Genomic DNA, 288,358 nt, shown 5'->3' on the forward strand with positions numbered 1-288,358 from the left:
AACAAGGGCCTGTCTGCCAAAACAAGAAAGGGAAGAGACAACATGAAGGAGACTATCAGTGTAGTGTGCATTTCCTTTACTGGTTAGAATGTTGACCACTAGACATTTCTTCAGCTAGCTACTGTATTTTCAGAGAAAGGGCTTGCCAACATTGGGTGGCAATTATTTGTTTAGTTTATAGGTAGTGAATTCTAAAGTATGAGAGTGAGTTTTTTTTTTTAGTGTGAAACATGAAATTATAAAACAAGATCGAATTTACAGAATAGCATGCTGATGAAGTTGATATGAAATATAATGTCTCAGTATTAAATAACAAAGTATTTTTTTTCTTAGTCTGCTTGGGGTTTTTTTTGTTTTGTTTTGTTATTTTAATTCAAGACAGGGTTTCTCTGTGTAGCCTTGACTGTCCTGGAACTCACTTTGCAGACCAGACTGGCCTTGAACTCAAAGAGATCCACCTTTCTCTGCCTCTGAGTGCTGAGATTAAAGGTGTGAGCCGCCACGCCCAGCCCAGTCTATTCTTAAAATATCTTCCTCCTGCAACCTAAATTTACCCAAGGTTTCATCATTAAAGACAGACTGGAAATTCACAAGAAGACATGTTCCTTGTTTAGACAAATTGATGCAAACAGAGGAACTACAACTTCACGAGTTGGGAGAGAAACTAGTGTTTATGGAAATCATGTGGTTCAACCCTTCTTTGTGGTCATGTGATCAGATTTCCCGTGTGTGACAGCCTCTCTGAAAGGGAGTGTGTGTACATTAACATATTAGATATTTTAAAGTCTTGTAGAAAACAAGGTTGTTACAGATATACTCTTCCAGGCTTAGCTGATCATAGAAGCATTTTTTCTTTGTTAATGTGTAAACAGTGTATCCCACTATATTAATGTCTGAGGGACAGACTGAGAACCGTGGTCTTTGCTCTGTTGGTAGATTGTTTCCTTACATGCAGAGACCCTGCGCTCCATCTCCAGCACTTTCTGTTAAGCTCAGCACTAATATGGTGTGCACCATCTTAGCTGTATATAGATGGTGTTTTACTGATGTGACTTCCATTCTTATTTATTTCCTTTTGTAGTATTGCTTGTTAATGATTTGAATATCATTCTGTATTTTTGCCAAAATCCAGTCTCCTGTTAAAGCCCTGCTAAGCTTTTCAGTGTTCTAGTCCCACTCGTTCTCATGATTCCTTCATTATCCTTCCGTTCTCAGCTTCCAGCCCCCTCCACAGGACAGACAGAAACTGCAGTTAACTTTTCCCATCATGTTTTCTTTTACCGGGTTCTTTCTAATTAAAAAAAAAAAAAAGAATTATAGATGGGCCCTAGTAGCTGGTATTCGTGCAAGTAAAGATGGGAAAAGAAACTTTTCTATCCAGTTGTAATTCCTTTGGGTCCAATCGTAGCTCATTTGGTTGCACAGTCCATTTCTACACTTGGTGTTTACTACAACTTTAGGTTTACTCCCAACCTACCTAAAGATTACTCTTTCAGAACCGCCACCACTGCCCATGCACACCTCCTTGTGGTTTCATACCTGTTGGGTTTTTTTTTTTTTACGTTATTCACTCCCTTGAGACCATTCAGCACAATTTATAACAACTTGAAATTTATATTCTTTCCTCCTCATTCCTCTCCCCTTCCCTCCACTCTCCTCTCTCCTCTCTCCAAGGTTTCTCTGCGTAGCACTGGCTGTCCTGGAATTTGTTTTATAGACCAAGCTGACTTCAAACTGAGAGAGTCACCTGCCTGTCTTTCATGTCATTTTTGGCTGTGCCATCTATGACTTCTAGTACTTGGCCTCTGGATCATGGGGTGTGCGTTTGTGTTTCTGTATGTCCATATTACTATCTCTGACTTCCAGTACTTGGCCTGTGAGTTACAGAGGTGTGTGTTGTTTTTAGTCCATTCTGTGGAGGTCCATATTACCAGTGTATGCCAAGGAGCAAAAGTAACATCATTCCAGGTGTATACACAGGGACCTATTTCAGAGATAAGTAAGCACCACATATCTAGACCATTTGCTACCTCCCTTTTGATCTGTTCACCCAGTATCCCTTATGTAGAAAGGTGAAGTCTCTGCCTGTGGTTTTCAAACCTAAATCCTTTGATGCTTCCTGGTAATGGTCAGTTGTGGTCATTTCTGCCTCCTACAGAGAAAGAAACCTTTCTACTTGTCTTCAGTGTACTTTGGAATGTTTATTTGGGGTTCATATTATATATCTCTAAGCACATCTTGTTTCTCTTTGCTTGTATTTTGGTTATATTGGTTTCATTTTAAATTCTCAAACCCATAAGCTTTTCATGCCTCAAGGCCTTAGTCATAATAGTTTCTTTTGCTTGGAGTGTTTTTTACTGTGCTACAACTTATTCATCAAGTATGTTTTTTTTAAACCCACAATTGTTTATTTACAAAACAGTTGGGCTTCCTTTGTGCCCTCTTGAGTTACTGCTTTTTCCACTTTATTGAGATCACAGTTTATATTCTCAAAGAAGTGATGCCAATTATTGAAAGACAAAATAATGAGATGATTGCATTGAGGGAAAGAAAGACTTCTCTAAAGAAATTAGTGCAGGAAAAAACCAAAACAAAAAAACCAGGGCTAATTCTAGGCCAAAAGAAAAGAATGTGATTTAAGGGCCTGGCAGGGGAGATGTAGGAAGCTGGTAAAGATGAGGTGTAAGCAAATGCTAGATTATCTGTTGTATTAGACACACACATTGGACTGTATTGTAACCAATGAGTTACACAAAGGAATGAGAGCCTCGGGGTTTTAAATTTTTAAGTAGTGTGTATATAATCCAGTGGATAATTCAAGAAGTCTTAGAAGAATAATTGTCCCTGTCATTCCGGAAAGCAAACACTGAGTACAATGATAACTATAAGAGTGGTAGAAAATTTAGGTAGGCTTGGGTGATCTAGAATATTCCATGTCATTTGATTATTGTGGATTATGGGAAAAGAGGGAGATTCAGGCAGTAGGAAAAAAATAGAATGTGTGGTTGCTTTGCGTAAAGGTTATGCCACTTCTGGTAGGACTGACCACAAGTTTTAAGAATGAATGGTTGTGAAGAGAAGAGTATACATAGATAACAATTCAGAGTTGGGTGTGTGCTGGGGAACTTGAAATTTTTAATTTTTCTTGTTATTATTTGTTTTTTTTTTTCAAGACAAGGTTTCTCTTTGTATGTTTGGAGCCTGTCCTGGAACTCGATCTGTAGACCAGGCTGGCCTCGAACGCAACAGAGATTCACTTGCCTCTTCCTACCAAGTGCTGGGACTAAAGGCATGTGCCACCAACGTCCAGCAAGGGAACTCCAAATTTTAAAAGAAGAAATTATAATTATTTAGTTTTAAAAGCCATTTGGAATTGGTAACTGGAGGTTATCATGGATTCCTGTCCAACTTCTAAAAGCTGTTGAAGTGCCCATTAGGGATTTGGTAGGTTAAAATGTATGTATTGACTTGTAAGATGTTGACTTTGGTAATTTATGTCAATGGCAGTGTTATTTGCCAAGTTAGTACAGAAGTCAGGTTAGGAGGATCAGTGATGAATTTGAGATTCCTGTGGGTTATCAAGGTGAAGAGTACAGTGTTCCTAACTCAGACAGACGTGGGCTTCAAATACATTGAAGGAAACATTGTCTTTCATCTCTTAGGCATGTATTTTGTTGTAATTGAGGACTGGCTACATGATAAGATTTGGGCATTTGCCATTATAACACTTGGTGGAGTTAATTTTCAAATATCTAGTAGTAGTGGATGACGTGTCATACAAGCATGTAGCAGATAAAAGGTGGTCAAGCACTAAGCCTGAGGAATGCCAACACTTGGAGGACAGATGAAAGCGAAGCAGCAAAGTCTTGGGAAGGAAGAGACAAGTGAGCCAGAAAGGTCAGAACAAGATGTGTGGCCATACCAAATATATTGGGAGATGCACTAGTAAGAACTAAATTTTACAATTTTTGTTAGTCATTTTAATTTAGAGAATTTTTGAGTGTTTTTCTAGTTAAGCATAGTGAATAGTGATTGCCAACTAAAGGGGTGGAAATTAGGGTAGTAGATGAAACCCGTTCCTCAAGAACAAAGTTTGGAATGTTGGAATCATGACAGAGAACACAATTTAGATGAATTTTAAAGTAGAATTGTTTAACTCCTTGTTGCATATAAGGCAACGAATTCTCAACAAAGGAAAATGAACATCAGAATGGTAAAAATTAGTACAAGCATAAAGATTAGTCAGGTGATACACAGTTTCTCATTTGGAAGACAGTATGTGTAGCATTATATGCTTGACCATGTGGTGGTCCTGGTGGCGGTCATTGCTTTGGAAGGCAGTAGTTGTTTACTTCCAGTGGTAATGCATCAGTGAATTAAGTATGAGTCTTAACAGCCAAGAAATGGAATCAGGGGAACTAGGGGCCTTTCTTGTGTTGGAGAGGGCATAGGAATAAGGCTGAACATGAGTCTGAATGTCTTTTAATTGTAAGAATTATCCAGCTAACAGTGTCGACAGGTGACCATAGAGGTAGATCTTTAAATTAGCCTGGAGATGAATGAAGAATAATGAATTTAGCTGGTATTGGATAGATTGTGTTGGCACTTCATAAGAATCTGTTTGAGAAGACTTGATGTCCTGAATTAGGAACAATAGAACAGTGCTTGTGGCTGGTCCATGCAAAGAGCCTGGAAAGCAGCAGCTTCTGCACATCTGTGTCATGGAAGATTGAGACTGATTCAAGACATTACAGTGCACAAATCTGTAAAGCAATGACTTCCCCAGGAAACCCATTCCAGAGACCATAATAACAGTAGAAGCAATTAAAATACTCTGAGTAAAACAATAAGTAATTGAGAACATTTATTTATTTAGTGGCCATGGGGTTGGGACGGGTAGGGGGAGAAAAGAAAGCTTTGTAATTGAATTATTTTAAGTTCAGTGTTAAAGTCCAGCAGAAGTGTGCTATGTCCGGCCTTTCTAACCCTATTTCCCATATATCAGATTAGCCAATGACAAGTTTTTGTTTTGAAGGCAGGGGCTCACTGTGTAGCCCTGGCTGACCTAAAACATAGAGATCTGCCTGCCTGCCTCTGCCCCTCCCATTCTACATGTAGCCTGTCCCATCAACTTTTCAGCTGCCTGAGTGTGCCTGTTAAGAACTCATATTTTCTACTACCTATTCTTACACCAACTCTAAACGCCTAATTAGATTCTAACTACATCATTTCTCCCCTTTCCTCCAATTTCTTTCATGTTTCCTCATCCTCCCTCAAGTTCCTGGCCAATTGTTATGTAACAACCATGATTGTTACATATGCATACACACACACTCTCTCACATGCTATCTTGCTGTGTCTCGTGTTACTTATATGTATATTATCCTAACCATATGGTATTTTAAATCCAATTAGGAAACTCATCCCTGGGAAACTAATTCTCCCCTTGTCAGCATTCCTTATTTGACTGTAATTCTTCACCTAAAGCAGCAATTCTAAACCTATGGGTTGCAATAACTTTGAGGGTTCCCTATCAGATATCCTGCATATCAGATATTTGCATTATGATTCATAACAGTGAAATTGTAGTTATAAAGCAACAACAACATAGCTTATGATTGGGGGTCAGCACAACATGAACTGTATTGAAAAGGCATAGCATTAGGAAGGTTGAGAGCCACTGCCCTGGAGGGTAGGACCCAGTGGGATTTTCCTCTTCCACTTTAGCCACTCTGTGCCCTCATTCCAGGCTTGTTTAGGAAGCCATATTGTTGAGGTATCAGGGTCAAGCCTCCCTTGTCTTTCTCGGAGCCAGAGTCTGACAGCATTCTCCCTGGTCCTCTGGCTCTTAGAATGTGTTCTTCCATAGTGTTCCCCGAGCTTTAAGCGCAGGGCTTGCATTGTGGATGTAACTGCAGGACTTGGGCACACCAGTCAGTTGTCCCATGCATTTTGACCCATTGTAGTTTTCTGTATGTGTCGTCTTCTGCTGCAAAGGGAAGGACCTTAGTGAGGGGTGGAAGTGACACTAATCTGTGGACATAAGTGAGAAGTTGTGCTGATTTAACAAAGTGACAGTAGGAAGTTTTCTTTTAAGATCCAGGACCTGACTAGCCCCAGGGAGTTGGCTAGGTTTCCAGTACCAGGCATACTTTCCGGTTGAGGGGGCCTTATGCCCAATTAGATGACTGTTACATGCCACCGTTGCACCCTTAGGAATATATTGTTGTTCCAGTCATTGATTCATAGGCATCCCTACTCGGTAATCTAATCCCCAATTTACGTTTTTGTATGAGTGTGAAAATGTGCAAACACACCTGAACATGATAGGGGTCAGGTGGTGACCTCCCATGCCAATCCTTATCTCGAGACAAGATCTCTTGCCCACTACTGTGCTTATTACTGGCTGGCCAGCAGGCTTCCCAAGATGCTCTCTGTGTCTCCCATCTCCTCATAGGACCATTGGGATTCCAGACAGATCTTTCCATGCCTGACTTAGTATGGGTCCTGGAATTCAATTTCAGGATTTCATCCCCTCTAATCCCATTTTAAGATGCAAAAATGTCTAACATAGGGGTCATTCCTGTGGTTACACAGACAGTACATTACAGAAGGGGTTTGAAACCAGCAGACTTGCTTCCTCCCAGCCTGCCTTCTGTGGGTTGTGATTTGGAGAACAGAAGCAGTTAAATACAAGGTGGTGGCAAAATCTTCCTGTTACGAGAAGACTTGATGATTCGGAACAACATTGAGAGTTAATGGATGGTCTTTTGAAGCCATGTTTGCCTTTGGTTTTTGTTATTTGTATTTAAAGAGAACTGGAACCCACCCAGGAGTTGTAGGGGGTAGGGAATGAGGGAGAGAAAGGGCTGTCTCCAAACTGCCCGCTGCAGCTGTGAACCAGTAAGTGCAAGATGCCGGGACATGAGAAGGTGCCACAGAGCTGACTGACAGCACTGCCCCTGGGTGTGAGCCGGCCGGCTGTACCCCAAAGTTGTAGCAACAAGTTCTTGTCTGCCATGCTGGAAACTAGCAAGGTCTTTTTGTCCCGCCAAATACCTTTGAACTTGGCAAAAGTATCTTCACTTTACCCGTTGAATTATGAAGATTAGCCTAAGCACCCTCAGAGTGGATACATTGGATAACGGACAGGCGGTATGGGTGGCCTCGGACCATGTTCCCGCTAGAACAGTGAGTTGTTCAAGAAGTCACTGGGCTTCTGGGGATGTAAAATGTATCTCAAACTGTTCAGCAGATTATGCCAGAAAATTCTTCACTGGAAGAGGTGTAGGAAGGGGCCATTTCTTACCAAGCCAAAATGACCCCTTCTGTACAGGGGTTTTAAAGTGTTAGCTGGTACTTGGGGCACTTGAGGTTTGCAGGGCTGCTGTATACAGACACTTGCCAATCATACTGCCTGCATGCTCAGCAGTTTGTCTTGGCAGGTCTTGCTTGCTGCCCCAAACCTAAGAGCTGGTAAACTCAGTGGGTTTACATACTGGAAGAGGCTTACCTCACATTGTAGAGCCTGGCTCCGGAGGGAGTGAGAACAGTAATAGTTATTACTCATCATGTCTACACAGCACCTCCTTTAGCCATAAAAGCCAGGATAGCTAACATAGAGAACTGCTTTGATTAGTGCAACACTATTATTTAACATTATTTAAGAGACCTGGACTGCATGATGGAAGGCTTATGTAGTAACTAAGACTACACACAAAAGTGCAGACAAAACAGTCAAAAGAGGAAAGAAAAAAATCTTCCTGTTGGCAAAATCTACAAAACCTGTTATTACCTTCTTTTCCCATCTTCACAGGTGTTGTTCATATTAGCCCAATTAAAACAGTCACATTCTTATTTTGTTTTTTGACATAGTCTTGTTATATAGCCCAGGTTAGCCTTGAAATCAGAACCCCCTGGTTTCAGCCTCACAAGTTCTTAGATTACAGGAGTGTGTGCCACAGCATCCACTAGCACATCCACTTTTAGTGGACATGCATAAATTATAAATATTCAAATGTTTTAGTGCTTATCTCAGAAGTTTTGGATTCATTTGGACATGGAATCTTGCTATATACGTCAGGCTGGCCTTGAAATCCCAGTGTTCCTGCCTCAGCCTCCTGAGTGCTGCTATAGGCTTGTGCCATCGTACGTTTTTATATAATTCACTTCCACTGATTCATCTAAGGTTTGCCAGCATTTTCTGGAATGAAATTGTCTGGGTCTGAAACTACATTTTACACAGAAATTCAGTTTGGGGTGTTAGGGTGGCTTAATGGATAAGGGTAACTGGCTGCCACGCCTCCTGACCTGAGTTCAACCACCAGAACTTACATGGTGGGAGGGAGTTCTTGTCCTTTTGACTCCAGATGCTCCCGCACACACAGCACACAGACACACACAGCTTTTACATTCCTCCCTGTCTGTCTCTGTCTGTCTGTCTGTCTGTCTGTCTGTCTGTCTGTCTGTCTGTCTGTCTGTCTCTGTGTGTGTGTGTGTGTGTGTGTGTGTGTGTGTGTGTGTGTGTGTGTGTGTTCATCTGCTTCACAGGACTTAATGGTAGATGATGACCGGGTGGTCTAAATTGGCTAAGTTGAATGAGAGTAGGGAGCCACTAGATGGCGGGTGGATACTGGAAATGTGGAGTTCCCGTCTGGAAATTCAGCCAGATTTACCTTTGCATTTTCTATTTATCTACAATAAGGAACATAGGCTGATATGAGGCAGATATTGGACGCTTATGATAGAGCTGAATAGTTTAAACTTTTAAAATTAGGAAGGTGACTGGCCCATTTAGGGGGTAAGTAAACTATCCCTCATAACGGAAAGAAAGAAATCATTTACCCGGGGTGAAATGAAAGCAGCAGGAGTCTCTACATGATGCTGCTATCAGATGTGTCATCACAACGGCCCTGGATGGAAAACCTAAAATACTGGATTTCAGAATCCAAAACTGGATCCTTGTTGCTTCATGTCACACTAGGCAAGTGACTGTCAGTCTGGGTTCCAGTGGCCCCATTGTATTCTTTAAAGATCCATTTGTATTGTTATAGTCATGTGCCCATGTGTGGGCAGGTGCAGGTCCCCGCAGAGGCCAGTGGCGTCACAAACCTCTGTGAGCAGCCTCAAGTCGCTCTGGGAACTGAACTCAGGTCCTACAAAAGAGCAGCAGATGCTCTTGACCACAGAGCTCATTGGGAATTTTAACTTTTTGTGTGTGTGTGCTGGAGAGATGGCTTCTCAGTTAGGAGCACTGGCTGTTCTTCTAGAGGACCCAGGTTAGACTCCCCTTACCCACATCTTGGTTCCAGTCTCAGGGAATCTGAAACCCCCTCTAGCCTCCAGCGTGCATGTGATGCACATACATACTTGCAAGCAAAACACCCATACGCAGAAAATTTTTTAAAAATCAGACAGTAAGAGAATATTTTTAATTTCTTAGTTCATCTAACGAAGTTCGAGAATATGTGCATTGATGCTAACCAAGCACTGTGGTTCGTTGCTGAAAATAAATGCTAGATGCCATTCTTCCCTACATTGCGGACTCCGACAATTTAGAGGGGGATGGAAATGTATAAGCAGAAAACACAGGGAAATGTAGAAAAGCGTCCATAACCCGGCATCTAAGAGACTAGACTTGCTGTGCCTGCATGCCCCTGCTGGCTCTGCACAGCAGGTTTAGCGCGTAGGTATTTCTGTGTCTCCCCACATCTTGCTCTCCTGAAGAAGTAGTTGATCGAGGCTTGAAACAGTTTCTCCAGATAAGGAAAAGTAGAATAAAATCATAGAAAATGTTGAGTGAGTCCTTTACCCATCACCGCAACGCCATGATTTCAAAGAACGTAGAAACCATCATAACTAATTCCGCGTGGCTGTCCCTTGTGTCCCTCCATGTTTTTTTGTTGCACAGGATCTTCCTGTGTAGCCCAGGCTGCCTTCAAATGTGCAGTTATCTTCCTGCCCCTGCCCCCCAAGTGCTGGGACAACAACATTTGTTCTTTAGAGGTAGGCTTATTAAAAGATCTTGCTGTGGAGTTAGGTTTATATAGTAAAAGACTTATTTTACCATTGCCAAATGTATGTAGAACTATGGATGAAGGGAATCTGGAAATTGTTTGTACCTCTCTGACACATTGTTAGTAGGTAGTCGTGTGCTGTTTAAGCTGACAAAGAATCTTGCTATGGAGGTGAGGTTACTTACTCCCTTCCAACCCAGGGCTGGGCTGGTGCCCCTGGACCTGTGTAAAGAACAGAGAACATCAAACAGTCTGAGTGCAGATGTCACGGCTTTGAGAATGTGAGTAAGTCATTTATTCGAAAACACTGCCCATGAACACACTGTTGAAGGTAAAGCAGTTTCCCAAAGCTAAAGACTGGGCTACTATTTATCCCATGACATTAGCATGAGGTATTGGGATGCGTAGTTGGAAATCTCACTCAGGGTCGAGACATCTTGTCTGGGTTTCTCTTGGTTGATCAGGACCTCCAGCTGACTTCTGTATGTAGGGTGGTCTTCCCCAGTGGTTCCTGCTTGATGATGTGTGTAACATTTTACTACCTATCTGCTGCTTGCTGGTTTGTTGACTCCTGTTTGCTGTCTGCCTAATAAACCCACGTGAAACCAAAAGTGTGGCTATTGTTGATCATTCTCCAGATAGTACAAAAAAACCCACCATAATTCCGAAATACTCCTTAACATCGCTTTCAGGGCTAGGGAGCATACCATTTTATCCAGTGACCACTGAAGTACAAATTACTAAATGTTTCCAGTATCAAGCTTTAAAAAGCTCTTCCTCTCCTCACTCTTCACGCATTGTTCCGTGCATCTTCAGGCCATACATTATTTGCTTTTGAGCTTGAGAAACAGATTTCTAACACAAGTATCTTTTAATTCAAGTTTAAGTTGAACTCTTGTTTTATGAGACACGGCATCCCTGTGTAGCCCAGGCTAGCCACAACTGTATGAGCCATCTGCTTTGACCTCCTGAGATGTTGGAATTACAGACGTGAGTCAATACACCAGGCTATCCTCTTTCTTGTGTTGTTTTGTTGACTGAGACAGTATCACTCTGTAGCCCGGGCTGCCCTGGAACTCAGTCCTCCTTACTTAGCCTCCTACGTGTGTGCTAGATAGATTTATAGGTATGAGGCACGTACGTCTCATTCTGCATTTCGCTCTTCCTAAGGTAGTGTACAGTCAAAACTCCAAGGAAACTGTGCTGGGAAATATCTGTTCTGGCCTCATAGTTAACAAACCCATCATTCCTTTCCCACATTACTGAAATGTTTCAAAATCACATTTCAATTCTCTCAAGCAGCACACCAACAGTTTCTTGTGTCTTCAGGACATACAAGATGCCTTCTCCATTTCCACTCACATTGCAATGTCAATGTAATGAACTGATAAAGAAGAAAAAAAGAAATTACCAGACAGTGGCCTGTCAGATGGGAGATTCTCTCATCCGGCTACCACAACCAGGGGGTAGGCAGCTCGACACTGATGCTGTAACTGGATGTTTTCAGTGTCCCGAGAGTCTGTCTTTCTGCTCCTTCTTGGTCTTGCTTCCACCCGAAAAGTTGTGTTAGAAGCATGTTTGCTGTGAGCTGTGTTCACACCCCCCAAAAAATCAGTTTTGATATGGTTATCTCTACATTCAGACAAACAAACAAACAAAAAACTTGGAAATGCAGTTTTTCCCCAGGACAAATTGCCATGCTCAACCAAATCGGGATTCTTTCATGTGAAAAGGAAACCATCGTAGACAGAAGAGGCAAAAGGAGCACCAAGTGTTTCTATGAGGGCTACTAGGTCCGTAACTTGTGGGGCAAAGGGATATAGAGGGAATATGACTGAGTCACTGATCTTGGCACAGGTGGTGGTTTTTAATACTACCATCAAATTAATTAGGAACAGTCTGCTCTGGGAAGATCAGTTTACCAGGCTAGCTTATCTCCACCAAAGCCAAATCTCAAGTTACTGTGCCCCTTTAAGATAAATACAAGTGAAAGTGCTCAGGTAGATCAGTGATTCATATTTGTTTAGAAACAGGATCAAGGGCCATCAATTTAGTTAATGACAGTTTATAGAAAACGTGTAGCCCTTGTCTGCATTACTTCCTAAAAAAGTAGGGATCTGGAGTCTAGTACATCAATTTATTATTCTGTAGACTCATGCTCAGCTTCAACCAGTTATCTCCATCTTTAACAGAAGCGGTATCTGAAAATTAATATTAATGAAAGTTATAAATGTATTGATTTTCTCCAGCTATGATAAATAGAAATTCATATGTATCTGTCTGGGGAAGTGCCTGATAACTCACCTTTCCGATTTGTGTGTGTGTGTGTGTGTATGTGTGTGTGCATGCCATGTTTGCTGCAGCCATGGGCAATGAAACATGAACCACACATGGAGTTTATTGGGAAAGGGAGTGAAGGGAGGAGTAGGTGTTGGTCAACTGGGAGCAGAGATGGGAGGGGGAAAGGAAGAGAAATGAGGTAGAGAGACACAGAGAGAGGACAGAAGATAAGAGGGAGACAGGAAAAGTCCAGTCTGCCCCAGAGGAATGGCAGGAAAGAGGAGAGCAGAAAACAGAAGAGAGCAGAAAGAGATGAGCAGGCAAAAAGACTGCTAAGTGGGCGGGGTCTTTTAAAGGGGTCCTTTGCACCTGCGTGCACACTCCATGGAACCCTGGGCTGACCAAGGTACTGCCTGAGTGCATTCTGCCAAGTGACAGGGGCAGACCAGCATAATGCCTGAATCCTTATATTCCCACCTTTATTTATTATTAAAAAGGTTAGGAGTTATATGTGGCAGGTCAGGGAATAAGGGTGTGTAGTTCTCAAGACTACTTCCTCGTGACCTGGAGTGTTGACTATCTTTGGGGGACCTGAGGAAGCTGGGATGTTGCCACCTCCTGGAGTAGCTGGTTGTTTCATTGCAGTCCAGGCTGTATGGAACTCTCTGGCACCTCCCAGACCTGTTTGGGTGGGTCCAATTCAGCTCACTGGAACTTTTAAGTATCCTTTGAGTCTGTGAAAACTTAAGTTTTAGACACATTAGCATTCCATATTTTATGATCTGTACTGAAATTTGCATTGTGCAAATGGCAATACACTCATATCAGAAATGATTTGGTTGAAAGCATTGACATTCTTAAAACTGACAGATATCTTTAACACAATGAAAAGCACCTTAATCTCGAGCTTGCAGTATGAAAGAGCTACGGGGACACAGAGAAGCTGTGTAAGGTCATGCAGGAGAAGCGTGTAGAGCTGTGAAGACAGGATGCTGTGTTGAGCTACGTAGGAGCTGCTGGGAAGAGAGCTGTGCAGGCTGTGAAGGAGGATGTGTGCTGAAAGGGAGATGTAAGAAAGGTGAAGGTGAAGGTTTGTAACTGCAGAATGGATGAAGAGCGTAACTGTGGAGACAAGGGAAATGAAGCTGTATAGAAAAGAGGTGTGGAGGAGAAATGTATGTGAAGTAAAGAGATGTAACTGAATATAGAAATATGTAACTGAGGAGAGAAATGTATGTATGCAAGGGGAGAGAGGTAGTTGTGTGTGAAGAATGGAGCTGTGTGGAGACAGAGAGATTCTCTGAGAGGATTAAAAGATGAAGTAAAAGAGAACGTTACCAACAGAAAGTGTGTATTTCCTTATTTTTCCCCTCAGATAGAAAAGGTTTAGCACTCAGATAAGAATTTTTCCTAAGCAGTCACCACATTCGTGAGGTTTTGTTTGTTTATTTTCATCCCCTGGGTTGTGACTGGAGGCTGGCCCACCAGGTAGCCATATCTGCTGACTTGTCCCCTTCTGACTGCCAGTTCTTCTGTTCTGCTGCTTCGGTATTCTTTTACCAATGTTAGACCAGTTCCACTGAAGATCAGCAGCCTGTCCCATGGGAGGAAATTTCGTACTTGTTACTCTAAAAACCCTGGGCAGGGAGAGCATAGGCCTGTGATCAAAGTGCCTTTCAAATATGTATGTTAGACCTTTAGACGAGAGCTGTTCTTAGTTTTAGTAAAAAAAAACAAAAAACAAAAACCAACAACTTTGTTTTGACAATGGGAAACAGTTGATATCAAGATCATAACTGTCCAAAGGGCTAAAAGTAAGTGAATGTTGAGTGGTCTGCCCTAAATGGGACATCTGCATCAACCTCCCCAGGGATCAGGGAGAATTGTTGAAGAGGGGATGGAAAGAACATAAGGATGAGAGTTTGGGGAGGGGCACTTGTTTTCTTGCTGTGACATAACCATGCATACTTGAGCTCTCAATGGCTGTGAATACCTGTACAAGACCAAACCACTCAACAGTCCATCAGGAATAAAGGAGACTCCAGAGGAACTACTGTCTTACTGGCAGCTGCTGGAGGAGAAAGTTCATTTTTCTTCAGGTGATGTAGAGTTTGTGGTCTATGCACCAGTTTAATGGTCTCACCACAATGCACATTTGGGCAGCACTAACTGAACTACAAGAAAAAGAAGAATCTCTCTTTCTCTCTTTAAGACAACTCTCAGGGTGTCCCAAAGGGTTTATTGCATTATGTATTTCTTTATTTAGCTCCTAGAAGACTTTCATTTCTTTCTTGACTTACTCTATGATACCTTCATCATTCAATAGAGAGTTGTTTTAATTTCCATGACTTTGTGTATTTACTAGAGGTCTTTTGGGGTCAGTTTAATTTTTCTTCCATTGTGGAAAAAAAAGCTTTTAGGAAAGCTTTCTTATATTAATGAGTAGCATTTATATTGTTTGGTGTTTGAGTAAAGTGTTCTGAGATATTTATTCAGTTCATTTGATGTATGATGTCAATTAATTCTGATATTCTGTTTTTTGGTTTTGTCTTGTTTTGTCCCAATGACCTGTCTATTTGGATGAAGTGGGTTATTGAAACTCCTTACAATTAATAAATTGATGTTCATCTGTTTCTTTAAACTCAGTAGCTATTTTGGGGGTGGGCACAGTTCAGTGAGTATATATTTAAGACACTAATGTATTCTTGATTCGGTGTTCCCTTGATTAGAATGCAGTGTCCCTCTTTACCTCTTCCGATTAAATTTAGTTTGAAGTCTGTTTCATCAGCTATTGGGTAGCCATGGTGCTTGACTCCTGGTCCCACTGAAGGAGCACTTTTGTTCATCCTTTTACTCAAAGGCAGTGCCTATCTTTAAAACTAATATGTCTTTCTTGGAAGCAGCAGAGAGATTTTGTTACTTGATTAATTCAGTCAGTTTGTGTCTTTTGATTGGGGAATTGAAAATTAAGTTATTATTGAAATGTGTTTGTTAGTTGTGGTCATTGTTTTGCTGATTTCTATGCTACCCCTGTTTTCAGCCTGAAATAATGCTTCCTATAGTTTCCTTGGGTCTGTTGGATATCCCTTCCCCCTTTTTAAGGCTGTTTGTGTCATGGAAAGTTTTTTCTCCTTCAATTAAGGCAGATAGTTTTGCTGGTGTATTTTTGTAGGTTGGCCATTATAATCCTTTAGGACATGAAATGCATTGCTTCAGACTCTTCTGGCTTTCGAAGTTTCCATTGCAGAATCTGCTATTATTCTGATGAGTTTTCCTTTATATGTGACTTGTGTTTTTTTTCTCTTGCAGCATTCGATATGCTTTCTTTGTTATGAATACTTGGGGTTTTCATTATGAAACACCGTAGGGATTTTCTTTTCTGGTATTGCATATTTAATATTCTCTGTGCTTCTTATATTTGTATGGGTGTGACTATCCTTGGTTTGGGGAAGTTTTCTTCTATCATCTTGTTGTAGATCTGCTCAATGTCATTAACTTGGAATTCTTCTCTCTTATCTATGAATATATTTATTCAAAAGTTTGGTTTCTTCATGATATCCAACATTTCTTGTGGTTTTTTTTTTGGTTTTTATTTCTTTCAAGTTCCTTGCTTATTTGGTCTATTTTTTCCTTAGAAACCTGATATTCTATCTTCTACTTGACTCATTCTATTTTTTGTGTTATGGGGTTTTTTGTTTGTTTGTTTTGTTTTTTGAGACAGGGTTTCTCTGTGAAACAACCCTGGCTATCCTGGAACTCACTCTGTAGACCAAGCTGGCCTTGAACTCACAGAGAGACTCATTCTAATTTTAAGTCTTTCCTTTGACTTTTCTAGTTGGACTTGAATAAATAAAGCCATGCCTGTTTCTGATTCCCAACTCTCTCGTGAACTCCCTGAAACAGACATTGATCTTTCCTATTTTTGTCAAATGCCAGATGAAAAGTCACTATCCATGCTACATATATTGGCTTTTCCAAAAGGCCAAAGATGCTGACTGGTCACAATGGTTCAGGGTGTGGCTAAGAAATGCTATCCTTACAGGCTGGATGTTCATCAGTTTACAAAGAAAACTGTAAACAGGCTCAGGTACAAAATTTAGAATACCAAAACTTGAAGATAAGACCCTGTTGCTGAAGACACCATATATTTGAGCAATGGGACCTGGAAAATTCAAGCTGGAGCTGACCTGGAATGATCCTCCCTACTGACTAGCTTCCACAATGCTGGAAGTGTCTATGAATACTATACAGGGAGAAAAGTCATCAATAGTCTTACCCAGATACAAAATCCTGTGAGCTACATTCACAACCAGCCTGGCAAGGTAAGTCCATTGATACACTAGTAGCATACATGTTTTTGGAGTAACAAAACACTTTCTAATTGCATATATGTAAGGAGCATTCTTCCTGCCAGCCTGGTCCCAGTGCCACATCAACCCCAAATAACACACAGAGACTCTGTTAGTTACAATGCTGTCGGCCAATGTCCAGGGCTTCTTTCTCATTGGCTAGTTCTGCCTTAAGTATTAACCCATGACTACTAATATATATTTCTATAAGGACTTATCTTTCCGAGGATGGCATCATGACTCGTTCTCTCTTCCCTGGGATCACATGGTGACCCTCTACTCTTGACTACATTTCCCAGAATCCTTTTTGACACTTAGTCCCATCTATCTTGCTTCCCTATTGGCCAACAGTGCTTTATTAATCAACCAGTAGGACAACATATACACAGAATGACTTCCCCCATCATATATATATATATCACACTTCACAAGCCAGAAGTCATATCTGATATTGGGCAAGAATCTGTTGCTAAGCAGATCATAGGCCTTAGGAAAGAACTTACTATTATTCTGCTGACTGCACATAATATTGTACTACACCTGAATACTTACTTCATAGATTAGTGATGCTTTCAACAAAGGTTCTGCTCCATGCCATTGAGAGATCTTCAGCCAAGACTCTCTTGAGAAAGGGATTTATTTGGGAAGGAGAAGTTCAGGTGAGTGGCTGCCTGTGTCAGGGTGGAAACGATAGCTGATAACTGAACAGGTAGAGGGGCTGATGGAGGGCTTCTTAGGGGTGGAGTTTCCCAGAGAGAAGATTTTCTGCTCAGGGATTGGTTAGTTTTCCTGATCACAGATTGGTTACTTTCACTTGGTCAGAGGCAGAGCTGGCTCTGGTTTCAGGGTCAAACTGTGTTTTTTTTCACTGGCCTGTTTTCTTTTTTTTTTTGGCTCTATTTTCAGGGCTAAAGTGTATTCCTTTCACTGGTTCTGATTGTAGGACCAAAGTGTGTTTCTTCGGCTCTGAGAGTCAGTGTTTTTTTTTTTCATTTTGTTTTATTTTGTTTTTTGTTTGTTTTTGGATTCAGGGCTAAAGTGTTTCTTTCACTGACTGTGGTTTCAGAGTCAGGGTGTTAGATTTCATGCTCAAGAGTTGTTTCCTACTCAGGGACTGGTTAGTTTTCCTATATAGGGATTGGTTGATTTCATCTTTCAGTTGGTCAGGGGTAGTTGGCTCTGGTTTCAGGGCAAAACTGTATTTCTTTCACTGGCCTTTTTTTTTTTTTTACCTTTTTGGCTCTAGTTTGGGGGCCAGGTATATTTCTTTCACTGACTCTGGTTCCAGGGCCAAAGTGTGCATCTTTGGTTCTGGTTTCAGAGTCAGGGTGGTTTTCTTTGGCCATGGATTCAGGGCTAACGTGTTTCTTTCATTGACCCAGGCTTCAGATCCAGGGCATGTTTCTTTCACTGGCTCTGGTTTCAGGACCAAAGTGGATTTCTTTGGCCTACACCTTACAAGATTAAACCAGATAAAATTCTAGTGTATATGGGGAGACACAAAAATTCCTACCTATAGCTGAGGAACTATTGGCAGATAATGGCTGCTGAAGGAGGAGAGTGTGTCCTGGGATACATTCAGTGGATGACCCTACACAGCATGAACTTCAGAGGAAAAAATGGTAGAGAGGTATACAAGGAGTTGGGGGCACTGATCAAAGCATCATACTCATGAATGTAACTGTCAGATAATTTAAAAAAATATGTCAATTTAAAAATTAGAAGAACAGATTTGATAGCTAATCTTCACTGTCAAATTGCCTGGATCAGAATTGTAGGAGCATTTTGAGAGAATCTGCAGGAGGGGAAAACCCATCCTGAATAAGGAAATATTCCAGAGGCTGGGAATCCCACTAGAACCCTTCTTTCTCTGCTTCCAGTCCTGCCATGAAGTCAACCACTGACTTCCAGGTGGTCCCATGACCAAGAAATTGACCTGGCCCAGCTGGAATGTTTCTTACCCTGGCCAGAAATCCTATTCTCTTGACCAGAGAGAGTTATCTTAATATGCCTTTACTGCTACTTTATCAATCTCCCCTCTGAAAAAGTAACCCTAAAGTTGTTTAGGAACTGGATTATACATTAAGGTCACTGAAACACTTTTGGGATATCTGCCCTCTGGAAAGGATGAGGATGCCAAGACGCCCAAGTATATTTTTGCCTTTTAGCCAAGAAGAAAAAGCTGGTTACTTTTTGTGTCTTTTAAGCTGCCTAGCCAATTTCTCCCTCCTGTTCTTAACCATGCTCCCCAAGTAGAGTTAATCCTAACTACTTGGAGGATTGGCCTGGTCATTCATCTGGCTTCTTCAATCTGAATTTGGGGTACTGAGTGTATGTGGCAATTTGGGGGCTCTCCTCTAGAGGGCCTGCCAGATGTAAGGAGGTAAGGATGTCTGTGACAAGTGTCTGGAAAGAGATGTGCAACAGAAACAAAGACAAGTGTTATTGGCCTCAGCAGGGTCTCTGGAGAATCCAGAATATGGGATACATCCAACTCAAAGTCTATTAGAATCTTGATGGGCTCACAGCATTGTCCATTAACTGGGCTTCTCATTTTTCTTCTGGACTCAAAAGCTGGGTTGATGGGAGATGTCATTCAGTAAATATGTCTCTCTTATTGATTGATAGGGAGGACTAGGAGAGGAGGATTCTGGGAAATGTAGTAGAGAGTCTTCTTGTGATCCCGGGAGGAGAGGATGCATGAGTCCAGCGTTCTCGGGAAGATAAATCCTTGTAAAAATATATAGATTAGTAGTTATGGGTTAATATTAAGTCAGAGATAGCCAATAAGAAACCATAGCCAAAGGTAAACAGCTTTATACTTAATATAGTGTCTCGTGTGTTATTTGGGGGTTAAAATGGTGACGGGACCCAGGCGGGAATCCTGCAACACTGGATAACTCGGGATCTGTTTTCAGGCACTTTGATAAATGTTACAATGTCTAGAATCACAGTGTGGTGTCTCTCCTAGGTGGCTTCTAAAAAAGGGACAGAGAGAGGACATTTACCCATCATTTATTTATTTATTTTTAGGTTAAAACAATAGTAGGCCTATCTTTGTTGCCTGCAACTAGATATTGAAGTATTGGATTGAGCCAATGTCGCAAGTAATTTATCTAGACACAATTTTATTATCAAGAATAAATGTATCAGTATGAACTGTACCTCATATTAATCTAAATCTAATATCTGGGGAGTGCTATCATTTGGACTGTTAAAAAATGTGGTTGTTTTCTAGTTGGGTGTTATACTCTGGGTAAATAGACCAACCCAAGGCTTTTTCAGAGGCTACAAAGGAAGGACAGAGAACTTTAGGTCTGTGCTCTTGTCCAGGAGGGAACTTTGTAAACAGGCCAGTCAGTCTATGGCTGGCGCTAGTGCAGCAAGAGTCAAGGCTTAGGCTCCTGAGGACCCAACTCTTCCCCCTGGGCTGTGGATATCTCCTTAGGCAGCTGTGTTTGAGATAGCCTGTGTTCTCTTTGCCAACATTATCTGTTTTACTCTCCATTTCCTTGGCCCTTCCCCCTTGCAAATATTATAAAGATGCCTCATTTAAAAAATAAACTTGCTTGGCATAAATTATCAACTTATTTAAGACCCCCTGGTCATTGCCGTTGCTATTTTATCTTCTTTATTTCTTGTCCCCAGTCCTCTCACACAACACTTCAATGCTTGGGATCCTTATTCCTTCTGGTTCCGGTCTAGTAGTGCCCAATGTGGAGCACTGGCAAAAATCATCATAAATGAGTACATCTGTGATGAATGTAGTGTAGAAGAGTCGGACTAGGGGACCACCCAAAAACTTAAAGACATGGGAATATGTAGGTGAAAGCTTTAAGATAAACTATCACCTACAAAGACCAAGTGAGTTTCCAAATGATGATCTTGCAGTGTGGAATTTGATAGGAGACTGCTTAGACCCGCAGCATAAAGTTGATTCAATTAGAAACACCCCTGAAAATCTGGACAGTCTACTCCAAAACAGACAGGGACAAAAATTTTAAATGAAAAGTAAAGAATAAGGATAAGAGGCCCTGACAGCAAGAAATTATTAAATTAATCTTGTTTCATGATGCCTCAGAAAACTAGGAGGAAGTTAGTTCCTTCCTTCCTTTCTTCTTCTCTTTCTCCTTCCTTTCTTCCTCCCTCCCTCCTCCTTCCTTTCTTCTTCTTTTTGTGTGTTATGTTTTTAAATTCACTTGAGATTGCTGACTCATCTAGCTGAGCCATGTGTCCCCCCTCTTTTATTATACACAGAATTATTTGATCTCCCATAGAAGTCTTCTGCCTTTCACTTTCAGAATCCAGAGGAGTCTGAGCCTCCTGCTAAAATATTTTGGACAAAAAAAAATTCTGCTTGTTTTTTCTGGTTTTCCTCCCACTACAGCAGGAAATTTTACAGTAAAAGAAAAGAGGAACCAGTCAAAACATGGTGGCAGTGACTGTGTAGAATCTAGACAGTAAGCAGATAGAACTAGCAAAGATTATATTGAGTGGGGTAACCCAGACCTCAAAAGACAAATGTCAACTGTATGTTCTCATCTGCTGTTCCTACCCCCCAAGTCTTTGGATATAAGCATATTTCTTATCCCTCATTAAAGAAACTTCTTTTTGCAACAGATGAGACAACAGGAAGTGAACTGAGAAACTGCTTGTGACTTGAGCCTGTATTAAACCTCAAAGCTTGCCTCCACAGTGATATACTTCCTTCAGCAAGACCACATTTACTCAAACAAAGCTGCCCCTCCTAATAGTGTCACTTCCTATGAGCCTATGGGGGCCAATTACATTCAAACTACCACAGAACACAATGAAAAGTTTAGTATGCGAGTAGAGTCCTCAAAACATAAAAAAGAAAAGGGAAGCATGAGTGGTTAAGAATTGTTTAAACTTAGTGAAAGAAAGACACAGATTCAAAAGCTTTTAGATAGCAAGAAGCTTTTTTTTTAAGTAGCAAAAAGGATGATTACAAAGGAAAGCATACTTAACATTTCATAGTAAAACTACTAAAAATTAAAGGAAGGAAACCTTAAAAACAATCAGATAAGGAGATATATTTTAATGAAAAACATAATTGCTAACTAGTTAATAGGGGACTTCAGAAAACAATATATGACATGGAAATTCTAAGAGTGGTGACCTAAAATATTGTGCCCCATGAAAATCACCTGATCTGAAGACAAACATGTTGTAATATGTAATGGGTATTACAAAGTAAGCTCTGGTCTAGGGTGAACTAAAGTTGCTTCCTGTGTGCTTCTGATTAGGGAGGGTAAGAACGTCTTCCATAGGTGTAGGTTTTACATGTGTAAACCTACACAAAATGTAAGTTATTTTTAAAAGTTGTGGCAGGACCAGAGAAGTGGCTTAGTAAGTGAGTGTGCTTTCTCCCACATGCTTGGCAGTGTGAGCTTGATCCATGGATGTGGGTTTGATCTACATAAAGATGGAAGGAGCTGACTCCACAAATTTGTTTCTTGACCTCAACATGCATACCGTGGCATACATATCCATACACACTTTATGCACACACATACATAATAAGAAAAAATTGTGTTTTTACTAGACATAGTGGAGGCTTATCTTCTTGTCCTTATCCCTTAAACACCATTGTATAACTATTACCTAATACTTATATTTTAACACATAATCTAGAGAATATTTAAAGCACAGTGCATGAGATGATGTTAAAATCAAATGCTATAGTGTTCATATAAAAGACTTGTGTACAACAGACTTTGCAAGACCCTGAAGGCTGTGCACATGTTGTCCACATCCCAATAAACACCAACAGAAAAACCTTTTGAGCCAAGTTTACAGACCTTAAATAATGTGTCTAAAAATGGACATTGGAGTTTCCTAGAACTTGGGATTCTGTACTCACAAAGTGTGTCTTTCAAGATAAGGAAGTAGGAAAAAAGGTAGGAATACTTAAACTGAGGCAGAAGAACTGCCCTGAGAAGGAGGCCAGCAAGTATTAGAGCAACCAGGGATGTTGTAGTGAGACTGTCTCAAACAAAGCAAAGAAAAAAAAAGTGGTACACTAGCTGGACCTGAGTGAAGATCATGGCAAGATATGTGAAGGCTGTTGACACAAGGTGACACGGTGGAGATGAATGTTACGAAGAGCAAACTGTTGTCCTTAAAGTAAGTTGCTCATTCAGGATGTAATTGTTTGCTCATAGGTATTAGTCCACAAAGTTTCCTGATGAAAACCATAAAGTGCTTTACGGATCTGCAGTGGCATTTTTTTCCTAGGCAAGGGTTTTCTGGGGAATAAAAATAAAAAACAATAATATTGTGCCACGCCCAGTGCACAGCCTGTATCCGAGAATGTGGCGAGGGTGTCGGGATTGATGACACAGAGACCAGAAGGCTCCTCAAGAAGGCTCTCCTTTATTCCTACCCTGGCTGGCTATTATATACCCTGACACCAGAGGCAGTGGTAGGTGGGTCTGAAAGAGGCGGTTAGTCTTGGAAAAGGTCGCGGTCAGGGCATTATGTGGGCCAGCCCTTTTCAGAACTTATTGCCCCAGGCATTGTATTGTTTTTAGTAAACATGTTTTTAGTAAACATTGTCTTACAGCTGCTGGTCCCAGGCTGATGGGGAAGTGGGTCTCTGGCCAAGGTCTGTTGTCCCCACAATATTGGATGGGCCAGTATCTCTTGTAGCAGAGACAAAGAGCCCTTTGGACATATATGTTCAAGAATGGTATGTTGGCTCTTTTTCAGCTGTTTGAGGAACCACCACACTGATTTCCATAATAGTTGTACCAGTTTGCAATTCCACCAGCGATGAATAAGGGCTCCCCTTACCCTGAGTCCTCACCAGCATGAACTATTTGATCTTGGCCATTCTAACTGGGGTAAGAGAGAAATCACAAAGTAGTTTTAATTTGCAGTTCTCTGACAACTAAGGATGTTGAGCATTTTTTCTTGTCTTTTCCCCACTCTTTTTTTCTTTAAATAAGAAACAGGCCTGCTTCACATGTCAATCCCAGATCCCTCTCCCTCTGCTCCTCCCCCACCCTTCACCAGCTCCCCCTACCCCCATCCAATTCCCACTAGACTCTCCAGGGAGGGTGAGACCCTTCATGGGGGATCTCCAAAATTCCAAAGTCTGTCATATCATCCAGGGCAGGGCCTAGTCCCTCCCCCATGTATCCAGGCTGAGAGAGTATCCCTCCATGTGGAGTGGGCTCCCAAAGTCCATTCAGATGCCAGGAATAAATACTGATCTACCACCAGAGGCTCCATAGATTTCCAAGGCCTCCTCACTGACACCCACATTTCAGGGGGTCTGGATCAGTCCCATGATGGCCTCTCAACTATCAGTCTGGGGTCCATGAGCTCCCCCTTGTTCAGGTCAGCTGTTTCTGTGGGCTTCTCCAGCCTGATCATGACCCCTTTGCTCATCACTCCTCCCTCTCTGCAACTGGTTTCCAGGAGTTCAGTTCAGTTCAGTGGGATTCTGCCTCTGCTTCCATCATCCACTGGATGAAGGGTCTAGGATGGCATATAAGGTAGTAGTCGTCAATCTCATTATCGGGGAAGGGCATTTAAGGTAGCCTCTCCACTATTGCTTAGATTGGATGTTGAACATTTTTAAGTGTTTCCCAGCCATTAGTATTCCATTTTTGAGGACTCTCTGTTTAGTTATATATCCCATTTTAAACTATAGTTTTCTTGATGTTCAGCCTTTTAGATTCTTTATATATTTTAGATACTAACCAGTAATATTTTCCCATTCTTTGGGATTCCACTTTGCTTTTCACAACTATGAGGTGGGAAGCTGTGGCACATCATGTGTTTCCTACCTGGCTATTACACTTGGCCACTGGTCAGAACATCATAGACATGGACCAAAGTCTTTGGGACTATGGTACAAAGCACCCTTTCCTCCTTACAAATTGCTTACTCTGGGTATTGTTACAACAGAAAGCTGACTGGCATATCAGGTGATGGCATGGGTAGCAAGTGTGTCATGAAAGGGTTCTGGTGCTATCTTAGTTCCTACTGTGAATGTTGGTTACCTGGAATGTTGGTTACCTGAGTATGTTCAGCTTGTGAAAAGTCTATCAATCTCTACATTTAAGATTTGTATACTGTGGTATTTATACATCATACTCCAACTAAACAAAATCATCACTTAAAATATTAAGGTGGACAGTTTGAGCCTGGAGTTTGAACCAGAACTTCAGGTTAGGATTCCCAGGGCCAATTTACTCAATCCTGCCCTCCAGTGTAAACCAACCCACCCAGCTCTGGGACTGCATGAACCTCACCCCAAAACCCAACTTAAAAACCTCTAGAGTTAGTCCTCTTCTGTCCCCACCTCTCCACCCTGCTCTCCTTTCATCTACCGCATCCACTGTGCAGATCTGGGAATGCCTGGAGTCCAAAACAGAATTTTAGGGATGATTCCCAGAGCGAGTTTACCCCTCCCCCATATATCCAAACTACATCCACCTCACCTACTGAGATGATCTATGACAGCTTAGAATCCAAACCCAGGGTCCTAACCAGAAATTCACAAAGGAACTCCCAGAGCCTGTTCACCTATCTACCTGATTCACTGGTCCCAAAGCCCAACCCAGAAATTCTAGTTAGGGACATCCATAGCCAGTCCCCCCACCGATATGTTCTCTTATTATCTATACTATCTACCATAACATACTGATCTGAGGCCCCTGGAAATCTGACCCTGGAACTCAGAGTAGCCACAATAGTGAAAACAAAGCATCATTCATCTCGTCCATAACTGACAAGCTGTGGTCATGGTAAATAAAGAGCCAAACATGTACTCAAGAAAGCTAAGAGCATATATCTACAACAAGGAACACCACAAACAACGTAATTCCAAGTGTCTACATATCATGGCAAAAACCATAATCTACCAAAACCATGGCCTCCAGAAACCAGGACCTCCATTGTAATATTCCTTGAGAAAAACAACTGAGCTGATGCACAAGTAATTCAAAAGAGCAGTCACAGAGCCTGCACATTCTCCTCAGGGTGTAGGCAGTAAGCAGATGGAACTAGCAAGGATTATATTGAGTGAGGTAACTCAGATCCCGAAAGACAAATGTCAAATGTGTGCTCTCATCTTTGGTTCCTAGCTGCAAGTCTCCAGATATAAACATATTTCTCATGCCTCATTAAATAGTCTTCTTTTTGTAACAGAAGAGACTATTAAAGAAAACCACAACTGATCAAAATGTAGACCACAAGACATCAGGTAGTACCCAGTGTTAGTATTCATGCATCTGTACTGGCCTGTCCTTGGGTTCTGACAGGACACACCCTCAGCTGCAGCCACTAAGAGCACCACCTGTGCACATTCACTGTGTTCCCTTTTAAAAGGGCCCTGCCCACCTCGACTCCACTCTCTCTGTCTTTGTCTGTCTGTCTGTCTGTCTCTCCCCTCCCCTTTCCCCTTTTATGATCCCTTCCCATAATTAAAAAAAAACCCTCTGCTTGAATCCTGTTGTGTGGCTGTCTCAAGAGTGCTTCAAGAGTGCCGCTTTTTTTTTTTAATTACAACACCCAGTCCCAATGGATATATCCACAATAAAACTCCTGTACTTAAGATTCAGGGATCTTTGTAGAAGACAGGGCAGAAATATTTTAAGAGCTAGAGGAACAGAAAATTTGCTGTGAGATTGTGTCTTCTAGAAATTCAGGGAGGCTACACCCATGACGTCTTATCAGAATGACTGCTTGAAGAAGACCTGAACGATGATGGCGCCAGTGCTAACTTGAAAGGAGGGAAGTGTGTGGGGCCTCAGCCCTGGACCAAGAACCACAGGCGCCTGGGGATGCTGAGAGCAGAACTGACCTTCCTCGGAGACATACGTAGTGAACAAAGAAAGTGTACTAAAAGCTGAGAGGAGAAAGAAGATCAAGTCACATGGAAAGGACTTATTATAACAACATCTCAGGTTTTAAAGGAAACTCTGAAAGAAAGATTGGCCTGGACTTATATTCTACCAGCTCTGAATGACCACAGATGTCAACCCAGACTACTATACCTAGCAAAACCACCACCAGTGAGAACAAGAAAAAGACTTCATGATAAAAATACATTTAAAGACTTTATGTCCACAAAGCCAGCTCTACAGAGGTTTCAAGAAGGAACACTTCAGTTTGAAAGGAATACTAACAACACCTGAGAGGTCACCAAGAATAAATAAATGATCTCAGAGCAGTTAACAAAGAGGTGTAAGAATTAATAAACAGGAATTAATAAATATTGTCTCTATTCCCCCAACAAAAAGACACAAACTAACAGATTGGACTAGAAAAGAAGACAAATCTGCTTTTTCCAAGAAACTGCCTTCATTATCGAGGACAGATGCCACCACAGGGTTAAAGGATGGTTGAAGTTATTCCAAGCAAATGGGACAAAAAACCAGCAGGCAGGGGCCTAGTTAGGGTTTCCTTTCTGTGATGAAACACCATGACCAAAGTTATTTCTCTCACAGTTCCATATAACAGCTCATCATCAAAAGCAGTGAGGGCAGGAGCTCACAGGGCAGGGAACCTGGGGTCAGGCGCTGATGTAGAGGCCATGGAGGAAGCCGCTTACTGGCTTGCTCCCCTTGGCTTCTTCAGCCTGCTTTTTTCTTCTATTTTTTAAATTTAAATTAGAAACAAGATTGTTTTATATGCCAATCCCAGTTCGCTCTCCCTCCCCTCCTCTCCTGCCCCCTCACTAACTTCCTATCCTATCCCCATTCTGCTCCCCAGGGAAGGCGAGGCCTTCCATGGGGGATCTTCAAAGTCTGTCATGTCATTTGGAACAGGGCCTAGGCCCTCCTCCATGTGTTTAGTCTGAGAAAGTATCCCTCTGTGTGGAATGGGCTCCCAAAGTCCATTTGTATACTAGAGATAAATACTGATCCACTATCAGAGGCCCCATAGACTCCAAGGCCTCCGCTCTGACACCCATGTTCAGGGTGTCTGGATCAATGCTATGCTGGTTTCCCAGCTATCATCCTGGGGTCCATGAGCTCCCCTTGTTCAGGTCAGCTGTTTCTGTGGGTTTCACATGCCTGGTCTTAACCCCTTTGCTCATTACTCCTTCCTTTCTGCAACTGGATTCCAGGAGTTCAGTTCAGTGTTTAGTCTGTTTCTGCTTCCATCAGCTGCTGGATGAAGGCTCTAGGATGGCATATAAGGTAGTCATCAATCTCATTATCGGAGAAGGGCATTGAAGGTAACCTCTACACTATTGCTTAGATTGTTAGTTGGTGTCATCCTTGTAGATCCCTGGACATTTCCCTAGTGCCAGATTTCTCTTTAAACCTAATTGGGGTACATTTACACAATGGAGTACTACTCAGCGGAAAAAAAAACAATGGAAACTTGAAATTCACAGGCGAATAGATAGAACTAGAGGAAACCATTCTGAGCGAGGTAACCCAGTCACAAAAAGACAAACATGGTATGTAATCATTCATATGGATTTTAGACACAGAACAAAGGATTACCAGACTACAATCCATACCTTCAGAGAAGCTAGGAATCAAGGAGAACCCTAAGAGAATCATACATGGTTCCCTGGAGAAGGGGATAGGAACAAGATCTTATGAGCAAATTGGGAGCATGGGGGGAGGGGAGAGGGAGCCAGGAGAAAGGGAAGGGGAGTAGATGAGGGGAGAGGAGGACATGAGGGAGCAGGAAGGTTGAGTTGGAGGAAGAATAGAGGAGAGCAAGATAAGAGATACCATAATAGAGGGAGTCTTTATAGGTTTGAACAGTCTGTTTTCTTATAGAACACAGGACCAGCAGCTGGAGGATGGTACTACCCACAATGGCCTGTGCCCTCCCACAACAATCGCTAATTAATAAACTGCCCTACAGGCACACCTGCAGCCCGATCATGTGGAGACATTTTATTAATTGACTCTAGCTTCTGCCAAGTTGACAGAAAATTAACCAGCACACATGGTTATTCTAATATTGGCAAAATATGCTTCAAACCAAAACTAATCAAAAGAGACAGGGAGGACACTACATAACCATTAAAGGGAAACTCCACAAGGAGATATTATAATCCCTAACATTTCCACACCAATCACAGTGGCATCCAATTTCATAAAAGAAACACTCTTACATCTAAAACACATATCAACCCTAATACAATGATAATGGAGTACTTTAATACCCTATGCTCACCAATAGACAGGTCATCCCAAATAAATAGATAGACTCTGGAATTAAATAATATCATAAATCTAATGGACCAAACAGGTATCTACATTACATTCCACCCAAACACTATAGAAAGACATATTCTTCTAAGCCATCCATGAAGCTTTCACCCAAACTGACCCATATTACAACATGAAGCAAGTCTCAATAAATCTAGGAACATTAAAAAATAACATCCTGCATCCTGTCTGATAACCATGAATTAAATGTCTGGATATTGACAATAAAAACAGCAGAAAATACACAAACTCATGGAAGCTAAATATCACACCATGGAATGAAAATTGGATTAACGACAAATCAAGGAGGAAAATTTAAAATTTCCCAGAGTTGAATGAAAATGAAAACACATCATGCCAAAATCTGTGGGCACCAATGAAGGCAGTCAACTCCTCCCAGCCAACACACCAGATGAAAGGCTTCTGGACCCTGATAGGAAGTCTGTCTGCTGACACAGCAAACCAAACCAAGCTGAATTAAGAATTACACGTGCAAGTTTAGTGAGTAAAATTCTTCCAGATGTTTTCCCCACCCACAGAGAGGAGGCTCATATGTTTGAATGCTTAGTCTGCTGTTGGTTGAACTCTCTGGGAAAGATTAGGAGGTGTGGCCTTGTTGGAAGACGTGTGGCTTTGTTGGAAGAGGTGTAGCCCTGGGATTGGGCTTTGAGGTTTCAAAATCCCAGTTAGTTTTCTGTCTCTCTGTCTCTGTCCTTGTCTCTTTGTTTCTGTCTCTGTCTCCCATTCTCTCTTGCTGTTTTTTTTCTAGCATATAAACTCTCAGCTACTGCTCTAGTACCATGCCTGCCTGACTGCTGCCATGTTATCTGCCACGATGGTCATGGACTCACCCTCTGAAACTATAAGGAAGCCCCCACTTCCAATGCCTTCTTCTACAAGTTGCCTTTGCCATGGTGTCTCTTGATAGCTACAGAAAAGTAGCTAAGACATAAATAGCAGAAAAACATTTTTAAAATGCCCAGTATCTTTGGGCATCAGGAAAATACAAATTAAAACTACTTTGAGATCTCATATTACCCCAGTCAGAATGACCAGTATCAATTTAAAAAAATGACAGCAGATGGCAAAGATATGGGTAAAAGGGAACACTTATTAGCTGCTGGTGGGAGCGTAAACTGGTACAACTCCTATGGAAACCAGGCTACAGGCTTCCCAAAAAACTGACATATAGATCTACCACAAGACCCTGATACACTACTCTTGGGCATATCCTCAAAGGACTTCACATTGTATTACAGGGGTACTTTCTTACTCACGTTCATTCCCGCTCTAGTCACAATACCCAGAAACTGGAAACAGCTTAGATGTCTATCGACTGGCGATGGCATAATGAAAATGTGGCACATTTACACAATGGAATATTTATTATTCAGCTGTCATGACCATTCCTGATTCTATGAAATTTGCAGGTAAATGGACAGAACTAAAAGCAATCATCATGAGTGAGATACCCCAGAAAGACTTGCATCTTTTCATGTGTGGATACTAACTTTTTTTAAAATTTAAAGGCATGTGTATTTTTAGATAATTTTTTATTTTAGAAACAATCTTATTTTACATATCAATCCTCCCATGCTTCCCAATGACTCCCCAACCTACTCCCCAAGGATAGTGAGGCCCTGGGCAGGACATCAAAGTTTGTCACATCATTTGGGGGAGGGCCTAGGTCCTCTTTCATGTATCTGGGCTGCACTAGTATCCCTCCATAGGGAATGGGCTCCCAAAGTCCATTTGCGCACTAAGGATAAACACTAGCTCCACTGTTAAAGGTGCCATAGACTGCCCAGGCCTCCCAGCTGGATATTAACTTTTAGGCTTTAGACATACCCATAAGAGGTTGGGGTAGACAATAAGGGACCATGGGGCAAAGAAAATCTTCCAAAGAAAGGGAAATAACAAAAAGTCTTATAAAGGGATAAGAGGGGAATTAGGAAAGAAAGGATTAAATGGGATGGGGGATTGGAGATCTGGGTAGGAGAGAATTTGGGAAGGTATAACTAACACCAAGGACTGTCTAAAAAGCCATATAGAAATTTACTACTGTAGAAGAACTTTCTAAAACATATGCAAATATATAAACGGAGTTCAAATGAAATTAACACATAAAGGGGGATAATGCCCCAACTAGCTATCATATGCTATCAAATAAAACCTCCAGTACCAGAAATGGATATCATCTCTCTTACTTGTTTGCCAGTGGGGTCCCAGAGACCCTCAAATGCTTTTTTTCTGTTTGTTTTAATTTTTAAATTTAAATTTAGATTAGAAACAAGGTTGCTTCACATGTCAATTCCAGGTCCCTCTCCCTTTCTCTTCCCTCCTCCCGTGCCCTCCCACCAAACCCCCCAGAGACCCTCAAATGTTATAGGTCAATGCTATTAGTTACTCTCCAGAACTTGATGATAAGACCCCATTGTTGAATGCACCACAAACTTATGCCAAAGAACATGGAGAAATCCAGCTGATGCTCAACTGCAGTAGTACACTTCATAGTAGTTTCACAGCTTCTGACTAGTGTACATAGTGCCAGATGGTGTTATACACACTAACTACCAGAGGAGAAAATTAATCATCAGTCTCACCCAGCTATGAACCCTTTGAGCTACAATAATGATCTACCTAACAAGATATGTCCACTCATGCAATAGTGGCATGAATGGAAGTAATCAACCATTTTTATTGGATTCAGGCCCACTGCACAAGACAGAACCAAAACCTGACAGTGTCAATGAGGCCAAGAACCTGACGTTATATGTCATGAGGCCTAGAGAAAAACCTATTACTATTATTCTGTAATCCTACAACTCCTAATGGACCATTCCTGTATATAAATCAGTGTGTCACTTTACCTTCATCAGAGAAGTTTCTTCTTGCAACAGAAAGCAATTAAAATAGAAAGTCGCAACAGACAATAAAAGACTTTGGAATGGTCAGCCCTAAATGGTAGGTCTATACCACACCCCTCTCCTCAAAGCTCATGGACCTACGTGAAAGAGCAGGCAGGAAGATTGTAAGAGTCAAATGTGGTGGATGATTTTAAGGAGACTGTGTTTCCCTGACACAGCAAGGCACATGCACGTACAAGTTCACAGAGACCCATGCCAGCATGTGCAAACTTTCACACGCCTAAGCTGTACAAAATCCCAGCATGGGAGAGGTGGGGTAGACATGAAGTCCTATCCCAAGCCAAGGAGTTGTTGACATTGACAGACAGCTTCCGGGAGAAGGGAAGTTTTGTTCAGTGGAGTGACACTGGACATACCGACCACACTCCAGGGCAGGCCCCACACCCAGGCACAGTCAGCCAACACAAACCGCCCTCCATGTGTTTGTATTGTTTTGTTGTTTCGGAAAGAGAAAAATAGGGGAAGATCTGGGAGGAGTGCAAAATATGTCACATGAAATTCTCAAAGAATAAATAAAACATGATAAGCCATGGCTGGCTGATAGTCATGGAGGGGGAAGAGACTGGGTGGAGGGACTGGGAGGAAAGGCGGGAGGGAGGGGAAATGTGATGGGTTTGGCAAAAGATAGCAGACAAAGCAATGGAGACAGGGAAGCATGGCAGTTAATACTGATTGTCAGCCTGGCAGGACCTGTAAAGGATGTTAGCACAGATGTGAGCCTCTGTGTACCCATAAAGGATGTAAAGATTAAGTTAACTGACATGGGAAGACCCTAAGCGTGAGCGACACTGCTCCAAGGGCTGGGGTTCCCCGACTTTGTAGAACAGACAAAGTGAAATGATTACCAGCATTCATTTTTTCCTACAGTGTGTCCAGTTCCTTCAAGCCCCTGTCACCACGATTTCTCCATCATTGTTGACCACACTCTGAAACTGTGACACAAAGCAAACCCTTACTTCCTCAGGAGGATTCTGTAATGTATTTGGTCATAGTAACAAGACAAGTAGCTAATATAGAAAATCAATGAGACAAGTAACTAATACAGTAAGACAGAGGCTGGAATTGCAGTACCAGCTTCTATCTTAAAATAAATCCAATATATATATGAAAATGCAATAGTGAGGGTTATTACTTTTTATAACAAATATATACTAGTAAGAAAAATGTCAAGAATATGAAAGGAAAACTTGAATATGAGAAAAAAATGTCTTAGAACTACATAATCCTGCTATCCTTTTCGTCTTGATGAATTTAAATTTTATCAGAGTATTCCTGTGCCCCTTTCCCTTATTTCATCAGATGTTTTGAGTGATGAACTGTAAATAAATAGTAAGTGAAAAGTAAAAAGCATCTATTATCTGTCTACTCATCAATGCTCTACCTCCTTCTGGAAGAAAATGTGAAAAACACAATCTCCATGGATGAGATAGAGAATTCCTCAGGGGGGACTGGTAAAGATTTGTCAATCTAAAATAGAAACAGAACGAGCCTCCTTCGAGGTCACAGTTTTCCTGTGAGACGTACGCTCTCTGGATTTGAATCTTTTCACTGTGAATTTGTAACAACTGCTGTTACTTACAAGAAAAGCTTTTAGCTTATCTCCAGCTTACCTTATTTAACTTGGCACATTCACAGCTTGGCTGTGAATAAAAACATTTACACTATAAATAACCTTGCCCATCTGTCTTTACCAGCTTCCATGTTACTTAAAGAAAGTGCCCATGTTTCCCAATGAGAGGAGTAAGAAGAGAGAAGGAGGGGGTGTAGGGGTGCCTAACATCAAAGATGAAGCAAAATGTATTGTTTGTTTGAAATTGAGACCTTCAGGGTTTTTTGTTGCTGCTGATAGGGGGTATTTCTTTGTGTGGAGGCATTATTGAATACTCTTTCAGGAATGCCAAATCACTTTATTAACTTACTCATCTCAGTGGCTTGGTTATTTGCTTGATGTCCTAAAGGGATAGAGTTTAAAGTAAATGAATGTTCTAATATTCCTAAAAGCCTCTGTACTTTTCCAGTCTAGGGACATTTACTGAGAACAAATGCCATTGTATTACAATAGAACTGCCCCAGTTAACAGTCTTTGCAATGATGTTAGACACACGTACAAGGTTGCAGAGAAAGATCACCACTGCAATCTGTACAAAGCAAACTTGACTCTTGATCAAGAGGAGAAGTGCATTTGCTTTTTATACTATAACCCAGGTAGTGACTATGCCTTTGCCCCACTGAAGGGGTCTGACTTCATAATCTTATTCAGTTAGCTTGTCTGGAAAGAACTGGCACATAGGAAGTGAAGGAGTATTAAAATATTTGCATAAAAGTCTTACAAGGTGGCAGAGATAAAGGACTTTAACTTTTTGTCCCAAACACAACATTAATGGTATTTGATAGAAAATACTCATATTTCTTACAATGACCACCCACCATAAAGATTTATGGTTAGACCTCCTGTATTTAAATTGCAGCCATGGGAAACAGTTGCTTTATATCTTTTACTGGAAGCTTTATTGTGTTAAAAATGAGGGTTTTCAGACTTTTTTATAATGAAAAGTAGATTATTTTCTCATACGATGTTTCCTGGTTATAGTTTCTCTTCTCTCAGCTCTTCCCAGTTCCTCCCCATCTCCTCTCCCCTCTGAGTCCCTTCCTTTCTGCCTTCCATTAGAGATAGCAACCAAACATGACAAAATAAAATACAGTGAGACAAAGCAAAACTTTCATACTGAAGTTGAACCTGGCAACCCAACAGGAGGAAAGGAGTCCTAAGAGCAGGCAGAGGAGTCAGAGACCCACTTATTCTCACAGCCAGGAGTCCCATTAAACATACTAAGCTAACAGCTGTAGCATATACACTAAGGACCCAGAATTCGTACAATTCCTGCTTGTTCTCCTGGTGTCCTCCCCCCTCTGACACAATCTTTTGATTTTTCTGAGCTCTGAGGGAGAAATTTGATGAGGACCTCTAGTTTAGACTATCTCCACATGGTATTTGTCTGTGGGTCCCTGCATCTGTTCCCATCTGCTGCTTGAGGAAACCTCTCTGGTGATGAGTATAGCAGAACATCATTAGGAATCATTTTATTGCTCTTCTGTTGTTGTTTGGTTGCTTGTTTTTACTGGTAATATTTGGTTTTAACCTAGGTCTCTTGGCTATCTAGTCCTCAGACAAGGAGCTAAATCTATACATCCCTGTCCTCCAAGGAGAAACTATGTTATTTAAAGGTGCAATGATTCCCCTACAGGCTTCACAGCAGGCAAGGAGAACAGACCAGGGTGAGGTAAGAGTGAAACTTAGCTCAGCCCAATTTTACTGTAACCAGCACTGGACTGGAACTTCTAGAGTCTGACCCAGATCATTTTACTTTAACCATATTTAAGCACATCACGACTCTGAAAAAAGTAAGTTTTCTCACAACAATTAAATGAGTCTCAAGTGCACAACAATTTAAGACATGTTTACATTGAGATTCCTTACAAAGTACACCTGGCTTCTTTGACAAAAATGGGTACTGCTGACTCAGAGACAGTGCCCAAGATTTAGGGTCTAGGGAGCTTGACTGAGGTAAACACAACACCTGTGTGTGTCAGGATTGGCCTGGCCCTAAGATAACATAGAAGCCACTTAGGCTGTTGTAAAGCACAAGAGACATCACTCATGAGAGTGCGTTTTATGGTCTAAAAGCAATGCTCAAGATTTAGGGGAAAGGTCTTAGATAAGTAAAAACAAATTCTGGGAGATAAGGCAGAGCCTGTGCCACCAGACAGCAAAGGATTACCAGGTTGTAAAAGGACATCGTTCCTAGTGTCCCAGGAAGAACAGCTTTGCATCTGATTCTATGGAAGAGGTGAGGTGTGTGTTCAACTTTCCTGACTTCTCCAGTGCTCATCGGTGTGCACAGGGCACTTTACACAAAGGTGACAGTCTCTGATCGTTCTGCCCTGCTTTGTCTTCTTGGTTTTGAGACAGAGTCTCGTGTAACCCTGGCCAATCTGGAACTCATCATGACACCCAAATCACCGTGTACGCCTGATCATCCTGCCCCGACCTCTTAAGTGCTGGGATTGCAGCATACCTGACAACAATGCCATTGATACATAGAAAAGAAACTTCCCTATAGGGTCTAAGCCGATGTCCTCCACAAGCAGTGTCTTTTATATTAAATTACATTAAAATACATTAAATATGTGTCTTTATTGTAAAACTTCTGTTTATGACAAGGACATTAAATCTTTTTATCTCTTCACCTAGTAAAAGTCTTAGGCAAATGTTTTAACTACCCACCAAAACCTGGTAAAACTTCTTTTACCAGTGGCTCCACTGTAGGAACCAGTGACAAGAGAAAAACACCCGGGCCCAGACTCAACCCCAAGCCTAAAACCAAACTAAAGGAGAATACCCTGCCCCAGGCTTAACCTGGAGCACAGGAGGCTTGGAAATCCATTCCCTGTGACTGAGCAATATCAGCTGAAGGACTGCCTGCCATGCTGTACTTTTCCACTGCGCATGCTCCAAGAACCCCATAAAAGTCCTCCCCTTCACCGAGCCCTCTGCGGTGTCTCCCCTGTTCAGAGGCAGCTACCATTCAATTATCCTGCCCAATAAATCTCTTGTGTGAGGTTTGTTGCATGGTGTGACTTTATTCCTTGGCTCTTGACTGCCAAGATGTCCTTGCACCAGAAAACCCCTTACATTGGCGCTGTGGGATGTATAGGCTCTCTTAGCATCTGTGTTCCTCCTCAGGGCTTAGGTTGCAGCAGGACCTCATCCCTCATCTCCAGTCCATCTGCAACAGATGCACTTTCTGGATCACTGCTCAGCATCTCCTCCACCAGCAATAATTTGTAAGCTTCCCTTTCAGTCAGTTTAAACACTTCCCGAGTCCAATGAAGTGACTGTTGAGCATCCAGCACTGCTCTGGTACTCTTGGAGGACCCCTCGGAGTCTCAACTCTACAGCTTCTTTAGGCCTGATTAGGCTACTGCAACTCTTTCCTGTCCCGCCCCTCGCCCCCTCGCCCCCCCTGCTTTCTTTTCTGCTTGTAATCTCCAACTTCTCTATTCCTCATAATTTTTATGATGGTGTGTGAACTCGTTCCTCCCCGTTCCCATGGATGATATCTCGTTCCTGAGCTCAGTTTTTCATTGCCTTCTGACAAGCCTTCAGGTTTCGTCGAAAGTGCTAGTACCAGGTGCTGAATCTCATCAGGCTGTTGCCCTGGCCCCAGTTTCTCTTATCTTAGCTCCAAGCCTTAGTTTTGTTTTTGTTTTTGTTTTTGTTTTTTTGTTTTGTTTTGTTTTTGTCTAGTCACAGCCCTTCCCTTACTGTGAATGTTCTGCCTTTTTAAGTTATTGTTGATGAATCTGTAAGTCTGTTGCAGATGTGGCAGCCAGAAGTGAGTGGGTCAGAGCAGGTGTGTGTGTGTGTGTGTGTGTGTGTGTGTGTGTGTGTGTGTGTGTGTGTGAGAGAGAGAGAGAGAGAGAGAAACAGAGACAGAGACAGAGAGAGACAGAGAGAGAGAGGTAGCATCTTCTATATCTATCACAAATGTCCTGTCTCTAAGCCTTCCTTGTTTCCAGCTTACTGGATTCAGTCTTTACAGGGATCTGGATATCTTTAGGTATGAGTTATTTTAAATTGTTGTTTTATGCTGCTCCACTTCAATGAAAACTGGCTCAGGAGTTATGGCCGAGCAGGATTTTGTTAAAAGAAGTAGGAAAATGAGAAATGAGTCTCGTGTAAATCGCGGGGATCTACGGGGAGGGAATGGAGCAGAGCAGCCACAGGCAAACCACGTGTAGCCACGCCTAAAGGGCGTGGTCGGTGCCTCAGGTACCTAGTAAGATCTCTCCCTACAATGCCCCTCCCCCAACACAAGTGTACTGGTTCAAAGGTTTTCTCCAAAATCTCTGTCCCATGTGAGGCAAGCTACTTGACAATGTGACAGAGAAAACAGAACAAAACAGGACAAAAGGATAGATTTATTCCCACTAGGAATTATGACTATTCATTTCATGCTCTTTCTGGTTTTGATTTAACTCTCTGAAACTTTTGCTAAGGTGTGAATCTCATCTCAAGATTTATAAGACTATTACATAAACTTTCTTCACCAACCTTACATCTGGCAAAGCTCTGATTTCCAAACTATATAAAGAGCTAAAAAAAACTAGACAACAAACCAAATAATCCAATTAAAAATGGCATACAGATCTAAACATGGAATTCTCAACAGAGAAATCTCAAACGTCTGAGAAACACTTGAAGAAATGGTTAACATCCTTAGCCACCAGAGAAATGCAAATCAAAGTGATTCTGAGATTCCATCTTACACCTGTCAGAATGGCTAAGATTAAAAACACAAGTGACAGCACCTGCTGGTGAGGATGTGGAGCAAGGGGAACACTTCCCTGTTGCTGGTGGGAGCGCAAAACTTGTATAGCAACTTTGGAAATAAATATGGAGTTTTCTCAGAAAATTGGAAATTGACCTACCTCAAGACCCAGGCATATACACAGAAGATGATCTACCATATCACAAGGACACTTGCTCATAGCAGCTTTATTCCTAATAGCCAGAAACTGGAAACAACCTAGATGTCTCTCAGCTAAAGAATGGATAAAGAAATTGTGGTACATTTACACAATGCAGTATTACTCAACTGTTAAAAACAATGACATGGAATTTTCAGGCAAATGGATGGAACTAGAAAAAAATCATCCTGAGTGAGATAACCCAGACCCAGAAAGACAAACATGGTGTGTACTCACGTAAACTGGATATGAGCCATAAATTAAAGGCTAACCATGCCACAATCCACAGACTTAAAGAAGCAAGGAACAAGGAGAGCTCAAGGGGTGGCACATGAACCTCACTGGATGAGGGGTGGGCATGGGAACAGGAGGGATTGGTAGGGGGAGGATGGACCGAGAGAGTACTGGGAGAGACAACTGGAGTCAGGGGACATCTCAGAGATGAACTAGAAACCTAGTACAATGCAAACTCCCAAGAATCTATGAGGGTGACCCTAGCTAAGACTCCTAGCAATGGAGGATATGGAGCATGAACTGGTCATCTCCTGTAATCAGGTAAGACTTCCAATGGAGAGACTGGGACCCCAACCCAGCCACAGAACCTTCAACCTACAATTTGTCTTGCCTACAAAATGTACTGGGGGCAAAAGCAGCACATAAATTATGGGAGTGACCAACCAATGATTGGTCCAGCTTGAGACTATACCACAAGAGGCAGCATATCCCTGACACTGCCTGGAGGGCCAAGACCCAGAGGCTGGACATCCCAGAGACCTAGAATAGAACCAAACATGACTGGCAAAAAAGTCAATGAAATGACTCCTAATGATAGTCTGCCATACTCATAGATTACTGCCTTGACTCAATGGTCACCAGAGAGCTTCATCTAGCAACATATGTAAACAGATGCAAAAACCCATAGCCAAACATTATGCACAGCTCGGGAGTCCTGTGAAAGAGGAAGAGGAAAGATTGTGGGAGCCATAGGGGTCAAGGATACCACAAGAAAACCAACAGAATCAACTAACATGGGTTTGTAGGGGCTCACAGAGACTGAGCTGTCAACCAGAGAGCTTGCAAGGAACTGATCTAGGACCTCTGTGCATATGTTACAGTTGTGCGGCCTGATCTTCTTGTGGGACTCGTAACAGTGAATGCATGAGCTGTCTCTGATTCTGTTACCTGCTTTTGGGATCCTTTCCTCTTCCTGGGTTACCTAGTCTAGCCTTAACAGGAGAGGAGGTGCCTAGACTTAGTGCAATTTGATATGCCATGGCTGGGTGATAAAATGGGAGGCCTGCCCTTTTCTGAAGAGAAAGAAGTGGAAGGAGAGAGAAGACTGGAGGTTATGGGAAGGAATTGAGATGAGAGGGAGAGGAAGGGGAACTGTGATCTGTGATTGGGCTAGAAACTAATTAAGAAATAAAATAAGAAGCAACAGCAAAAGATTTATAAGTATATTGGGTATGATTAAAAATCTTACCAAAAGGTTTAACTTAAAATTTACAACACTAGGGGTTGATAATTAAAAATCTATACATGGGTAATATTAAGGGAACTATGGGGTGTGATGCCATTTTGGGATATAATCAATGTGTGGTTTGCTGCCATCTTAGCTGTTGTACCCCATCTGGATTGAGGCAACCATGTACCTGGCAACCATCTTTGCTAGGACTGGAGAGGGTAGATGCCATGTTATTTCACTGCCATCTTGATTAAAGGTGACCACATGGTGTAAGCTAATCAAAGAGGCAAAAAATCTCCAAGATATTTTGGATTGAGATGGATTTGTGTGTGTGTGTGTGTGTGTGTGTGTGTGTGTGTGTGTGTGTGTGTGGTGAGTCTTGTCCTGAGAATAAGAGGAAAAATTATAAAAAAAAAACAAGGCTTACTAAACAATAGGATTTAAAAACAGCATCTATATTGCTAATTTCTCACCTTCATTAAAGAGTTCCAATGTATCACCCAATCTTACAACCTCACCTTCCATGACGTTTACATGGTTCTTATACATAATCTCCTCCCAGAGGATTGTAGGTAAGTCTGGACATTTATAAGGTTCTCATCAACAACCTTCTCGTAGAAGAGCTCAGGCGAATTTGGGAACAGGCTAGGGCACCAACCTAAGTCTGCCCAGCCAGTTGGGACTGAGGTTGTCCCAACCAGGTTCTGGAGTAGAACTAAACTACAGGGGGTTTTGAGGGATGATTTTAGCAAAAGACCAATTTATAACTCCCCTCCTGGCCTATCTCAGTAAGTCTGCCTTTAAAGCCATAAATTACAAAAAAAATTAAGAGGTTGTCCAGGACACGCCCTACTGGCTAGGGATAACCCTACTGGACATGCCCAAGGTGACATTAAGAGGGACACTGGGATGTCAACTGCCCCTGTGGCCCTTAAGACATGGGGATATCAGACCCAGATTGCCCTTCAGTCAAACTCCTAAGTCTGGCCATGAACAACTGAGGGGGGCCTAGGCTCCCATGGCCTTACCACTGCTGTGTCCAACAGGGAGCCACAGGTGGTCATCAGGGTATCAGGGCAACCCATCACATTCCCTCTGGACACCAGGGCTTCTTACTCAGCCCCAGTGGAATTTCGGGGATTCGCCTCTCCTTCTAGTTCTCTTATTGTCAGGGTAGGGAGGGTACTACTTTACCAACCTCACCAAACCCCGCTGCTTAATTGTATCTTTAGGGGTATCCTTCTTACCCATTCCTTCCCACACACCACCAATCAGCTTGACCCCAGACTCACTGGCTATTCCCCTTCTCCTTCTCCTGCAAACCACAATTGGACAAACCTTTCCCTTTACTGGCCTCCCAGGTGGATCCCCAAGTATAGAGCAACCGAAATCCCTCTATAGTCAAACATCATTCCCCTCTTGCCATCCAATTGCAAAACCCTACCAATTATATTACCAAAGCTCATTACCCACTCTCTCTCCAAAGTCTCGGGGGACTTAAGCCTGTAATCTCTGACCTCTTAAGAAAGGCCTTTTGTGCCCTGTCTTAGTTTTGATTTCTATTGCTATGAAGAGACACCATGACCACAACACCTCTTACAAAGGAAAACATTTAACTGGGGCTGGCTTACAGTTTCAGAGGTTTAGTCCATTATCCTCATGGCAAGAAGCACGGCCGTATACAGGCAGACATGGTGCTGGAGAAGGCCCTGAGAGTTCTACCTCAGGATCTGCAGGCAACAGGAAGTGAACTGTGTGTCACACTGGGCATAGCTTGAATATATATGAGACCTCAAAGCCCACTCCACAATGGTACATTTCCTCTAACAAGGCCACAACTCCTAATAGCACTTCTCTCTATGAATCAAGCATTTAAAAACATGAGGCTATAGAGGTCATACCCATTCAAACCACCCCATGTCCATGGTTTCTCCATTTAACACATCAATTCTCACAGTTACAAAAGCCAATGGAACCTGCTACTTGGTTCAGGATATCCAACTTATTAACCCTGCAGAGGTTCTTCTCCACCCCATAGTACCTGAGCTAGACTCTCCTTTCTACCCTCAGGGACATCTCATTTTTCTGTCCTAGACTTCTTTTCCAATCTTCTTCATCCCCTGTAGCAAATTATCTTTGCTTTCTCTTGGACTGACCTAGACACCCACCTTTCTTTCATTTTAAAATTTATTCTTCTCTCATACAATACACCCTGACCTCAGTTTCCTCTCCCTCCACTCCTCTCAATTCCTCCCCCCTCACCTCCTCTCTCCTTCAGATCCACTCCTCCCTGATTTCCCTTCAGAAAATAACAAGCCTCCCAGATGGATCAACTAAACACAGAATAACAAGTTACAATAAGGCTAGGACAAACCCTCATATCAAGACTGGATGAGACGATCAGTCCAGTAGGAGGAAAAGAGTCTCAAGAGCAGTCAAAGGAGTTAGAGACACCCCCTACTCCCACTGTTAGGAATTCCCACAAGAACACCAAGCTAACAACCATAACATACATGCATAGGACCTAGCTCAGATCCATATAGGCTCTCTGGTTGTTGTTTCAGTCTCTGTGAGCCCCTATGAGCCCTGCTTAGTTGATTCTGTAGGCCGTGTTCTCCTGTTTTCCTCAACTCCTCTGACTCCTATAATCCTTCCTCCCCATCTTCTGTGAGGTTCCCTGAGCTCTGCCTAATGTTTAGCTGTGGGTCTCTGAATATGCTCCCATCAGTTGCTGGGTGAAACCTCTTTGATGATGATTGGGCTAGAATCCAGTCTGTGAGTATAGCAGAATATCATTAGGAATCTTTTCATTGGCTTCTTTTGGCGAGTGACCAGATTTGTTTGGTTCTATCCTGGATCTCTGGGCTATACAGTTTCTGGTTCCTGGCCCTCCAGACAATGTTAATCATGGGCTTCCTCCTGTGTCATGGACCTCAAGTTAGACCAGTCATTGGTTGGCCACTCCCACAAGGTCTGTGACTACATTACACCAGCACATCTTGAAGGCAGAGAAAATTATAGGCTTTGTGGCTAGGCTGGTATCCCAGTCCCATCACTGAGGCTTTGTCTGGTTACAGAAGATGTCTGGTTCTGATTTTGTATACCCCATTACTAGGAGTACTTGTGAGGGTCATCCTGGTAGATTCCATGGAGTTTCTACTACACTAGGTTTCCACATTGCCCCCCAAATGCTCCCCAATTCCAGGCATCTTTCCCAGTACTCTCACCTCCGTCACCCCATCCCTCCTGATCCCTCCTCTTACTTTGTCTGAGTCTGTGGATTGTAGCATGAGTATGTTTTATATAACAGTGAATATCTACTTGTAAGTGAGTCCATGCCATGGTTGTCCTTCTGGACCTGGGTTACCTCACTCAGGATGATTTTTTTCTAGTTCCATCTATTTGCTTGCAGATTTCATGATGCCAGTTTTTTAAATGCTGAATAATGCTCCACTGTGTAAAAGAATCACATTTTCTGTATCCAGTATTTGGTTGAGGAACATCTAGGTTTCTTCCAGTTTCTGGCTATTAAGAATAAAGCTGCTATGACCATAGTTGAGCAAACATTCTCGTGGTACAATTGAACAGCCTTTGGGTAAATGCCCAAAAGTGCTGAAGCTGGGTCTTCAGGTAGATCATTTCCCAATTTCTGAGAAAGTGCCACATTGATTTCCATAGTGCCTACACAAGCTTGCCCACTGGCAATGGAGGGGTGCTCCTCTTGATTCACATCCTTGCCAGCATGAGCAATCGCTTGAATTTTCATCTTAGCCATGCTGACAGGTGTAAGATGGACTCTCAAAGCAGTTTTGATTTGCATTTCCCTGGTGGCTAAGGATATTTAACATTTCTTTAAATGTTTCTCAGCCATATGAGCTTTCTTTATTGAGAATTCTCTATTCTCTATACCCAGTATCTAAATTGGATTATTTGGTTTGTTGATGCTTAGTTTTTTGAGTTTCTTATATATTTTGGATATTATCCCTCTGTTGGATAGGGAGTTGGTGAAAATCTTTTCCGGTCTTGTAGGCGTCTGATTTGTCCTATTGATGGTGTTCTCTGTCTTTCAGATGTTTTTCAGTTTCATGGGGTCTCATTTATTAATTGTTGCTCTTAGGGCCTGTGGTATTGGTGTTCTGTCCAGGAAGTCTTTTCTTATGCCAATGCATTCAAGTCCTTTTCCTACTTTCTCTTCTATCAGGCTAATTTTACCTGGTTTTATGTTAAGGCCTTTGATTCTCTTGGACTTCAGTTTTGTGCAGTGTGATAGAGATGGATCTGTTTGCAATCTTCCACTTGCAGACATCCACTTAGACCGGCACCATTTGTTGAAGATGCTTTCTTTGTTCCATTGTGCTTTTCTGACTTCTTCATCAAAAGCCAGGTGTGCATAGATGTGTGGATTTATGTCTGGGTCTTTGGGAGTCCATTGATCAATGTGTCCGCTTTACGTCAACACTATGTGATTTTGATTACTATAGCTCAGCAGTACAGCTTGAAACCAGTCCCTTACCGAAATCCAACCACATCTCTGCCCAACTGAAAGCAGCCTATAAAACCTCAGACTCCTTTTGGGCAGTGCTGCCTTCCCTTCTCTTGGGAACACAAGCCAGTTCTACCCTAAACAAGGCTTTGCCTTTCGGCTTCAGTGACTCTAGTGATCTGGTGCACTTTCCGCGTCCATTAGATGCGTATTTCTAGATATCTCCTCCTACAAATATATAGAAAAACACACTGAACGAAAGTTGATTTGAATGTGAGAGGCTGGAAGTCAAAGACCCCAAGAAAGCAAATTCCATCCTGCATCCCCGGATTCCAGCGTCCGGGCCCTGCTCTGCGGCCTCCGTGGCATAGGTGGCGCTGTGGTGCGGCTTTTCCCTGCGGCGGGCAGCGGAGGGAGCGCCCGGGAGGGTGGGGCCGGAAGGTGAGCGCTGCGGTGACCGGCGACAGCACGGAAGTGGAGAGAGTTGGAGTATAGCTACCTCGCATCGGCGTCCGCGCTGCAGCCTCGCTGCTTTCGCGAGTGCCCAAGGTCAGGCTCTGCGGGCTCTCGCAGGCGTGTGCTGTGGTTTGCACGCGATGCTACAGCAGGTTGCTGACAGCCGAAGATTCAGACTTAATTGACCGTAGTTATTCCTGGAGGCTTCTAACGCATCTGGGTTTTAGTTCTCCAACGCGAACTCTGGGTTAAGTCCACATCTATAATATTTCGATCAATTGTACCAATCCTTTTTTAGAAAAGTACCAAAATTGAGGATAAGTCTATGCTTGCTTTCCTCAAGCCATAATGCCCTCTGATTCTTTCTTGCATTTTTTGTTATTATTGTCAGTATTACTGGGTTTTGAAACAGGTTTCTCTGTGCAGCTCTGAATGCCCTGGAACTCACTCTGTGGACCAGTCCTCTGCCTCCCGAGTGTCGGGAGTAAAAGAGTGTGCCACCACTGCCAGGCAGTTTAAACTGTTTTAAGGTGTCCTCCAAACTTGAAGGTACCTTCTTAAACACCGAAAGTGTGTAGTAAGTGAAACTAAACAAGTGTTTTTACACTGTCCATTTGAAGCAATTCCTTCTAGAATATATATTTGAAAATAGAGTATTTTTCCTAATCTCTCTCTCTCTCTCTCTCTCTCTCTCTCTCTCTCTCTCTCTCTCTCTCTCTCTCTCTCTCTCTCTCTCTCTCTCTCTCTCTCTCTCTCTCTCTCTCTCTCTCTCTCTCTCTCTCTCTCTCTCTCTCTCTCTCTCTCTCTCTCTCTTCATCTCCCTCTCCCTCTCCCTCCCCCCAGACCTCCTTAGTTCTGGGACTAAAGTCACCACCACCAGCTTTTTTTTCTTTTTTCATACATAGCAGGCTTCAGATCAAAGTTTCATTCGCACAATGGAAGTTCGCTTTTGAAACCACTTACAGGCAAACAAGCTTTAGAGGAGGAAAAAACAGAGCTTCTGCATGCAGCACCCACTCACGTGGTCTCTAAAGTGGCCTGTGTCTGAAATGACAGAAAGCAGACATACATTCCTGTGAGAGCTTCAGGCTACATCTAGAGGGACACTACAGTCAATGACGTATTTAAGGAGCCCCTACCCTCAGTTGCTTATGCCACTGGTGTCACAGGTAGGGTCTAAAGACTTTGGTTTCCTGGAGTAATTTAACTCTCAGGAGTTGGTGAATCCTGCACTGGTCTCAAATGGAACCAGAAAGTCAGCAGTGGGGGGGAAAGACCATAATAACCATAACACACGTGGAGAACTCGTGAGGGAACAACCTTTTCTTGGCAAGTATAGAAAATGGGAAATTCTTTCCTTCTAAGCTGATGTTCCTGACAAAGTAATTAGCCAGTTAAATGCTGAAGGTGACTATTTAGTGGTCACTTCAGTAAAAGTACTACGGAGCACCTAGTTTTCTCCATAACTGAAAAGCTGCAAAATTACTGCTTTCATTTCTGTGTAAACAGAAGCCGTAATGACTTGTACAAAGCACCAGTGCCTAAATGGGACTGCTAAATCTTCATGACATTCACTGTTCATGAGGCTGCCATCTTTCCCTTAGGTTGGCATGGGCAGGTCTGTGGGGTGTTTCTTTCCCTGCTTCTCTGCATCGTGTGGTAGGAATGAAACCTGGGGGGAAAAAACCATCGGTACCTTGAACAGAAGAATCAGAAGACGAAACCACACATTTGGGCTTAACTAGATAGAGACAAGGGTGTTTATATTAAGGAGCAAGCACGTCCTGTCCTCATCGGAGAGTTGCTGACTGGGGATGAGTAGAAATGACTGCTTACCTTACTGCTTGGACAGGGGAGGTCTTCGGGGTCCTAGAGGATGAAGGCTGATTGGCTGGGCTGAAGCTGTCGGAGGAGATACTAAAAAGGAGTGGTACTTCCCTCAGGCTACTATGGAAGAGCCCGTGAAGAAAATAAAACATGGCAGAAATACAGAGTGTCACAGTTTTCTAAACTTAGTTGCTCACCTGAGAAAGGAAGGCGAGGAGAGGGGAGGGAAGGGGAGGAGAGGGGAGGGGAGAGGAAAGGGGAGGGGAGGGAAGGGGAAGGGAAAGGAGGAGGAGAGGGAATGAAAACAATTGGGAACCCTCACTTTACCCAGCAAAACCTAAAGCACCATTTAAAAAAAATCAATCTTTGATCACTCTTGGAGCACATGTAGAATTTAAAAAGAGTGTGTTGTTTGTTTTAAGAGCTTTGGGCCCAACCTGATGGAGTACACCTTTCAGGTCAGAGGTAGGCCGGTGTCTCTGACTATGTCGGGCATTCCAGGCCAGCCAGGGCTGCATAGCAAGTCTTTGTCTCAAATAAAAAGAGGTTTATCAAAAAAAATATATGAAGGAAAAAATATATATTGTTTTTAGGTGATACTCCTCATTAGTCAAGATGTCTTCAACACCCGAGCCTCCAGCAGTTAAGAAGGAACCCACGAAAGAGAGGAACTTTGAAAGCCCAGGCCTCCGAGGGACGCAGACAACAACCTTATTTCGAGCTGTGAATCCGGAGCTCTTCATTAAACCTGTAAGATATACGTCCAGGAGACTTGTTCGCTTTCTATAACATTGGTTTGTATCAAGGACGTTTTATGCTGACTAGGATGACCTCCTAAACTGGTAACGGTGGCTCACACCTGTAACCCCAGCCGTGGGGAGAGAAGGTAGAGGATAAGCAGGGTTTGAGGCCAGTCTGGGGTTACAGTCTGAAACTCTGTCTTAGAAGGTAAAGGCAAGTCTTAAATGCTGTTTCATATAGAAAACTCCAAAGCATGCATTTATATACTGTTAGGTGGGTAGCTAAATTATTTTCTGTTGGTGTTGTAAACTAGTGAATGTATTTCATTTGATGAATTTTATTTTTACATATAAATTCTACTTACAAAAAAAGAAATGAAAAATTTAAGTATGATAAATACTGAAATATTTCAGACTTGATTAGAATTTTAATAATAGCTACCATTGTTAATTGTTTTAAGGTTAAATGGGTCAACTTAATCAAGCCATTAAATTAAAATATTTAAAATCCTTGGCTTCCATGTAATGTTAATAGTTGGAGACATTTAATAATTGCAAATTTAAACGGCTCTGATTTCATAACCTTTCTTAGATGTTTATTCAGATGAAAAACTTTGACACTTATTTCGAGAGTAAGCTTTGAAAATAGTAGTTTCCCCTTATGTGTTTCTCTTTCCAGTTTCTCTGTCAACCATATCCCCCAAATAATAGTATTTGTTTTGACTAAAAAGGAAAATAACATATTATTTATCATTTTATTATAATTGTTACATTTTATGATTGTCATTAATTGTGCATTGTGTTTAGTTTATAAACCAAGCCTAACCTTAGACAAGTGTTAAGACAAAAGCATAGTGTGGACTGTCTGTGGGTCTGGTGCAGTCTTTGATTTTAGGTGTTCACTGAGGTTCTTGGAATGTACCCTCTATGGGAGAATGTAATGAGCCTTTCTCTGTTCCACCAGCCAGCTCCCAAATAACAAGAGGATGACTTATTATTAATTATGAAAGCTCAGCCTTAGCTTGGGCTTGTCCTAACTAGCTCTTCCAACTTAAATTAACCTGCTTTTATTAATCTACATTTTACCATGTGTCATTTAACCTTTCATTCTGTATGTCTGACTCCCTCCATGTCTCATTGGTGTCTCCTCTCTACCTTGAGGTGCTTCCTCTCTCTGCTTAGAGGCCCCACCTATACCTCCTGTTTAGCTATTGGCCATTCAGCTCTTTATTAAACCAGTCACAGAAATACATCTTCACACAGCGTACAAATGTCCTACAACAGGAATGGGGGAATTGCTGTAGTGGACATGGAGGCAGCATCAGAAACTACTCTTTGTATTACTGCTGTACAAGGGAAAGCCAATTTATTAAGTAGAAACATGTACAAAGGTGGACATGTCTGGTTAATATATTTACAGGGATTGCAAAGAAAAGAGAAGTACTTCTCTGGAAACTTTCTGCCCCCTAATTCAAAGCTATATCAGTTTGAATTTTAGAATCTTGGGTTTTTGAGGGATACCCCAAGGTAATTAAAACAGTGTAGTATCTGTTTCAAGTGCTAAATTTCTTGAGTATTAGTTCCTAAAAAAGAGCATACACACACACACACACACACACACACACACACATTTCATAGCTGTATATAATGTAAGTTTTGGGAAAGTTTGTGACAGTTATCCTTGTATTAGGCAGGAGAAATAGCTTGTGTACCATATTCCTCACGTTCTAATAAACTAAACTAAGTTGCAGCTCAGAGAGAGGACAGCTCCAGAGCAGTGCCCATGCCACTTCCTTCTCTCTCAGCTTCCACCTTTCTAGGACAGAGGTCTAAGCTGCCCAGGCTACAGAGAGAAAACTGGAGATGAGAAGCAAGAGTCTCATCTCAACTGTAAATACTCAGGAGTTAAGCTGATTGAATAAAATGAGTGGAATGAAGATACTGTCAGTCACTAGAATGCTGTGGTGGTAATGGCTTGTCATGCCAAGAGGGAAGTGCAGTGTGATATTTGCCTCTCCTGAAATTATTACTCTCACTGGTGCTTTATAATTTTCTTTCTTTGACAGAACAAGCCTGTAATGGCTTTTGGACTGGTAGCCCTTTCACTTTGTGTGGCTTATATTGGTTATCTGCATGCAACACAAGAGAACAAGAAGGACCTCTATGAAGCTATTGACAGCGAAGGACATCATTACATGAGGAGAAAAACATCTAAATGGGATTAAAGTGTTGGTTCCCTCAGGTGGAGTGTTATTATGGGCTCTGAAATCTTCAAATGAAAGACTTTCTGAGAGTGTGGAATTGTGTTAACTATGTTCCTTCTTCCATAGTCTGTTAGCAAGAGAGAATACACGGTTGGAAACAGTCCACTGTAGTAAATTTGGTCCGGTTACAGCTGCAGCTGTTATCTCGTCCTTTTCCCACAAAAGAATTTCTCAATATTTCTTCTGTGAAAATGCCATAATATATAACAAAAGTACCCAGTACTATTAAATTTGCATGGAGTTTGTAATGTTATAAAGTGAACTGCACCTTTGCAGCTAATGTTTTGCTGTTATTATTTAGAAGATATCCCCTTCTAAATAATAGAATAAAACAAATTAATTGGAAATTTTCTTTTAAAATACTATACTGAACCTGATAGTGAGAAAATGGGGACTAGAATGCTTGGCATAGGAGAAGACTTTCTGAACAGAACGTCATTAGCACAGGCACTAAGATCAATAATTAATAAATGGGACTTCATGAAACTGAAAAACTCTGTAAGGCAAAAGACACACTCATTCAGACAAAGAGGCAGCCTACAGAATAGGAAAAGATATTTTTTACCAACTCTGTGTCTGATAAAGGACTCAATAAGCTAGATATTAAAAACCAAATAACCCAATTTAAAAAACAATGGTACAGAGCTAAAAAGAATTCACAATAGAGGAAACTCAAATGGCTGGGAAATACTTAAAGAAATGTTCAACATCCTTAGCCACCAGGGAAATACAAATCAAAACTACTTTGAGATTCCATCTTATACCTGTCAGAATGACTAGGACTCTACATCCTACTACAGAGACACTTGTTCATCTATTTTTATTGCTGTTCTATTTATTCATAATGGCCAGAAATTGGAAACAACTTAGATGTCCCTCAACAGAAGAATGGATAAAGAAAATATGGTACATTTACACAATTACTCAGCTGTTTAAAAAATGGCATCATGAAATTTTCAGGCAAAAAGATGGAATTGGAAATGACCATTCTGAATGAGGTAACCCAGACCCAGAAAGACAAGCACATTATGAGTTTACTTACATGTGGATATTAACCATTAAGTAAATAATAACTAAGCTACAGTCCATAAGCAGAGAGGTAGGTATAGAGGGAGGGTCTAGAGGAAACACATGGATCTCTCTAGGAGGGAGAGAGAGATGTTACAGGCAGACTTGGTTGTTTGTGGAGGATTGAAAGGATCAGGTGGGGAGAGGGAGGGTCTGTGGAGAGAGACAGCTATATTTGAGGGGTGATATGGAAACCTAGTGTAGTAGAAACTTTCTAAATATGTAAAAATGATCCTAATGAAGTCTCCAAATAATGGGGGAGATGGAGTCCCAACTGGGCATCTCTTGTCACCAAATGAAGCTTCCGATACAGAGATTGGGTTATATCCAATTGAGTTGTTGGTCAAAGGGGTCTTATGGAAATTCCCAAACAACCCAGGTTTTTGCTAAGACTATAGGCTTCTCTCCACAAACAGATAGCAAGGCCCCATTGCTTAAGACAACACCTACACAACTCAGTGAACATGGAGAGGTCAAGCTGCAGCCTACATAGAACCTTCACCCCTGCGTTCTAGTGTCTTTGGTATGGGAAGGTATTCTGCAGGCTACCAAAAGAGAAATGAAAACTCCAACCCAACCACAAATCCTTTGATTTACAATGCTGTTCTGCTTGCAGAATATGCTAGGGCAATGGTGGTACAAAGCTTGTGAGAGTTACCAACCAATGTCTGATCTGACTTAAGGCCCACTTCAGGAGATGGAACCCATACCCAACACTGCTCAGGTGACCAAGAACCAGAGACCTAGGGGAAAAGCAAATACTACTCATCTAGTAAAAAAGTATAACAAATGACTCCTAATCAAGTTCTGCTATATTCATAGATCAATCATTATCAGAGAAGCTTCCTCCTCCAGCAGATGGTAGCAAATACAGAGACCCACAGCCGGACACTAGGGAGAGATACAGACAGAGACCTTGGAACACGCTGCTCTATTTTTCTTTTCTTTTTTGAGACAGGATTTCTCTGTGTAACAGTCGTGGCTGTTCTGGAACACTTTTTTTAGACCAGGCTGGCCTTGAACTCGATTCTACCTCCTGAGTGCTGGGATTAAAGATTTGCCCCCAACTGGAACACACAGCTCTAAATGGGATGTCTCTATCTAATCTCTTCTCTATGAGCTCAGGGAACCTTAAGGAAAATGAGGCAGAGGGGATGGAGGATACCAGGAGAGCAACTCTCTCTGAATCAACCAAACAAGGTTCATATGAACTCACAATGACAGGGCCAACAGGTCCTCTGTATCTATATTATATCTTTTAGTTTAATACTTCATGCAATTTTTGAGCATGTGAACGAGTGGGTCTTGATTCTTGTGCCTGCTCTTCCGACTATTTTCATTCTGTTGGGTTGCCTTGTCCAACTTCAGTGTCATGGTTTTATCTTATTATATTTTATTGTGTCATGTTTGTTGTTATCTCTTAGAAGCCTGTTCTCTTCTAATGAGACACAAAAAGATAATGGATCTGGAAGGGAAGGGAGATGGGAAGGAATTGGGAGGAGTAGAGGGAGGGGAAACTGTAATGAGGACATATTGTTTGAGACAAGAATCTATTTTCAGTAAACAGAAAGTTTTATACTGGGCTGGGGAGATGACTCAGCAGGTAAAGTACTTGCTACCCAAGCCAGAGTTTGAATCCCAGAATCCATTTAAAGCTAGACACAGCTTCCAAGGCCCCAACCCCAGCGAGTCCAGCTTCAGGAACGACATCAGCCCTTCCAGGTCCCAAACTCCGTGTCAGCATCCTCAGCTTTAGCTTCAGGAAGGAAGGAGACCAGTGGAGACAGAAAGACCCCACCAGCACCCACTGGAAGAAGAGATGGGAAGAAGACAGAATAAGAGCTCACTCAGCAATAGAAACACCAACATGTCCCCACCAGAATCTAGGGATCCAACACCAGCAAGACCCGAAAAGCACTACATAGATGAAGAAGAGGAGACAGACCTTAAAAATTATTTCATGAAGATGATGGAGACCCTCAAAGAAGAAACGAGGAAATCCCTTAAAGAAATAGAAGAAAAAACAAACAAAAAAATCCATGAAATGGGGGAAAAATTCAAGAAATAAATCTCTCAAAGAATCTAAAGAGCAACAAGAAAAAACAACCAGAAAAATTAAGGAAACAACTCAAACAGTTGAAGGATTGAAAGCTGAAATAGAAACAATAAAGAAAACACAGAATGAAGGGATGCTGGAAATAGAAAAGCTGGGTAAACGATCAAGAACTACAGATGCAAGTATCACCAATAGAATACAAGAGATAGGAGAGAGAATCTCAGGTGTTGAAGACTCATTAGAGGATATAGAGTCTTCAAGCAAAGAAAATCTCAAAACCAACAAATCCTTAACACAAAATATCCAGGAAATATGGGACACCGTGAAGAAGCCAAACCTGAGAATAATAGGTATAGAAGAAGGCGAAGAAATACAACTCAAAGGTACAGAAATCATATTCAACAAAATCATAGAAGAAAACTTCCCTAACCTAAAGAAAGATATGCCTATGAAAATACAAGAATCTTACAGAACACCAAATAGGCTGGACCAGAAAAAGAAGTCACCTCGCCATATAATAATCAAAACATCAAACCTACAGAGTAAAGAGAAAATATTAAGAGCAGCTAAAGAAAAAGGCCGAGTAACATATAAAGGCAGACCTATCCGAATTACACCTGACTTCTCAATGGAAACGATGAAAGCCAGAAGATCCTGGACAGATGTCCTACAAACACTAAGGGAACAAGGATGCCAGGCCAGACTACTATATCCAGCAAAGCCCTCAATTACCATAGATGGAGAAAACAAAATATTCCATGACAAAGCCAGATTTAAACAATACGTATCCATGAATCCAGCTCTACAGAAAATGCTAGAAGGAAAACCTAGATCCAAGGAAGATAACTACATTCACAAAGACACAGGCAATATATAATCCCACTTTACAAAACACCAAAAGAAAAAGGGAGGAGAAAGTACACAAAATAACTTCACTAACAATAAATCAAGCACAAACAAGGATCATCAATCAATGGTCATTAATATCCCTCAATGTCAACGGCCTCAACTTGCCTATAAAAAGACACAGACTAGCAGAATGGATACGAAGACAGAACCCTTCCTTCTGCTGCATACAAGAAACACATCTCAATATCAAAGACAGACGTTATCTCAGAGTAAAGGGTTGGGAAAAGATCTTCCAATCAAACGGTCCCAAGAAACAAGCTGGTGTACCAATCCTAATATCTAACAAATTAGACTTCAAATTAAAATCAATCAAAAGAGATGAAGAAGGACACTTCATATTCATCAAAGGAAAAGTACATCAAGACGAAGTCTCAATTTTAAACATCTATGCCCCAAATACAAAGGCACCTACATTCGTGAAAGAAACATTACTAAAGCTCAAAATGCACATAAAATCTCACACACTAATAGTAGGAGACTTCAACATTCGCTCTCACTGTGAGACAGGACCTCCAGAAAGAAACTTAACAAAGAAACAAAAGAACTAATAGAAGTTATGACCCAACTGGGTTTTAACAGACATCTATAGAACATTCCACCCAAATACAAAGGGATATACCTTCTTCTCGGCACCACATGGAAGCTTCTCTAAAATTGACCACATAATAGGAAACATAGCAAATCTCCACAGATACAAAAAAATGGAATAACCCCCTGCATCTTATCAGACCACCATGCATTAACATTAGAATTCAACAATAACACAAATCGCAGAAACCCTACAAACTCATGGAGATTGAACAATGCACAATTGCACCATCCCTGGGTAAAGGAAGAAATAAAAAAAGAAATTAAAGCCTTCCTCGATTTCAATGAGAATGAAGACACAACATACACAAACTTATGGGACACTTTGAAAGCAGTGCTGAGAGGAAAGTTTATAGCACTAAGTGCCCACATGAAAAAACTGGAGAACAGTCATACTAGAGAATTAATAGCACAGCTGAATGTTCTAGAACAAAAAGAAGCAAACTCCCCCAGGAGGAGCAGACGCCAGGAAATAAATTGAGGGCTGAAATCAATCAAGTAGAAACCAGGAAGACACTGAGAAGAATCAATGAAACAAAGAGTTGGTTCTTTGACAAAATCAACAAAATAGACAAACCTCTGTCCAAACTAACCAAAAGACGAGAGAGAGCATGCTAATTAACAAAATCAGGGATGAAAAAGGGGACATAACAACGGACTCTGAGGAAATCCAGAGAATCATCAGGGCATACTTTGAAAATCTGTACTCCACAAAATTTGAAAATTTAAAGGAAATGGACAATTTCCTGGATAGATATCACTTGCCAAAACTAAATCAAGAACAGATAAACAATCTAAACAGACCTATAACCCCTAATGAAATAGAAGCAGTCATCAAAAGTCTCCCAAACAAAAAAAAGCCCAGGCCCAGATGGCTTCAGTGCAGAATTCTACCAGAAATTCAAAGAAGAGCTAATTCCAATACTCCTCAAAGTATTCCACACAATAGAAGCAGGAGGCTCACTGCCAAACTCTTTCTACGAGGCTACAATTACCTTGATACCCAAGCCACACAAAGACACAACTAAGAAAGAGAACTATAGATCAATTTCCCTCGTGAACATCGATGCAAAAATACTCAATAAAATACTCTCAAACCGGATTCAAGAACACATCAGAAAAATCATCCACCATGTTCAAGTAGGCTTCATCCCAGGAATGCAGGGATGGTTCAACATTAGAAAATCTATCAATGTAATCCACCATATTAACAAACTGCGAAAGAAAAACCACATGATCATCTCACTAGATGCTGAAAAAGCCTTTGACAAAATCCAGCACCCCTTCATGATAAAGGTCCTAGAGAGATCAGGGATAACAGGAACGTACCTGAATATAATAAAAGCAATATACAGTAAACCAACAGCTAACATCAAACTAAATGGAGAGAAACTCAAAGCAATTCCTCTAAAATCAGGAACAAGACAAGGCTGTCCACTCTCTCCATATCTCTTCAATATTGTACGTGAAGTTCTAGCTACAGCAATAAGACAACAAAAAGAGATAAAGGGGATACAAATAGGAAAAGAAGAAGTCAAACTTTCACTATTTGCAGATGATATGATAGTTTACATAAGTGACCCAAAAAACTCCGCAAGGTTACTCCTAGAGCTGATAAACACCTTCAGCAATGTGGCAGGATACAAGGTAAACTCAAAAAAATCAGTGGCCCTATTATATACAGATGATGAAATGACTGAGAAAGAAATCAGAGAAACATCACCCTTTAGCCAAAAACAGCATCAAATATCTGGGGATAATGTTAATCAAGGAAGTGAAAGACCTGTATATCAAGAACTTTGTGTCTTTAAAGAAAGAAATCAAAGAAGATACCAGAAAATGGAAAGATCTCCCATGCTCTTGGAATGGTAGGATCAACATAATAAAAATGGCAATCTTACCAAAAGCAGTTTACAGATTCAATGCAATCCCTATCAAAGTTCCATCACAATTCTTCAAGGACCTGGAAAGAACATTAATCAACTTTGTATGGAAAAACAAAAGGCCCAGGATAGCCAAAACAACCCTATACAATAAAGGAACTTCAGGAGGCATCACCATACCTGACTTCAAGCTCTATTATAGAGCTATAGTCCTGAAAATAGCTTGGTATTGGCACAAAAATAGGCAGGTAGACCAATGGAACCGAATCGAAAGCCCTAATTTTAACCCACACACCTATGAACACTTGATTTTTGACAAAGAAGCTAAAACTGTACAATGGAAAAAAGAAAGCATCTTCAACAAATGGTGCTGGCATAACTGGGTACTGGTATGCAGAAGACTGCAGATAGATCCATGTTTATCGCCTTGTACAAAACTTAAGTCCAAATGGATCAAAGATCTCAACATAAATCCAGCCACACTGAAACTTTTAGAAGAGAAACTGGGAGATACTCTTCAACGAGTTGGTACAGGAGACCACTTCCTAAACATAACACCAGTGGCACAGGCACTGAGATCGACAATTAACAAATGGGACCTTCTGAAACTAAAAAGCTTCTGTAAGGCAAAGGACACAGTCAAAAAGACAAAAAGGCAGGCCACAGAATGGGAAAAGATATTCACTAACCCTACATCTGACAAAGGGCTAATCTCCAAAATTTACAAAGAACTCAAGAAACAAGTCTCCAAAACACCAAAGGATCCAATTAAAAGGTGGGGTACAGAACTAAATAGAGAATTCTCAATAGAGGAGGCTAAAATGGCCAAGAGACACTTAAGAAAGTGCTCAATATCCTTAGCCATCAGGGAAATGCAAATCAAAACAACTCTGAGATACCATCTTACTCCTGTCAGAATGGCTAAAGTCAAAAACACCGAAGACAATTTATGCTGGAGAGGATGTGGAGAGAGGGGAACACTCCTCCACTGCTGGTGGGAGTGCCGACTCATACAGCCTCTTTGGATATCAGTATGGAGATTCCTCAGGAAAATGGGAATTAATCTACCACTAGACACAGCAATTCCACTCTTAGGCATATATCCAAATAAGGCAAATTCATACAACAAGGGCATCTGCTCCACTATGTTTATAGCAGCATTATTTGTAATAGCCAGAACCTGGAAGCAACCTAGATGCCCCTCAACTGAAGAGTGGATAGAGAAAATGTGGTACATTTACACAATGGAGTATTTTTTTTTGGTTTTTCGAGACAGGGTTTCTCTGTGGCTTTTGGAGGCTGTCCTGGAACTCGCTTGGTAGTCCAGGCTGGTCTCGAACTCACAGAGATCCTCCTGCCTCTGCCTCCCGAGTGCTGGGATTAAAGGCGTGCACCACCAACGCCCTACACAATGGAGTATTACTCAGCAGAAAAAAACAATGGAATCTTGAAATTCGCAGGTAAATGGATAGCACTGGAAGAAACCATCCTGAGTGAGGTAACCCAGTCACAAAAAGACAAACATGGTATGTACTCACTCATATATGGATGTTAGACATGGATCAGGATAGTGCTAGTCTGCACTTCCACTGATAGAGAGTCTGGGAAACAGGAAAGTACCTAAAAGATATGAATATATGCATAGTACCCAAGAGAAGAGGATTGAGACAAGATCCTCTGAATGGATGGGGAACACGGCGAGGAGTGGGGGAGAGTGGGAGCTGGGAAGAAGAGAGGGGGTGAAGAGGAAGAGAGTTGGTCATGGGGGAACAGGAAGTTGAGTGGGTGGGGGTAGAATAGGGGGAAGAGGGAATCATAGGATAGAAGACAGATCAGGCACCAGAGCAACCTCGAGTGATCTAAAGGGATAACACCAATTGGCAACCTAAGCAATAGTGGAGAGACCACCTCGAATGCCCATTCCTGATAATGAACTTGATGTCTATAACCATCTGGGAGCCTTCATCCTGTGACTGATGGAAGCAGAGGCAAACACACAATTAATCACTGAACTGAACCCAAGGAACCCAGTGACAGAGAAGAGTGATGAGCAAATTGGCAAAGATTGGGCTGGCAAAACCAGCAGAGACAGCTGATCTGAACAGGGGAGAGCTCTTGGACCCCAGAGCAACAGTGGGGAGGCCAGCATGGGACTGATCTGGACCCCCCAAATGTGAGTGTCAGTGAGAAGGCCTGGGCAACCTATGGGGCCCTGAGCTGTGGATCAGTGTCTATCCCTGGAATACAAGCAGCCATCGTGTGCCTATAGCACAAAGAGGGATGCTCTCTCAGCCTGGACTCTTAGGGGAGTGCCTGGACCCTACCCAGAGTGAAATGACAGACTCTAGATATCCCCTATGTGGAAGGATTTGGCAATAGGGTGTGAGGGTGGGGGGGAAGGGGAGTGCGGGAGGAGGGGAGGGAGAGGGAACTGGGATTGACATGTAAAACAAGCTATTTAAAATTAAAATAAAAAATGATAAAAAAGCTAGACACAGTAGAGTGAATCTGTAATTCCGTGTTCCTACAGTGAGCTGGGAAGTGGAGGCAGCTCTTGGGCCACCTGGCCAGATATACACAATGGAAACCACAAAGGAGACAAGGACTGACACCAGAAGTTTCTCTCTGCCTTCCACACATATACCACAGGCACTTGCCCTCACATACACCAGACAAGATAAACATACACAGAAAGAGACAAAACAAATGTTACACTTAGCCACAATGTTTTTACTTGTCTGTAATTAAATACTGCCTAGTTTGTTTTTTTATACATTGTCTCGATAATTTTATAAAAACAAGTTCTTACTTATTTTAAAACTAGAATCACTCAATAAATAAAAATGAGTAAGTCTCCTTACTATACCACCTTTACCTTAGGTATTTCAAGCCTTCCTAGTGGGGTTGTGTATTTATTTTCTTTCTAGATATTTACTCCATTCTCCAAGCTATAATTGGAGCTTAGCAGAAAATCTCATCTCTAAAATTTGGCTTCAGTGTTAATATCAAATAATAGCAGCATAGACAGAGATTATTATCATGTAAAATTTAATTCTAGCATTTCATTGTGGTTCTGCAAGGTGTATGAAGATTTAGCTATGCCTGATTTATATACACAGAATCTTAGCTAGGGCATGGGAAGTTGGCACAGTGGGCATATGGCTTGCTGCTCAAGTATGAGGACTGGCATTCTGATGCCTATTAATCTAAGTCTTTTACTCTTGGCATCTCTGTGTTTGTTTTTATAGATCTATTTTCAGCTTATGCAGTTACTGAATCATTACCATCTAAAATTCTTGCTTAACAAGGCAAGTTGATAGTGTCAGAGGTAATAATAGATTCCTGCAGTACAGAAGGGTTACAAAAACTGTACAGCATGAAGCCTTCAACCTTACAATAGCGGTGTGAAGCAATCAGGAAAGAAGTAGTCAAATATGGAGCTGTGGATAGTATGAGCAAGTGTCCTATTATACTAGTTTCTGCAAAGTGTTACAGGTTATACCAGACTTTGTATATGCAAAGTTTCAAATGTGTCCTGGCTAAGTATTCATGTTTTCATCCATTGTCTGTTGACTGAGGGTTTAACCACCAATAATAAAACAAAACAAGTACCCTTTGAAAAAGTCATATTATTTTGATTTTGACTTGCTCTAATCCTGTCATGCTATCGTTAGTTAAGCAGCTAATAATAGTTCGGTCACGGTGATTCTCAGCCATGGAGAGAAACCTGGACCTCCTTGCACCTAAGTGTAGGCATAGTTCATCAAACTATGGTTTCTCTCAAGTGCAATGCCCATGTTAATAACTAAGTGGTAGCCACATTAGCATGTAAACATAAAATGTTCAGGTATTAAGTACAGAAACATTCCTGTATTTTGAAACAATGCAAAGTATTGTTATCTGCCAAATCCTCCCCCAATGACCTTCAGTACCACTTGCTGATCAAACAGAACTGTTTGTTAAGCAAACTACACTAAATGACACTTTGGCAGTCAGGTATGTTTAAGAAGGGATGACTAGGATAAGGTAAGAATTTGAGTTCACGTGGTTGAAGAGGAGTTCTTCAGAGTGGGAATCTCCAGAGTGGGGGAACAGACAGATCTTTAAGCAAGTGATTTTTTTAATTTGTTTCTTGGCATTCTATTTACTCTAACCCCCACCCTTTTTAAGTCTCCTTCCCAATCCTGTCATGATCCCTTCCTTCCAACAGTTCCTTTCCCCACATTCATGTCCCTTGTATGTTTTATGACCCACTGATCTTAACCAAAACCATCTGACCATAGGTTTGGAACAAGCCATTGGAATCTAGAAGGCTCACTGTAGGGCATACAACTGAAGACAATGCCTGTCAATCCCCAGGAACCCATCAACTAATATTTTATCAGGAAGGGATAGAGCTTTGTGTAGGCCTAACACAGGCAGTCACCATTGCTGATTATGTTTTCCGTAGCTGTGTCACGCCCCACAGATGGTATTTCACAGCCCGTCTTCATGTCTTCCAGCTCTTATATTCTTGGCATTCTCCCCTCTGCCATGTTTCTCCCTCTTAGGAGCGGGAGAGTGTATATAAAGGTTGTACATTTTGCTGAGCTCTCAGCTGTCCTTATTCTTATCAGCTTGCAAAGCCTTGAGTCTCTGAGTTCACTGTTCTTAAGTGCAGGGAAGTGTCTCTGATTAAGGATGAGAGTAGAATTTATTAATGGATATAAGCATTAGTATTTAAAATACAGTCTGACTCCATGCATAAACAATACTAGTGAGTTCTTCCTAGGACCTATGACCTCCCTAGCCATGAATTTTTTATTGGTTTACAGTGTCAAACCAATAAAGTCTTCATAGGTAATATAGTCCAGGATGACCTCTAACTTGATCTTTTTACTTAAGGCTCTGAGTCCTTGGCACCATTGTGCCTGGCATAAATTTAACTTTTGTCCTTGGGAGTATTTTTGTTCTGATAGGAGAGCTATTTGCTGTAGCATGCCACAGGTGTGTTCGCGGCTACGGTGCTGCCATACTTCACAGTGATCCGAGGCTCAGGGCTAAGGATGTAAAATGAAGACAAAGACAGCGGCTCACTCTTACAAGAAGAATGGCATTTATTATTACAAGGGTGGAGCCTTATATACCAAAGGCAGGCCTGGTGGAAAAATCCCTAAGGTCTGATACCTGTGTTCCCAGGGCCCTCTAGCAAAAGGTGGGCCCAAAACAGGAATTAGCATTTAGACAAAGGATGGAAAGCAGGACCTTGCAAGCAGGTGTTCCTGGGAGGAGGGATGAGAAGTGTTTAGCTAAAAGCCCCTAGTAACAAGTAGTCAGCAGAACCCCCATGGGAGAAGGGTGCAACAAATCAACAAGCTGTCTGACTGATAACTGATTTTCAAGAATTTCTTGGACAGCAAGACAGCTTACTTGGTAGAGGTGCCTGCCTCCAAGTTTGATGACCTGAGTTCAGTTCCTAAGACCCACATGGTGAAAAGAGAGAACTGACATCATCCTGTAGCTATCATTTGACTTCCAAATGTGTACCATGGCATATGTATCTACACCTAATAAACAAAATATACTTTTTGGAAAGAATTTGTTTCCATTTTTTAAGACAGTCTCACTATATAACCCTGATAGCCTGATTGATCTGTAACTTTCTATGTGGGCCAGGCTGGTCTTGAACTCCCAGAGATCCACTGTCCTATGCCTCCCAAGTGCTGATGTTAAAATCATCTCTAACACTCTACTTTAATGAATTTCCCTTTATTTTTAATTTAAAATTATGAATTCTGTCTCAGCAATCTGGCTGCCTGTATTCTGTGTCTAGGATGGGGCCCTATGAGCCTTCCCCTCCCACAATGGCATGTCTATTGGGGTTGTCATTGTTCAGGATGGGGCCCTATGAGCCTTCCCCCTCCCACAATGGCATGTCTATTGGGGTTGTCATTGTTCAGATCATGCTTAGGCAGCCATATTGTTGAGGTATCATAAGTGAAGGTTCCTTGTCATTTCCGGGAGACACAGTCTCACAGAATTTCTGCACCTATGGCTCTTGCAATCTTTCCACCCCTCTCTCTTGATGGTCCCTCATCAGGAATTCCTTTAGGTGCAGGAGTTGTGTCATAGATGTAACTATTTGTGCTGGGTACCCCATGATGAGTTGTTTACTTCCTTTTGACCAGCTGTAGTTTTCTGTAATGGTATCTGTCTAACTGAAGTGTCTTTGATGAGGGATGGCAGTTACGTTACCTATGAGTGTAAGGATAAGTGCTCACAATACAGTTAGTTATTATACTGATTTAGTGAAATGGCAGTAGTAGGTTGACCTCTACAATCCATGACCTCACAAGCCTCTGGTAAGAGAATTTCTTAAAGCAAACACTTGTTTATTGCTTTTATATATTATCTTCTATAGTAAACAATTCTTGAAGTTTTATGGACACTGAAGGAGTTCTTGTGATATAGAGCTAAAGAAAATTGAAAAATTTTAAAACGAAGATGGTTCCAGGCAAACACAGAGCAGTTTCTTAACCCTGTGTATGGAAAAGAATCCAGGAATAGATAGGACAGCCATGTTGGCAGAGGCAACTTCATTCTCTATTCAGGTCTTTGAGGTGTTGATGCTTTCATGTGGAATTCATCTCTTTTGAACCAATCTCCCAAATCTGACCAGCCAGTTTCTTGCACCATTTCTGTGACTCCATTTGACAGAATTAATTAAGGCTTTCAGATAGGTATTAGGCCATAATAGTCAATAAAAACCATGATACATGAAGGAATTATCTGGTAACTTTTGTGAGGCACCTAGCCCGGGACCCTCTAGGAGGTATGTGTTGAAATTCATCTCAACAAAGGTTTCGTTCCTTCATAAAACCAATCCTTCTGGAGATGCTGTGTGTGACATTGTCAAACAAATGAAAACAATTTCAGTAGCTTCGTATAATCAGCAGAACGATGTCTGTAAGACTGTTTCTCTAAAAATGATAGAAACAAATTATGGTGTTTAAAAGCCAAGATTAACTGTACCTGTAATTACAAGGTGAGAGGAATGTTGCCTACAAATCAATTTCCTGGAAAACCACAGTGATGTAGTAAAAGCCTCTCTTAAACAAACAAAACCCTCAAAACTATACCCTCTCTGCTCCTGCTTGCAGTTTAAGATGTAAGTTCTCAGTTGTTCCTGCCCCCATGCCTTTATTCCACCATCATGGACTCAACCCTCTGAAACCATAAGCAAATTGAATACTTTCTTTTATAAGTCATGGTGTTTTATCACAGCAATAAAAAAGTAACAAAGATGCCCTCCCAAATCTGAAAACCAGGATTGGTGATTTTGAATACAGACTTAATCAAAGTAAATTTCCAATTAGAATACCACTATATTTCCCAGTTGTATTTCCATGCCACCAAAGCACATTTATAATAACCTGAAAATGTTTCGGAGACTGCCTCCACTGTCTATTAAAAATTCTTTAACAAAAGCACTCTTAAAACAAAATGTGGTCAGCTGACTAATGCTCCCTCCCATAGTCACTCAGATCCTACCACTGGCCCCTGTGAATACCCGGTAAAAGGGACCTTGCAGCTCTGACCTTATTTAGGATCTTGAGATGATGGGATCATCCTGGCTCATGTTGAGGTGCCTGGTATAGACATAGAGGTCCACAGAGAGAGGCAAAAGATCAGGGGAAGGAGTGGCTCCTCTACAGAAGCAGAGGCCATGAGTCTTAGGAAGGTGTATGGCCTTCAAAGACAGGGAACACAGTCTTGCCAAAGCCTCCACAAGGAACCAGCCCTCCTGGAGTCTTGATTATAGCCCTAAAGCCATTTTAGATTCTGAATTCCAGAAATTAAATAGAATAAATGTGTGTTTTAGGTAATTCATGAAGATGTGCTTACTTGTTATAGCAGCAAAAGGAAACTCAGGCAAATGCACAGCAGCTGTTTCTGCTCTCAGCTGTCATTTCAAGCTGCTTTTATGAGCAAAGCTTGTCTTACCTAGCAACAGTTGTTAAGTAAGTTGACAACTTAATGCTAGACACTGGGAGGGAGAAACTGCTTACCTCTGCCCAAATCCAGTGCCCACACCTTGTATGGCAGAGGTTGTTAATACCATTCTTTAGACATATAGCCACTGCCTAATCATGACAAATTGTTTAATTCTTGACATCCTCTAGCAGAATCGTAAAACCCTGACCCTCTTCCAGCTTTCTTAGACTTCTAGCTTCTCTTGAAACTGCCTTTTTTCTGATTGTGATAGTATTATAACTGTAAGCAGTAAAAGGAATCAGAAATTTAACTATGATCAGAAATCCAGATTATAATAATTTTGTTTGTTGTGCTGTTTGCAATAAAATAATCCCACCAGCCCCATTTGGGGAAACCTTCAAACGGATCCATGAATACAAGCCATTTAAGACACGCTTTTACACTCACAAAGATATACTGGGTAAGTGATTTTACTCTTTTTTGGGATGGTGTGATGGGAGATCTTTTGAGAAGGTTTCTCTACATAGGTCTGCCTGTCCTGGGACTCACTTTGTAGACCAGGCTGGTCTCGAACTCACAGAGATCACCTGCCTCTGCCTCTCAAGTGATGGGATTAAAGGCATGCGCCACCGTGCCTGGAAGTGATTTTGTTATTTTCATTTGTTATGGCATAGAATAGCATTGTGTGTCATCCTTCAGTTCCTTCCTGTTTAAGGTTACTTGCCTCTGTAGGAAATCCATCGTGAAATGATAATGTGTTGGAATATAGTCACTCTACTTAACCGTTTTGTGCATGGGAAAGAGTTTTCAGTCTCTCAATGTGTTTCTTGCTGTGAATAATAGTGTTAATACATATCTTTGAAATTGTTTTGAAACTTTAATGAGATATTGTACCTGTTTAACACCTGGAACATCATAGTAAATGTGTGTTCTTTCCAACTTTGCCTGTACCTGGGGACTTTCCATATATATACAGGAGAGAAAATATCTAAATAACCCAGTAAGTGAGTGGAAGAAACTTAGCCTTTTTTTGTAGCTAGTGACAAAAGCAGATACATATAAATAACATAGGAATCTTTATCATGCATACATTATACATATGGTATATAAGCAAATGAATTGCAATTCATATTTCCATTTCTCACTTACACCCAAAAAATTTTTTAGCTAATCCTGGATTTTATGTATATTTTCTAGAGACCCTTCAAATATTTTTTCCTGTCTTTTTTGCCATGGGTGTTGTAAGCTAATGGTTACTTGATTTCACTCCTAATTTACTGAAAAAGAAGTTAAGACCTGAACTAAAATGCAGGGGAAATAGAATTATAAACATCCTCTCAAACAACAGTTCCAAACTTATTTTAACCTTTTGTAAATTTTTGGTATGAATTATTACTTGTAATCTCTAAAGTAATCCTTAGACCCAAGACAATGCCATCCCCATTCTTTAATGATTTAACAATATACTTGAAGTGATTCTTTATACTTTATAGGATATATGAATCTAAACCCTGAGCAGATAAAAGTATGTATAAATCAGTATTTTGTATTTACTTGCTTGTGTTTGTCATTAAATTATTATAAATAAAAATAGAGCCAAAATTCTACTTTCTTTATAAGGAAACTCAAAAGCACCTTGAGATATCTATACAAGAGTATTTCACAGGACAATGATTTATCTGCCATTACAACCTCCAGGGCCAGGCCTCACCATGTACATTTTTCTTACCTCTTTAAAACTCCTTGTTTTGGAATGGTTTGATTTTTAGGTTCTTAGATTTTCCCCCCATTGGTTTCTTATATAATATTGGTACATTGTCGAAACTAGGAAGTTAGCATGATAAGAACAATGCTCTTACCTCAGGTACACACCTTCCAAATCATTTCCCCCTTAGAAGTGTAGCTTTATGAAATGTATCACATGAATATTCATGTAACCATCACCACAAAGAATCTTCTTCATGCTTTCCATTAACAGTCAGTCATATTTTTCAAACTTCTGGCAGTCATTAATCTATTCCTTTATAGTTTTATCACTTGAGAATGCTAACAAACAAAATCATATAATGTATAGCCTTTTGACACCAGCTTTGTTTCATCTGCACAGTGGTTTTTAGACTCACTGAAGTTTTTATTAATAGCGTCTCCTTTCTGTAGATGTCTTCCGCAATTAAGGTTGAGAACAACAAATATAATGGTATTTAAACATTAAAAACATTACCCTACATTTGTGTTACATTTTTATGAATATAATGAATTAACACAATATTGAGATTATATGCATTCACCTCTACCACAATATTTACTGCTTTGTTTTAAGACTCACTAACTAGAGGGCAGGGATGCACTGGAGTGATGTCTCAGAGGTTAAGAGCACTTGCTGTCCTTCCAGAAGACCCAATTTCAGTTTCCAGTGCCCACACCAACTGTTTGTAATTACAGCTCCAGGGAATCCAATGTCTCTGGCCCCTGGAAGTACCTGAACATACTCATACAGATACACACACCTGCCCACTAATTGAAGTGATAAAAACAAATCTTTAAAGGGGGAAATAAGTTTTAAAAAGACTTATTAATGATCTAGTTGTAAAGTTCTAACCCAAAAATACATCTTTCAGCTGTAGGTGATGGAAACAACTTTGAACAGAATGCATAATATGGAAATTTGTGATAGAATTTCTTGATCCTTTTAACAAAAACTCAAGGTGGAACCTGTCTTTGAGATTTTAGTCTAACTGGCTGAGCTGGTACTGCATCAGGCCTACTCAGCATCTAGAAAGGATATGGATATAAATGGTTCTAACATGTATTACTCACAGTTTAGAAATCCTGGAGGAAAAGAAGCTATTGCTCTTTACATCCTTATGCAAAAAAGCCGAGGGAGGAATGTGACTGGTCAGAGTTGGCTTTGTGCCTGATTCCAGACTAACTTCTTTAGGAAAGGAGGGCCAAGAGATTTGCATGATGCTATTGGCAATCTTACCACACCACTCAAGTGAGGGAGTTCTTGAGAGAAGTGGGGCCCGCTACCACAGCAGGAGATGTTGAGCAAATGAGGACTGCCATGCTAGGCACTGTAACAATGTAAGGGTCATCTCAGGTGAAAAGATGTATAAACCCTGAGACCATACCAAAGGACTAAGTTCTTGTTCCAGGTCCAAAAGTGTTCTGACCTATCTGATTCTGTGTGTCTCTCTACCTTCTCTAGAGTGACACTTTGAGTGGAGACGGTATTATGGGATGTTATTATGAGAAAGTCAAATTAGATAGTTGACAAGGTAATAATAAACTAGAAATTTAGCTCACATGACCAACACTAATGAGAGGCATTGACACGATGTATTAAAGACAGCACCCTGTCAGAAGCAAGGAGAGAGATGTACAATGTGCCAAAGCCTTGTGACTCCACATTCTGCTCGAGTCTGCCACGCCTTGCAGGACATTTTTCTTTTGTTGCCTACTGTTTACACTGGGGTGTGAGAAACTAACTGACTATTTGGGCCTACGTGATGAGCTCCCGCTTAGCCAGTTACTGGAAAACTTACCCTTCCAGTGGGCATTTCCAAAGAGGTGAGTGGAGGCTGGGGATGCATCCCAGTGGAAAGGAGCATGCTTAGCATAATGGGTTTAATTCTTAGTGTCAAAAATAATGAAAATGATTGACATCACCTAATAGGATGCGTCTCCTAGATGGCTCGCACAAATAATTAGCTGATGTTAGAAAGGAAAGCCAGGGAACCGTCTACAGGGGCCTGTAATGATTTTTGTCCAAATACACAGATATTGGGGCAAGCATCCTGAACCAAGAAGAGCAGTTTCAAGAGGCTGCTCTCAAGGAAAGCATTGAAAAAGCCGAAGCTGAAGTTTGGAAGCAGGTAAAGGGCTCAGAAATCACCCCAACCACATCTTTTCTGGGTTCATGGAAAACTGTAAATCACAGAATAGCAGGCAAGAGATAGCCCACAGAGTCCTGGCAGACTGTGGGGTCTTTGCCCTCTGCGTCCTGGCTTCATCTGTAAGGAGGGGGGAGTAACGGCTCATTGAGGGGGTTCAGTGAAGGAACACGCTTGGCATGAGGTGATGCTTAGGAAGAAGCAGGTCCTGCCAAGAATTTCCTTCCAAGTTACCCTCTGCTGGGATGGCTTTGGCCACTACTCTCATTTGATTGAAACTTTAACAGGATAGGGCCATCTTTGTTGTAAATTGTTTACTATGGTCTTCTGTTCATTTATGGGCTATCTGTCTGTGCAGTATGTAATAAATACTTCTAACTAAATGCCCATTTCCCCAAATGCCTTATCTTGACCTACTCTCCTTATCTAGTGTCTCTCAAGTCCTTGATGCTTCTAGTCATCAGGTTCTTACAGTCCCAGCTACACAGGAGGCTGGGAGCAGGAGGAGGCAGGGGCAGGAGGAGGCTGGCAAGACCAAGACTAGCCTAGGCAATCTAAGAAGGGACCCATGTGACTTAAACAAGCAAATAAAGCAAAAACCCAAGTCCTGATGCACTCGGCACATGGCCGCTGAGTTCTGTGGGGCTACTTGAGGATTGGGGGAAGTACTACTTTGCTCGTAGCTGGAACTAAGTAGAGCCTCAAACCCACGGCCCCCAGTTCTTCCAATCATGGGTGAGGAATAAATGACTTTCTAAAGAGAATTAAAGCTCTTATGGGGAAGATAGAGCACGACACTCAGAATCTAGTAGTAATAAAAATCCAACAGTAAGAGCCATCAATTTCTTACACATCCCGACATAAAGAAATGCTCTTATGAACAGTCTACAGTTAGAATATGCTTATTCGGTATCTGAGTATTTTCTTCAAATAATCTAAAATAAACTCTTTCCTGACTCAATGGGGTCTCAATGGTATTCATGTTCCCTGCCTAGAGCCTTTTGGCTTTATGTGTCTGTTGCCGTCTCTATGTTTCCTAGGTTGACATACTCAGCTGCAAACGCTGCCCTGCCTTTGGTAATTCCAAACACAGCAAAGGCAGCCCAGGGCTCAGTGTGCTCTGTGCATCTAGCTAAGGCAGCCAGGGCTCTGTGGGAAGTAGGAGGAGAACAGTGCAATTAGGGACCCCTTGGTGGCTGCTACTCTTCACTGAGCGTGAAAACCTAGCTTGCCAGCCTCTTTGACAATGACCGGCTTCTCTGCACTCTCCCTGAAATGCTAGTAGATAAATGAACCTTCTCTTTCAAAGGCCATTGAACTCCAACAGCAAGCAGTGGACAAAGCCCTCGAAGACGCCAATGCCAGGCACAGATTCGAAGTTCAGATGCTGGAGGAGCAACACCAAAAAGACTTAAAGGTTTTATATGTATAAACATATTGACTTGCTCATTGTCTTTTTAAAAGCATGTCACTCGGTAAAGAAGTACTTGTGTAAGTCGACATGGGGAGGGGCAGTAGTTAGTGAGGATCAGATTAGCAATTCGTAAAGGTTCGGTGATTCACAAGATACAAGGCTCTGTTCTTCCATAGCACAGATTAAACAGCACCTAATCAAGTAACCAACTGCATAACTAGCCGTTGAATGTCTGGTTCTCTGGCATGACCACAGCCTCCATATGGGCAATTTGTCTTGTCGCTATGCTAGCCCTGGTGTCCAGTACTGCGCTTTGACTTAGCAGGGACACACGTCATTTAATCAATAGAGCAAGCTGTCCTTTCCATTCTCCTGGACTTCCTTCTTACATTCTTTTCCCTAAATTTGGTTTTCTGAACTGCCAAGAGTGATATATTAGCTGTCCCTGAAGTATTACTAGTAGGCCAATAGTCACAAGATAAAAGGACCTCTTTTTTGTTTTAAATTTTCACTGTGATATGTATTCATTGTACATGAGAGTGTGCAGCATAATGACATTTAAGTATACACAATACACATATATCATATGTATGCATATATCATATTTTGGGAATATCATCTCAAACCCCCTTCCCTGTCCAATAGTTCCCTTTGTTTCTCTGGGCAGTTTTAGTTCTACTTTTATATCATATGTACATACATGATCTCATCTGTCAACATAAAATCTAGGAACCACATTTAAGAGGAAGCATGAGATTTCTTTCTGAGACTGGGTTTAATTCATAATTACCTCTAGTTGCATCCATTTTCCTGAAAACCACAACAAAGCTGGCTCTCTCTCACTGGCCTGTAAACTCACTGATTTGGCTAGGCTGGATTGCCCAGTAAGATTCCGGGTCCCCCTGTCTCTGTCCCCTAATACTGGGGTTATAGGTATGGACAGTCATGCCCCAGCTCTTTACATGGATGCTGGGGGTTCAAACTCAGGTCCTCATGCTTGCTCAGCAAGCCCGGCTACTCTCCTCTAAGCCACATCCCCAGCTGTGGATTGTGTTTTTGAAACAGGGTCTCACTAGACGGACCTCAAACTCATGATAATCCTCTTGCCTCCTAAATGTTGGGATGTTCTAATGCACCCAAATTTGTCTACTCTTAAAGTAGCCAAAATGAGACCTTGAAAACCTTTCTCTTGGGCTGGAGAGTGGCTCAGAAGTTAAGAGCACTGGCTGTTCTTCCAGACACCTTGAGGTCAATTCCCAACATCCACATAGAGGCTTACTACTGTAGTTCTGTGGAATCTGATGCCATCTTCTGGTGTGCAGACACCCATGCAGACAAAATGCCCATATACATAAAATATATGAATAAATCTTTTTTTAAAGAAAGGGAAATCTTTTCTCTTGAAGACATTAGATTCTAACACTGTCATGTACAATGAATACATATCACAGTGAAAATTTAAAACAAAAAAGAGGTCGTCTTATCTTGTGACTATTGGCCTACTAGGAATACTTCAGGGACAGCTAATATATCACTCTGCTATGGCAAATGCTCTGTCACTGACCTATACACAAATTCCAATAAATAAATTTATCCTTGAGATATTTTTCTAGAAAGAAAAGAAATGAGTGAAAGTTCAGGACATATTTAATTGCTCTTCATTTCTTGAGTATGATCCTGACACAATACCCATTATACAATGGTAAAGAACAAATATCATTGTGAGTACTAATGCAGTCCTTGATCTTGTCCATTGCACTGTGACTCCTCTGAGGACGGGGGCCCAAGTGTTCTTGTATTTGGTAGTATGTTGGCCCAGCAGAGGCTGTCACACCATTGAGTTTGTAGGCATTTCCAAAATGGTAACAGGCTTTTTCTTTAGGTCCTTTTATGAGACTTTGCCACAAATAATGGTTTGACTATTGCTCTCTTTCTCTACTTGGTTGAAAATGCTCCACATGCCCTCCTACCTTAGAACAATGAGCATCTGTCCCCTCCGTGAATGAGAAAGGCCAGCAACCCTAAGATGAAGATGTAGAGCAGCAGTGGAACAGGAAGGCAGGCTTCTGTGACTTAATGATGTGCGTGTTTCCTGTCTGAGCCTCAGGTTCCCTTCATGGTGTTTATTAATGCCATTTCCCAATATCACATTTCATATTTTCATGTACAATGATACTGTGTCAATCAATAAAAACATGTAGCTGGAGCTGTAACCCAGTGGTAGCGTAGCATCAGTGAAACCCTAGGTTTGGCCAACAGCACTGAAAAAGAAGAGAAAATTAAAAGATTAAAAGTAGCCAAAAAACTTTAACCATGCCCCTCGAACATATTTTCATTTTGCATAGTGCCTTTCAATGTGATCTTTCATATATATATATATGAATATTTTATTAAAATGAAAATTTCCTTATAATTCACAGTTATTTTTAAATCACCTGTTTAATAGGTTCCATCATCTCAGATGAATGAAACTTTGATGGACTTAGCCTCCAGTATTCTCTTTAAAACATCAAGCCTGTAATCTCTAAATCAAGTTTCCCCATCCCATTTCTTTAAGGCTGTAGAAAATAAAACCAAGATGGAGATGTTTCAAAACATGGATGAGGAACTAAAGAGAGAGCACTCTGCTGCAGAACAACGGATGGTCCATAGAATCCAGAGGATTATGATGGAGTGCCACAAGGAGAAGGTGGAGGCTGTGAAGAAAGCCAGGGAAGAAGAAAGACAGATTGCCCAGAAAGCTGTCCAGGAACAGAAAAGGTACTCCAGACAACACTAGCATCTGACTCAGTTAAAACCCACCCAGACAAAGAAGCAAGGTTAAGATGTATGAGTGAATACTGCCCAGCTTTTCCTGGTTTTACTCTGAGATATATCAAACACTATATGAATGAAGGTAGGAGAGAGGAAGAGGGAGGAAGAGGGAGAGGGAGAGGGAAGAAGAGGGAGAGGGAGAGGGAGAAGGAGGGGGGGGGGCGATTTAAAAAAATGGTAGCATAAGTACTTAAGTATCTAACACATAGCATAAGGGGTTGAAAGCTGCCAACACTTGTGAAGGTCTGCATTATATTCTCAGTCATATCTCTACCCCCCCTTTCAACACGGTTTCTTGTTTTGTATCTCCAGCATTAAAAGACTCAGAAGAATCAGTAAACACTTTTACTAAATACTTAAGAGTCATTGTTTTCAGCCTGGTTCACACACTGTGGAACATGTGTTGGTTCTTGATCTTTTCCTTGTCAATGAGTAGGTGTGTACACAAAAATATTGACTCCATGGAAATGTATGGAAAAAACACAAGTCCCTATTTATTACTTCCCACATCTTCTTTGTCTCTCCCAAACAAACACTTTATATAACAAGGCTTATATCTTTCTACATCCTTTGACATATTCATGGCCGTGTGTGTATATGTGTGTATATGTGTGTTTGTGTGTGTGTGTGTTTGTACATAACCAGAAATAACTTTTACAGATCATATTATACCTAAGTGTGCATTGTGAGAGGAGAGAGGCAGAAGGAAGAAGGGAGAGGGAGAGAAGAGACAGAGAGAGCAAACTAAGGCAACCCAGTCAGGAGTGCAAGGCTTGCTGGTATAAGACAAAATCATATTTCTAGATATTGAGTAGCCTGCCCAAGACCCCCAAGCTATAACAGCAAAACCAAGATGGAGTCTTCCTGTTTGTCCTCCACGTCTGGGTTTGTCCCTTTTGGTTTTTGTTGCTTGACTTAAGCATATCTACCTGTGTATAACTGATAGGTCAAATCTTAAAGACAAATCTCTCCCTGAGTTAAAATCAGCCATTCTAGTGGCCACAAAGAAGGGTGGAGAGCTGTGGTATTCAGGTTACCTCTCTTCTGCCTAACCGTATCTTTGTGAACAGAGAGCATTTGCTGACAATGAGTTGTGGTCTAGTACAGTGGACGTCAGGACCTCTGCGCTCTCCCTCTCCTCTCCATTGCCAGGAGCTCTGGCTCTTCTTCCGGAGCCTCTGGATTCAATCCTCACACACACTGGCAGTCTCCTGTATCCGCCCTTGTTTTCCCCTTTCCACTGTTCCCCTGTTCCTCTGTGAGGCTTGAGAGTAAGGTTTTTTTTCAATTTCCATCTTTTATTGACTAAGATTAGAGAGCTGCCACGACTATTATTTAACACTAATCCAAATAAAACGTCCATTTTGCTCATTCATGTTTCCCAAATGTCTCGAAGACAGCCTGGTATATGGAAAGCATTTGTTAATGTTAAAACACTGTTCTTACTCAGAGGCAACAGGGAAAAGTTTATTCAAGAGCAAAATATGAATTACCTGGGCTACAAAGAAGATTCGGGTTATCTCAAATATCCTGGTAACAGGTTTGCGCATGTATTTGCATGAGTGTGTTAGCACGTATGTTTGTATTTATGCGTGTATGTTCACTTTGTGTGCGTGCAAATAAAGGTCAGAGGGCAAACTGACCTCAGGAACTACCCAAACTCTTTCTTTTCCCCTTGAGACAGATCTCACACTGGACTAGAATTTGCCAAGTAGGCTAGTCATAGAGAGTCCCAGGGCTCACCTGTCTCAGCCTCTGTAGATGGCAAGCATGCATCACCATGCTAGGTTGTTGTTTTTAACAAAGGTTCTGGGAATCAAACTCGTGTCCTCATGTTGGCAAAGCAAGCACTTTATCAACTGAGCCATCTCCACAACTCCAGAACAAAGAGTTACAAGTCATTGCATTTTTAAATACATAGGTGGAAACATTGGATAGGTAGGAGTGTCACAGAAAAGGAAATCTTTGTTATAGGCCTCAGGTGTGATCTGATGACATTATTGCTCTTTGGGTTGGATTGGTGGAAGTTAAGGAGTGTTTTTACACATTACAAAAAAAGTTTACCTGATAGTTCACAAGGATGCTAGGTGAAACACGGAAGTAAGCAATAGTGACTATTTGGGAGGTTACACATTGCCCAAGGTAACGTGGCTCTGGACCTGTAACATCCTATTTCCCACGTCACTTGTAGAATGCCTAACACAGATACAGGCTTGTTCTATGTATCAAAATCATTCATTCTTTTCTGTTGTTTCTACCATTTTCTTGGGTGGTAGGGGTTGAATCTAGAACTTTTTGCATGGTTGGTAGGTGCTCTAGATTTGAGCAACACCCTAGCCCTTATAAACCTCTGAACAAATGCTACCAATTTATTCTGATCAGCTAAATTCTGCAGGGTACCAGATCTTATCTCTAGACATTACTAAATCCCAGTTTCCTTAGTCACTTGAAGAAACTGATTTGTGGAGAGAGACATAATTAAAATTCTGCTAAAGAATTTATTTGGATACTCTGGTGGTTTATACTGACAACTTGATAGAATCTAGAGACCCCTTGTATATAAAACCCTAGAAATGTCTGTGAGAGTTTTTGTAGATTGGGCTAGTTGAGGTGGGAAGACTCACCTCAGATGTGGGCAGGAGATTCCAGAATGCATAACAAGAAGATTGCACGCTGAGCATCCACTCTCACCAGTCCCTGCTTCCCGGCTGGGGATGCAGTGTGTGTTGGCTGCTGTACTGTCCTCTCCATGATGGACCACACCCCCATGCTGGAAACAAAGCTAAAACCTTACTTTCTTAAGTTGCTGTGGCAGGTGTTTTGTTGCAGCATCAATAAAATTAACTAGTACAGAAAATCAGTACTAAGAAATGAGACAGTCTCTGTGATAAATCTGATCATGTGGTCCTTAGGTCTTTGGAACTGGGTTGTAGTAATGGTGGGAGGATCTAGAATTTAGGGTAGAAAAGTCCTTCAGTGCTGTAATCAGGCTTCAGGGACTGTTCTTGTGGGAAGAACACAATGCCAATAGAAGTGCAGATAATGGAGTCCATGATGGTTCAAAACAGGACAAGAATGCTATCAGGAAGTGGGCTAGAGACCCTTCATGTGATACCTTCAGATTTCCCTATTTCTTTACAGCTGAGCAATAATTCCATTGCTTATCTATGTCGTATACACCACATTTTTAAATCTATGCATCTGTCTAAAGACATCTGCTTTGATTCCATTTCCTAGCTATTGTGAATAGTTATCCAGCAATGAGCATAGATGAACGTGGATCTCTGCAGTGCAGTATAAAATCCTTCAGGAATATGCCCAGGAATGATGTATAGTGGTTCTGTTTATAGTTCTTTGAGACAACGCCAGACTGGTTTCCATAGAGGCTGTATTAGTTTACACTCCTACCAACAGCATGTAAGGGCTCTCTTTTCCCCATATCTACTCTAGTATTTGTTGTTTCTACTTCTGATGATGGCCATCGAACTGAGCTGGAGTCTTATAGTGGTTTTGATCTATGTTTCCCTGATGACTAGGAGTGTAGAACACCTTTTTACCTGCCTTTAATGGCTATAATTTTATGACAACTACGAATAACCAGTGCACATGGGCCCTTTATATACTTCTCCAATCTCTTTGGGGGGGGAGACCCAGGCTTAGTGGAAGATGCCTGTAACCCAGCACTCAGAATCAGAGGCAGGAGGGACAGGTGTTCATAATAAGATCTAGCCAACCAGACATAAGTGAAATTTGTCTCAGAAGTGTAAGTAAACTAGCTAGTAACCATTTTGGGGAGAGTCTGCCATCTTGCATATCTTCAGACTAAGTCCTGAGTCACAGAAAGAAACTAAGCCAACTATGAAGCTCATTTGAAGAGGAAGTGGCAGGGGCTGAGTCAAACCCTGGCTTGTGTTTTATTTGCCATTTTCCATGGTACTAACCTGTTCTACAGGAAGTTGTTAGAGTTATTGAGTGAGTTTTTCCACTTCACCTGAACTTATCAAGTGTCTTCTAGATCAAATGGATTTGAAAATGAAGCTCTGGTAGGAAGAAATTAAGGCCTTTCCTCAATAGTAAATGAAGTAACCAAAGTATGTTCTGCATCCGAGCACGGTACCGGTACAAATAACACACAGGGACTGAAAGAGTTAAACTTCTGAACAGATCATTAAAGTGGGGTGAGTTACATAGTCAGGGAGGCTTCTGGAGGAAGTTGTCTTGTGTTGGTCTTTGGAAGAGACATCTGATTTTTGTGAGAGACTTAAGAATGAGAACAATGAGCAAAGACAGGAGAGTTTCCTGTATAATGAGACATGGCCGATGGAGGGTTTAAGAGTCTTAACTAAACTTTCTCTCTCTCTCTCTCTCTCTCTCTCTCTCTCTCTCTCTCTCTCTCTCTCTCTCTCTCTCTCTCTCTCTCTCTCTCTCTCTCAGCTTTTCAAGGCAGGATTTCTTTGTGTAATAGCCTTGGCTGTCCTGGAACTTGCTCTGTAGACCATGCTGGCCTGGAACTCACAGATCCCCCTGCTTCTGCCTTCTGAGTGCTGGGATTAAAGGCGTGTGCTACCACCATCTGGTGAAAGGCATGGATTCTCTTAAGCTTCTATTATTCACAAATCTAGATAGTATAAACTTTGGTATTAATTGGAACAACACAATGTATTAATGAGAACTATATTTGTATAACCCATGCTATCTATTCTCATGTATTTCCCTACCCATTGTATGCACACCAGCCATGTCATACAGAGCAGATCCAAAGATAAAAGTGCCACAGCCTCCATGCTCATGCCACAACCCATGTGAGGCTTCAATTCTAGAACTTCAAGTAAATCATCAGAACTTTCTAGAGCTGAACTCAAAAGGTGTAAATTTCAAAGAATCAAAAATTCAAGCTCTGAATTGGACTGAGAGAAATTGACAAAGTATATTCAGAAAAATACCAGATTTTTTGCTGGGAGCTTTTGCCATCAGATTATTTGGAAAAGTGGTGGATACCCAGGCTAGTTTACCTAAGGTTAGTGCCAGGAACCTTCTGGCTCACCCGGGAAGCACACCTTTCTCTTTGGGGATGTTGGATAGGGTCATGGAAAGTTCTTCCAAACTTTTCCTGACCTAGGCCCTAGAGATGTTGGTCCCAGCCTCACTAATAACCTGTTAATAAAACACCAGGGTATAGCCCTCAGATTCCTGTGAGTATGAATTCAGAACTCTACAGCATGGCTACTGTTACTGATGCCTACAGCTTCCAGCTCATTCAGAGACCAAGTCTGCCTCCTCCTTGGTAGGTTCGTGTAGACCCCAGCAGTCCTGGATGCTGGCAGTTAGGGCTCTTTGGTGTTTCTTGGGTTTGTTGCTTTTTGTCTTGATTCCTGTCTTTGTGGTTCATCGCTAATTCAGAAGGTTGCAGAATGATACAAGGTGGTCTCCCTGACTCACCGCACTAAGGTTTAGCTTTCTTACTGTTACCAGAATACTATTCTAAAATGTTGTTTTCGTTGTGTTGTCCTACCAATGAAACATTTTATAGTGACCTCTTATGAGACTGAAGCAAGTAGTGGCTAAGAGCAGCCGCTCTCCTGCTTCCTCAATTACATGTGTGACTTTGAACAATAGTTCTAACAGCTCTTGCTGAGCTCATGTTCCTTACCTGTCACAAGGGAATACCAGTGTAAGTAAAAATAGAAACAGCATCCCTCGGCTCTAATACAAATTAAATGAGCATACATGTAAAATGCTTAGAGTAGTCCCGAAGACAAAGTAAGCACTAAGCATTAACCCCTGCGTTTATGGTGGATATAACAGAATATATAATATGTAAAGAGGAATCAGAACTCCCTAGTAACTAGAGATGAATGACATTATATCAAGATTAGGGAGGTATGGTAGTTTGAATGTAATTGGTCCCCATAATCTCATTGGGAGTAGCAGTATTAGGAGGTGTGGCTTTGTTGGAGTGGTTGTAGCCTTACTGGAGAAAGTGTGTCACGGTGGGGGCTGGCTTTGAGGTTTCATGTAGTTAGGACACTGCCCAGTGTGTCAGTCTACTTCCTGTTGCCTGCAAGTTGTGGCAGTTTCAGCTGCAGCACCATCTCTGCCTGCCATGTTACCATGCTCCCCACCTAGCTGGACGGAGCCTCTGAGCTGTAATCCAGCCCCCTCAATTAATTGTTTTCTTTATAGGAGATGCCGTGGTCATGGTGTCTCCTCACAGCAATGGTAAACCCCAGCTAAGGCAGGAAGTCTCTCAGGCTTAAAGACAGGCTAAAGGAACTAGAGAAATTTAGAGAATGCCAACTTTGAAGGTGGATTGTAGACAACGGCATGAGGTAAGTCTTGAAGAGGCTTCATTTGTGTTGGAGCACCAGGAAGGAAGGAGATGGGGAGATATCAATACCAATCATGAGCACCCAACATTTGTAGATATTTTATTCTTCAGACATCTTACTCAAACTAGGTTAATTACAGAAATTCACGAAGCATGTCACCCTTACTGAGAACATTGCCTCTGCCATCACTTAGAAGTGAACTCTGACAAATTACTTCACTCATAGTGTCCTCATCATGAACTGGGCATAGTCATGGAATGACTTAACTGAATTTTGGGACTTACTGATTAATATATACACAAAAGCCTGTCCCTTGCTTGGCACATGGTAACAGTTCAATAGGCTTGGCTGCTATAATGTATATATTTATAGCCTGTGTATTTACATACCTGTATGTATCTAACCTTTTCTATATATGTATAATGTACTATATATAATATAAATACATATATATGTATATATATAAAATAATGTAAGCAACCAGAGGACAGAGTCATTCAGAAGTATGATCCAAGAACCCCCAGGACCCCTGACTCTTTGACAGGGAAGGGCATATCCATGAAGTCAAAAGTCATTGTTTTGACAAGAAGATGGTGTTATTTCTTTTTTTTCTCTCTCTCTAATGAGTGTTATATTTTTCAGGAGTTTTCATATATAGGATATCATAGTATATTCAAATAACATGAAAAAACAGCTTTGTTTTATGCCACACATAAAAGAATTTTGTAAATGAGTGTAAATTTAGGCCAGTCTTTTCATCAAATATTATATTTTGTTTTGGAAAATATTTTTCATAAAATATTTGTGTTAAAGTATAATTGATTTGTTATTTTACATTAATCAATGAGTGTTTTTAAATGTCTGTCTTTTAGCTCCTAACCCTTAACATCAACAGCTAAAATTCATGTAAACTATATGAATTTTGAGTGTAAAAGGATTTTGGTTCTGTGATCAGAAAGTCAGAGATAATCTACAGCTAACTATAGCTCAGTTTAAATCAAGATTAAACCTAAAGCTAACCTATGAGAATAAAGTCTGCTTCCGTCTATGCTAAAGATGAGCAACAAGGGCTTGCTGGCTTAGGCCTGTAATCTCAGCTCTCAGCAGCCAGCACTTAGGAAGTGGATCAAGAGTTGGAGGTTACGGTCAGGGAGTTTGCTGTGAGATTTTGTCTCTGGTAGTATCAGAAGCTACACCCATGAAAGCTTACCAACATAGCTGCCTACAGTTGAGCCAAACAAAGGTAGCAATGACAGGCATGTCAAAGTGGACAGAGGAAAGCCCACGGGGCCTCGGTTCTACACAAAGAACTACAGGCAACAGAGAAATGCTGAAAGTGCGAGAAATAGTCTTCCTCAGGAAAGAACACAACTGGTTATCCAACACTGAATGGTGAGCTGAAACATGCATACCGGTTAACGTGATGCATATCAAGCAGGTTATATTTAGAATACATATGTGCATATATAACTATATATGTGTATATATATATATGCATGTAACAACAACTAATGAAAAAGAGGACATAATTTAGACATAAAAAGACAGCAAGAAGTGGTGTATGGAAGGGCTCAAAGGGAGAAAAGATGGTAGAAGTGACATAATTATATTATAATCTCAACAATAAAAGAGTTGAAGGTCAGCCTGAGTTATGTAGTTGATACAAGTCCACTCAAAGCAACAAAAATCAAACATGAATGATATCATCTCAAAGAAATAAAACAACAAAAGGAGCTGAATTGGTTGAAGAAATACCTTCTTTGTGGGTTTAGGACCGTGACTCTGTCTCCCCATTGTTTTCAGTACAATGCATTTATCTTTTTCTGGCTACAGTGAGCTCAGACCCCCCAGTGCTGCCATTAGGCATGACACTAGTGGGTTTGCCCCAATCCATGGCAGAGAAACTGATGGGTGGCCTCTGAGAACAATTTTTTAATTGATTATTGGCAGCTAATCAATTCTGAAAGCTCACGCATACCGGGTTTCTCAGTTTGGGACTCTTCTGTGATTAACAATAACTTCTTTGTGTTTTTAGTGGCTCCTCAATTTAATTTGTAAATCTGTGTGATCTTTTGCAGCAAGGTCTTGGAGGAACTTGTGAGTTCTGGTGTAACAGCTATTAAAGACCAGAAGACTAGCTTGGGCCAGCTGATAAAAGCAAAGGAACATGAAATGAATGCCTTCTATGGCCTGGCTCAGAGACAGAAGCAAGAAGAAGTGCAGGAAGTGCTTCAAGAAGCAGAAAAGACACATCAGGCCACTCTCGACACTGTGATGAATAAGCTGGTTAATACCCAGGGGGAGCTGATGTCTGTAGCAAAGCAACTGGGAATCATGACAAACTGGAAAGATTTTCTGGAGGAGGAACTACAGGAAACCAGGGAAGCATTTCAGAAGTATATCAACTACACCTTCCCCAGGCTTTCCCCGGGGCATGCCGACTTTATTCTGCCAGAAAGAAAGAAAACACCTTCCAATCTTACTAAGGACAATGAAACGGATGCTGAATAGGCTTCAGCTAAAATGTCGACCCAAAAGACAGTGGTCCAAAGCTGAATAAATATACTTAATACCATGCATTGACATTTGTTCAGAGTACCATTTGTTTGTAAGAATTTTAATTGACTTTTTAAATTATCATAAAAGTTATCGATTTCTGTTTTCTTCTTTTATGTCATTTTTCAAAGTAATGAATTTCATGTGGCATTTTCAGACATTCTCAGGTCTCGTTGGCCTTTGCTCTCATCTCTCCCTCTGCTTTTCTGTGCTGTAAACATGTTCATGGAAAACCAATGTATTCAAAAGCGTATTCCAAGGCACTGCCTCTACCTGTAGAGAGAGGAAGGGAAAACAGTACTTCGAGGAAGTCGAAACGCACTTCTGTACCTGGCCTGATTTGTTTCTGCATCAGATGTGTAACCACACTCACATGTGCTGCAGTTGAAAATAGGTAAAGGAGTGTGTTCTTAGATCGTTTGCGTTGTGGAGTGTAACCTGCAATACAGAGACTAATGTCTAGTTAGCAAAACATCAATTTTCAGCAAATTTGAATTTCTCGGCCTTGCATATAAATAACTCAGAGAGGATTCCAAGCAAAGTATCTATACAAGTTAGGGATGAAGAGTCCTCTGTGCCTGACACATGGCCTGCGATGGTCTGGACCACTGATGTCAACAATCACTAAATTAAAGTGAAAGAGCACCTGGGCTTGTAGGACTTCTCTAAAACCCCGCCCACCACAAACTAACATTATTTTTTGTTTTAGTTTTTTTTTTTCGAGACAAGGTTTCTCTGTGTAGCTTTGTAAACCAGGGTGGCCTCGAACTCACAGAGTGCCAGCTAACGTTTTAAGTTGAAGTTTTTAATATATTTAGAAATTTGTACATGAGTACTGTATTTAAATCATTTCTACCTTTCCTCTCTCCCCATCCAACTACTTCTGTCCTCTGTCTCTCAAGTTCATGATCTCCTCTATAATTATTGTCTTACATACACCTATTTAGTGTTGCTCATATGTACATATGTTTAGGGCTGACCATTTTGGAGCAGATGACCTACCAGGGACTCATTTCTTTATGAGCCCCGTTTGACTGTCTGTAGCTTTCATGTAGGGATTGGACCATATAAAGTTGTCCTCTATCCATGCTGGCTTGTATCTTGGTGTGGTCTTTGCAGGTTTTATGCAGGCAGCTGATGGGGAAGTCCTGTGTATATGTCAATAAAGCACTGTTGGCCAATAGGGAAACAAGATAGGTGGGACTAGGAGTCCAGGAGGACTCTAGGTAGGAGAAACACAGGGAGTCAAGATGTAACTGCCATAGGGATAAGAAGCCCGGAAACTTTTCTCCGGTAAGAGAAATACTTAGATTAACAATTATAGGGTAATTACTTAAGTCAGAGCTAGCCAGTAAGAAACAAGCAAGGCCAGTAGCTTCATAATTAATACAGCGTCTTGTGTGTTATTTGGGGACTACAACTCGGCAGAGCCCAGGCGACTGGCGGGGAAAAACCAGGCAGCCATATTGTTGAGAGTTGATGAGAGCAACATCCATGTCTTGTCCAGAAAAAAAAAATCCCATAAAACTTGTCCTGGGCCTCAGGATCAATGGGGCCAAGTTACCATTGACTGAAACCTCTGAAACCATGAGCCTTTTGTTTCTTTTCTCAGACATTTTGTCACTGTGGCCAGAAAGCTGCTCACATTTAAGTTGTACAAAAACAGGCAAAGACGGGATTTAACTTGCAGACTACACAGATTATGGGGCCTTGATCTACCACTCATGTCTACTTATGGAAGAGTTTTTGACAGGCTAGTTCTACCATGAAATAGAGATGATGGGTGTGTTAAAGTTAATGTATCAGGAAAAGTGTGTTCAATTGGAGTAAACGTTTCATCTATTCTCAGTAATTACTGACTCTGGGTACCTGTGCTTTGGATGAATGACATAATCACAAGAACTAACGGAGAATGCTAGAGTCTCTACAGGCAGGGACCATCTGTCTCCGAAAAGTAAAGCCAGGTAAGTAAAGTGTGCCATCAGAGTAAGAAACAGTTCTTATTAAAATATAAAAAAATAAAAATAGACAGATCTCTGTGAGTTCGAGGCCAACTTGGTCTACAGAGCAAGTTCCAGGATAGCCAGGGCTACACAGAAAACCTTGTTTCGAAAAAGAAAACAATGAAGAAAGTAAAAACAAACACATTAACAAGGGATTTAGTATGAATTAGTGAACACCTTTTTGATCAACTTCAGACATGAATCTTGGTCTCCAACATAGGTCTGGCAGCAATGACAAGCAAGTTTGGCATCTGTGTCAGTGATCACAGACACGTGGCTCTGTACTTTGTCCCTTCATTCAGGCTCCCCAGTGACATTCCTGCTATTTAGAACCAAATTGCATTATCTGGAAACAAAATGCATATCCCACATGTCTAGTCTGTGTTCCCAGACAAATATTTATAGGCATTCAGTACTGTCAGGATGGATGGATGGATGGATGGATGGATGGATGGATGGATGGATGGATGGATGATGGATGGATGGCTTTTACTGAATAGAGACATGCCGGCGAGCCATACCTCTCACCTTAATGCTCTAAACAAAAGTAGTTGGTTTGTGGCCAACATCTACAGATAAATCTCATATATGCCACTGGACTTATCTACACTGTTGAGTCTTTCTTGATCCATCTGGTCTAATAAAATGTCAGCATCTTGAATCCTGCAAGATTCTTGATTTACAGAGTTGTATTTAGGGGTATGCAGTTGTAAGCCACAGCCTTGTGTCAATACATAGTTTAATAGAAATGGGTTAATAATTAAGAGAGAGCTAGCCAATAAGAAGCCTGAGTCATTGGCCAGTTTATAATTAATATAAGCCTCTGTGTGTTTATTTGGGTCTAAACAGCTGTGGGACCAGGAGGGACAGAGACTCTGTCATTGTACATGTGGGAAGTGTCATTGGGTAGCTCCCCTCTCCCTTCCCCTCTCCCTTCCTATGGCTTACCCGTAATGCTTCAACATCTTACTCCTTTGGCAGCTACATGGCATCTCTTTGGCAGCTCCTCTCTGCCTTCCTCTTTCCAGCATTCTCCTCCTCTGGTGGCCCTTACTATACTTCCTGCCTGGCTATTGTTGATGTTTGATGTGGAAGGGCAGAGCCCCTTGTGGGTGGCCCTGACCCTAAGCAGGTGGGTTTGGGCTGTATAAGAAAGCTGGCTGTGGGGCTGGGGAGAAGGCTTAGCTACTAAAGCACTTGATACTCAGTCGCGAAGATAATAGTTGAGATCAAAGCATCCATGTCAAGTGGCTTACAAATAAGTGCCTGTAATTCTGTCTGCATAGGATCTGATGTCCTCTTCTGGCCTCTATGGGAACCTCTAACAGACACATGCACACACATTAAATAAATGCATAAATAAAAGTTAAAATAGTAAAAAAAGAAATCTAGCTAAGCATGAGTTAGTGAGCAAACCAGTAAGCAGCGCTCCTCCACGGGTTCTGCTCCAGGTTCCCGCCTTTACTTCCCTCGGCTGGAAAGAAAAGCTAACTAAACTCGTTCTTTCCCAAATTACTGATGGTCACAGTGAGCATCCCAGCAACAAAGTAACAATAAAGAACAGTTTGTTAGGATGTCTCAGCCAGTAAAGGCATGTGGGAAAACAAACAAACAAAAACAAAAAATAAAAACCTGAGAACAAACTGGGTAGCAGAGGGCTGCAAGTTGTTTGTGGCCCTCACCGGTGTGTGGTAGCATGTGCTCCTCATAACTAGAAATAATAAAAAATACCGTTTATTATGTCCATCCAAGAAGCGCCGGAAACTTTAAAAAGTATTATTATTTCATTTCATGGGTACGGGTGTTATGCCAGGGTGTATGTCTGTGGACCTCCCACGTGCCTGGCACCCAGAACAGGGAGAAGCCAGAAGAGGGAATTGGCTGCCCTAGAACTGGAATCACAGACAGTTGTGAGCTGCCTTGTGGTTGCTGGGAGTCAAACCCAGTCCTCTGGAAATGCAGCCAGTGCTCATAACCTCTGAGCCACATTTCTAACCCTGCAACAAATATATTTTTTAAGAATCAAAATTACCATCATTGACCTCGCATGGTGGCATCTGACCAGTGCTTGGGGGACTGGGGTAGGTAGATCTCTGTGAATTCAAGACCAGCCTGGTCTACAAGTCCAGTTCCAGATCATCCAAGACTACATAGTGTGACCTTCTCTCAAACAAACAAACAAAAAATGGTTATTCCCAATTCCAAATACGGAGCTCTCCATACTTGTATCTTCTGGGTGCTAGGGGCAGAGTCTCACCATACAGTGTAGGGTGTCTTAAAACTGCAATTTTCTGTCTCAGCATCCCAATGTCTGTAACTGCAGAACTGCATCGCCACATCTGGTTTGAATACACTTCCCGAATGAAAAGTTTAATTTTGCATTTTGGAACACCAGCATACAGACTTCCTTTGAGCAAGAGAAATGAAAGCATTCATTTGAAGGAATAAAAACAAAACACAAAATCCCAAAACTATAAACACTGATAACTCCAAGAACCCTAGGTTTTCTCATTCTTTTCAACTGATGCATTTTTCCCATGCTTCCACATTAGCAAGTTAACAGGAACATTTGTTTCAGAACTCGTGTTTCATTGCCTTAATACTGAGGTGGAGTGAAAACGACTTGAGTTCTTTTGCTTTGTCTCTTGGGAAACTGAGGGGGGAGCCCCACACCTGTCTGCTCAAGGCTCCACGTCAGCAGCGGGTCAGGGCTCTCCTCCCGCCCCACCCTCTGGTCCCACCCCACGGCCCGGCCCGGCCCCGCCCCCAGCTTCTGGCGTCCTGTTCGGTCTCCACGGTTACGCGTCGGTCCTCTGCTAGGGCTCTGGGGCTGGCCGGGAGAGCGGCGGCCGGCTGGCGTTCCGGCTGAGGCCAGCGCCCTGGGAACTCCGGGCCCTTAAACGGAGGGTGTACCCGGAGAGGAGACGGACGTCCGACCGCTGAGAAGCTGGTGCTGGTGGTTGGTAACAGACAGGGATGGGTGGTCGGCTCCAGCTCTGCGTGAGCGCGCCGGAAGGAGCGGGCTCAACCCCGGTTGTGTGGCCCACAGGTCTCAGACACTCCCACAAGTGCGTTGCTAGGGTGCTAGGGCCAAGTCGCGAACTCTTCTAACCACAGGAGAAGGTGATAACCCATCTTTTTTTTCGGATGAGCAAACTGGCTTCCAAAGAGATGCTTGTCTGTCGGGTAGAAGCGGTTGGACGCTGATGAACTCCAGGCTATCTGGTTTCCCATACAAACCGCCTAAGGCTACTTTGTCGACCCCCTCAGAGCGCTCCTGACTTTGCTTCTTTTTACTTGCACGTTCCTTGTGTTAACTGATAGGGGAAAATCGGGAGCCCTGATTTAAGATTACCACTCTTTCCTAGTTTATAATAGATGAAATTTTAGCCGTTATTTTTTTGAGGTTCATAACTTTAAGTTTTCATTGTTTGCTTTTTATGCTTTTGTTAGAGTCCATTTCCCAAGGATGTATTAATCCGAGAAAAGAATCTTCTCACAGTTATGAAATTATACTACAGTTGTGAAAGGTCTCTAGAGAATGCACTCATAAGCATTTTCTTTTACAAGCTGTATTCTTGCTGCCTACATAGATAAGGGGTAGTTTTTTTTCCTTTTTTTTTCTCCCAAATTCTGTTAAGCTTTTTAATTTTTTTCTGTTTTGTATTTTGTTTCTGAAGCAGGGTCTCACTCTGTAACCCTGACTCACTATGTAGGCTAGGCTAGACTTAAACTCATAGCAATCTGCCTTTGTTTGCCTTCCGAGTACTGGGATTAAATGCATGTTCCATCATACCCGGCTAATTTCTTTTAAATGTTACGATATATATTTTTGATGGTGGCATCATTTAAATAAGGGGAAATCCCAGTTACTCTGTCTTTAATAAAGTCATTTAAAATGGAAAAAGGAAGGAACTAGATCATAATTAAACAGAAATAATTCAGTAGACATTATGGTTATTCCAGATCTATTAATGGAATCTAAAGTGGAAAATACATAAGTGAAATTACTAAAAAAAATTATTGCTTTATTTAGCCACAATGCCTCCCACTCAAGCAGAAAGTGTTATAAAGAATATTATACGTGAAATAGGACAAGAATGTGCAGCTCATGGAGAGATTGCTTCTGAAACAGTGGTTGCTTTTATGGTAAGAGTGATTAATTTTGCAAATTACTGTTTTATCAAAAAATTTTAAATGTGATATCAAGTGTTTTTCTTTAAAATTCTTGGGAGCTTTCCTGAATGCTCTAGTTGAAAACATATTGAGATCATCAGATGAGTTAGTGAAAAATATCTTTTCCAAGTCTATAAAGTGTGTTGTAGACTGACAATGACTGATTTGGGAGATCCCGTGAAGCTTAGAAACCTCGATAATATTCTGCTGTGATGTTTTAACATATGTTTTTGTTCAAATATATACTGTAAAAGTTACTCATTGCTTTAATTTCTGTGTTCTTGGTTTGGGTAACAGCATACAATGAAAACATAAGATACACCATAGTTTCCTACTCCATAACTGTAACCATTGCTTTCAGCCTCTTTGGTATGTAATTTTGTAGCTCCTATTCAAGTTTGATGTTCATTGCTTTCTATCTCTAGACTTTAATGAAAGCCCTAGTGAGTGGTGTGATAAGAAGACTTGCGGAACATCAAGGCAGTTGTCTAAAATGGAAGTGGATTTCATTATAAGAAATAAATACTTGGCATCCTCTGTTTCTAGGTGAAAGCTGTTGTCCTGGATCCAAGCAATGGCTTCAACATGGATAGGACCCTCATCAAAAGTGATGTGCAGAAGCTTGTTAAGGTGATCGATCAACAGTCCCCGTGCTTGGGATTATTTACTTTCAGTTTTGATTACAATATTTGTGTTGTTCATCATTGTCTTCAGCAATGTTATAAAGAAACACCAAGAGGTGGTATAAATAAGTGGAGGATTACTTTCGGATAGAACCAAGCCTGGAGGTACACAGGTTATTCCTGGCTTCCTTGGCTCTAATCTTTAACTTTCCTCCATGTCACAGAGTAATTGCCATACCTCATGATGGAAGAAGGGAAAAGACAAAGGGAGTAATAGTTGTTCCAGAAAGATTTGTTGTCACTATCCAAAAAATAAGAGTCTCTCTGAAGTTTTACCGTATGGTTATATTTACTGGTCAAATGACACAGAAGTGGCCCTAGGACACATAAGGCACCCTTGTGGTTCTGTGTTAGTAGGAAGGGTGGGCTCAGGTGTCAGGGCTAACATCATCTGCCCAGTGCTCTGGTGAGACCCTGCTCTTCATGCATTGAGACTATCAACAAGTGCTCTTTAATGTATCTGTACCATGGAGTTAAGTAGTTCTGCATTAAGATCCATACACTGGATTCCATGTAAGTATGTTAAAAGCAAAGCAAAAATAATCTTACCAAGAAAGTAAGTCTGCCTGAAAACAGACTTTTAGAACAAAAGAGGGTGTTGGGGGAAGTCCTGTTATTTGTCAATAAAGTACTGTTGAGCCTATAGGAATCTAGATAGGTGGGGCTAGGAGTCCAGGAGGATTCTGGGAAGGAGAAACACAAGAGAGTTCGAGATGTAACCGCATGGGTAGGAAGCCCGGAACTATTCTCCGGTAAGAGACATACTTAGATTAACAATTATGGGGTAATTACTTAAAGCAGAGCTAGCCAGTAAGAGACAAGCAAGGCCAACAGCTTCATAATGAATATAGCCTCTTGTGTGTTTATTTGGGACTGATGTGGATCTGGAACCAGGCGGGCGGGAAGGCTCCTCTCAAAGAAAAAGCTTCTCTTAACAAGAAGGTGAGAATTTCAGACATCTGTCATGTTCAGTGTCTTGCTTCCTCTGTATTTCCCAAAAGTTCAACATTGCTTTCTGTTCTGGCCTTCATGAATTTGTTTCCTTTCTTCACTCAAAGGACAAGAAGTGAACTTACTAAACCTGTATATAGATGCTTTATTGACTCTCAGAAATGGCAGGGGAACATTTCACTAGCCCCCACCTTCTCTCACTACCTGAAGGAGAGACAGTAGGTCTGTCTGCAGATGTGGTAAGGGTGAGGAAAGAGATTTGGAAACCTGGAGCTTGTGTGTGTGTAGGGGGGGGTCTGATCAGAATGATGCCACAGAGACTCCATGAGCCCACAGGACAGGCTAGAGCTGGCCTTGGTTGACTTTAGTGTGGTATAAATGCTGTTCTTAGGAAAAGGGAAATGACTGTGTAGTCACTCAGAAACTACAGGAAGTTATGGAAGAGATTCAAGGAATGACCTAGGGAGAGGTGTAGAGTGTAGCCTTCCCCGCCTGGGCCCTGCCGCGTTGTCTGAACCCCAAAATGACTCACAGGACACTGTATTATTTATGAAGCTGTTGGCTGTTTGCTTGGTTTCTTACTGGCTATCTCTGACTTAAGTATTTAATCCATAATTGTTAATCTCTTACCGGAGAAAGGGTCTGGACCTGTTTCTTCTGTGGTGGCTACATGATGTCTCCCTGTGTTTCTCTTTCCCAGAATCCTCCTTGACTCCTAGTCCCACCTATCTTGCTTCCCTATTGGCCAACAGTGCTTTATTGACATACACACAGACTTCCCCATCAAAGAGGTTTGAGTTTTTTCTCCCTAACTCAGCTGAGTAGGAAAGCCTTACATTTCGTGTACTTTTAGTACGATATATGCACAACTTCTCACAGTATATGGTGATCTTAACAACAATAATTGCATCCTGCCCTTCTCAATTGAAAGCCGTTGGATAAAACCACCTTTTGATTTGTCAAGTCCCCTGTGAGATCACTCTCCCACTTGAGGATCTAGGTGCACAGACTGACTGATTAGTCTTGTCCTCTGCACACTCACAGGAGAGCAGGACTGGGATGGGGGTTGGGAGATGGATTGAGAGTGATGCTGCTGCTGTGTGCCTTCCAACAACAGTTTGTGAAGGCCAAGGTGTGTGAAGGGCGGAGACTGGGTGAGAGGAGGCCAGGGAGGCCAGGTGAGAAGGAAGGAGATGCTCAGGGTGATCATCCAAGTGTAGAGAGGCAGAGGAAGGACATGCATCATTTATGGGTGTGGTGGGGGAGAGGAAGCAGAGGAAATTCAGAAACAGAAGGTAGATCCGGAGAAATTTTGTGAGGAGCTGAGGGTAACTGAAGCAGTGTTTTATCAAATGTGACCTCCACCATCAGTAATCAGTCCCAAATACTAAACAGGATTTCTGGGATAGAGTACAAGCTTTGTGGAATATATACTCACATTTCAACAGCTTAAACTCACCAAAACATCAGGCTTCTTGCCTTCAATTAGACCCGGGAAAGAACTTACTATGTTGATTGAGTAAATTGTAAACCGCAATGTCCGTAAGGAAGGAAAAATGACAATAAAAGAGGTTGTTGCCTAAACATCAGGATCACTGCTGTGATGTTTCTCTCTGTGTCTCTGTCTCTCTCTCTGTTTCTGTCTCTCTGTCTCTCTGTCTCTGTCTCTGTCTCTGTCTTTCTGTCTCTGTCTCTCTGTCTCTGCCTCTCTGTCTGTCTCTGTCTCTCTGTCTCTGTCTCTCTGTCTGTCCCTGTCTCTCTGTCTCTCTCTGTTTCTGTCTCTCTGTTTCTCTCTCAGGCTTTCCTTTTGTAGTTCTGGCTGGCCTGATGCTTGTGTAGATCCTCCTTCTGCTGTTCCTGAGTGGTGAGATGCTGGCATTTCAGGAAAATACCATCATGCTCTGCTCATTTTCTTTTCTTTTTCAAAATAAGTTAGAGAAGTATCCTTCAGTAGATAGACTGCTTGCCTGGCATGCATACGGCCCTGTGTTGGATACCCAGGCATTCACTGTGTAAAACTAGGTGTGGTGGTTGGAGCAGTGGGGAGGCAGGTGAGGGCAGGAGGATCATATGTTCAAGATTGTCCTTGGCTACATAGTGAGTTTGAGAACAAACTCAAAATCCAAAACTCAAACAAAGCTCTTGAGCGTTCTAGAAAATGTAGGGGAATCATTCATACGATGTTCTCTTCTAGCTTTGTGTGACTCGATTATTGGATAGTAAAAATCCATCCCTGGACACCATTAAGATGCAAGTCTACTTTGATATGAATTACACAAGTCGAGGTAACATGCATATCTATTTTCATATATTTTAAAAGGGCTTTTAAAATATTGTATTGTATGTAAGAAAGGTTAATTTGGTTGACAACAGATTTAATTGTTTAAGGAATTAATTTTTGTCAGTCTCTTGATAGTTTTCACCTTTGATCTGTTAGGCAGTCTTTGCTATTATTAATAAAATTCCTGAGACAATCAGTTTACACAAGAAAAAGTTTGTTTGAGCCCAATTTTAGCTATTTTAGTACATGTTGTTGTAAATGGAGTTCTTAATTTGTCTAAATAATAAGAAGCTGGAGTCAGATATTGAGGAAAATGATGAGAGATCAGAGAGAAGGAGCAAGCCACAGCCACATCTTTCCTCCTTAGCATCTTAGCAGACAAGCATCCTGTTTCAGCCTGCCTATATCCTCTCTCTGCCCAGCCATCTCCTTCCTGTCTGACTGACTGTACAGACCTCCAGACCTCTATGGTTAGCTAATGGCAAGCTCCATTCTCTGCCCTTCAGACAGACTTTATTTGTACAAGCAAGATAGCATCGCATGCTGTGTTGGCCCTGTTGTTTTTGGGCCATGGAGGCACATTGTGGCAGAAATGTGAGTCTGAGATACCACTTTACCTCATGATTGACATGCAAAAAAGAAGATGAGACAGGGGTTCCCCAAAGGGCACACTTGCAGTGACCCAGTCACCTCCCATTGGATTCCTTCAAGGTCCCACTGTCTCCTAGTACTAGAGTAGACTGGATACCAACACTTTAGTATATGACTTCTGAGAAATAATTCACCATATTTCAGAATATAATAGGGTTGGAAATTCAAATGAGAAAAATGCCAGTTTCCTTTATGAATGCTAAAAGTCAATTTAAAACTGTGTGCTCACAAAATTATGTTTCCAAGTTTATCATTTTTAACCTTTATGGCACTAATATATAACAATTAGAAACTAAACCATTGAAGTTAAAATTCTTAATTTTTAGATTTTCCTATTCTTGATTTATTATTTTATAATATTTAAATTACATAGCTAATCCAAAGTAAGTAAATTGTGGGAAATTTAGCTTTAGAACATATTTTATTATATTTATTATTTATATCTTATATTTATACTTAAAGTATACATCAAAGATATATTGGAAATGGTGGAGGGGAAATAAACTATTTTTGTAATGCAATCATTACTAACCATTTTGTGATTTTATTTTTCTTCTTTCTGTGTAGTAGATGTTCAGTTATGATAATATATAAAATAATATCTCTTACAGTTTTGCTTAAAAGCAATGGAATTTCAAAGCAAAACATAACCATGAAATCAGAGAAACTTAATTCCTGCTTTTTTTTTTCAGTTTGTAAAAGTTCTCAGTTGCTTTTGTGGTGAAATTGTAGAGATGAATGTTGCATTGTTGAATTGTGGTTGGGAGAGCTTACTTAGTTACACAAATTGTTACAGCTGTAAAGGTAGTCTCCAGCCACAGCATGACACAGGTAGAAAAAAATCTCGCTGGCAAGTTTGTTTTTGTCACCTTAGCATTAGCAAGGGTCATTGGAGAGAGAGAGAGAGAGGAACCTCAATTGAGAAAATGACTGTATCATGTTGACCTGCAGGCAGATCAGGCTGTTTTCCCGATTAATGATGGATGTGGGAGGGTCCAGCGTATTGCGGGTAGTACCATCCCTGGACTGAACCAGCAAGCAGGTTGAGCAAAGCCGTGGGAGCAAGCCAGCGAGCAGCATTCCACTGTGGCCCTTCAGTTCCCGCCTCAGGTCCCTGCCCTGGCTTCCCTCATGACAGACTGTGGGGTGTAAGCCGAATAAGCCCTTTCCTCCCTAATTGGTTTTTGGTCGTGGTGTTTATTGAGAAATAGAAACCCTAAGACAATGCAATATTGTATTATCAGTAACATCAATCAGAAGACCTTTACCTAGAACTAAAATGAGTATGATTGAAGAAGAATATATAGGCTACACATTTAATATTGTACTACATATGTTAACATATTTATGTGTGTTTACATGTATGTTTTGACAGAATACTCCATTGAAATTGCTGTAATGTTTCCTGCTAGATTTTTGTTTTTGGCTTCTTGCTGACCACTCTTTCATTTCATCATTCCACCTGAAGAAGTCAGAGTTTGGGGATTTAACTCAGTACTGAAGCTAGGCTGGCAGGGGCTTTTGTTTTCATAAAATTGCAACACACTAACCAGTTTTTGTCTAGTCCTTATCTGAGGGGAAGTCTAAGTCCTGAAGATGGGAAATACTGTTTTTTGCTAATTTTAGAGGAGTTTCTTGAGGAACATCATCGGGTCTTGGAGTCCAGATTAAGTGCCGTTAGCAGAGAAATTACAGACAACAGAGCATGCACTAGAGAAGAACTGGAGAGTCTCTACAGAAAAATCGTCAGTTATGTGCTACTGCGGTCTGGGCTTGGATCCCCCACGGACATCAAGATCGTCAGAGAGGCAACAGGTAAAACACAGGAACGATTTCCATTCCATAAGTGAGCCCATATGCCCATTGCATTTATGTGCATGTGTTTGCGCCTTCGTGTGGGCAGGGATGTGTGCACATGTGTGCCTGTACATGTGAAGGCCAGAGGTTAACATGTTGTCCACTGTATTTACTAAGGCAGGGTCTCTCACTGAACCCAGAACTCTCCATCCAGTTTTGGCCAGTCTAGCTAGCCGGCTTGCCCAAGGGATCTCCAGGGTCCCCTTCTATAATTCTGAGATTACAGGTCGGGCTGCCACACTTGCCGAGGATTGGCCTATAGGGGTCCTGGGGATACAAACTCTGGTCATCACACTCATGTGGCAAGGACACACCGAGCCATCTCCTCAGTCCCTGCCATTGTATTTTATAAAACATGCTAAAGACTGAAGTTGCTTTTCATCTGAAATCAAGTCAGCACCCATAAGAAGTTCACACTAAGCAGGTTCCTAGAAATATTTATGTATGTATATATGTATGTATGTATGTATGTATGTATGTATGTATGTATGTAGAAGGGGGACTGTGAGGAGAGAAGAAAGAGTCAAAGGGGAGGCAAGGGAGGGCATCAGGAGGACAAAGTTTCCATGTTTTCTCTCATACATGGAATCAATGCATGTATGCCACCAATTCAGGAAGGAAACTGTGTGAGGGGAGCAGGAGTGGAGAGAGGAGAAGGGAAGGAAATGGGGGTGTGAATATGACCAAAGTACTGTCATGCAACCTGAAAATGTCATGGTGAAACCCATTATTTTCTGTTCTAACTAAAAAAATAATAATAATTTAAAAAAAGCAACTAAGGTTAGGCAGTGGTAACACATGCCTTTAATCCCAGCACTTGGGAGGCAGAGGCAGGCAAATCTCTGTGAGTTCAAGACCAGCCTGGTATACACAGTGAGTTCCAGGACAGCCAGGGCTACACTGAGAAACCCAGTCTTGAAAAACAACAACAATAACAAAAGCAACTTAGGAAAAAAACAACAACCTTATAGGCTGGAGAGATGGCTCCCTGTTTAAGAATGTTTGCTGATCTTCCAGAGGACCTGGGTTCAATTCCCAGCACCAATGTCAGGCAGCTCACAGATCCAACACTCTTCTGGCCTCCAAGGGCACTGGAGCTCACATGGTATGCACTCCTACAAAGACACCCACTTAAGTCTTAAGTTAACTGTCAGATACCTTTCACGCTGTGTTTCGATTGGGAACTTTGAGTAGTGTTTCTAGCCAGTGAAATAGTGCTCATTTTCCTTTTTCTAGAGGTAGTGCATACCTGGTGACCTATTCCACCCACTAGTGGGTCATTATCAGCATTGTTAAGGGCACTGGGTTCATGGGGTGATTGAGACAGCTGGATAGGAATGACCCATATAGGTGGAAGGCATCAAGTCTGTCATCTGATTAGGACCTTGTATTCTCAGGAAATGCTCATCCAGTTTATAGTATAATGAGGATGGAGCTAGGCCTGGTGAGTCTGTCTGTAATCCCCAGCACTTGGGAGGTGGAACGCAGGAGAATCAGGAGTTCAAGGCCAGCCTGACACATGGAGCCCCCTCCCCTGACAAAAACAAAAACAAGATATAATGCAGGGCTAGGAAAGCTATCCAGCCTTCCTGTTACGTTTTTCCATTCTTATTTTAAAGTATAGATTTTTCTACTCAGAGCCTTTTAATTAGAAAGATTTTTTTTTACCAATTGATTGTTAATAAGGACAGAGACATGAAGCAATAGCATTGTTTTCAGTCACCTAGCCCTGGTATTTGGTAACTTGCTATGAGTGCTTTAACAGGTATCATAAATCGTATAGGTAACACTAGAGAGGCACATGCCTTTATGTCTAAGTTTTACATCTAAGCTTTGCATCTAAGTTCTGACGTTTGTCCCATCCTTGTGTTTTTCTGGTGATCTATTGCAGCTGCTCTGCAGAGTGTTTTTCCTCAGGCGGAGCTGGGGACGTTTCTGACTCTTAGTAAAAAGGACAAAGAACGCCAGCTCAAGGAGCTCACCATGATTGTTACTGGAATTCGGTTATTTAACAGAGACTGTGGGAAAGGAGGAGAAGGCATTGACGATTGTAAGTGTACATTTAGGCTGGTCCTGAACATTCTGTGTGTTTAAGACTTAACCTCACAGTGGAGCAGACCACACACATCACACCACTGACACTCAGGAGGCAGATCTTTGTGAGTTCCAGGCCAGCCTGGTCTGTTACACAGAGAAACTTTGTCTCGAAAAATGAAAACCAAAACCAAACAAACAAAAAATTGCAGTTCTGTTCATTAGAAACACCCTCTCACTTCTTAACCTTCCAGAGGCAAAATCTTAAGTTTTCTGTACCATGAAGCTAGTGTAGGGAACTGAGTCAGTGACTAGAATGAGGGAGCAGCCCAGATGCCACCCTCTTAACTCAGTGACGGAAAACTTATTTAAAAGTTAAAATCACCTAGGAAAGAGAACTGGTGTTGGTGTAATTAATGGGTTGAAAAGACCAAAGAGGAGATATTTGCAGATATGCAAATTCAGAGACAACTTCTGTGGGGTTAAGAACATAATGCTTCATTTTTATTTTTTTAGGCAGGGTCTCACTGTATAGCCTTGGATAGCCTGGAACTTGCTATGTAGATCAGGCTTGCCTCTGGCTCATAGAAATCCACCTGCCTCAGCCTCCCAAGAGCTGGAATTGAAGACTTGCACCACCCACCCAGTTCCATAGTGCTTCCTTTATTTGTAAGTTGAAAAATGCTTAGGAAATATCTAATGAAGGAAGGATCTAAGGGTGGAAGTAATATCATGTGAGTGTTAGACTTCCCATTGATAAGGCATCACTGTCTTTTACTTAATCACTGATTACTGGTCTAATTAGCAACAGGGAAAGCCAGCCAGCTACCCTGCCTGTCCTCCTACATTTTGGGGGCTGGAAACCACTGAGGTACACCCAAACCCAATGAGGGCTTTGTTGTTTATTTTTTATCTTAAGAGTTGTTATAAAAAGTCAAATTCCAGGGTTGGAGAGTGGGCTTAATGTTCGCTGCTCTTAGAGAGGACTGAGGTTTGGTTCTGCACACACATGCTTCATAGATACATGCAGACAAATGTTCCTACATATTAAGTAAACATAAAACTACAAGAATCAGTTTCCCACCAGAGAGTGCCTTCCATTGCTGGGCTGCTTTGTTTATTTTCGGAGTCCAGATGAGGTTGATACCTACATTTTAAATTGGACTTGATTTTTCTAAAGGAGCATGACTAATACCATTTGACACCACAATCTACCATATTTTCTATATTTTAGTGAGAAAAGTGATTTGGATTGTACTTTTTTATTTTTCTGACACTGGTTTTGTTTTGATAGTTTTTTTTCTGTATGGGGTGGGACCATGAAAAATATGCTTTATTATTAAATAACCTATAAGGAAAATCTGCCTCAATTTAATGTTTAAAATACAACTATGTTCTGGCCTGTTTTTCCTTGATCCTCTTCTCACCCCCGGTACTCTCATGCCCTGACAAACAGTGCCAGCTATTCTCCATGAAGCAATCCCAGCCACCACACAGCATATTGACTCCCAGCTGCAGATTGCCCAAGACCAGGCATTTCGCTACACAGCCATCCTCGAGAAAGTAACCAAGAACCCACTCATGATCAAGGAGCTTGAGCCATATATGTTAAAGGAAGCGTTGTATAATATTCGACAGTATGAGATCTTCCTTCAGACTGTTTTGGTGAGCTAAGGTCACAAAGTCTGGCATTTTCTGTGTAATGCAGTCTCTTAAGGATGAGGTGACCATGAAGGCAGTAACCTTAGGAAGTTAGATTGCCTTTGGTAACCTTAGGAAGTCACATTGCCTTCGTGTGATCGGTGATTAAAACAGAAACAGCAAAGCTAGGTTTGATCTTAGTGGAACTGTATTGTAGCAGTTAGTTTATAATTGTTGATTTTCTCTAGTGTTTGGTAATATGATTAGTAACATGCTATAATTAAACAGTGCTATGTGTATTTGCAACACTTTTAATTCAGAGCATCTGTTTCATACACTGTTTGGCAGGGAGTGGAACTCACAACGTCATTGTTACTTGGTTGGGAGCAGGTAGGGCTCAACATGTATTTATAGCAAAACTATAAAATATTAGTACAAATGATGTTGTCTTCACAGTCAGATATAATTACTTGTGCTCAAGAAGTGGAAATGATGATAAAACATTTAGCAGCTCAACTGGAACAATTAAAAATGACAGTAAAGTCAAAGACAGCTGTCCCAACATCACAAGTCTTTGTAAGTATTTGTCATCCTCTTTGACCTTGGTTTTTTTTTTTTTTCGAAATAGGATCCCAGTATGTAGCCCTGTCTTGGAACTTGCTATGTAGACCAGGTTGGCCCCAAATTCACAAATATCCCCCTACGTCTGACTGTGGGTGCTGGGATTACATGTGCACACTCAGTAACTGACAGTTTGAAATGTATTTTGTCTTATTTGTTATGGCGAAGGGGCATGCCACACTGCACACATGGAGGCCAGAGAACACATTCACATTTGCTTCTCTACTTTCTTAGTGGGACCCTGGAACCGAACTTGGGTTTTCAGGCTTGTGAGCTACCTCCTAGTCCTCCTTTTCTCCCCTGTGATCGATCCCAGTGGTGTACAGACCAGGCAAGTGCTCTGCTGCTGAGCTAATTCCCGAGGCCGTGGGGCTTGTTGTTGTTGTTGTTTGCTGGTATTTTTTGTGTCATTACCTCACTGTTTGGCTCAGTGGATACCCTAAGTTGTCCTCCACTGTGGATCCCCTGTGCCCACATCCTACGTGCTGGAATACAGGCCTGTGACCACCATGGCAGGTGTAATTCCTTCAGGCTGAGCATCCTTTTGAGTCCTATAAGTCAGTTCAGAATTCTTTATACATATATTCCATTAGAATAATATCATATACTATGTAACAGTCTTGTACAAGTTGGTCCTGTTCTTCATGGTTATGTCTTAGCAAAAGCCTGCTGCTTGCCTGACGAGGGCAGTTGTTACGGAAGGAAATGATAATCTCTAGTAGTGATAACCGTATCATCTATGGCAACAGAGCAGTCCACTGAAATGTTGAAAGCGTGTTTACAGAGCTGAGAAGGTAGCTCAGTTGGTAAAAGGCTTGCCACACAGCCACGCAAACACCTGAGTTCAGATCCCCAGCACCTATGTAAAAAGCCAGGTATGGTGCTGAGTAGGCAGAGCCAGGAGGATTTCTGACCAATCAGTGAGCTTCAGGCTTAGTGAGAGATGTCAACTTAAGATGTGGGACAAAGGGAGATTGAGGAAGATGCCCAACACCAACCTCTGGCCTCTGCACACTCCCACTCCCACACACACGGTGGGGGAAAAGGCAGAAAGAAAGAGGGAGGGGGAAGGTGGGAGGGAGGGGGAGGGAGTGGGAGGGAGGGATGTGGGAGGGAGGGAGGAAAAGGGTGGGGAGGGAATGAAAATGTGTTCATCGTAGTCTCTCAGAAACTGTGCCTGGCACAGAGGTGACAGCTGTCATGTTAGCTGAAAGGAAGGTAACTTTTTGGTTTACCAGGCATCCGCTTCCTGAACAACAGCACCACTTTATAGAAAATCATTGCAACCTGATCTGAACAAGGAAACTGTAACATGTACATGCATTTCACATGGATATAGACATTTGAAACTGGTAACTTTCTGCAGTCATTCTCAACATCGGTTTTAAAAAAGCAGCTTATGTGAGGCCTGGTTGACTTTGTTCTATAAGTCGTCAATCTCTACTGTGAATAAATACTGTATTGGCTGATCCCAAGCTTTAACTGCAGCTCTCTCCGTGTGCATAAGATGCACATGTGTGCTTTCCTGCATCTTTTGATTCATGGCTGGGCCAGAGAAATCAGCTATCATTTAGTTTGTAAACAAAAATTTTCAAGTATATTTTCTTCCTTGGCCTTTTGAGGTAAAGTGTTACTATTCCTTAAGAGAGCAAATACGTTTGGTTACTTTCTGAGTAAGTAACTTTCTAGAAGATATGCCAAATGAAAACCTTTGAAAGAAACCCCAGGTTTCCCTCTGCCTGACTCAGGAGTCTTCTCTAGCTTCGAAAGACTTTGGCTATAGCAGAATGAGTTTCTTTGCCACTCATATTTATTTTTAAGAATACAGGGATGACGATCACTCAGTTACGTTTTTGGTGTTTTTCTCTCTTTAGCCTATATTCATTGCCCTGGCAAGTCTGTGGATAAGCTTTCAGGATGAGACAGTGCTGATTAGTGTCCTCAGTAATTTGACCACTAACCTGGAGCTCTTCCTGGGCACTCACGAGCTTCTCTTTCCCGAGAAAGTGATCCAAGGTCTTCTTGGCGATGTCACTGTGAAAACTGACATGGCTAGACTCAAGGAGCACATGGGTAATGCTCACTAACCGTGTTTCTTTCTCCGTTAGCTCAAAGTCACTCTTTTTGTCTTAAAATCTTTACTCTGTAGCTTTCCGATAAACACTAAACATCTTAATTATGAAAGACTGGTATTGATTATAGAAAATACAGAAAAAGAACAGACATGGGGAAACACACATTTAGGTTTTAGCATGTAGCTGGTAGAGGAGGGTCAGGAGTTCAAAGCTAGCCTAGGCTGCACAATAGATTCAAGGCCACTCTGGGCTATAGGAGACCCTGTCTCAAAAATGTGAAAATATACAGAAACTGAATACTTTACTGTCCAGGAATTAATTCTTATTGTAGTCCTTCATGTCTTGGCCTTATGTGCTTGTGCATTTGTATTTCAGTAGTACTGGTTTTGTAATTGATGTACTGAGAAAAATTCTTGCTGTATTTATTGCAGCTAAAGCTCTATTTTATAGACTCTTATTTGCTACATATCTTCTTAGTATCAAGTTGAGATTTATGAACCAATTCATTTTATCCTTATAAAATTAATTGAGCTAATTTTAGGCCCTTTAAAAGATGTATTTATTCTTAAAGAAAGGTTGACATTAAAGTGAACTTTCTATCATTTCATCAACTTTTTGTGTTTTCTATCTTAGCTAAAAACAGTCTAAAGTTCATGAGAAATGTCAAAGAAGGGTTTAGAACTTAATACTCAACCTTTTTTCAGAAAAATGAAATTAGATGAGTCACTAATTTCTTTTTAAAAGTCTATGTTGGTAAAAATAGAAAGTAAGAATATAGCAAAGACTCCATTTCTTAAATTATTTGAGTATATAAGAACTGAAAGCACCGGGCGTTGGTGGCGCATGCCTTTAATTCCAGCACTCGGGAGGCAGAGGCAGGCGGGCTTCTGTGAGTTTAAGACCAGCCTGGTCTACCGAGTTCCAGGACAGGCTCTAAAACAATACAGAGAAACCCTGCCTTGAAAAACCAGAAAAAAAAAAGAACCGAAAGTTAAATAGGATACACTAAAATCCTTTCAGTACAACTTCATTACAACAGCGTGTCTAAGCAGATATGAAAAGACATTGAAAAGTTTTGAAGTAAGTTAAATTGTGGGTGTTCAGTTAAGCTGCAGCTTCTTAGATTTAGAGATGTTATTTCATACCATTTCCCGTCAGAGTATTTGATTGTTATTTTTCTTTCTTTCTTTTGGTTTTTGTAGACAGGGTTTCTCTTTGTAGCTTTGAAGGCTGTCTTGGAACTCACTCTGTAGACCAGGCTGGCTTCAAACTCACAGAGATCTGACTGCCTCTGCCTCCCGAGTGCTGGGACTAAAGGCGTGTGCCATCAATGCCTGGCCTGATTTGGATATTGTTTAGTGAACTGAGAGAGCCAATATTCTTTGAAAAGAATTTAATTTATACCTACTTATCATTCCTAGAGATCTTGGGCATAAACCATTTATTTTCTCCAAGTTAGGATTTACTTTTAGTTGTCGATACAAGGTCAAAACAGGATGTTTGCTGTTTGGGACTAGAATCAGACGTATTAGAAATATGGAAATAGTTTTTCATGAATATATCACTTTTATCTATTTATTCATGCTGGTTATCAATGTAAGCAAAGCAACCGGTGTGAGGAACTATCTTTAAAGTCAAAAGAACAGGCAGGATGATGTTCACTAGCTGCTGTAGCAGAGGACCCAAGTAATGGCCTGCATCTGTGGCACCACGGGACTCCAGCACCCTCTTCGGGCTCTGGAGCACCCGGCATGCATACAGTGCACATACATACATATGTAGCCACTCACATATACATGCAACATAAAAATAACTAAGAAAAAAGTCAAAGGAACCAAAATTGTATACCCTTTAATCAAAGTCAAACTAGCAAAAGATGTCTTCTACAATTTTGAGACACAGTCTAGTTATATAAACGCTGCATTCAAAGAGTGTTGTCTGTCTAGAGTTGTATGAAGCGTATGACATCTTGAATGAAGAAGGTCCTCTTGTTCAACTAACTCTTTCTGCTCATCTCCTTGGGTGACGTCATGTGTGGCAGCAGGGAACCCTGCACACCTGACAGAAGAGCTTTGGTTTGCTTCCCTGCAGCGGCAAAGCAGGTTTTTCTGAAAGGTCTCTGTGTTGTTGATTCTGGAGCAAACTTCTATCCCACATTTGCTCTAGCAAGTTACTGACTCGGACCGTCCCTGAGGTATTCCCACTGCTCCACCCCAGTCAGTCTGGTCACAGGAAATGTTGTCAATCAGAAAAAGTACAGATGGTAAAAAGTTAATGTTTAGAATGACCTCCTGCTGATTTGCTTAGGAAATTGCATCTTCTCAAGGGATGAAAACCATTTCCTGTTCTCTTTCATTTTAGAAGAAAGAGTGCATTTGCCAGATTTCAGAAAACAGGAGTGGCTTTTTCCAGAGACAACAGCAAATTTTGATAAACTGTTAATTCAGTACCGTGGGTTTTGTGGCTACACGTTTGCTGCAGCCGACGGTCTTCTTCTCCCAGGTATGTTGTTGGAGAGAACAGTCTGCCCTCGTGATGTCTGTCCCATACTGACTGCTTATTGTACCAACGTCACTGTCCCATAAAACTTGATGGGCTCAGATGGTGAACCAAGCAGGAGATGTAGAGATGGTCCTCAGTGTCCTCAGCTAAGGTGCTTCCAGTATAACCTGGTAGATTCAACAAGAGCTCATGAGGAGTAAGTGGTAGCAGGTTGACTGTCTCTTATCTAAAATGCTTCAGGCCAAAAGGGTTTCTAATTGTGGATTTGGAAGAATGAGACCTATTGAGGTAGGACCCAAGTTTAAACACAAACCCAGTCATGTCTCATAGGCATTTTATGCAAAGAGTGCTAAAAGAGTACATTACTTTTAGTGCTCCCATATTTTTACTGTGACTTACCACATGAATTTCCTGCTTGGCGCATTATGATTTTGAAGCATTTCACATTTCATAGTAAGGAAGCTCAGTCAGTATTATATAATATGGACTCTATTATGACCTGAAAAGGGGATGACTCATGTGTACAGCAGGAGTCCAGGAACATGGGTTAGCAGTGCTTATAACAGTGTCTTTTTTTTTTTTTTTTTTGGTTTTATGAGACAAGGTCTCTCTGTATTGTTTTGGAGGCTGTCAGTCCAGCCTGGCCTCGAACTCACAGAGATCCGCCTGCCTCTGCCTCCCAAGTGCTGGGATTAAAGGCGTGCGCCACCACCACCCGGCAACAGTGTCTTTTAAAAAATTAACTGACACAGTGGTGGGGCACATCATTATACATGTATATATAATAGTATATATAATAGTAAATTTGGTATTGAGAGACAATACATTATTATTCAGAAAGCGCTGCGTGAAGTGAGGATGACACGAAGCCTATAATTAGGTCTAGTTGTCAATGTGACATGTGGGAAGAGGCCATCAGGCTGGCCTCTGGACAGGTCTGAGAGGCCTTTTCTTTTTGTTTGCTAATGTAGGAGAACCCAGCCAGTTGTAGACAGCGCCATCTGTGGCTTGGTCTGTGTAAGAAAGGCAGCAGAGGAAGCCATGGAGAGCGTGCAGACAAGCAGGGTTCCTCCATGATTCTTTGTTTCAGTTCATGCCTCCAGGTCCCTGCTTGAGTTCCTACCTTGGCTTCCTTCAGTGATGGACTATAAGCTTATAAACTGAAAGAAACCACTTCCTTCCCCAAGTTGGCTCTATCCCATGCTTTATTATAGCAACAGAAAGTAAACTAGGACAGAGTACAGTAAAAGCAGTTTGAAAGAACTACTTAATATTTACTTGGTACCATTAACCTCATCCTTCATCCCTTTTCTTTACCTCTGTGTTAGTCTTCTGTGTTTTATAGTTGGGTATTGTTTTCTGTCAAAGAATTGTGTAATTCTATGCTTGCATGTTAGAGAGAACAAAGTAGCTTATTCTTTATGTTATGAGGAACAAACACACTAGAAACATGGCAGTGAGGTAAAGACAGGCAGTCTGCCTGCTGTGTTACTAATCAAGAGACATGGGAATGTAGAGGCTGTCAGGCTCTGTTTCAGAGTCCTCCCTGGATAAATCAGGGCTGGGCCTTTTGCCTCTGCTTACTGTGTGATATCTTTGCCTATGCATCAGAGACTGTTCACTCAGAGGGACTTTGTAAAATGTTTTCAACTGTTGAGAGTGCAGACTATGTGGCTTATACCCAAAGTGACACTGACTTACCGTACTGTCACATTTGTCCTTTCCAGATGACCTCATGTCTATCAGAAGTGTTTTTCTGGATCACTCTACCCCAACTCATGCTCTATTCTTTCATTTTACTAAGCTTTTCCTAATCGCCAATTTTTATTAAAATACCATTCTCATACTCCTTTTTTTTTTACGCATTTGGATATTTAACATCCCATAGTCTTTTTATTGTTGAATATATGCAAATCTGCACTGAGGAAAAGATGCCATACTTTTGTAGTTCTTACCGAGTTATTTTGCAAACAGTATATTAGGGGCTGTGGATGTGTCTTAGTGGTAAGAAGCGCTGGGGGCTGTGGTGAGAAGCACTGGGGGTGTGGTTGTGGCCATGTGGGTAAGAACTACTGGGAACTATGGATGCAGCTAGTACGTAAGCTGTGCAACTATGAAGGGCCTAAGTTCAGACACCTAGACCCCACATTAAAATGCTGTGTGTGACTGTGCACAGTCCTAAAGCCCCAGCACAGGGCCAGCCTGGGCACAGAAACAGGAATCTGTAGACTGCCAGCCTAACTTCGGATTTAGTGAGAGAACTCGTGTCCAAGGAATAAGGTGGAGAATGATAGCGAAGGGCACCAGATGTCCACCACCTCCTCCTCCTCTTTGGAGACAGGGTCTCTATTCAGTCCTGGCTGTCCTGGAACTTGCTCTGTAGACCAGGGTGGCCCCAGACTCACAGAGATCCTCCTGCCTCGCCTCCTAAGTGCTAGGATTAAAGGTGTGCACCACCACACTCAGCCAAATGTCCTCCTCTTGTCCCCACTAGCCATGTGCACATGCCCATATACATACACACACATACCACACACACCCTCATGTATGTGCACACACCTCTCCTTTAGTGTGGAGGTCTCTGCAAACACCAGGGCCGACAAAGTAACTATCCACATGAGGCAAGAAGGAGATCCAGTTTATCACAGCTCACTGGCCAGTTTTAGTTCAAACTTTTTGTGTCTGACATGGGACAGTTTATTTTAGACATACTTAAGCAAAATACATTTGGGAACAAAGTTTCCTGGTGACAGTTGTCATCAGGAAATTATCACCAGTAAAGCTGAAGCTGTGGCTACATCAAAAGTACTTGTGCCCTCTTCCGTAAAGATAGGTTCTATTGACTGAGAAACAATGCTAGGGATAAGGGTGTAGAGAGGAAGAGCTTGAGATAAACATACCAATCTGGGGATTCAGATGTGGCTAAGCTCTACAGATGGTACAGATCACCATGATATTAACTATATCCACTCCCAGCCTTCTGGGAGGAAACAGGTATGCATGTCCTCTGTTGAAGAGACAGCCCTACTGTATGACATTCCTGGTTTCCCTAGTGCTTGTCTGTAAGCACAATGACCTTGTGCCTTCTACACTTTAGTAAGTAGATTAATTTAAGTACGTTTGTAAATTTTGCCAAATAGACTAAATGGTTTCCCTAAGATGGTTTTACACATATTGTGTCTGTATAGGAGGATTTTTACATAAAACTCAGTTTTTAAAGATTCATTTGTTTTTTTATTCATATATATGTGTTTTGCTGTGTGTGTGAATGCAGCATGACCCTTGGAGGTCAAAAGAGGATGTGGAGTTGCAGGTTTTTTGAGTTATCTGACAGAATGCTGGGAACCAACTCAGGTCCTTTGGAAAAGACAACCCCGATTTATTTTATTTTTTAAATTATGTGTATATGTGTATGTCTGTGTAGAGGTATATACACGTGTTATTGTAGGTGCTTGTAGAGGCCAGAAGAAGGCACAGAATTCCTAAAAACAGGCAGTCATGTGTCACTGGATGAAGGTGCTGGGAAGTGAATTTGGGTTCTGTGCAAGAGTCCTATTTAATTTTTACTGCTATGCCATCTCTTCACCCCTAGGAAATATATTTTAAAGTTAAAAATACATAGTTTAGTATGAGTTTCACATGTTTATCTTTAATATTATTTTAGCAAAACAAAAGTAGAACTGATATGTTAAAATGGAGTATGTGGGGTGGACATGCAGCTCCGTGGTAGAGTAGTGGTTAGCACATGACAGGCTCTGGGTGGACTGCCAACACCACCAGCAAAACAAAAACTAAACCACAGCATCACTGGTCCTATGGCTTATCATAAGTCATTTGTTTGATGCCTAGTTAAATTATTTTTCTTAATTTTCACAGGAAATCCAACCATTGGAATTTTGAAATATAAGGAAAAATATTATACTTTCAATACCAGAGATGCTGCATATTCATTTGCAGAAAATCCTGAACATTATATTAACTTGATTAAAGAAAAAGCCAAAAAGAATGCAGAACTAATTCAGCTACTAGAACTTCATCAACAGTTTGAAACTCTCATACCATATTCTCAGGTAAACGTGGTGAACAGTTGCAGTTACCTGGGTTTGTAATTTCTGACCCGATTAAAATGGTGTCTCAGCATTGTTTATTGTGTATTTCTTCTGACAGGGAAGTTCAGAGACTTGTTGTTTGTTTTGGTGATCTTTGGGTGGGGTACCCACGTGTGTGCTGCATGGGCAAGCAGAAGCAGGAGAAGGACACGGGGTCTTCCTCTCTCGCTCTTGACCTTGCTTTTGACACAGTGGCCCCTTGAATCAGAGCTCACTGTTTCAGCGGGGCCATCTGCCAATCTCCACCCCTGATAAGAGGTTTTAAGTCGTTCTCAGAATTTGAATGCAGGCCTTTAACCCTTGATACCACTTAAGGATGCAAGAATGAGATCATTTCCTCTGCCAATTAAAGAATTAAAAGGTAGGAAAAAGTGTTACCAGAAATCATAGGGAGCCCCAGCAGAGCCGTCACGTGATGTCTAGGAAATCAAGGTCCCCTCGTGGGGCTTTTGATCTCATCAATAAAAGAATTAAAGCTGGTTGTGGTGACACACATCTTTAATCCTGGTACTCACAAGGCAGAGGCAGGCAGACATCCGTGAGTTCGAAATCAGCCTGGTCTGCCTATTGAGTTCCAAGTTAGTCAGACTATGCAGTGAGACACCACCTTAAACAAATAAACATAATATGCATATATATATTATGAATTAAAAAATAAATGCAAGGGACTGAGAAGATGGCTCAGTGGTTAAGAGCCACTGGCTGCTCTTTCAGAGGACTTGGGTTTGGTTCCCAGAATGCATACGATCGTTCACAACCATCTAGAACATCAGTTCCAGGGGATCCAGAACCTTTTCTGGCTTCTGAAGGCACCAAGTATACATGCACAGACATATATGCAGGAAAAACAAATAAATAGAAAATAAATAGAAGTTTTTGGACTGGTGAGATGGCTTCCCAGGTAAAGGTGTCTGCCACCAAGCCTGACAACCTGAGTTCAATTCCTGGGACCCACATACAGGAAGAGAACTGACTCCTTCCTGCAAGTTGTCCTCAGACCTCTACATGTGCACCATGCAATTCACATATATGCACACATACAATAAATAATTGCATATGTTTTTAAAAGGAAAGGAAAACCAAATGGAAACTCAAGGACAACTTATTTGAGCTTAAAATGAAAAAAAAACCAGGGTTGGCAAGCTTTAAATCTTACAGCTGCCTAACGTAATAGAGAAGATAGGCATAGAAGTCAACCTTGTGTGTGTGTGTGTGTGTGTGTTTAAAAAACAAGGATACCAAAGGAAGGACACAAAAAAACAGAGGAGACAGGGAAAGAGAGGGAGAGGGAGGGGGGGAAAAGAGAGGGAGAGGGATAGAGAGAGGGAGAGGGGGAGAGAGAGAGAGAGAGAGAGAGAGAGAGAGAAGGAGAGAGAGAGAAAGGAGAGAGGGAGAAAGGAGAGAGTGAGAGAGAGAAGGAGAGAAGAAAGAAAGGCCTTCCTGAGTAAAGGAGGACAGGCCCAGCTGAACCTCATGGTGGCGCATAGGGACTGCAAGGGGAGCAGGAATTCTGGGAAGGAAATGTACATTATGTTAAGCTGAACACACCTTCCTCAGGGTGGTCCCCTAGCCAGTCCCTGACCAGCCTCATTGGGTTAACCCTTAAGGTGTATGTCTCCACCTAGAAGTAGATGGCATTCTTTAAGGAACTGTTACCCACCATCTATTTGACTCATCTTTAGAAGTGGGGGTCTTTCTGCACATGCAGGCTGACCTCACACTTAGTCTCCCTGCTTCAGGTCTACAGTTGCTGGGATGGCAGGCTTGTGCCGCTGTGCCCAGGTTCAGCCTCTCTTCTCATACCTATGTATCCATTCAAGTATCCCATCTGCACATCAATTTTTGCCACTATTTTCTGTATTATTCTTACTTCAGTTTTTGTTCATGCTCAATATTACTTAAAAGCTATAAAATTTCAAGTCTGTCATCCCTCAGTTAATTCTGTCAGGGTAGTTCTTCATCGAAGGTTCATATCTTTAAGGATTAAAAGAAGATATAAAATTACATGTGTGTTGGGGAATGCTGTGCGTATGTGAGCGCGTCTGCCTGCGGAGCCCAGAAAAGGGTGTCCGATCCCCTGGGGCTGGACTTCCACACTCTTGCTGCCAAGCCATCCTTCCGGCGACTGAAAGCACATTTCCTGAAGGGTGTGTTTTTATGTAGTTAGGAATGCATAGGTAGCAAATGTGATGAATAAGAGGCCATGAATTTGAAAAAGAGCAAGGATGGGGTATATCGGTTAGTTTCAAGGAGGAAAGGTAAAATGATGTAATTATATCTCAAAAATAAGAAAGAATACTTTTTTTTTAAATAGGAAAGCACTACTTTAGTAATCATTTGGCAAAAGTAAAAATTTATTTCTTATAAACTGAGTAGCTTAGCAGTGAGGGGAACTCTGTCTGTCTCTCTCTCTCTCTCTCTCTCTCTCTCTCTCACACACACACACATGTGCATTTTATGTGATAATAGAATTATTTGCATTTATTTTTAACTTAGAGGTGTTTATTAGATATATCTCTGTCACTTCTGATTGATAGTTAACTTTATTGGTTTTGTTTTGTTTTACGAGACAGGGTTTCTCTGTATTGTTTTGAAGGCTGTCGGTCCAGCCCGGCCTCGAACTCACAGAGATCTCCCTGCCTCTGTCTCCTGAGTGCTGGGATTAAAGGCATGCATCCCCACCGCCCGGCTGTCAGATTGTTTAATATATCAACCAGGGCTGGAGAGATGGCTCAGCCGTTAAAGGTTAGGCTCACAACCAAAACTATATCACCCAAATGTATTTACAAGTTCCTACATGTGCATTTTAACAGGGTATGCCAGAAACAAAAATAATTTTAGCACATAATGAAAATGAATGAAAAAATAAAATAACTGAAGTGACCACAGGTGTTATGTATCTCTTGGATACAATACATGAAAGCATTATCTAGACACATATAACAATACATGAAATCTAGGTGTACCTAGTAAGAAAGGTAGAAAGTTGTAAGAGAGCTATAGCAGCACTGAAGGTCAAATGGTGAAGTGTTTCCTGTAGACTTAAAGCTTGTTAAATAGCATAGCAAATGTGTCTTTGCTGATTAAAATCTTTTTTTGCTAGAAACAGTGGTGCACACCATTAATCCCAGCACTTGGGAGGGAAAGGCAGGTAGATCTCTGCAATATTGAGGCCAGCCTGGTCTACAAACATCAAGGAATGAAGAAGAAAGAAAATATCTCCTTTTTCATTCTTTTTTTTTAAAACAGGGTCTCACTATGTAAACCAGGATGGTCTCTACCGATTTCTGGTATTAAAGGTGTGCACTACCATGTCCAGCTGAAGGAAATGTCTTTTTACATATTACTTTAGGTCAAAGCTTTTATGCCTTTAATTTATAGTGAGGCTATTATATTTCTAATGCTTGCTTATTATTAAAAGAAAAGGGGAAGAGTTATAGTTTCTTGAGTCAGGCATCATCTGTCAGTGCTAGCCAGTTTCTTACCTTTGGTTAGGCAACACAGGCCTGTCCCATAAGCCCCTTACCCAGATTTTGTCATTGTGTACACCCAGGTGGCTGTTTTCCCCTCTAGGTATTCCTAGAGACCCATGGATCAGAAAAGCTTCTGTCTAGTGTAGAGTTCAAAGACAGTCATACACAACAGCTGTTTTTTTTTTCTAATCCCTTAAAGTGAGGAATTATAGAGTTTAACTTCCTTATGACCTTTTACATAAGTCAGCCCCTCCCACAGAACATCACAGAGGGTGGAAGGTGGCCAAGTTCTGGTGGCTGAGCTGTTAGCTTTACAGAAGGAAAGCAGAGAAGCACAGAGCGTGTATAAAAAGCTCATCTTAAAACAAAGTATGGGAACAGTTATCCTTCACGCACCGTCTTGGGACACTAAATTCTTGCACCATAGATGTTGACACGGAACAGAACTCCTACCCCAAAAGGAGTAAGAGATAGATAGTTTACCTTGAAGCCAAATATGAGTGACCATGGTCTAGGAATTCAGATTTAGGCTACCCCAAAGTCCGTGTTCCAATATGGAAGCAGTTCCAGGAAGGTTTTATAGTTTTACAGAACAGAGAGAGTGGTAAATGAAGTGCTTTTCAAATACATCAGTAGAAAGCATCTAGTGGACTAAAGCAATGAGGGAGCCTCTGCTGTGGGCCTCCCACGCTGTCTGATGACAGTCAGCCTGTTGGTGGGTGAGAGCTGTCTATTTGTACATCCCAACAACTTTACCTCATTAACTGTCACACGGTTGTTAGCTCACATAGAGATGAGGATAATAAATGGTTCGTAAGAGGGCTAAAGGTGGCCCAAGATAGTTTGGCCGTGAACTAGTAATATTTCAGATTCACCAGAACCTTTTAAGTGCAGCTCAGTTAATCAGAAAAGAAAGTGCACCTTCTTCCCAGGAACTTCATTCACACATGGTAATACTCAGCTCACTTTCCCACTCTTACAAGTTCAGTATCCCTTTCGTAGGGAATGAGGGGGGACTTCCTGATTCAATTAACCTAGTCAACATAATCATACAGACCAACCTGATCTAGAAAAGTCTTCATCAAAACTGCCGTCCCAGGTGATTCTAGACTGTTCTAAGTTCACAATTTTAAAAGCCACCACAGTTATCTGTGTATATTCTCTTTTCTCATTTTCTTTATTTTTCTTAGTCAACCCTATTTCTTGTTCCTTCCTCTGTGAAAGACTGGGGTCACCATGGACACCCCTGAAATGAAGAACACAGATTATTTGGGAATCAGAGTGCAGAGTCTTTATCCTTAGCCATATTATATTGTTACAGCTTTGATTGCAAAATACATAGTGCACGAGATACCAGTCTCCTAATGCCTTTTATTCTACTGGACAAAGAGCAGCTTTCATATGTTGCTTTCCCCAGAAGATAAATGTGAATAATATGACATGTGGTCAAGGAAATACCCGTTGGAATGTGAAGACGCTATTCTGCAAACTTGACAAACATCTTCTTGTTTGTAAGGGAGTCTGGCAAGTGCATTGTCCCGGGCTGACATCAGCTCAGCGAATTTCCTTCACTTAATTTTAAAGCTCAGAATTAACAAAAGGTCCTAGCTTTTTTAGAGGAGGTAAAAACTGGACTGGAAACAAAGAAAACAAAGGCTATTGAAACATTGTAGCACTTCAAATCATTACCCAGCTAGGGAATAGAGCAGGTACTGCCACATTATGGGCCGTGTTGGGTGTGTCTGTATTTATCTTGCTACAATGATAAGCAGCCTTAGTGCAGCACTGAATAGAAGTGTTTAAAGTAGGTGTCATTGTCTTCCTGGAGTTCTTTTCCATTCCGTGATGTGGTTTGTTATAGGAGATCCATTCCCATGGATCTTGTCAGGTTAAAAGTCCCTGTTATAGCATTTGCTGAGATGTTAAAAAAAATTGCTTTTACAGCTGTTGACAGATGATCAGTTTTTACTCCATAATCTTCCCATATCTAAATTACTGTATGTTAATTTACTTATGAGATTAAACAGCTTTACCTAAGACTGAGCTAACCTTGCCCAGTTTTATTACATTAAATATATATTTCTATAACTAATTTAATATTAAGATGTTTTTCATGTACAGTATTCTACTTATTTTTATCAGATTTAATGACTTATTTTTCTAGAAACTTATTAAAACTATTTTCATTAAGGTTTCAAGAGTCTTCCATAACTGGCTTAATCTCAGCATGATCTTTTGCCCACAGCACATTTTGGTTGTTTTTGTTTTTGTTTTTTTTTTTGGTTTTTCGAGGAAGGGTTTCTCTGTGGCTTTGGAGGCTGTCCTGGAACTAGCTATTGTAGACCAGGCTGGCCTCGAACTCACAGAGATCCGCCTGCCTCTGCCTCCCGAGTGCAGGGATTAAAGGCGTGCGCCACCAATGCCCGGCTGGTTTTGGTGTTTGAGACATGGGCTGGGGGCAAGAGATCATGTAGAGATTAAGTCAGTTACGGAAGACTCATGAAACTTGGAGCTTGCTATGTAAAACAGGCTAGCCTTGTACTCACAGAGATCTATCCTGTCGCTGCTCCTTAAGTGCTGGGATTAAAGATGTGTGCCACCATGTCCAGCCTTTTCTGTTGTCCTTTGTGTCTGTCTGTATTGTTTTGGGACAGCATCTCATGTAGCTCCTGCTTCCTCTTGCCGGCCCATTCATTATGCTGCATTCTAATTCCATATATTACTTACATTAGCCTTTCTCTCTCTATTTTGATTCATCTTGCCAGGTCCTGCCTTAATTTATTATACGGATTATTTATTTTACTTGTGTTAGACTGTTTTCTCTTGGAGAACCGTCATCCTGTTGAACACTTGCTTCATTTCTCCCCTCGTGTTGCGTCTTCACCCCCTCCCCCATGTACTTCCTCTGTTTTGTTCTACTTGTCTTCCCGGCTTCCTTCGGTAGCAGCATGCCTCATTAATTTTTGTGCTTTAGGAATGTATGGACTACACTGACTCAGTTATAGACCACCTGCTTTTAGACACAGACATTCTCCACACAACGCTGGTTTCTAATTCCCTGTAGCATCTTTATTTAGCTCAAAGTTGTTTGTTAGCTTGCTCATGTAGGGCAGTTTTCATTTTTAATTCCAATTATTTGTTTTTTACCAGAGCTTTCATGTGACATTTTAAAATGTATTTTTCTTTCTTACAAACATGTACGAGTCTTTAAGATGAAAGCAAAACATAACTGTGTGCGGAGTTAGAGAGACAGCTCAACAGTTAAGAGCACGGACGGCTTGCTCTTGCAGAGACCTTGATACTGGCAGCTCAGTATCACATGTAGCTCAAGTTTCAAGTTTCAAGTGCTTCAACATCCTCTTCTGGCCTCCTCGGGCTCTGTGCTCATGCAATGCTCAATGAGATGTGTTACACACACACACCTAAAAATGTTAAACAATCTTTTTTAAAGTGTGTAAATATATATGTATTTATGTACACACATAATTTATAATGTATCTACATATGTTTAATTTTGAAGTTATGAGAATTATCATACAAAATCTTAAAGCTATTTGTGGCCCTATTGATATATTCATTCTTGAAGTTATCATCAAATTTGTTTTCTCAAGTCAATGGATCTCAAAATTTCGAGTTGTAGATTTCCTGGGTATCAGTTCTTTTTTTATGACTATGATAAAAATTGTTATCTTAAGCTTAACATATTCAGTTCTGTGCTCACTGAAATAATTTAGAAAAATATGGCAGGAACCAATCATTCAAAAACATATGAGAGGAAACTTTTAATAGATACTGCATACAAATTAGAAAAATGTCATTCACCATTTTACTCTGATTTTTTAAAATCTTGGCCTGGCATTCAAGATATACACAGTCGTTTTTGTTATTTGTTTTATTCTTTTACTGCTAATTCGCAGCCATGACTTCTCAATGTCAGAAAACAATGAGTTAATATCCTGGTTCCATACTTGTTCTACCTGCCCAGATCGTCTTCTGTTAGAAGATAACTGGGTAAAATCACCATTCTCATGCATGTATGAAAGTAAGTATGTGTTAAAGAGTATGATCAATTCATCAGTCAGTGAGGGAACCATAGATTTACCCTGGTTTAAAAGAATACACACTCCTAGGATCCCGGAACTCAGGAGGCCAAAGCTGGAGCACTGCAGGCCTGAAGCCAGCCTGGGATGCAGGATGTGGCCTTATGTCAAATCCCTCCCAAAAAGGGGGGGGGGAATCCTAGCAAACACATCTATGCGCCTAAAATATTCAAATAAATGTGCAAATAAAGACAAAGGTATTTGTTTTCCCTCAGAGGGAAAGAACAGATAGATGTAACGTGTGTATAGACAAAAGCTGTTTGTCCTTTCTCTGTTAGATGCAGCTCAGAGATGTAAGACAGCTAAAGACAGTAGAAGGTGTATCCTCCAGAGACGAGGCCTGGTTTGCTGTTGAAACATAATTTTTCTCTGTACACCTGGGTTTTTCCCTTTGTGTCTATTTAATCCACAGCTTTTCTTTGGTGACCTTCAGTTACCTATGCAACTGTCTTACTTAATTACCACTTAATTCTATTATACAATAGGGTTAATTATCTTTTCATTATGCTTTCCCCCACCTTCCTTCCCCACACCATAAGAAATTATATCTGTATTCAGTGGTATTGATCATCTTAGCTATGGGAAGTTACTGCCTCTTCCCTCCTCTTTACTATGATTTTAATTCCCTTCCAACTATCTCTAACAATACCAAACACAACATAATCAATTGTTCTTAACCTGTAATACCTAATACTTAATATTGGGTGTCCTTGGAAAAAAACAGATAAAAAGCAAAAGACTTTGGGTGATCTATTATAGATGAATATTCAAAACTCATCCAGAGGACAGTTAAATAGATGGGATTTATATCTAATATTTAATTACTGGTTATAATTTCTATTTCCTCTTATACTACCAATTTTGAAGAGTAGTAAAAGACATTTGAATATTTAGTAATCTTTGGTGTTTTTCCCTTCTAAAATACCCTCCCACATTAAGTTCACAAAGTCATGAATAAAGACAGACTATGCAGGAACACAACTGCATTTGGCTTGCTAATTACAGGCTTTTCTTTACTGGCGTTACAAGTATATTCCATGTTCCAAAAATATTTTGCTAGTCTCTTGGCAGTTTTAGTTAATTTTTTCAGTTATCCATATATAATGTTTATGTTTATAAGTACTAATTACAAACTTCCATTTTCTTTAGATGAGAGATGTTGACAAGCATTATATAAAACCAATTACGAAAAGTGAAAATAGCACACAGACAGATACACACATATTGCCACCAACTACCGTGAGATCATATGAGTGGAATGAATGGGAATTAAGAAGAAAAGCCATAAAACTGGTTTGTAACAGTAATTTTCAAATTGTTCAAAGGTGGGGAATTTTGATGTTGTTACCCATACAGTTGGTAAGTTAAATAGTTTATATAAATGTAATAAGTTCTACACAGGTCTCTGCTGACATAAAAGTAATGAGCATGATATATAACTTGCTGGCTTCATATATTGTAAGGTTGTCTTCTAATTTTAAAGCTGTATAGATATATGGAAGCATCGCCAGGAGGTGATAGCACACACTTTTAATCCCAGCACTCAGGAGGAAGAGGCACGCAGATTTCTGTGAGTTCCAGTTCAGCCTGATCTACAGAGCAAGTTCCAGGACAGCCAGAGCCACACAGAGAAACCCTGTCTCAACTCTGCTGCCTCCCCCACCCCATGCCACCACCAAAAAAAGAAATATAGAAGCATGAACCACGCTCTAGTAAAACCAGCCAGTTACTAAGCAATGATGGTTACTCTTTACTTCCTATTTGAAAACCATTTTTCCTGGGCTGGAGAAATGGCTAGGTGGTTAAAAACACTTGTCATTTTTTCAGAGGGCCGGGCGACCACTTGGGCAGCTCAGGTTGCCAGCTCCAGGGGATCTGACATTCTCTTCTGGCCATTGCAAGCCCTCAAACACATGAACACAGATGCAGAGACATAAATCAAAACAATAACTCTTAAATATAAAAAGAGTTCCTTTACTCCATTTCCTCCTCCAGCTACCTGGAACTCTGAGACCTGCCTAGGTTAAAGGGTGAGTTCATGGGCAGCCTGAAGAACTTAGAAAGAACCTATAACAAGATTTTGCGTGCGTGTGTGTGTGTGTGTGTGTGTGTTGTATATTAAAGACTGCATACATAGCTTAGTGGTAGAGCACTGACCTAGCTTCCCAGAGTTAAACTACTCTACCAGAAAACAAAACAAAAACCATCAGCAACAGCACACCCTATTCCTCCCACTTTTTTTTTAACCTTTTCTGTGAAATCATAGGTACTGTAGCACCCTACACCCCTTAGGATAGGTTTGTGCTCTGTAGCCCGGGATGACCTGGAATTCAACATCCTCGTGTCTTAACCTAACCCTCCTAAGTGTCGGGATCACAGTTCTGTGCCCCGTGCCTTCCTCATCGGGCTAGACACTGCATCTTGTGGATTCACTGTAGTCGTAGCAGGTGCTGACTCTTAAAGCCTGTCTTCGAAGCTGTCATCCGTGTCCTACTCAGTAGAATTCCTCACTTGCCTATTTTTTATAGTATCTTATCATTTAAGACAGCAGGTGTTTAATGTATTAGTATCATTTACTATGCCAGGGACCTTTGCTGAATAACAAGGTAGGGGGATAAGTAATTTCCCTTATTAATAACTTTTCTCATACCCAACAAAAACAGAGGAGGGAGGATTTATAGCATATATGTGATAAAGATCATTTATGCCTGTAGCCTTCGTGTGTTTTACCTGCCATTGCACTGAAGTCTTGTGGGAAGTCAACAAGGTTACTCGGTGAGAACGGAAAGTTTGCATGGCAATCTTCAAATGCAGGCAAGGGGAGCTGTGGAGCTGGCAGTCCCTGTGTGCCTGCTTGAATGGGAGGCAGAGCCAGGAGACTTACCCGAAGCAGAGCTGACCTGGCTATGCAGCAGCAAAGTTCCTACGAACGCCTCAGCCAGCATTTGACTGTGACTGGGGGCGGGGTGATACATTTACAATTGATTGAGAATGTGAAGTGTGCTGAGGCAGATCTTTTAATGCCCAAGGAGGGGTGAACAGAAAGAAGATGGGGATTTCAATAAGACTGAGCAGAAGAGTGCCAGCATTGGCGGGACAGCACGGAGAAAGATTTTAAGGCTAAGGATACAAAGACTCTCCCGGCCTCACTGTGCATTGGTGCTTACTGCTGAAAAGTTAATATATCTTCCAGAATGTCTTGTAATGGACAGTGTAGGAACTGGCTTGACCTGGGCTGGAGTATAAACCAGTGGTGAAGCCTTTGCCTAGCATGGGGGAGGCCCTGAGTTCTAATCCCAGCACAAAACTACTTGCTTATGTAATAAGTCTCTTGGAATGGTAGAAGTATGCTACCAGAAGTAATGAAAAATATAAGGCTCATTAATGTAGACTATATGCTGGGCCTTTGTAGGGAAGAGATGTGGATTTTTGATGGTCCAAATTCTGAAATAATTAGGTCTGTCCTCCTTTACTCATATGCTCTGGTACCCACTGATGTTTTTTCTTATCCTTTTCCAAAATCTTAGTACTTCTTATCCTCTCCTGTTTCCTTGTGGGGCTGAGGATCAAGTCAGGGCTTTCCATGCGCTATCCAACCCAGCAGTCACTGAGTTCTACCTTCCAGCCTTATCCTCCATGGCCAAAGCCTGTGCAATCAGTTTAAACTCATGTTCACTTGCTATCCATAAAGAGAGTAAGCAAAATTAAAATTGCGTAATCTGAAAACAGACTTTTATATTAACAGCATAGGGTGAAGCTCATTTTAAAAATTCACTATAAATCTTAAGTTTTTCATTTACAAGCCAAAACAAGCATGGTTTAAAAACTGTCAAAGTTCTACAGGTCTTAAAGATTAATATTAAGGCAATCATAAGGTCATTTAGAGTCATAACTGAAATCATTGCAACTCAGTGTTATGCACTTTTCTTTAAGCTCACTTTCAGCATTTCAAGTTTTCCTGCTTTATAAAGAATTCTGTTTCTTATTCTGTTCTTGATTTTTTTTAGTGTTCCAATGTTTTATAGAAAAAAATGAGGTATTTGACCCATCAGAATAATTCAGAAAGCTGCCATGCAAGTTGCTAAATTCAGTCTCCAGAACCTACCACAGAAGAGAGAATTAACACCAGGAGCTTCCTCTGCCTCCCACATGCACGCCATGGCAGGCAGTCACATCACATACATCCTCATGCTCACCATCCTCACCACCGTCATCATCACCACCGTAGAAATGTTTATCTGTAGAATGGGAAAAATAAGACGCAAATATTAACTAAATGCTTATTAATTTGTATACTATTTATTTTTAGAGAAATATTAATCCCGATTTTCTCTTTCTGTATAGGCTAATTTGCGCCAGAAAATTACTCACTCCGTACAAACTGACCTTAGCCACATGAGAAGAGATAACAGCTCACAGGTGTACCCTTTGAAAAATGTTAGCACCCAGTCCATGAGAGAAGGCACCACGCGGGTGCCCAGGCCCCAGATTTTCATAGCTGGTCTTCGTGGGGGACAAACCAAAACAACCTACGGGGTAAAGGTAAACTTAACCAGAGCAGTGGACGAAACCTAGAGATGGAAATTTAAAGGAAACTGCTCCTGAATAGGAAGTATGGAAAGGAGTTCAAAGTACCGTACATATACATAGTTCATTTTGTGGGGGTGACATAGGCATTGGTTATGTGAATATGTATTAGAGCCCCATATCTTGCCTGAATACTGTAAAGACCTAAAAGCAATTTCTGTAACACATTTCTTGTTCTATTAAAAATGACAAAAATAAACCTCTGTCCATTTATTTGTTTTATCTTTAGAAAAAGTTTAGCAGAATTTAGATTGAAATTGTAATGCAAGTTAGATTAACATAAGCGTTAACACTTATTCTGAAAGACCCCCGTAGAGATGCTTTCACGGAAGGGAGACCCGTACCCAAGGAACAGCGAGACCACGAACTTGGATGCAACAGCAAGAGGCTTTTATTGGTAACATGCGGGTACCCGGGCGTCTCAGTCTCGGGGAACTGAGCGCGCCGAGCTGGGGACTCAGGGGTTCTTTTATAGCAAAAAGCGCGGGACAGAAGCGAGAAGCTTAGTAACAGGACCCTGATTGGACAATTTAAATGAGGCTAGGGTTCGGGGCAATTGAGGTTTTTCTTGGAACTCTAGTCTTGGCCCTGTCCGAGGAACAATCGGTTTCTGTGTCTGCTCAACCCTGCTGAGCTGGCCATCTGGCCGCCTGCAGATATCTCTGTGTTTGCCACCAGGCAGCCTGTGTCCTTGGGCTGAGCTTCCTTTTGATAGGCAATGACTATGCAGCTGTGGAGGAACGGAATTTTCCATAAGCCTCAGCTTTCAGCTGCCTGTTAGACTGGGCCAGGGTCTTTCAATTCTAAAACACAGTACTTTCTGCTCATTAGCTACTCAATGTTGACACACATTTCAATATAATGAGTCTTACTGTCTGGAGCACTTAAAGCCAGAATTCACATTACTCCTTTTAAAACCTGGAGATTTGATATTTATACCACCTGTGTTTCAGGTTCCCTGAGGAAAAAAATCAGAATATCTGGTAACACTGGCTGGCATTCCAACTTTATCCTTTCAAGTTGTCTGTTGTTTAACCCAAAGCCTGCAGCATAGAGGCCTCCCACTTCAGACTCCCCAGCCTCAGTGGCTGTGTTTGGGTTTCTGTGAATTACTATACCTTAGGGGAATAGTTGTATTACTCTTACATACTTCTAATACCAACTAATGGACAAGAAAGTTCCCAGGTGAGAGGAACTAGCAGGAGAACTAGGAGAAGGGGGATCATTTATATTTCACATTTTTGTTGTTTTTTGCACAGATGATTTTTCTTTTCCTTTTTGGATGGGAAGGCATATGGCTCAATTAGTAGAATACTTGTCTATCGTGCACAAGGCCTTGGGTTCAGTCCCCAACATTGCATGAACCGTGCATGTTGATACACTGATGTAACCTTAGCATTTGGACAGTGGAGGCAGGAAGATCACAAATTCAAGGTTGCCACTGGACATATAGCAAACATGTAGTCAACATAGAATATGAGACCCTGCCTCAGAAAAACAAACAAACAAACAAACAAGAAGCCTTGGTCTTTTCTGGCCTCTTTGACTTGTATTCCCAGATGTGCTCCTAGCTAGGGGCAGTAGGTGACACTCACCAATCAGGCCCCTTTGGCTTGACTGGGCTCATTGCACTGTTCCCTGACCCAGGTTTCTTGTATGGCCCACAGAGGTGACACTCCTGCCATGTAGCCTCTGAAGGTCAAAAGCCAACACTTCTACTTTTTTAGGACAAAGCTAGACACTTTCTCAACACCCAGTTGGAGAGGTGGCCAAGAATGCAGAATAGGAAAGTAAAAAATAACTCAGACTCAGATTGTAAGTATCTATTTCAACACTAATTTGGTTGTACAAAAGGCACAAATAAACACAGCTACTAAGTTAATAAATATTTCTACCAAGGACAGGATGAAACTGGAAAGTGTAAGAATAACCATGTTTGTGTATCTTCTAGCTTACTAAAAAACTATTTTTTTACAGTTGCTCATTGTTAGAGAATTTGATGAAAAGTTATGTCAGCAGGCATGGGATACTCTGTTCTTTAAATGGAAGCTCTAAGTCACTTTGGTATAGAGGAATAGCATCAATGCCCAGCAGAGGCATAAAGGCTTCATTGAAGGGGTCCCTGAACACAACATTTCACCTCTATGGTAACTAGATAGGACTTGTGTGTCAGATATTTTCTGGAGACATACATAGCATGTGTGTCTACTAACCCCACAAAGAGAATCCATAGCAGACTATAGCAACAATTGCAGCAGTATCCTATTTGGTGAACCTATGAATACTTAAGGGTTGCTAACAAAAATATGAGTGAGGGGTTACTCACAAGGAACAGGAACAACTCAAAAAACGACTGCATCTCATCACTGAATAGCCCACCCCATCATGATTCATGAACATTGCAACCCTGGAGATCTTCGCCCAGCTTGCTGGCAGCTCAACAGTCTGAACATTTCTTTTCCCTGCCATTAGGCTGGTCAGAGTCTCCTACCCAAGCCTGTTGTTTGCTCCTTTCTGTACAGCTGGGGAGTGATCCTGGAGAATATCTCCCTTTTCTGTCATCCCAAGATATGTGATCTTTTGTTTATCTCCCAGTCTCACGAAAGCAAGCTCTCCCTAACCCCAATATTTCAATTCAAAGGAAATTGCTATATAATATTTTTTTACCTACAATCCTGCTCTCAGTCTACTAAAAATATTGTGCATGTCACGAAAGCTTATTCTTCCTTAAAATTCTGTAAATGTGCCCTTTCATTTGCTTCTAAAGATATCCAGTGATTGCTATTATGGTCATATTTGCTGATTAGCATGGGTCAATAAATTAGACTTGTATTGTGTAGTGAGTGAGTCTTTCTGTCCCACCAGCCAGCTCCCAAATGAAGACACAGACTTACTATTAATTATGAAAGCTTGGCCTTTAGCCTAGGCTTGTTTTTAACGAGCTCTTGTAACTTAGCCTGTATTTCTATTGATCTACATTCTACCACATGGCTTTTTCCTCTGTCCTGCCTTGTGTGTCCCGCTTGTTCCACGTCTCTCTCTCTCTCTCTCTCTTGCTCTTTTTTTGGATTTTCGAGACAGGATTCCTCTGTGTAGCTTTGGAGCCTGTCCTGGAACTAGCTCTTGTACGCCAGGCTGGTCCCAAACTCACAGAGATCCGCCTGCATCTGCTACTTGAATGCTGGGATTAAAGGCGTGCACCACCAACGCCTGGCTCCATGTCTCTCTTTGTGCCTCCCCTTTCTTCTCCTTCCCAGATTTCTTTCTGTCCCTGAAAATCCCACCTATACCACTTGTTTAGCTATTAGCCATTCAGCTCTTTATTAAACCAATCAGAAGGTGCCTTGGCAAAGATTGAATACTTAAGGGTACAAAAAGATTATTCCACAACAACATTGTGCTGAGTGAAGACTCCAGTGCTGCTGCTTTGGAGTCATCCACACTCCAGTCAGCAAACCCTCATTCAGTTCTGACTTGACACTATCCGTGGCCCAGGGTTGTTCTTGCTCTGAAAGCTCCAGCTCCACTAGGATCTCTACATGGGGCTTGAGACTCTATCCTCTTAGCCCACAGAGATGTCAGTTGCTTCAGGTGAGAGGACAAGAGTAGTCTCTTTGCCTCTTGTTTGATTTCCCTTCTTGCTCCACCTTTCTGGCCATAAATAGACCTTTCCTAAGATTTCAATAGGTATAGAGAAAAAAACCCTGAGAAATAAGAATCTAAATTATAACTTTGAAATCAGTGAATCTGTTCTGGTTATTCAGACGATTCAGAATGTGTTGTGTTTGCTTTTCACTCTTTATTCTTTAGGCTTTTGGGGGGCCTGCCACTCAGCTACCAAATAAATGACACACAGAGGCTTATTGTTACATATAAATCTCCGGCCTTAGCCTGGCTTGTTTCTTGACAGCTTTTCTTAAATTATCCCCAACTACCTTTTGCCTCAGGGCTTCTTTCTGTATGTCTCACTTTCACTCCGACTCCACGGCTGGCTGGGTAGCTGCCCCCTGATGCCCTCCTTTCTTTCTGATGTCTTGCTCCCCCTCTTCCTTGTTTTTCTATTTATTCTCTCTGCCTGCCAGCCCCGCCTATCCTTTTTCCTACCTCGATACTGGCCATTCAGGTCTTTATCAGACCACCAGGTGTTTTAGACACAGCAAAGAATTACAGCTTCACAGATTTAATCAAATGCAGCACAAACAAAAGTCACACACCTTATAATAATATTCCCCAACAACTAAAGGTGGAAGCTATTGGGTGTCTCAGAATCCCATATTCCTATTACTATAAGGACTGATACTACGTGGCCCAGACTGAACCTGGAACACAGGTTTCTCCTGTCTAGGGCTCTCAAATTCTGGAACTACAGGCATGTGCCACTCCTCCCATCAACACACATATTTTAAACACGAGTCATTTCACCATAGGATTATTTTCTAATAGCATCGTCTAATCACAGTAACCATTATAGTGGTGAGGTGCCTATTCATACATCTTTTTGTTGTCCAAAGATCATGTAGTTACTGTAAGCGTTTCGTCGGGATGGGTCAGGACAGGATGGAACAGGAGTGGGTCAGGTATGGTATTCTGGCACTCGGGAGTCACAGAATACTCAGTGTTACACAGTTCAGGTGGAAAGGTATCTTGGAGCTCGGGAGCCAAGGATACTGAGTGTTACATAGCTCAGGTAGAAAGGTATCCTGGAGCTCGGGAGCCAAGGACCACACCACAGGTTGCAGTAAGCTTGGCAGCTTACAGCCTTGCCTCAGAGAAAGGCTTCTCCGGTGTATCAGCTCCGCTCCGGCAGGACAGGGTCTTCCAGCTGGGGATGTTCACCTAGTGTAGCAGTTTTGCTATGCAGGAGGTTTCTTGGGCGAAGTTGCTACAGTTCAGCTCTGCTCCTGGAGAGCGGAGAGCAGGGAGCCGGGAGCAGAGTGTAACAACTCTGCTCTGCCAAGGAAGGTTTCCCAGGCAAGTGTTACAGCGCTGCTCGCTCTGCTCTGCTCTGCCCAGGGTTGCCTCTGCTTGCTCTGCCCAGGGTCGCCTCTGCTCTGTCGCCGCCGCAAAAGAAGATCTTCACCCGAAGCTCATCCAAAGGTGTTTTTTGGAAGACAGCTGGACCGGCCAAGCTGAACATACACAGGGTTATAGGGATTCCTGAGGTTGGGGAAGTTTTTCCAGAGTAGGGATTGGTCCGATTTCAGTGCTGAGCTCAGATTGGCTAGAGCTCTGCTCCGGGATTGGTTACTTTTTTTTTTTTTTACACAGGATTAGGGTCAGATTTGGCTCCGGTTTCAGGGCCAAAGTGTGTTTCTATCTCTGGTCCTTTTTAGCCTTTTGGCTCCAATTTTAGGGTCAGGGTACACTTCTTTCACTGACTCTGATTCCAGGGACAAAGTGTGTTCCTTTGGCACTGGTTTTAGGGTCAGGGTACATTTCTTTGGTTGTGGTTGCAGGGCAAAGTGTGTTTCTTTTGGCTCTGCTCAGGGTGTGTTTCTTTCACTGGTCCCTTTTCCCTACAGTTACCATGTCAGGCTAGACCGTGACAGTCAGCATGAAGATGCAGACACAAAATTTCCGAGCACTATATAACATATACTAAATTTATCCAAGATGTAACGAATGGGAGGCCGTGATGGAGGTGAAAGTTACAGAAGTTGGAGTTCGCAGACCTTTTCTAACGGCTTGCACACAAACGAATCACCAAGAGCATCCCCAAATCATTTCCAAGGCCTAATTCTCTTTGGAGGGCCAGCAATCCCCAGCCGGAAACGCTCAGCCACCTTGACTCCGCCTCCTCAGCGGGCCGGAAGCTGAGGTTTCCCGAGCGCCCTGCAGGACCGACTTTCCCGGGCTTGTCACTGGGCTTTCCGCGCCGCTGCTTCCGCCGCAGCCAGCGGTCTCCTCGTAGCGCGGCTGGGGCGGCGTGCTCTCTAGGCCGGCGCGTCTCTATGGCTGCAGGGGCGGTAGTTCCGCAGGCTGTCTCGGCACCATGGCTCAGGCGAGAGGTGAGGCCAGGCGGCTGGCACGGGGCAGGGGACGGCGGCCGGGCCGGGGTGGGATGCGCGGGCTGTGGGGGCGAAGCCCTGGCCCCGGGCTGCGCCCGCGCCCTCGCGGCGTGAGCGGCCCCGGGCGCCGGCCAGGCGGGGTCCCGGAGCCGCGCTGTGGTTCCCGACGCTGGGTCAGCCTTAGGGCCGCGCGCTGTCACCTCTCAGTGGCCGCCCGCCGGCTCGCCAGTGCTGTGGGGACTGCCGTTCCAACTGGACCCGGGGCTGAGTTTGTGTTCGGTAGCACCGTGCGGAGGAGAGGGCAAAAGGCGGTGTGGTTTTTTTGTTTTGTTTTGAGCACGGGTCAGCGCTGCAGGGTCTCATCCTGTAGCACGGGTTGGCTTCAGACTCGGGGAGATCTTCCTGCCTCAGCTTCCCCATTGTTGAGGTTGAAGGTCTGAACCACCACACCTGGCATATCGCTGTGTATCTTCGTCACCGTTTTCCCCAAAGAGCACTTGGCTTTTAAGTCTAAGTCTTTAAGTCTAAGTAAATGTTAGACAAGTATTTAAAGAATATCCGTTTGCGTGGACGTGGAATTATTTATCTTGTGGGGGAATTTACATTTAACATCAGGCGCCAGATACGTTTTCTGTGGTGGTTTTGTTTGTCTTGTGGATTGCTTATCCCATTTCAGCTAAGTCCTGTAGCAACACGGGAAGGGAGTAATGGGAAAAAGCTGTTCTGGTAGTATGTAGAAGGGGATGGTATGGCGAATGACGAATGGCCACTTAAACATTACAGAAGGAAATCAATCCCTAGAGGGCTGTTAACAGTTCACAGATTTAGACTTACTGCCAGTACATACTTTGTTACATCTGGTTGTGTTGCACGTCTTATCCCAACGAAATATAGTCTCTATGCCTCCGCAGAGTCGTCCAAGATTATTTAACAGCTACTTCTTGAAATGTCCAAGCTTTCAGGTGGGACAAACAATAGTACCCATAAAATGCAATTGGAAAACAAAAGTTTAAATCCAGACTGACTGTCTTTTGGGGATATTTCCCACCCAGAAACAAATACTATGGAAGCTAATGGGTTTTTGGCAAGAGGGGGTGGTGAGTTGTGAGTCAGGTTTCTAGTTAATGGCTTGTCATGATTTGAATTCTTAGGAAAGTTTAAAAGTTACTTCCATACCATGGATTTTTATATTACCCAGAAAACGTTGAAATTCCTAATAAATTTTCATACTGGAAAATTGGGAATGAAGAAATATTTTGATCTAATGGAACTGAAATGTCAGTGAAAGTCATGGTTAAAAAACAATGGTTTTAAAAGTTGAGATATGTCTAAAGTGGTATTATATGCCAAAGTCCTGTATGTTTTATAGCATCTAAATTTACACTTTTCTACTTTGACTAGTAATTGTTTTCAAGAATTACATTGGCAAATATTTGCATCGTATGGGAGATTATAAAAACCTATAATGGCTCATGGCTATTAATCCCAGCACTTAGGAGTCAAAGGCATGCAGAGTTCCATGAATTCGAGGCCAGCCTGCTCTACATAGCAAGTTCTAATCCAGCCTGAGATACAGAGAGAGCAGGAGGAAAAAAAACGTTTTCTTGTTTTTTGGAACCAGGAACCTATCATACCTATATGTGAGTTTGCACTCCTCATTATGAGAATATTGATACTTCAGGACATGGATGGTCAGTCTTTCTGTAGAGAGCTGTTAGTCCCTGCCATAGCTGCTGAACCCTGCCATTGTAGCACAATGCCGCCAGGATAATTTAGGCAAATGAGCTTAGCTGATATCCAATAACACTTCATTTATGGACACTGAAATCTGAATTTATAATTTCCATGTGTCTTCAGATGGGACTTAGAAGTTTTCTATTCAATTGAAATTAGAAGGCTACTCTGTGTGATCATATAAAAATATGGGGTGATGTAGTTTGCTTTCTCTTGTACTGACTGATGAAATGTTATTGCTGCATATTTTTGGAGTCATAAACTTTCATAAGAAAGTTTTAGAACAATGAAAGTATTATAGTGGCTTCCTTTGCTTATTGCTTATCTGGCTTATTGGACCTTTTAGAAAGGAAAGAAAAATATAAGAGATTTTTCTTTTCATATTACTTCTTTGGTGTAATTTTAAAAATTTGTCTACAGTTTACAAATTATTCTTTAATTCACAAAAAAGGAATATTTATCTGAAGACACTGTTTCCTTAAGTTTTAATAATCATGTTTTAAAGTATCTGTTTGAAACACCTAATTTATTTACCTGTGATTAGGTATAATTACCTATGATTATGATTCCAAAGGAGGGAACAAAAGCATATTTAACACATAAGATAGTTAAACAATAGCATCCTTAAGTCCACTCAATGTTCTTATGATTCTTAAACTGGGATTGGAAAAGTAGGACCCAACTTAATAAGCCTGCTTATTTATGTATGGCCCATGAGCTAAGAACAGTGTTCCCAGTGTGCAATTGATTTGGTGACAAAACATTAACTTTGAATATCAAGTAAATGAAATGTTATCTCCAAATAACTATTCTTATGAGCAGATCTCAATTACAAGGATTAGATTCATTTATAAATAATAAAAATCAATTGTGAGAATTGGTTTTCTTATATAAATCTTACATGATACCCTAAGTTTTGTCATGAAAAGAAAACAGAAATAGTTTGAGCCTTGGGTGATGGCAGTAACAGAGCAGGAAGCGCAGGGGTGGGAGGGTGGGGTGGTGGTGGATTACCCAGTGACTATAAATTTACCAAAGGTGTTGGACTATCTTTGGCACCTGAGTGAGGGCTGCTATATCCTGCATTTCAAGTTTTATAGATGTTTTTCTATGTACTTTTTGTGTTAACCATACTTTCAGGTAATGGAGTGAAACTGAGAGGTTAGATATAATTTGTTCTTGATTTTCAGTTAGTTCTATATAAATCTCTCTGTGTGTGCGTGTGTGTGTGCGTGTGGAGAGAGAGAGAGAGAGAGAGAGAGAGAGAGAGAGAGAGAGAGAGAGAGAGAGAGAGAGAGAGAGAGAGAGTCTTTAGGATATGGCCCAGGCTGGTTATAAAGCCACATCTTTCTGTATTAGATTGTTCTAGAGCAGTACTTTTCTGCTAGGGACATTCTCCACCCCCACCCCCCAGGAGGTACATGAGTGTGATCCTGATTCCTCAACCTCCTGGGAGGTGGGTTTGCACATATACACTACTGTAGTGGTCTTAAATCGCACTTTGGTCACTCAGCTATTCCTTTTGTTTCTTTCTGCTATCTTCAAGAGCGTATTTAGAGGTTCTATCAGGGGAGCTCAGCTATGCTTTATGCCCATGATGAGGAGTGATCTTCTTCACCTGGAAAGATTTTCCTTTTGACTGAGGGTAGTGTTAGAGTGTTAGGGGGAATGCCCTTGCCGTGGGAGGCAGGAAGGCAAAACTACTCCTCTGGCCACACAGCCATATCAACCCTTGTCAGTAGAATGACAGATGTAGACAGAGGCCTCAAGTCTGGTTTCTACTGTCTTGAGATTTAGAATGTATTGTAATTGCTTTGATGCTTTGTTTTCACAGGTTTGCAATCTCAAAAACAATTATATATTTTATAACAAACTAAAACTAAGGTTGGTATGTCACATAACTGTACAGTTGGGGGCACTAAACAATATCTGTGCCTAATTTGTATGGAGTTTTAAAGTCAGCAGTGTTTTGGTTTTGGTAACTGGAAACTATTACTTGGAAACTGAATTTTAGATGTCACCATTTAAAACACTATTTGTACTAGAAATTGGAAGGCATTATGGATTAACTAGTTGATTAGCATCACACACACATATATGTATGCACATACACACTAAATAATATTTTTATTGCACATGTTTTCCAGAAAATGTCAGTTTATTCTTCAAGCTATACTGCTTGGCAGTGATGACTCTGGTGGCTGCAGCTTACACCGTAGCTTTAAGATACACAAGGACAACAGCTAAAGAACTCTACTTTTCCACCACAGCCGTGTGTGTCACAGAAGTTATAAAGTTACTGATAAGTGTTGGACTTTTAGCTAAGTAAGTAAAAATACTTCTAGTGTGTTAAATTATTTTTTCTCTGAGTTAAGTATTGAAAATTCAAGTCACGTCTTTATGTATTAGATTGTTCTAAAGCAGTGCTTTTCTACTAGGGACAGTTTTTATCCGCCCCCTCGCCCCCCAGGAGGTACAGTTTGGATGTGTATCATAATAGGCATGTACTGGTATTTGGTGGATAGAGGCCAGGAATTCTTCTACATATCATGCAGTGCCTACAACAGCCATTTAAAACAAAGGCCTGTCGGGCCCACAATGTTGGTGATGTTGAAACTGAACAAATCGGGGGTTGCCAAATTGTGATTTATGGCCCAAATGCAGATTGTCGTGTTTTTTTTTTTTTTCTGTAACAGAAACTATATTGCTCATGAAACCTAAATTCATGCTGTTTGACCTTTGTAGAAAAATATTTGATCTGTTTTATAGGAATAAAATGATAATCATAAACATTTTTTGGGTGTTTCCTGTGTTACGTGCCAGGCACTGTGCTAGGCACTTTTCAGTAATTTCATTTAATTTTTAAACATTTGACATATTGATGTGTTTTATGAAATGCCTCAAGATTATGCTACTGACGTGACAACACTGTGCTTTGAATCCGTAATACCATAGAAGGATCATTTTAGCTGAAGGTTTAGTAAAACGGAGGGTAACAATAGGATTCCAAGTAAGACAGACACAATTTTATTCCCAGATTTTTGTGGCTGTGGCTTCTTTGAAGTTTTATTTTTATGTTTTTCCAGCTCTTTACTGGAGAAGATAATACAGGGTGCTGAGAATGAAATAAAACTTAAATAAAACTCTGATTGTAAATGACTTGGGGACTCGTGAGGTTAGGATCTACCTATTTAAGTCAATGGTGCAGGTGAGAATTCATGTATGTGTCATGTGTGTTGGAGTGAGTGGGAAACAGTAATAGCAGGTGTAGGCTTTTAGGTAGAAATAGGCAAATTAAATTTAAATATTTCTAACCTCATTTCACAAATCTGTACTCAGCAGTTTCCAGATGCTAGATGTACAGGGATGAAATAAATGTGGTCATTGCCTTGACACATAGATTCAGTAGGAGAGACAGCAAAGCAAGACAAAACAGTAGCAAATTATTTCAAATAGTCATGTGAGGAAGGGTACACTAGCAGTGGTTTTAGGCAGGAGAAAAGAACAGAAAAAAAAACTGGAGGTGGATGTTAGAGGCTTTAAAACGTTTGAGTTTAAAATTTGTCTTATAGGGAAAGGCACTGATACACAACTGTAGTGAAATCCTAAGCCTTCTGTGGAATGTTTATTTTTCTGGAAATTTATCTTCTATTATGTCATTCTTCATCTGGATATCAGCTGAGAATTCCTACTATACCTTTAAAAGGCAGTATTTCATTGACAAAAGTTTAAAAGTTCAGAGCTACTTCCATAGAGCAGCCAGTCTTACAACTGATCTTCTTTTTGGAAAAATGCAGGGTGTACCAACTTAAAGGGACAGAAAACAACTGTAACTCGGAGTTCCAATAGAAAGAACACAACATAGACTATTTTATATTTCTTACGGTTTTTGTCTTTGCTACAGAATCTTATTAGGTAACCAAGGCTGGCTTTGAGCTTTCTATAGCTCATAGCCCTTTTGCCTCAGCCTTCTGAGTGCTGAAATAACAGGCATATGCTATCATGTCTCATAACCTAAATTTTAGTTATTATGTTTTGTAAGTGTTACAAATTTTAGAAACCAATATGTAAAGATTAGTAAGTATTTGGTATAATGTAGCAAGTTGAACTATTTTTCTGCCAGCTTATCAACATAGACCGTATTTTTACTTAAATGTATACAAATATATATTTAAAAACATGTATATACATTTATATTTAAAATGTATATGCATTTATATTACCAAGCAATGTTGTATGTATTAATATTATATATAATATATATAACTATATATATATGTTACTTTAGCAACTCTTTGCTATGTTTATAATTAGTTTTGTACAAACTTGTTTGGAAATTTGTTAAAGCCAAAACTAATTATGTTTAGTGGTACAAGTTCTGAAAAAAAATTAAGATTTTCCAGATACTTTCAATGCTGCTATTTCTTTATATACATATAAAAACCAGTAATAATAGTAGTAAAAACTGGATTGGGTTGGTGAGATGGTTCAGTGGGTTAAGATGTTTGCTGCTAAGCCTGGCAATCTAAGTTTGATCTCTGGGACCCATGGGAGATTAAGAGAACTTATCCTCCCTAAAGTTGTCTTCTGATTTCCACATGTACCATACATGTGTATGCCCCCCCACACTAAATAAATGTAAAATAATTTTCAGAAAAATTGGCCAAAGACTAGAACCACACCAATGACTTTGAGAACACTTGCAAATAAAGATGCATGGACAAAACGGTTTACTGAGTGAATCACTATGTTGCACTACAGCTTCCATGACAAGATTCCCCCCCTTTCTTTTTCTTTTTTTTCCCCTTCTTATATTTTATCTGTGGGGGAGGCTGCAAGAGGAGAGGGTGGACATGCAGGGATGGAAAATGAATGGGATAGAGATGCATGATGGATAAACACAAAGAATAAATACAAAGTTTTAAAAAATTGGCCAAAGGTAAACAGGATGTTACTTCAGTCATTTAAAAAACGTGTGGGCCGGGCATGGTGGCACATTCTATTCGCAGCACTTGGGAGACAGAAGCAAGTGGGTATCTGTGGTGTACAGGATAGCCTGGTCTATATCTAGATTTTCAGGCTAGCTAGGGCTACATAATGAAACTCTGCCTCAACAAACAAACAACAAAAACACAAAACCAAACCATGGGTTGTGGGGGAGTGAGGCGGGAGAGACTCTCAGTGGTCAAGTGTACTTGCAGCTTTTCCCTGGGGACCCAAGTTCAGTTCCCAGCACCTACATTGGTCTGCTCACAACCTCCTGTAACTCCAGCTGATCTGTGTTCGATGCCCTCCTCTGGTATCTGGGCACACACACACAGACGGCATTCATACACATACATGCAGGCAGATGTGAGTAAAAATAATCTTAGGGGCTGGAGAGGTAGCTGATTTTGCAGAGGACGGTGACTGAATTCCTGGCACCCACATGGTGACTGTCAATACAACTCTAGTTTATGGTCTCTGTGGCACCAGGCACATGTAATGCACAGGCAAACACAGATGCACATCAGAAAGAATCTTAAACAGAAACACAGGCTGGTTAATAGTGCTCTACTGTGGTGGATAAAATTCAGAAAACATTTGTTACTTGGAAGCTTTTTGAGATGATTTCTTAAACACAAAGATACCAAAGCTGATTCACATTTTAAATTTTTATTTGTTTGAAAATCTGTTGCCATAATGTTAAAATAATTTCCAGATGTAAAAATGAAATTATTTCTGTTGGTGTTCAAAGTAGAAAGAATATTTTATCATCAGAGAATGACTTTTTTTCTGGATAACTATGAAAATATCTGGAAGAATTCTATTAGAAAGTTAAAGGTTTGGACCTGTTATTTAGAATGAGGAAGCAATGAAGGAAAAGCTGACTCCTTATCTGCTCTTTATGACAAAGTACTGTAGAGTAGATTAGTACAAAGCCTTATTTTATGTGTGTTTCAGTTTAAAAACACTACTTAATGCTATAGCTCAGGTCATAACTGTCCACTAAAAGCCTATTATTTGGCCCATTAAGGCCTTATCCCCAGCTTGGTTCTAGTGCAGTGGCTTGTAGGAGGGCTTTAGTATATTGGGGTGTGCCCTCACAGGTAACTGCGGGGCCCTGGCATCCTTTTCTCTTTCACTTCACCACAAGGTGAACGGTTGTTGGGTACTGTGTTCCCAGGGGAATGAGCTGTCTAGTCCAGAACAATAGGGCCAACTGAAACCTCCAAAACTTTGATCCACAATAAACTCTCACTTTTAACAGGTGATTTTGTTTTGGTTAAAATGGGAGTTAACACATTTACTATATGTTACTGATTAACTGACATTGAACTCAGGGCTGACTATGACTCCTGTGAATGAAGCCTATTTACTGCATCTATTTTCTTCATATGGCATAGCCATCAGACGCTTAGAACAGTAGGTTCTTTTTACTTTAGCACCGCATTTGGGGGCCGTTTTGAACAACAGCATCACCAACAATCAGCATTAAGATATGAAAAATGTAGCACTAACAGATTATAGTCTGCAGGTGGCTTACTTCGTACTTTTTTTGTCCTGACCCTGAATTTACATTTTTTTAAAGAAATATCCCTTGTTCCTTTGTAAGCGGACCCCCCCCATGGTATTTAGACACCAGAATGTAGGCATTAGTTACACATGTTGCTGCTGCGCTAGCCTTTCTTCTAGGTTAGTGGTTCTCATTTTGACACCTCGAGTGTTGACTGACCCTTTCACAGCAGTTGCCTATGACCACTGGAAAACACAGATACTTACATTATGGTTCATAACAGTAGCAAAACTACAGTTATGAAGTAGCACTGAAAGTAATTTTACGGTTGGGGATCACACCTCGAGGAACTGTATTAAAAGGTTGCAGCATTAGGACGGTTGAGAAGCACACCCTAGGCTCTCTGAGCAGACAAAGGAGGGAAGTCTGTGCCAGTGCAGACATACTTGTATAAGTCCATTTCTCTGCAGGATACCTACAGCTGTGTTCAGTACCAACAGGTTTTCACATCTTCCCTTCCTCATTTGTTTCCTTCTTCAGGGCTGATGAGCTTAGTTTCTGTTATCCTGACTACATGAACACTGTGGCATGGAAAAATACTAACTCCATGTTTTTGTACATAAGTGTGTTATTGTCACTTTTCATACATACATTCTTCATGCCAGTACATAGAAATCTCTCTCCAAAGTGCATTGCATTCTACTATTTGGATGTGTGATACATGCCAGTCATTCATAGACATTTGGTTTGTTTCTAGTTTTCACCTACTACACAACTAAAGACATGGTGAGTATTTTGTACATGACTCTTGAGTGCCTGTGTGACTACATCAGATCACTTCTTTGTTTCTGTTGTCTTTGAGGTGCTGGGGTTGAACCCAGAGTTTTACACATGCTATGCAGCTGCTTTACTACTGAAGTCACTTCACCTCAGATCACTTTCAAATTAAAAAGAAATCAGTAAACTGTGTTTTGGGGAAGAAGGACAGACAGTTCGATCGGTAGTGATAGTATAAAAGCTCTCTGTATAGATAAATTTGTTTTGATAATTGAAGTTCCCAGTATTTAACTATAATTTAAAGTACAAAGCATATTTTTAAAGATATTTTTGTTTGCTCATGAAACTGATTTAGTAGTTTCATAGGAAAATCACTTATTAGCTATATGCTCTACTGATCCCTCTGACACCCATTAACACTGATGGTGCAATGTAAATCTGCCATTGGTAAAGGAAAGGAGGTGAAGACATTTCCATATGCCTTAGAAGAGAATTGGTGTAGACCGAACTTTCTGTCCCGCCCAGTCCTACAGCCCTTTAGTCCCAAATAAACACATTGAAGCTTATCTTAATTATAAACTGTTTGGCCTATTGCTCAGGCTCTTTCTAACAAACTCTTACAACTTAAATTAACCCATAATTCTTATCTTTGTGTAGCCACATAGTTTGGTACCTTTTCTCAGGAAGGCATTCTCATCTTGCTTCCTCTGAGTTTGGCTGGTGACTCGCTCTGAGCCTTCCTCTTCCCAGAATCCCCCTAGTCTGGTAGCCCACATACTTCTGCCGACTACTGGCCAATCAGTGTTTTATTAAACCAATACAAGTGACAAATCTTTACAGTACACAAATGCATTCTCCCACATCAAATTGCCTTTCTGTTGCTTTTCCCCACAGCTCACAGATGACATGGCCCTAGCAGGATGTGTAAATGGACTTAGACTTTGGATGTCTTCCAACAGTTCTTTACATGTCTTCCTCACATCTTTAAGGAGTCGTTACTGCTTTATGGTACCGTAAAATCTGGCAAACACTTAAGTCATAGATTTTTCCAGCCTTATTTATTCCTCCTGTTGGGTGGACATTTTCTCTACCTCTTAGTTCCCATGCTGTAATATGTTCAGAGACTTAGGGAGGAAATAAAAATTATCTACCTCACAAAATGGGTATTTCCTTCTATAATGTCTTAATTTTCAGTATACTAAACTTTGCGATAAGAAATTTGTACACAAAGCTGAAATCTCTTAAGATCACAAGTACCTTTTGTGTTCCAGAACTTGGTAATTGAATAAGCCTCTTATCTAAGAGTTGATAGCAAATGGGGATTAGAAAAGGATAATAGCCATTATGCTGTAGCCTGTGCTGGATCAGCATGAAGAACCTTCTACTGGAGCAGCACAGATACAGGAGAAAGTAGGAGGCTGCTGGTGGTGTACACACAATATTGCTCAGGGAGCCATTCTGAAGTGTACAAGTCAGTATTTTAAAAGAACACTAAAAGTAAGTTTATGGTAGACCCTATACATGTAAGAATTATATCTGTACTATCATATGATGCTGATTAGTGGCAATTATGAAAAAGTATTAAACTATTATGTTTCCCAATATATCATCTTTTAAGAGGGTTCCTTAGTGTCTTAGTCTCTTTTCCTGTTGCCTAACAAATACAAGAGACAAGGGTCTATTAAGCTTAATATTACAGGTTACAATCCTCCTGGCAGGGAAGTCACAGTAGCAGTAACTAGAGGCAGCTGATCACATTGTATCTACACTCAGAAGAGTGTCTGCACTCAGGAGAACAGGGAATACATGCTAGTGCTCAGCTCATTTTCTCTACTCTTAATACCGATGAGAACTGCCTTTCTCAGGGAATGGTGATGCCTACAGTAGATAGGCCTTCCCAGCTTAACAAACACAGTCAAGACAATTCTCCACACACCAGCCCACAGTTCAACTTAATCCAGAAAAATCTCTCACTAAGACTCCTTCCTAGTTGATTCTAGGTTATGTCAGATTGACAATGAAAGCTAACCACCATACTTGAATGTGACCTCTTGGTAGTTATTTTAATTTTATAATGGAGGAGAAAGTACTCTGGTTAAGATGTTAGTCAAGCTGGGCAGTGGTGGCACATGCCTTTAATCCCAGCACTTGGGAGGCAGAGGCAGGCGGATCTCTGTGAGTTTGAGACTAGGCTGGACTACCAAGAGCTAGTTCCAGGTCAGGCTCCAAAGCCACAGAGAAACCTTGTCTTAAAACCAAACCAAACCAAACCAAAAAAAAAACCAAACCAAACAAAGATGTTAGCACATCTTAGACATGAATTAGGAAGCAACTAAGAACTTGAGGATGTAGGCCAATGGGGAGCACTTGCCTAGAATGTGCAAAGAAGGCCTGAGTTATCCCACTCCCTCAGCAGGGATGTGTGTACTTAGGTTACTTTTTCCCTCTTAGTGTTTGTAGCCTCCAGCCCAGACTGCACAGAACTTTGCAGCATATGAATATAACATTGTAGTGTGGAGGCTGTTGAAGTTGGTAACAGAGAAGCTTTGTATTTCTATGGTCCTGACCAAATTTCCTGTCTTAAGTGGCACATTTTCTTGAGGGATAGGATGTTCTATAATGAATACATAGGAATAATCAGTTTGATACAGTGGACCAAAATTTTGTTGCCTGCCCCAGAACTTATGAAATTGTTCCTGCAGCATTTAAATATGAAAATATTTGCAAGTGTTGATTTAATGCTAATAAAAAACACAAGCTTGTTGTTATGATTATGGTAAATATGAGTATGGTCTTTTAAGGGTGCTCTCAATTAGGACCATTTTGACAAAGCCTGCTTTTAGGAATATTAATGCTTATTATATAATATTGTTTTATTTTTATATTTAGGAAGCAAATGAGGTTATTTTCTATAGGGGAAGTAGAAGCCATAGTAACCAGTCTTGTGGGGGGGAGTGTTAAGACCATATATGACTAACAGGCTTTTTTTATACAGTAGATAGTTTAATTTTATTGAGGTTAATCAGTTTTTCAGATTTCCTATGGAATTATGTAGATTTGAAATATTTGAGAGTATGTTTATATGAAGATTTATTATCTATTATATTTATTCAGCACTGAGTAAATTCATAAATAATAAGAATCACTTCCTCCCAAATCCAAGTTGTATAACTACTATAGCCTTCTCTTTTTTGCATTTAAATGTATAATTTGACAGACACTTTAAAGATATGGCTATACAGTCTGATCAGTTACAAAGATACTGAGGTATACTTGTTACAAGTGGCTGAGAATTTATTGTGTCTCCTGGTATCTTTGGAACTTTGACCAGAGGATTTTGGTTTTTTTTTCTTAGTAGAAATTTAAGTTTTTAAAAATGGGAATGAATTATAGGTCTATTTTATTAATAAATCTAAAATTAGTGACAGTTGTGTGGCTTGGGCAGTTTATGGGGCCACTGGCAGTGCATGAGCTGGCAGTGCATAGAGAATGGAGCCGATTCTCTATGGAGGGATACCCTGCTCAGCCTAGGTACAGGCCTGGGTCCTGTCTCAAAGTGATGTGACAGACTTGGTTGTGTCCCCATAGGAGGCCTCACCCTCTCTGAAGAGTGGATAGTGGGTGGGATGGGGGAATGGGAAGGAGGGGGAACTGGGATTGGTATGTAAAATAAGACTGTATATAAAAAAAGAATATACTCTAAATTACATCAGAAACGTACTGTGTGTAGAATCTCATTAAAAGAATGCTACAGACATGGTGGTGTATGCATGTAATCCTAGCGTTTGGGAGGTGAAGACAGGAGGATCATAAGTTCAAGGTCAGCCACGGAATAAGACCCTGTCTCAAAAACAAGAGGTTAGAGTGCAGCTCAGTGATGGACCCTTGCTTAGCATGCACAGGACCCTGGCTTCAGTGCCTGCACTGGCTGGGAAAGGGTCTTTAATTTCTGTCTCACCACTCTTTCATCTCCCCCTTTGTTTTCAAAGAGAAACTGGAAGTTTGGGTAGATTTAAGACATCCTTAAGTGAAAACGTCTTGGGGAGCCCCAAGGAACTGATGAAGTTAAGTGTGCCATCACTGGTGTATGCTGTTCAGAATAACATGGCTTTCCTAGCTCTTAGTAATCTGGATGCAGCAGTATACCAGGTAAGTGGAATTAATGATATAAAAAGCTCTAAACTGAAAAAAAAATTTCTGTGGGACATGGTGGTGTACTCTAAATCTCTGTGAGTTCCAGGCCACCCATGGCTATATATTAAAACTTTGTCTTAAGAAAAGACAACTGAGATTTGAGGTTGTTTAATTGTTTTTTTAATGGAGATTACTACATTCATAAGCATTTTCTTAATTCTGATGGTGATACATTTCTGTAAAGACTAACATTAGATGAATTTATTATTTGCTTCTAGGTGACCTATCAACTGAAGATTCCCTGTACTGCTTTATGTACTGTTTTAATGTTAAATCGAACACTCAGCAAATTACAGTGGGTTTCAGTTTTTATGCTGTGTGGTGGGGTCATACTTGTACAGTGGAAACCAGCACAAGCTACAAAAGTCGTGGTAAGTAACAAAATCATATGCCATGGGTAAAAAGAAAACCCCTCTCTTATAGCAACTGTTTTGTTCACTAACTTCGTAGGACGGGCTTGTGAATGTTTGAGGGTAATGTCACATCCCTACTCTTCAGGTGTCCTCTCTTCCCAATTTAAACTTACTTCTGTGGTCTGGTTTCCAGAGACCTTCCTGAGCCCCAGCTCAACACTGCTTAGTATTTTACTTCTAGAGGTACTGTTCTGTCACTGTTCCACAGTATGCCCTAAAACTTGATTCTATTTCCAGAGCAGACATAGCTTGACATTACTCCTTTTGTTTTTAATAGAGATCTGCTAAGTCAGCATATGATTGATTTGGGGGGAGCGTGTCTGTTTTTATTGGATACATACAACTGATGTTATATAAGCACAACTTATTTTGAATTTTTAGCTTAGCTAATTTATACTAAATCAGTATTTGCAGTTAAACTCATTCTGTCAGATGAGAAAGTTGTCTTTTGTGGAATATCTACCGTGTGGACAAGAGTTTTTATTTACATTCATTCCTTACCACCTTGTAACAGTGGGTTACTTTTTGGGGTAAGAATTAGATTAAGTTTATTCCAAGATCTTATACACTTGTGGAGCTGGAACTCTTAGACCTGGCTTTCCAAATTTCAGTTTCGTTTGCATTTTGTTGTTATGCTGGTATATACCAGGTTCCCGTTTACAAAGTACTGAGATTAAAGACTGTAACTTGAGCAGGTGTCCCAGGGGTGAAATGATCTGTTTTCAGTGATGACCAGACATTTTAGGCTATGATTTATGTCTCGGTCTCAGGCACTCCTGACATTAGGCTTTCTGCTTTTGAACAAGGTGTCACACCCTTATTACAGTATTCCTCTAATTCCAGTGATACTATTGAGGTAGTATTCATTTCTCAGAACGACAGGTGAAGCTCCTGAGAGTGAAGGGGAGAAAGGAGAGCTGAAACAGTAGGTTCAGGAACCATGTAGACACATCTATTGGCATTTGTCTCTGTTTTGCTGTTATATATACCTGCCAACCTCCTCTGCCCATGAAGCTGCTAAGAGCCATTCCAAAGTATAATATCATCACTTTCTTATCTGCTCAGTATACCAATGATCCGATGCATAGAACTGTGTAAGTATTTGACAAAAATTCAGGGAGGAAGTTGAACTGTACCATTTTCAGGACTGATACTTTGGTTCAATGTAGAAGCAGAAATTAAAATAAGCAGCTCAACTATGTAAAACTATGTTTAAGTACTCAGAAACTGAGGTGTACATATACCTATGTGTGATTTCAAAGAAATGCTTTCAACTTAAATACTTTGGTTAATTTGAATTTTTTTTCATTTTGTTTGCTCCTTTATCATTCTTATTTACTTTGTCTGATATGAAATGTACTTTTAGTAGAAGCATAATGTAGGCCACCCCACACCCTCATTTTTTTTGTTTTGTTTTGTTTTGTTTTGTTTTTTAAGACAAGGTCTTATTAGAGACACCTGGCTGGCATGAACCTGCCTTTGCCTCCTGTGTGCTGGGATTAAAGGCTTATTTGTAGTCATCTGTGTGGACTGTAGAGTAATGGCTACTAAGAGTAACTTTTAAAAACTTACAATTGCAGGTAGAGCAGAATCCATTATTAGGCTTTGGTGCAATAGCTATTGCTGTATTGTGCTCTGGATTTGCAGGTAAGTTGTGAAAGCACTGCGTTATCACATTGTAACCCTCCCTCCCTCCCTCCCTCCCTCCTTTCTTTCTTTCTAAAAACACTGAACTATAAAAACTGGATCTCATTTCCTTGGTTTATCCTAACAATTTTATTTCCATTAGGGCTTAACACCTTTCTTATTTTGTTTTGTGTCAGCTACTCCCCCCACGAGTAAATATGTGACTTCACTTAACTCACTTCAGACTTCAGAATTGCAGCTATTTAAGAATATACTTCTGCCATTCTTGACCATCTTAGTTTAGCCAAGAACTAAAAGTTAACAGAAAGGCCTCTGATATGGAAATTAACCCTCAGGAAGGTCACAACAAGTACTTCCTATTTCCCCAAAGTATCATTATTTTCAAGCTTGTCTCTGCTGCCACAGGTCACTAGTATAGCAGCTTAGAGTGTCTTGTGCCTGTAATCTCAAGTTCTTCCTTTGCTTCAACAGACTAGGAGCTATGGAATAGAAAGGAGGTGGGTGAAGTGTACCTTAGCAAACATAATATCAAAGAAGAACAACCAGAAACATCAAGAAAACAGGAAAGTATGGAGTCATATAGGGACAATCATTCCTCTAATGACCTAAGAAAAGAAATACATGATCTTAATGTAAGAAATGAAATGTGTTGCAGAAATAGCTCTTAACAGGTATGAGACTCAAGAGCTTATTAGTAAAGAATATATTTAGCGATATTTGTGTATCTACCTATTTCAAGAGTGACTTTTTTTTTGGACTAGGAAAACAGGAAGGACATAGAAATAAAGTAATGCTTATAAATATTTTATAGGAGAAGAGAAAAGGATAAAATTAAGAATATACCTAATTAACCATAATACATGGTAAACTTTTAAGAATCAACAAACTAGGAACAAAATTTTAATCACCAAAAATATTCTTTTAATTTTGGTAATATCTTTGAAAAGTTAAATTCTTATATCTGATATCTTATTTATTCAGCCTCTCAGCTTACACCTGAGGAGACAGAAGGTGTGCTTAAGTAGAAGGTCACTGAATAGCTAAATGCTTTCTCCAGATGAAAGTCTAAGTTAGAAAGTATAACAGCTGTTTTAGGGTTGTTGCCACAGTCTGGCTCTTTCCAACATATCTCATCAAAATCAGTGGTTTTTGCTAGGTATGGTGGCAGGACACTGCTTCAAGGTCAGCCTGGTCTACAAAGAATTCCGGGCTAGCCAGGGCCACATAGTGAGATCCTGTTTCAAAGATAAAGATTAATATACAAAATTTTAATTATAAATGATAAAATAGCTTTAAATAAAATCTCCAATGTTCCTATTGAACATGCATTCATCTAACTTTAAAACTTGAAATAGCTGGGCTTTTATCCCAGCACTTGGGAGGCAGAGGCAGTCGGATCTCTGTGAGTTCTAGGTCAGCCTGGTCTACAGAGCGAGTTCCATGACAGGCTCCAAAGCAATACAGAGAAACCCTGCCTCCAAAGGAAAAAAAAAACAAAAAACAAAAAACAAACAAACAAAAAACCCAGAAAAACAAAGCTTTGAAATAGTGGTATTTGACTTTTTAGGGACAAAAGTGTTTTTTACTCCTTTTTTCTCTGAGGGGGGGAAACATTTTTTGTGCCCTCCCCTTCCCCCAGACTCAGGAAAGTACATGTACACCAAATTTAATACCTAATTAGCAGTTCACAGGGCTTGTAATGCTGTCTTGACCTGCTTCAAAGAATGACTTTACTCAGCAAGTGGTATTTATTTCGGTTATAGCATTGAGAAGACATCAGCTGGGTGATTATATAGTTACTTTGCACAGTAAGGCACATTCATTCCTACTTATATTAATGGGGTATGAGTGGGATAATTCACTTTAATGGTGTAGCTTTACAGATGATCACAGCTAACCTTTGATTGGCACTAAGGAGTAGAGGTTTGGTGATCTAAAGGAAAACTGTTCTTGATGGTTTAACAACTTTTAGTCAAATATAGCTTATGATGTTTCTTCTTAATTATTAATCTATATGCTTTGTAAAAGCAGTTTGATAATGTTTAATATCTCATGTCATAAACTACATAATAATAACTAATATTAAGAATTTTTGTTCCCCAAATTATGCAATTGGTATTTAATAATGGAATATTATTAGTTAATTCATAATATCTTTAATATTCCCGTGCCCCCCCTTTTTTTTCTAGGAGTTTATTTTGAAAAAGTTTTAAAGAGTTCAGATACTTCCCTTTGGGTGAGAAACATTCAAATGTATCTGTCAGGAATCGTGGTGACGTTAGTTGGTACCTACTTGTCAGACGGAGCAGAAATAAAAGAAAAAGGATTTTTCTATGGATACACGTATTATGTCTGGTTTGTCATCTGTAAGTATCCACGAATAAAATGTCTGAGTAGATTCTATTTGCTTCTTATCTTAATTCTTAAGTTAGATGTCTGTCCTAGGCACTTAGAACATTTTGGAATTATCCCTCTGATATAGTGATGAATACAAGTTCAGACCATGTAATGTTGTACTTGTTGACTTGCTATCCCAGAGAAAATTTACCCTCACAATGAAAAGAATCTAATGTTAGTAGTGGCTGTGTGTGATGTAGTAGTGGAGTAGTCTTTTATGGCCTGACAAAGTGCTGCACAGGAACTAGTACTCAGCTTTAGTACAGCCTCTCACCATGACTGCTCTCCTTATCCTAGGTAAATGAGTGTGTCAGCTCTGAGAATGAAGATTAGCTCAGCATTATGGAATGCTTTAAGTATTCAGTATTAAGTTTTATTTTTTTTCTGTGTCCAAAGTCCTTGCTAGTGTTGGCGGCCTCTACACTTCTGTTGTGGTTAAGTACACAGACAACATCATGAAAGGCTTCTCCGCGGCAGCAGCCATTGTTCTTTCTACCATTGCTTCCGTGATGCTGTTTGGATTACAGATAAGTATGTCATAGCTTTACATTGTTAACATGGAATAGCCTATTTCTTCATGATCTGCTTCAATTCTTATTAAAAGTAATTCTACTTTTATTAGTTTACTCTGGTTCGCAGTTGTGTGACAGGGATTAAGCAGCACTTCAGTGTCCTAGAGCTCAAGAGTGTTGGTTCTAGGTGATATTGAGAGGCCACTCTGTTATTAAAAGAAGCTATTCAGCACTCAAGACTGTTTCCTTAAGTTTTAGATACAGGGTGTCTTGGGTGAGTCAGGTTACATATTTGGTCTGCTATAACTGTGGCTTCTGCATCTGTGCATTCAAACATGTTAGAAAATATTATGGAGAAAACTATTTCTCTGAATATGAGTATGCCTATTGTAATTCCTTAAAAATATAAGTAATTGCTGGACATGGTGGTGCACACCTTTAATCCCAGCACTTGGGAGGCAGAGGCAAGCAGAACTCTGTGAGTTCGAGGCCAGCCTGGTCTACAAAGTGAGTTCCAGGGCAGCCAGGGGTGTTATACAAAAAAACCGTGTCCTGAACTCCCCCGCTAAAAAGGAATATAATTATAGTATTTGCATTGCAGTAGATATTTTGAGTACCCTATGAATGACTTGTAGAAGGTATGTATGCATAGGTGATATGTAAATGCTATACTATTTTTATATGTGGGATATGAACATTTTAGTATCTAAGGGAAGTGCTAGAACCAATCCCCCTAGATTCTCAGGGACCACTGTGGTATGATTGGTTCTCAGGGAGATAGAAACACATACTTGAGGAAATGATCCCTTTCAGTAGTGAAGTTAACATATATAGGCCTATTGTGAAGCCTCCTTTCATTTCCTTTTTAGTTTTTTTTTTTTTTTAAATGGTTTTTCAAGACAGGGTTTCTCTGTGGAACATTCCTGGCTCTTGGAACTTACTTTGTAGACCAGGCTGGCCTCGAACTCACAGAGATCCACCTGTCTCTGCCTCCCAAGTGCTGGGATTAAAGGCGTGTGACACCATGACCTGGCTCCTTTTTTATTTTATGTCTTTCTGTTCTGGAATTAGGTGTGTACTAGTTTACAGTGACATTGTGCACCTTTGCTATGCTAATTCCTCTAGTGTTATTTTTTTCCTAGCTGTCATATCTAGCTCTTGGATTACTTATGCAGAAATAATGTCTTAATGTTTGAGGTTTCTTTTAAGCTATGTAGTAATTATTTTCTATATTGACCAATTATTATATCATAAACCACTAAAGGAAAATTTGTTAAATGTCTACATTAAATAAAAGGGGGAAAACTGTCCTGTTTTATATTTAATTTTATAGTTAACTCTTCTTACAAATACAAATAGAAGCACTATCAGTATTGCAGAAAACCATTTTATGGCTCATCTTGCCTATTGTAATTATTGGCAGCAACCTCGGGGAAATTGTATAACTGTGTCTCGTACTTTCTCTGCCAAGTGTAAATAATGTCATTTGTCTCCTGGGTTTGTCAGGTGATTTGCTCAGAACAGTCTCTAGCAAGTAACAGGGAAGTTGTGCAAGTCCTACCACAGCTCTTTAGATGGCCTTGTCACCTGATTTGGGTAAAATACTAATTGGAGTTCTAGTCCATCCATATATTTAACATAATCCTGTGTCTTTGCTACTGAGAAAAACTTGGTAACAGTATAAAATACGTCTGTCTTAGGAGTCTTTCAGCTTAACTATTAAGATATTAAGATATAAACTATCTTAATATTCAAAGCTGGTCTTTACTGTAGGTGAACTAAAACTGAAGCTTGGTGCTATTTCTTTACATTCCCTTTAGGGGGTGGGGGCTACCTCATGTAGCTCAGACTGGCTTTAGACTTACTACAAAGCCAGTAACCTTGAACTCCTGAACCTTGTGTCTTGGAATTCCAGGCATGTACCACCATGCCTAGCTACCTACATGCCAATTTTTAAAGCTATTAATACTGAGCCATCAAGTAGTACAGTTAATATGTATAGATTATGGTTCAGTTTTAAGTATACAGTTTTGACATTAGCATTTATTTACATAATGCCTACATGTGAAATTTATAGAAGGGTTTTATTATTATAGTTTTTGTTTTTTATTTTTCTCTTTGGTCTGTGGGTCCATGTGAGTCAATGCTGGATGTCTTGGTCAGTTGCTGTCCTTATTTTAGAGACAGGTCCACTCTCTTTTGGCTAGACTAACTGAGCAGAGAGCTCCCAGGAGCAATCTGTCTCTGTCCTGTCCCTGTGCCCCCCCTCCCCAATAGCATAAGGCTACAGATGTGCCAGTGTTTGTGTGAGTGCTGGAGATTCAGGTTTTCAGGCTTGTGCATCAGGCACTTAAGTCCTCATACAAGTTTTGTATATCCTAGTTTTCAGGAGTAACTTGAAAAAAGCAAGTGGAACAGGAAGCGTAATAATCACCTTGTCACCTATCCAGAAATTTTCAGTGGTTTGAATCACTGGTTTTTGAAAGCTGAATTTTGTATAACTGTCTTTTATACTAGGCTTTCTGGGATCACAAGTAAGCCATATCACACCACATTTTCTTTTTCTATTCATGTATATATTTATATTACATTTACTTACTTTAGGAAAACTAGTGTGTCCCATTGTTGGAGCAGTCTAAGACAGGCTTATTTACAATTTTGGAAAGTGTTATTACTCCTTTGATATTTATCTTTTCCTCCTGTTTCTTTTTTGCTTAGAATAGACAACCTCTCATAAAATAACACGAATGTGACCTGGTAGTGCAACCTATAGTTAAAAAGATTTTAGGACTGGGGACGTGGCTTACTGACAAAGTGCCTGCAGTTCTAGCACCGGGGAGGTGGAGATGGGAATCCCTGGGATTTGTTAACTATCCAGTCTAACCTAATTGGTGGGCTCCAAGGAAATGAGAGACCCTGCCTAAAAATAGATGGATACATTCCAAAAGTTGATGCCCAGGGTTGTCTTTGGCTCCTGTATGTATACACATGAACTGTACACACATGAACACATACATACATACATAAAAATGCTTTTTAAAATTCATCATTTGTTTTTTTTTCCTCTCTCTTCAGCACTTTCCTTTGCAATGGGAGCTCTTCTTGTATGTGTTTCCATATATCTCTATGGGTTACCCAGGCAAGACACTACATCCATTCAACAAGAAGCAACTTCAAAAGAAAGAATCATTGGTGTGTGATTTGAATCTTAAGATAATCCTATAATGACTAAACTGTCAATAATTATTAGAGCCTTAAGTCAACCCCAGATGGTAGCTTAAACAATATCAACAAATTTACTGTATGGCATAAGAATCAAGAAGAAAACTGTATGAGTCAATTGCTTAAACAGATTTAATTTGAGAGTGTTTGGTGTCAAGCTGTATCATTTCAGAATGAAGGACTTTACTACAGAGTGTGTGCACGTGCATGTGTGTATGTATACTGTGTACACAGAGCATGGAGTTGACATTGTATCAAGACGAGTGTGTGTGGGTCTCCTGTACACAGGGCATTGGGGTGACAACACAGGGTCAGAACATCAGGTGAAACTACAATATTCAGTCAACAAGGTTTAGGACGGTGTCTGAAGGTTAAAGTGCCAAAGCCATTTCTGTACACACTATTCTGTTCAGGTGCCAGGAGGGGAAGGTGAGCCTTCCTTGTCCAGTTCATGGATAGTACTTTGTCCCTGTAGTAGTGAAAAACCTAGCTGCTTTCATCAAAGTGAAGAATGAATAAGATAAGGCAGTTCAGAACAAACTAGTGTGTAACTTGTAAAACAGAACCCATTTCATGGCTCAGACACTGACTTCTGTCTGGGCAATGACGGAGAACTCAGTGCTGTATTTGTGCCATTTACTGTCTGGTTCATATTTCTTTGCTGTTAGCTGATATACTTTTCAGAAAATTTTCTAAGTCGCTTTTATACTTTCTTTTTTATAAGGTATGGTTACCTGTTGGGCTTTCAATTTGTGAACTTTCAGTGGTTTTAAAATATTTCTATAATGTTAATGGGGAAAGCCAGCAATAAACTTATTTATATCACTCGTGTAGTCAATTTGTTCAATGGATATGGCCATTATGATAATGTAAAAACATTAACGTGACTTTTTTCTATGTATGAAATTTTAACAAATAAGGGTTTTGTTTGCAAATAATAGCTATAATCTAATTCTTAATAAGCCTTGAGCAAAAAAAGAATTTCTGGGTAGGATTACAGCATAATTAAGTCTTTTCAAAGAACTGTGATTTTGAAGGCTTAGTTCCCGTATATTTTTACTCAAGTGGTCTGAGGAGAAAGTCTTTCCAAAGAAGTGGAGAGGAAGAGTAGATAGGTAAAACATGTACATGTTCATTCCATCGTTAGTTTGCTATAGGAAGTTGAATGCTACTGTAAGAAGAAAATTAGCAAATAACTTAGAATTGTGATTATATAACATTTAGATTAAATGTAGCAGGCCAAATAGAAGTGCTGGCAGAAGATGGTGATGGTTATCAAACGTAACTGTTTGATACTCAGTTAGGTACTTACTGCTACCTAAATTAAGCTCATATTGAATCAAGTCAGACAAACTACCTTGTCTGTATGTAGATACTTGAAAGCCAAAACTCATCTCAAATTATGCTCTAATACTGGCCCACAAAAAAATCTGAATTCTTGCTGTTTAAATGGATATGTTCCTAACTTCACAGTTTGTTACCAGTACATTTCAGCTAAAGGTAAACCAGAGAGAAGTTCTCACTGAGAGAGGTGCCCCTCTCTGCCAATGAGATGCTTGCTTCACATTTCCCCCGGATTTGTTCCAGGAACTAGCTACAATTTAAGTAAAATGGGGCCACCCTTCACCACTTATTTGATGAAAACAGGAGGGTATTTCAGTTATAAGAATAATTTTGGACTGGAGCGATGACTCAGTGCTTAAAAGCTCTGGCTGCAGAGGTCCTGAGTTCAATTCCCAGAAAGCATACGGTGACTCACAACCATCTGTAATAAGATCTGGGGCCCTCTTCTGGCCTGCAGGCAGACATTCTGGCAGAATACTGTATATTAAATAAGCAAAATCTTAAAAAAAAAAAAAAAAAGAATTCTAAAGCCCCTATGTCCCAGTCAGATGATTCCGTGGGCCATTTTGGAGCCTGTAGGGGTCTGACCTAGGTCCTTTGCACATGTGTTGTGGCTTTGGTGTTCTTGTGGGACTCCTCACAGTGGGAGTGGGCTGTCCTGACTCCGCCTGCTTGTGGAACCCTTTTCCTCCTGCTGGGTTGCCTCATCCAGCCTTGACGTGATGTATGTACCCAGCCCCGTTACACCTTGTTATGTTGGGTTTGGTTGACGCTCCTGAGAGGCCTGCTGTTTTCTGAGGGGGTGGGAGGGGTGTGGATTTGGGGAACAGGGAAGATGGGGGACAGAGAATGGAGGGAGTGGAGGTGAGGGAGGGGAAACTGTGGTTGGGATGTATATGAGAAGAATTAAAAAAACATTTTTTTCTGTTAATCTCAGCACTCACAAGGCATATTTCAGAGTTCAAGTCAGGCTGGTCTACATAGCGAGTTCCAGTCCAGCTGGGGCTACACAGACCTTGCCTAATATTACATTAAAAAAAAATAGAGCCAGCAAGATGGCTCAGGGGATAAAGGTGCTTATGTGTATAAATAAGTCTGAGCCTGACACTGTAAGTTTGAGACCTGGAACCCACAATATAAGGAAAGAACTTCTAAAAGTTGTCGTCTACCTTTGAAGTGAACCCCACCCCCACCCCAAACAACAACAAGTTAAAAAAAAAGTTTTTGTTGGGGCCTAAATGTGCAGGCTTCTAACTCTAGCTGAGCGAAGCCAAATTCAAGGCCTGCTTAGGTTAAGAGTTCAAAGTCAACCTGAGCAATTTACATGAGATTCTACTTCAATATAAAAAGTAAAAAGAAAGATACAGACACAGCTTAGTGATAGACCCCTTCCCTAGTGTACACTAGGTTCCAGCCTCAGTTTCTTGTAACACACACAACTATATCACAAGGTTTGAAATTTAAAAAACAAAGCACTCAACTTAGTCTGTTACACTATTGACCATAAGTGAATACACATTTTTTAAGAGTAAAGATGAAATAAGTTAATGTCACTGTATAAAAATATATGTTCTGGTCAGGTAGTGGTGCATGCCTTTAATCCCAGCACTCAGGAGGCAGAGGCAGGTGGATCTCTTTGAGTTTGAGGCCAGCCTGGTCTACAGAATGAGTTCCAGGACAGCCACTGTAATTACTCAGGGAAACCCTATCTGGAAACAACCTTCCCCCTAAACAATTATATATAATTCTTGAATGGAATAATACTTTAAATTCTATTCTGAACAGCAAGCCTTCTGATAACAACTAGAACTTGTTTGATATTAAAAAACATACTTTAATTAAAAATTACATATTACATTCTACATACAGGTGTAATTCCAAGAAGCTTCATTCCATTGGCTAGGACACAACGGATAGCACTGAAAAGATGAAGTCTAGCCTACAAAATGAAGAATAATTAAATGCTATGTTAGCAAGAAGCAAAAAAAAGGTTTTAGAAATAATTCCAATTTAAAGTAGGAGTTCTGCTTGATAGTCCTTTGCATACTGTAGGCAAGGAGAAATGAATCCTAGCATCCCTGACAAAAAGAACACCATAGAAAGGGTGTACAGTGGAGTGCCAGAATTTGTCACTTGAACACCTGATGAAGATACATTTGATGGTCTATTATTTAAACGGATTGCTACAGCCCAATTATATTTATTACCTAAGTCCAAAGTATACTACTGTAGTTAAAAAAGATATTTCAGAAAAGTTCCTAAGACTAATACTTTCTAATATTTCAGCTGCCAAGGGGGTAATATAGAGGGCATTCAATGTAACATACCGCGGCCACATCAGCAGGACTGTCCTTTACTTGGAGTGTTTTATGTGCCTTAGCTGCAAGGTGACTGGAAAAAAGTAAGAGAAATCATAATGAAGACCAATAATAATTTCCTGTTCCATTTAACTTTAAGGAAAAGCCTAGAATCACTAAAGAAGCTATCTGAAGTTATAAAAGTTGAAATAAATGCATTTTTGCTTGTCTGTAATTAAGTAAAACACTAAACTTTTAGTTTTTGAGATTTTTGATTTCACTGTTTTACAGAAGTAGGGCTTGCCTTCTAACAAGTATTTCCTTATGCAGACAACTTTTAAAAGGATAACAAGGTGTACCCTTGTTCCCTATGTCACTTGAGTGGGATACACACACACACACACACACACACACAGGACACTTTCTGAAGTACTTTTTCTGTTAAGGTATAGCTGCAATGGGTTATGAAATACACATAATAATCATTTAATTATTTTAAATCACATTGCACTAGAGTTTTTGGCTTTGCCTTTATATATAAGTAGGAAAACAGAAACCACAACACACTTATTTAAAACTATGGGAGCTGTAGTACTCAGGGACCAGAAACAGGATGATTAAGAGTACCAGGTTAGCCTGGGCTACCCAGTGAGACCCTTTCTCATACTAGAAAAAGTTGCAGTGTTCTCTTATTTCAGGAAATAGTGAATAACAGCGTTTAAATTACCATACATTTCAACCACTATCATTGATTTGCTTCCTAATTCATTTGTTCCCTTAGTTATAATTGATTTTTTCTGTGTGTTTCTCTGCTTAAAACAATATGGACCCAGCTACCCTGAAAACTCTCTAAGTCAAGGCCCGACTCATCAATTCTTAACCGTTTAGCCATTATAGTTGTACTTGCTCACTTCTGGACCTTTCCCCCTTCCCAGCTACTTCCTGATCACCACCTGCTGCTTCCTCCCGAGAAGCCCACTCCCTCAAAGCTGAGCTGGGTGAACAGCATCTCATATGTCCACTTTGGAAATACACGTTATAACTACCCTTGCCCTTGTCAATTCCTATGATTCTACCTTTTAATCACCAAATAAATACAGTGAAATCTCATTGTCAGAGAAGACGTAACAATTCCTATAACTTAAAGGAAAAAGCAAACTTTAGGACAAGGGATTTACTTGTAAGAAACCTCAGGATCAAAGAGAGAAATACAGGGGGCTGGAGAGATGGTTCAGCAGTTAAGAGTGCATGCTGCTCTTCCAGAGGGCCCGAGTTTCATTTCCAGCACTCATGTCAGGCAGAACACTATTGCCTGTAACTCCAACTTCTTTTGAGGATCTGATGGCCTCTGAAGGCAGCAGACACATGTGGCGATACCATTTTTATGAAACTATCTCTTACATTCAAAGAGACTGAACTTTGGCTAGACTTTATAGCTGGGTTAATATACCTGGAGGTCACTTAGAGCCTAGGTGGATACTAGGCATGGATTTAGCCTGTTTAACCTGTTTAACAATTTGACAACCAACCTTTATTTGTCTTGGATTTCCCATATATATATATATATATATATATATATATATATATATATTTAAATTAGAAACAAGGTTGCTTCACATGTCAATTCCAGGTCCCTCTCCCTCCCCTCCTCCCGCGCCCTCCAACCAACCCCCCCAATATCCCCTCATTTCCTCAGGGAGGGTGAGGTCCTCCATGGGGATGTCCATAGTCTGTCATTTCATCCAGAGCAGGGCCTAGACCCTCCCCCAAGAGTTCAGGGTGAGAGTGCATCTCTCATTGTTGGATGGGAGCCCAACGTCCATTTGTATACCTGGGATAAATACTGATCTACTACCCAAGGCTCAATAGATTACCTAGAGATTACTTTTTACAGCCTAAGCTAATGTAAGTTAAGCAATCTTCCATGTCCCTGACCCAGAGAGCACTGTATGTGTGTTTGAAAACAGTAGAAATGACAAAAGCAGCCTTATAAAATAAATATCCACTCTAAAAGCTGAAACAACATATGGATTTTGCTTGATGGTATGTTCACAGAGTTGTTTGCTTTTCTGAGTGCTTCTGGATCAGCTCGAGTCAATAAAGTTTCCTCCTGTGTAAAACTCTGATAAAGGTTTCTTAGTGTCTCTTACTTCTTCCTCATGGGATGTTGTCTCTTCTGTTCAACAGAGAACAAGGCAGGCACATGGGCAGCCTCATATAACAGGTACAGTGACTCAAGCTCCAGACAGATGACAAGGGACAAAAAGAAGCTCTGCCTCACTCTCAGGGGAAGTGTTATGATTGTTTTCTTCAATGTAGTGTCTACCATATTGGAACTCTTAGTTTATCATTACTTTAAATTAGCATTCATGCCTGTAATTGTGCACACATACACACAGTTGAATAAGAAATTACCTTAGTGTTAAAAGGTAACTGACGATGTGCTTGGGTTGGAGGTCCTGAGAGGACTTATAGAGTACCTCGTCGAACCTAAAAGATGACAGGAACAGGCTGGTCATTTGTTATCTGAAGCTGACACCTTAAAATGTTACATACCTTGGGTATTAAGAAAGCATATGGAGCCGGGCGGTGGTGGTGCACGCCTTTAATCCCAGCACTCATGAGGCAGAGGCAGTTGATCTCTGTGAATTTGAGGCCAGCCTATTCTACAGAGATAGTTCCAGTACAGCCAAGGCGACACGGAAAAACCCTGTGGTGGGCAGGGTGGGTTATTAAAAAAGACCTAAATACATTTGATCACTATTATGCATTTTTTCTTTTATATAAATTCTTGATAGCTTTATATCTCTTAGATCTAGTCCTGAGCAAAAACAGAAACAGAACAAAACAAAGCCAAAAAACCTTGCCTATTAAGGCAGTGAGCTCTGATCTCAAGCCTAAGGGGATCAGGGAAGCTTATTTTCTTTCACACATTAGTTTTCTTAGCTGAAGAAAGAACTGCTGGCCACTGTGGGCAATCAAAGAAAACTGCCTCCATAGACACATACCTACGTCTATGTTCTCTGATCTCCCAGAGACCACGGTGTGGTGGTATTAATCAGACAAACGCATAGGAGACTGAGAACTGACTCCACAGACAAACTGGAGGATTCAGTCTGAAACTGCTCAGAGGCAGGGCTTTCCGCAGCAGCCAGTCCTATCACAGCCTCAGAGGATGTTCTTATTCCGGGACCATGCTCACTGCGCTTGACCTCTGTAGGTCTCTGGCTTAGACCATGCACTGCTCCTTTGTGGCAGGGTTTTTTTTTTTTTTTTTTGAGACAGGATTTCTCTATATTGTTTTGGAGGCTGTCTTGGAACTCTGTAGATCAGGCTGGCCTCGAACTCATAGAGATCCTCCTGTCCCTGACTCCTAAGTGCTGGGATTAAAGGCATGTGCCACCAACACCCAGCTATGGCAGTGAATTTTGTGGTAATATTTTTGTTTGTTTGTTTTTTTGGTTTTTACGAGACAGGGTTTCTCTGTATTGTTTTGGAGGCTGTCGGTCCAGCCCGGCCTCGAACTCACAGAGATCCGCCTGCCTCTGCCTCCCGAGTGCTGGGAATAAAGGCATGCGCCACCACCGCCCGGCCTTGTGGTAATATTTTTAAGGCTAGGATTGACCTTGAATATCGGCTTAACCTGTCTTCCCAGTTTGTTCTTAAAAGACAGGTTCCTTTTGGGCTCACCTATGCCTGTCTAGAGGCTGGAGGCAGCCTCTGAACTAATGACTCAAGGAGTCAGCCAAAAATGCTCTCAATTTTGAGTGTCAGATTTGGTAATAACAGAAAAACTTCATACCCGAGAAGATGCTGGAGAATTGAGACAGACTGTGGCTCTTGTAAACAAGCAACGTTGACGTCATTGAGGTAACCACATCCAAAAGTCTCTTCCAAACTGTCACCACAAGTTTAAACAAACGTGAAAGGGTCAGTTTTTGAGGGTCCATACCTTACATGTGATGAACATTAGCTTTGCATATACATTGTTGATCTCCTTAATACAGCCCTGGACACTGACACTTACATTGATATAAACTCTCATTCTCCTCAAATTACTTTTTCAGTGTTTCTTAAAATGTAGGTGACAGGATATTCTCTACCAGAATTATTCTGAGGATGAAGTAAAGCAATATAGAAAAAATTGCTTATAACAGGTGATTGATAAATGCCAGTGATCTGCTGTACTTTTACCCAGTTTTGAATACAACGTTTTGGAAAAGTCCAGAAAACAGGGCCAGCCACTTGTCTTACAACCACACCAGGCAGGTTCCAGCCTGGGGAAGGATAGCCAAGCTTCCCTGAAGCCTCTTCTCACCTATAGAGGCGGGCATGGGTATACTGTAGGAAGACTCCAGTGTCCCCACGACTCTGGAGAACACGGTCCCAGCTGAACTGATAGTCAGATAAGAGCAAACCTCTGAAGTCCTAAAACGAGAGCAAACTATTAACCCTGGGTTTTGTTACACACCAGACAACAAGGTCTCAGAAGGAGTCATAACACACCTGGATGATGATGGCTGCAAGCCCCACCCTCTCTGCAGTCTCCTGCGGGTTCTCCATTTTTTTTGTTGCTGAAATAGATAAAGGCAGTTATTTTCCAATCTGTACCACACTGTTGAGAATGGAATGGAACAGCATGTTAAAAAAAATGTGAAATGTACAATCAAAAAGTAAGATGATAATGGGTACTTCACCTTCCTAATAGTTCTTCCCATATCAAAGTGAAGAGACTTGAACTTACTTGTATACACACACTCACACACACATTCCTTATAAGGAATTAGATAAAGCCCATACTTACTTTCCTAAGGGTGAAGAATAGTTATATGAACATTAATTACTTGGATCATTTACAATGCAAGGACTTGGGCTGGAAGATAGCTGGCAAAGTGCTAGCTCAATGTGGTACTCTGAATGAGAACCCCATAGACTCATATTTGAATTTTTAGTCCCCAGTTGGTGGAACTGCTTGGAAAGGGTTAGGTGTGGCCTTGTTGGAGGAGGTGTGTCACTGAGAGTGGGCTTGGAAGTTTCAACAGCCCATGTCACCCCAGTTAGCTCGCTCTGCCTTTTGCTTGTAGATCAAGATATACGCTCGCAGTTACTGTTCCTGGTCGTGTCTGTCTGCCTGCCTGCTGCCAGATTCTGTACCATGATGGTCTGAACTCCAACCCTCTGGGTCCACCAGCCCCACATTAAATGCTTCCTTTTATATGTCACTTTGGTTATGGTGTCTTATCACAGCAACAGAAAAGCATGACACCTTGAAAGCACAAGAAGCCAAGTACGAAAACCAGAACTTGTTTAAAAAACAAGTGGTAGTTTGTGCTTGTAATCCCAGTGCTAGAGAGGTTTAATGATGAGACAACCTAGCCAGTACATTTTTTTTTTGTAAAAAGTGGGCAACATCTGAGAACTCTTGCCTCAACATGAATGTATGCATATGTGTACTTGTACACACACAGACATATGTAATAATGCAAGCACATCACAGGATGACTGACAATAGGCTGAGAACATTCAAGCTGTCCATGAAAAGAAGACTAAAGTTATATTAATGGACAACTGAACTACATGTCAAATTAATGAAAGCTACTTTTGATCACGCTCAGTGGAATTCCAAGAAAGCATAAAAGTAGCAAAGAGGATTTACTCTTAATGGAAGCCATGTTCTGTAGCATCCTCGATTGAACCTCATTTAAGACATCTTCCAGAAAAGTGACATCCCCTCTTCGAGTCTTCATTCCCTTTACTATTCCAAAAGCTACATGCTGGCACCTGAAATGATAGGCATTTATTAACCACAAGCTAAAAAGGTGCTAATGATGTGAGTATATCTCAGCACCCTTTCAGAAAACAAACTTTTAACCTTAAGAGTTTTAAAAAATTACTAAATAAATAGGATGTAGCCAGGAACGGCATACATGGTAGCAATTCAAGCGTTCGAAAATGGAAGCAGGAAAATTAGGAGTTCAAGGTCATTCTCAGTTACATATACAGTTCAAGGCTAGCTTCTGCAAGGGACCCTATTTCAAACAAAAATTCTCACATTTTTTTATAGTGGAAAAATCCTATTGTGTACAGGTCCATTTTCATTATTTGGTGGACAACCAGAATGATTTCATTTCCTTGGGTTGTGAAAGAGCATCAGTGAACATGGAAATGAAGGTTTCTGTAGTAGGGTACGGAGCCCTTTGGGTAAATACCCAGCCATGGCTTAGCTGAGTCACGTGGCAGCTCCGTACTGATTTCCACAGTGGTTGGACCAGTTTATACTTCCACCAGCACAGCAGTAGATACTTCTCCTTTCTCCACATCTTATTAGCATTTGTATTCTTGATATCAGCACTCCAACTGCAGTGAGATGGAATCTCAAGCAGTTTTCATTTGCATTTCCTTGGTGGCTTATAATATGAATACTTTAAAATATTTATTCACACACACACTTTTTGTTTGATTTATTATTTGTTTTTTTGAGACAGGGTTTTTCTGTGAAATAGTCCTGGTTGTCCTGGAACTCACAGAGATCCACCTGTCTCTGCTGCCTGAGTGCTGGGACTAAAGGCATGTACCACCACCACCTGGCTGTTTGTTTTTTTAAGACATGGTCTCATTATATAGCTCTGGCTAACAACAAACTCAGTGCCAGTGTGGATGCCACTTATGACTTATTAGTCAGGAAAGCTCCTTGAGCCCCTAAAGCAATACGAGCTATTTGGTTTTCCACCAATAGTATAAGATATAATATGCTTCAGTTACAGGACACTGAGAAATCAAGCTGCATCTGGGCTGCAAGTGTCCTCCCTGCTGGCTAGCTTTCACGGTGCCACAAGATGCTATAGGCTGGGAGGAGAGGTTTAAGCAGTAATTTTACTCAGCTGTGGACCTTGCATGCTATATTCTTGGCCTTCCAGACAAGATGTGCCCATTGGTGTAACACTGGCAAACTGTTAGAGGGCTAACTAACTGCTTTCTGGGTGGATTTCAGTCCTACTCCACAGAAGGGAATTCATACTAGATAATGTATACATAGCTAAGGCTTACAGCTTGAATGCTCTTAAGCCTTAATGAAGAAGGTACTAGTGTTGTTTTGATAAGTGGACATATTAAACTCATGAAAGTATCTTCTAAGTGTTGTCAGCTTTGGTCAGAGAAACTTCTTTATCCAGCGGGCAATAGTTAATGCAAAGTCTAACTACAAAGTGACTGCTGAATGCTGAGCCCTAAATGGGACACCTAAATCCCCGACCCCATCCAAGGTTCAGGAAACATTGTGGAAGAGGTGTTGGAAAGAATGTAAGAGTCGGTGGAAGTTGGAAAGTGTTGTCGAATGATGTCTTCAACGTATGGCAGGGACAGTACATTAACAGACTGTGAACCTGCCCAAGACTGGCACACACAGAGAACATTCTCTCACAGAGTGGGTTGGAGCTCATGAGGTTATACCCCTCCCTGACAACATAAAGGCAGTTAATAGTTGCTAATGAAGGGAGAGACATTTTTGTCCATACTGTTGCCCCAAGAAAGTCATCCATGCTTCTATCAATAACACTACCCACATTCTTTAAGCAACCTTAATAAATCACTGGCCCATAAGCAAATCAATCAATCAATCAATCAATCAATCACTTAGTGGAAAGGGGGACTCAGTAGGAAGGGGATCTATGGGAGTAGAAGAAGAGGGGAACAGTGTGAATATGGTAAAAATGCAACATACATATGTATTAAGATATCATTATGTATAACTAAAATATGGTGAATAAAAAAACAAAAAATAAGATGTATTTTTTTCAATTCACTAAAGTTTCACTTTACTGAGATAACCATTAGCTTGTAATGAAATTACTGGTTGTCTTTCTGAGGAAGAGGAAATGGATATTAATAATTAAAAACCAAAACACTGACAGTAGACATCTTATAAATACATATATCAGGACATAAATCAATCTGTCTTTTCATACTAACACCCTGAAAAGAGAATTGAACATCAATTAATGTAGTTATGTTCTGAGGCTTGGCTGACATAAGGTGTTAGTGATCTTATCAGGCAACAAAGGACAACATGAATCCTACCTTTCTGCCCATTCATATCCCATGATCTTCAGTATTTGGAACACTTGCTGAAAATGCCGTTTTTGCCCTTTGTCTGCCTTGGGGAAATTTTTTGGAATTTAAATAAAACAAAACAAAGACAAGTTAATAAATAAAAATAGGCTGGTCCTAAATAAAATTCATATTAGAGTTTTACTAGACTAAAGTATTGTCAATGTTTTAAATAAACATACTAGGGGCTGGAGAATGGCTCAGTGATTAAGGGTATTTACCAGCTGCTCTTGCAGAGGACCCAAGTTTGGTTCCCGGCATCCACATTGGGCCGTTTACAACCCCAGCTCCAGGGGATCTGATGCCCTCTGCTGGTTTGTGGGTACCTATGCACACATGCACCTCACATACACACATTCATTCCTCTCTCTCACACACATAAATAAAAATTAAGATAAATCTTAAAACCACAGGAGGCTGGAATACCAGTCAGCTTTAATAAACGGATCAAACTACTGAAACAATGGTTGGGATGGATCTCAGAGGCAACCACTAAACTGGGAGAAAAAATGGTCTCAGAAAGTTAGTTACATATGATGCCATTTACCCACCACTCTAAAGTGACAACATCTGTAATGAAGATCAAGGCTCGGGCAGGAGAGAACTGTGATTAAGTGGTGAAGCATCAGGGAGTCTGTTCTGAATGTGGTGGTGGCTACAGATTTCCACATAGGATACAGTTCCACAAAACCGGCCTATACCGGATGCACAGAAAATCTGATGAGATTAGAATGTGCCTACAAATGTCGATCTGATTTTGACAAAGTACTTCATGTGTCTGTAGATGGGAGTGGTTGACAGGTCTGAAATTTCTTGTCTTAAGGTATTACAAGATTTTAAAAGTTCTTTTGCTTTCTTTGCTTTTTGAGACACGGATTCTCTGTGTAGTCCGGCTGTCCTGGAACTCACTCTGTAGACCAGGCTGGCCGGAAACTCAGAGATGCGCCTGCCTCTGCCCCAGAGTGCTGGGGTTAAAAGAGTGTGCCACTACTGTCCTGAAAGGTCTTTTTAAAAATTCCAGCATTTTACTTTTTATACAACTAACACTTACATAATACAATGAGTTGATTTGGTTTAAATTTTATTTAAAAATTTAAAAAGATATATCTACTTTATGTGTACGAATGTTCTGTATGCATGTATGTTTGGGTATCACATGTGGGTGCCTGCTGTTTTTCCATTCCCTTTATGTAATTTTAAACAAAAGGGAAAATTTTCAGGTTACAAACTCTTATCCCAAAACAAATTAAAAAATATTCTTTTGAAATTTATCACTAGGACGAATGCAACTGCCATACAGTAACTTGTATATAGTAATTTCATATAACCAAGCATCTTCTTGATTTTGGTAATTTGTTTTCACTATGAAGCGATGTAAACTTTTGATTTTTGAGTTTTTTTTAAATAAATTTAAAAGAAGTCACCATCTTAATTAACTTAGTATTTAACTATTTTCCATAGTTACAAAATTGTTTTTGCCACATTTCCCACCATGACTTCCCTTTTCTTTTGGCTGGTGTGGCTTGCACAGGCATTCATGTCATGATTCACTGTGGAGTTTGGAGGACAATCATGTAGCGCTGACTCTCTCCTTCCATCATTACGTGGGTCTAGTGCTGACTCTCTCCTTCCATCATTACGTGGGTCTTAGGACTCAACTGATATCAGTCTTACAAGGCAAGCACCTTAGCCACTGAACCATCTTTGCGGCCCTGGTTTCCTATTTCTGTGACTTTCTAGTTTCCATGAGGTAGGGTTCATAACCTTTTGTTTTTATTGTGATTACTTACCACGTAAATCATTGAATCAAAATTGTACTTGTCCATGCGATCTATAGCAGCTGCAAGATCCCTAAAAAAATGGAGGGGTTATAATTAGTTTTACATACTTGGTAACAAGGAGACAATTCTATTTAAAAACTGTATTATTCTATAGCTTAGAGAATATGAATCATTCTTGTAGAGTCCCAATACACTTTGATAAGAAGTAGTAACAAAATTAGGTTTGGAAAAAAACCCCAAAACAACAATGCCCTGGAAAGTATAATTAAAAAAACAACTAAAAATAAATAAAAGCTGTAAAGCAAATAATAATTAAAAGGTATTTTATAGTGTTCTATAATTAACTAAGCCTTTACTGAAAAGAACCATCTAGTTGTTACTTTTCTACAGTATATTTTCTAGAAGAACGGAATTATAATATAGATGACAAAAAGCCAAAGAAGTACTTTCTCCTGCCCTAGTCTGTATCAGCAAAAACTTTCAAGCTCTTGGATCACTCAAAAGCAGTAACTTCTATTGCATTTAAAAAAGCTCTTATATCTTTGGATTGCTCAGTGGCTAAGAGCACACATACTATTCTTACAGAGGACCCAGTGCAGTTCCTGACACATAAAAGTGGATTAAAACTTCCTACAAACTCTTCTACACCCCAGGGACCTGAACTCACATGTACACATTCCCACAAACAGATACACACACACACACACACACACACACACACACACACACTAAAAAGCAACATCAAAGGTTATTAAAATATTGAAGTTAAAATACTGAGAAGACTTACACATTTTTTTTTAACATCCTTTGAAGTGTTATAAATGATCAAAGTATCACTTTTGTCCATCTTATGATCTGGGCACTGCATGGTATATGTATTCACACTTGAGTAAAAAAAATATTTATTCTTTCATTTTAAGCCAGGACCTCACTAAGTAGCAATGGTTGAACTATAACTCTCTGTGTAGGCAAGGTGGTTCTTGAACTCAAGGAGAACTTCCTGCATCTGCCTCCTGAGTGCTGGAATTAAAGGCACTCGCCACCACACCTTCCTAACATGGAACTTCTATTTTAGCAGGAAAACTTTGCACAGTGGTACAGGACTTGGTTTCTTTAATTTGCTTAGCAATAATTAGTTGCCACAATGAAATTTTCTAATATATATGTACACACATACACACACCTCTCTTAAGACACTCCATTTTTTTCTCTCATTACCCTAATTGCAAGGAATTGATGAAGAGAAATACTAAAATAGAAAGAGATGAGTTCTCTAAGGGACTTTAAGAAAATTACTTGGTTGTCTCAAGTCATTTAATGATGGTATTCAATAGCAAAAATGCCATTATGTTATAAATTTACTTTGGGCAAAGCTGTTGGCTCAGCGAGTAGAACAGGGCTTGTCTAACACACGCATACTCTTGGATTTAATTCCTAGTGCCACAGTGGCAACAAACCAATGTATATACTGGTTTATAACCTACTTAAAACTCAGGTCTGGGGACACTGGGACCTTCCGCCGGAAGTGTTTAGTTATGGCTGTTTCATTGTTCTGCCTTGTCTTCCCATTGGCTTTATTCTACAAATCGTGTGTGCTTAGTAAGTGAAACTCTCCTATATAAACAATGAGTGCTCACTTCCACATGGTGAAGAGTGGAGAAGCCCACTTCCTAATGTTCACAATATGAGGTTTGGCATTTACATGTATGTAAAATGGTCTTTAATGTGTAAGGTCACCATTGTCCCTTAACTTGGTCATTTTTTAGAGTATATTTACTGGCAATATGTATTTACAAAAACACTTAATATATGATTATGAAAGACCACAGACAGAATGATATGCTCTGTTGTGAATAGCTTATGATAGTCAATAAATTTTAATATAGAGTCCCGCTCTTCTGATATTAAATCTTTCTAGAAATTGCAACAAAAACCCATCAAATATTCTTAAAATATGCAAATCAATTTGTAGTTTGCAACTAGGATTTTTAAAAAGCAGTTTGGAAGATGAGATGACTACCCGGCATTAACCTTGGGACAAAGAGTATGACCTCTCCCATTGCAGTGTTCACCTTCACAGACACTACAAACCTGGTTGCATAGAGAGAAGTTCCATCACTTCGCTTCACAGTGCAGATAGAGGAGAGGTCACCCGTCTCAGAGAGATCTACTACAACATTTCCTGTTCTAGAAAACACAAAAGAGAAACCCTAGATCAACATAATCATTCTGCTTTGAAGGTAGAATATCTACAGCATTCTTGGCAAACCACAAGTTATTTTTATTGCTCATGGAACAGTAAGTAGTATCAGTTCAAGCTATCTATAAACAACAATCGTCAAAACCAATAAGTTAGCTGATGTGGTGAAAACTAAAACTACAATGATAGCTCCTCATTTGAGTTAGAATGCCTTTTTTTTTTTTTTTTTTTTTTTTTTTGGTTTTTCGAGACAGGGTTTCTCTGTGGCTTTGGAGGCTGTCCTGGAACTTGCTCTTGTAGACCAGGCTGGCCTCGAACTCACAGAGATCCGCCTGCCTCTGCCTCCCAAGTGCTGGGATTAAAGGCGTGAGCCACCAACACCTGGCTAGTTAGAATGCCTTTTAAATAAATAAACAAAAAACAAAACAAAACAAAGGAATAGCAAATATTCACAAAGATGTGGAGAAATGGCATCCTTATGTACCATCAGTAGGAATGTAAGTTAGTATAGTCATTACAGAAAGTAGTAAAGAGGTCCTTGAAAAACACTAAAATAAAGAATTACTCTTTAATCCAGCAATTCTATTTCTGGATATGTATTCAAAGGAATTAAGATATTTGTGTTGAAAAGATATCACACTGCCTTGCCCATTGTAGCATTATCTACAATAGTTAAGACATGAAACCAACCTCAGTGTCCATCTGCTCATAGATATTAAAGACGTGACATACTCATAATGTGAAATACTATTCCTCAGGCCTTAAAAAATGAAATGGCGTTTGTGACAACACATATGAACCGGGAGAACATTTTTCTCAAAGAAGTAAGAAAGGCACAAAAGAAAACTAAAATTTCATGACATCACAAATGGAATTCAGAAGGAGAATGTTACCACAGGTAGGAGGGGGAGATGTTAGTTAACAGGTATAAAGCTGCAGTTGGAAAGAACAAGTATGTTCTAGAAATCTATCGTACCAGATGGCAACAATTAGTTATAATTTAATGTTCATATCACAGTTAACTATATGAGGAGATATGCACATAGTTAATTCTCACCACAGCTAAGTGTACTAATGAGCTTGATTTGGACATTCCATAGTGAGAATATGCATCAAAACATCGAGATACAATAACAAGAAAATGCAAAATTTGCTTTGTCAACTTTCTCAAAATGGAAAGAAACCCACATGTCAATAGGGATGTACTACCACCATCATCTCTGACTTTATACTTATTTTCATATGGTGACTTAAATATTTTTTGGAACTGGTAGCTATTTTTTTTAAACCTAAAAGTTGAAGTTAAGCCACAAAAACATGTTCTGTTTCCTGTTTTCAAATTACGAATTTATGTAACCAGAGGCAGGCCACATTATTTTTATACTTCAGTTCCCTCCTATGAACAGGTGCCATCCTTTCTCCTATGAATATAAGACTTTGGCTATGATAACGATATATGGTATATGAAAAAGCATCTCATTACTTCATGTATAGTTCAGACCAGCCTTGAAGTCAAGAATCTCCTGCCTCAGCCTACTGCATGAAGAAATTACAGGTAAGTTTTCCCACCCACAGTTTGGGAAAGTACTTCTTTTTGAATACATAGTCTCACTATGTGGCCCTGTCTATCACAGAACTCACAGATAACCTCCGACCTCTGCTTCCCAAGTGCTGAGATTAAAGGTTTGTACCACTACACCTGGCAAGAAACCACACATAACCTGACTAATGCGCAGTAACCTGGGCTGGGTGTGGCAGCGCACGCCTTTAATCCCAGCACTTGAGAGGCAGAGGCAGGGGATCTCTGCATTTCAAGCCAGCTTCCTGTACAGGTCTAGGCTAGCCATGACTACACAGGGAGTCACAATCTTCAAGAAAGAAAAGAAAGAATAGTAACTCGATCGTACGCTGTTTCCTGTAGAAGTCCTTTGCTGTCCAGCAACTTTAAGACGTCTCGAGATTTTTCACGATAAAATGATTCTCCTGAATATTCATCAAAGTGTATTCCAAGGCGCTAAGAAGATTCATAAATATGGGGAAAATGCTGGTTACTTTTCACATGAAGTCAAAATTAAAGATGTCTTACCACCCACCACGAAGATGGGAAAATAGAGCTTCCACTTCCTAATGACTCAAAGCACCGCTGGCCACGTCCTCAGTGTGTACCTGCAGTTTGCCATGCAGCCACATGCTGCAGCCATGGCTTTAGAATCTAGAGGGCACTGGACATTTACTGTGACAGTTCCTTGTAAGACCAGCAGTCTGCACCGCCCTGTGCAGCCCTGGGAAAAGGCACCCATCATGCTCCAATCTAGCCCTCTTAGCTCTCCCTTCATAAGCTCTTCGCCTTGCTCACTGACTCCCACTACAGAATCTCCTTTACCACCATCTGATACTATCTCACAAATTATGTTTCTCAAGAGAGTAAGGACTAGAGCAGTGTTAACCTAGCACTGCTTTGAGTTATTCTGTATTTTAGGTCTCTCCGCAAAGAACACCATTTGACTGAATTTTCAACTAAACTAACGCTCTACTCTTAAAGAAGAGCTTAAGCAGCAGGCAGTTCACAGCACAGGGAACACAGAGATTCTGGGTTACCTTGTAAATCTGAATGTACTCTTCAATGCTCAAGTCCCGAAATCTCTGCCACAGCGAAAGGGCCTGCGTGTCACCCAGTTCTAGGCGGCAGAAGAATTCGTGTGCCAATTTTGCAATATTTTTATCATCTGTAGCTTCTTTATTAACTTGTACATAAACCTAAAAGTACATTAAATACGTCATTATACACTGTTACCTCCATACACAATCCTGTGAGTCCCCATGGAAAGTTAACTGAGCAGCCACATAGCAAAGTGACTTCCTTTTCTTCTTTGGTGTCTTTGTTAAAATGGCAATGTAACCTTTTGAAAATTCATTGAGAAAGGCCAATCAAAGTAAAACAGCAAATAAAGGATAAACAGAAGATTTAAGAGATATTTAAAAAGTATGTCTTACTGTTTGTTCTTTGACAGTTTCATATGTCACACACATTCCAGTTACGCTTCCCCTCTCATCCCTCTCCCCATTCTCAACCTCCAATGCTATCTAGTTTATCCCTTTGCTAGAGTCATGCTTTTGTGACGTGTTTAGTTTAAACTCGGCCATCTGTGTGACCACTGGATTGGATTACCAAGCTCCAGTGGTCAACAGCAGGCACACAACAGAGGGCGATGACTCCCTGATCCCTGAATCTATCAGCAAATAGCTAGCAGAGAGGGGCGGGGACTCTGAGCCTTTCCTTCACTACACCTGACCACTCCCCGCCCATCCTTTCCTTCACTACACCTGACCACTCCCCGCCCATCCTTTCCTTCACTACACCTGACCACTCCCCGCCCATCCTTTCCTTCACTACACCTGACCACTCCCCGCCCATCCTTTCCTTCACTACACCTGACCACTCCCCGCCCATCCTTTCCACTACACCTGACCACTCCCCAGCCCATCCTTTTCACTACACCTGACCACTCCCCAGCCCATCCTTTTCAGCTACACCTGACCACTCCCTGCCCATCCTTTTCACTACACCTGACTACTCCCAGCCCATCCTTTTCACTACACCTGACCACTCCCCAGCCCATCCTTTTCAGCTACACCTGACCACTCCCCAGCCCATCCTTTTCAGCTACACCTGACTACTCCCCAGCCCATCCTTTCCAGGAGCCATTTATAATGAAAAAATGAAAGACTATTCTCTTAATCTATCACAGACTAGCAAAACAGGTGACTACTGCAAACAGAGTAAGTTTAGAAAGCTTAACCACACTCCACCTTGGTGCTTAAGCATGATTCGGGACAGGCATTTCACTGTCCAATTTGGCTGGTTTAGGTCTGTATTAAACTGGAAAGGTATGGGGTTAGTGATTTACTAAGGGCTCACTTTTTTTTCTTTTTTCTTTTTGGTTTTTCGAGACAGGGTTTCTCTGTATTGTTTTGGAGGCTGTCCTGGAACTCACTCTGTAGAGCAGGCTGGCCTCCAACTCACAGAGATCCGCCTGCCTCTGCCTCCGAGTGCCTGCCCCTGCCTTCCCTAGTGCTGGGATTAAAGGCATTCGCCACCAATGTCCAGCGAAGGGCTCACTTCTAATGCAGTCTTTAATCAGTTTTCAATATCCACAATATACTATTAATACATGATAATAAAATATTAAGAGTATAGTTCAATTAGGATTGAAGTTATATATATAGACTAGACAGACTTTACCTAGAAACTGTAACTCACTTCCAGATTGAAATATGAATGACACCGGAAGATTATTAAACTGAAGTAATATAAAGGCTATAAAAATTAGTAAAAAACCTACAAAACAATGAGGCTTCATAACTTTTACAGTATTAAAACATCATGGCAAACGGTGGGGGGTTACAATGTTAGTCCCAAAACTCAAAAGTAGGCAGATATATATGAAGAAATACTGCTAAATAGAGGTTTAAATGATCTACTTTTCCCTCCAGATCACAGGAATAGACAAATATATCCATAATGGTCTGAAATTCTCACTTTGAGTCACACACATCTTGTGTATACACATTATGTGGTTCAAAGCATCTCTGCTCCACCAGAGGCCCTGTGTTCAGTTCCTAGCACCCACATGAGTAACAACTCTAGCTTACAAGGAGTCTGATGCCTCTGAGGGCACCTGCACTCCTGTGGACATATCCACACACATATACACAGAACTAAAAATAATACACATAAAAAGAAGAAAGTAAGTGTGGTGCAGGCATAAGCTCTACAAAAAATAGAGAATGCAACTTTACTCCATAGCTACTTTCAAGGGAAAAACCAAGAGGAAAAGGGAAATGACGAACGCCCGCTCTGACTTCTTTGATTAGGCATGTAGAACATTATTTTGGTGAGTATTCTTCTTTACAGAGACAGGCCATCTGTAGTATGGTCCCCTGTATGTCACTAGCATGTCTGACAGAGAAAACTAATCAGACAATGAAAATGAAAGTCATCTCTGGAGATTACTTGGGGAGGAAAAGAAAGCTGGGAGATAGAGAATAAAACTATCCAAATGACAAAATGAAGAAAACAGGGCATTCACATTGGGCAAACCTCAGGGAGAAGAAATGAATGACCTAATGAAAAAAATGAAATTCAGAGTAAAATTTATACAGTGGGTTTCTTGTCTGACAAGAACATAAAGGACAAAAAAAAAGCATACTCTAAAAATTGACAAGTCTTACTGAACCATAATGCTATGTAAATAACAGGAAGTGAGATGAAATATATAAACTGTCAGATCATAGAGAAAGTTCTGTCAGTGTCTTTCTTAGTCACTACCCTGTGTGAGACTGTCGCACAGGCTGGCCCCCTGAAGGCTAGGATTATCAATATATGCTGCCTGTCCAGATCCTATATGTGCTGCCTCTAAGATGATTCTCTACATCTGGGGAAATATTGCCTAAAATCCAGTAAAACAGAATTAAAAAACAAAACAAAACAAAAAACACTTGGACTTGGAACTGAAATCAATCAGTTCTTGGACCATTGCTAATTCAAAAGATAGCCTTTAAACACATTTGTAGAGCATGCTGGAAAACATGTTAAAGCATTTTCTTATGTTGTCTTACCACCTTACCTCAAAGAGATGCTGTAAAGGATTGGACTGGAGTTTTTCTTCATAGCCAAACAACTGGAAACCAGTTCCCAGCAGACCTGTCAAGGTAATGAGCAGAGAAAAAATTATACAATAAAATAATAGAACAGTCATGGTGAGAAACAGGTATAATTCTATAAAAAGATGAACTTCTCAATTATAAACCCTGAGGATTACTGTTATATATAAGGCGTATCTTATAAAATGACACATTTGAGAAAACACTCTGAATCACATATTCCAAAGTATAATGGAGTTTAAGGGAGTGTGAATTCATCTAACAAAAGGTCTAGGACCATTTTATCTTTGCACCCAGTAACTTTTTGGCAGACAATAAGAAAACAAACATTTATCGAGCAGTTACTTTGTGAGGCAGTAGATATTCAAAATTATATTGATACACTCAAAAAACACTGACAAGAGATGATTTTAAACTTTGTTTTTGAACGTGTAAGTATTGGTAAGAATATGTCATGCTATACTTGTTTTGAAATAACTGAAAAACAACAAACAGATAGATAAAACCGAAGCATCTACAATTACTCTCCCATTCGAGGGTTAAGCGTGGAATGTTTCCTATAAGCTCCTGTAGACCGTGTGGTCCCCAGCTGTGGTGCCCTTTCCCAAGCTGGTGGAATCTTTAGGAGGTAGAGCCTTGCTAAAGGAAGTTGAGGGTAGTCCTTGCAGTTTTATAGTCTGCTCTACTTCCTCTCTGTACCCTGCCCCTGACTGCACAAACAAGACCAGCAATGTCATGTCCTTGCTGCACACCGCCCGCCCCTAACATGAGTTTTAGATCCTAGAGAGCACTGAGAAAGATGATTAAGGTTCTGTTTATCTTAAAAGAAAAAGAAAGGTGATTATGATTCAGGGTATTGGGGGCAGAATGTGGAGAGATGCCCAGTGTATACTAAAAAGAAGATGGGAAAAGTAAAAACTATTCTATTTAACATTTAGTCTGATACATACTGAAAACTAATTCTATACACAGAAGCCACATGCTAACTTTCAAAAGAGATAGCTGAAAGAAAAAACTTAATTATTCTACAGTGATGGTTATAATGGAATGTTGACACACATTGAGGATACAAAAATATTTACGGCATAGTCTACACCTTTGAGGAATTAGCATCTTATGGGAGAAAGAACACACACACAAAAGAGTATTACGACAAAACAGTGAGCCGCCTTCTAGGAAATTGCTGATATGCAAAGCCTGCATCTTTCTGTCAGAGGATGTAGCAGTACAGTCAGATCTTAAAAACATTACAAGATTGTATTCAGTGTGCAATCATCCCTCACAAGTAGGGACATCCTTCACCTGTCTTGCCTTCCACATACCTAGGTTACTGGGTTATATGAACCACAATGTTTCTAAATGACCTTAGACAAGATTTACAGCATGTAACTGTTTGGGTTTCACCCTTTTCCACCGAAGAGTTCAAGAGAAAGCCAAAGTATCCTGCTTTGTTTTACCTCTGGCTGGGCTACTTGGTCATATAATAATAGTTCCATTTCTCATAGATTTAAAAATGGCAGGTTTTGGCCAAAATAGGAATACATAGCTAGACAGACTTATTTCTCTGTATATGTATGTCTACATTTAACCAATAAAGTTACTCTCTATTACTAAAGGCTTAATGTGTGTGTGAAGTGTACTAATTTAGTAGATATTGCTCTGAATACGTCCATTTATATGGTGAGAATTATATAGAATATGTATCTTTATAGGCAGATATAGCTCAGTGGTAGTTCATGTACCAGGTATACAGGAGACCCCAGGTTCAATTCCTAGCATCACAGATACATTATATTATTTTATCTGACATAGAGCTTGTCTGCATTCCACAGATGATCAAGTGATATAGTACTTAAAACAATTGAGCCATATAGTAAAATGGAAAGCATGTCAGACATACTTACCAAACTGCATGCCCCAATCTCCAATGTAATTTATTCTTGTTACTTGATGTCCTAAAGCTTCTTTTAGGTTTGCTATAAAATTTCCTAGTTGTAAATAAATATCATCTTATAAATCCTTTTGGCTTTAAAACTTGGTACGTCTTTATTATCAAGTTATAATATAGAAAACCCTTTTAACAAAACATACCAACTCAATCTTTTGTACTAAAGCATTCGTGATGTGTTTGCTTGTATGAGAAGTAAGGAATTGCTTAGTGAGATATTGTTCCAAGGATTCCCATAATTTTCATGAAGAGACTTGCCATAAGCATCATTACTGGCAATTAGAAACACGTGTTTGAATAACCACTACTCTTAGCTAATTCCAAGGAATATAGCATTTAGGGGGCTAGAGAAATGGCCCAGTGCTGCCTTCCAGAGGACCAAAGTTGGGTCCAAGTACCTATATCAGGCAATTCACTACTACCTGCAACTCCAGCTCCACAGGCACCTGCACTCACATACTCATGTACACACACACACACACACACACACACACACACACACACACACACACACACACACACACCTCAGCCTCTGTAGGCATGTACACATTTTTTGTTTTTGTTTTTTGAGATAGGGGTTCTCTGTGCAGCTTTGGAGCCTACTCTGGCACTTGCTCTGTAGACCAAGCTCGCCTCGAACTCAGAGCTCCACCTGCCACTGCCTCCCAAGTGCTAGGATTAAAGGCGTGTGCCACTAACACCCAGCCTGGCAGTGTACTCTTATGTGTATATTACACCCTAAAGAAAAATACATAATTTGGTTGTGTCTTAATGAGCCATGCACTGTTCTATTTTCCTAACTAGCTCACATAAGCTCCTGTCAAGCACTGAAGCGCAACCTCCACAAGCCTGTTTCCCAAGAGCACACTCTGCTCCACAGCCCTTCCTTTCATGTTCTGCCAGCGCAAGTCCGATGCTCAGCACCTGCTTTACTCACCCTTCCAACTGCCTCATATGGAAACCTGAATTATCTACTTCCCCATTTCCCAGTGTCTAGTAGTTGGAGGTTCCAGAAATTTTCTAGGTTTTGACAGTTTGCATGAGATCTGGCAAAGGAGTTACTTCTGGTTTGTTCCCCCATTTCCCACAACAAGCAGTCACAAAACTTTGGGCCATTTGTTTTCTCCTCCCTCTCTTTGGTGACACCTGTTAATACAGATTCTATACCATGTCACAACTTCCAAAACAAACTGAAAGACAGGCTAGTGTGCGACCTCTTTGCCTACAGTGGACTGCAGAAGACATGACATAAATAGTGGCAGGTTGTAGATTATGGCAGTGGTACTACAGCAATGGTGGAGGAGGCAGAGCCTCCCTTGGATCTGGGAGTCCCAAACGCCACGGGAATCTTTTGGGACTTGTTCATGTCAGCTTAATTAAAAATGCCTCTAGTTCTTCCAGTAACTCTGCAAACCATTCTATATTCTATAAGAAATCATTTCCTGATTTAAATGTAGTGACTTTCTGGCAAACAGCTGTAATCCTAGCACATGGGAGTCTGAGGCAAGAGGACTGCTAAAGTTCAAGTGTAGTCTGGGCTATAACAGAGGACCGCTAAAAGTTCAAGTGTAGTCTGGGCTATAACAGAGGACCGCTAAAAGTCCAAGTGTAGTCTGGGCTATAACAGAGGACCGCTAAAAGTTCAAGTGTAGTCTGGGCTATAACAGAGGACCGCTAAAAGTTCAAGTGTAGTACGGGATATAACAGAGGACCCCTAAAAGTTCAAGTGTAGTATGGGATATAACAGAGGACTGCTAAAAGTTCAAGTGTAGTCTGGGCTATAATACTAGTTCTAGGTCAACTTGGGCTACAAATAAGATCCTGTAACAAGTCAGTAAGATTTTCAAAAAGCCTAACTTGAATTATAGCATATTCCTTCTTTGCAAGCATTTCTATTTCCACACTTTCCAAATCTATATAGTCCCAGCAGGAACAGTTACTTTTTTCAGCTGTTACTAACATTGTGTATCTGTTTTTCTTAGTACACTGTCAGCTCACAAGTACACCTGAACATATGTGGATGGCTCGGAATTGGACTACTTCAGGTCCCAGCCACAAATACTTTATCCGGGTGATCTTGGGAAAGTTACTTCTATGTCTGAATTTCTTCCTCATAAATCTTAGTTAAGCCAGGCGTTGGTGGCGCATGCATTTAATCCCAGCACTCAGGAGGCAGAGCAGGTGGATCTCTGTGAGTTTGAGACCAGCCTGGTCTATAAAAGCTAGTTCTAGGACAGCCTGTCTCAGAAAAAACCAAACCAAACAAACAAAAAAATCTTAGTTAATAGCAGGGCTGTTGTGACACTGAATGGAAAAATAAACACTATATTAGTAAATTGTCCCATGCTATTCAAACTCACTGAGCTGTCTCCATCCCCACTTCAGACCCAAGCATGTTGGCCTTTTGATTGAGAATGGGTTGGTCCGCCTAACTCTGTAACATGGAGGAAAGAGTGGCAAAGATCCTTGCAAAGATCAGGAAGATAAATCATTTCCAGCAGAGAGTTATCCTGTGACACAAAGGCACTTAGAATCGGGAGGAGAAGCTGGAGGTTCAGCTATAGGAAACTCAGCTGACTGCTTCAATCTCCCACACTGGTTCAGCTGAAGTCGGCTTCGATGTGACCTCTGGCTGGCGCTGTTTGCTGCTACACTTGGAACTCTCACTTGAGGAGACTCTCTCAGGTGGGAACTCTACTAGTCAGCTGTCTCAAAAGGGTTTCCTGGTTGGTTTCTGCTGAATGCGTTTAGCACCTGATTTGACCATATTTTGATTTTATGCTTTCTCTCTCCATCTCTGTACTCACTTTGTCTTTTCTCTGCCTTACTGCTTATTCTTTTACTTGCTATATACTTAATAAACAAACACACTCATTCAAAACCAAAACTATGGCTATTGAATATTTTCTGGACTCTGGACTGCACAGACCAATGAGATAACACATATAAACACTTAGTTCACTAAATTTCAATAAATATTCTCTCTTCCTCATCAAAATCACTTTCTGGATAGAGTGATTACTTTATTATGTCCTACTTATCCATTTCTCTTACATTTTTGACTCAACTCAATGTAGACTTCATTATATGATGTATTTATTTCTTAGACACTTTTGGTTAAGCCCTGTCATTTCTTCCTATGAAATACTGCTCAAGGGGCTGGAGAGATGGCTCAGAGGTTAAGAGCGCTGGCTGCTCCTCCAGAGGTTCTGAGTTCAATTCCCAGCAACCAAATGGTGGCTCACAACCATCCGTAATGAGATCTGGTGCCCTCTTCTGGTTACAAACATACATGCAGGCAAAAAAAGCTACATAATAAATAAATCTTAAAAAAAAAAAAGAAATACTGCTCAAGGACTTTGTTTTTGTTTTTTGTTTTTTGTTTTTTTTTTGGTTTTTTGAGACAGGGTTTTTCTGTATTGTTTTGGAGGCTCTCCTGGAACCTGCTCTGTAGACCAGGTTGGCCTCGAACTCACAGAGATCCACCTGCCTCTGCCTCCCAAGTGCTGGGATTAAAGGGTTCAAGGACTTTGTAACAATCAAAGCTTTCTTTCTTATTTCAATAATAATTTGTCACTCGTACTAATTTGTCCAATTTTTAAGTTGAGTTTGGAATTGAAGAACTGCCAACTATTTTAAATAAATGCAGGGCAGAACTTGAAATGGCTCAGTGGTTAAGAATATTTGCTATGCTGGCTGCTCTTGAGAGCACTAGAGTTCAGTTCTCCACACCCATGTTGGGTAGTTATGACCTATAACTCCTACTCCAGGGGATCTGATACCAGTGTCTGGACCCTGTAGGCAGCTTACACACACACACACACACACACACACACTTAAAAAAACTTATTATACACTGAAGCTTTACAACTATGAAAAGTTTTAGTATTCCTAAAGTAAATAATTCCTATTAGAAATTTTAGTTTCCAGGTTTGAAAATTATAGTTAACTACTGAGAACAAATGTATCTAAAACAAAGAAATATAGGAACAAAAAAATCTGAAAGATTTCTGTCAATAATTTGACTATTTTTTATTTGCCTCTTTCAGTTTTCTGTATGCATAACAGTTAAAATTAAAACATACATACTAATGAAAACTGATTTCAGAGTCTTTACCTTTTGAAATAAATTTTGTTTTTAAACCTGTACAATTATTCAATAACATTTACTTAGCATTATGCTCATGTAAATGTACATTTTGGGGAGCTTTCTTTTCTTTCCTTTTCATTTAAACTCTGAGCCATTACACTGCATTATCATATACATGCCCTTAGATATATTTAGTATTTTCTGTTAAAGGGAATACTTACCTATGATGGTGGAGCGCAAATGTCCAACATGAAATTTTTTTGCAACATTAGGTGAACTGCAAGAAGTGCAAGAATATTTTATTCCAATAATAAAATTTTTGAACATGGGCTAGATAATGACTTTCTCAGTTGACATAATTAGGGAGCAGGGTTTTGACAAGTCAGGAAAAATGTAAATTAGACATCAAAGTAACTGCAAGGATAAGTTAGAATTTGGACTCACTTATCATTGACCAATAATGATTGATCCTGTGATCCATAAGCTAGTGTGATACTCAGAAATGGCACACTTATGAAACAAATTATTTTAAGAGCAGGAAGATGCCGGGCGTTGGTGGCACACGCCTTTAATCCCAGCACTTGAGAGGCAGAGGCAGGCGGATCTCTGTGAGTTCGAGGCCAGCCTGGTCTACAGAGCGAGTACCAGGACAGCCTCCAAAGCCACAGAGAAACCCTGTCTCGAAAAAACCAAAAAAAAAAAAAAAGAGCAGGAAGATAAAAGTTCAGGGGAGATGGCCCAGCAGGAAACGGTGTTTACTGACAGAACTGACAATCTGACAAAATGTTCCTTGAAATCATTAATCTGACATTTTCCTGAACCATGCTCCTACTAAGAAGGGAATCCGATGAAACAGAAAAGACAAACTCAAATCCTTTAGTAACCAAAGTAGCTACGATGAGATTACAATTGGATACCTTACTTCCATTGTGTAATATAATGAAAATCCAGTCACTGGTGTGGTCCTCTCTGTCTTGGCAGCTGGATTAATCAGCACATAAGAGGAATAGTCACTCACCTGAATTCTACCACAATCCTCTTCTGGGGAAGACCCGAGAAAAGCTCACTTTTTAACCCATATTTTGAGCCGTCTTCAGTTACTTGCTGAAGCACTGCCTAAAAACAGAAGGGGTGGGGGCTTGGTGATATCAAAAAAAAAAAAGTCAATGTTCTTAACTACTGCATTTTACAGCATTGTCAGCAATAACACCTCTAGAATCAACATCACTTGTTGCCAATTCCTCTGAGAGCACTTAAAACATGAGATAATAATAATGTAAATATTCAATATTACAGTAACAATTGATGATGCTTAGAGATCAGGAAGTTTGTGATGTGAGGTTACATTAACTGCCAAAAGTTCCACGAAAATAGTAATACCACAGCCAGAACAGTATCTGGTCAGTTATTGAGTGCAGACTACGTTACAAAGAGTGGGACAAGGATTTTATGCATATTAACTCAATTCATCTTCACAACAGCTTCAGAGACATGCTCACAAACAAGTAAGGAAAAGCATGGAGGTTAATTTTCCTAAGGTCAAAATAGCTCAGTTGCTAACAGTGCTTTCTTTTCCTGGACAAATCTTATTTTTTCAGTATTTTTTTAAAATTTAATTTAAATTAAAAACAATCTTATTTTACATATCGATCCCAGTTCCCTCTCCCTCCTGTCCTCCCATGCCCCCCACCAATCCTCCATGCCAACCCCCATCCACTCTCCAAGGAGGGTGAGGCCTGTCACATCATTTGGGGCAGGACCTAGACCCTCCCCCATGTGTCTAGGCTGAGATAGTAACCCTCCATAGGAAATGGCTTCCCAAAGTCCATTCCTGCACTAGGGATAAATACTGGTTCCACTGCCAGAGGTCCCATAGACTGCCCTGGTCTCCCAACGTTCAGGGGGCCTGGTTTGGACCTATGCTGGTTCCCAGCTCTCAGACTGGGGTCTATGCACTCCCACTAGCTCAGCTCAGCTGTTTCTGTGGTTTCCCCAGCATGGTCTTGACCCCTTTGCTCATCACTCCTCCCTCTCTACAACTGGATTCCAGGAGTGCAGCTCAGTGCTTAGCTGTGAATCTCTGCTTCTGCTTTCATCAGCTACTGGGTGAAGGCTCTAGGATGGCATTTAAGGTAGTCATCAACCTCATTACAGAGGAAGGACATTTAAGGCAGCCTCTTATAGTTAGGGTAGTTATGTTTTCTAGATATATAGAGATATATTTCAATTAGATAGACATTGTCGAAAACTCTCAAAGATCCACAGAATATGGAATTTAAAACGATTTAGGGTTTTTCTTGACAGTGAGACACAACTGCTCCTGGCAACACCAACTGTGTCAAAGGGGAATATAGACATCAAAGAAACTCATTATGGAGTTTGCTTCCAATATGGCAAGACTAGTCATTTGGGCAAGAAACTGCTCTTGTCTGAACTGTTAGACTGTTGATGTATGAACTGGACATGCAGGACTCATAGGAAAGAGACTATTAAAGCTAGATGGACATTGCTACAGGGTTCCTGCTTCATGGAAGAATCTGCCAGAAGTCCTACAGGACACAGAGAAAAGTGACTGACAAACTGCCAGTAAGGGTGGACAGTTTAAAGTTTCCTGCTTTACTGAGGAGTCTGCCAGACACACTATGGCCTATGGGCTGAAGATGGAACATTACGGAAGAACTTCAGGTGACTGAAGAGGCAGCAAGTTGTCGCTGTCATTTCTAGAGTTTATATTTTATCCTTCTGTGGTCTTTGATGGAGTTGAAGACAGATAATCATGGTTATAGTTTTCCTTAGTTATGACAAAAGATAAGTTACATATAAGACTTTAAACTCACAAAGATAGGATAGATAAAATATTTTTTTAAAATCTTGCTAAATGTTATTGGATTAAATACTGTAATTTTAATTCTTGCTTAATAACTGTTTTGTTACATATAATTTGACTATGTTAAAGTTAAGACCTTTCTTTTTATTTAGACAGAAAAGAGGAGATGATGGGGAAGTCTTCTGTGCATGTTTCTCTTACTGGTTGATGAATAAAACACTGTTGGCCAATAGAGAAGCAAGACAGGTGGGACTAGGAGGCAAGGAGGACTCTGGGAAGTGTAGTAAGAGAGAAGTTGCCATATGATCCCAGGAGGAGAGGACACATGAGTCTGGTGTTCTCGGTAAGATAAGACCAAGTAGAAATATTAGTAGTTATAGATTAATATTTAAGACAGAGTTAGCTAATAAGAAATCCTAGTCACCGACAAACAGATTTATAATTAATAAAGTGTCTTGTGTGTTATTTGGGGGCTGAAGTGGTGAAGGGACCCAGGTAGATGGCGAAAAAGAGGACATAACAATTTAAGGTAGTCATCAATCTCATTACCGAGGAAGGGCATTCAAGTTAACCTCAACACTGTTGCTTAGATTCTTTGCTGGGGTCATCCTTGTAGATCCCTGGACATTTCCCTAGTGCCAGATATCTCTTTAAACCTATAATGGCTCCCTCTATTCAGGTATCTCTTTTTTTACACTCTTTCTCTATTTTTCGCTAGGACAAATCTTTGTGTTCCAACCCTAGCATAGCATAAATTTGGTGTGGTGGTATATGCCTATAAACTAGGCACTCAGGAGGTGGAAATAAGAAGATCAGATGTTCAATTTCATCACTGGCTACTTCTCCAGTTCAAGTCCAGCCTGAGATACAGGAGATATGAAGTCAAATAGCAGAAATTCTCCCAGTCAAGCGAGTGTATTAATTAGTTACTGCATGCATGTTGTTGCTGCTTCTGTACTAACTAAAGACCCCAAGGAGAGCTAGTGAACAAATAACGTAATTAAATGCCTGTTGGCTGTACAGGTAGAAGATAAAAACTGACAGAAACTTCTATAGTGTACTCTAGGTCAATTTCTACTTATTAACACAGAACTACAGTGTAGTTCACAAAATTCATAAATTATTTTTGTGCAGGTTACAATGCACTCAATTTGTTTTTAAAAGATTCTCTTATTTATGTGTATTTTTAATTTTTTTATTTGTATGGGGGTTTGAAGCATATACAAGAACCACATGGTGCCTGCAAAGGTTAGAAGAGGAGGGAGGACCCCTGGGAACGACCACCACTGATGGCCATGAGTCACAGTGTGGGTGCTAGGAAGTGAACCTGGGTTCTTTGCAAGAACAACAAGGCTTTTACTCTAAAGTTGGATATGCATTGCCAACCTCATCTAGGACTTTAAAAATGCAGTATAGGGTTAGAGTTTTATTATCAAGAATTAGTTAATATAGTCAAGGAATGAGCTAAGGCAGACGGTGCATGATTGTAACCCCAGCAATTCAGAAGGAAGAATTCAATTCAGAAAAGGAAGAAAGATCCCGGGTTACTGGATAGCCTAGGCTACACAGTGAGACCTGACTCACTGCTTAGCCTCTTTAAGCCCGAGTCTCACTAATGCTGCCTGCATTCTCGGTGGTGTGTGGCCATCCAGCGCAGCATGTTCAACCTACCAGGGTTTACATCTTTAAAGGACTCGAAGTTTCCCTTTGCTAGCAGCTATCCATTACAAATGTAGATTTTAACTACAAAATGTAAAGGCGGTACTATTGTTCTATCATACTCTAATAGATAAAGTCATAAAGTCTAATATATTTACCAATGTGCATGTTTAAATGTAAGCTAAACTCATACAAATACTGCTGCATACAGGGTTTTAACCAGAAATGAAGTCTTCTACATTCCCAGTTTTGACGGTTGGGGAAAGCAACAGATGCTCTGATTGGGTGGCACTTTTGGCTGGTCTGTCATCATTCTTCTCTGTGGATGACTATGGCCTTTCTTTTTTTTAGCTCTACTGGTGACTGTTTCCTTATGCCTGTCAGCAGAGTCATAAGGGATTTACTACTTGCCAACTCTTCAGTATTAAAATCATTCATGATTTCTATGGTTAGCTAAAACCTAAACATGGCTTGGAAGTATTCACTACCTACGTACAAAACTTATTTAGTGAAATCACAAAACAGCTCCTCCTCCTCCTCTTGGGAAAGCATGCGAAGTAGGATTTGCAAATAAAAAACGTGATTTTATTCACCACGGATTTTCAGATATACCAAAGAAAATAAGGTTTTTGTCTGTATTTTTAGGAAACACAAAAGTTGATGTAAACCATCTTTTCTCCCTCTTAAATGAATTAAGTATCACTAAGGGTTACAGTATGGATTATCCTACAAATGGTTTCAAGCTTCTGACAAGTGTAACTATGGTAAGAAAGTAAGAGTTCCGTGTGCTGTTACAGATAGGCCACCTCACTAGGCCATGGAATATTTGTAGTAACTAATCCATCTGGACATCTCTAAGCTATTTTACTACAGTTTCTTAATTGAAAAAAAAAGTATACAATTCAGGGCCACAGAAATTTTAAGTTATTATATAAACATATATTTTCCCTGTAGGTGTAAACATTCTTTCTTTCACTAAAGTAGCATTAAAGGTGATTTAATTCTACTTCTTTCCCCCAGTAGAAGGAAAAACCAAAGGAGGAAAACACTGCTATTGAGGGTTCGAGGTATGAAAGGCACATTTGGCGAGATCCATTTCCACTTCCAAATGACTGGGAAAATACTACAAAGGGTAAACAAGTAACTCAGTGGCTTCTAAATTGCCACGTGATGACATCAAGAGAACGCTGACCTTGAGGCTGGCTTTGGCATGGGGTCCGGGAGATGAGGACACCAACAGGTTGTAGGCACTATTTTAACAAGCTCAAAATAAAGTCCTGTCTGCCGGTAGACTTTGGTTAGTTGGTTTACTTCAGAATGAAGATGGCTAAAGAAAATAAAATCCCTACGATCTAAAAAAAGCACTAACGGTTGAGAAGAATCCCAGGACTAGTGAGGAAATGCCTGACACTAAACAATCCATAGGCAGATTTGTATTCAGAGAACTTCTGACCTTGTAATTATTTTCAATTCAAGACTGCCATATTTACTAAGCCTCAGCACCCCAATTGTAGGCTACATTTCTTTTTAAAAGATAGGCCAAAGCATGCATTCTAAATGAAAAGTTTGGTCAAGATGAGTTTGACTTAGGGGTTCCATACAGTCACTTATCTAGGGTCACCTGTACTCTGACGTGCAAGGTAATTTCTGCAAGGAAGAGATTCAGTGCTGTGACAGCCCGTAGTGAAAAGATCAGTAAACGACTATCAAGGGCTAGGGAAGTAATTCAGTGGTAGAGCCCTTGCTTAAGCATATTGAAAGGCCTGGATTTGAACACTGCAAGTATCAAAATAAGAAAAAGATTAATTAATACCGCACTCCAGACTGAGGAATCAATCATGGGCACAAATTTGGAGGTAGCAGGTCAAGTTCAAGAGCTGGGAGATGAGTGTGGCTAGCCCAGCAGGAAAGCACAAAGACCAGACATAACCCACTGTTACCTTTGTCAACACTTCTCTGTTTATTTTGAAGTTCAGGGTCCCCGGGCCAGCACTGATGGCAGTCACCACTGTATCACATTTAAGCTGAAAAATAACAAATCACGTAAAGCAAGCTATATTATAGAATAGACCTAATGAGACAGACAGTTCTGACATCATGAAACTGGCTTACAAGACAGCAGGTGAATCAGTTCTCAGGCTTTTTAGCTGGACCAGGGTCTTAGCCAGTGTCTTCTGTTCTAAATCCTATTTACACAAACACAATTTCTTTCCTTTTTTCTCACTAGAGTGCTATCCAGTCTCTCATTTTTCTCCTTCCTTCACTTCAAATTTCCTCATCTATCATACAGTGAGCACTTTATCTTATTCATCTTTCATGATAGCTACAAATAGGTCACTGAGTCAGGACTACTGCTAAAGCCCTTGCACAAACACAGATTGGCCTCTTAAAGTATCTATTTTCTCTTCAGGTATCCATTCAAACCCTCTGATAGATTTATGAAACTAAAGATGCCTGCTGTCGAAGGGTGGTGTTGGTGTTCACCTTTAATCCCAGCACTTGGGAGGCAGAGACAGGCGGATCTCTGTGAGTTTGAGGCCAGCCTGGTCTACTGAACAAGTTCCAGGACAGTCTCAAGAAACTCTGTCTGGAAATAAACAAACAAACAAACAAACAGACTGCAGTCACTGCAAAGCAACCAGTCTTTATTTCTGAGAACTTAAAAGACATGGAGAGGTTAAATATTTTAATTAGGTTAATTCTACTCCTGGCGTCAGAATTTTACATCAGGTATGTACTTACTAATAAAAAAAAATAGAGGTGATCTTGTTATCAAATAACTACTACTCTGTTACCAAAGCTCCTTTAGCAGTCATTTTTTAGTTAGACATTTTTTCCAGTAATAATTTTCACTGTTTCAATTTTTTCAGTTCCTTGAGATCATCTTTGAGCAACATATAACCCTATTAATAAAAATTTAAAAACATATAAACAACTAACATACTTTGTGTGAGGGTTTGAAGCTAACAATAATCTTTCCAATTCCTCTGTTTTACTAGACCGTTAAGAAAGAGCTTAGAAATACAAAGAGTTTATTAAATCATCTAACTACGACTTCTTTGTGATCATTCCATATACATTATTTCTGCTCATATTTTAATGCTCTTCTCAGAAGCTCATTTCAAAAAATTGCAACCTACTGCTCTAATACAACAGTTTGTTTCCTGGATTCAAATGTTTACCCAGGGGCCGGGGAGACTGTCAGATGTTAGAGCACTCACTGGCTGCCCTGGAAGGAGCCCCGGGAGACTGTCAGATGTTAGAGCACTCTCTGGCTGCCCTGGAAGGAGCCCCAGGAGACTGTCAGATGTTAGAGCACTCTCTGGCTGCTCTGGAAGGAGCCCCGGGAGACTGTCAGATGTTAGAGCACTCTCTGGCTGCCCTTTCAGAGGACCTGGGCTCTGTTCCTTCCCTAGCATTCATCTTAACTCCACTTGCAGGGGAATAAATAAATCTGTCTTTAAAGTTTATACAGTTTCGCTGTGCGTTGGTGGCACACGCCTTTAATCCCAGCACTCGGGAGGCAGAGGCAGGCGGATCTCTGTGAGTTCAAGGCCAGCCTGGTCTACCGAGTGCGTTCCAGGACAGCCTCCAAAGCCACATAGAAACTCTGTCTCCGAACAAAAATTTTTTATACAGTTTTGCTTCTTTTCTCTTTGCTCTGAGAAGGCAGCTCTGTCTGTCTCTCCCTTTCTTTTCAGTCTATCTCTTTCTGTCTCCCCTTCTCTTGTGCCCTTACCTTCCCCCCAATAAACCTTCCACATAAAAAAAGTTTATACAGTTTCACCTATAACTTAACACTTCAGTCCTGTGGCCAATAAAAAAAACAAAAGACCAACTAAACAATGTTAGCTCAGGATATGTGCTAATCAGTTTTCATTATCAACCTGACATAACCCAGTCACCTGGGAGAAAGGACCCTCACTGAAGAATCCTCAATCAGATTGCCCTGGTTGTCCCATGGCGTTTGTGACAAATTCGCTTGATTGACGGCTGCTGTGGGAGGGCCCAGCCCACTGCAGACAGTGCCCTTCCTGGGTAAATGGGCCTGATAGGCAAGCCAAGCAAGAGAGAAAACCCCACAAGCAGGGCAGCACGTGTTCAAGGTTTGAGCCTCAGTTCATAAGGCCCGAGCTTGACATCCCTCCTGACTGACTGTTGCCCAGGCAAATAAACCCTTTCCTCCCCAAGTCACTTTTGGTGATGTTTACCACAGCAACAGAAAGTAAAGTACAAAAGGAATTCTTCACGGCTCATCTGAAGAATCAGCAAAACCTCACAGCACACAGCTGAAGGGAACGGCGACGTTCTCTAAGTCGCCTTGAACAAAGAAGCACTATTGAGTCCATGAAGCTGAGCTCTGCTCTCCTTTAACGCTACTGTAAGGCCGAGATAAAATACCTTCTCTGCCAGTCTCCTGGCTTGATCTTGAGTATCTAGCTGTGACTTGTGATTGCTGTCTTCTAGCAGGGAATCCACCGAAAGCTGGAAATCTGCCACTTCTCTAAAGGTGAACATTGAGACGGAAAAGTTGTCATAAAAAACGTTACGTGTCTAACAAAGACTAATCACCATGGATTATGAGCATCAAACTTCCAAAATGCTTATTTTAGAATTTTTTTGTATCTTACCTTGTTTATAACTATTCAAATAGCAAGAACAAAAACATTTTAAAGGGTTCTGGTTTAAGTTTCAACACGACAAGAGTATGCTTTTTTATAACATTCACTTGTTCACTAGACACAGACACAGCTATCTGTACTTTTACTAAACCATGGTTAAACTATTAAAAACCTCAGTGTAACCAGCTGAAGGAACAATCATTTACATGATGACAGAAGCTATTTGCAAATAAGGAGATTAATGGATCAAAGACATATATCCAGTCACTACAACAGTATTTACAGTCTCATTGAGAAAAACAAAACAAGACTAAATCAAATTACCTCTACCTTACAAGTTAAAAAATAAACAATAAGACAAAAAAGCCCTTGGATTTGGAAGAAAGGCTTGACAGTTTAGAACTGAGAGTGGCTCATCATGTGGTCTCTACAGATTTTTCTGTAGCTGTGATAATTCAAGTTACACACTACTTTTAATTAATGTACAAGTAACCACATAACTACATATACTGACATCGTCTGATGTTCAATGGAAGACCACAAAAGAGAGTTAAGTGAGGTATATCATTGTTTGTCTAGCCATGTGTCATTCACTTAAAAGAATATACACTGTAGGCCGGGCGGTGGTGGCGCATGCCTTTATTCCCAGCACTCGGGAGGCAGAGGCAGGCGGATCTCTGTGAGTTCGAGGCCGGGCTGGACCGACAGCCTCCAAAACAATACAGAGATACCCTGTCTCGTAAAAACAAAAAAAACCCAAAAACCAAAAACAAAACAAAAAAAAAGAATATACGCTGTAAATGCACAAGTAACTTCCTTCAAGTCACGTATCACATTCAGAGAAATGCCTAAAAATTCCTGTATGGCTTCTATTAACATCACATTATAAAAACTCTAATGACCATTGAGAAGCTTTCTGGGAGGTGGGCACAAAATAACCAACCCTAGGCAAGGAGTTATGTGCAACCGATGCCTGCTGGGAAAGGGAAATGCAGTTTCGCCAATGGAGTGTCCCTGGAGACATCAACCACATACAGAGTAGTCCCGTGCCCAGGAGTAGTTGGCCAACACAAAACAAACTCCTAGGATTTTTTTTTGTGGGTCTTCAATTTCCATTTGGCACCTTTAGTCTTACTGGGATTTTGTTTGTTTTGCTTTTTGTTTAATTTTTAATTTTTATTTTTTAGAGAGATGAGGAAAGAACAGGAAGCTGGGCTGGTAGGGAAATGGGGGCAGTTGGGTAGTGAAAGACCTTGGCATCAAAGCGCCGGGCACTGAACCGAACCCTCTGCCCAAGAACCGTGGCCAGACCACTGGCTGCAAATGCAAGAGGTGATTTATTGAGTACACAGGCGCCTGCGGATGCTGCTGCAACTCGGGTGCAGAGCATCCCGGGCTTGCAGGGAGTACAATATTTATAGAGTTTTAATGGTTACATAAGTAACAGGCATTTCATTGGCTCATCTTGGGGGCAGGGGTAGTTCCCACGGACTAAGTTTCCTGGTATTACTTTATGAAAGACCCCGGCATGCTTCAGCAATTATTATCCGGGTCCCATGACTACTATGGTGATCATAGACACAACTGGGGGCAAGGGTAGTTGCCAAGGACTAGGTGTCCTGGTATTGTCATATGAAAGTTCCCAGCACGCTTCAGCAATTATTATCCGGGTCCCATGACTGCTATAGTGATCACAGACATCCTGTTTTGAGGGTGAGACACCTGGTCTGGGTTTCTTTCATTAGGCAATGGCCTGGCCTTGCTTTTCTTTTCCTAGGGGGTCCTGGGTAGGGGTCTTTCAGTAGGAGAAAGAATCTGATTAAAATACATGCAGTCAACCGGAGACCTGCTTTGGCAGGGGTGCAGGTCCAAAGAGGATGCGTGGAATAGGGGGGCTGGGTGTGATGACACAGGATGTACAGTATGGGGGACAGAACAGACACAATGAATGAATTAGGTGAATTAGGGTGACTGATGGTGTGCTCACTGAAAAAAAAAGACTTACTATAACCTATAGTTGCACGTAGTATTAAATGGGAGAAAAGGCGCAGGAGAGGTGGGGTGTGGCTTGAGGTCAGGGGTTGAGGAATTTGCATTGACCTTGGCAATAGGCACCAGTCATATGTTAATGAAAGAGCCACAAATTCCTCTAGCCAGAGATAAGAAAAACTGCTTTAGCAAGCAGGAACTTCCCTTAAGCCCCATCCACACCCCCCAGGGAATGTAGGTATTTATCCAAATGCCTGAACTAGGGGAAAGGACTTCTGGGGACCAGACACTACACAACAATTTAAGAGCAATTTTCATTTCTTAAAGGGGATAAGCACTGAGCTGTTCCCTAAATGTGTCCCTTTGTGTCTTAGTCTTACTATATGGGTATGTTCCCTTCATACACTCCCCAAAGGGAACCAAACCATTCCAATTTCTCAGTATTAACTGAACTCCAAGCCGGGTGTTAGTGGCACACGCCTTTAATCCCAGCACTCGGAAGGCAGAGGCAGGCGGATCTCTGTGAGTTCGAGGCCAGCCTGGTCTACAAAGTGAGTTCCAGGACAGCCTCCAAAGCCACAGAGAAACCCTGTCTCGGAAAAAAAAAAAAAAACCAAAACAAACAAACAAAAAAACAAAAACCAAAAACAAAAAAACAAAAAACTGAACTCCTGCCCTTAGTGGCCTCAGGCTCCGGGTCTGAATTGTAGGCATTTCATCCTTGGGATCAGGTGTGGCTAGTAAATCTCTAACGTTCCTGTTCTTGGTGCAATCAGGAAGGCACAATGAGATTCCTGATTCTACAGCAGTGGGGATTTTTTTTTCCAAACAATTATTTTGTTTAGAGAGACTACCATTGTACACATTTAAACCCTTTACCAGAGCCTGCACAAAATTTCCCTAATGGAAACAGAATCAGTAAAAATGAAAGTGAAAAGGTATGGAGCCGGGCGTTGGTGGCGCACGCCTTTAATCCCAGCACTCGGGAGGCAGAGGCAGGTGGATCTCTGTGAGTTCGAAGCCAGCCTGGTCTACAGAGCAAGTTCCAGGCCAGCCTCCAAAGCCACAGAGAAACCCTGTCTCGAAAAAACCAAAAAAAAAAAAAAAAAAAAAAAAAAAAGTGAAAAGGTATGGGAGCGAGACCTTTCTCTGCATCTAGGAAAACAATATAGCGTTTATATAGCCTTAAACAACAGTTCTCTATCACTTGGGAATCTTCAAATAAAAACTCAAACAAAAACAACACAACCAAAGTGGCAGAAAAGTATGGTATAATAGTATTCAAGCATCAGATGATTATACAGTCCTCAATAATTCTATAAAACCACTGTCATTCTTCTATTATTAAATAATTAAATTAGAATCTGCTTCCTAAAGACTGACATTATTGCTAGCAAAAACAAACATGAAAGTAATTAACAAAGGAATACCACATTCACACAGAACACCTAGAGCTGCAATTTTATGCCAGTCATAATAAGTTGAATATAATGAATCGTAACTTAAGGACTATTCTATAAATTGAAGAGTTAAGTAAAATTGGATTGCCAACAAGTTCACCATTTCAGATCATTGCAGGTATACTTAACTCTTTTTTTTGAAACTGGAACTGCAGATATTGACTTGATCAAGCTTTCTGGTGGGAGAGCCAATACTCTGGAAAGCTAAAAGTAAAAACAGAACAGGACAAAATGGTTGATCTATCTATTCCAGAGTAAATGGAATGTTACAAGCACTTAGCATAAGTGAATCTCAAATACGTGATACTAAGTAAAACCCATATTAAAAAAGGTAGACAGTAATTCAAATTTTCTGATATCCCAGAAAACACAAAACTATCAGACCACTTCCCTAACTGAGCACTTAGTAGGTAACAGCCTGGGTCACCCTCCTGGTGGGCCAGAGAGACACGCATAGGCACTAGAGAAGCCTTGAAACACCCCCCCCCCCCCAACACCACTCTCACAAATAGCCACAGACTCCCCAACTCTGGATTTCTCTTCCATTCTATTCTGGAGGCTGAAGCCTGCCTCAATAAAAACCAAAATAACCCACTGTTTCATTCTCTCTCTCAGTTGTCTGGTTTTTGTTTTGTTTTTGCATTTTGGTCTGTTGTCTTTCCTAGACAGTCTTTGACTGTGACTGTCCTGTGCAGTGAATTGAGCTAACACCAGAATCACTATTACACCTCAGACTCCCTGGCTAGCCAGCCTAGCTGACTGTTTGGTCAACTCCAAGTTCCATAAGAAAATCTGCCTCAGAAAACGAGGTGGACAGTGACTAAGAGAAACACACCCAACCTCTGGCCTCTCCATATGAAGGAACACACACACACACACACACAATCACACACACACCACACTAAAGTCATCGCTATAAACTAGAGTTTAATTACTAAAGCAGTGCCTACGAAGCACATGCAGCATCTTCCAGAATTGTCTAAAACAACTCAGTCACACTGGGCCTAAGTCTGTGCTAGCACTAGCAAAACCCAGGCAGCCGGGCCCCTCTGTTCGTCCCCACCTCCCAGAACTGTGGTTTCAGCCTTCCTTAGCCACACAGGTTTTTCTACATAGGCTCTGGAAATTCGAACTCAGGCACTTTTACCCAAGGAGCCATCTTCACGGCCCTCAGCATGACTTTTTGTCTGTTCTTCGAGACAGGGTTTCTCTGTGCAACAGCCCCTAGCTGTCATGGAACTGCCTCTGTAGACCAGGCTGGATCCACCTGCCTCTGCCTCCCGAGTGCTAGCTAGGATTAAAGGTGCGCGCCACCACCGCCAGACCTTAGCATGACTCATGATCATCGACTTTATTCAACGCTCCGAAGTATTTCATTTAGAAAGGCAGACTACGAGGTTGCTGTGTGAAAGCAAATAGTGACCACAAATGAACCAGGGACATCCATTTCTCCAGGGTCCAATCATGGCCCGTAGTAGACATTCCTCCCAGGTAAAAAGCATGACGAACGGGAAGGTCAAGACAGGGAAGCACGCAGTGCTTTCGCGGCTGGGGGAGAAGGCAGAGCCCGCAGAGGCTGCACCCTGCAGCCCGGGCTCCCGCGGGCTCGCCACAGTACCTGACAGGCGATCGACCTACGAAAGCAGCACGCCATGCCGACCAGACGCCCGCCTCCTCACGCCCCGCCTCCGCGCCGGAAGTCTCCTCTGCTTCCGCAAGGGCGCGCGGAAGTGTTCAGTGCGCAGGCACAAGGAGCCGTGGATTATGGCCACTTCCTCGGTGTCCAAGGTACGTGGGGGTGGCGCCTGCCCGTGCCCCGCGATGTTTCTTTGGCAGGCGCGGCGAGGCGGAGGTTTGATGGGCATTGGCTCTGGCTCCGGGAAGAGCAGAACTCGGGCGGCTCTGCCCAGGTCCGGGTTCGAGGCCACCTTTGCTTTGGCCCACTGGCCGGGGCACCTAGGCAAGCGGGCCGGCTTCCGAGAGTGCCGCGGCCGCCTCCGCTCCCCGCTTTCTTATTCCCCCGCAGGAGTTCTTACCGTGCGTGTAATTACCGAAATACAAACGTAAACAAAGTAATCTCTCTGCACTCAGAAATATGGATAAGCAGCTGATCTTGAATTGGCGTATTAGCAAGGGGAAAAGTTCTAAGAGAAGAGGGACGGACCAGGAGTGCTAGGAGGCCAGCCCGCGAAGCTTTTGGGGAAACTGACAGTTTGGCTAAGACCTGAAAACTGAGAGTCGTGGCGGGCATATAAAGCATGAGGGTGGGAGAGCAGAATGACAAGTTCTTTCCCTTAGGATGTAGAGATAGAGTAGCACAGTAAATAGGAAAATCAGGATAACACGAACGTGGAGAAAGGAGCTTTAGGAAAAAGCGAGAACAAAAAGGCAATTCAGATGAGTGTTTGTGTCGGGGAATCATGGACCGCCTGGATGGCAAGGGAGTGCAAATCAAAATGTAGCTTATAAGAGGAGAAACTCTAGGATTGTATCGCCCCCTAGCGGCCCGTGGCTATTTACGTTTGAATTAAGATGAATTAAGTTTGCCAACTATGTTTCAGTAGAACAACAAAGCTGCTGTTTGACATTTAAGTTAAATAAAGTTCTACTGGACTGTGCTACTATGGCCTGTCTGATAGAACTGAAAATAGAAGTTCTGAAAGATTTTGTGTTTGGAGTTCGAGGGGGACACCTAGCTGGATTGTCTTTTTTTTTTTTCTTTAAGAGATTTATTAGAAGTGATATTAACATCACAGACAGCACAGCAGAGGTTGTGAGGAGGATTTTGGCCCACATGGCAGAGAGGGTCCCTTCACAATTCACAGGGTGAAGCTTCTGGGGGAGATTGAAATGCTGTCTGTCTGTTTTGACTTACAATTCATGGTTGCTGCCGGGCGTTGGTGGCGCACGCCTTTAATCCCAGCACTCGGGAGGCAGAGACAGGTGGATCTCTGTGAGTTCGAGGCCAGCCTGGTCTACAGAGCGAGTTCCAGGACAGCCTCCAAAACAATACAGAGAAACCCTGTCTCGAAAAACCAAAAAAATAAAATAAAATAAAATAAAAATAAAAAAAATTCATGGTTGCTTGAGGTGGTCAGTGAGTGCTCAGTTCATGAATTTCAGGTGATGGATTAACACTTTTCCTATGGGGCATTTCTGAGGGTATGGAGCAGGGATGATAAGAATATAGAAACAAGTTACCGTACTTCAAGAAGCCAAATTACAGTTACAGAAATTGCCACATTCCAACCAAAATGGAGACACTTTCCAAAGCGGCTGTCCCTTCCTCCCCTTGCTGGGATTAAAGGACTGTCTGACTGATGGCAGAAAAACAGATATTACTGCACTAGTATTTTTATTTGTCCTTGGCACAAAGTTCCAGATGTTTTAGATACCCTGTCTTCTAGTCCCATTCACATACAACTTCGTTTCCTTGTCTGCTTGTAGATATAACTCTGTAGTTTGTGCACCCTGAGCGCGCGCCCTACCGCCCAGCTGTATCCGCAGCTGCACTCGGAGCAAGTGCCCTACCGCCCAGCTGTATCCGCAGCTCTAGACCTCTCTTTTTGTAACACTTGTAGAAAATGGGAATTTTTATTAGAAAAACCTTTTTTTTTTGCCATCTAACAGAAATAGCTGTGTTGATGATTATGAAGTAGACCTTAAATAAATAAGACCTTTTAAGCAACTCATTGAACTGCCAACGTTTTACATTTGTTTTTCTTCTCCTTAAACCTATGAGGTATTGTTATTTTTCTTTTCATTCATATATATATTCAATATATACATATATATTGTTTTTTTTTGTTTTTTGTTTTTTGTTTTTGATTTTACGAGACAGGGTTTCTCTGTATTGTTTTGGAGGATGTCGGTCCAGCCCGGCCTCGAACTCACAGAAGATCCACCTGCCTCTGCCTCCCGAGTGCTGGGATTAATGGCGTGCACCACCAACGCCCGGCACTAGTTGCAGTTATAAGACTACAACTCAATTTGGAACATGTAATCCACATAGCCACTTTATGTTTTACACAGCTAACACTAGTCCTAAAATGCCATTTTTTTGGTCATATTTCGCTTCTTTTATTCTTTCATTTTCCTTATAAATGGAAATCTTGTTATAGTATGCATGAAATTAACATTCATTTTGGTGGAATACACCACAACTAGAAACTTAGGAGCCAAGTATAGTAGTCAAATGTAATAGTAGGAAACTTAATGTGGCTACAGAGTTACCAGGAAAATTACCTAGAAGTGTTTAATCATTCTGTGTACTGATTGCTTAATGTGTTTGTTGGTACTATCATAAACATTGAGGAGATGGTTATAAATAACATATCTGTGCTGTAAATGTACTCACAATCTATCAGGGAGACACAGCAAAGATGTTTGAATCCTGAGATCTCGGGAGAATATCTGTGCTGTAAATGTACTCACAATCTATCAGGGAGACACAGCAAAGATGTTTGAATCCTGAGATCTCGGGAGAAACATTTCTCTCAAGAGAATCCAGGAAGGTTCCCTGTAAAAGATGCAAATTTGATTTGGTTTGGTTACATAGTTAGACTTGCCACAAACTCATGTAAGGGAAGATGATTTGAACTCTTGGTTCTTCTGTCTCCATAAGCACTAAGATTACAAGTGTGTAAACCTGCCCTGGTTTTCTTCTTTCCTTCTTTTTTTTTGAAAGTTGGTTTATTGTATAGCCAGGGGCCTGGAGTTCACTATATAAATTAGGCTAGCATCAATCACAGTGATTCTCTTGCCTCAACTTTCTAAGTGCTGGGATTGCAGAGATGAACAATGAGTTTTGAGCAAAACTAATGGATAAGTAGAAAGTTTATTAATTGAAAAAGAGATGTTGAGTGAAACAAGAGCCAAAATTATCTACTTACATCCTGGTTGTAGATACTTATAGTTAATTAGAGAAGAAATCATTTTGGAATGGGAGAGTATCAGTGTTTTTAACTTAACCTTCCTTTCCTATTACCTTCCTTCCTTCCTTCCTTCCTTCCTTCCTTCCTTCCTTCCTTCCTTCCTTCCTTCCTTCCTTCCTTCATTTGAGGCAGAGTTTCTCTGTGTAGCCCTGGCTGTCCTGGAACTCACTCTGTAGACCAGGCAGACCTTGAATTCAGAGATCTGCCTGCCTCTGCCTTCCAAATGCTGGGATTAAAGGTGTATGCCACCACTGCCTGGCATTTAATCTTAATTTAAATTTCCCTTCTAAATTTTATGAAATTTGAGCTAGCTCTTACAGCCGGTCCTAAAGAGTGTGAGAGCAACCAATGGGACTAAGGAGAAAGAAATGTATAATTGTTGAAGACTTTCTCCCCCTCTGTATTTCAAAGAGAAGTCTTCTGATTTCTTAGAAAGTGATAGAAATCTGTTCCACCCCAATTCCCTTTTAAAGACTTTGCTTAGTTACAAAGTTTCTGGGTAATTAGACTTGTCTGCTTTTTGTCTGCTTTGCCTAATCTGACTTTGTGCTTCTTCTTTTTTCTTTCTTAAATAGGGCTGTTTTGTTTTTAAACCAGACTTCAAGAAAAGAAAGATCTCTGTGCCAATAGGTAAGGTATCTTAACATCCAGTTTGTTGATTTTTGTTCCCTTAGGTCTTTTTAAACCTTAAGTGTGATTATGAGCAAAACTTCTTAATGTTAGAGGTGATTCAGCTTACCAGAAATAGTTTAAAGGAAATTAAGGATTAATTCCTTCATTATATATGCGAGACACATACCATACAGTGACATCTGAAACCACCAACAACGTAATTATAATAAATTCAGTAGTATTTTAAAGTATTTATTGTGTGCTGGGCTGTTCTGAGCATTTTTGTTCCTTTAATCCCCTCAGCAAAGTTTGGGGAATGTAGTATTATTTCCACTGCTGTATACAAGAATACATAGAAAATAGAAAACTTTCTCAGTATTCTGCTGTATCATAGAGCTAGGATCTGAACCCATCCTCTGATTTTAGACCCTGTGGTGTAACCATTGCTTTATGATACCATTTCATAATGTGAAGCAAGTGTTTACATACAATTTTTTATGTTGGATTTCAGTTATAACTTAAGATTTATTTAGTTTTGATACCTCTCCACCATGCTGTGTATCCACACATATTTTCTTAATTTTATTATGTTAAAAACAAACTGACTGACTTTCTGGTTTTTGTAGAGGATTATTTTAATAATGAGAAACTTGAGTCTGAGGACAGTAAACTGCGATTTGAAACGTATCGCTTGCTATGGCAACGGATGAAATCTGAAACAGAGGTGAATAATTTCCTTTTTACGTTTCTTGAGGAAAATACTGTAAATCTTGTATTTGTTACTCCCATATTTCTAACGATTTTTGCGAGTATGCATAGAAAAACGAGAAATAACCAATGCAATTGTTGTACCTCAAAGAAAATAATGTGTTATGTTCTAAATTTTAAACATAACCTCAGTTACTGGGACATGCTATTTTCTAAGATAAAGAACTTGAGTATGGTGACAGTCACTCTTAAATTCAGTGAAGAAGTTATACAAGTCTGAAAGGAAGCGATTTCTAAACTTGTTCTTATATCCAGTTTTCACTGTGTTTTGTTTGTTTTGGGTTATTGAGACATGGTGTTAATGCTAGCTCAGGCTGGCCTAGAACTTTCTACATGCTCTGGCTATGGATATCTCCAGTACAGCAAGTCAGTAGCTCCAGTGCCAACAGCTTATTCCTCTTAACCAATACATTTTGTTTTAATGAGAGGTACACACAGCTTTTAAGTGGATACTGGAAATTCTAACTAAGGACCTATGCTTACACAGCATGCACTCTTACCCACTGAGCCATCTTTCTAGCCCACCTACTTTCTAGTCTCTTACTGTTTCGCATCTATCGTTATTACTTTACACTTCACTTTGTTCATTGATATAGCATGAATAATAGAGACCCAGAGACAGATATTGAGGTTCAAGCTGAAGAACAGGGAAGCCAAGTGGCCATGATCCAGAGAGCTCTTTTTGGGTTTTCCAGACAGGGTTTCTCTGTATTGTTTTGGAGACTATCCTGGAACTTGCTCTGTAGACCAGGCTGGCCTCAAACTCACAGAGATCCACCTGCCTCTGCCTCCCGAGTGCTGGGATTAAAGGCATGCTCCACCAATGCCTGGTTTACCAGAGAGCTCTCAATCTCTACCAGGGTTGGGGCGATCCTGACCTCAAAATGGCTGGAGTATATTTCCAATGGTTCTTCTGAGAAGTTGCAGACACAGGGTGGCTCTGAGAAACCATCTTTGTTAGTGTGTTTTACTCTCACATTTCTGTTACTTGCCATTCTTGTCTCTCCTAAACTTCCTCCTGTCCCTCTCAACCCTAGGAGCACCACTGACAATTTTTTTTTTCTGTATATCAGAATGCATTGGGTAGTGGTGGTTCACACCCTTAATCCCAGCACTCAGGTGGATCTCTGTGACTCCAGGCCAGTCTGGTTTACAAAGCGAGTTCCAGGACAGCCAGAACTGTTACACAGAGAAACCGTGTTTCACAAAACCAAACCACCAGAATGCAGTTTAAGCTTCACTTCTTGCTCTTCTATCCTTCCCTCTTGATACATTGTGTGCTGCTCATTGTGTGTTAATAGACTTGTGTGCTTTTCCACTTCTATTCTCTGGAAATACATTTGATACATTGTGTGCTGCTCATTGTGTGTTAATGGACTTGTGTGCTTTTTCCACTTCTATTCTCTGGAAATACATTGTGTCTGAATACATTTGTGGGGTTTCTACACCTTCCATTCCTTTTCAGTACATTGTATGTTGATACATTTGTGGGGTTCTTTTACCCTGTTAACATGTTGCCACTCAACTAAAATTACTGAACATTCAAAGGGAAGAGCCAGAAGTGGTGGTTTGAAAGAAAATGGTCCCCCAAAGGAGTGGCACTCTTGGGAGGTGTGGCTTTGTTGGAGTAGGTATGGCCTTGTTGGAGGAAATTTGTCACCATGGAAGCAGACTTTGAGGTTTTATATATGCTCAAGCCATGCTCAGTATCTCGGACCACTTCCTGTTGCATCCAAGTAAAGATGCAGGACACTAGGCTACTTCTCCAGCACCATGTTGAACCATGATAATTGTGGGCTAAACCTCTGAAACTATAAGCCAGCCCCAATTAAGTATTTTCCTTTATAAGAGTTGCCATGGTCTTGGTATCTCTTGACAGCAATAGAAACCCTAACTAAGACACCAAGAAACAAATACCAGATTACTGCTATTAATAATTCATGAAATTTTGTTTTCATTGCAGCAACTACAGGAAGAATTAAATAAAAATCTATTTGGTAACCTAATTGACTTTCTGCAAAAGTCCCATTCTGATTTCCAGAAAAATTCAAGAAACTGGGGCTGTCAAATAAAACTGAGAGAAATCCCAACTGCTGCTCTTATTCTTGGTATGTATGTATCGGTTTATTCATGCATGCCTGTGCATATTTTTAAAGTTGGTTTTGTTATGAGAATAGTGGAAAATATTTTGTTCTTATAAAACTTACAAATTAAAACAACTATGATTTGACTTTATACATTGTAAATCAATGAGTTTAGTATATATTCAGATACATTTAGATTAAAAGAACTGTATTTTATTTTTTTCTTATTTATGTGTGGTTTTAGAATAATGAAATTTTAATTCAGTAATGAAACACCAGTGTGTTAGTAGGTCTTATATTTTTGTACCTTTTTAAAAACATATCTTCATTGAAATTTATCTAATTATTTTATTTCTTGCACTTGATATCTCAATTTCAGACTGTCTTATATTAATATTGATTACTTAGAGAAGGGTTTGGATAATTTTTCTATAAATTCTTTCCAGCTTATAGTTTATAATTTTTAAAACTATTCATCAACATCTAATTTTTAGTAAATACTTATGTTTCTCGATAATACAAAAATATCTGGTTTATTAACAGCATTTTTCAGTTTTGTATACTTTTAATTGAGAATATTTTTAATGTAATATATTCTGTTCACAGTATCCCTTCTCATCAACTCCTCCCACATCCTCTCTACCCAACTAACTCCTCGCCTTTTCTTTCTCTTTAGAAAACAGACAAAAAAAAAAAACCAATAAGCCAAAATAAATAAACAAAGCAAAAGCACAACACACAGCATACACACACAAAAGCAAAACCCATAAAACCACAAACTCAAAATACAACATATACACAAAAGACCAGTAAGACAAAAAATGCCAAACACAAGCACTATGAGATAAGTTTGCAGAAATACCATTGAATTCATTTAGTAGTCGCCATCTACTGCTAGGCTTGGGACCTGTCCTTAAGTGTGGTTAGTATCCCCAGTGAGACTCTATTGGAGAAAACTTAATTTCCCTTTGCAAGTGGGTACTGCTTGCACATAGTTTCTTGGTCAGAGATGGCAGCCCATGGCTCATGTTCACATCCATCTTTCAGCACTGGAACCCGTCTGGCTTGAACCTGTACAGGCCTTGTATATACCATAGCAGTCTCTGAGTTCATATGTGTGTCAGTCTTGTGTCATGAAGACGTTGTTTTCTTGGTGTCATCCATCCCCTCTGGCTCTTAAAATCTTTCTGCCTCTTCTGCCTAGTTCCCCGAGCCCTGAGGGAACTATTTTGATGAAGACGTCCCATTTAGTACTGGGTGTTCTGAAATCGCTTGTTCTCTGCACGTTGTCCAGTTGTGGTCTGGGTCTCTAATAGTTCTGCTGCCAGAGGAAACTTCTCTCATGATGAGTGAGCAAGGCACTGATCCATGGGTGTAGCAAAATCTCATTAGGAGTCATTTTATTGTTGTGTTTCCTTAGCAGAACACTAATATTTTGGTTTTCCCTAGGCCCATGGCCTATCTAGTTTCAGGTTCTTGGCCACTGAAGCAGTGTCAGGCACAGGCTCCATCTTGTAAAGTGGGCCTTAAATGCAATCAGATGGTGGCTGATTACTCTTGCATTTGTGCTCCTGTTGCAGCCAGGGTTTGTAGCTTGTCCTTTCTCCTCTGGTGGTATGCAGAATACCTTCAGTACCACGAACACTAGTCAGGAGGGGTAAACGGTCTAGTTTGGCAACAGCTTGACTTCTCCATGTTCATTGAGAACATGTAGTGCCTCAGTGTTGTATTCAGCAATAGGGCCTTACTGAAAGTTTGTGTAGAGCAACTAATGGCATTGGCAATAGCCTGAGTTGTTTGGGAGTTTCTGTCTTAGTTACTGTTCTACTGCTGTGAAAAAGCAGCACAACCAAGCAGCTTATAAAGAAAGCATTTAATTAGGGGCTTGCTTACAGTTTTCTAGGGTTAATACATGACCATCATGGCAGAGGGCATAGCCGCCAGCAGGCAAGGTGATGATGGAGCAGAAACTGAGAGCTCATATTCTGATGCAAGGAGGAGTCAGAGCAAGAGAGACTAGATCTGGTGTGGGATTTTTAAGTATCAAACCATGACCCCAGTAACACACCCCTCCAATAAGGCCACACCTCCAAATCCTTCCTTAACAGTCCACCTGGGAATCAAACATTGAAACACAGTTTCCATGGTGTCTCTTTGGGCAGTGACTCACATAGATTTAACTTACTCCTGGCACTAGAGGTTTCATTTGGTGGCAAAAGATTAGTTAGGACTTTGTCTCCCCCACTGTTTGGTGATTCACTTAGATTTCTTTCATATATGTATATATTTTAAGAAGGTTCTACAGTAGTGGGTTTCCATATGACATCTCAATTGGCACGTAATGTTAGTTGTCCTTCCCCTGTTCTCCTTTACTCTTCTTCCTTTTCCCTCCCCATTTTTACCTTCTCTCTCCAGTCATTCCCATGTTTCTCCATAAAACTACTTATTCTATCGCCCCTTCCTTGAAGACCCTCCCCACCCCCAATCCCTTCTCTATGCCTAACCTAGCATGCCTATTGAAGACTTAAAAGCTTAAGATACACATATAGGAGGATACATGCAATATTATCTTTTTTTATGTTTCGCTCAAGATGATTTTTTATAGGTTTACTCATTTTCCTTTTAAGTTCATAATTTTTTTAAACAGCTGAATAATGTTCCATTGTATAATTGTACCACATTTTCTTTATTCCTCTATGCACTGATGGGTGTCTAGATGGGAATAGATAGGCCCGAGAGTGGAGTGGCCGCATCTTGAGGTAGATGTATTTCTAGTTTTCAGAGGAAACACCACACTGATTCCATAGTGGCTGTAAGGGTTTGAACTACCAGCAATGGATCTCTGTTTCCCATACCCCATATCCTCATCAGCATGAGCTGCCATTGTTTTATTGATCTTGTCCATCCTTGCAGGCTTAAAATAAAACCTGCATTTTCTTTTTCTTTTTTTTCTCACCTGCTCTCCCCCCAAACAGAGTTTCTCTGTGTAGCTTTGTAGAACCAGGCTGGCCTCGAACTCAGAGATCCACCTCTGCCTCCTAAGCCTGGGATTAATGCGCCACCACCACCCAGCTAAGGTGAAATCTCCAACGGATTTTGATTTTGATTTCCCTGATGGCTAAGGATAATGAACATAAGTGTTTCTCAGCCTCTTGATTTTCATGTTTTGAAAATTGTATATTGTTACATGCTCCGTTTTTAAATTTGTTTTCTTGATGTCCAGTTACTTGAATTCTTTATATATTTTAGCTACTAACTATTAGATGTGTAAATTGTTAAATATCTATTTGTTGAGTTTTTGGAATCTGTTTGCAAGTATTTTATTGAGAAGTTTTGCATCTTGTTCAAAGGGAATATTTGTCTGTAGTTTTCATTCTTGAGTCTTTGGTTTAGATATCAGGTTAATTATGGCCTCATAAAAAGAATTAGACAGTGTCCCATCAAATTCTATTCTGTGGGATAATTTGAGAAGTATTGGCATTAGTTCTTCTTGGAAGGTCTGGTAGAATTCTGTATTGAATCAATCTGTCCCTAGGCTCTTTTGGTTGGGATACTTGTAATTACTACTTCTATTTCAGTAGAAGTTATACATCTGTTTCTGTTGCTTATCTCATATTGATTTAACCTTGGTAAGTTATATTTATAAAGAAATTTATTCATTTGTGTTAGGTTTTCCAGTTTGGTTGGGTACCGACTATTACAGTATGACATTATGATTCTCTGGATTTTCTTGTTGTCTATTATGATGTCCCCTTTTTTGTCTATAATTTTATCAGCTTGGATCTTCTCTCTCCATCTTTTTATTCATTTTGATGTTTATAAGTCTTACTCATTTTCTTAATGAACCAACTCTTGATTCCATTGATTCTTCGTATTTTTTGTTTCAATTTTATTAATTTCAGCCCTGAGTTTGACTGTTTCTTGTCATCCACTCTTTTTTGGGTGTTATTTGTTCTTTTCATTCTAGAGCTTTGTGGTATGCTATTGGGTGCGAATATGAGGTCTCTCCAACTTTTTTATGTGGGCATTTAGTACTGTGAACTTGTCTCTTAGTACTGCCTTTATTTTGTCCCATAAGTTTGGGTATGTTAGTCTATTAATCTGTGTATTTTTATTGAGGAATTAAGACCATTAACATTAATGTTAAGAATTATCCACGAGCAGTGCTTATTAATTCCTGTTAATGCTGTGAGTTTCCCCCCTTTTGATTTACTGGTCTGAGATTATTATTTATTATTCCTTGTGTCTTCATGGATGTGTTTAAACTGTGCGGATTGGTAGATAGAGACTACTTGGATTTTGTTTTATCATGGAATGTTTTTGTTCCTCTATCAGTTGTGATAGTTTGGCAGGTATTATAGTCTAGACTGATATCTGTGGTCTCTCAGAGTCTGGAGAATTTACAGCTACACTTTCCTGGCTTTTAGAATCTGAATTGAGCATTAGATATTATTCTAATGGGACTGCCTCTATGTGTTACTTGATTCTTTTTCTCTTGTAGCTTTTAATATTCTTTCCTTGTTCTGTACAGTAAGTGTCTTGATTATTACATGTTATGGGGAGTTTCTTTTTGATCTTGTCTATTTAGTGTTCTATATGCTTCTTGTACATTGATAGGCACTCCTTTTTTAATTTATTAAGTTTTTATTTTATATGTGTTAGTGCTTTGCCATGGGTGTCAGGTCCTCTGGAACTGGAATTACAGAAGCTGCCTGGGTGCTGGGAATTGAACCCAGGTCTTCTGAAAGAGCAGGCAGCGCTCTTAACCACTGAGCCATCTCTCCAGTTCCCAGGCACTCCTTCTTTAGGTTGGGGAAATTCTCTTTTATGATTTTGTTGAAAGTATTTTCCATGCTTTTGACCTTAATTTCTTTTCCTTTCTTTTTTCTCTGTTATTGGTAATTTGTTCATTTCATAATGTCTCAAATTTCCTGGATGTTTTTTTGCCTAGATTTTAAAAAAATTAACATTTTCTTTTCTTTTTTCTTTTTTTGGTTTTTCGAGACAGGGTTTCTCTGTATTGTTTGGAGGCTCTCCTGGAACTCACTCTGTAGACCAGGCTGGCCTCGAACTCACAGAGATCTGCCTGCCTCTGCCTCCTGAGTGCTAACATTTTCTTTGACTGAGGCATCAATTTCTTTTTCCTTCTTCAATGCCTGAGATTCACTCTTCCATGTCTTCTAGTGTGTGTGGCTTATCTCTGAGGTCTTTGTTTGACTTCCAAAATTTTTCATTTCTAGTTTTACTTCAGGTTCAGTTTTGTTTGGTGATCCTAATTCTAAATTCATGATGTAAGTTGTTTTTATTATTTCATGGTACTGCTGTGTTTTCACAGACTTTGTGAAAACACACAGGGTTTTATTCACATCCTCTTTAAGGTCCTTGAACATACTCCTAAGTGCTGGTTTGAGATCCTTCTCATGCTTCAACTATATTATCCTTCTTATTGCCTACTACAGTAGAGGTTTACTGGGTTCTCTTGCCTGCTAATGCTGGTGGGTAGGCATCTGGAGTTAGGATGATTGAAGTGATTCTAGGTGTTGATATTTGATCTTTTCTTTGTTGGTGAATGTTCTCTTCCTTGATTTCTCTTGCCCTCTCTGGATCTTAGAGTTGTCTAGTAGACAGTGCTTCTTAAGGTCTGTGAGAGGAACAGAGATGGACTAGGAGAAAAGGCTGAGTCACTTTAAGAAAGAGCTATAAGGGATCCTGTCCACACCAAGAGGGAAGGTTCTTAGGGAGTTGGAGGTGTGTGAGAAAAGGGGGCCCTGCATGAAGGTGGCAAGAAGACAAAGAATAATCTGAAAAGAGTGCTGGAGTGACCCTGGGTCTCTACAGAGTTGGAGCTTTCAACAAATGGGTTTGAGGTAGATGGAAGGGCACTACAAACTTGTGAGAATTTACTCTGTCCTACTTGTTGTCAGCAGGAAAATAGAAATTACATTTTGTTAATTTAAAATCTGAAATACTTTTCTGGTTAAACTGTTGAAGGTCTAGAAGCATGGCTTAGTAGTTGAGAGAACTTGCTGCTCTTTTAAAAGACAGGAATTAACATTAAAACTAGAGAAATGTGCACAACAGTTATTTCTATGAAATAATCATTTCTTCAACATTGTTGATTATCTTGTTTGAAGTAAGATATTTTGTTTTAGAGAACATAATGTGAAATAGATTTTATAGAGTCAGAGAAAGATAAGCCATTGTTTAGCTGAATTCTCCAGTTTGTTTAGAAATGCATTATTTGTATCATAGACTTCAGTGCTTTTTAGGAATAATATAACAGTGAAGGCTCCAAGCACACACACACACAGTCTCTCTCTCTCTCTCTCTCTCTCTCTCTCTCTCTCTCTCTCTCTCTCTCTCTCTCTCTCTCTCTCTCTCTGTTGTGTGTGTGTATGCATGCATGAGCGTGTGTGTATATGCATGCGCGCTTGTGTATGTCTGTGTGTGTGTGTGTGAGTGTATGCACGTGTGTGTATGTCTGTCTCTTCTAAACTACATATAGCCTATTAGAGATAGCAGATGTGGTAACACACCTTTAATTCTAGTACTCAGGAGGCAGAGGCAGGTGGATCTCTGAGTTCTTGGCCAGTTTGGTCTACAGAATGAGTTGTAGGATAACTAGGGCTATACAGAGAAACCCTGTCTTGAAAGAAACAAAGAGAGTGCCGGCAATCTTTTCTGTTTATTGCCATGAATATAACCAAGGCAACTTATAAGGTAAAGCATTTAATGGTGTGTCTATGACCGTCATGGTGGGTAGCATAGTGGCAGATGGTCATGGTGCTGCATCAGTATCTGAGAGCATACATCTTCTCCTCAAGTTGAAGAAGGAGAAGGAGAGAGACTGGGCCCTTAACCCTCAAAGCCCATCCCCTTTGACACCTCCTCTAATAAGGCCACACCTCCTCATCCTTCTCAAAACAGTTCGACCAACTGGAACTAAGAATTTGAATATATGAACCTATAGGGCCATTCTCATTCAAACCGCAATACCTGCAAAGTAGTCAGGTGAAAGAAAGAGAAAAAAAGGAGAAAAGCGGCTTTTGCTGGCATGAAAGATTCTGAATTTTTTTTTCTAAGTCCTCTGACTTATATGACAAGTCTAAAGCTAAAAAAAAATTATTTTTCCTCTGGTTTTTGAGACAGTGTCCCTCTGTCTCCCACATTATCTTAGTCATAGATTGTTAACTTAGGAAGCTAACAGAATGAATTCCAAAGTTTTCAAGAAATTTCCAACCCGTCCTGATGTGCCATATAGAGAGCACCAAAAACTGATTTTCCAAAATGAAAAGGTGCTTTGTTAAATATTGAAGTCCCAAAGTTTTAATTTTGTTTCAGTTCTCTCAGAAAATAGTGTGTACTTTTTAATTATCTACTGTGATTTAATAATAGTGTCATCTTTTTATCCTCAGTTTTTAAGTGAGGTCCCAAAGGGGTTGGATTCCTTAGTTCCTTGTACTTAAATGACTAATGGTTCCTGTCTGGATTTGATAAAGTAATGAAATTGCTCCTAAGCTATTTTACCAGGTCATTTATATATGCTTAGTAACCTTTTCAGAGGAAGACTTGAACTACAGGCCTTTCTGGACAAGTTAGTTGTGTTAACTTTTCGATACTGACGAAATAATCTAAATAATCTATATAATCAACTTGAAGAAAGAAAATGTTTGTTTGTCTCGTGGTTTCAAGGGTTTTGGGGTATAGTGAGTTGGCCTGGCTTTGGGGCGTGTTCCGACATAGTATATTGTGGAATAGTGTCTGGGTAGGCAGAGATAGAAAGGACTGAACTTCTTCCAGTAGGTCTCACCATCGCCCAGTAAGAATCTAGGTTGAGAATCATGCCTTTACCACCTGGGCCTTGGGCTGTTCAGGACTAAACGGTACCACATTTCCTTTAGATCATGTTCTGTGAGTAGAGTCAATTCTGTTGCAATCTTCTGGATTTCTATTGCAAATGGTGTTTATAAATTGTTTTTATTTGGTGCTTTACTTGCTTTTAAAAATACCCATTGTTAAATTATTAATAAAGCTATTGATATGATGTTTATTTTCTCATAGGTGTGAATGTCACAGATCATGATTTAATATTCAGAAGTCTTACAGAGACCCTTCAGAATAATGTCACACCATATGTAGTCTCATTGCAAGCTAAGGATTGTCCAGGTAAAATATAACTGGCATGGTTTCTTGGTGAGCAATTACAAAATTGTGGTCACCTCTGCTCTGCCCGCCCCCACCCTGCATGTGGTCACCTCTGCTCTGCCCGCCCCCACTCTGTGTGTGATCACCTCTGCTCTGCCCAGCCCCACTCTCCATGTGATCACCTCTGCTCTGCCCGCCCCACTCTCCATGTGGTCACCTCTGCTCTGCCCGCCCCCACCCTGCATGTGGTCACCTCTGCTCTGCCCGCCCCCACTCTGTGTGTGATCACCTCTGCTCTGCCCGCCCCCACCCTGCATGTGGTCACCTCTGCTCTGCCTGCCCCCATTCTGCGTGTCTCACTCAGTTTTAGTCACTGCCATAAACCAATTTACTTTCCCAATTGAAAAGGCCACCAGTGGTTAAAAAATAGTCTGTATGCAGAGCCAGACTTGAGTATGTAAAGCCATTAAATCATGAAGGGTGCACACTGTCACACTCAGGTTTGTTTGCATCTGGACTGATAACAGATTTACTTTTATTGTGATAAATTAGAATTAAAGTCTTAAGGATGTCTTTTTTAAATGAGTGTAAAGAAATATTTATAATCAACAAAATAATTCTTGTAACTCTTGGTTTTAAAGACTGACATTCTTTTGTTGTTCAGAAAGTACATAATATTTGAAAATTTATAATTTCTTGCTTACACACTTGCTTAGATAACACTTGTAGATAATACACCTAAATTTTGGTCTGATCTTAGTCAGAATTAATGAAATTTATTTATTTATTTATTTAGTCTTATTTAGGAAGGGTTTCATGTAACCCAGGCAGTCATTGAATTTACTATGTAGCAGAAGATGACCCTGGACTTCTGGTCCTTCTGCCTTTCCCAAGGCCAGGGATTTCAGTCATGCTTGACCACATTCATTTCTATTTAGTATTGGCAGGCAACTCCAGAGTTTTATGCATGCTAGACAAGTATAGTACCAACTGAATGTGTCCAGCCCCTAAGGAAATTTAAATATTAAGGGAATGGTACTGATGAGTAGTAATAATATATTTAGCATATTTAACTATATTGATTAAATATAGAAAAAATATACTCTGCTCAAATTATACAATCTGCTTTTTTATATTGTGCAGATGTGAAGCACTTTTTACAAAAGTTGACCTCACAGTTGATGGACTGCTGTGGGGATGGAAAATCCAAAGAGGTGAAAAGTGTTAACATCCCTAAAAAGACAAATTATTCAATGGAATCACTTTCCAGATGGTACATGACTGTCACACAGGTATAACTGAATATTCAGAAGGTTGGCTCAGGGTTATTTAACAAGTTTGTAAACTAGTAATAGGAATTTTATGGTAGTTTTTTTTTCTGAAACTTCTAGAATTTGAAAGTATTCTGTTAGTATGTAGATTAATTACTGGTACATGCTTGGGTTCTTGGAGGATGTTGTATTTGTGGGAGAAGTCCATGAAAATGACAAGAAGAACACATCCAGAGTTGGTTCTGTCACACATTCTATTTCCATAACAATGCCTGTAGCTTCCTTGTATTACCGTCTAAGTTCTTTGTGCTTGCTTTTCTTTAATAGACCCATATAGCCTATTCCTGCTGTCAGTTTAGTCCTTGATGAGTAATTCTGTAATTTTAAAATTTTAGTTTGTCCCATGCTCAGAATTTTTGGGAAACATTGCTATATAAATAAGGTATATTGAACAAAGCAATACAGGAAATAATGTACATTCATCAAAATATAAATGTCATTCTACCATGAGCATCTTTATTGGAAGGATTCCTGGTTTTCTGCAGTACAATAGCACCAGCTTATACTGCTATGTTACCAGACAATTTCAGTAAAAGAACTGGGGTGATGTTTTCTAATGTGTTTTGCTGAAGTCATACATGAAGTTTCACTGTGTTTTATATGAGGATGCTTATGATAATACCTTATTTTGATCTAAATTCTTGGACATTTTTAGGAATCAGTCATGGCAATCTAAGTCCAGTATCTTTAAATTCAGTTTGGCCAAATATTTAGTATCCATTTCAAGGTTGAAAGTTAGTAATACTGCATTCATTTTGCCTTTACATTGATAGTAAAACTCACGTTAGAGCATACCCATGTATCAACTGAAAAAAAAATCAATTGTATAGAAAGTTTCTTTTTCCTATGTTTTTCAGAAGAAAATTTATTTCATACGTGTTATGAGTCTTACAGAACCTTTTTCTTACTGTTACCATCTCTATACAAACAGAATTTGCTAGTAACTGTTAGAATGAGATAGATACTGTTTATTATGTGGTAAACTAAAAACAGTCATCGTGAAATATAGATAGAAATACATTAGCAAGCAGCAGTATGGTATTGTTTGGCTGACAAGGCTTGCTTTTAACATCTCCATTCCATAATGGTGTAGGCGACAGGCCCAAAAATGACAGTCAAAAAGAGAACTTCTTCTAGCCATTGGCAGTCTCCGCCTGTTGTGCTTCTCTTAAAGAACATGGAGAGCTTCGGCACAAAAGTACTCCAAGACTTCATAATCATCAGCAGGTAGGTGATGTGTATTTTCATTTCTTATTACTGTGTATATCTAAATACAGTGTGTATATGTGGAGGTTAGATGACAGCAGTAACTGGGTTCTCATATGATCAAACTCAGGTCACCAGGTGTGCCTTTACCCACTGAGCAATCCCACTGGCCTGTTCTAGTTTTCTGTGTATGCAAAGTAGCAGATTTCCATGAGGCGTTTCATCTGTTTGGTTTTACTTTCCTTTACCTTTCTCTCCTCATCTCCCTGTCCCCATCCCTGTTTAAACTCTTCACCTCCAGTTACTTGGCTTTTTGTTAACATTTTCTTTTTGTTAAGAGACTATTACTTTTAACTTTAAAATATAGCATTCATTTTAAGACCAACTTAATGAAATTTATAATTATTTTAGATTATATTTTCAAAACTGAATGTTCAAAGACCTGTTACAAATTATTTTCTGTGCAGATGTGCAGGGTGATATGTGACTGTGTTATTTAACTTGGATTTGGTAGTCCTGTGAACCTCAGAAGTAAAGAACTTAGAATAACCATGAGAGAATAGCGTTTTATTCCTGTGAATATACAAGAACTTCATACAGCCAATATTGGAAAGCAATAGGAAATGGGAGTGAGCAGTTACAGTATAGAGAAGTGTGACTTGCAGAATTCCTTATAAATAATACCATTCCACTCCATAGATGCTATTTGTTTTTGTCTTAGTTGTGCTGATATGAAATCATGTTCAATATGTTTTGGATAAAAATGTTAGGAAGGGATATGACTCTCTTGAATGATGTCCATTAAAAAGATGACTTACATGTATGTAAAGATATGTATGTGTGAAAAAGAGAGACTGTTGGAAGAGTAGGTGAGACTCAAAGCTGGTAAGGGTATATTAAGTGATAGTTGACACATTGTTATTATACCTTTGGTGGCCTAATCTTATGGAACTCTGTATTCTTATTTATAAAAGAAAGGATCCATAAAAGATTGATTTCAGAGTTAGAATCTGGGAGGTGGCTACTATTTTATTATTAGTATTTTTACCTTAAAAAGAAAATGACCTAGAAAACTTAATAACAGTATCTTTTTTTTTTTTTTTTTCGAGACAGGGTTTCTCTGTGGCTTTGGAGGCTATCCTGGAACTCGCTTGGTAGTCCAGGCTGGTCTCGAACTCATAGAGATCCACCTGCCTCTGCCTCCCGAGTGCTGGGATTAAAGGCGTGTGCCACCAACGCCTGGCTTAATAACAGTATCTTAAAATGATCATTTTCTAGTGTAATATATTGAACTGCATTTGCTGAAGAAGCTTTTGTGTCTTTCTTTAAAAACTAGTCAGCATCTGCATGAATTTCCACTGATTCTCATTTTTGGAATCGCCACATCTCCTGTTATTATCCATCGGCTGCTTCCTCATGCAGTGTCGTCTCTTCTGTGTATAGAACTCTTCCAGTCTTTGTCTTGCAAGGAGCACCTGACGGTAATTCTTGATAAGGTAAGAAGAAAAAACGTTTACCAATGCCATAGGATGAAGCAAACACTGCCAGACATATATTATACATAGAAAGGATACTGGTAAATCCCTCTCTGTCAGACTTTATTCAACCTCTTTGCATATTTTAATGCTTTTATTAAATTATGTTTATAGTTGTATAGTGTCTTTGCATAAAATTACCTTCTCAAAAATATGCTTTATGAAAATAATCATATCTATATATTGATTCTTGTTTTCATTACTTAGTTGAAAAAGTTAGGTTTTTTTTTTTTTTTTTGTTTTGTATTTTGGTTTTACGAGACAGGGTTTCTCTGTATTGTTTTGGAGGCTGTTGGTCCAGCCTGGCCTCGAACTCACAGAGATCCGCCTGCCTCTGCCTCCCGAGTGCTGGGATTAAGGCGTGCGCCACCACCACCCAGCTTAGGCTTTTAAAATTAATTTAGAGGTCTAGAGATACAGTTCACCATAGAACATTTGTCTGGCAATGTGGAAATGGAAGGCAAGCCTGGATTTGAGTTATCTTGGTACTAAAACTAATAAGTAAAGTATTACAGAATTTATAGGCTTCATACCATTACCAGTATACTTTGACCTTGTATTTTATATAAAATATTTTAAAGTTTTTTATTTTATTTGTATGAGTGTTTTTTCCACATAGATGTAAGTGTACCACACACATGCAGTGCCTTCTGAGGTCAGAAGAGTGTGTTGGATCCCTAGACTGGGAGTTAAAAATGATTGTGTGCCACCGTATGGGTTCTCTGCAAGAGCAGACATCTCTCCTCCAGGTTGTTTTGTGGACTTCGACAACTGTCATGTTGCTTTTAACAGCAGCTGCTAAACTTAAGACTTTAACTGTGATAATGTTTCTGTGTAAACAGCAGTATATAGTTTTTTATTATTGACTGCCACAGATTCATTCTAGATTCCATTAAGATATGTTTCATGATTGTTGTGTAGGTTAATGATGACAATCGGTGTGATCATCTAACCACTTCTACACATGTGTACACAAAAAATAGCATTCTGATTTATTGATTCATTAGGAAAAATTTTTTCAGTTTGAAATTGATTAATTGTAGCCAAATGCAACTGTTCTTGTGTAGCTGTATAAAGTTGCTCTATAATTTCAAAAAGAAAATTAACTTTTGTTCTTCATATGTTCTCATTTAGTAAGTACATAGCTTGCTACTCTTTACTAATTTAGATCAGTAGGGAGAGAGATATAAGTTTTATTTGGTTACAAAAAAGTTAGTTTTTTTTATCTTCTGGTGTGAGGAAAAGGGTTATATTGTTAATATGCATTATTTGAAGATTAGGAATTTAAAGGAAGTTGGTAGACATCTTTGGTTCTCAATGTAGTTTGAGGGTGAGAGACAGAGAGAGAGAGAGACAGGCAGATCTCTGTGTGGGATTCTTTTTGTTTGTTTTTGTTTTTGTCAACCTGGTGTATATAACAAATTCAGGACAACCAGGGCTACCTGGTAAGACCCTCTTCCAAACACACTGGGATTGTAATATGAATTGCTTTTTGGTGTTTTTACTAGTTTGCTATTTGTTTTATATTTGACCTAGAAAAAAAAGCTACTATTTATTTCTTTCCTATTTGTTCTGTCACAGTATCATTATTAAAAAAAGCCTATATATATGCATATATATAGTGTATTTTTGTTTGTATGTACTATGTATGTATGTATGCATGTATATTGGTATGAGTGCTCTGTCTGCATGAATGCCAGAGAGAGCTTCAGATCCCACTATAGGTGGTTGTAAGCCACTGTGTGGTTGCTGGGAATTGAACTCAGGACCTTTGGAAGAGCAGGCAGTGCTCTTAGTCACTGAGCTATCTGTCCCGCCCCTCACAGTATCATTCTTTGTCAGGTTTTATACTTCGTGTTCATGGTAAGTGAAGGCTAAGGAGTATGTTTTCCACCCTCCGTCTCTTTCAGCTGCTGCTTACAGCTCAGTTTCCTTTTAAAATAAGTAAGAAGGCGTTACAGGTTCTGACCAACATCTTCTTATACCATGATTTCTCAATTCAAAACTTCATCAAAGGCCTTAAGGTAAGAAAATACTAATGATTTTGAAAGTTCATTTCTGATTCTACATAGCTTACGTTATTTCAGATTGACTAGTGTGTGGTGATTAAGGCATTTTAATAGTAAGATCAAGAAAGATAAAATCTAGTTATTTTTTTCTAGGATCTTCCTTTCCTTTCTTACCTTGCAGCCACCTATAGAAATAAAATTAGGGTATCAGTAATGGAAAAGAGCTGTTTCCAGTGAACAGTCTTAACCATTGAGAGTTGGGCTGGAGGGGAAGTACTTGTTACCTAAGGAATGCAGTCTACTGGGGATTGCCAGAGAAAGAATGCTTGCAGCTGTGTTCTCTGTGTGTTTGTGACCTTTGATACTGACCTTGTCCACAGAATTGTAGCCTTGAAAATATGAAAGGGCATAAATACTGTTGCAATGTTATTATGACATAATTTTTAAAAATATTTTATTTTTGGATAATTTTCCTGCAAGTATGTTTGTGTCCCACATGTGCCATGCCCTGTAGGCCAGAAGAGAGTTTCCAGGTTGTCTGGAACTGAAGTTATAAATGGTCACTGCTTTCTGGTTGCTGGGAACCTGATCTCAGTTATCTTCAAGAACAGCAAGGGTTCTATTTACTGAGCCATCTCTCCAGCCCAACCATAAATACTTGTGCTCTTAAAAAGAGTTAAAATTAAGCAGATAAAGGGCAAAACAAAACAAAACAAAACAAAAACAAAAGAAAAAAACTTCATTTTTCTTTCAGCTTTCTCTACTGGAACATTTTTATTTGCAACCCCTAAGTGTCCTGTGCTGTGATCTCCCAGAAGCCAAGAAAAGAATAAAATGTTTCTCAGTTAATCAATGTGAAAACATCCGGCGCCTTCCATCATTTAGGAGGTAAAAAGATGAATATGTATTTAATGTATTTTATACTAGAGACTAGGATGAAATGAAGGATGCTAGCTAGCTTTAGTTGCTTTTGGAATGAAAATTTATTTCGTAGTGTAGAACCATTCTGCTTTTAAAGATGGAGTTTCTTTGTTGGACTTAAAATTTTAACATAAAAATATTTTTCTAATATCTTACATAATTTGTTAGTTCTCCAGAGTTATCTTTTAAAAACAACATTTCTTATTTCTGGGACATATGGCCTTTATGACTTCATTAATTATGATTGAAGTAATTATGAACTGTTATCTTGAATTTATTTTTGAAAAAGAATGAATAAATAAGGAAATCAGCCTAGGTAGTTATTTTTCCTACCATGCCTTTCAAATATGCAAATTGCTTAATATTCCCTTTTTCTATATGGGATGATAAAAATTTTAGGTACGTGGAAAAGCAAGCTTCAGGAAAGCAAGTTGCACTGTTGACCAATGAGACAGTTTTAAAGGTAGGAGTGTGTGTCTTACTGCCTTGTTCTTCATGCAAAAGAATATTCATTCAAACGTTGATTAATTTTATATGTCTTAATATTTGGAGAATGAGGTACTGAGTCTTAATAGTCAGCTAGGAATGAATACTACACATAACAAAATCAAGTTTTAAAAAAGCCACTAAGAATTTTTTTCTGATGTTCTATTTTGGGAGCACCTTTATCTCAGTAGAGATTTCTTGTATTGATTTTTGTTTGTTTGCTTGTGTGTTTGTTTTTGTAAATAAAAGCATGTAGAAGCCAGGCAGCTTAACTATCTACTGCTAAGTGGTTGGAATTGATTTCATTTTTTCATATAATGATAATATATCAGGAAATAAATAATTTTCTTGCAAATTTATTAGTTGTGAAACAATAAATACTACATGTTTTCTCTCATATGTGGAATCTAGATTAAAAACAAACAAACAAACAGAAACCATGCATGTAGAAGATGATGCATTTGGAGAGGAAGGGACAAGCAGGGAGATGAATATGATAATAAGTATTAAAATGACATTCTAAAGCAAATAAGTTATATTGTTTACATAACATATCAGTTAATGTATGCTAGTGCTGTAGTTTGGGCTTCTATTGTTTTGATGAGACACCATTACTAAAAGAACTTGGGAAAGGAAGGGCTTAATTTGCTTAGCATCCAATCACAGTTTATGATGGGAAAAGGGCAGGCAGGAATGTGGAGGAGTAGCTGATACACAGGTCTGGAGGAGTGCTGCTTACTGGCTTGCTCTGCCTGCCTTTTTATAGAACCCAGAACTACCTGCTCAGGTACGGCACCACCCACAGTGAGCTATGCCCTCCCACGCCAATGACTACTTAAGAAAATGCACTGTTAGGCTTGTCCATTCGTCAGTGTGATAGGGCATTTTCTCAAATGTGGGTCCCTCTTTTAAAATGACTCTACCCTGGGTCAAGTTGACATAAAAATTAGCCAGAACAACTAAAAAGATAAAAATTTTGAGGTAGCCATATAATACAGAATTAGTCAAAGGAAATTTTTTATGTCTGAGATAAGTAATATGGTATGTAATTTAGAAGGCAGCTGTAATTTCAGCTACTCTTTTCTCTCCCCTAGATACAGCTACTGTTACTAGTTTCTTATCTGTCATTCTAGAATTAGAGTCCACATATAACAGCAGTTATATATACTTAGAGAGCTCTTCTTTCTTGAAGATGAAATGGCATTCCTCAGCATGGTATAAATCTTATAAATCATTCTGTGTTGGTACTAAAGAATGCCATAGTATTCTGTTGAATAAATGACCCTCCATTTTACTTAGTAAGTTTCTTGCTGATAAGTGTTTAGAAACCTATAATGTCTCATTTATTTTCACATTACGCATGTTTGTCTGGGAAAAAAAGCTATTAGAAAATCAGCAATAAACTAAAAATGAGCTTAATGAAGCCCTTCTTCTGAGTTTTACTGATATATATATCAGTATATATATATTTTTTCTTTTTCAATTTGAACAAAAGATGTTAGATCCTACAGGGCATATGTTCTGTGGAATCATAAACACTAATTTGTCTGTATGGTAAAATCTTCTTTGGACTTTGGATCTGTTTAATTTTACTTCATGGTGTTTTGTATTTCTAATTCCTTTAAGATCATGCATGCATGCATGCATACATGCATACATACATACATACAGTGTTCTTCCTGCACACTGTAAGAGAGTATCAGATCCCACTATAGATGTCTATGAGTCACCATGGGGTTGCTGCAGATTGAACTCAGGACCTCTGGAAGAACAGCTAGTGCTCTTCACTGCTTAGCCATCTCTCCAGCCCCATGAAGTCTTAACCTAAAAAAAAAATCTTCAAAATATGTTGAGGATGGCTTCTATTAAATATTATTTCTCTTTGTCTTTACAGTGTTTTTTATTTTTAAAATAGGCTGGCCTCAAATTATGTGTGTAATCAAATAACCCTTTTAGTACAGTATAGGAAATTCTTGGAACCCATGTAAGTGCTTTCACTAGAGGAAGAAATGTCAGAACAAGTGAGACTAAGTGTTGTGATCAACTCTCTGCTGAGTTAACTCTTGCTAAGTACATTTCTTGCTGGAACTTTCATAGTGTATTGTCAAAGTCAGGAATATTTGTTACAGTACTCTTTTTTTAATTTTTAATTTAAATCAGAAACATACTTGCTTCACATGTCAATCCTAGCTCCCTCTCCCTCTCCTCCTCCCCTGTCCCCATTCAACCCACCCAACCCCCACCCAATCTCTACTCCACTCTACAGGGAGGTTGAATCTCCAAAGTCTGTCATGTCATCCAGGGCAACGCCTAGCCCCCCCCATGTGTCCAGGCTAAGACAGCTTCCCTCCATAGAATGGGTTCCCAAAGTTCATCTGGATGCCAGGGATAAATGCTGAACTGTTGCTCGAGGCCCCAAAGAATGCCAAGGCCTCCTCACTGACACCCAAGTTCAGGGGGTCTGGATCAGTCCCATGCTGGCCTCTTAGCTATCAGTCTGGGGTCCATGAGCTCCCCCTTGTTCAGGTCAGTTGTATCTGTGGGTTTCTCCCACCCAGTCTTGACCCCTTTGCTCCTCACTCCTTCCTGTCTGCAACTGGTTTCCAGGAGATCAGTTTAGTGTTTAGCTGTGGGTGTCTGCCTCTGCTTCCTTCAACCACTGGATGAAGGTGCTAGGATGGCATATAAGGAAGTTGTTAACCACATTATTTGGAAGGGGCATTTAAGGTAGCCTCTCCAATAATGGTTAGATTGCCAGTTGGTGTCATCCTTGTAGATCTCTGGAAATCTCACTTAGTGCCACAGCTCTCTTCAAACCTATAATGACTCCTTCTATTATGGTATCTCTCACCCTGCTCTCTATTCTTCCTGCATATCCTCCTCTTGGCTCCTCCACCCCCTCTCTTTCTCCCAGGTGTCCCGTCGCCCCCCCCCCCCACGCTGTGCTCCCAGTCCCCTCAGGAGGTTCTGTCCCTTTCCCCTTCTCTGGGGTACCATGCACATCTCTCTTAGGGCTTCCCTGTTTCCAAGACTCGCTGACTGTGGGATTGTAGGCTGGTACTCCCCTGCTTCATGCCTAAAATCCACATATAACTGAGTACATACCATGTCATACCATGTTTGTCTTTTTTGTGACTGGGTTACCTCGCTCAAGATGGTTTCTTCTAGTGCCATCCATTTGCTTGCAAATTTCAAGATTCCATTGTTTTTTTTCCTGCTAAGTAGTACGCTATTGTGTAAATGTACCACATTTTCTCTATCCACTCTTCAGTTGAGGGGCATCTAGATTGCTTCCAGGTTCTGTCTATTACAAGTAATGTTGCTATGAACATAGTGGAGCAGATGTCCTTGTTGCATGAATGAGCATCTTTTGGGTATATGCCTAAGAGTGGAATTGCTGGGTCTTGTGGTAGACTGATTCCCATTTTACAGAGGAATCTCCATACTGATTTCCAAAGTGGGTGTACGAGTTGGCACTCCCACCAGCAGTGGAGGAGAGTTCCCCTCTCTCCATATCCTCTCCAGCAAAACTGTCATTGGTGTTTTTGATTTTAGCCATTCTGACAGGAGTAAGATGGTATCTCAGAGTTGTTTTGATTTGCATTTCCCTGATGGCTAACGATGTTGAGCACTTTCTCAAGTGTCTCTCAGACTCCTCTATTGAGAATTCTCTATTTAGTTCTGTAGCCCATTTTTTAATTGGATCCTTTGGTGTTTAGGAGACTTGCTGCTTGAGTTCTTTGTAAATTTTGGAGATTAGCCCTCTGTCAGATGTAGGGTTAGTGAATTTCTTTTCCCATTCTGTGGGCTGCCTTTTTGTCTTTTTGACTCTGTAATTGCCTTACGAAAACTTCTCAGTTTCAGGAGGTACTATTTGTTAATTGTTGATCTCAGTGTATGTGCTACTGGTGTTATGTTTAGGAAGAGGTCTCCTGTACCAAGTCGTTCAAGAGTACCTCCCACTTTCTCTTCTAAGAGATTCAGTGTGGCTGGATTGATGTTGAGGTCTTTGATCCATTTGGACTTCAGTTTTGTGCATGGTGATAGACATGGATCTATCTGCAGTCTTCTACTTATGCAGCACTATTTGGTGAAGATGCTTTCTTTTTTCCATTGTATAATTTTTGCTTCTTTGTCAAAAATCATGTGTTCGTAGGTATGTGGGTTAATATCAGGGTTTCAATTCGATTCCATTGGTCTACCTGTCTATTTTTGTGCCACTACCAAGATGTTTTCTGGACTATAGCTCTTTAATAGAGCTTGAAGTCAAGGATGGTGATGCCTCCAGAAGTTTCTTTATTGTTTTGGCTATCCTGGGTCTTTTGTTTTTCCATATAAAGTTGATTATTGTTCTTTCAAGGTCTGTGAAGAATTGTGCCGATATTTTGATGGTGATTGCATTGAATCTGTAGATTGCATTTGATAACATTGCCATTTTTACTATGTTGCTCTTACCAATCCAAGAGCATGGGAGATCTTTCCATTTTCTGGTATCTTCTTTGATTTCTTTCTTTAAAGACTCAAAGTTCTTGCTATACAGGTCTTTCACTTGTTTGGGCTATTGTAAAGGGTGATGTTTCTCTGATTTCTTTCTCAGCACCTTTTTTGTCTGTATATAATAGGGCTACTCAGTTTTTTTAGTTAATCTTGTATCCTGCTGCTTTGCTGAAGGTGTTTATCAGCTGTAGGAGTTCCTTGGTAGAGTTTTTGGGTCACTTATGTAAATTATCATATCATCTGCAAATAATGAAAGTTTGACTTCTTCCTTTCCAATTTGTATCCCCATCATCTCCTTTTCTTGTCTTATTGCTCTAGCCAGAACTTCAAGTACAATATTGAAGAGATATGGAGAGAGTAGACAGCCTTGTCTTTTCCTGATTTTAGAGGACTTGCATTGAGTTTCTTTCCATTTAGTTTGATGTGGGCTGTTGGTTTGCTGTATATAGCTTTTATTATGACTAGGTATGTTCCTGTTATCCCTGATATCTCCAGGACCTTTATTATGAAGGGATGTTGGATTTTGTCAACTGCTTTTTCAGCATCAAGTGAGATGATCATGTGGTTTTTCTTTTGCAGTCTTTTTATATGGTGAATTACACTGATAGATTTTCATATGTTGAACCATCCCTGCATCCTTGGGATGGAGCCTACTTGATCATGGTGGATGATTTTTCTGATGTGTTCTTGGATTTGATATGCTAATATTTTATTGAGTATTTTTGCATCATCGTACATAAGGGAGCTTTCTTAGTTGTGTCTTTATGTGACTTGGTTAACAAGGTAATTGTAACCTCATAAGAAGAGTTTGGCTACAAACCTCCTGCTTCTATTGTATAGAACACTTTGAGGAGTATTGGAATTAGCTCTTCCTTAAATTTCTTGTAGAATTCTGCACTGAAGTCATCTGGACCTCGGCTATTTTGGGTTAGGAGACTTTTTGATGACAGCTTCTATTTCATTAGGGGCTATAGGTCTGTTTAGATTGCTTATCTGATTTAATTTTGGCAAGTGATATCTATCCAGAAAATTGCCCATTTCCTTTAAAATTTTTGAATTTTGTGGATACAGGTTTTCAAAATATGACCTGAAAATTGTCTGGATTTCCTCAGTGTCCGTTATTATGTCCCCTTTTCATTCCTGATTTTGTTAATTTGCATGTTCTCTTTCTTTCTTTGGTTAGTTTAGAAAGAGGTTTGTCTATCTTGTTGATTTTTCTCAAATAACCAACTCTTTTTTACATTGATTCTTTGTATTGTTTTCTTTGTTTCGACTTTATTGATTTTAGCCCTCAATTTGATTATTTCCTGCCGTCCTCTCCTCCTGGGTAAGTTTGCTTCTTATTGTTCTAGAGCTTTCAGTTGTGCTGCTAATTTTCTAGTGTGACTATTCTCCAGTTTCTTTATATGATCACTTAGTGCTATGAACGTCAGTACTGCTTTCAAAGTTTGGGTTTGTTGTGTCATTTTCATTGAATTTTAGGAAGTCTTTAATTTCTTTCTTTAATTCTTCCTTGATCCAGGAATGGTGCAATTGCACGTTGTTCAATTTCCATGAGTTTTTAGGGTTTATGCAATTTGTGTTGTTGTTGAATTCTAACTTTAATGCATGGTGGTCTGATGAGATACAGGGGGTTATTACATTTTTTTTTTTGTACCTGTTGAGGTATGATATGTTGCCAAGTATATGGTCCATTTTAGAGAAGGTCCCATGTGGTGCTGAGAAGAAGGTATATTCTTTTGTGTTTGGATGGAATGTTCTATAGATGTCTGTTAAACCCAATTGGGTCATAACTTCTCTTAGTTCCTTTGTTTCTTTGTTAAGTTTCTGTCTTTCGGTCCTGTCTAGTGGTGAGAGTGGGGTGTTGAAGCTCCCACTAAAACTATGTGAGGTCTTAAGTGTGATTTGAGTTTTAGAAATGTTTCTTTTACAAACGTGGATGCCTTTGTATTTGGGGCATAGATGTTCAGAATTGAAACTTCATCCTGATGGATTTTTCCTGTGATGAATATGAGATGACCTTCTTTATCTCTTTTGATTGATTTTAGTTTGAAGTCTAATTTGTTTGATACTAGGGTACCTACATTAGCTTGTTTCTTGGATACATTTGATTGGAAAATCTTATCCCAACCCTTTATGCTGAGGTAATATCTGTCTTTGAAGTTGAGGTGTGTTTCTTGTATGCAGCATAAGGGTGGATTCTGTCTTCGTATCCATTTTGTTAGCCTGTATCTTTTTATAGGCAAATTAAGACCATTAATATTTAGGGAGATTAAGGACCATTGAGTGTTAATTCTTGTTTGTTTTTGATTTGCTATTGGTGGTGTTATTGTTTGTGGGATTACACTGCTTTTTCTTTTGGCCTTTGGTGAAGTTGCATTATCTATTGCCTATGTTTTTGTGAGTGTGGTTACCTTCCTTAGGTTGAAGCTTTCCTTTCAGTACTTTCTGTAGGGCTGGATTTGTGGACATGTATTGTTTAAATCTGGTTTTGCCATAGAATATCTTGTTTTCTCCATTTATAGTGATTGAAAGCTTTGCTGACAATAGTAGTCTGGGCTGGCATCTGTGGTCTCTTATTGTTTGTTGAATATCTATCCAGGACCTTCTGGCTTTCAGAGTTTCCATGGAGAAATCAGGTGTAATTCTGATAGGTTTGCCTTTGTTTGTTACTTGACCTTTTTCCTTAGCTGCTCTTAATATTCTTTCTTTATTCTGTATGTTTGAGGTCTTGAATATTATGTGGCGAGGGGATATTTTTTTTTTTTTGTGGTCCACTCTATTTGATGTCCTGTAAGCTTCTTGTACCTTCATTGGCATGTCTTTCTTTAGGTTGGGAAAGTTTTCTTCTGTGATTTTGTTGAATATGTTTTCTGCCCCTTTGAGGTGGTTTTCTTCACCTTCTTCTATACCTATTATTCTTATGTTTGGTCTTTTTATGATGTCCCATATTTCATGGATATTTTGTGTTAGGCATTTCTTGGACTTAAGATTTTCTTTGGTCGATGAATCTATTTCTCCTAGTGAATCTTCAGCACCTGAGATTCTCTCTTCTAACTCCTGTATTCTGTTGGTTATGCTTGCATCTGTAGTTTCTGATCATTTACTCCCCTTTTCTAATTCCAGCATTCCTTCAGACTGTGTTTTTTTTTTTTTTTTGTCTCTATTTCAGCTATCAAACCGTGCACTGTTTGAATTATTTCTTGTATCTTTTGGTTTGCCTTTTCTTCCATTTCTTTAAAGGATTTTCTCATTTCTTCTTTTAGGGTCTGTATCATCTTCATAAAGTTGTTTTTAAAGTCATTCTATTCTGCTTGATCTGTGTTGTGATGTTCATATCTTGCTGGAATACAGTCCCTAGACTCTGCTGGTGTCAAATTGGTTTTTCTGTGGTTGAATTTGTTCTTGTATCCTATCTCTTCTTTCTTTGGGTACAGGTGGGGTCTCTTCCTTTCCTGGTGGGTAGAGGTCCTAGGTTCTCTTCCGGTGGGTACATGCAGTTCCAATATCCTGATGGGTCTCACAGTGGGTACAGACGGGTCTGAGGCGCTCCCTCTCCCGGTCGGTGGCAGCTCTGCCCTCTGCCCTCTGCCGTGAGTGGAATGGGTGCAGGCTCCTGGTCACTCGGCCCTCAGGAGGCCAGTCAAACTTGCTGCAGTTCCAAGTCCAGGAGATCCCAGAGAGGGCGAGCAGAAGGAAGTTGGGACCAAGATGCGGGCTTGGAGCTCACCTCTGGCCTTTGCCCTCAGCCCTGAGTGGGGGCAGGAGAAGGATGACTCTCTCAGCTTGCTCCTGGTTGCTAGTCCCCTGGGGATGATTGGAGCTTGCTGCAGTAGCCAGTCTAGGAGATCCTGGAGAGGGCGAGCAGAAGGAAGTCAGGACCAACATGGGGGCCTGGAACTCACCTCTGGCCTCTGCCCTTTGCCCTCTGCCCTGAGGGAGTAGCTCGTTACAATACTCTTGAGTCACTGACATGACAGCAGAAGAGCCTGTCTAATCTAGTACAGAAATAGCATGATACTTATCTGTTTCCAGGACTCTTTGCACATTTCCTACGCATTTATGTTGGTTTTATTTTTCTCTCCCTGCCTTCTATTTGTTGTTTTGTTTGCTGTGTTCATTTTAGCGATGCATATTTTTTCTTTTAAGGACTCATTTTCCCAAGACTTCATACACTTAGAAATATGAAGAGTACTTATAGGCTACTTACTAAAGAAGAAGTTGTAGACTGCTTATTAAAGTCATACAAAAGATGTCTATAAAATAATTCTTAATTTAGAGTAAAAATGGCTGTGAATATTTTAATCTTTTTCTAAAAACAGTTTTTCAGCCTTATATGACAGTAGGCAAAATTCTGCTGTTGTAATTTTGCATTCCATCTTGAACTCCAGCTACTCCTTAGCCACACTTCCTTAAGAAAATGACTTGCTAATTTAAGCTTCAGTTTCCTTATCCATGAAATGGAATAATAATTCAAGCCGTCCTTAGCCACATAGGGAATTTAAGACCAGCCTGGGTTACATGAGGCCCCGTCTCAAAAATAATCACTCAGTCAGTATTCACAATTAGTAAATGATGGATCTGCCAATAAAAAATGGAATATTAATGCTCTCAATATCCTAGTCAAACAACAATAGCTAGATAAAGGTATTATCTGGGCCACTGAGGTGGCTCAGTGGTAAAAGGCACATGTGACATAGATTGACAACCTAGATTCGATCATGGAAGCCACATGGTGGAAAGAATTGGCTGCTGTAATTGTTCTCTGGGCCTCCAACCACATGCAGACACACACACACACACACACACACACACACACACACCCAGACACACACACACACTCACCATAAATATACAAATCTAACAGTGTCTTATTATTGTGGCCAATTAGTATTGCCCATATATACATGTATTTACAGCTGGGCAACATGGTGGGGCCTTGATCCTGAGGAAAACTGATTCTCTCTCCCTCAGCCCTTGAACTGTCTGGAAGCCTTATGTAGTTTTCCCATCCATTTTGTCATATTGACTTGTATGGCCTCAGGCAGCTCATGTGCAGACAATCATATTTTTGAAAGTTCATGCATGCAACCTTATCCATGGCGATTTAATGGTTGTGTTACAGATTATCTGTTTGAGGGTGGACCATCTATAGTCTGTGTTTCAGTCGGGTAGAGCTCTGTAGTAATCTCCACCTAGGGCAGAAAGAAACTTCTTTGATGAGGGCTAAGAGCTTCACTTATATGTAAATATATGGATTAGTATTTCGAGGAAATTGGAAACTGCAAATGGAAGTGGTAGGTTCTCTTCTAGGATCTATGAACCAATTACACCACTCTACTTATACCAGAGCTCTGACAGATCCTTGACTAGGTTAACAGTACCAGGCATGAGTTCCCTTCAATTGAGTGGGCTTAAGTTCAGTTAGCTTGTTACCCACAAGATATAAGTGCCAATATTGCAGCATTGGGGATTTCTCTCTAGGCCAATGGTTTGCAGGCTCTCCAGCTAGGTAGAACTTTTAATAACTTTTCTCTCTTGGCAAATTGCAACACTAAGAGCTAAACCTCAGAGAGGTCAGTTACAGCTCAGTACCAGCTTGATTTCTGTTCATCCTGTGATTGAAATATATGTTATCTTCAGTAATAGTCTTCACTTTGACTTTTTTTTTTTTTCCGCAAGACAGGGTTTGTTTGTATAACATCCCTGACTGCTAGATCTAGCTCTGCAAACCAGGCTGGCCTTGAACTTACAGAGATCCTCCTGCCTCTGCCTCCCAAGTGCTGAGATCAAAAGTGTGCACCACCACCACCTACTTCAGCTTCTTAATGTGGTGTTACCTGCAGAAGCAGCCATCCTACAGCTGAATTGTGGGGAGTTGTTGAATGAATATGCGTGGCCTTTTTTCTTCTGGACCTTTCCTTTGACCTTGATGCAAGATTTCAAAGAAGCAGGCTTATTTATTACACTTCTCTTTCCCTTAGTCTTCTAGAATAAGGACCTATTAAGGTTAGATTATAAGCTGTGAATGGTCTGTTCTGTGTTTGCTTATGGACCATGAGAATGTTACAGATGAAAATCACAAAGGAGGCCTTCAATTGAATTGGTGGCCAGAACTACAACTGTTTGCTCTTTCAGTGAGGAAAATTATGTCACTCCCTTGTAGTACACACCAGTTGATTAATAGTGGCAGACAGAGGATAAAAATGCTCAATTACAAGTGTGTAATTTGTGGGGTAGATGGCAGGATAGATACTAAATTGCAGTGTCAGTTCTGATGTGTGTAAAATAAATCCAGATTTGATGCTAAAAAATTGCCTGGACTGTGTCCTGAATTTGATGTATATGTCAAGTTGTCATGATTTAAGAAAAGTAATTTGTAGTTCTAAATACTCATCTGTTTCCTAGAAATTATGTATCTATAAATTGATGTTTAAACTTTATTTTACTGCCTTGCGTATTATTAATGTATCTTGTGATTTTTTTTTAGGAGGAAACTCAATTATTACTGGAAAACTTGCATGTTTACCATATGAATTACTTCCTTGTTTTGAGATGTCTTCATAGTTTTACATCTTGTCTTCCCAAGTATCCACTGGGTCGACAGGTACTTAAGATTTTCTCATTTGGAATCAACAATGTAGGGAAATTAGTACTTTCTTGTTTTGATTTTTCTATCACTAGGGCATTGGAATTTGCAATGGAGCCAATTCTTACAATAAGAACACAGTTTATTCCAGCTGGTCACATTACTAATAATAGAAATTGAGGGTTTTTTTGTTTTATTTTGTTTTTTATCATAGCTAGAAATAGCCATGTGGATGCCAATAGTTTGTTTTCTCTATATTTGTGCTGTAATATATTCCAACTTTCATGACATGTAAAGTGACTTTTGTCAATCACTCCCAACACAGTTTCAATTAAGTTTCATATTTCTGTAGTCTGATCCATGTAATATATGCCAAGAAGTCTCTTGTAATTTAGTGAAATTTTTTATTAATAACATCAATTACTTTGTAACCTATCTGTATTTTGCCTAACTAGTAGGCTATAAGCTTGGTGACTTTTATTTCTCATAAATCATATCTCTCATTTATAGATCAGGGAGCTGTATTGCACATGTTTAGAAAAGAATATATGGGATTCCGAGGAATATGCATCAGCCTTGCAGCTGCTGAGGTAATTTTTTTGGTTTTGTTCCTTTTTTGTCTGCTTTAAGCCTGCCAGTAAGTAGTACCTTCCTCCAGAATTCTGTCTGCCCAAAAGTTTCCTACATGGCCTTTTGTATCTAAGTATATTTGAATATCTTTTGCATTTATATGTGCGGTTTTTGGTGGTAATAATGTAACTAGTGTAGCAACCTTCCATTCTTTCTTACTTCCTTGTATGTGTGATCTCAAGTCTGTGCTTCCAGAGCAGCTTCTGAGCCCAAACAGCATTTAACACTTGACTAGCATAATATGCCTTACAATGCTCTCATTAGACAATGTTTAAATATATTGTTTTGGAGCCAAATGTAATCAAAATTAGTTAACAGTAAAGATTTCATTTTTTAGGGCCCTGCTTTTTTTTTTTCTTTTTAATTTGGCTAATTAGTGCATAACCAGCTGTGAGATCTTTTGTTTACCTTTTTTTGAACATATTTAATTTTGCATATTTTCTTCTCAGAGATCTGGGACCCAGTTTTTTCTGATATATGATAACAGCTTATCTTAGCTGCTTTGGAACCAAATAGAGACAATGGAAGGACTTTAGGGTTCATACTAAGTTTGGAAAGTGGGGACACATAGCTCATTACTTTAAATAAACTAACTGCCCTGATAGAAGAATACCATGGTGGTCTTGGGTCAAGGGTTGGCATCCCTTAGTTAGCATTATGAAAGGTTGGCATCATTTAGTTAGCAGTATGAAGTCTTAGGGATTAGAATCTGGAAGACAAGGACAAAAGACACAGTCACATCAGTGTAGAGTATGATGCCTCAGGAAGAATTTGTTGAATTTTGAAAGAGTCACTTCTGAATTCTGAATAGCAATATAAGGAGATTGGGGAGTGTTCAAGAAAGGCTATGCTTGGTTGGCGTAGGTACCTATCTGAAGTTCACCCATAGGGCATCCTTTGAAGAGAAAGGGTAAGTATTCAGTTGCTTTACTCTTTCAGTAGGTCTCTCTTGGTTCTCATTTTGAGTATTTCCTGGAAAATAGGGTCTAGTCTTGGACAAGTGAAGTCAGTAACATTCTTAAATTTGACAAACATGAAAAAACTGGCAAAATTTTAAATATTTTTGGCTATACTTTCCTGTTGTATTTTAAGACCATATAGGCTTCCACATATGCATCATCTATCTATCTATCTATCTATCTATCTATCTATCTATCTATCTATCTATCTATCTATCTGTTTTAAGGGTTTCCTCTGTATAGCTTTGGAGTCTCTCCTGGATCTCTCTGTAGACCAGGCTGGCATGCAACTCAGAGATCCGCCTGCCTTTGCTTCCCAAGTGCTAGCATGAAAGGTGTGCTACCACCACCCAGCTATTGTTTTTTATTTTTAAAGTTATTACTCTCCTTTAGTTTTCCCTGTAGGGGTGGATCATGGTCATGTAGCACCATACTGACCATGTAGCTCCCTCTGGAACCATATGGGAGGGACATGCCTACTTGTCCTGACTATCCTCCCTATGGGAGATACACTGGCAGAGATTTGGAAATGACAGACGACTTACCAAAGGAGTCCCATCACCCTTGAAGTACTAGCTGACCTCTAAGAACAACGACTACAATACTGGTTGTTCCCTTTTACTCTCTTAGCCATGTTGGTATAGACCTCCAAGGTTTGGCTGTGAACAAGAAGGAAGGTCTTTCCATTCTTGTAATTTTCACTTTCCAAACAATTTTAAGAAAATCTTGTTTTTCTTATGTTTTAGTTTCCCCAAGTGATTAAAACCTAACAAAGTTAGGGAATGGAGAGGTGGCTTATTGCTTACTGCTCTTCAAGAGAACCTGGATTCAGATCCCATTGTTCCTGGAAGCCCACTGGTGAGCTGGTCTAGCCCAAACCTTGGGTTTCTGGTTCAGTGAGAGACCTTGTTTCCAAAAATAATATGGGGGGCTGGTGAGTTGGCCCCACAAAGCATCATAGCCTGAGCCAGTCACTAGTGCCACATAGTGGGAGGTGTAGACTAACATCAGTCACTAGTGTCACATAGTAGGAACAGTGGACTGACGCCAGTCACTAGTGCCACATAGTGGGAGGAGTGGACTAACACTCATTACTTGTTGTGTGGCCTCCACACATGTGTTGTAACATGCACATGTGCACAAACACAAATAGAGAAATGTAAATTTTGAAAAAAAGTAGAAAGCAATAGGAGAGGACACCTGATGTCACCCTGCATGTACACATGTGAGTGTGCATACCCATGCACTTGTGTTCACTGTCTTAGTCACTGTTCTGTTGCTCTGAAGAGACACCATGACTATGACAACTCTTATGAAAGAATTTAATTGGGGGCATTATCGTCGTGGCAGAGAGCATGGCAGCGTGCAGACAGGTGCTCTAGCAATAGCTGAAAGTGACATTCTAGACAGAGACATTGCCTGGGCCTGGGAAGGGGTTTGGAAACCTCAGAACCCATCCCAGTGACACACTTTCTCCAACAAGGCCACGCCTCCTAATTGTTACAGTCCTTTCCAAAAGTCACTCCCTGGTGACTAAGCATTCAAACACATGAGCATTTGGGGGCCATGGTCATTGAGGCTACCGCATGCATGTACCACACATATATACAAATAATGACCATCTGAATTCTGAGAAAGGGAACTCAAATAAACTTAAAATGCTTATGCCTCTGCCAATGTGCACGCCATACCTAGTAACATGAACATGTTTTAACGAAGTCTGCTAACTAGATTTAGTTTTAGTTCCCATTCCCTCCAGGCCCCAAAGAAAAGAACAGGTGGGCACAGTAGGAAGTTAATACCTTTTAAGTTAATACTTTTTTTGTTACTGTGATAAAACACCATGACCAAGGCAGCTTATGGGTTGATTTGGGCTTGTGGTTCCGAGGTTTGGTTTGTGGTGGCAGCAGGCCAGCAGGTAGTAGGCTTTTTGAACCACATTCCAGAGAGAGCACTCAGAAAGGCAGTTGGCTTTGAAACCCCAGTCAGCTTCTAGTGCTGCATTTTCTCCAACAAGGTTGAACCTCCTGGACTTCCTTAAACAGCCCCACCAAATAGTAACCGAGTATTCAAACAAAGACACTTCTGGGGGATAGTCTGATTCAAACCACCACAAAGTTCAAAAACAGTAATATAATTATTAGTTTTATATGGGTACCATGGAACTATGAAACTGACATTTCTTGCTGTCTAGAAAAATAAATCCTCAAGGAAATTTTATTTTATTTTGTTGTTGTTTGTTTATTTTTGAGACAGGCTCTCACTTTGTAGCCCTGGCTTGTCTAGAACTTGCTAGATAGACCAGGCTAGCCATGAACCACTATGATCAGCCAGCCTGTCTCCCAAGTGCTAGATTAAAGGTGTGTGACACTATGCCCAAGAATACTTTTTTTTTTCATTTTTTCAGTAAACTGTTTCTGTGTATTTATGAACTTTAAAATAGAATATTTCTGGGGCTTCGCTTTCTGTCCCAGTAATCATATCATAAATAATCAGCTGATTTTCTCTCCCATCATGTGTGCACATGTGAAAGCTGATAGATGTATGCATATAGTTCTGCTTTTACATGGAGTCCAGGCATGGCGCTGAAGTAAGCTTGCATTGTCAGGTGGCAAGCACCTTTGCCTTCCCAGCCATCGCTCCAGCTCCCTGGCTAATTGATTCTTTGTGTTATAATCTTATGACTAGTACCTGTCTTCCTTCTCTTGTTAGGTATTCCAAAATTCATTTATCTGGGAGGAACTTACTCACTTTTTTTAAGTATCCTGGGTCTGCTAAACTTGGAATCCAGTCAGGGATCATAAATATCAATCTAGTAGTGTATAGTATCTAGATTTCAAAGTAATGGTGACAATTGTAACCACCATTAACTGGAGGCTTTCTGTGTGCCAGATACTGTCTTAGGCACCTTGAGTACATTTTAAGGTCTAGTACAGTATACCTTTCTGGTATGTCAATTAGCCATGCTTTCCCTGAGGAATCTGAAGCAGAGCTCAGGATTAAGTGACATGGGTGAGGTCACTTTACTGTTAATAGGGCCATAATTCAGATCTGATTTAAGAGCTGTCAGTGCTTTGAACTTCTATTTGCCAGGTTCTGAAGTGCAAGTTTTGGGCTATAAATAAAGCAAAAACCGTAAGTACCAAGTATAGTTTCTATCCTTTTATTAAGTTGGGGTCAAAAGCACTGCGGATCAGACACAGTAGTTACAGCAAAGACGGGTGCAGGTGTGGCTGCCGTAACAGGAAAGTGATGTGGCAGCCTGCAGCCTTGGAGTACATGGCTTTCCTCCTGTTGACACAGTGGGTATGTGCAAAACATCAGAGACTTTTGAGTTAGTGCTTTGCTGTTTGTTGTTTGAGGAGAGTCTGAAAACCATTTTTTCCTAGTTTACAGAACAACGACTTTGATGTAAATCTTCAAATCTAGCACATTTTTACTGGGCATTCCAGACAGAGTACAGTAAAAAGAAGTGTATCGTGTTGAGGTGTGTCTTCTGTGTTCAGAGCTTATAAACAGTTTCAGAGGGAGCCAGGAGTAAGAGCTTCTGTGGACTCCACCACCTCACCCTGACAGACCATCTCAGCACATGGCACATACAGAGGAATGTCCCAAGTGCTTCCGGGTGAAGTCCTGCAGAACAGACTTCCACACTTATGAAGCTGGTTGACAGCTCATGGATTCTAATCTGGGTGGAAGTCTGGTGATGAATTGGGTGCTCTTTTGCTTGCATTTATTTATTCAGAGAGTGAGCACTTCCTCGGTACTGGGGGGCGTGCATGTGTAAGTCAGAGGACAACTTTGGGGATTATGTTTTCTCCTTCCACTGTATACATTTAAGAGATCAAACTTAGATTATAACCTGGGCAGCAAGTGCCTTAACTGCTGAGATATTTCAATGGCTCTGATTGGGGATTTTGATCTAAATAGTATCTTAGATAAGGTTACTATTGCTTACCTTGGGGAAGGAAGAGTTTGGCTTACGTATTCCAAGTCATGGTCCATTGAGGAAAGGCCAGGCAAAAACCTGGAGGCAGAAGCTGATGCCGTGGCCAAAAAAGAGTGCTGCTTCCTGGCTTACTCCTCATGAGTTGCTCAATCTGCTTTCTTGTAGAACCAAAGACCACCGCCCAGGGTGGTACCACCTACAGTGGGCTGGATCCTCCTCTAGTAATCACTTATTAAGGAAGTACCCTACAGGCTTGCCTACTGTCAGATCTTAATGTGCATTTTCTTTGTCTCAGATAGCTTGTTCAAGTTGACATAAAAACTGCCCTGTAGCCGGGCGGTGGTGGTGCACGCCTTTAATCCCAGCACTCGGGAGGCAGAGGCAGGCGGATCTCTGTGAGTTCGAGGCCGGGCTGGACCGATAGCCTCCAAAACAATACAGAGAAACCCTGTCTCGAAAAACCAAAAAAAAAAAAAAAAAAAAAAAAAACTGCCCAGTAAAAATAACAACATTTGAGCACATACACTCAGCTTTCATTTTTAATCACTTCAGCTTCGTTCCTAGAGACTAGAAATCTGACATGTAAACGTAGTTTAACTCTACATTTCCACTTTAGATGATAATGGAATACTTCCTAAAGAGTAAACTAACGTACAGTATGTTAGATTTATCAACGAAAGAGATGTCTGAGATGATAAGCATTGAAATAACATTTTTTTTTAGTATAGAGATTGCTGGCCCTGAATTTCTCTACAGATATTTATAGACTTAGCATGAAATCAGATAAAAGGTTGTATTTAAAGGGTTTGAGAGTCACTACTTCTTCAGTGTTTTCAAGCTTTATTGTGCTTAAGAATCAATCATCTGAGGTGTATTAACATAGATTTCTGTTATCTCCTCAAAGATTTTGCATAACACTCTTGAGCACACAGATGCTCTAAAGCTTTGTCTTAGATTTAGTTCAGCCTTCACTGTGGGTCAAACTGTCAAGATGTAAGTTAATTAAGATGTGCCAGGTAATTAAATTGGTAGGGTACTGTTCTCAGAATTACTCTTGATGTCATGGGGTAAACTGGTTGTGAAAATGAGTTCTTTACCCAATTCACTTGGCCCTGCCCCAATCTCTTGCTTCCTCTCTTGGCTATGTGATTTCTCCCTCCCAATGCTCTCTTTTCTGATACCACATCCAAGGGTGCCTTCATCAGATACCTAACCAATGGTACTATCAGTCCAATTTAGTACTTTTATCCCCCAAGACTATGAGTTAAAAAAAAAAAAAAACTACTTCTTTAAAGAAAAAACAAAACAAAACCTTGTTTTGGGTATTTTGTTATAGCAATAGTAAAAGAATATACCTAGTCACAAGAATAGCATACTAATCAGAAGACAAGGAGCCATATTAACTGTTCTAAAAAATAAAGGGAATAAAAAAAACTTCCTTGAGGATGTGGGGGAAGCAGTAAAAGAAGAAATATTTTTATTCATGGAGAAACTGAATGGCTTTAGGTATTGATCTCAAATTAATTATTTACAAAACTGGACTGAAATCCTCCATTTAACTAATGGTGAGCAATGACATTTATCACTAGAAACAGATAAAAAGATGAGTTTGTATTTCAAGTTTATTTAAAATGCCTCTTTTGTTGTTGTTGTTGTTGTTGTTAGTGAAAGAAATATGTAAGAAAGGAGTTCTGTCTCAAACTCATTTACAATGAGGCTTTTGTTTCCAAACATCTAAACTGGTTTTATCCAAGTTATCCATGACCTGCACGTTCCCTGAACTTCACTATAATTCTGTCTTTATTTCTATGGTACCAGAATTTGACATGGTCATTACTGCTTCAGTAACTTCTAAGATGTCTGGTTTTCCCCTTCCTCAGTGCATGCTCCTTCCAATTTTCCCTGATGCTTTTTCTGCCTGTGGTAGACACAGAACATATCTCAAAGTTGACATATATGAAACTGAAATCCTCGTCCAGCCTTGTGAAACCACCATCTTCTGTAGTTTCCGTATCCTCCTGATTTTATACATGTGACTCTACAAAGCAGCTGTCAGAAGATCTTTTGAAAATATGACTAGCAATTTTTTATTTTTATTTTGTTTTTGCTTAAAACCATTTAGTTCCCTTCATTTCACCCAGAGTAAAAGCCTTAGTTTTTATAGTGATCTGTTCCAGTTCTATGGCTTCTTTATGGCTTCGATCTCCTATTGCCCATTGTCTCCATGCCAGTGACCGTGGCCTTACCTTGGTCAAACATGCCATCTGTCCCACGTTTGCAGCTTAGTGATGTTTCTACCATAAAAGTACCTTTTCTAAATATTCATATAGCTAACTCCCCACCTTCCTTTTTATGTTTTATCACTTGCCATTGACACTTTAAAGTTGAAAGCCAGTTGTCCGCTGTGGTTGACACTTTATTGTACTTTTTTATTTTCTGTAACAAGTTTTTGCATGTAGCTCAGAGTGGGTGCATATGTGTTCTTGCATGGACACTGTTCTGAGCTAGTGTGTATGGTCAGTCAGAACACGCATGATGCTGGCTCTGGTAATGCAAACTTGAAATCTCAGCCTGGAACAGGTAAGGAGGAGACCTCCAATCTACTCTTCCTCCTCAAGAGAACTAGATGCCATGTCACACTAAGTTCAAAGTTCAGCTTAGTCAGTGACCAGTTTCAGAGCATTAAACAAGTTGCTTAAATTTTCTGTGCCTCCATTTGCTCATCTCTAATATGGGAATAATTGTATCTCACAGTATTTTTTATGACATGATGTGCGTGCGTGTGTACGTGTGTGTGTGTAAAAGTTGTCATTAACACCGTATGTTGTCCTGCTTCATTATTTAGCATCATTGTTGTTCCTTTTTTTAATTTAAATTAGAAACAAGCTTGTTTTACATGTCAATCCCAGTTCTCTCTCCCTCACCTCCTCCCCTGCCCCCTAACAGCCCCCCATCCCATCCCCTTTCTGCTCCCCAGGGAGGGTGAGGCTTTCCATGGGGGATCTTAAAGTCTGTCATATCATTTGGAGCAGGGCCTAAGCCCTCCCCTGTTTGTCTAGGCTGAGAGAGTAACCCTCTGTGTGGAGTGGGCTCCCAAAGCCCATTCATACACTAGGGATAAATACCAGAGGCCCCATAGATTGTCCAGGCCTCCTAACTGACACCCATGATCAAGGGGTCTGGATCATTCCTATGTTGGTTTCCCAGCCATCAGTCTGGGGTCCATGATCAGTTGTTTCTGTGAGTTTCTCCAGCCTGGTCTAGATCATTTAGCATCATTTCAAATATCCTGCATTTGGGAATGTGTTTTATTTAATCAGACTCTTTCTTGATATATATTTAGGTTGTTCCTAATTCTTCATTATTACAAGCATTAATCACAGGCATGTTTGTTTATACATTTGTGTAATTATTTCCACAAAATGAATACATGGATGTAGACTTCCTGAAACTTACTATAAAGTTGATTTTATCAGTGTACACTGGTGCTAACAGTGTATCTGCTTCTTCACAAATGTTATTATTAGGCTTTAGCTTCTTTGCTTCTTCTGGGATGAGCTGTTTCCTTCCTGATCCCAAACCATACAGTTTTCATCTGTCAGAATAAATTTGTGTAAATAATAGTGCTCTACTCTTCTGAAAATAGCTTTCTGGCACCTAGCATATTTTCCCCAGCGATCTGAGATGTCACCTCTAGTATATACTTAACTTTCGTGTATACCATGCTCTTTCTTAATTTTTCTCCTTTCCTGTTGCCTGTTGCTATGTAAAGCAGTGCTACCATCTGATTTTAGCCATTGTAGCTTAGATGTTTTGATATACTAATTGGTTTACTATGTATATTCAAGTTCATACATACAGTTTGTTTTATAAGTTTCTGGGACCTGTAAGTTCTGTTTTCTGTTCGAGCATTGTAGGCTTCATTTATTTCCTGAGTCAGTCCAGAAGCCTCCACACAGAAGGGAATGTTTCAGTTTTGAGGTTTCCACCTAACACAATGAAATGTTGTTCCCATTTACGGCTAAGGATTAGAAATGAGTAATGAACTTGTCCTGTTCTACAGTATCAGAACCAGGTTATGAACACAAACTAAGAATATTGTTGAGAACTCTATACTTCTAAATGTAGCATATGTTAAATAAAACCTTTTTCAAAAGGAAAGTACTAATGAAGGTTTTTATTTCATCTTCTGAATAAAAATGTTTCATATGTAGAAAAAGCTTTGGGTTTGCTAATTTTCTAGTTATACTAGATCTGTCACTGATTCTTTACTAGAATGCTGGCAAAGGATGAACTGACGAACATACTTCAGAAATGTTTTGAGGTTTTGAATTCCTCCACCAAAAAGCAGCTTGGAAGCACAACCCAGAAAGTAAAGGATTTCCTGACCCAGTTTCAGAACCTTGATGGTAAGTAAGTATAAAATCCTGCCCATTCTTACTGACAGGATCCTTTAGCCAGAATGGCAAGGAAACTCTTGAAGGTAAATCAGCAGGCAAGGCTCAGAATGTCACATCTCAACAACTGTCAATAGGCAAAGTGCTTCTCCTCTAGATTTATTTTAAACAATGCAGAAATCAAATGGAAGAACATTTTCATTCTCCACATGAAATTGGGTGATATTAAATTCCGGCTGACTTGCCTGTAGACGGTTTTCATTCTTCAGATAGACTGTCTTGTACTCTTTCCTAATCTTGGGGGTGTTGGGATAGGCTGAGGAAAGAGGCTTGATTCATAAACAATAGAATTAGACATGGCATCATGAAAATACTTTCTGTGGAATTTGAATCCCTTCTCTATTTGATAGATGTTCATTTGTCTTTAAAATCCTTTAGTTGTAGTAAATTATTTTTGTGGTAATCTTTCCTTGTATTTCTGTGATTTCTATGCAACGTAGTCTCTGGTGAGTCCTCAATTATAAAGATCAACGTGGGATGGTACAAACAGGCAGGGTGAGAAATTCTACACAGGTACAAAGAAAGCTTCCCTCCAAAATATGTGTGGTGGTGACCTTTTAACACCACAATAATGACCTGAATCACTTTACAAAGGTAATAATGTTAAAAGACTGGAACTTGAGATCATTTCAGATAAAAGAAACTGAAATCCAGAAAAAAAAGCAAGCTGTTTGATATTTCACAGCTATCTAATATGCACCGAGGCTAAAAACCACCTCTCTTTGCCTCTAACTGGGTATGCATGTGTGTTGTCAGTTATCAGTTGTAGTTTGATCAATGAAAAGCCACTCTTAATATAATTATGGCCCAAAGTATCAAAGAATATAAAATAAATTGGACTCAGGAATTTTTTAAGAAACTGCTTGTAACCATAATAATTGTAATTAGAATTCATGTGAGATGAGCTAGTGAACAAATTCTGTGTTACACCAGCACTAAACGATTGCAGCTTCTCAAAGGTAAGGTTGAAGATTAAAATGATTGACAACTGAAAAGTGTTTCATGAATTAAAGCAAAGCCACCATCCAGGTGATTTGTCTTTATTTCTCAGTTTTAATGAGTCAGTTGTTATTAAAACAAAATATACTTAACATTTCTCACAGGAAGAAATATTTGGTTTCTGTACACTACTGGCATATTATAATTTGGATTTAAATGGGAGGGCATCAATTCAGGCTGAGTATTGCAATCAATTTTAAGGTTCTGCTACAAGTTAATGAAATTGAAAAAAGAATTTAGCTACTAGATATCCTAACCTTAGGATTTCTAAAATCAGGAATTATCTTCTGATTCTTTTTTTTTTTTTTTTTTTTTTTTTGGTTTTTTGAGACAGGGTTTCTCTGTGGCTTTGGAGGCTGTCCTGGAACTCACTTTGTAGACCAGGCTGGCCTCGAACTCACAGAGATCCGGATGCCTGCCTCTGCCTCCCGAGTGCTGGGATTAAAGGCATGCGCCACCAATACCCGGCATAATCTGTATTCTTTAGCTAAATTCTTCTGCCATACTTGAACCAAACCATTGCCAAGTGTCAGGTTACCAAGTCAGAGCGTCATCCCCTCCAGAAACATAGCTATACATTTTATCAGTTAGGATTACTCTTCCTCAGATTGCTTTTACAGCTTTTACACATCATCTTCCTCATACTTAATAGTAATGAGTCAGGAACAGTAAACTGGAAGGCTGAGACTGGTATGTCACAATGTGGTTTATCATATTTATAGTCTTAGCAAGGTCAAAGGGACATAGTTTCAAGCCTGTATGATTTTTTTAAAAACACTCAGAATTCAGTAGATAGTTGTTGAAGGCCTTCCTACCTTATAAACTATGTACTATGTATTGTCATTAGCTTCTGGGATGAGTGTCATTTGTCGGATTGAATCCTGCTACTTCCATTGGATTAGTGCAGGTATCTGTTCCCTCTATTGTATTTTGATTTTGTGTTTTAAGCAGATAGCAAAGAGGAAGAGGATGCTTGTGGATCACAGTCAAAGGGGCTGCAGAAAACAGATCTCTATCACCTTCAGAAGGTGGGTATCTTTCTTCCCTTCCAATTGCATTAGGAGTGGTCCCTTGTTTTAACCAGTCTAGACTAGCTCTGCGGGAACGTCTTCACTTTCATTTTTTACATCACAACCAGTAACAATACAGACTTGGCAACTAATAAATGAGGTATACTGGTGCCATATAAAACCACAAGAAGGGATTAGTTTTCTGTGCCTATTGAAGAATTTGAAGGTAGAAAAGAAGTGTTACAGGAAATCTTAGGGAACCCATCATATAATTAATACCAAGGAAATTGAGGTCCTGTTTTGGGATCCTTAGTCTTATTAATGAAGAAAAAATTTTTTCAACAGGTGCTCAAACAAGCTTATGGACAATTTATTAGTACTTAAATAAAAAACAAACAAAAAGAACCCCCATACACATACATAGGGCAAGCAAGCTGTAATTCTTGCAGCTGCCCAGAGGAGAAAAATAGGAAAAATAAACAGGCAGCCACAGGACAGGGAGGATGACTTTAGAGGGTTAGGATGCCCCAAGTTTATTCCTCAACATTCTTAAGTACCCCAACCAAAAGGGAGACCTGGCAAAAGACTTCTTATCACGTGTAAGGAACAGACAGACTTTTTTTCCTTAATCCTCCAAACATTTGGTAACCACACCTTAGACTCAATTTCCCATTGTCCTGCCTTAAGTAACCACACCTCAGACCAAGTCTGTTGTTATTTAGATAAGACATCCTCTACCAAGATCAAACATTCTACAGTAGCCATGCCTTAGACCATTAAAGTCTTTTGACTTTAACCTTGGAAGACTAAGGACAGTTTTGAGCTCTCTGATTTTGAGCCAAGATGAAAGAGGCACCGTAGGCTGGGCGTTGGTGGTGCATGCCTTTAATCCCAGCACTCGAAGCAGAGGCAGGAGGATCTCTGTGAGTTTGAGGCCAGCCTGTTCTACAGAGTGAGTTCCAGGACATCCTCCAAAACAATACAGAGAACCCCTGTCTCGAAAAAACAAAAAACAAAACAAAAAAAAATGTAGCACAGAATTTCAGTCTGGGTGAAACTGGACTCAGAATCTGTCTGTTAATGTGACCCAAAGCTGTGGTGGTAATGGTTGGTGTTTTATTCCTTGTTCTTCTGGCACTCTTCCTCATGCCCGTAAATGAACTAATGGTCTCTAAATAGTGAGCACTCTTACATCCCTGAGCAGTGAAATGAACTACTCTCTTCTCTCCTTCAACAGTCACTTGGTATACGTTTAAAGCAAAACATGTAGCGGGGCAATCTTCCCAGATTCTTCCCAGAAAATAAAACACATTTTGATCTGGTTCTTTGCACTCTGCATGAGGACATTTTTACTTGAGTGACAGCTCATGCTTCTCTACATATGTAACAGTTCTCTCTGAAAGTGTTTCTGTCCTAAAGTCACCAGAAATAGCATGTTCTTTTACCTACCCCCCCTTATGCCTTGTAGTCCTTATTGGAAATGAAAGAGTTAAGGAGAACAACTAAGAAGCAAACCAAGTTTGAAATGCTCAGAGAAAATGTTGTGAACTTCATGGACAACCTAGTGAGGTAAGTCTAAAGCTCTCAAGAGCTAAAAGTAATCCTGTTTTTCCAAATGACACTAGTAAAGTAGCTGCCTATAGCCAGGGTGTTTCTTCCATCTAACTAAAGTTAGCATTTTTATTGAACTTCTGTTCTTGTTGTCTAATCAAATGACTTGTTAATTTTTTACTGTCAGTTCAGGAAGGCAGGTTTGCACTTCATTTAGCTTATTAAACTGGTTGAGGATATATTTCTCCTGGTTTATATTGTGCTTTATGTTATTTTATTTTATTTTGCCTGTATATGTAGTAAATGACAGATCTGGGTCCAGCCCAGAAATAGACATTGTATACTAGCTATGTTACTGGTTTTTTCTGAATATTTTACCAGGACAGGTAAATATCAGCACGAATATATATTGAACTCATCTGCTCAGGAACTATCAGAGTCTCCCATTTTAGTGTTTTATGGTTCTTTCTGGGGAGGATCATTTTGTTCATCTCCTAAAAGCCAGTGTTACGAGTGTACAGGAAATTAACTAAGTGACCTTTTGGAAACTTGGACCTTGTTACAAATTTTAAAATGGGACATGCACCAAAGAAAATGACTTCAGCATTTAAAAGCCGAGCAGAATGTGGTGGTTCGTGCCTGTCCCCCAGCCTTTGAGAGGCTTGCCAGCCACCCAGCCACTCTTCTGACCAACCGTTGTCTGCTACGTCTGACTCCAGCCTTTCCCCAGCTCCGAAATGATGTTGAGAATGATTGAGATTTGTTGTGAAATCACAGGCTTGGTGTTGTTACCGAGATTGTCTCTCCCAGGAGAAAGTGATCAAGATTGTCGTTTGTTAAAGCTAAAAGGGAAGGGGGAAGGAAGAAAGGAAGGAAACAGAAGGGAAAGGAGGGCAGATAAAGGGAAGAGAGACAGGAGACGCAACAGCCAAAGCTGCCTGTGTCACACAAGCCCTTCCATATTTTCCACAAGACCTAGAGTACAGGTGTTTGGCAGAGCTTCACGGTCTGGAGAAGCGACATTTAAAATGAAATATAGGTAGTACACCATTCATCTGTGCTGCTTTACAAGGGCCTGTGCAGGGCCAGCATCTGAGAGCAGAGTGCGGAGGCTCAGGAGCTCTCGAGGAGGGAGGAGGAGGTGGGAGGCCTATGTGCATGGCCAGGGCTCTCTCTGCCCCCGCTGCTCTGTCTTTGCACTGAGTGTGCCGAAGCTCCTGCCTTGCAGGCTTCACTGCAGGCCCTCTGCAGACTGTCAGTCATGCACTGACACTGACTCAGTGTAGATTCAAAGTAAACATTTCATTAAAATTGGTCTGCCATCTAGCTCAGGCAAAAATAAAGTTCTCAGTTATGCTCAGTTTTATAATAATTGGAAAATTTAGCCTTTGGGGGTTTCTTTTCCTTTTTGTGTGTGCTTGTGTATATGTGAGTGTGCTATTCATGGAGGCCAGAGGGCATCAGGTGTCTCTTTTGATGATGTCCCTTAGTCCTTTGAGACAGGATCTCTCACTAAATCTGAATTTTAGGTGTCTGTCAGCCCTACAGCATTGGGGTTACAGGTTGGTAGGGGGTGAGGTACAGAGTCAACCAACACAGACTCAGGTGGGCTAGCAAAAGGCAGCTCCTTTATTGTGGAAATCAGGCTTGCCTATACACCCCCTCCCAAGGCCCCATTGGCTCAGGCTGCCAACTCTGTTGTGTGGTCCTTCCCTCACTTACTAGAGTGGCTTACAGGCTATGGTCCAGCTAGCCCAAAAGTAGCTGTCTCCTGATAGAAGGTCCCAAGAATCCAATCCAATGGTGGTTAATCCACAAGGTTGGATGTCTCAGTCAGTATGTCAGAGTCCTGAAGAGTAGACTCTAATAACCACTGAAGGAATGATTCATCAAAAGGGTATATGAACTTGACAGTGAGAGTATGGGCAAGCAGGCAGAATAAGCCAGGGTTTTCTTTCATGCCCTTTGCATGGGCTGACTTAAGAAGGTGTGGCCCAAATTTAGGGTGAGTTTTCCTACCTCAAATGATCTAATTAAAAAAAATGCCTCACTGGAGAGTGTACAGCTGCTTGCATTTTAAGTTAATTCCAGGTTTAGTCTAGTAGACCACCAAGGACAGCCATCACAAATACAAGAGGAAGTGTTTAAAGTAGGTTGAAGTATAATTCTGATCTTTGGATTGGTTGAGGATTCAGCCATAGAGGATTGACAGAACTGTTGAACTGAGAATAGCCCTGTACCTATCGGAAAGCTGATACCTGATCTCACTGTTTCAGAAGTTACCTTCTGCCTCCAGAGAGCCAGCCTTTACATGAGGCGGTGTACTTCAGCGCTGCCCATACGCTTCGTGAGCACCTAAATGCTGCGCCACGAGTCGCCCTGCACACGGCACTCAACAACCCTTATTATTATCTAAAGGTAAGAAGGAAGCTGGTTCTCTCAGTTACGCTCAGCATCACAAAAATATCCAAAGTTTGCAGTTCCGTTCCAGTGAGCAGAAAATTAGCAGTTCTGGGTGCTGCCATGAATATTTTTCTAAGGAACCAGTGATAGTGTCAGTCATCAACTGAGGTTGCATCCATTTGCCCACATGGCTCTGTCTGTCTTTCATGTGATTAAACCAGTGAAGTGGCTCCAAGTCTGATGACCCGAGTTTGGTGTAAGGAGAGAACTGACTCCCACAAGCGCCACACACGACTCCATACAAACATCCCATACTGCTGTGAAGTATGGGAAGAGAATACAGAGGAGGAAGTCACATGTCAGTGGTCCTCAGTGACAGCAGTAATCAGAAGCTTGATGGTTTTGTAGTTAAAGACTTGTTTTAATATGGGTGTGGGCTATGAGCTCACGTGAGCCTAGTGCCCACAAGGGTCCCTGGAGCTGAAATTGTGGGGGTTGTGAGCTGCCCAAAGTAGGAGCCAGCAACCAGGCTAAGGTCCTCTGCTACAGCAGCAGGTGCTCTTACCCCCTAAGCCATCTCTTCATCCTTGATAATTTCATATTTAAATCATAGCCGTGGCTGGTTAAATGGCTTAGTGAGTAGGTAAAGGCATTTGCCATTAACCCTGATTAAACGTCTCTGAGACTCAAACTGTGGAGGGAAGGAAACTTGATACCTACAAATTAGTCTCCAACCCCTCATATGCACCCTCCACCCCCACGTACAATAAATGACATAATTTTTTAAAAATAACAATATTGTTTTAATGTGAAAATTACAAATGAAAATGCTTACTGATAAGAATTACAGAAAACAAACTTGTGATTTTTAGATGCGTTTTGTGAATGGATTTCAAATAGGTTAAATCAATACTGAGTTTATATAGAGCTTATGGTATTATATAGGACTCAGTGGTGGATTGCTTACAGATCTTTTCTGGTGCCCTCTCCTGGTCTCTGCAGATGCTTGTACTTAAGAGGCCTCCATTCACAGAGACACACATGCACATAAACAAAAGTAAACCTGTACTTAGGTTATAATGGTTAGCTCAGGCTATAATGGTTTGTTTTTGTTTTTAAGTACAGTATTGACAGCAAAGTCTTTTTCTTTAAGAGATAACTTTTATTCTCCCATTAATGAGATATTAACTAATGCCACATGGTAGCTGCTGGAATTGAGTTTAACAAGTGGAGGAAGAAGCACTTCATTGGGTAATCATTCCCTGAGGATTCTAAACTCATTGCAGCAAATGAAATGTGTTATGGTAGTCTCAACAAATAATAATGGATAACTAAGATCTGGAAAACAAGTCTCGTTGTGAGGAGGGCTTAGAACTAGACAGATACAGCCAAAATTTAAACCCAAGTAAGAATACTATTGAAGTATGAAGGAAAGAACTAAGAGGTTCTACTTTCTGATTTGTTAAATATAGGAGTATCTTAGTTTGTGTTTCCATTGCTGTGAAGAGACACCTTGACCACGGCAACTCTTATAAGGAAAACATTTGTGGTGGCTCATAGGGTAGAGGTTCAGTCCATTATCATCACGGCGGGGAGCGTGGTGGCATGCAGGCAGACGGGCAGGTGCTGGAGCTGAGAGTCCTTACATCTTCACAGGCAGGCAACAGGAAGTGGAGTGACTGTCACACTGAGGGAAGCTTGAGCAAGAGACCTTCAAGAGACATACTTCCTCCAACAAGGCCACACCTCCTAGTAGTGCCACACTCCCTTTGGGGACGTTCTTCCAAACCACCACAAGAAGTTCAGCAAATCTTTGCTTTTAATTCTTTCTAAAAGACTCACATTTAATCTGCTGTTTTTAGAATGAAGCCCTGAAAACTGAGGAAGGCTGTATTCCAAATATTGCCCCTGACATCTGTATAGCATATAAACTGCACCTGGAGTGTAGCCGGCTAATTAACCTTGTCGACTGGTCAGAGGTAGGTTACAAAGAAAAGAACATGCTAGTTGTTTAACCGCTTGAGGCAAGTTTCCTACAAGTTTTTGTTTTGATTTCCTGCATTCTTTAAAAGCAAAAGTCAAAACTCAGATCAGTCTGTGCACCCCACAGAATTCAGGGTGTAGTGAATACCCCCTCATACAACAGAAGAAATTCCAATCAGGAAGAACAAGAAATGCATGGCAAGGAAGATGGATGGTGGTGGTGCATGCCTTTAATCCCAGCACTTGGGAGGAAGAGGCAGGCTGATCTCTGTGAGTTCAAGACCAGCCTGGTCTACAAGAATGAGTTCTAGGACAACCTCCAAAGCCACAGAGAAACCCTATCTGTCTCAACAAAAAAAAAGGGGGGAGTAGGTGGGTGGGGTGCATGGCAAGGTAATGGACAAGTGCTGCTGGAGGAGGGAGAGTATTACAGAGATCTTAGCTGGCAAAGCCTATGCTGAAATAGCATGTTCCAAGAAAGTTATGCAGAAGCATGGCTTTCTTTGTTTTTAAACTTTTGACTTTTTTTTTTTTGCTGTTCTGCTTTAGTTCTCTAAAACAAGCTTAATAAAAAGTCAATGTTACTTTTAATGATAACTGACAAACTTACTAGTGTGGTTTTGAGAATTTGAAATCTGATATGAAAGTGTGCCAGTTAGCAGTATTGAAGTCTGATTAGTTACAGAACCATCTCAAGGGTACACAAAAGATGCCTAGCAATAAGTTTTCATATGTCTTGTGTACTCAACAGGCTTTTGCAACAGTTGTGACAGCTGCTGAAAAAACGGATGCAAAGTCTACAACCTCAGAAGAAATGAATGAAATTGTCCAGTATCCTTTTAAAACCAAGTATTTTATGTTGTTTCTTGAGCTGGAGAGTCTAGGTCAGTGATGCAGCATGTGCTTGAATTCAGGCCCCAGCACAAAAAGTAAGTAAACAAAAAATTCACATCTAGAAATTCAACTCAACCATTCTACAACCACCTAAATTTCTAAGTGTCCTGAATTTAATCTGAGATCAAACCTAGAATTCGATTTTTATCCAGTTTTTACTATGAAGGAAATTGTCATTATTAAATTATCAATTTTTAAATATAGGCAATTCTTACATAATGCTGGGATTACTATAGATATATGTACCATCACACATAGCTCCATTTGAAACTTTAACAGTGTGTTCTAATTGCATTTAATGTATTCTAATACGATTATTTATAATTTAGGAATATTTTTCATCCACCTATTTCAATTTACCAGTTACTGTTTTAAGTTTGAAATTTTAGCCTTTTTGTCAAAAAAAAAAAAGAAAACTAATTTTCCTTAGCTAGAGTCTCCAGTGCTCGATTTATTAGAGCTGTTTCTGAACTAGAGCTTTTAGGCTTTATAAAACCTACGAAACAGAAGACTGACCATGTGGCAAGGCTGACATGGGGAGGCTGCTGAAGCGCATATAAGACAGGGCTCCACATCTAACAAAATAAAAGAAACCTGGCACATGCTACTAGAAGTGACTGCTGCTGAGTTGTTTATCCAAAAAGTGCACTGCTAACCTGAAACTTGTATCAAAACATCTTTGGAGTACTTCAAGTCTAACTAACAAATGCATGAGTAACCAAAAGCCTTTACACACAATGTAGCTATACTTTCTACAGTTGTTGCTAAACTCTAACAAAGCATTGAGTGGATAGTGTGTAAAGGATGTCATTTCTTCTTCAGGTTAAGTTACTGGCACTTGGTCAGCAATACTCATTCCTCTCTCCAGATACTTGCGCTTCTCACACCTGTACAAGTAATGACCTATAGGTGGTTTTCATGATAGAAAGATTGAAAAACCACCATTGCCTCCACACTTCTTGTGATCCCAACAGCTCAATGGCAGAGAAATATTCACATGAACAGTCATGGAGACCTTACAGCCAAGCATACAAAACTCAGAAATGTAAAGGCCTGAATGAAATAATATCTAGATCTTTTTCATGCTGAGAACTTAAATCAGACACCTAAAGCTTATTAATGTTGAACCCCCGACATAATTCAGAGACGAATGTAAAATGTTCATGTTCAGAAAAAAAAACAACCCTCTTTAAACCTTCACTTTTAACTTATATTGCAGGACTACTTTAAGAGCAATTTGCTTTAAAAAAAATTGTATGTATGTAGGGGTGCAGTGCCCAAGAAAACCAGGGATATTGATCACCTTAGAACTGGAGTTATTTGTTGAACCCCAGTTGTGGGTGCTGGGAATTGAACTCAGGCCTGCTCTGAGAGCAGAATTCATCTTAACTCCTGAACACAGATGTATGTATCCCAGATAAAACTGAGAAACCTTTGTCTCCCCAGGCTGGCTTTGCACTATTGGGTAACCCTGCCCCCCACTCAGTGCTGAGATTATAAAGTTACTTAAACAATATATCTTATGCATGTAAAATACAGAGGAACTGTTCTTAACATTGGCAGATTTTTTTCTTTTCTACCAAGGCACACGTTTCTTTTCCTAGGCATTTACCTACATTTGTACGTATCATATGCATACTCATTTTCTCTATTACCTAAGATTAGGAGCAGTACAACATGAACTGTTTTCATAGTACCAGAGTTGTCACACTAAAGTGATTTTTAATAATTACGTGGTATCCTATAGTTTAGCCCCTAGTTGAGCACAACTGAAACCTCAACTAGAATGACTTTAGTATTTCACTAAAACAAAAGAAAAACAATATCCTAATTCTAATCTAAAATCTTGAGGTGCTTTAAGTTTGTTTAAAAGATATTAAGGATGTACTGTGTACCTGCTACTCCTAAGATACTTCATAAAACAAAGATCTGTCTTCCTTGCACTGTAGCATAGCAGAACACACTATTTGTGGTAGAAAACAAGGAACAGTGGGGTAAGAAGTAGGCTTGTCATTAACAGTGGTCAGAATAAAAGTGAAGAGTGGAAAAAAACTCCATGAGCATTGATGGGTGAACCCACTAGGCAGACAGCAGCAATAATAAAGGAGCAGACAGCAAGAGCTAGAATGGGAACTGAATGAGAAGGGCAAGAGTAGGTAATAGCTCCACAGATCATTATATGAACTGCTCACTTTATCTAGGAAGCAACCTAAACAACAGACATAACTCTAAATGATCAATACCTGCTATGAGAATACAGTAAGAGCAATGATGAAGCAAAGCAGTAACCTGTTAGTTGACCACTGAGACAGTGACATTGTAGATGTACTACAATTAGATGCACACGAAGAGCCTAACAATTAGAAGGCTTGCTATCAGGGGGCTTACTATGGTTTGGTTAAGGTGTGTATATACCCAGAAGACCATGTGTGTGAGGCTTAGTCCCATACTACTGAATGGTGGTGGAATGTCTAGGAAGAAAGTTCTCAAGCCCAAGGATCCAAAAGTCCTCTTTACTCTTTGAAACAATTTAGCTCTACACTGCTGCTGCGTCACTACACACCAAAGTAACACAGACAACTCATTTCTGAAACCTTCAATGCTGAATTACAATTAACTTCTGACTTTATAAACAAATCATCTCGAGGATTTATTTTATTGTAGTTATTGAAGGCTTAGTTGGTTGAAAGAAACATTAGCAGCAAAAATGAGTTTGGCTTTGGATATGTCCTGTTAAGACATTTAAGTAAAATGTCACACAGGGCAAGGAGCTCAAACTCAAGCTTTGAGGTTTATGCTTATTTATAGTTAAAAATTCAGGGAAACAGTAAAAGTTAATAGTCAAAGCAGTTGATGGAGAAGCCAAATGAAGAGTTTCAAGCTCAAATGTTATTAACTATCAAGATAGAAATCTCAGGTAACTTTGTTAATAACGGATTAAGATAAATTTACCAGATGACCTAATCAGGTATTCAAACTCAACAGCAACTGTGGAAAGGCTATATGCTATTACTTTATAGCATGGAAACCACAGCACCACCTTACTTTTTTTGGTTTTTTGAGACAGGGTTTCTCTGTATTGTTTTGGAGGCTGTCCTGAACTGGCTCTGTAGACCAGGCTGACCTCAAACTCACAGAGATCTGCCTGCATCTGCCTCCGAGTGCTGGGATTAAAGGTGTGCACCACCACCACCACCACTACCACCTAACATTCTTATACAAGATTTACCCTAAAAACACTTGCTGTTTCTCATCAGCCTGCTCAAAACTACCTGTAACTCCAGATCTAAGAGATCCACCCCCTAAAATTTTAGACCTGCCTTCCTAGTTTGTAACTTCAAAAGCACAGGTCATATTAATGGTAGCACGAAGAAATGCTCAAAATAACAGGCTTCGTCTTTCCTTAAAGGCTGGTATCTTGAGTGAATCAATCCTAGGGTGAAGCGGGTAGGAGGAGGCTTAGAGTAATAGACAGACATTGTGCTCCAGATGAATAACACTGAGGTTAGAAAGAAGCATAAACAATTTGGCATTAATGAGTACAACTTTTTGAAAACAATTTAGAGCAGTTTATACTTGAAGGAAAAATTCAAGTAGATGACGATTATTCTTTCAACTTCTATGAATATTTTCCTAGCAAGTTGTTGCAGTGTTGAGGTAAAATGTCTGACACCTAATGAGAGGTCAACACTCTAGAATGCAGATTTATCCCAAAGAAACTCAAAGTCTCTACTAGTAGGAGATTAGCAGCATGCTATAATTTGTGTTTCTCATATGCTAATAGATTTGTGAACTGCCTGGGATACTTGTGAAAGCCCTACAACACTTTGACTGTTTACTTAAGTTAAAAACACAAAAATCCTGTTTTCAGTGATTACAAATCAGATAGTATGCTTAAGATTAGTTTAATGACTAGAAGTATGCTATTAAAATTGAGAAGGGGCCAGAGAGATAGACAGCTCAGTAGTTAATAATACTTGGTGTGCTGGGTTTTGGTGGCACACACCTTTAATCCCAGCACTCGGGAGGCAGAGACAGGAGGATCTCTGAGTTCAAGGCCAGCCTGACCTACAAGAACTAGTTCCAGGATAGTCTTGAAAAACCAAAAATAAATAAATTACTTGGTGCTACAGGAGTTTGGTTTCCAGCCTCCACACGGGCAGTTTAACAATTGTCTGTCTTCTGGCCTTAGACACTTAAATATTTTTAAAATTAAAAATAGAATTCACTGAGCAGTATTTTTGGGGGGGGGGTGTAGGTGTTCTGTCATTGAGCAGGCTGGCCTTGAACTCCTAATCCTCCTGCCTCTACCTTGACACCACCAAGTTTACAAATGTATTGTTCATTACTTTGTAAGAATGCTTCATTTGGAAACCATTTGTGGAAAGTGTGTTACACTTATTCATGTGAGGTTAGTGTTTTGATAGTACTTAATGTATGTGCTCCTGAGTGTATATGTATGTACCATGTGTATCCTGAGACCTTTGAGTTCACAAGAGGAATCAGTTAGTGAGCTGCTATGTGGGTGCTATGAACCGAACTTGGGTCTTATACAAGAGCAACAAGTGTTCTTAACTGCTGAGCCTCTCTTTAGCCCCTATCATGCTGATTTTGTCAAGACCACATAGTCTCAACAAGGCCTGTGGGCATCTGTGGGTGGCTGATAACTGATTAGGAAGCACCAACCTGAAAGTGAATGGCACTGTGTAAGAGAAGTCTAACCGACTACTATGCGTGCATTCATTGCTGTCTGCTCTTACCAGTGGATGCATTGTCCTGTTGTTTGACTTTCCCACTCTGGTGGACTGGGACTGCGGATTGAGCTAAAAGATATTTTCTACCCTAAACTGCTTTTGGCTGGGGTATTTTATATCCACTAGAGCAACCATGCTTTCATTATCAAATCATTCAACAACATTAAAACTGGAATCAAAAGGTAAAACTTCTATACCCGTTTGAGAGCTTGTTACGTAACATGTTGTCATACAATTTTGAATCAGAACTTAATTTTGGGAAACAGCATTTAGTAAAAGGTGAACCTTACCAGAAATCTAACTTTATTGAAAATACTTATGTTCAAAACTTTATTCAAATACTACCCATGTGTACAATTCGAGAACAAGCAGAATAGAAGTAAATGTTTTATTTTTCCAACTAAACTCCAGTGCTACAAGGGCAGTAAAACAATGATACACTGGGGGAGGGGGGTGGGATGCAGCAATAAACATTTGTTAAAAAGACTGATAGAATAAATAAAACTACCAAAAAAATAATAATAAAGGAAATCATATAAACCCATTCTGAAACCCCAAGAAAAGTCCTGAAATACAGAAATGCCCTCCTCCTCCACTATTTCACAGAAGTACTGTCGACTAACTGCTTAATTGTCCTGGGATTACATTCTAAATTATTAATAACTGGTTACAGCTTGGTTGTAGTGCACAATTAAAATCACACTAACTTCATCTGACGTGTCATTCTACAGTTTTATTTACATAACCAGTGAAGGGCATGTTCTAGAATGCCAACTTTAATCCCTTTCAAACATTAATATAAAGAAGCCAAATTGTAATGATACAGCAAAACGAGGCCACTGATATTAACACAAGTAGCAAAGGTCCAGGTGGTAATGACATCACGGAAATTTCCAAAACCAATTGCTGCTGCCTAAGAGTGGTTGCCACTGACGAAAGCTTGAAATAACCTGTATTCACAGATGGGTACTGGCATTGCTGCGTGTCATAGTTGGGACCTTCTGCAACAACTCAACAAGGAACAAGGCAGCTCACAAACGCAAAGGGGTGATTCATGAAACATCTGGAGGAAAAAAGGAGTATTAGTGCAAAGAACGGGGCAAAATTAGATAATGCATTCCTAGCATTACCCCTAGATATTTAAAGGAATCAAAACCTTTTATCAACTTTTAAAATATGAAAACACGGTCACTTCAGTTTGTAGGTCAAAGGTCAAATACTTACAACTAGCAGGCTGTTCTCCATATCGCCGCATTATCTGATCATGCGTAAACTTCACAAATGCATCATATTGTTCTACAAATAAAGGTATGCATCAATTACATGACTTGCAAGATATATAATGTACCTGAAAATATACAGCCACATAAAAGCACCCCAACACCTTCATCCTTTCCATAACCTCGGTAGTAATTGTCAACCGCTCAGATGATTGTTTTCACAGAATACAACATAAAAATTTGAATTTACTAATATTGTAGCTGATCTATATGACTATTTCTTTTCTGGGACCAATAAGGTGAGGTATGGTTTTTTTGTTTGTTTGTTTTTTGTTTTTTTGCTGAAATGTTCTGGTTCATGGGCAACACTGTATCAATGTATAGAAAAAATAATTTCACCAATGTAAAAATAAGGTGGGAATAATTCACGAGTTTCTTGATGTGGCCATTTGAATAAGAATGGACCTCATAGGTTCATATATTTCAATGCTGAGTCGCCAAGGAGTGCAACTCTGAAAGAATTAGGATTAGGAGGTGTAGACTTGTTGGTGTGCATCACTGGGGGTGGGTGTTGACATAGACTATTTGTTTAACTAGGGAAAGATGTGTTACATTTGTTTATGCTGCATTTTTTTTTAATTACGTAAAGACATGTTTTCCCTTGCCTACCCAAGGCACCAGACTGGTCAAATAAAAAGCTGAATGGCCAATAGCTAAGCAGTAGAGAGATGAGAGGGGCTGGAGAATAATAAGAGGAGGCATCTAGGCTCAGGAGGAGGGAGAGGAGGATGAAGGAGAGAGTCCCAGTTAGGCAGCTGCCAGTCAGCCATGGAATGGAACAAACAGAATGAAAGGTGAAAAGCCCAAGACATAACAAAGAGGGAGAGAAACAGGTTAATTTAAGTTATATCAATGAGCTAGCGGGACAACCATAGGATAAAGCTGATCATTCATAACTAATAAGTCTCTGTGTCATGACTTAGGAGCTGATCCAAAACAAAGCCTGCTATGGGCCTTGAAGTTTCATAACTTGGACTTTCTCTTCCCAGGAATCAGGCTGTAGTTCTCAGTTGTTGCTCAAGACCTCTCTGCATGCTGCCACAATGAACTAATCTCTAAAACTGAGCAATCCCCCAATTAAATACTTTCATAAGAGTTGCCCTGGGCATTATGTCTCTTCCCGGCAATAGAGTAAAACACTGGGGTATTCTAAAATAAAGTCATTTATTACCTGCAAGACTATTTTTTTTACCTGCAAGTTTTGTGTTCAGTATTTCTTCATATTCTTCTCGAACTTTCTCTTCTCGTTCTTTCAACAAACGTTCACAGATCATCCCAACCTGCCTTAGAGTAAATAAGGGCTGTTCTTTTTTTAATGGTGAGGATGTTGCAGATGAAGTACCTATGTACAACATGAATAAAACAGCATCCGATTTAGAACCATAACAGAATACCTCCTCAATGAAGATTTCATTTAGACTGACCCATGTCACTTAGACTCTATCAGTTAATGACTCTAGAAAAAGATATGTCATTCAAAGGAAAAGCCTAAGGATGAATGGAGAAAACCTCAAAACATCATTGCAACGATGGAGCCCAATACAAAACTTTCACTCTCCATCCCACTGCTTAGAACATTCAGTGGCTAATTTACAAAATTTGCTATAAAAGAAATATAACTGGCTTAAAGCTTTACTTTAATACTAGAATAACACTATAAAGACACTTATTTTATTGTTAATTGCTTATATTTTAAGGCCATACGGTCTCACAATCAGATTATACCACCACTTCACTATTACTCGTTTTCCAAACTCTTTAAGTTTCCTATTTAAAAAGAATCATGTCTTAAAAAGAAAAATAGAGAATTACTGCTCTTAAAAAAATACCTTTATACACACATACAAGCCTATATGTGTATAAACATATATTGGTGATATTGGTGTGTTTGTGTAGTGATAGGCATCAAACCAGCCTACCACTGTACAGAATTACAGCCCGGATCCTCCTCGCGCCCCCACCCCGTTTTGAGTTGCTGTAGCTGGGCGTTGGTGGCGCACACCTTTAATCCCAGCACTCGGGAGGCAGATACATCTCTGTGAGTTCGAGGCCAGTTCCAGGATAGCCTCCAAAACAATACAAAGAAACACTGTGGGGGGAGTTGCTGTAGGGAAAATTCTGGAGTATAGATGCTTAAAAAAATACATTTGACACTAAGTTTTGAATGGTGACCATAATCCCCTTCATTAATTTAATTCACATAAAATCAGTCAAAACAGAACCAGAGTTATTAAAACTAAAGCAATTTTATCCAAATGTAACTGCAACAGCAGTGTTTGTCAACATCAAATTAGCAAAAATATTCCTTCCGTGTTTTTGTAATGAGAAAATTCTTTTATACTAATTGCTGAACTTTACAAATAGTATACCAATATATCTGTACAAGTTGACTCATGAACAAAGATTCAGAAATGTTCGTTTCTGTGACTTCTCAAAGGAGGGAGCTCTGATCATGATTATTTTTTGAATTGTGTACTTTTTTCATTACAGTTTTTCATTATAGTAACATCTGCTAGGATAGTCTGTAGAGGGAGAAAACCATGTATATTTTATGGCTCCAAGTTCTGAAAGATTATTAATGTAACAACCACTGATAATATCTAATAATGAGATATGGCATAGAAAAAGATTTCCTTAGACACTCATCCTCTTTAAGAATCATTTAAAGTACTTTGATCTCCTAAAACTGCTCTTGGCCTAAAGATCATTTGTGATAATCTGGCTGGTAACTCACAATTATGACAGCTACCCACTACATCTCTGCTGAAGTGCTGCATACACAGGCAAGCTCTCACCTATATTACCAGCTGTTTCCTCATCTTGCTGAGGTGCCTTTATCTGCCTACACTGACTCATCCTAGTTAGACTTCTTAGATCTGTCTCATCAGAATAAAGTATACTAGATTTAGACCACAAATACCAAGGCTAGTTTACCTTACATTGAAATCCCAAAACTTAATTCTAAGAATTAAAACTGACAGTAGAAAAACTTGAAGAGAACCCTATTGGCAACTCTCCAATATTTACTGCTGAAGAATCTCCCTATCAAATTTTGTTTGATTACATCTTTTTTGTGTTTGTGTTTTGCTCTGAATTCTGCCAGGTTTTCTTACCTCTACTAAGGAGAAGAAAGTGCTACCTGGCAGGGCATTTACTAAGATGGCTCTTTTTCAGCTATGTAACTTCAGTATCCTGTTCACTCCAGTCAGCCCTTTCCTATAGTAAAAAAGGTTAACACACACACACACCAACCCCCCCCCCATTTCTTCCAAAGGGCAAATATGGGTTTAAAAAAAAAAAACTGATGCCCAATGTAACAACGACTACATGGACGGACATTTGTATAAAGCTATCAGAAGAATTTTTAAGTCATGTTTTAAATTTATTTTTACATTCCAATCCCAGTTCCTCTCCTCCTGCTCTCCCCACTCACCCCACCTCCCATCTGCTCCATGGAGAGAGTAAGGCCTCCCCTAGGAAGTCTACTAAGTCTGTCCCATCATCTTGTTGAGTCACGGCCAAGGCATCTCCCCAACCCTACACCCCTGTGTCTAGGCTGAGCAAGATATCTCTCCATACAGAAGAATTTTTTAATATAACTGACAGATCAATAATCTAAAATGGCAGTGTTCAGACACCATTATCTAACAAAGCATATAGTGGGACTGGAAAGAGCTCCATAGTTACAGGTTCTGTTTTTCTGCAGAGGACCTGGGTTTGGGTCCCAGGCCCTACATGACAGAGGGCTCATTTCATTATCTTTCAGAGTTCTGACCCCCTTCTGGCCTCTGTGAGCACCAGTCATACAAGTGGTAGAAGTACATACATGCAGACAAAAGTATAAAAATAAATAAAACTGGGTGTTTTTAAAGCATACAGTAACAAACACACTGGTGACTTTTTAATGGAAGTACAAGTTATACTTATGCAGTGCCCGCTTTAGGGTTGCTATATAAAAGTGGCTGTTGGTTGATGGAAATCCAGGTGCTGATTATTTCTTATACTATAAATAGCATAATTTTGTTAATCAAAATAGTATATATATTACATCATTATACTTCCCCATCATTTCTCACATAACATCTTTCACTGAAAGTTTTTTATTACCTGGTGACGCTGGTCCACTGATGAGAAATGCATGTGACTGTGACTCAGAACTACAACCTGGGTCTGTCTGCTGAAAACCAGCTTCTAAATGTCTTCTCTTCTGCATACGCTTATACTCCTGTTTTATGTTGTACAGAATTTGTTCTGAAAGCAAAAGAAGTAAATACTTGGAAAGATTGAAATTTTCACACACATATACAATTTGAAACATCCTGCCCCCGCCCCCAGGAATTTCTTTAAGCTCAATTAACCAGCCCTTTTTCAGAAGCAGTATAGTATAGTATATCCAACCCTCTTCTGGCCTCTTCAGGCACATATTTGTGGCAAATGCCCCCAGACACATATATACACATAAAATGAATTTTTTTAATGATCTATTATTTTTACTTTTATGTACATTGGTATTTTGCCTGCATGTATGTCTGTGTGAAAGTGTCAGATCTCCTGGAACTGGCGTTATAAGCAATTAATTGTGAGCTGCCATATGGGTGCTAGGAACTGAACCCAGGCTCTCTGGAAGAACAGCCAGTGTTCTTCTTAACCACTGAGCCATCTCTCCGGCCCCCATAAAATGAAATCTTAAAAAAAAAATAGCAAAAAGCATATACATACCACCTGCAATCTAGCAATTCAACAACATCAAATCCTGTTGAGCACTAACTAGTAAAAGCTAAACTTAAGCTTTTTACTCAAGACAGTGGTCAGGTAGTCTGACTAAAACACATTTTACTCAGAGCGCATATGTGTGTGTGTGTGTGTGTGTGTGTGTGTGTGTGTGTGTGTGTGTGTGTGTATAACAGGCATTTCCAATAATTAGAAGGGAGACTCTGTAATTCAAGCTTATGCCAGTGAAAAGTGACCACAGATCTAAAATGGCAAAGTATAAGGCAATTAAAATTTCACTATGCATAAAACTGTCCCTGTCATTAATATGAAGTACAATGAAACCTGAAACTATTCCAGCATTAACAAAGAATTATGAATCATGGGGAGAAAAGCCCATGAGAAATAATTATGGTACAACATGGAATCTTTTCAATACATAAGAACCACTGTACTATAATGCAATTATCTTGAACACAGCCACTGAAACAGTTAAAATTATATCCAGCTTATCATTTTTGAGCCAATACGATTCACTATACCAAGATTTCTAATTACAAATAGGGACCATTTGATCTAATCGAAAATGTCTACCTGAGGTTTCTACTTCCCATCACCCACCTCCACACTTTCTCACTAACCCCTTTAGTTCTGTGTGAAACTAAATCCCAAGAAGTTTATTCATCCTAACTGAAAGCAAAAGTAAGCAAAATGAAAGGTAGAAACAAACAGGCAATAAAAAGATGCAGGAAGTGATGCATTAACTTCTATATTCAAGACTTATACACAGTAACAATCCTGTTCAATATTTAATACTGGTGCCTTCCATTTTAATCTTCAGTACTCTTTTCTTTGCCTAAGAAAATACTGAGAATTTAAAACAAAGGATCATTGAGTCTTTTGCCTGCATGTGCTTAACATATGCATGCAGTGCCAGTGGAGGCCAGAAGAGGGCATTTGATCTCTCAGAACTGGTGTTAAGAACAGCTGTGCTTGCTGGGAATAGAATCCAGGTCCCCTGCAAGAGTAGCAGGTACTCTTAACACTGAGTCATTTCTCCAGCCCTTCCCTCTAACTTTAAACATTTTATTTTTTAAAAAAGATTTAATTATTATGTACAGTGTTCTGCCTGCATGTATGTCTGCAGGTCAGAAGAGAGCACCAGATTTCATTACAAATGGTTGTCCTGGAACTCCAAATTTTCCCGCATTAGTCTACCATGTATGTACATTACTTCTATCCAGATATCTGACTCAAGCTCCTACTGCACCTATAAAGTAATAAAGTTGTACTAAAGTCCTCCTATATATCAGTAAAATACTTACCTACTCATTCTGAAGACACTTCTATCCAGTCATTTCTTTATTAAACAAACATAGTTACATATTTTCTCTAAGAACATGTAATATCAACATTGTATTAACACAAAATACATAAAAATAAAAGGTCAAAGCTTCATTTGTGGGGGGGTTCCTTTAGTGCATGCAAAACATGATTATATTCCTAACTAGTTGTATCCCAGTGAGTTATGCCCCTCTGTGTAAACTTTAAACCCTGTATTACTCTTTTACCTTTAAAAACAAAAGTGAAAGCCCCAGCAAAATCTAACTCTAGGCATTTACATTCTAAAATTTAGTAGATATCACTAAGCGATAATAAATGTTGCTTCCTTATAGCTAAGTTTATCGGTAAACCAGCAATATCCTCTTGGGTTTTTCTGTGTAGTCTTGGCTTACCTGGAACTCACTCTGTAGACCAGGCTGGCCTTGAACTCAGAGATCTGCCTACCTCTCTACCTCCCAAGTACTGGGATTAAAGGTGTGTGCCACTACCACTCGGCCCTTTTGGAAAAGTAAGCAAGCTAAGTAAAGGTAAACAGAAACCTTTTTACTGATTATTCAAATCCTAGGCACAACGAACAAGATCACAAATAAAGAGAACAAGGCACAGGAGTTTACAAAAAGAACTAAGGGGCTGGGTGGATCAGTGCTAAGAGCACTTGCCCTGATGTATGAAATGAGTTAGTTCCTAGCATCCAGCTAAAAAAGCATGTGCCTGGAAACCCAGCCCTGGGGACGGAGGCAGGAAGACCCAGTTTCACTGGCCATCCAGCCTAGCTGGGATGAGCTTTCAGTTCAGTGAGAGATCCTGACTCAAGATGACATATTAGAGGGGAGGGACAAGTGGATAGCAAGTAAAAATAACAATAGGGAGAATCCCAAATTGAGAGCCAGGAATGTCAATGTATTTCCAGGGTCTGTAAGCTCTAAAAGTCTAAGATGTACCCAATCCATTAAAGTTTCAAATTTCCTTAACGCATTACTAGATCAAAAGCTAAGGTTCCATGAATAGTTTTCAAAAGTTTTGTGTATGAGACTCTTTAATATGGTGTATACTATTTCTTTCTTTAAAAAGAAAATATTGTGTGAATTTATATACATCTGTGTAAACCACCATACACATATTGGGGTCTGAGGACAATTTGGGAAGACACTCTCCTTCCACTACAGGATCATCAAATTCAGTTCCCCAGACTTGACAGCAAGTGCGCTCACACATTTAGCCATTTGCCAGCCACTATGTCATTTAATTCTCTATGGAGTATCTGAAAAATTAAAGCGAACGTACAACTAGACAAAGAATGAGTAAACAAAGGAATCTTGAAAAGTTTATGATTTATAGAAAGGAACACAAATGACAAAATCTGTTCACAAGTACAGAAAATCTGTAGTAACCATTAAGACTGAACATTAAGAAACTTACAAATAAAATAACATACAATTTTGAATTTTATAGACAGTGTCATGTTTCTATAATTTCAAATATACACAAATGGGTACTGATATAGAGACCCATCTTTGTATAGCAGTTATTTTTCCAGGATCATCAATTTAAAAATTAAAACATTTCTTAATTTCGCCATTAAGAAGAACATGTAAGGCCAGCCTGGCTGATCTACATAGCGAGTCCTCACCATTCAGTGTTATGTAATGAAACCCTGTCTGAAAAATAACTAACTGGGATTCATAACCCCCCAAAACCTCAATTAGCAGGTGGATTCTCTTGCTACTAAATTCTCATTCATATGACATCAACAGGGATGCGTTAATCTGATTGCTTTTTGTTGTGTGCCTCTATTGTAAGTATCTTCTCAAATAGCTAGAAAACTGTGGGGAACTCTTAAACTTTAAAACAAAGCAAAAACAGCAACAGCATTAAGTAGGAGAGACAAAGGGGAAACTGAACCAATCAAAACCCAAGGTGTGCACTACAGAACACATCGTTCCCTCTAGTCTAGAAGCAAGGGGTCCAGCTCACATTCCAACTCACCACAGCCATAAAGGTAAAATAATTTAAGTTACTAAAAGGGTTTTTATAATAAGCTGCTGAAGTATCGTTATCATTGGCCTACCAGTAAAATAACAGAATTTGACCTTGCAGTGGTTACAGCTTTTCTTCCTCGCATAGATGATAGAAATGTTATCTAATGTAAACTTAGAATCTAATTTGGCTTGCAAAGACAGAGGGGACAAGATTTTTTAGAGGGCAGCATAATTAAAGTTGAAATACAAATCCATTTCCTATTCATGTGCTCAAGCACTCTTCCTCGCAAATAAGCTACACAGAAAAATGGTGTCAACATTTGCTCAGTGATGTTTCACACACTAAACATCCTATTTGACTCTAGTACCTTCTTTATTATTTTTTTTTAAATGTTTATATGTGTCTGTCTGTGCATACATGTGTGGGTACCCAGAGATGCCCCTGGAGCTGGAATTACAGGCAGTTGTAAGCTGAATACAATGGTTGCTGGGAACAGAACTCAAGTTCTCTGCAAGAGCAATAAAAACTCTTAACTGATGATCTCTCCAGCCCTGTGTCTTCTTTTTAAAAAACAAATGAGTGTGTGTTCAACATCTGAAAAACTGTCTCTCTGATCTCTAAGGTAATCATCATGTGACTGATGGTAAACAAATACATTTTTCTATAGTGGCTACTATAAAAGAAGAATTAAGACTAACTCTCCACAAGAAAATATTGATTGAAATCTACGGAGTAATCCATGAGATTTAAAAGCCAACAGATTTTGAGCTGGGGGAAAGGGGGACGAAGACAATGGAGTGGCCCTCTTGGAATTCCACCTCATAAGGTGAAGACAACACAGGAGCAAGATGGCTAGATCTGGATTCAACTGAGAGATCCTGTATCAATAACTAAGATTAACAGTGATTGAGGCAAATTCCAGAAGTCAATCTTGAACCTCAGCTAAGACATATGCAAACGTGTATACATATGTACACTTACCATACCCACAGGAAAAAAATAAGGAGATTTCACAAAAATCCTGGCTCCTATTAGTGGGGTAACCATGGGGAAGATCTAACAATAAAAGGCCCAAGTCCCCGTCAAGAGAAATGGTCAGATTAAAGATACAAATTAGTGAGTCATCTGTAAATAGAAATTGAGGTCATGGAACTACTTGGGGAGCTATTAAGTGAGGTGGCCATGACTGAAACCCTATATTTGCCAGGCAATGCTGGCACACACCTTTATTCCCAGCACTTGGGAGGCAGAGGCAGGTGGTTCTCAAGTTCTAGACCAGCCTGGTCTACAGAGTGAGATCCAGGGCAGTCAGGACTGTTTCAAAGAGAAACCCTGTCTCGAGAAAAAAAAAGAAAGAAGAAAATCCTATATATAATGCTAGATGAATACAGAAAGAGCCAAAAGTAGAGAAAACTTAATTAAGCATGGAAATGGGTATCTAAAAGCTCTTCCAAGCTACTTTTGGAGCAGAACCTAGAAGAAAACAAGATTTCAACCGAACCTGAAAACAGCAAAGTCAAAGCAAAGATGCAGTTGAAAGGTCTGTGCGTGGGGGTAGTTAGGAGGACAAGGTCCTTTTGGAAGAGAATTCTTCCTTGACTTTTATTAACTCATTTAATCCACAGGGATATTTATTAAAAAAAAAATGAGACTGGGACAAAGTTGGTAATGTTAGTACTAGGAAACTAAAGAAACTGCCAGTTCTGACCTCGTTTTTTTTCTGTAGAAAGGCAAGATTATTTATTGAAAGGCACAATTGCTAGACAAATTTTAAAAGTCCCATTCAATTCTGTTCTGTACCCAACACTAAAGTGGAAATGCTTTTAGTCCACACAACCCTAGAGGCAGGAACTATCAAGTACACATTTATATAAATGACTTAATGTTCCAGTGTCTTCCTTCTGAAATGTCACAGTCAACACAGATCTGAGCCTGAGGCCCACAGAGTTAATTAAAATCTACCACTCTTCTGTGCTGTATTGCTATATCAAGCCAATATTCCACAAGTACCACAAACACCTAAATAAATCACAATAAAGAAAGCTAATGCTTAAAATCAGAATGCTGATATTTAAAATGAAGAATAATTCCATCTACCTTGAAACAACAACCACTGACTATATGCAAAACAACAAATTGTAAGAAATCTCATGCTGTGATCAGAAATTCACATAAGAGATGGCTCCTGAGTCTCTAAACCACCTCCTGGTAAGATAGGCTTCTATATTCAAGGGAGTATTGATTGCTGTTTAAATAAGGGATTACTATATAAACCACACCACAATGCTAGTCTCCAATAATGCACTATTTCAATACTAAGTCACTGAAGACTGGTACAGTCAACATCAGGTTATCCTGTCTTGGAATAGCAACTATTATCTATACTTCCAATTATATCATTTAGAAAAGTTCTTCCAGGTAATTACATTTCAGCACTGGGTAGTCTCTTAGGGACAGGGACAATAACAGTTGGAAAATTCTATATTTTATTCAATTGCTAAGGCAGTTTACCAATGCTCACAATACTCTTAATTTTTGAAGCAAAGTCTCAATATGCATCTTATGCTGGCCTCAAACTATTCAAGTTATCCTCCTGCCTCAGCTTCCTAAGTGCCACCACACTCAGCACTATCTCATTAAAAAAAAAAAAAAAGCACTGTGGTGTGGCTTTAATAAACCAGCACTCTGGAGACAAAGGCAGTGGCAGTCAGGTCTACATAATGAGTCCCAGGGCAGTCAGAGCTATGTAAAGAGACCCTGCATCGATGGATGGATGGATGAACATAAATGTTTCAGTGAATGATGAATGACAAAAAAAGAAAACAGCTCTCCTAAGCTCATCCCTAATCTATCTTCATTCTTATTTTCTTTAGATGTTAAAGTAGCAACAAAAATGAATACTAAAAAGTCAGTGAACATATAATTTCCGTAGAGTAAGCAAATCTCCGATAATGGTGAATAAGACTTTTTTTTAAAATATGTGGGCTGGAGAGATGGCTCAGTGGTTAAGAGCACTGTCTGCTCTTCCAGGGTTTGAGTTCAATTCCTATTAACCACACGGTGGCTCACAACCATCTGTAATGAGATCTGGTGCCCTCTTCTGACCTGCAGACAGAACAAATAAATCTTAAAAAAAATTGTAATGCTGCCGGTGCATATTTATCATCCAGGAGGAATATGAGGAAACATTAAGAAGTAACACCTTGAGGCCTAGCGGTGGTGGTGCAAACCTTTAATCCCAGCACTAGGGAGGCAGAGGCAGGCAGATTTCTGTGAGTTCAAGGCCAGCCTGGTTCACAAGAGCTAGTTCCAGGACAGCCTCCAGAGCCACAGAGAAACCATCTCCAAAAACAAAAACAAAAACAAACAAAAAAACCTTGGTGCTGGAGAAATGGCTCTTGCAGGACTAAGGTTCCATTCCTAGCACCTACATGATGGCTCACAACCATCCCTAACTCCAGTTCTAGGTGATCTGTCACTCTCTCTCTTCTAACTTGGGGGCATTGCCATGCCTGTGATGCACATTAATAAACACTCATACATATAAATTTTTTAAAAAGGAAGTTACTCAGCCAGAGCTGGTGGCACACGCCTTTAATCCCAGCACTTGGGAGGCAGAGGCAGGCGGATCTCTGTGAGTTCGAGGCCAGCCTGGTCTACAGAATGAGTTCCAGGACAGCCTCCAAAGCCACAGAGAAACCCTGTCTCGAAAAACAAAAAACAAAACAAAACAAAACAAAAACTTTCACTGAATTAGTTACTACAAATCAACTGAATTACACTTTAACTATAGGGTCACACAACAGTTTAAAAAGAACTGATAAAGAATTATGGAGAAAACTGCAATTCTATTGTTTCCCCAACTGTAGCATTTCTAAGAAACCTGGGAAATGGCAACTGAATAACTCAACAAATAAAATTTAATATTTTAAAGCTTTGTAGTAAGACGTTAATTAAGAGGGTACCAATAACTTTGAAGCTATTTTCAAAGTTGGTATCAGTCTCGTGTGACCCACGCTAGACTTAAAACATTCAGGGACCTGTCTTTGGTCATTGATACACGACTATTAATCTCTCAGATAGGGTTGAGGGTTGAGGTATGCTGAGATAAATTGAGTTCTAGGATCAACATACAGAGCAGTCATCTGCAGATAGGCTGAAGTGTTTCCCTTCTCTTTACCTTCTTAAAATTAATAATCTTGTCCAAGGCAAGTAATTCATCAAATTTTCACATATGCACAGAGAAAATTCTGGGGGTTAACAGTACTGAACAGTATTAAGGTCAATAGTACGGGGGGGGGGCACTCTGTTGAACACTAGGGCTTTAAGAATCACAAAATCCTGACTAATTCAGTTACAGGTACTTGAAAATACCCATCTCCAGTGTCCCTATATATCTAGTTTAATGAACCAACTCTCCAACCAAACTACTCTTACTATCATTTCGTACTTTTTGTTTCTTTTCAGATAGTAAAATATAGCTAAAATGGGGCTGGAGAGGTGGCTCAGAGGTTAAGAGCACTGACTGCTCTTCCAGAGGTCCTGAGTTCAATTCCCAGCAACCACATGGTGGCTCACAGCCATCTATAATGAGATCTGGTGCCCTCTTCTGGCTTGCAGACACACATGGAGACAGGATGTTGTATTCATAAATAAATAAATCTAAAAATATAGCTAAACCTAGACACTTCCACTTTATCTATCTTCTCTGCACTTTGATTTATCATGTAAATGCACACTTCCCACAGCACACAAATAAAGGTCAAAGGACAGCTTTTAGGAGTTGTTTTCTTTCCACCGTGTAGACCCCAGTGATCAAATCCAAGGGGCCCCAGGCTTCCAAAAACACTTTCACTGGCTGAACCATCTTGCTAGCGCTGAATGTCTTTATTTTTAACCTTTCAAGCATGATGCTACCTACCCGTTTTCCTGGTCTATCTTAACAGTAAGGAAAACATACCTAAGTAACAAAAGAACAAAGTAATTCAAAGCTGAAGACTGTCTCCGTGGCAACGTTGGCTAGTAGCATCCCTACATGGTTATCTTTTATGTTTCTATACTCAAGAGTTAGGCTTCATTTTTTTCTTCTACCTTAAAGGGGGGGCATCTAAAATGAATACAAATGCCTTGTGCTGTTCTTTAATGGCCCTAAGAGATTTTTCCTTTCTTTTTTACAGTATTGGTGTCAAACTTGGGGAGATTCTTGCTAGACAAGCACTCTATCACTGGGCCAACATGCCAATTCCAACTTAATAGGATTTTTAAATGCATAATTTTTAGGGATATGAAATAACTGGTGATACACACTCCTAAATATTAGGTTTATAATCCATAGTACAAACACCACTATTAAAAGCATAGTGGGAAACTAGAAGTAATTTAGCAGCTGTCTAAATAACCACAAATATTAAAAGACACTTCTGGCTCAATAAAATGACATCTGAAGTGAGACACTGCCTTCTCCAAAAGACATTTGTTTGCCTAGAACCATTTATATTTCCTTTAAGCCAGCTGGTATCTCCATTTGGAGGCATGTATCAATGTCTAGTGAACAATCTATTTCCCATTCACAAGCTGAAGTTTCCATTTTTTAATGGCAAGTTTCCAACAAATACAATGAGTTCTTACAATGGAATTTAACTATTTGTCCAACTCAGTTCCTAAAACAAAACTACAGCAATGGAACCAAGCTACAAACAATGTACACATTAATGCTAACTGGCCAACTCACAAAGAAGTTAATATCTACAGAAGGCCATTCACCAGACCATTGATTCATAGTACAATTACAAAAACACTGTGTCACTTACAATGTTGCATAATATTTTGGTTTTACTGAAACAATTCCTTTAGTGGTGCACACTTTCAATCCCAGCACTAGGGAGGCAGAGGCAAACAAATCTCTGTGAGTTCAAAGCCAGACTGATGTCTACAAAGGGAGTTCCAGGACAGTCTGAGCTGCTACACAGAGAAACCCTGTCTCAAAAAACAAAAACAGACAAACAATCAAAAAACAAGCAAAAACTCCTTTCTTAGGAATGCCAAGACGGATCTTTTGGTTACACAATAATATAGACATTAAAAAAGAATTCAGGTTGCCAAATAAAGACAGCCCCTTAAATGCTGTTGGTCAGGGGGGTGTCCTAGATACAGGCTACTGCCAATGCTATCAGTTGCCCTCTAGAACTTGATGATTAAGACTCTATTGCTGAGGACACCATATACTCTGGTAACAGGACATGGAGCAAGCTAGTACTGACCCAGAAGCTCTTTCCTGTTAGCTAGCTTCCAGTCACAGAAGGTGTTTTGCAGGCTACTATGAAAGAAGTCATCCAACAGCATTACCCAGCTGTCAACTCTGAGCTACAAAAATGATCTATTTGGCATGATGAGCCCATGAATGCAATAATGGCATGAATTGTCACGGGGTAAATGTCCTGCTTTCTGATTGGGCTCATGATTTCAGGTGCTCCAAGCCAGAAACACATGCTTGACACTGTAAATCTGGTCAGCAACCCATGGCTGGAGTGTTCATAGGCTCCAGGGGTGAGTGAGCCTACTATTATTTTGTTAAATGGACATGGTATCAAACTGCCCTATAAATTTGTATCTTTGTACCTATAGATAAATGTAGCTCTCAGACCTCAGAGAAGTTTCTTTGTATACTATACAGTTTACACAGAAATTTACAGCTGCTCAAAGTGAAGAGCTCAGCTACAAAGGATTCCTATTACATCTCCTCCCACCAACACTCGGGGATCATCTTGGAAAGGCAGCAAAAACAAAGGGCCAGATGTCAGGGAAGACCAAAATGAAACTGTGTCTTTTTGACATGACAGAACTGAATTACAGCAACAGTTGTCACAGGTCCAAGACCTGCATAAGATCAAGCCAGTCAACATTTATACCCAAGACTCCTCCCTTAGCTGGGGACCTATTAACTGTTGATGGACAGTCAATTTTCTTTAAGCTCTCAGTAAATCAGCCATGCTCCAATGGATGACCCCAAATCCATGAGTATAGATAGGCAACACAAAGTGGGACTTGACAAGTTATTGGGGGGGGGCATGAAATGGGAAGCAGGGAAGAAAGTAGGGGTGGATCTGGGAAGTTATGTGTTTGATCAAAATACACTTAATATATGTATGCATTAAATTCTCAAAGTACTTGGAAAAAATACATCCTTAAAATCTTTAAGGCAGGGCAGCACCCACCCTTTAATCCCAGCACTTGGGAGGCTGAAGCAGGCAGAACACTGAATTCCAGTCAAGCCAGGGCTATGTGATGAGTCCATTTCAAACACAAACACACATACACACTCCCTCTAATTTAAAAAAAAATTAAGTCACTTTTCCACCAACTTCCCAGGATAAGTATTTGATGCTCTCATTTTCCCAAATTCATTTAGATACTTCCCTCTCCCTACCTCCCCCCACTCCCCAACCCACCCATCCTCACTATTCTTTTACACACTATGAAGTATTCTAAGCATCACTCAATTATAATAATAGACCAGAGGGCACAAACTTTGGGGGGAGGGGTCATGTAAAAGACCAGACAATAATTATGAATCAAAATATTCTCTTCACAACCTTACCAAGATAACCTGTAGTGAACATTAAACTTTAAAGGAGGGCAGACACAACTGTAACAACTGTTTTTCAGGGCACTGACATTTAAATTCCTTTGATTTCTCAATATCATGAAATAATCATTTTTATTCTTTTTCAGCCATTTTAAAATGTTAAAAAAAAAAATCTTTATCTCCCAGACAGTACAAACACACTTGGCCATAGTTTGTCAAACCTACCTAAAGCACAGTTCTGAATCAGTAAGTACACAAAAAAAACCATGTTTGAGATATGTATAAAAAGAGGCCAGATTAAGGCTGAAGAGATGGTTCAGTTGGTAAGAACACTGGCTGGTCTTCCAGAGGTCCTGAGTTCAATTCCCAGCAACCACATGGTGGCTCAAAACCATCCGTAATGAGATCTGATGCCCTCTTCTGGTCTGCAGGGATACATACAGACAGAAGACTGTATATATAATAAAAAAATAAATTTAAAGGGGGGGGCAAGAAAGGAAGCCACTGTTAATTAACATAGTAACAGTTTCAAGTTTTGAGGCTAAGAAAATAAACAAGAACCCTTCAACTTGCCCTTTTCTCTAGTATTAAGTTGCAAGTTTGAAAAACATTGACTTAAATAAGTGTAGTCATCAAATCAGTTTGAAAAACATTGACTTAAATAAGTGTAGTCATCAAATCAAAGTTTGGAATCACCTTCTTGGAAGGCCTAAAATAGCAGTCAGGTTTAAAACAGGGCCCAAGTTCCTGAAGCTACTAGTGAGCCATGGTGGAGCTTCAACAGCACTGTCAGAGGTAACATGAGGCGTCCTTCTAAGAGAACAAGATAACGACACACTGCTTCACTAAAGAGACTCAACCACACCTTTTCAGTGCCATTAAAAATAGTGAATGTGTACATTTTAGCAAATGGAAACTCCAGCAATCTTCCCTCATTGTTCAAGTAAATCTTCTACACTAATATTCAAGCTAATTGACATACCCATTTACTATTTAGCAAACTCTATAAACATCAATTAGGATGTCATTTTAGGTTTCAGGATGTGATCAAATTCTTTTTTTTTTTTTTTTTTTTTTTTGGTTTTTTTCGAGACAGGGTTTCTCTGTGGCTTTGGAGGCTGTCCTGGAACTCGCTTGGTAGTCCAGGCTGGTCTCGAACTCACAGAGATCCGCCTGCCTCTGCCTCCCGAGTGCTGGGATTAAAGGCGTGCGCCACCAACGCCCGGCTGATCAAATTCTATCAGCTGGCTTAAAGACTAGTAATAATTCTCATCATTTTACCATTGTACTCCACCTAACTGAAAGTTGAGATAACAAGGAGGCAGGTTTATTAACCACTGCTCCAAATACAGCAATGACATCACAAATTTGAGGGATCATTACTGTTTCTGAACAAGTTCCCTTTAAGTAAAGGAAGGTGTGATAGCTCCCTGCTGTTTTATGTCTTCCAAGATTTTTTTAATTGCATAGGGATATACTGTAACTCACAAACCTAGCACTACCTCCAATGAAATTTACTGCTGGTTACAGCTATTTTGAAATGGCCTCATTAGTAGTTAGGGCACCATTTCAATGCTCAGAGACAGATAACATTTCATTAAAGACAACTAAAATGTCTGCCCCAAAGAATTCATTCCTCACTTTTTTCAGTAATGTCTGAGCCAGTGATTCTCAACCTTCCCAATGCTGCAACCTTTTAATGCAGCTCCTCAAGCTGTGATGACCCAACCATCAAATTATTTCGCTGACACTTCACAACTGTAATTTTGCTACTGTTGGTAATCATTATGTAAACACCTGACATACCAACCCCATTGGGGTCTCAACCAACATGTTGAGTACCTGAACTAAACAAATTAACCATGAATGCCTTAATACATACAGAAGGGGAGAGGACAGTTTAGGTACCATTAAATATAATTCTTGGCATTTCTATGAAAACTGACTGCAACTCCTAAAACAACGCTTAAAAGTCCTAAGTTATATCAAATATTTAATAGCAAGAATAGGTAACTGAGGTCTCACCATGGATTTGGGTATGGATATTTAAAATGTGACATTAAGAAAAAAACCCCACTTTATACAGTCAATTGCCTATGGAAGTTACCAAATACAGAAATATATAGTTTCTGTCTTTTTAAACGAGTTACTGAGAAAAAAATTTAATTAAGCTAATCAAAGCTTTAAGGATGATCGCACCAAGGGGGGCACACACTCATCTCTGTCTCACTCTCTGGCACTAACTCACAAATCTTTGTGTTCACACACAAAAGAAATAGATTTACACTTCGAGTCCACAAAAGTCTGCCCTAAGACTGTGCCGGGGGCACACAAAGATTTCAAAGTGCAGAGCGGAGGTGGTGGGGGAATCCCTGGGTACACAAGTAATGTACGAAAGCACCCAAAGGTACATCCGGCAGTCGCTTTCAGAATGTTTCAAGTCTGAAGTCCACTGGAATCTCGATTTATTCGTTACTCTCGAGGCTAGGGTGTTTTTTCGTTGGGCTATCTGAAGCATTTACAAATAAATTAGTCAGTCCCAATTTGAAGCACAAGTTCCTTTTCATTAAAAGTTCAAGATTTCTTAAGGACTAGACGCATAGCAAGATCGCATTACAGTACTCGGGAAGAACATTTGCTTTGTTGTTGACCCTGCTAGGGAAACAGGTCTTGACTCAGCCAAAGTGGCGTTCTTGTGGGTGATTAATGACAGGCCTACAACTCGCCCCAGTGACATCCATCCCCCTCCAAGCCCCACCCCTTCTATACCAAAACCAGCCAAGTCTAAAATGGAGGAGGGGCTGCCTTCTCGCCTCAAACCACTCAGTCAGTGAGTTAATAGCTGCAACCAATCGATTCAGCCCAGGAGACCGGGAGATTCGGGTGAAATGTGACCCTCCTCTCGCCAGACTTATCCATATCATCCTGTCTGATCACTTCCGCTGGCTCGCTACATAAGGAAACCATTCCAGCGATCCTGCACCCCCTCCCTCCAATGATCCTCCTCACAATGAGCCACCCCACAATGCCGGCCAACACCGCCCGCACCCACCCAACCCGCCGCCAGCGCCCCCGCCGCCCCCAGGGCCCTTCCCTTTGTGTCCGCACCCCAGCGCCCCGCCGCAGCCCAGCCGGGCAGCCCCGGGGCCGAGGCCCACCTGTGGTGAGGCGAGAGGAGACGTCGCCGAAGGGGGACGGCTCCATCCGGAGATACTTCTGCGGGGAGGCGGCCGCGGCCGAGGCGGCGGCGGCGGCGGTGGCGGCCGCAGGGGAGGCGGTGGCCGACGCCGGCGCCGACAAAGGCGCGCACCGCCTCCGCTTCGGGGACGCGGGGCTCAGCAGAGGGTCGAAATCCAGAGTCCTTTTCAGAGTGGCTCCGCACGCCATGGCGGCGGGCAGCCGAGGCCCGGCTCGGGCGGGCGGGGCCGGCGAGGACCGGGGCAAGCGGGCCTCCGAGGTGCCCGGCGGGTGTGGGGCCGGGGAGAGCCGAGCCGCCGCAGGAGGTCAGGTGGGCGAGGCGCGAGGGTCGCGCCGCCGGCGCGGGGCCGCTCCCGAGAAGCCGGGCCGCCCCCGCCGTGCGCTCGGGCGGAGCGCGCCGAGGCTGCCGAGCGGAGACCGGCTCCCTTCGGAAGTGGACCCGGCCAGGGGCGCGACCCAAACGCGATCTCCGACGGGCCGGTGAGGGCAGGAGCGCGCGGGCGGCGGCGGCGGCGGGGGCGGCGCGAGGAAGCTGGGAGGCGGCCGCGGCCGCAGAGCGCTGGGCAGTGCACTCGACCCGCTCCCTCTCCACACAGCAACTCGGCCACCCGCCGCCGGCCCCAATATGGCGTCAATAACAACGCCGCCGATTCAAATCCTGCGGCTCCAGGGCGCCTGCGCGCGGGGGGCGGGGCCCGCCCGAGTGCATTCTGGGATTTGTGGGCTTTCGCGCACGGCCGGGGTCGGCCTGGAAGGCGGTTACCCGGCGGTCAGAGAAACTACGACACCCGTCATTCAAGGCGCGCGGTCCCCAGTTCCGGGTTGAAATTTAAATACCCCCTCACAAGTGAGAGCGTGAAAAAGATGTAAGGAAGAGAGAGGCAGAGAGAAAGGAGAACCTCTGAGACGGTGGGAAAGAGGAAGCGGACCCGTAGGAAAAGCTAGCTAAGCAACTTAGAGACTAACTTAAACGGGAAATAGCAAAGAGCCAACCTAATAGCGCGAAGAGAGATTACTTTAGATATCAAAAGCGCCCCGAACCAAATCTGTCACATGGAGGAGATAGGAAATAATGAAAAACACCAATTTGGGACCGTGAGACAGAACAACAGTAATGTCAGAGTGCAGGATCTTTGAAGTCTGTGCTTTGCGCTTCCCAGCTAGCTGCTTGTTTCTGCAAAGCTGGAAATAGCAGCGTTTGAACGAAGCACAGAGCAAACTTATTCAGAGCAGGAAGCATTGACACCAGGAATTATTTGTTGCTTTAGGAAGGTGGGACGGAGTCTGGGGAAAGGCAAGCAAATGCCTAGGGTGCAGAACCCATTTTGTAAGCAAAGGGAGGAAATGTTTCTAAAATGTATATGTTTAATCAATTATCCAAAATAAGGATCAAATGCAGCATTCATGAAGTAATTTATATCGATACTTTATATCTTCTGCCTATGGATGCTAGCTCTACAATGTAACTTGACTACCTTATCAAGTGATTATAAATGTTAACTATGTCTAATGTCCACTTATTTCTGCTGTTTACTCAGAAATCAACATGTAGTCACTATACTTTTTTTGGACAGTAATCCAATATATCCATTTGTTCCAAATTGTTCAGCACCACCAACGCCCAGCAAAAGATAAGTTTTTGAGGAATATTTTTATTTATTGTGTGTGTGTGTGTGTGTGTGTGTGTGTGTGTGTGATAAGGTCTGCTGTATCAGGCTGTCCTCAAATTCACTCTGTTGCCAAAGATGACCTTGAACTTCTAAACTTCCTGACTCTACCTCCTGAGAACGAAGATGAAGATTCCAGGCATGTGCCATCATACTCCGTTTAGGAACTGTCACTAAGCTATATGCTCTGCTTGACAGAATGTTTTTTCCAATAAGATTTGACCATAGGTAACATGGAAGTAACAAGGGATGAGGGGGCAGATTGAGGTTGTGTGGAAGAGGGTAAGGGAATAAAATTTTGTGACATGAAAGGGAAACTGCCAGGGGTATAAATAATGCCTGGAGGGAATAACAAACACAAAAAGTTAAATCAGGTCACATGAATCTAAATATATGGTACAATTAAAGATTCCTGTGACCTACACTGCCAGGCTTGCTCTGGTTGTGAGCACAGGAAAGTTTTAAAGGCTTGTCATATGTAGGACAGTTTTGTCACTGTATAGCAATTATCCTCTGAGATGCATAATCTCCCAAGTCTGAGCAGAAATCACACTGCCTTTATCAAGATCCTGATCCTTGCTTGGTATTGGACTTTTTCATTCATTCATTCATTCATTCTTCCTTCCTTCCTTCCTCCCTCCCTTTCTTGTTTGTTTGTTTTCTTCTTTGCTTATGTTACACACAAGGGTGTCAGATCCCAGGGAATGGACAGACAGTTTGAGCTACCATGTGGGTGTTGGGAATTGAACCTGGATCCCCTGTAACAGCAGGTGGTGCTCTTAGCCATTAAGCCATATCTCCAACCCCAGTATTAGACTTTCTAACAACTCCAGATATAGTCTTTGGAATCTGATTCTGACAAGGCATTCTTTAATTAAAGTCAGTAAAGTAGACATGGATGATAATACAAAAATCTAATCATTTGGAGCCTCAAGATCCTCTTCTTACCATAAATCATTTTCAAACAATTTTCTAACGTCAAATAAAAATAGTAAAAATATATGCAAATAAAGAAGGAGTAGAGAAATGTTTGCTAACTTTTCATGCTGTTTGCTTAATTATAAGTGTAGCATCAGGAACAGCAATTCTAATTCAGAAGCCACTTGAAATCTGTATTCAGAGCAAGCATTGCCTAGGATAGAAAAAACTAATCGTTGTGAAAATGAGTGCAGTTAGGGAAGAACAGGCATTGTAACTCCTTCATCAAGGGTTTTCTGGTTGTGGGGGCCTCTTCTGAGCTCTGCATTTGGAATATAGAGTATTCTGTGTCACAGATATGATGACTAATTTTCATTTTCATTGTTGGAATGTGGTAATTATTTTAGTTGATTGAATAGATTATAAAATAATTAGAAATAAGGTGCTAGGACAGTTCCAATACATCTGTAAGTTGAAAATGTAAGTCAAAACTCTATTAATAATTACTACCCTAATCCAGAAGCTAGTCAACAGTGTAGAATGGGAATCATTTGTTTTCTCTCCTGATCATATGGCTGACTAAAAAGATTGTATCAGAGAAAATATTTTTTTTCTTTTCGAGACAGAGTTTCGCTGTGGCTTTGGAGGCTGTCCTGGAACTAGCTCTTGTAGAACAGGCTGGTCCTCAAACTCACAGAAATCCGCCTGCCTCTGCCTCCCAAGTGCTGGTATTAAAGGAGTGGGCCACCAACGCCCAGCTCAGAGAAAAGATTTAAAAAATAAAATTTCTACAGAATGTGTAACACTTTTCCCCTACCACCCCAAAATCAAAACTGCATATGTTGAACCATCTGCTTCTGCCAATAATTTCCAAAAGTCACCTAGTGCACTCCCCACCTGGAGGCAAAATTTTCTGTCGAGCCAGATCAGTGTCTGCCTGACCCCTAAAAATGTTCAAGAACACACACACACACACACACACACACACACACACAGAAATAAGCTGTGATTTACTTAGCCAAAGGGACTCTTAAGCCACCAGATAGTCTCTGGGAAGTCAAACTAAGATTTTTTTAAAAAATTTGTTTTGGTTTTTCAAGACAGAGTTTCTCTGTGTTGCCTTGGCTGTCCTGGAACTCGCTCTGTAGGTCAGGCTGGCCTTGAACTCAGAGATCTCTGCCTGACTCTGCCTCCCAAGTGCTGGGATTAAAGGCGTGCCCCACCACCCAACTCCAACTAAGATTTTTATGAAGAACTTATCTAAAACTTTGCGTTCTTTTGTCCAACATGTATCTGCAAACATCTTTCCCCTTATTCGGAAACTATTTACTCTTTACTTTAGAAGTCCAGAAATATTTTGTATTTGCCACCTGAAACAGGTAACAGAATCAAATATAACACACATGCTACAACAAGAATACAAGTCCTGGGTACCAAAAAAAAAAAAAAAAGAGAGAGAGACTGCAAAAGTAGTTGCAGTTTCAAGAAGCACAGTGGCCTTGAACCATCTGCCTGTTAGGACACTTAGTCCTGCCACAACTCAATTGCACTGGAAACCTTGCAAGAGTATAACAGCACCACCCTACAATGGCAGAGTGGCCAGGTTTCAGAAATAATAAGGTACCCAGTTAGATTTGAACCTCAAACAAGGAATGATTTGTTTACACTACAAATGTGACAAAATACTGTGTCTAGCTGAAAGTCATATTTTACTGAATGTCTTGTCATTTATCTGTCAGCCCTAGATAAAGATCAAAGATGGTAAACCCCCTAAGTCACCAAGTAACGCATAAACTAGGTTTCTTGCTCAATTGAAGAGGTATATAAAAATATACTAGAAAGCATCCCATCCATACTATTTAATTCAAAAATAAAATTTCAGTTGTTTGGAAATTTGCACAAAATAGTGTGGGCCATGAACATTCTGTTAACAGCCAAGGACCAGGCATAAAAATCAGTAAAAGACTTGTTTGACAAAGCTCCATAAACCACTTCACTCCCGTCCCCTGAAAATTATTCCTAGCCCCACTGGAACTTGCGGTTTTAGAACACATTCACACCTGCTGCCGATGTCACTTCCATTTGCTCACTGAAATCCAAACCTGAGTTAGCACTGGACTTACTGTCTGCAGCCAGTTCTCTTGACCTCTTGTGCCTTTGGTCCTGTAATTCCATGATGCCCCTTGAGACTTGTCAAGACTGTGAGATGAACCTTTCACTGTAATGTTCCAGGCTTCCTTCCTCGAGCATGAGCCTAAGGGCTGCCCAGGCGTGTGCTGTGTTTACCCTTTTCCCCAGGGGCAGCTGTTCAACATAGTCACTGAAAAGATTGGTCACTTCTTACCTGGGTGTTGGTGGTGCACGCCTTTAATCCCAGCACTTGGGAGGCAGAGGCAGGCGGATCTCTGTGAGTTAGAGATCAGCCTGGTCTACCAGAGCTAGTTTCAGGACAGCCTCCAAAGCCACAGAGAAACCATCTTGAAAAACCAAAAACAAGAAGAAAGGTCACTTCTGGCCTTTAGAGTCTGTGTTAAGGCTAAGGCTTTATGGTTTACCCAAGAAATAATAGATTGCCTCTGAAACTTGGGTCCCAGATTTTTCTTTTTCTCTAGCAAGCAAATATTTACCAGCTACCATACTCCAATTATGAAAGCTTCCTTTTTTATTTTTTGAGATAGGGTTTCTGTGGCTTTGGAGGTTGTCCTGGAACTAGCTCTTGTAGACCAGGTTGGTCTCGAACTCACAGAGATCCTCCTGCCTCTGCCTCTTGAGTGCTGGGATTAAAGGAGTGCACCACTACCACCCGGCACTTCCTGTTTTTTTGTTTGTTTGTTTTTTGTTTTGATAATTCACAGTTGTCAATCTCAAACTTAAAATACTTTTTGAAAAAAAGCCACATTAATTGAAGAGTATCAGCCGGTTCAACTTGATGATTCTCTGGAATGATGACTGTCAGGAATATGGTCTGACTTCTAGCCCCTAAAATCCACCCTGCCTTTGGAGCTCAAAAGATTTTCCCAATCAGATTAATTAAATACTGTCTTAGTAGCTTATTTGGGGACATTAAATGTGACTTGAAAGTTGAGATGAGGGCACACCCAAACATTTTTTTTTAATGGAGAATAATCTTTGTTTAAACTGTACACCCAGTGTCCACTGTTTATAAAACATGTTTTGCAACCACTAAGGCTAGTGAGATGAACGTGTCACTGTTACCCATTCAAGGAAGTTTTCAGCTCCAAATCAGTGAGTCTGGGTCAGAGTATGATTCTCTGCCCCCGGAACTAGATGACTTAGAGCATTTCTCGGCAACATCTGAGAGAAGTAAACATTACTCATAAAGATCCCACCATGACTCAGGAGTGTCCCCAGGCCATCCCAATAAAACTCTACAAGGCAGAGTCTTTGAATCACACCTTACTACTGAGCTTGTGGCTCATGCTACTCAAATAGTCTAAAAATGAGTTAGAGTTAAAGCTACTACCCACACTCATAAAGCCGTAAAGGTGCGGTCAACACTCTGGACTTGGGCCTCAAACAAAACTTTAAGAGAAGGGTTGCCATCATTTAAACTTCGAAAACTTCTGAAGAGAGTTTCTGTAGTCTCCAGCACACACAAGAATATTAACTATGATTGCTTCACTATGCCATGTTTCTCAGTGAAACCTGGGTTTTGAGTGTCAAGCTTTAAAAGATGACTGATTACGGATTCTTTTTATTTCTTTTGATTTCTTGACACTCAAAATGTGGCCGGTAAACCTAAAGCATTGGTCTCACCTGTGTGTATGCCTGGAGCTACTTCACCAAAGCCTGTCTTCTAACAAAAGTGTCTGGTGCCCACCCTCTGATTTGTAGCATTGAAATCTGAGTACTTCCATTGAGACTAACTTAACCATCCTCTCCAGAATAAGCTGTCATTGGTGTTTTTGATCTTAGCCATTCTGATTGGTGTGATATAGAGTGGTTTTTGATTTGCATTTCCCTGGTGACTAAGGATATTGAGCATTTCTTTAAGTGTCTGCCATTTGATATTGTTCTGTTGAGAATTCTCCGTTTAGATTGGTACCCTATGTTTTAGTTGGTTTATTTGGTAGTTTCATATTGAGTTTCCTGAGTTCTTTGTATATTTTGGAGATTAGCCCTCTGTCAGATGTGGGGTTAGTGAACATCTTTTCTCATTCTGTAGGGAACCATTTTGTCTTGTTGACACTGTCCTTTGCTTTACAGAAGCGTCTCAGTTTCAGGAAGTCCCATTTATTAATTGTTGCTCTCAGAGTCATGCTACTGGTGTTCTCTTTAGGAAGTGGTCTCCTGTACCTATGCATTCAAGTGTGTTTCCCACTTTCTCTTATATGAGGTTCAGTGTGGATAGATTTATATTGAGGTCTTTGATCCATTTGGATTTGAGTTTTGTGCATGGCAATAGATATGGATCTATCTGCAATCTTCTACATGTTGACAACCAGTTATACCATCACCATTTGTTGAATATGTTTTCTCTTTTCCATTTTATATTTTTAGCTCCTTTGTCAAAAATTAGGGGTTGATAGGATCCACCTATCTTTTTTATGCCAATATCCACCTGTTTTCTACTATAGCTCTATAGTAGAACTTGAAGTCAGGGATAGTGATTATCTTTTATTGAACAGGATTGTTTTGGCTATCCTGGGTTTTTTATTTTTCCATATAAAGTTGAGTATTTTTCTTTCAAGGTCCATGAAGAATTGTGCTGGGATTTTGATGGGGATTTCATTGAATCTGTAGATTACTTTTGATAGGGTTGCCATTTTTACTATGTTGATCCTACTTATCCAAGACCATGGGGGAATCTTCTTTAATTTCTTTCTTTAAATTCTTGAAGTTCTTATCATACAGGTCTTTCACTTGTTTGGTTAGAGTTACCCCAAGATATTTTATGTTATTTGCTGCTATTGTAAAGGTTGTTGTTTCTCCGATTTCCTTCTCAGCCTGTTTATCATCTGTCTATAGGATGTCTATTGATTTTTTTTTTTTTTTGGTTTTTCGAGACAGGGTTTCTCTGTGGCTTTGGAGGCTGTCCTGGAACTAGCTCTTGTAGACCAGGCTGGCCTCGAACTCACAGAGATCCGCCTGCCTCTGCCTCCCAAGTGCTGGGATTAAAGGCGTGCACCACCAACACCCGGCCTCCTGTGTCTTTTTATAGGTGAATTTTATATTAATAAATATTAATGACTAGTGATGGCTAGTTCCTGTTATTTTTGTTTTTGTTGTTGGTGATTGCATTGTGTGTTGGATTCCCTTCTTTGGGATTTGCTGCTGAAAGCTCGTCTATTTCCTGTGTTCTTGTGGATATAGGTGATTTCCTTGGGTTGGCATTTTCCTTCTAGTCCTTTCTGTAGGACTGGGTTTGTGGATATGTTTTGTTTAAATTTGGTTTATCATGGAATATCTTGTTTTCTCAATCTATGGTTATTGAAAGCTTTGCTGGACAAAGTAGTCTGGGCTGGCATCTGTGGTCCCTTAGTGTCTGCATAATATCTGACCAGGATCTTCTAGCTCTCATTGTTTCTGTTGAGAAGTCAGGTATAATTCTGATAAGTCTGCCTTTATATGTTACCTGCTCTTTCTCCTTTGCAGCTCATAATATTCTTTCTTTATTTTGTATCTTTATTATTTTGATAATTATGTGGCGAGAGGATTTTTTTTTTTTTGGTTCACTCTATTTGGTGTTCTGTAAGCTTCTTTGTACTTTCATAGGCATGTCTTTCTTCAGGTTGGGAAAGTTTTCTTCTATGGTTTTGTTGGATATAATTTTTCTTCTATGGTTTTGTTGAATATAAATTTTGTGCCTTTGATTTGGATTTCTTTTCCTTCCTCTATCCCTATTATTCTTAGGTTCAGTCTTTTCATGGTGTCCCACATTTCCTGCATGTTTTGTGTTAAGGATTTGTTAGATTTAAATTTTCTTTGACCAATGAATCTATTTCCTCTAAATTACCTTTAATGCTTGAAATTCTCTCTTCCACCTCTTGTATTGTTTTTTATGCTTGAATTTGTGGTTCCTGATTATTTACCCAGATTTTCCATTTCCAGATTCCCTCAGTTTGTGTTTTCTTTATTGCCTCTATTTCATATTTCATGTCTTGAATGGTTTCTTTCACCTGTTTGATTGCTTTTTCTTGGTTTTCTTTAAGAGATTTGTTGATATCTTCCAATTTTTTGTTTGTCTTTTCCTCCATTTCTTTAAGGGAATTTTTCTTTTCCTCCTTAATGGCCCCAATCATCCTCATAAAATTACTTTTTAGGTCATTTTCTTCTACTTTACCTGTGTTGGGATGTTCTGGTCTTGCTGTTGTAGCACCACTAGTTGACTGTGTTTTTACCTTGTTGTCTATGAATCTCTTCCTCTAATTGGTATAGGTGAAGTTTGTGTTTCAGGGGGGACCTCTCTTTCTCCAATTGGTATAGTTGGGGGCTGTGGCTTTGTTTACCACTCCTTCAGGCACAAGCAGAGCAGAACTTTTGCTGAACGCTCCTAATGGTGGAAGTGGGCCTAATGCTCAGGTGGTCACTCTTTGAGGTGCAGGTGGGGTTACAGCTCTGGCGGATGTTCCTCCTGTTGGAGATGTAGGTGGGGGTGAGGGTCTAGTGGTCAGTGTAATATCGGGGTATCCCCAACCAAGAAATGGCAGTGGATGCTGACTGGCTGCGTGTTGTAGACATCTGTAGTAGCCCCACATTGCAGGGCCAATCTGTTGTAATCTGCCTTTGTGGCACTTCAGTTAGATCCAGCCAACTTGCCCAGTTAGTACCTGTGAGGGGGAGTGGAGATTGAGAAACAGCAGGTTAAGAAGCTAAGAAAAAGACAGAGACACAGGATAGAATTGGGAGGGCAATCCAGTGAATACAGGATGCCCCAAGTTTATTCTTCAACATTCTTAAGTACCCCCAACAAAAAGGGGAGCCTGGCAAAAGTCTTCTTATCATGTGAAAGGAACAAACAGACTTTCTTCCCTTAATCCTCCAAACATTTGGTAACCACACCTTAGACTCAATTTCCCATTTTCCAACCTTGAGGATCAAGAGTAACCACACCTCAGACCAAGCCTGTTGTTATTTAGATAAGACATCCTCTACCAAGATCAAAACATCCAACAGTGGCCATGCTTGGACCTTTAGGTCTTATGACTAAGGATAGTTTTGAACTCTCTGACTTTGAGTCAAGTGAAAAGGAGCAATCTTTATGGGCCCCAACAATTCCCACTTCTAAATTTAATTATTACCTGTGCTTCTGCCACAGGACAGATGACTGTGTCTGTCTTAGATTGTCTTCTTTCACCTTCCAGCCTTACTTGTCATTAGAACACACATCTGTTATGCATGAACTGTCTTAGGTTTCCTGGAGTCAAAAAGATCATTGACTACCAGCCTCTGTAATTAACAAAAAAAAGTTTAGAAGAGATTGTGTAGCTTGATGCCATGCACATATGAGCCAACTTTTCATCTAAAGTTTACAAGCAAGCCTGATAATGCTAAGCAATGCATATGTTTTATGGCTACAACATCTCCTATTAAAGGAATAAAGGATGATCAAAATGAAATGACCTTTTAAAATTGGTCTAGGATGTCTCCGGTAGCTTTAGCTGTCTCAAAATCTAAATCTGCCTTCTTAATTACATTGTAACTAATGGCTCATTATCATTATGTCAAATTCCTGTTAGAATGAGCTCTGACTTTTTTCCGTCCATTAACACTTACATAGCATACCAAAGGTCGAAAGCATTAATAATTCAGTATGATTATTAACAATAGACACAAAATTGGCTAGATTATAATTCTCATAGTTTGAACTCAATCAAAGGACAATAAAATGTTCTCATGGTGGATGAAGTATGAGTAGCTCCACAATGCTGGACCTTGTCTTTTCCCTCTCTTAAAGTCCAATGCATTGCTACTTCTATTTTCAAAGGTAAGTTTCAGATACTACAGTCCTTGAGTACTGAATACTAGCTGCAAAACTTTTGTCCATCTCCTCCTCACATACTGCACAGAGGGTTTAGCTACACACGTCCTCTATAATAGTGTTCAATTGTTCTAATGAGCCCTTTTCCCCCAAAGGGAAGACTGGCAAAAATGAGTTCTATGCTACAAGATGTAGTGAGGATAAACTGCTAGACATTCAGTCCTTGGCTGGATCCAGGATAAAAACTCACAGAGGTCTGGGAAGTTGGGAAACTGGAAATCTCAATCCGTAGTCTCCGTCCCGTCTCAGATTTCAGCACGATGACACCAGAAGGCCAGGAACACAGCTTCAGCAGATCTCATGGGAATTCATTTGCTGTGTGTGTGTGCGGGGGAGACTCCAGCAGTCACAGTATCACCAGATCTGGCATTCCTCTGCTCCATATACCTCACCAGACATTCTGGCAGCCATCAAGTCTCATTTTCTTCCTTTGGGATAACACAGGCATGCCATCTATCCCATATTAAAACAGGATTGGGTCCTTTCCATGATCCAGTGCAAGGATCTTTCCATTTTGGCTTGAGCAAAAGTCACCATCATACCAGAACCTATGAGGCAAACTGGTCACAAGCATCCACATTCAGAAAATTTAAAATGAAGAGTGCATGATTTAATGCATTATGTGGAGACTGGGGATACAAATCCTCTTTACTTATTTTTTGAAGTTGTGTTTTCAAGGAGCTATAAGCATGCTCCATAATTCCTTGTCCTTGAGGATTATAAGGAATGCTTGCTTTGTGTTCAGTTTTCCATTGGGAACAAAATTGCTGAAATGCTTTACTAATATATCCAGATCCATTGTCTGTTTTTATAATTTTAGGAATTCCCATGTAAGCAAAACGTTTTAAGCAGTGAGTTATCATATGCTTAGTGGCTTCTCCAGTGTGTGCAGTGGCCACTAAGAAGCCTGAATATGTATGGACTGCCATGTGCGTGTATTTTCATTTGCTGAATTCTGCAAATAATGTCCATTTGCCATAAATGATTAGAAAGCAGGTCTCAAGGATTTACTCCTAAATTAGTCACAGGTAAATATTGTGGGCACACAGCACATTGTTTGACAATTTGATGAGCAGTTTCTCTTGTTAAACCAAATTGTTTTCTTAGACTTCAATTTTGCTGATGAAAGGTGTGTGACTACTGAGCCAGTTCTACCTGGGATAAAGCGACCATCTTTATTAATCTATCAGCTGCCTCATTACCTTCAGCCAGGGTCAGGAAGGTTTGAATGAGCCCTTATATGACCCACAAAGCATGGTGATTTTCTTTGATGAATGGCATTCTGAATTTGGTGAAACAGTATTCTAACCTGACCATTACCGGTTCCAATGCATGGAACTGTCTCTATTACTTGAGGAGCTTTAAAAACATAATGACTGTCAGTATAAAAATTAAATGAATTATTCACAAGAAGCTGAAAAACTATTACAACAGCTCATAACCACTATTTGAGCTGAAGCTGCAGTTGTTTGTAGTACATATCCTTTACCATCAATAACATAAGCTGCTTTTCCATTAGAAGAACCATCAGTCAAAAAATAACACAGCATTTTTTGTGTTTTTTTCTGGGCAGGGTTTCTCTGTGTAGCTTTGGAGTCTGTCCTGGAACTAGCTCTTGTAAACCAGGCTGGCCTTGAACTCACAGAGATCCGCCTGCCTCTGCCTCCCAAGTGCTGGGATTCAAGGCGTGTGCCACCACCGCGCAGCCATCATTTTTAATAGGATTTTTCCTTACAATTTTAGGGAATATAAGAGAATACATTTGTGCATATTGCAACAACATATCAGCTGGAAACTGATTATCAATTTTGCCCAAAAATTAAGCAAAAGAAATTGCCCAAGAGTCATTGTTTTGAAATAACCAATCAACTTGTTGTTTGGTATAGGGAACATGTATTACACTTTGTTCTCTGCCAAAATATCTCCTAGATTAAATAAGGCATTTCTGTACAATATGAGCTACTACTTTATAATAAGGATTTAACACTTTGGCTGGGGAAACAGGTAGGTGCAGCCATGCTAATGGTCCCTCTTGTTATAAGACAGAAGTTGAACTATGCTGTGTAGGAAGTATAAGTTTCCCATGGTTTTGCATAGTCAACATAGCATATTTGTTGATGCTGGATAGCATTGTCAACCTGTAGGAGAACTTGCCTACCTTCTTTAGTTAGCTGTCTAGGTGAATTGGGATCACTATCTCCTTTTAGAATGTTGCTTAAAGGTTTCAAACCCCAGTATATGCTTTTAAATAAGGTCGCAACCATTGAATATTTCTCAGTAACTTCTGAATTGCATGTTATCTTTCCTAATTTCCAATTTTTGAGGCTTAATTTCTTTTTTTTTTTGATTTATGGAGACAGGGTTTCTCTGTGGCTTTAGAGGCTGTCCTGGAACTAGCTCTTGTAGACCAGGCTGGTCTTGAACTCACAGAGATCCGCCTGCCTCTGCCTCCGGAGTGCTGGGATTAAAGGCATAAGCTACCAACGCCCGGCCCCAAAATAATTTTATAGGTATCTTTGGGTATGGCTGTGGCTGCTTGCAAAGTTAATGGCTGCCGTATGGCCACCGTTGTAGTAACTCTGAGTTCTTGGCACCTGCGTGTCCTGCTAACCTAGGGCATATGCAGGGCTGCACCTTCCCTCCCCCAAGCCCAGGTGCAGAATTTACAAATTCTAAAAGTTTCTGTATTTGCTTCTGCTTAATTCATTTCTCCTGGCTATTAAAATGTTCCCAAGTAAATATACAATCATCTGACTAATAAGTTCTGTTTCATAGCTACAGTTATATATGTTCTTACTCCCGAGGTTAATACATTCCACTTCTTGATCCAAGAGCTGTCTTCACACTTGTACACCAGTGGTGTGTACTCCTCTGCAGGATCCATCACATCTGTCCACCGTGCTCAGGCCCACGCTGCAACGACATCTGTTATAACCTGTGTTTGTGGTGCCCGTCTGTATTAACCTGTGTTCGTGCCGGAGAGGGGGAGTGTGGATTGAGAAATGGCAGGTAAAGACACTTAGAAAAAGATAGAGACACAGGATAAGAGTCAGGAGGGCAATCCAGTGAATACTGGATGCCCCAAGTTTATCCTTCAACATTCTTAAGTACCCCCAACAAAAAGGGGACCTGGCAAAAGACTTCTTATCACGTGTAAGGAACAGACAGACTTTTTTTCCTTAATCCTCCAAACATTTTGTAACCACACCTTAGACTCAATTTCCCATTATCCTGCCTTGAGTAACAACACCTCAGACCAAGTCTGTTGTTATTTAGATAAGACATCCTCTACCAAGATCAAACATTCTACAGTAGCCATGCCTTAGACCACTAGGTCTTTTGACTTTAACCTTGGAAGACTAAGGACAGTTTTGAACTCTCTGATTTTGAGCCCAGATGAAAGAGGCTCCATCAGCCAGGCGTTGGTGGTGCACGCCTGTAATCCTAGCACTCGGGAGGCAGAGGCAGACGGATCTCTGTGAGTTTGAGGCCAGCCTGGTCTACAGAGTGGGTTCCAGGACAGCCTCCAAAACAATACAGAGAAACCCTGTCTCAAAAAACCAAAAAATAAATAAATAAAAAGGAAAGAGGCGCCATCTTTATGAGCTCTGACAGCTGGAACACAGGTTCTCTTTCCCAGAGGGACTTCTTGCAGTAGTTTCTGGAAGCTACAGCTGGAAACTGCTGATGTCGTCTCACCCAGAGATCACTCTTCACCCTGGATCTGAGGCTGGGGTGTCCCTCTGACACTGCACCCAGGTTAACGCTTGTGGCTCCTTTGATGTTGCTCCTGGCCTTGGGCCTCTCTCTGATGCTGCTTCTGGGCTGGGATTTGGGCCTCCCCCAGAATTTTTTTTTTTTTTTTTTAGTTTTTTGAGACAAGGTTTCTCTGTGGCTTTGGAGGCTGTCCTGGAACTCGCTTGGTAGTCCAGACTGGTCTCGAACTCACAGAGATCCGCCTGCCTCTGCCTCCCGAGTGCTGGGATTAAAGGCCAGTATAGATTTAAGAGAGGTCTGGCACTAGGGAAATATTCAGGGATCCAAGGGGATAACCCCAACTAAGAATTTAGGCAGTAGTGGAGAGACTGCCTTTGATGCCCTTCCCCTATAATGAGATTGATGACTACCTTGGTAGCCATCCTAGAGCCTTCATCCAGTAGTTGGGTGTAATTTTGATAGGTCTGCCTTTATATGTTTCTTGGCCTTTTTCCTTTGCTGCTTTTAATATTTGTCTTTTATTCTGTAAGTTTGGTTATTATGTGGGACTTCTTTTTGTGGTCCAGTCTGTTTGGTGTTCTGTAAACCTCTTGTACTTTCATAGACATATCCTTCTTTGGGTTGGGGATGATTTCTTCTGTGGTTTTGTTGAATATGTTTTCTGTATCCTTGAACTGTATTTCTTCACCTTCTATACCTGTTATTCTTAGGTTTGGCCTTTTCATGGTGTCCCATATTTCCTGGATATTTTGTGTTAGGAGTTTGCTGGACTTGAGATTTTCTTTGGTTGATGACTGTATTTCCTCTAGTGAGTCCTCAACACCTCAGATTCTCTCTTCCATCTCTTGTATTCTGTTTGTTATACTTACATCTGTAGTTCCTGATCATTTACCCAGCTTTTCTATTTCCAGCATCCCCTCAGTCTGTTTTCTTTATTGTTTCTGTTTCAGTTTTCTTTCAAGCCTTGATATAGATGTGGGAGGGCACAGTCTACTGTGGACAATGCCATCCCTGGGCATAAGGTCCTGGCTTATATAAGAAAGCACGCTGAGAAAGTCATAGAGTAAGCAGTAAGCAGCATTCCTCCATATCTCTGCTTCAGTTCCTGCTGCTAGATGCCTTCCATGCTTGAGTTCTGGCGTTGGCTATTGGCTCTAGGTTTCTGCTCTGTTTGAGTCCCTGTCATGGCTTCCTTCAATAATGTACTATAATATGGAAGTGCTCCTTTATACAAGTGTGTCTCTTGTTTTGTTACAAGTATTTAAACCAAATAAACCCTTTCCTCCTCAACTTGCTTTTTGTTCATGGTGTTCAATCTCAGCAATAGAAACCCTAAGACAACACAGTTAGCCCACTGTGCAATTTTTGCTTTCCCTTCCTATATTAGTTACTTTTCTATTACTGTGATGAAACTCCATGACCAAGGCAACTTATAAAGGAAGGAGTTTAATTTGGCTTATGATTTCAGAGGGGTAGAATCCATGATGTCAGCAACAACCGAGAGCATAGATCTGAGCCATAAGCACAAGGCAGAGAAAGAAAGCACAGGGGGAATGGTGCAGTCTTTTGAAACATCAAAGCATACACACAGTGTCACATTTCCTCTAACCAGGCCACACCTTCCAATCCTTCCCAAACAATTCTACTAAGTGGAGGGCAAGTATTCAAACATAAGCACCTATAGTGACCATTTTCATTCAAACCACCATATTTCTAGTCAAGATTTACAATTACAGATTTGTTAGGGCTCTATTGGTCTTCTTAGGAGCCTGGAGAGGTGGAAACTAAGATCAGAATTGTCTTCTTAAGCTGTCTCTACCCCCAATTTCTGTGTGATTGCTTATCTTAATAGAAATCTAATTGAACTGAAAGACAGAGTTCTCACAAGCCCACAGGGTTAGAATGGATGAATGCCACAGTGCCTCAGCTCTTCTACTTCCAAGATTCACTACTATTTTTCTTTCCACAGACCTACTTTCTCTTGTTTATGATGTATGGGATGACAAGTAGCTGATTCAGTGAGTTTTACATTATTTTTTGTTTTGTGTTGTTTCCAGTTTTTAAATATAGCAGACCATACCAAAGATATAGCTCAGTGGTAGACTGGGTGCCTAGTACACTCAGGGTCTTATGTTCAATCTTGAATTTTGGAAAAAAACAAAAACAAAAAAGAAGAAGAAATCTCATGTAAGTACACGTGACCATTGGGATATGGTGGTACATGCCTGAAATGTAAGGACTTAAGATGCTGAGGCAGGAGGATCTCAAGATCAATCTGGGCTATGGATAAGAACCTGTGTCAACAAGTAACATCAAGGACAAATACAATAATAACACCACCAACAACGATAGCCAACCATCCATAACAGGTTCCATATTCTTAAATCCAAAGTCTCAGGAGAGGTAATTTCCTGCCCTGGCTCCTGCCTCATCCCTGGGCCTAGTGTTCTTAATTAAAGTTGTGTTCGTATGTGTTCAAAACAGAAAACACAGAAGGAAAATAGAGAAATAAGGGCAGACAATTAAAGAAGAGTATGAAATGCGCAGTTAACACCGAAAAGACACCAGTCTTCATTAATATGCAAACAAATGCAAATTAGTATAACAACGCAAGTCTAATAGTTTTTGGACTATCAGATTGGCAATAATAAAAAAATCTAGGTAGGGAAGACAAGATGGCTGAGCAGGGGAAAGGCATTTTCCACCAAACCTGTTACCCCAAGTTAGATCCCAAGAAAACACATGATGAAATCAACTCTGTAAGTTGATTGCCGTCTGTCCTCCACAGAGTACCACAGCACATATAGACACACACACACACACACACACACACACACACACACACACACACACACACACACACACACACAAATCCATGCCTATAAATAAAAGTGATTGCAAAGTTTAAGAGTAGAAAGTGATATTTTGTTTGTGTGCTATTGAGCATTATATTTTGAGACTTAAAATGTGTATACCATCAACTCAGGAAATTTACTAACAAGAATGTATTGTAGGGAAACAGCCAGAGTATGCATAAGCTTGTTAAAACTTCCCAAATGTCTTTCAGTAGAAGGGAGAGATTGTGGTACAAAGGAGCACTCAGGAGTCATTATAAAGGATGAGATAAGTCCTTATGTAAGACCCGCCTCCCAGCCTCATAGCCTATCAGGGGATGGTCCTCAGGAGGTAAAGAATCAAACTTTGGACAGTGCCATCTTTGCAGGTCCTGAGTAAAAATCTTACACATTGAAACATAGTAGAACTTATGACCAGTGACCCTTACGATAAGAATGAATTCTATTGGCTGATAAACAGAGCTCAGGGCTAGGGCCTGGAGGAAGGATCTGGATAAGTATAGGGATAGATTCTGTTGGTGGAGGATGCCAAGTACATGGGGCCTCTTTCATGGGGATTTGTCCTATTCAGTGCAGGATTAGGGCCTGAGCAAGGCTCAAGACATTGCGGGGATTCAGGAGGAGGCTGGCTCCTAATAGAACAGAAAGGATCACCAGGCTGTTTGACATGTTTGCCACTCCAGCATTCCAGGTGATCAGGCATCATTCATTTCACTCAGCTGAAGAAAATAGGCCAATGTGATTGACAGTCCTGGTTTCTCCAATGTTTATTCTAAGATGTGCTTCCTACATAAAATCCCCAGAGCCAAAAATAAAAACAAACAGAAAGAATGGACAAGAATGATCTTATTTTTTAAACACATAAAGTATGTGATATATGCTATTCATAGTATATGTACTATATCCCAGTATTAAAAACAAACAAAGCCACCATCAACAAGAAAAATATATTTTCCCATCAGCATTCATGCCCAACAAGAATAGCTGTCCTACCTGGAGCCAGGGCTATTAGAAAAGTTGTAGGGTGGACACCAGAAAAGGGTCCTAACATTCTCCGTAAGTACGTTAGTGTTCCTGTACTCGAACATTTGCTATAACCAAGGTGCCTTCTCTTCTTTTATAGATGAATTTATATACTTGAACTGAGCTCTGTGCCCAAGCCTAGAAATAATACACTTTAATATTTACATATGAAAAGAGGAGGAGGCAGGTGAATGAGGAGAGCTAAGCGACAAAACTGAATGAAGGGTTGGATAGAGAAAGAATCAGAGGTGAAGCTTGGAGAATTGGAGGTAGGCTAGGTTACTTCTAGAAAACGCTTGCTATAAATCATAGGTTTGTGTGGGTGCTTAAGGCTTATTTTTGAAGAACTTGAATGGCTTGGGAAACAAACTCTCACCAGGATAGTTTTTTCGAGAATGTTTCATTTTGAATGCTTCCTTTCTTAATAGGCGCATGTTGAATGTTCAACAGCACAGTGGATTGATTTCAAGGGGAAGTTCGTCCTGCTGTGCAGGTAACTTTACAGGAGTATTTCTTTCACACACTGTCATTAGCTCATGTTAATGAGGCATGGATAGAAAGCAATTTCAATAAAGAGCTTTTGTCTTCATTTGCAGCAGGCAGCTTATCAATGCTGATTTTGGAGCAGTGTGAGAATCAAGTGAATTTTCTGCTAGAAATGAAGCATTTATTCATTCTTTTGCTTTTTCAAGCCTGTAACTCCTGGACAGGCAAACTCTGTGGGGGCAATGTCAGATTTCTTCTCCTTTTAATATGCCTTCCCTTGCACCAAGCAACTCCCTTGGGACTTCGCCATTGCTAGCTCAGGTAACTGCCTTCCAAAAATATTTGTAGTAATGGTAAGGTTGGGGATAATACACTCCTCATATTATTGCAAAGACAGGTTTTCAAATGATTTTTTATAGGAAACTTGCCAAATCACTGATGTTAAAATTGGTCATTCCTTATAGCATTATTAAGATGCGAACAGTAGCTGGAGACTGCTAGCTAGGAGATTATTTTGTTTAGCTTAGCTTCATGTGGTTATATGTGAGGAATCTGAAAGACTGGGAATATTGTCTGCAGTTTTGTGACTGAAAAATAGCAGGGCTCTTTTGTTTTTTCTAAACCCATGGTTTATTTATTCATTTATTTATTTTTAATCATAGCGAGGCAAGTCTCTTTTAGCCTTCAGCCCCACATCTTCCTCAGAGATTCTAGTCACTCCTTCCTTTCTTCTCACAGTCTGCCTTGGAGAATCCGCTCTGCTTATATCTTTGGGAGGGATGTTATTTCATGTGATGTGATTGTGCTCCACCAGTCTCCGCATCTCGAGCTCAAGGGTGAACATGTGATCTAAGCTGAGTTGATCAGATTTTCTCCCAGGAATTTGGAATAGAGACAAAGAGGCTGAGTCATTTTGCCTGTGGGGAGCCAAACTGCAAGGTCATGCCCAGCTGGCTTGCCACAGCAGGTCAGAGCTTCATGATCAACAGAGCCAGAGGAAGCTGAGAAACCACGAGTCAGCGAAATCTTCAAAGACAGTGGCACAAAGAAGTATCAGACACATCCCTGTGACAATCAGGAAAGCAATAACCCTAAGTAAAGCCAGGGAGGAAGATCAGGAGAAAGCTGTGTTACATTTATTCTGCTCCCACAACATTCAACAGCTGTGTCTTCTACCCTGGATTATTGTAACCACATCATAACCTCTGGATCTAACTAATAATCTTAATTATTCAAGCTAGGAGGAATTCTTTAACACTCACCTACTTCCTGAGACACTTCACAATTCATATGAAAATTTTGTATGGCATTTTATGTCTGAAATCTCTGCCCTTAGGAGGCAAAGGCAGAACTGGTCATAGACCAAGGACAGTCTGATCTATATAGTGAGTTGTAGGACAACCAAGGATGCAAAATGAGACCCTTGTGCAAAAAGCAAAGCAAAACAAATGACCTCAAAAACTTAAATATATGAACATGTACATATTAAAATGCACTTTTTGGCCGGGCGTCGGTGGCGCACACCTGTAATCCCAGCACTTGGGAGGCAGAGGCAGGCGGATCTCTGTGAGTTCTAGAGGCCAGCCTGGTCTACAGAGCGAGTTCCAGGACAGTCTCTAAAACAATATAGAGAAACCCTGTCTCGAAAAACAAACAAACAAACAAAAACCAAAAACCTGTTACAATAAAGAAAACCAAGGAAGTAAAATATACACAGGTTCCTACGTTCTTCCTACACATGCCGGCTCAGCACACCGAGGTTTCAGGACCACTTCAGCTGTGGGGTAGCCTTGCTGGGGTCTTCCTTCAGGGACAGAGACCACACTGTGGTGTGCAGCTGTCACACGGAAACGTATTTCAAGACTTCTGAAATCTTTCTATGTGAAATTTCTAAGAAAGGATTGAGCCTGGTTTGTTTTTTCATACATTATGTCTTATTCTGCTTATCTTTGAAGTGTTTGAGATTCTGGGGATCAACCCAGGGCATCATTGATGGTAGGCAAACTCTGCCAGTGTCATGGACCCCTAGCCAATTTTTCCTTTATATGTAGTAGAACCACTAGGAACGTGACCATATCCATGAAAAGCTCTCTAGAATACACAGTTCCTTTTCTGCTTGATATTCAAAAGTATAAAATAATGGCAAAATGATTGAACTAATTAGGCTTTATCCACATATGGAACACAAAATAGATATTAGAAAGGAAGGGCAAATGCTAATATCAAACAGCCTAAAAGATGTTTGTGTTTCAAAGAATACGAAAATAAAACAGAACACAAAATTTTAAGTATCAACTATGTAGAAATATGTTTATATATGAACTTTTTGGCAGTTCTTAAGAAGGTGACTAAGGTAGCCATAACCAGCCCATATGTCTAAATATGGAAGAAAAATCTATTTCTGCCTTGAATGATTTTGGCTAAGGAAAAGTTGCTGTCTTGGTTCCAGTCCATACTTTGTCTGATATTTGCCTGGTTCTGTGCCTCGATCAAGAGCACTCCCAGTTCCCAGGCTCTCTGCCTGCATTTCCTCAGAATCTGGAGATGTTTGTTTGTACTACATGATTTCAACAAAAATATTTGGTTTGTTATCTTTTTTTATCACTATCTGCTATTTCTAAAATTTGTGACAAGGTGAAGTTGTATTCTTCTCCAGTGTGCTAATTATTGGAGAATAGCCTTCAAGACTGAGTTGAGAGGGAAAGGCATCACATCTCTGGCACTTAGAAGGGAAACCTGAACAATCTATGAATTGATCGTCACTGGAAAGACTTTGTTTGGTAACGGAAAAGACCCAATCACGACAAGTCTTGACTAGCAGAGTTAAATGCTAGACTTTAATGACTTTCTAATTATTCATGTCTCTCCAGTTCACGTGTGGTATGTTTGTGGCCACACATTATCACTTGAAAGTTCTTTTGTCAAGGAAACTGATTGTAAGTTCTGTCTTCCAGCATGTAACTGGAGCTTCTTTTTCAGCCTTGTCTGCAACCAAGACTCTAGTGTGTGACTTGGTTTTTACCATTACATGCAGCCCTGCAAGATTGTAATGCAGAAGAAAAAAGCAGGTGCCATGCAGAAGCAGAGACACAAATGCTAGGTTGGCTGTTGGCTGTCTGACAGGGGGCCATTGTCCATTTATTGGTGAGTGCTGGTGGTGCTTTTTGCTGCAATGTCCCAAGAGTGTAGTTTGGATATGACATCTTGCTTGTAGCACTGAAGCATGATTTTCTGTCTCTTAGAGATAATCTGACACCCTTTAATACAGTCATTTTATTTTTAAATTATCAAGAATGGATTATGTTGTCTGCAACAACAGCAAAAACTTGAATGACAGGCTTCCTTTATGTTAGGCTAAAGGATTCAGATGATCTATTTTGTTTTTAATTCAGCTTTCTTTCTCAGCCTGTTGGTAAAAACACTAGACCCAAAAAACCTGGTAACTTGATGCCCAGAATACACAGCAGTAGACCAGAGCCAACTCCTGAAAGTTGTCCTTTGACCTCCAGAGTCATGTGGTGGCACCTAATTAAGTAAAAAGAAATGTATATAATGACAAATCCTAAATTTTACTGACTCTTGCTCCTATCCACACAATGTCAAAGTCTCTCAGGATCACCAGGCTTGTCTCATGTACTCTCATCTGAAGCTTCCTCTTTTATTGGCTGTGGCCTAAGAAGACATTCGTAGGTGTTGGCTAAGCACCTAGGGCCATGCCAAGCATGACAAACTTGTGCTGCCCCTCCACGCCTTCACTCGGTGTCACCCCTGGAACCCCAGTACCATAGGCAAGCTCAACGGATCTTATAGGTTTCCCTTATAAAATGCCAGCATTAAGCCCTCTCTCCTTAGGGTCAGCTACAGAGCTGAGCTGAAGGATCATGTATGGTGCTGTCTATGTTTTCCATTTCTTGATTTGTTCTCAGTACTCTTTCCACTCTATTCTCCTCATGCAAATAGGCTCATGTTATACCAGTTCCTGCCTGCTACCCCGGAATTCATTCTACTTCTTGTTCTAGTGCTACCTATCAACAATGAGGAAGATGGTGTATCACTACCCAGATAGTAGGAAAGAGGTTGGTGGGCTTACTAATGACATCATTCCTTGGAACAGAGTAGGAAGAATCTGACTATACCACAAGAGCTGGGCAACAACCAGGATACCTGGAGCTTGAGGCAGTCAGATAGAGGGGAGGTAGTGATGAGTTCTTCCACCTGGCAGAAGTCCTTCTTGTAAGGGTGAGGTTCTTTGTGTTAAGTTTCCTGGCAAGTGTAGAAAAGTGAAGAAAAGCAGTCAGGATTGGCTGGTATAGAGTCTCAGAGATTATCCAAGCCACTGTGCAGGTAACTTTCAGGAGCCATGCAAATCAGAGTCATGCAAATAAGGTCAGTCCTGGGTGCTTGAGTTTAGATCTAGTCAAAGGGCAGGGTCACCACACACTGGGCTGTAGAACTGTAGTGTCAGATTACAATATATGTCTAGAGTTTGAGATTCCCAGGCCACACTTTGGAAGACTCCCTGACAGAGGACAGGCAACCTATTAATAGGCTTCCCTCTACAGGATGGCCTGAAGCAGTCACTTTTTGTCCTATGAAATTTGTGCCAACACAGCCGTCTTTGCTAGAAAACCTCCTTCTGGGTGACTTCGATGCCTCCACCCCAGGATATTTGTCTATGAACAGAATCCAGGCGCCTTTGGCAAGTAGACTCGGAAAGTG

At 40.4% G+C, this 288,358-nt stretch overlaps 7 protein-coding genes and 2 long non-coding RNA genes across 16 annotated transcripts; 5 read left to right on the plus strand and 4 right to left on the minus strand.

The window, feature by feature from the left end:
* Nucleotides 1-41,420: 41,420 nt before the first annotated feature.
* Nucleotides 41,421-46,688, minus strand: LOC121137672. The gene is made up of 3 exons (XR_005874978.1): nucleotides 46,559-46,688; nucleotides 45,686-45,766; nucleotides 41,421-41,513 (listed from the first exon to the last, which is right to left on the minus strand). It is a non-coding gene; the product is annotated as an uncharacterized LOC121137672 (long non-coding RNA).
* Smim8 (small integral membrane protein 8) lies at nucleotides 44,694-49,587 on the plus strand. 3 transcript variants are annotated; one of them, XM_005080826.4, is made up of 3 exons: nucleotides 44,694-44,815; nucleotides 47,143-47,299; nucleotides 49,356-49,587. In XM_005080826.4, the coding sequence occupies exons 2-3, from the start codon at nucleotides 47,165-47,167 to the stop codon at nucleotides 49,512-49,514; spliced, it is 294 nt and encodes a 97-aa protein (XP_005080883.1). In that variant the 5' UTR covers nucleotides 44,694-44,815; nucleotides 47,143-47,164; the 3' UTR covers nucleotides 49,515-49,587. The 3 variants fall into 3 exon arrangements, with proteins under 3 accessions (XP_005080883.1, XP_021089092.1, XP_021089093.1); XM_021233433.2 differs by lacking the exon at nucleotides 44,694-44,815 and adding an exon at nucleotides 44,827-44,969; XM_021233434.2 differs by lacking the exon at nucleotides 44,694-44,815 and adding an exon at nucleotides 45,870-45,891.
* A 14,478-nt stretch (nucleotides 49,588-64,065) lies between these two features.
* On the plus strand, nucleotides 64,066-81,056 carry CUNH6orf163 (chromosome unknown C6orf163 homolog). The gene is made up of 5 exons (XM_005080846.2): nucleotides 64,066-64,491; nucleotides 67,812-67,906; nucleotides 69,234-69,341; nucleotides 71,896-72,098; nucleotides 80,560-81,056. The coding sequence occupies exons 1-5, from the start codon at nucleotides 64,344-64,346 to the stop codon at nucleotides 80,990-80,992; spliced, it is 987 nt and encodes a 328-aa protein (XP_005080903.1). The 5' UTR covers nucleotides 64,066-64,343; the 3' UTR covers nucleotides 80,993-81,056.
* A 26-nt stretch (nucleotides 81,057-81,082) lies between these two features.
* LOC121138944 lies at nucleotides 81,083-85,179 on the minus strand. The gene is made up of 2 exons (XR_005875808.1): nucleotides 85,073-85,179; nucleotides 81,083-81,310 (listed from the first exon to the last, which is right to left on the minus strand). It is a non-coding gene; the product is annotated as an uncharacterized LOC121138944 (long non-coding RNA).
* Nucleotides 85,180-85,819: 640 nt separating this feature from the next.
* On the plus strand, nucleotides 85,820-118,980 carry Cfap206 (cilia and flagella associated protein 206). 3 transcript variants are annotated; one of them, XM_040740381.1, is made up of 13 exons: nucleotides 85,820-86,003; nucleotides 87,077-87,189; nucleotides 87,763-87,846; nucleotides 91,045-91,135; nucleotides 93,409-93,597; nucleotides 95,531-95,689; nucleotides 97,130-97,338; nucleotides 97,771-97,890; nucleotides 99,810-100,008; nucleotides 102,372-102,512; nucleotides 106,389-106,582; nucleotides 115,344-115,487; nucleotides 118,539-118,980. In XM_040740381.1, exons 2-13 carry the CDS (start codon nucleotides 87,082-87,084, stop codon nucleotides 118,767-118,769), a joined length of 1,869 nt encoding a protein of 622 aa, XP_040596315.1. In that variant the 5' UTR covers nucleotides 85,820-86,003; nucleotides 87,077-87,081; the 3' UTR covers nucleotides 118,770-118,980. The 3 variants fall into 3 exon arrangements, with proteins under 3 accessions (XP_040596315.1, XP_005080884.1, XP_040596304.1); XM_005080827.4 differs by having other exon boundaries at nucleotides 85,821-85,999; XM_040740370.1 differs by lacking the exon at nucleotides 85,820-86,003 and adding an exon at nucleotides 86,013-86,163.
* On the minus strand, nucleotides 101,839-187,884 carry Rars2 (arginyl-tRNA synthetase 2, mitochondrial). Of its 3 annotated transcripts, XM_040740410.1 has the most exons (20): nucleotides 187,787-187,884; nucleotides 186,293-186,372; nucleotides 182,499-182,601; nucleotides 180,038-180,121; nucleotides 174,630-174,727; nucleotides 173,833-173,888; nucleotides 169,478-169,561; nucleotides 167,537-167,613; nucleotides 164,508-164,666; nucleotides 163,817-163,923; nucleotides 161,801-161,896; nucleotides 159,719-159,779; nucleotides 157,899-157,975; nucleotides 155,479-155,603; nucleotides 154,329-154,396; nucleotides 154,141-154,250; nucleotides 153,625-153,720; nucleotides 152,238-152,312; nucleotides 149,853-149,916; nucleotides 149,339-149,464 (listed from the first exon to the last, which is right to left on the minus strand). In XM_040740410.1, the coding sequence occupies exons 1-20, from the start codon at nucleotides 187,820-187,822 to the stop codon at nucleotides 149,378-149,380; spliced, it is 1,743 nt and encodes a 580-aa protein (XP_040596344.1). In that variant the 5' UTR covers nucleotides 187,823-187,884; the 3' UTR covers nucleotides 149,339-149,377. The 3 variants fall into 3 exon arrangements, 2 of the variants coding, with proteins under 2 accessions (XP_040596336.1, XP_040596344.1); XR_005874990.1 differs by lacking the exons at nucleotides 174,630-174,727; nucleotides 180,038-180,121; nucleotides 182,499-182,601; nucleotides 186,293-186,372; nucleotides 187,787-187,884 and adding exons at nucleotides 113,139-113,516; nucleotides 118,300-118,432 and having other exon boundaries at nucleotides 149,393-149,464; XM_040740402.1 differs by lacking the exons at nucleotides 174,630-174,727; nucleotides 180,038-180,121; nucleotides 182,499-182,601; nucleotides 186,293-186,372; nucleotides 187,787-187,884 and adding an exon at nucleotides 101,839-102,679 and having other exon boundaries at nucleotides 149,393-149,464.
* Nucleotides 124,601-147,006, plus strand: Slc35a1 (solute carrier family 35 member A1). Its single transcript, XM_005080829.4, has 8 exons — nucleotides 124,601-124,789; nucleotides 128,671-128,848; nucleotides 137,786-137,945; nucleotides 138,209-138,361; nucleotides 139,984-140,050; nucleotides 142,240-142,416; nucleotides 142,844-142,978; nucleotides 146,035-147,006. The coding sequence occupies exons 1-8, from the start codon at nucleotides 124,774-124,776 to the stop codon at nucleotides 146,157-146,159; spliced, it is 1,011 nt and encodes a 336-aa protein (XP_005080886.1). The 5' UTR covers nucleotides 124,601-124,773; the 3' UTR covers nucleotides 146,160-147,006.
* Orc3 (origin recognition complex subunit 3) lies at nucleotides 187,882-240,730 on the plus strand. Of its 2 annotated transcripts, none has more exons than XM_040740358.1 (20): nucleotides 187,882-187,956; nucleotides 191,678-191,732; nucleotides 192,341-192,438; nucleotides 194,446-194,590; nucleotides 202,628-202,732; nucleotides 203,855-204,003; nucleotides 205,136-205,269; nucleotides 206,585-206,744; nucleotides 208,694-208,807; nucleotides 209,547-209,680; nucleotides 210,113-210,176; nucleotides 221,187-221,303; nucleotides 221,796-221,875; nucleotides 231,099-231,232; nucleotides 233,228-233,307; nucleotides 234,758-234,858; nucleotides 237,117-237,258; nucleotides 239,106-239,222; nucleotides 239,978-240,057; nucleotides 240,564-240,730. In XM_040740358.1, the coding sequence occupies exons 1-20, from the start codon at nucleotides 187,933-187,935 to the stop codon at nucleotides 240,667-240,669; spliced, it is 2,139 nt and encodes a 712-aa protein (XP_040596292.1). In that variant the 5' UTR covers nucleotides 187,882-187,932; the 3' UTR covers nucleotides 240,670-240,730. The 2 variants fall into 2 exon arrangements, with proteins under 2 accessions (XP_040596292.1, XP_040596295.1); XM_040740361.1 differs by having other exon boundaries at nucleotides 187,884-187,956; nucleotides 233,231-233,307.
* Nucleotides 240,731-245,248: 4,518 nt separating this feature from the next.
* Nucleotides 245,249-265,261, minus strand: Akirin2 (akirin 2). Its single transcript, XM_005080831.4, has 5 exons — nucleotides 264,932-265,261; nucleotides 250,262-250,405; nucleotides 247,347-247,496; nucleotides 246,099-246,170; nucleotides 245,249-245,937 (listed from the first exon to the last, which is right to left on the minus strand). Exons 1-5 carry the CDS (start codon nucleotides 265,158-265,160, stop codon nucleotides 245,927-245,929), a joined length of 606 nt encoding a protein of 201 aa, XP_005080888.1. The 5' UTR covers nucleotides 265,161-265,261; the 3' UTR covers nucleotides 245,249-245,926.
* Between the last annotated feature and the right edge of the window lie 23,097 nt (nucleotides 265,262-288,358).

The sequence above is a fragment of the Mesocricetus auratus genome, unplaced genomic scaffold (assembly GCF_017639785.1).
Source record: "Mesocricetus auratus isolate SY011 unplaced genomic scaffold, BCM_Maur_2.0 Super-Scaffold_6730, whole genome shotgun sequence".
NCBI lineage: Eukaryota > Metazoa > Chordata > Mammalia > Rodentia > Cricetidae > Mesocricetus > Mesocricetus auratus.

Excerpts from the sequence above, each read along its gene's own strand:
- Slc35a1 (XM_005080829.4), top strand. Across the intron at positions 138,362-139,983 it reads CACAAGCTACAAAAGTCGTG|GTAGAGCAGAATCCATTATT; the intron begins GTAAGTAACAAA and ends TTACAATTGCAG. Across the intron at positions 142,417-142,843 it reads TTATGTCTGGTTTGTCATCT|TCCTTGCTAGTGTTGGCGGC; the intron begins GTAAGTATCCAC and ends CTGTGTCCAAAG.
- Akirin2 (XM_005080831.4), bottom strand. The coding sequence starts at position 265,160 with ATGGCGTGCGGAGCCACTCTGAAAAGGACTCTGGATTTCGACCCTCTG. Across the intron at positions 250,406-264,931 it reads CTCCTCTCGCCTCACCACAG|AACAAATTCTGTACAACATA; the intron begins GTGGGCCTCGGC and ends TTTTGCTTTCAG. Across the intron at positions 246,171-247,346 it reads ACTGAACACAAAACTTGCAG|AACAATATGATGCATTTGTG; the intron begins GTAAAAAAAATA and ends CTTTATTTGTAG.
- Rars2 (XM_040740410.1), bottom strand. The coding sequence starts at position 187,822 with ATGGCGTGCTGCTTTCGTAGGTCGATCGCCTGTCAG. Across the intron at positions 159,780-161,800 it reads ACTTCTCTCTATGCAACCAG|GGATCTTGCAGCTGCTATAG; the intron begins GTTTGTAGTGTC and ends CCATTTTTTTAG. Across the intron at positions 149,465-149,852 it reads GTCCTGCTGATGTGGCCGCG|GCTAGACTTCATCTTTTCAG; the intron begins GTATGTTACATT and ends TTCATTTTGTAG.
- Orc3 (XM_040740358.1), top strand. The coding sequence starts at position 187,933 with ATGGCCACTTCCTCGGTGTCCAAG. Across the intron at positions 192,439-194,445 it reads GGATGAAATCTGAAACAGAG|CAACTACAGGAAGAATTAAA; the intron begins GTGAATAATTTC and ends TTTTCATTGCAG. Across the intron at positions 208,808-209,546 it reads ACTTCATCAAAGGCCTTAAG|CTTTCTCTACTGGAACATTT; the intron begins GTAAGAAAATAC and ends TTTTTCTTTCAG.
- Cfap206 (XM_040740381.1), top strand. The coding sequence starts at position 87,082 with ATGCCTCCCACTCAAGCAGAAAGTGTTATAAAGAATATTATACGTGAA. Across the intron at positions 97,339-97,770 it reads TCTTCCTTCAGACTGTTTTG|TCAGATATAATTACTTGTGC; the intron begins GTGAGCTAAGGT and ends TTGTCTTCACAG. Across the intron at positions 106,583-115,343 it reads CTCTCATACCATATTCTCAG|ATGAGAGATGTTGACAAGCA; the intron begins GTAAACGTGGTG and ends CATTTTCTTTAG.
- CUNH6orf163 (XM_005080846.2), top strand. The coding sequence starts at position 64,344 with ATGATCAGAAATCCAGATTATAATAATTTTGTTTGTTGTGCTGTTTGC. Across the intron at positions 64,492-67,811 it reads CACTCACAAAGATATACTGG|ATATTGGGGCAAGCATCCTG; the intron begins GTAAGTGATTTT and ends CCAAATACACAG. Across the intron at positions 72,099-80,559 it reads GCTGTCCAGGAACAGAAAAG|CAAGGTCTTGGAGGAACTTG; the intron begins GTACTCCAGACA and ends GATCTTTTGCAG.
- Smim8 (XM_005080826.4), top strand. The coding sequence starts at position 47,165 with ATGTCTTCAACACCCGAGCCTCCAGCAGTTAAGAAGGAACCCACGAAA. Across the intron at positions 47,300-49,355 it reads CGGAGCTCTTCATTAAACCT|AACAAGCCTGTAATGGCTTT; the intron begins GTAAGATATACG and ends TTTCTTTGACAG.